Here is a 264,751-nt window from a genome sequence, read left to right as displayed (position 1 = left end):
CTGCTGACCCAGTGTGCTGTCCAACAAGTGAACAATGATGCTCCTGTTGTTTAAGTTTTATTTTAAGTTGTATAACAGGTCTACAATGTAATTAAATGTCTATCACTCATATAAACATAAACATATGCATTATAATGCATAGATGATAAAATTTATGCCTATAGGATCTATTACACAATGATGTATCATTTTTATTGCTCTCAGAATTTGACTTCTAGTAGCCGACTTTTCAATAAATGTCCAGTGCCCCTAGTTTTAAAATTAAATAAATTTGAGTTTATCTTTTCTTGTGATTTTAAGGAAAAAAAAAGCTTGACAACAGTATTCAACATCAAAATGTGAACTGCTGACCTCCACGTGAGCTGTCATCACCAAAAGAAAAGTAAATGATCACAGCAATTGCAAATGTTTAAACTTAAGAATCATTTGGACTATCTAGATAAGATGTATAAAATGTGATTAAATTCAGAATTTATAAATCTTTAACCTAAATAAGATATGCTATAGTCTCAACTTTGTGATTAAAATCTGATATAATAGTTTGCAATTTAAAAGAGAACAGTCTGGGTGTGGTGGCTCATACCTGTAATCCCAGCTCTTAGGGAGGCAGAGGCGGGAGGATGGCTTGAGCCCAGGAGTTCAAGACCTGCCTGAGCAATATATCAAGACCCCATTTAAGAAAAAAAAAAAAAAATGAAAAGAGAACACATCAGGTATGGGGGCTCACGCCTGTAATCCCAGCACTTTAGGAGGTCGAGGTGAGCGGGTCACTTGAGCCCAGGAGCTTGAGACCACCCTGGCCAACATGTCAAAACGCTGTCTCTATTAAAAATACAAAGATTAGCTAGGCATGGTGGTGCAGGCCTGTGGTCTCAGCTTCTTTTTTTTTTTTTTTTTTTATTTGAGACGGAATCTCGCTCTGTCGCCAAGGCTGGAGTGCAGTGGCCCGATCTCAGCTCACTGCAAGCTCCGCCTCCCGGGTTCACGCCATTCTCCTGCCTCAGCCTCCGGAGTAGCTGGGACTACAGGCGCCCGCCACCGCGCCCGGCTAGTTTTTTGTATTTTTTTAGTAGAGACGGGGTTTCACCGTATTAGCCAGGATGGTCTCGATCTCCTGATCTCGTGATCCGCCCGTCTCGGCCTCCCAAAGTGCTGGGATTACAGGCTTGAGCCACCGCGCCCGGCCTGGTCTCAGCTTCTTAGGTGGCTGAGGCATGAGAATCACTTGAGCCTGGGAGGTGGAGGTTGCAGTGAGCTGAGCTCACACCACTGCACTCAGTCCTGTGCGACACAGTGAGACTCTGTCTCAAAATTAAAAAAAAATTTAAAAAAAGAAAGGAAAGAGAACAAACAGAAGACTTGTATGTTCAGTGATAAATTTACATCTCTAATGAAAGATTAAAAAGGAATATATTCCATGGCCAAGTCCCCCAAAGGCAGTGTGCCTGGAACAGAATGAGCTTTTTTTCACAAGCTGTTTCAGGCCTTGAAGCTTAACAAACAAGTCCAAAATAAAAAATATGTGAATTTATGGAAATAAAAATAGAGCCTAGTAAAACTAAGCTCAGATCCTGCCTCTTTCATTGGCCTGGAGGCCTAAGGTCTATGTTGTCTACCTCCCTGGGGGATTACTTCTTTTTCTTTAATTGATATATAATAATTGTACATATTCATGGATACAGGTCATATTTTGATGCATACATGCAATATGTAATGATCACATCAGGGTAATTGGGATATCCATCACCTCAAACATTTAGCAGTTCTGTTTTTTGGGTTTTTTTTTTTTTTTTTTTTGGAGATGGAGTTTTGCTCTTGTTGCCAAGTGCAATGGCTTCATCTCAGCTCACTGCAACTTCTGCCTCCCAGGTTGAGGAGATTCTCCTGCCTCAGCCTCCCGAGTAGCTGGGATTACAGGCACCCACCACCACGCCCAGCTAATTTTTGTATTTTTATTAGAGACAGAGTTTCACCACATTGTCCAGGCTGGTCTCGAACGCCTGACCTCAGGTGATCTGCCCGCCTCAGCCTCCCAAAGTGCTGGGATGACAGGCGTGAGCCACCATGCCAGCCGAGTTTATTCTCTTTTTAACATATAGAACATTTTAGATGTACCATGAGTCCCCTTTTCTTCCCAGTATCACTCCCAGTTTCCTCTCCTTTTCCCAAGAAGTAGTATTGCCTTAAGTCGTGATGAGTTCTTAGAGACTATTTTAAAAAACACTCATTAGATACACATGAAAAGATGTTCAACATCATAAGCCATTATGGAAATGCAAATTAAAACCACAATGAGGCCGGGCATGGTGGCTCACACCCTTAATCCCAGCACATCAAGAGGCCAAGGCAGAAAAATCATTTGAGCCCAAGAGTTGGAGACCAGCCCAGGCAACATAGTGAGGCCCCCATCTCTTCAAAAAATAAAAACTTAGCCTGGAATGGTGGCTTACACCTGTGATCCCAGCTACTTGGGGGGCTGAGGTGGGGGGATCATTTGAGCCCAGGAGTTTGAAACCAACCTGGGCAACATAGTGAGACCTCATCTCGCAAAAAATTTAAATATTAGCTGGACGTGGTGGTATGCACCTGTAGTCCCAGCTTCTTGGGAGGCTGAGGTGGGAGGATCACTGAAGCATGGGAGACTGAGGCTGCAGTGAGCTGTAAGCTACACTCCAGCCTGGACAATGGAGCAAGACTCTGTCTTCAAAACAAACAAAAAAACGAAAAAACCACAATGATATACCACTATATACCTATACATAAAAATATTAGAATACATACATTAAAATATTAGAATGACTAAAATTTTTTAAAATAATGCCAAATGCTATTGAAATACCAAATATAGAAACTGTATTTCTCATATATTTCTGGCCAGCCTGTGAAATGATACACTCAGTGTAGAAAATACCATTTCTTATAAAACTAAACATGTACTTACTATACAACTCAGCAACTGTACAACTGATGTGCACTTACCATACAACCCAGCAACTGTACAATTGGGCGTTTACCCCAGAGAAATGAAAACATTCATTCACACGGAAACGTATGCATGAATGTTCATAACAGTTTTATTTGCAATAACCAAAAACTGGAAACAACCAGTTTTTGTCCTTCAATGAATGAATGGTTAAACAAAATGTGATACACTATCCCATGGAGTACTATACAGCAATAAAAATAAAGAAACTATTGATACACACAACTTGAATGGATCCCACAGTAATTATGCTGTTTTTAAAAACTCGTTGTTAGGCCGGGCGCGGTGGCTCAAGCCTGTAATCCCAGCACTTTGGGAGGCCGAGACGGGCAGATCACGAGGTCAGGAGATGGAGACCATCCTGCCTAACCTAGTGAAACTCCGTCTCTACTAAAAAATACAAAAAACTAGCCAGGTGAGGTGGTGGGCGCCTGTTGTCCCAGCTACTCGGGAGGCTGAGGCAGGAGAATGGCGTGAACCCGGGAGGCGGAGCTTGCAGTGAGCTGAGATCCGGCCATTGCACTCCAGCCTGGGGGACAGAGCGAGACTCCGTCTCAAAAAATAAAAAATAAAAAAGGCCGGGCGCGGTGGCTCAAGCCTGTAATCCCAGCACTTTGGGAGGCCGAGACGGGTGGATCACGAGGTCAGGAGATCGAGACCATCCTGGCTAACACGGTGAAACCCCGTCTCTACTAAAAAATACAAAAAACTAGCCGGGCGAGGTGGCGGGCTCCTGTAGTCCCAGCTACTCGGGAGGCTGAGGCAGGAGAATGGCCTAAACCCAGGAGGCGGAGCTTGCAGTGAGCTGAGATCGGGCCACTGCACTCCAGCCTGGGCGGCAGAGCAAGACTCCGTCTCAAAAATAAAAATAAAATAAAATAAAAAACAAAAAGTAAAATAAAAACTCGTTGTTAAAAAGTTACATACTGACATACTGTATACTTCCATTTCTATAACATTCTTGAAGTGACAAAATTATAGAGATGGAGAACAAATTAGTGGTTGCCAGGCATTATGATGTGGGGGGCAGGGAGTGGGATGGATGCGACTAGAAACAGGTAGCATGAGGGATCTTTGTGATGATGAAGCAGTTCTGTATCTTGACTGTGGTGGTGGTTACACAAATCTACACATATGATAAAATTGCATAGAAGTACACGCACAAATGAGTGCATATAAAACTGGTGAAATTTGAATGAGGTTGTGGATTATATCAATGTCAATTTAATAGTTTGATATTGAACTGTGCTTATGTAATATGTTATCACGGGGGAAAACTGAATGAAGGGGACGTGGGATCTCCCTGTACTATTTTTTTGCAATTTCTGTTTATTTATAATTATTAAAATGTTAAAAAGCCAAATTGAAAAGTATCCACTAAATGCATATATACTCCTGTATAAAATTCATACTATTGATTGCTGTGTCTTTTCCATAAATAGTACCATCCCAAAAGTGTCATTCTGCAAACTTGCCGGCTCACTCAACATTCCAATTTTGAGATCCATCCAAACTGATACATAGAGAACTAGTTCCTCTAACTACTGCATAGGATTCTATTATATGAATATGTCACATTTTATTTATCCCTTCCCCAACGCATGAACATTTAGGTTTTTTTTTTACTGTTACAAAGCTTGCTGCAATGAATATCCTTGTATGTGACTTGTGCACATACAAGTTTTTCTAGTGTAGTATTTCCTAGACCTAGAAGTAATAAAAATACTAGCTGTCAATATTTCCTGAGCACTGAGTGTAATATTACTATGATTGGTGAGAAAACCGAGAAGTTAGCTTACTTGCCAAAGGTCACATAGCTAGTCAAACCTATCATGTCCAGCTCCAGCATCTGCATTCTTATCCACTGCAGCACATGACTGCCTCTAGCAGTCAGATAAAAAACTGTTTCACAGGCCAGATGTGGTGGCTCACGCCTGTAATCCCGGCACTTTGGGAGGCCAAGGCGGGCAGATCACCTGAGGTCAGGAGTTCCAGACCAGGCTGGCCAACATGGTGAAACCCCGTCTCTACCAAAAATACAAAAATTAGCCTGGTGTGGTGGCGTGTGCCTGTAATTCCAACTACTCGGGAGGCAGGAGAATTGCTTGAACTCAGGAGGCGCGGGCAGATTCTGAGGTCAGGAGTTCCAGACCAGCCCCGCCAACACGGTGAAACCCTGTCTCTATCAAAAATACAAAAATTAGCCAGGTGTGGTGGCGCGTGCCTGTAATCCCAGCTACTCGGGAGACTGAGGCAGGAGATTCCCTTGAACCGGGGAGGCAGAGGCTGCAGCGAGTCAAGATCTCGCCACTGCATTCCAGCTGGGCAACAGAGTGAGATCCTGTCTAAAATAAACAAACAAACAAACAAAAAACTGTTTCACCAAGGCCAGTCGCGGTGGCTCACACCTGTAATCCCCACACTTTTGGAGGCCGAGGTGGGCAGATCACCTGAGGTTGGTAGTTGCAGAGCAGCCTGGCCAACATGATGAAACCCCGTCTCTGCTAAAAATACAAAAAGAAAAGAAAAAAAAAATGCTGGACATGGTGGCAGGTTCTTGTAATTCCAGCTACTCAGGAAGCTGAGGCAGGAGAATCATTTGAACCTGGGAGGCAGTGAGCAAGGCCACACCACTGGGTGACAGAGTGAGACACAAGACTCTTTCTCCAAAAAACGAAAACAAAAATCTGTTTCACCGCCTGCAAAGGACATACTAGAAAAGTAGAGTGAAACATTACTTTTTACCAATTATATCATACAGTTTTCTTATTTTGAACTCATGTTCAGTTAAAATTTTCTGGTCTTCTTCCCGAATGCTTATTCAGGTGTCTTCAATTTGTACTTTGCGATTTAATGTTTAAACCTAAAACAGGGTCTTTTAAAATCTTATTCTGGTTAATTTAATCTTCTTGATTTGAGACTAATTCTGGGATGTTGAGATAAATATTTATTTTAAACACAAGAGTTTTCAGAGCATTACCTATAAAGTATTCCTGCCAAAAATGTTGAACCAGAATAAAATTGGATTTTTAGAGCTAACTTCCATTTAGAGGAAATAAAGAGGGTAAAGGAATAAGTTAAATGATACCATAGGGAAGCAAATACACACATCCTTAATGCATAATATTCTGTACAACGGTTAACACAGTTTTTGCAACAAATCGATGACATGATTAAAGTGTGTGTGTGCACGTGTGTGTGCACTTGGGTGCACATGTGTGTGTCGGCAGGGAGGGGGAATCTTCTCTAAATGAAAAGAAATCTAAGAAACCAAACAACCAATTGTAATATGTAGACCTTCTTTGTACCTGTATTTGAATAAACCAACTAAAAAAAAAAAGATATTTGGAGACAATGTTGAAAGTAGGATTATGGGGCTTAGATGGTATTGGAGGATACCAAGAGATTATTGTTAATTTAGGTAAGTACTATAAAGGCATTGTGGTAATGACAGAAAATATCCGTTAAAAAAACAAAAGATTCTTACCAAGTACTTGCGGTGAAATGACATGACATCTGGAATTTGCTTTAAAATACTTCAGGAAGAAAAGGATAGATTCAGCAAATGGGGCAAAATCTTGGTGATGATTGAATCTGGGACATAAATATATAGGAGTGCATCTTACTCTTCTCTAAGTATGTTTTAATATGTTTAATAAGTTTTATAACAAAATTTAAGATGTTTTATTATAAAAGTAACAGAAAACATGTCATGGGGAGAGTTTAGAAGCTTCAAAAAGTAAGAGAAAAAATTAAGTTTTTAATCCCCTACCTACTACCCACTGTTACAGTTTGGATGCATTTTTTTTCTAGTATTTTTCTCTTTTGTTTTCTTTTTTTTTCTTTTCTTTCCTTCTTCTCCTTCTCCTCCTTCTTCTTCTTCTTCTTTTTTTTTTTTTTTTTGAGACAGGGTCTTGCTCTGTTGCCTAGGCTGGAGTGCAGTGGCATGATCTCAGCTTCCTACAACCTCCGCCTCCCAAGTTCAAGTGATTCTCCTGCCTCAGCCTCCCAAGTAGCTGGTATTACAGGTGCGTGCCACCACGCCTGGCTAGTTTTTGTATTTTTAGTACAGACAGGGTTTTACCATGTTGGCCAGGCTGGTCTCAAACTCCTGACCTCAAGTGACCTGCCTGCCTTGGCCTCTCAAAGTGCTAGGATTATAGGTGTGAGCTACCACACCCGGCAGCATTTTCTTCTAGTATTTTTCTATGTCTCTTCTGATTTGATTTTCATAATTGAGATGAAATTATATAATTTTATGTCTCATTTTTCCATTTACATAAGCATTTTAAAATATCATGAATTTTCTTAAGCATCATACTTAATGATGAACACAGTACTGAAAAGTACCCAAGTTAAAATAATTTTTTCTTCTACCTTAAAAATATATTATTGAAGAATAATTTGCAAAGACTATACTGCATCTATTTAAAGTATGCAATTTTATTAATTTAGACAATGGTGATCTTATCTTTTTTTTTTAAAGACAGGGTCTCTGTTGCCCAGGCTGGAGTGCAGTGGCTCAGTTATAGCTCACTGCAGCCTCGAGCTCCTAGGCTCAAGTGATCCTCCTACCTCAGCCTCCCAAGTAGCTGGGACTACAGGTATGTGCCACCACGCCTAGCTGTTTTTAAATTTTTTTATTTTTGTAGAGATTGAGTCTAACTATGTTACCCAGGCTGATCTTGATCCTCCTGCCTCGGCCTCCCAAAGTGCTGGGATTACAGGTGTGAGTGACCACACCCAGCTGGTATTCCTGTCTTGAGGTTTATTTTATCTTATGTTAACACAAAAACTTCAGTTTTCTTAGACTTTTTGTTTGCATGATTTATTTGTTCTTCCATTTACAATCAACCTCTCTGTGCCATTTATTTATTTATAATTGACAAATAATAATTGTATGTATTTATGGTGTACAACATGATGTTTTGAAATATGTATACACTATGGAATAGCTCAATCAAGCTAATTAGTGTACGCATTACCTCACATATTTATCATTTATTTATGGTGACAGCACTTAAAATTTACTCTTAGCAATCGTCAAGCATACAATACATTGTTATTAACCACAGTCACCATATGGTGCAATAGATCTCTTGAACGTGTTCCTCTTGTCTAACTGAAATTTTGCAACCTTTGACCAACCTCTCTTAATTTGTCTCTCATTCCCCCAGCCTCTGGTAACCACTATTCTACCCTCTGCTTCTGAGTTCAATTTTTTGAGATTTCACATATAAGTTAGATCATGTGGAATTTGTTTATAAGAGGAGTCTAACAAGAATTGGCTTAATGAAATTAAATTAGACTGGCTTAATCAAAATATGGAATTTGTTGACATGTGGCTGAAAAGTTTAGGAGTAGACCTCAAGCATAGTGTGACCAGGAACTCAAATAATGCTGTTAAGACACAGTCTCTCTTTTGCATCTCATGGCTACATTTCCACTGTGTCGGTTTTATTTCAGGCAGGATTTACTTTGAGGTGGTAAGACGATGTCAGCAATTCTCCATCCTATATCATTCTAGGTTCAAAGTTACTTGAAGAGAAGTATTTTCCCATGGCTCATTATGATTAGATAAGGCTCTAATCCATTTTGATTTGATTGTTGTGTATGGCGAGAGATAGGTATCTAGTTTCATTCTTCTGCATATGTTCTTGGCACCTTTGTTGAAAATGAGTTCACTGTAGATGTATGGATTTAACTCTGGGTTCACTATTGTGTTTCATTTGTCAATGTGTCTGTTTTTATGCCTTGCTGTTCTGGTTACTACTGTTCTGTAATACAATTTTAAAAAAAAATTTTGAGACAGGGTCTCACTATGTTGCCAAGGCTGGTTTCAAACTCCTGGGCTTATGCAGTCCTCCTGCCTTGGCCTCCCAAAGTGCTGGGATTACAGGCACAAGCCACCATGCTTAGCTCTGTAATATAATTTTAAGTCAGGTAGAACAGAGGGGACAAGAGTGCAGGGGTTCACATGCAGAGTCAGAAAGGGAAAGAAGCAGCAAGAAATTCAGACTCCGTGTGTTTGAGAAATCAAGAAAGACTAAAAGCCAGTCTGCAGCAAGCACTTTGGAGAGTGAATCTGAGTGGAGAGTAACGTGGAAGTGTCAAGAGATGTGCAGAAAATCCAAAGAAGTCTGAGGACACTGTGTGCGTCAAGAAAATAAGAACCAGAAGTCACTGGGACAGTGACGGTATTTAACATAGAAATCTAAGTGGGAAAAATATAATAAAGTTAGTTTTGTGATTAAAAAAAATTTTAAGTCAGGTAATGTGATTCCTCCAGTTTTGTTCTTTCTGCTCAGGATGACTTTGGCTATTCTGGGTCTTTTGTGGTTCCATATAAATTTTAGGTTTTTTTTTTTTTTCTTTTTAATTTCCATGAAGAATGTCATTAGTATTTTAATAGGGATTGCATTGAATCTATAGATTGCTTCGGGCAGTATGGACATTTTAACAATATTGATTCTTCCAATCCATGAACATGAAATATCTTTCAATTTTTTGTGTCCTCTTAAATTTCTTTACTTTTTTTTTTTTTTTTTTTTTGGAGACAAAGTCTTGCTCTGTCACCCAGGCTGGAGTGCAATGGCATGATCCTACATTACTGTAGCCTTGAACTTGAACTCCTGGGCTCAACTGATCCTGCCACCTCAGCCTCCCAAGTAACTAGGACTACAGCTGCACACCACCATGTCCAGCTAAATTTTAAAATCTTTTGTAGAGACAGTGTCTCACTATTTTGCCCAGGCTAGGAATTTATTTCACCAATGTTTTATAGTTTTCATTGTAGATATCTTTCACTTCTTTGGTTAAGTTTATTCCTAGGCATTTTATTTTGTTTGTAGCTATTGTAAATGGGATTCCTTTTTAAATTTTTTTTTTCAGATTGTTCACTGTTGGCATATAGAAATGCTACTGATTTTTGTATGCTTGATTTTGTATCCTGAAACTACTGAACTTATCAGTTATAATAATTTTTGATGGAGTCATTAGGTTTTTCCAAATATATGACTATATCACTTGCCAACAAGGATAATTTGACTTTTTTCTTTCCAGTTTGGATGTTCTGTATTTCTTTCTCTATCTCATTGCTCTAGCTAGGACTTCTAGTACTATGTTAAATAACAGTGGTAAAAGTGGGCATCCCTGTCATGTTCCAGATCTTACAGGAAAGGCTTTCAGTTTTTCCTCATTCAGTATGATGCTAGCTGTGGGTCTATCATATATAGCTTTTATTGTGTCAAGTTATGGTCCTTCTATACCAAGTTTTTTTGAGAGATGTTGGATTTTTACTGAATACTTTTTCAGCATCAATCATGCTCAATCATGCTCAACAAATATGATCAATTGAAATGATCATATGGCTTTTGTCCTTCATTCTGTTGGTAGATCACATTGATTGATTTGCATATGTTGAACCATCATTGCATCCCTTAGATAAATCCCACTTGGTCATGATGAATGATCTTTTTGCTACATTGTTGAATTTGGTTTGCTAGTATTTTGTTGAGGATTTTTGCATCAATGTTTATCAGGAATATTGGCCAGTAGCTTTCTTTTTTTGATGCATCTTTGTCTGATGTTGGTATCAGGGTAATACTAACCTTGTAGAATGAGTTCAAAAATATTCCCTCCTCCTCTATGTTTTGGAATAATCTGAATAAGATTGGTATTAGTTCTTCTTTACATATTTGATAAAATTCAGCAGTGAAGCCATCTGGTCCTGTGCTTTTCTTTGCTGGGAGACTTTTTATTATGGCTTTAATCTCGTTAGATGTTAGTCATTTGTTCATATTTTGGATTTTTTCATAGTTCAATCTTGCTAGGTTATATGTGTCTAGGAATTTACCAATTTCTTCTAAGTTTTCCAATTTATTGACATATAGATGCTCATAGTAACCTCCAATGATCCTTTGAAATTCTGTGTTATCAGTTGTAATGCCTCCTTTTTTATCTCAGATTTTATTTATTTGGGTCTTCTCTCTTTCTTAGTTATATTAACCATCTGTAAGTTTTGTTTTTCTTTTTAAAAAATCAATGTCTTGTTTCATCAGTCTTTTGTATTTTGTTCATTTCAATTTGATTTATTTCTGCTCTGATGTTAACTTTCTTTTCATCTACTAATTTTGGGTTTGGTTTGCTTCTTGCATTTCTACTTCTTTAAGATGCAAGAGGTTAGGTTATTTGAAGTTTTTCTACTTTTTTGATGTAGGCACTTATTGCTATAAGCTTTCCTTTTAGTACTGCTTTTGCTGTATCCCATAGATTTTGGTATCTTGTGCTTCTATTTTCATTTGTTTTAATAACTTTTTAAATTTCTTTATTAATTTCTTCATTGACTCGCTGGTCATTCAGGAGCATGTTATTTAATTTCCATGTGTTTGTATAGTTTCCAAAATTCCTTGTTATTGATTTCTAGTTTTATTCCATTGTTGTCAGAGAAGATACTTGATATTATTTCAACTTTTTTAATGCTTTAAGACTTGTTTTGTAGCCTAACATATAGTCTATCCTTGAGAATTATCCGTATGCTGAGCAGAAGAATATGTAATCTGTAGCTTTTGGATGAAATGTTCTATAACTATCTATTGGGTCCATTTGGTTGATAGTGCAGATTATATCCAATTTTTTGTTGTTGATTTTCTGTCTGGATAATCTGTCCAGTGCTGAAAGTGGAGTGTTGAAGTCTCCAGCTATTAGTGTATTGGGGTATATCTTTCTCTTTAGTTCTTGTAATAGTTGCTTTATAAACCTGAGTGCTCCAGTGTTGGGTGCATATATATATACAATTGTTATATCCTCTTGCTGAATCGACTCCTTTATTATTACATAATGACTTTCTTTGTCTCTTTTTATAGTTTTTGTCTTGAAATCTACTTTGTGTAATACAAGTATAGCTACTCCTACCCTTTTTTGGTTTAGCCTTTTCAAGCTCACTTGATTTGTTTTACTTGGTCTATCCTGCTGTTGAGAGACTCTGATGCATCCTTCATTAGGTCAATTGCATTTTTCAACACCAGAATTTCTGCTTGATTCTTTTAAATTATTTCTATCTTTTGTTTAATTTATCTGATAGGATTCTGAATTCCTTCTCTGTGTTATCTTGTATTTTGTTGAGCTTCCTCAAAACAACTATTTTGAATTCTCTGTCTGAAAGGTCACAGATATTTATTGTAAGCAGTCTGGGCTTTTTTGTACACACCCTTTTTGGGAAGGCTTTTTAGGTATTCAAAAATACTTGGATGTTGTGATCTAAGTCTTTGGTCACTGTAGCCATATCTCCTTTAGGGGACACCCAAGCCCAGTAACATTGTGGATCCTGCAGACCTATAGAAGTACCTCCTTGATGATCTAGGTAAGATCCAGGAGGATTCTCTGGATTACTAGGTAGAGACTCTTGTTCCCTTCCCTTACTTTCCCCTAAACAGAGTCTCTCTCTGTGCTGAGCTGCCTGGAGCTGGGGGAAGGGTGACATAAACACCCCTGTGGCCACCACCACTGGGACTGTGCTAGGTTAAACCCGAAGTCAGCACAGTACTGAGTCACTCCCAAGGCCTGTAGTGACCACTGCCTGGATACTGCCTATGTTCACTCAAGGCCCAAAGGCTCTACAATCAGCAGTTGCCAAATCCAGCCAGGCTTGTCCTTTCCTTCAGGGCAGCAAGCTTCCCCAAACCCCAGGTGGGTCCAGAGATGCCATCCAGGAGCCAGAGCCTAGAGTTGGGAACCTGAGGAATCTATCTGGCGCTCTATTCTACTGTGGCTGAGTTGGCACCAAAGCCACAAGACAAAGTCCTTCTCATTCTTCTTTTCCCTTTCCTCAAGCAGGGGAGTCTCTCCCTATGGCCAACACTGCCTCAAACCCACAGTGAATACTGCCTGGCTACCTCCGATGTTCATTCAAGTCCCAAGGCATCTTCAATAAGCTTTTGGTGAATGCTGCCAGGCCTGAGTCTCTCCCTTCAGGGTAGTGGGCTCCCCTCTGGCCCAGGGCAGGTCTATAAATGCTGCCCAGGGGCCAACACCTGGAATTGGGGACCCCAAGAGCCCACTTGTTGCTCTACCCCACCATGGCTGAGCTGGTGCCCAAGCTGCATGACAAAGTCTCCTTTACTCTTCTCTTTCCTTTCCTTAAACGGAAGGGGACTCTCCCTGTAGCCACCACAGCTAGGAATGTGTTGGGTCACGCCTGAAGCTAGCATGACTCTGAGTGTCACCCAGGGCTCATGACAAGTACTGTCTGGCTACCACTGCTAATTATTCAGGGCTCAAGGACCGTTTAGTCAGCAGGTGATTAATTCTACCAGGGATGAGTCCTTCTCTTCAAGGCGGTGGGTTCTCTTCTGGCCAAGGGTGTGTCTAGAAATGTTGTCTAGGAAATAAGGCCTGGAATGGGGACCTCAGGACTCCACCTGGTGCCCTGTCCTGCTGTGTCTGAGCTGGTATCCAAGTTGCAAGACAAAGTCCTCTTTACTCTCCCCTCTCCTCAAGCAGAGGGAAGGAGTGTCTCCTGGAGCTGCAAGCTGTGCTGCCTGACGTTGGGGGAAAGGTGATGCAAGCACTTTATTGGCTGCCCCAGCTGATGTCTCACTATGTCGCATGCATCCCAAGTCTACCAGCTGTAAGCCCAGCACAGCACCAAGTCTTGCCCAAGAACTGCAGTCCTTGCGGCCTAGATTTCCTTTCAATTATATTTAGAACCCCAGAGCACTTTAGCCGATGGTGTTGGGGCTTGCCAGAACTCAAGTTCTGACTGCTGGGTTGGACTATTTTCCTCCGGTGAGGACTGGCCTAAATGCTTCCTCTATGGGTGGCTGCTGAATTCTGCCCCATGTTGCTTTCTACTGTGACAGGACAACACTGAGTTCCAACAAAGTCTCACAATCACTGCAATCTCCTTCCCCCAAGTGCACAGAGTCTCCCTCTGCACTGTATGGGGGCTGCTGCTGGGGGATGACAGATGGGTGTTATAGGTGATTCAAGACTGCCTTTCTTACTTTCTTCAGTACCTCTTTTCTTAATGTAATATTAAAACCAGGTACTGTGATTGTTCACCTGATTTTGGGTTCTTATGACAGTGCTTTTTTGTGTGGATAATTGTTAAATTTGGTGTTCCTGTGAGGGGTCAATTGCTGGCGGTGTCTCTTTGGCCATCTTGCTCTACCTCCTCCTAGTCCTCACTCTTATTGTCCAGATTTGGGCCACACACTCATCATTAGTCCAATTTGTAGCCAAGGGGTTGGGAGTTGCTTACTGATTTAGGGAGCATCCCTAGCCTCAAACCACAAGGGCTGAGAAGAGAAGAGGGGTGGCTTCTGAGGGCATTCTGGCATGCTGTTTTCCCAGAAAAATGGTGAATGGATGCTGAGAAGTAAAAGCAACAGCTGTCCACTACATACTAATTCTTTGTAAACAGTGTTATGCGTGTTTACCCTGCAGTAGCCATTACCTTATAATTATTGCTGACTTATTTAGCATTACTTTGAGTAACACTTTTTATCTAGTAACATATGCTATAAAAAACTGTAGTATTTTTAAATGCCTCACTAATACTCAGAAGTTGAGAACCACTGTTCAATGGGTTGGTTTCAGTTGATATATTTGTTGATACAGTTGATCTCCCATCTATGTCTTACCACCTCACCCACACCTTTTAATACTGTCTACAAATGCCTATAACAATATTTAATCTATATTTCAAGATTCCTCAAATTACTATCAGCAGTTCCATATGTCTGCAAAGTTTTATTACAATACATTGCAGTTTATCTTGACATTTGAATTCTGCCATGATAGGCTTCAATTTCATCTTTAAAAATACATTTTACTGGCTGGGTGTGGTGGCTCACACCTGTAATCCCAGCACTTTGGGAGGCTGAGGTGGGCAGATCATGAGGTCAGGAGATCGAGACCATCCTGGCTAACACGGTGAAACCCCCATCTCTACTAAAAATACAATAAATTAGCCAAGCGTGGTGGCAGGCGTCTGTAGTCCCAGCTACTCGGGAGGCTGAGGCAGAAGAATGGCGTGAACCTGGAAGACAGAGCTTGCAGTGAGCCGAGATGGCGCCACTGCACTCTAGCCTGGACGACACAGCGAGACTCCGTCTCAAAAAATACATATGTGTATATATATATATATATCACACACACATTTTACCAACATCCATTCACTGCTTGCTCATACCGTAGCAGCTACAAGACTTGGGGGGCATATGGGTGGATCCCCATTTCTAGCTCCAAGAGAGGTCTCTGACTGATTTAATTCAATCAGGGTAATTCCATCTCCCTTGCAACAGTCATGTTTAAGTAATCTAAATATAAACAGGAGTTTTGAGACAGAGTCTCGCTCTTCACTCACAGCTGGTGTACAGTGGCGTAATAGCTCACTGCAGCCTCAAACTCCTGGGCTCGAGTGATCCTCCCACCTCAGCCTCCTGAGTAGCTGGGACTACAGGCACATGTCTCCACACCCGGCTAATTTTTTTTTTTTTTCAATTTTTAGTAGAGGCAGGGTCTCACTGTGTTACCCAGGCTTGTCTCAAATTCCTGAGCTCAAACAATCCTCAGCCTCCCAAAAGTGCTGGGATTACAGGCGTGAGCCATCCGGCCTGGCCTCATTTTCAGTCTTCATCTAGATGGTATTATGTCCCTACTTTCATTGAATTTACAGTGTAGTTTAGAAATAAGATATAAAAATATGAAAAATAAAGTAATTTCCCCAGAGCATCCCCTCTAAAGCCTTCTCACCCTCCTTGCCCTGCTCCCTTATGCTGCCTTCCCTGCTCCCATGGCAATTTAGGTGGTGATCATGGAAGAAACCTCCAATATCAACAGGAGACTGTAGTTTCATCTCAGTTTTAATACCAATATGTTTGAGCAATGCGTTGTTAGTTCTGTCTTCAGAAGTTCATGCTGTTGTGTGTGTGTGTGTGCGCGCGTGTGTGTCTGTATAACTATATTTTTGTTAGTCATTTTAGTATTGTGGATCAAAAGATCATAATGATTTATTTTTATTAGCAAGGTTGGAAGTTTTTATAGATAGAACTTTAAGAAATAATGGGTCAGGTGCAGTGGCTCACACCTGTAATCCCAGCACTTTGGGAGGCCGAGGCAGGTGGATCACCTGAGGTCAGGAGTTTGAGACCAGCCTGACTAACATGGTGAAACCCTGTGTCTACTAAAAATACAAAAATTAGCCAGGCATGGTGCCACATGCCTGTAATACCGGCTACTTGAGAGACTGAGGCAGGAAAATCGCTTGAACCCGGGAGGCGGAGATTGCAGTGAGCCGAAATTGTGCCACTGCACTCCAGCCTGGGCAACAAGAGCAAAACTCCTTCCCCGCCGACCCCCAGAGAAAGAAATAATGAAGAATGTGTGCAAAGATTTAAGATTGCTCTTAGAAGTATTTTCAGAGAAATTGTATAAATGTTTATAAATGTTTTATAGCAACATTGCAATAAGCATCTTTAGTAGTGAAATCTTTGTGTACATAAGTATTTCCATAGGATATAAATTCCCAGAAGCAGATTGGCTTTATGTACCCATCTTTAAGGCCTTTGCTGTCTGCGATAAGCACTTTAACTTTCTAACTAATTTTCCTGTCTCTGGTTTCCCTCTGTCTCCATTCTGAATGTCTTATGCTGGTAAATGTATCTCCCTAAAATACCGTGTTCATCATTTTACATACTTGCTGAAAATCCTTCCTTACTCTTTCCTTGCTGGAGCCCAGTTCCTTGCCCTGACATCTGAGGACTCTCACAATCTGCCTCTGCTGCGGATTTCTAGTCTTCCCCGGCACCACCCCGCTACATGAACCTTCCATTATAACTAAACTCATCTACTCCCTCTCCTCCCTTATGCTGTGCAATTTCCCATCTCTGTAATTTTGTTGACTTTATTACCCTTGTAATAAAGGGGGTGGGGAATCATATGATAAAGGAAATGTTAGGACTAGAAATGAGTAATTTAGTTTATCACAAACCTCTATGAACCTTTTCTCCATCTGCTTTTCTCCACCTCAACCCAAACTGTGGAGTTCTCCTAACCTCAGTGCTAAAAGTATCAAAGTGTTATGTGCTGATACTCCCCGCCTTCCCATTCAGCCCCTGATCCTTCCTAGGCTGAGGTCTACACCACCTTTCCACCATTTTTGCTTCTTTCCCTCTCTCCTGAGGTGGCTGGGTTCAACCTCTTTTGCTCAGGACTGTCTCTACCAGATTCTTTGTTCCTCTGTTCCCTGTTTGTAGCCTTCTGTGTTACTTTTTGCTCATTGTTTCGAATCTTCCTTGTTTCTGCTGTCATTCTCTTCTCTCTCTTTTGGTATGCTTTCTTGCGTTGTCATGTTTCCTGTCTCTCAGCTTGGAGCCTCTTAGTTCTTGTGTGGAGAGAAAAGCCTTCATAGTGCCAAGAGCATGTCTTTCTGTCATTTTCAATAATTACTTTCTCAGTGTCCGTTAATCAGAACATGCTTTTCCATCTTTGTAGGCTCATGTTGTCATTGCTTTCCTTCTTTTCCGTTCCTTCCGTATATATTTTACAGCTGTTCCTGATGCTTGAATGCCCTGATCTCAAAATAACAAAGACCTAAGCCTCGGTGAAATAATTTTATCAGTTGGGATGAGCTGAGAATATAATGTAAAATAACTACAAAAGGTTTAAAGAGAGTAAAATATATTATTTGCTTAATAAGGTTTTCCTAGCATCAGTTTTGGTTTCTACAGCACATCACTTAAAAAAACATGAAAGTGATATATATGGGATTGAGGAAAAAATAAATGTAGCATACATAAATTCTCAAGTGTTATTAGAGTAAGGGGAACTAATATAAATTAGCATAAAGTTAAAAGGCTTACATAAAGTACAACCAAATTATTAACAACTCTGAGATTGTGACAGTTGCTAATGATAAAGGGAGAGTTCAGAAATAAAAACACGTAATTTGGTTAGAGAATTTAGATCTAATCAAAGGAGACGTATATATATATAATTCTCAGACAGCACAGACAAGTAGATTTTTAAAAACAGTTTCCTTAACTTCATTTGGCTGTCTGGGGTTCTTATTCCCCTTAAGAAACCAATTCAAAGATAAAATAAGAGATAAAAATTAGACTTTTTAATACATTATAGGTTTTTCTGAGAGTAGATTCAAATGATGAAGCCCTATTTTGTTTTTTCTTAGCAAAGAGAATTATTTTTTATATTATGTCAATTTGTAGTAATTTGAATTTGGACATTACATATAATAAAATAATTGTTTTCATTTGTTTCTATGTCCTTTGTTCATGGAATTCTGTTTGAAATGAAAAGGACTTTGAAATCAATTTAACACAAGACATACAAAGACATAAAAATGTGATTTGGTAAGAGTAAAAGGAGAGAGAGAAAATGATCAAGTAGAAAAATACCATTATCAATATTTTTAATATTCTCACTGTTCAAACATCTTACAGGATTAAATAATAATTTTTCAAGCTTCTCATAGTCTTTTAGGTAAAGTTACCTGCAAGCACTATTTTCTTTGGTATTTTGAATTATTTTATCAATTTCCTTTTGGAAATTTGTAACTCATTTACTTCTGTTTTTTTAAAATAGCTTTATTGGCTCATGCCTGTAATCCCAGCACTTTGGGAGGCCAAGGCGGGCAGATCACATGAGGTCAAGAGTTCAAGACTAGCCTGGCCAACATGGTGAAACCCCATCTTTACTCAAAGAAAAAAAAAATTAGCTGGGCATGGTGGCAGGTGCCTGTAGTCCCAGCTGCTCGGGAGGCTGAAGCAGGGGAATCACTTGAACCCAGGAGGTGGGGGTTGCAGTGAGCTGAGATTGCACCACTGCACTTCAGCCTGGGTGACAGAGCAAGACTCCGACAAAAAAAAAAAAAAAAGAAAAAGAAAAAAGTTATTAAGATATAATTTGCATATCATGCAATTCACCCATTTAAAGTATACAATTTGATGACTTTTAATATGTTCACAGAGTTGTGCAACCATCACCACAATCAATTTTAGAATTTTTTATTACCCCCAAATGAAACCACATACCCCTTAGCCATCACTCCTAACTCCCCCATCCCCTGAGACCTAGGCAACTACTAATCTACTTTCTGTCTGTTTGGATTTACCTGTCCTGGACATTTTTTTTTTTTTTTTTTTTTGAAATGGAGTTTTGCTCTTGTTGCCCAGGCTGGACTGCAATGGCATGATCTTGGCTCACTGCAATCTCTGTCTCCCAGGGTCAAGCGATTCTCCTGTCTTAGCCTGCCGAGTAGCTGGGATTACAGGCGCATGCCACCACGCCCAGCTAATTTTTGTATTTTTAGTAGAGACGGCGTTTCATCATATCAATCAGGCTGGTCTTGAACTCCTGACCTCAGGTGATCCGCCCACCTCAGCCTCCCAAAGTGCTGGGATTATAGGCATGAGCCACCGCGCCTGGCCCTATCTTGGACATTTTATATAAATGGAATAATATACTATATGGCTCCTTTGTGACTGGCTTCTTTCACTTGGTGTAGTGTTTTCAAAGTTCATCCATGTTGTGGTATGTATCAGTACTTCATGTCTTTTTATTGCTGAATAATATTCTATTGTATGAGTATACCATATTTTATTTATCCACTCAACAGTTGATGGACATTTGGGTCATTTCCACTTTTTTGCTGTTATAAATAATACTGCTGTAAAAGTTTTCATATGGACGTATGTTTTTATTTCTCATTTCTCTTAGATATATATCTAGTAGTAGAATTGCTGTATCACATAATAACTCTATGTATAACTTTTTCAGGAACTGCCAGACGATTTTCCAAAGTGGCTACACTTTATACACCAGCAGTGTAGAAGGGCTCCAATTTTTCCACATCCTTGTCAACACTTGTTATTATCTATTTTTTTATTATACCTATCCTAGTAAGTGTGAAGTAGCATCTCATTGTGGTTTTCATTTACATTTACCTGATATACATTACCTAATAGCTAATGGTATTGAGCATCTTTCGATGTGTCTTCTGGCCATTTGTGTATTTTATTGGGAGAACTGTCCATTCAGAGTCTTTGCCTATTTTTAATTAGGTTATTTGTCTTCTTCTTATTATTGTTATTTGAGACAGAGTCTCACTCTGTTGCCCAGGCTGGAGTGCAGTGGTGCAGTCTCAGCCCACTGCAGCCTTGACATCCTAGGCTCAGGTAATTCTCCCACCTCAGCCTCCCAAGTAGCTGGGACTACAGGTGCATGCCCCTGTGCCTAGCTAATTTTAGTTTTTGTAGAGGTGAGGTCTCACTATGTTGCCCAGGCTGGACTCAAGCAATCTTCTCACCTTGGCCTCCCAAAGTGCTGAGATTACAGGCGTGAGCCTGTGCCTGGCCTTGTCTTTTTATTATTAAGTTGTAATAGTTTGTTATATATCCTAGGTACAAGTCCCATTATCTATTTTATTTTTTGTTGCTCATGCTTTAGATGTCATATTTAAGAAACCATAATAGTTTCACGGTTTAGCTCTTATATTTAGGTCTTTGATCCATTTTGAGTTGATTTTTGTATATTGTTTTTGTAAGAGTCCACCTTCATTCTTTTGTGTGTGACTATCCAGATGTCCAAGCACCATTTGCTGAGAAGGCTGTTCTTTCCTGGTTGAATTGGCTTAGCTCCTATGTCAAAAATCAACTAACCATAAATGTAATAGTTTATTTCTGGACTCCTAATTGTATTCAATTGATCTATCTATCTATCTATCTATCTTTATTCCAGTACCACACTGTATTTTTTTTTTTTTTTGAGATGGAGTCTCGCTCTGTTGCCCAGGCTGGAGTGCAGTAGCCGGATCTCAGCTCACTGCAAGCTCCGCCTCCCGGGTTTACGCCATTCTCCTGCCTCAGCCTCCCAAGTAGCTGGGACTACAGGCACCTGCCACATTGCCCGGCTAGTTTTTTTGTATTTTTTAGTAGAGACGGGGTTTCACTGTGTTAGCCAGGATAGTCTCGAACTCCTGACCTCGTGATCCGCCTGTCTCGGCCTCCCAAAGTGCTGGGATTACAGGCTTGAGCCACCGCGCCTGGCCTCACACTGTATTAATTACAGTAGCTTTATAGTAAATTTTGAAATCAGGAAAGGTGGGTCCTCCCATTTTATTATTCATTTTCAAGATTGTTTTGGCTATTCTGAGTCCCTTGAATTTCTGTATGAATTTTAGGATCAGTTTGTCAATTTCTGCAAAGAAACAAGCTGGAATTCTAGTAGAGATTGAGTTAAAACTATAGATCAATTTGAAGAGGATAGTTCTCTTAACAATATTAAGGCTTCTGTTTGATGGCTGTGGGATATCTTTCCATCTATTAAATGTTCTTTAATTTCTTTGAAAAATGTCTTGTGGTTTTCAGAGTACTGGTCTTAAACTTCTTTTGTTAAATTTATCCCTAGATAACAGTTTGTTCTCATTTGTAGGCAATTCAGAATTGTGAATTTGCCTATTTGCTAAAATTTATTTGCAACTCCAAAATCAATACTTGCAGCACTTTTACAGTCATTTGGGGACATGCACAGAACAATGAAAAGTCTGAGTGACCTGACACCTGACTGAAGTCAACTGCCTTTCTTTTGTTGTTGTTTTTTCTGTCACCCAGGCTTTAGAGTACAGTGGTGCCATCATAGCTCACTGTAACCTTCTGGGCTCAAGCGATTCTCCTGCCTCAGCCTACAAAGTAGCTAGGACTATAGGCACATGCCACCACGCTTGACTAATTTTTTTATTACTTTGTAGACATGGATTCTCACTCTGTCACCCAGGCAGGCAGCTCACTGCAACCTCCCCAGGTTCAAGCGATTCTCCCACCTCAGCCTCCCAAGTAGCTGGGATTACAGGCACCCGCCACCACATACCACTAATTTTTGTATTTTTAGTAGAGACAGGGTTTCACCATGTTGGCCAGGCTGGTCTTGAACTCCTGACCTCAAGTGATCTGCCTGCCTCAGCCTCCCAAAGTGCTGGGATTACAGGCATGAGTCACCATGCCTGGCCCAAATGGATATTTTAAAATATACAAATAAACAGCCACATGAAGAGCTACATAGGGTGAGGCCTGGAAGGGCCCTGAGCACAGGAGTTTCTGTCCCTCTGCAGTTGGGAGTACATCACCCTCCCAGCATGTGGATGAGCTCGTCACCTTCGTGCCAGCCTCCACGTGTTTGCCTCTCCAGAAGCTCTCTGAACCCCGTCCTTTTGGGTTTTTATAGAGGCTGTGTTACATAGGCATGATTGACAACTGTGTAGAAATGTTATTGGACAGAAAGCACATGATCTAAACCCACCGAGGCCTGTCTGTTCAGACTTTTCTTGGCCTCTCTGTGTAGCATTCCTCCCTCCAGGGTATGGGGCAGGACATTTCTCTGGAATAAGCATCTTTTGATACACAATTAGATTAGAGTCCTGCCTTGGGCAGGTAAAAGGAGGACGGGATAAAATCAGAGAGAGATTTTTGTTTCCTGAGGCCTACGCCTTTTTTTTTTTTTTTTTTTTTTGAGACAGAGTCTCGCTCCATCACCAGGCTGGAGTGCAGTGGCGCAATCTCGGCACGCTGCAACTTCCACCTCCCGGGAACAAGCGATTCTCCTGCCTCAGCCTTACAAGTAGCTGGGATTACAGGCGTGCACCACCACGCTCGTCTAATTTTTGTATTTTTAATAGAGATGGAGTTTCACCATGTTGGCCAGGCTGGTCTCGAACTCCTGACCTCAAGTGATCTACCCGCCTCGGCCTCCCAAAGTGCTGGGATTATAGGCGTGAGCCACTGCACCCAGCCTCCTGAGGCCTACTTCTGAGGCCTAAAATGTCCCAACATTATAACAAAAACTGTAATAAAGGTTATGGTAGTTATGAGCCAGGAACCGTGGACTAAAACATATGTGTGTGTAATAGGATCACAGGTGTATAAATATTTCTGTTATGTTTTCCAAATTGATTCACTGTTTTAGCATTATAAAATGTTCTGTTTATCTCTAGTAACTTTTGTTTTAATGCCTATTTTTGTCTGAGATAAGTATAACCACTTCAGTTTCTTTTTTTTTTTTTCTTTTTTTTTTTTTTGAGATGGGGTCTCACTGTTACCTAGACTGGAATGCAGTGGTGTGATCTTAGCTCACTGTAGCCTCCACCTTCTGGGCTCAAGTGATCCTCCCACCTCAACCCCCTGAGTAGCTGGGATTACAGGCGCTTGCCACCATACCAGGCTGAGTTTTTGTATTTTTGGTAGAGACAAGGTCTCGCTATGTTGCCCAGGCTGGTACCACTCAGTTTCTTATTTGCATATTTGAATCTAAAATTGGATAGCATATACTTAGGTCTTTTCTTTTTTTTTATCCAGTCTGACAATGTCTGCCTTTTGTCTTTTGTTGTTGTTTTTTTTTTAAGCCAGTCAAATTTAGCAGTTGGGGGTTGTATACCAACTTTAGTGACACTAATGTTAGTAAGTTCTGATAACCCACTACCACTGGACCAGCCTAATGTCTGTCTTTGATTAAATTATTTAATTAATTCACTTCTAATGTTACTATTGATACCTTTACACCTGCCATTTTACTTTTTATTTTCTATATGTCTCACTCTTTTTGTTCCTCAACTGCTCTTTTACTGCTATTGCTTGCATTAAATGAGTATTTTCTAGTGCAATATTTTAATTTCTTTACCTTTTTTTGACAGATTTTTTTTTTTTTTTAATTCCTGCCTTAGCAATTGGTCTAGGGCTTACTGCATACATCTCAACTTATCAAAAGCTACTTCAGAGCCGGGCGTGGTGGTTCATGCCTGTAATCCCAGCACTTTGGGAAGCCGAGGTGGGCGGATAACTGGAGGTCAGGAGTTCAAGACCAGTCTGACCAACACGGTGAAACCCTGTCTCTACTAAAAATACAAAAATTAGCTGGGTTTGGTAGTGGGTGCCTGTAATCCCAGCCACTTGGGAGGCTGAGGCAAGAGAATCACTTGAGCCTGGGAGGGGGAGGTTGCAGTGAGCTGAGATTGCATCACTGCACTCCAGCCTGGGTGACAGACAGACTCCATCTCAAAACAAACAAACAAACAAACAAACAAACAACAAAAAACCTACTTCAGACTCATACTAACTCAATTCCATTAAGATAGAGAAATATTACTCCTACATATCTCTACTTTTGTCCCCCTTTGTACTATTATTCTCATATATATTATGTCTGTATATGATACCAACCCCAACTGTATCATTATAACTATCACTTCATATGTTTTTATGTCTGGTAAGGAAGAGGAGAAAGGAGAGAGCAGGTATATATTCAGAGTTTATTTTATTAACCTTAAAACCATTTTTTTTTAAAGAGATGGCATCTCTCTCATCACCCAGGTTGGAGTGGAGTGGTGTGATCATTGCTTATTACAGCCTTGAACTCCTGGGCTCAAGTGATCCTCCTACCTCAGCCTCCTGGGTGGTTAGGATTACAGGCACGTGCCACCATGCCCAGCTAAGTTTTTTAAAATATATTTTTATAGGGACAAAGGTCTCACTATACTGCTCAGCCTGGTCTTGGACTCCTGGCCTCAAGTGATCCTCCCGCCTCAGCCTCCCCAAAGGGTTGGGATTATGAGCTGATCCACCATACCCAGCCTATTCACCTTCTTATTTACCATTTCTTGTGTATTCATTTGTTCCTGTGGATTAGAGTTACCATGTGGTACAATTTTTTTACTCCATAAAGCTTTGCTTCCACCACCTATTTTGTGCTACTATTGTAAAATATAACACATTTTCACATGGTATAGATCAAACAACAGAATTATATACATATTGTTTTATACATTTCCTTTAAAGTCAGTTAAGAGAAGGTGAAGTAATGTAAGTTTATCCTTTTTAAAAAGAATTACATAATTACCTTTATCAGTACTGTTTATTTTTTCATGTGGATTTGAATTCTTCTCTGGAGTCACTTGCTTTCAGTTTGAAAAACTTTCTTTAATATTTCTTGTAAGAAGGGTCTGCTAACAATGAATTACATGTTTTCATTTATGTTTATCTTTTTTTTTTTTTTTTTTTTTTTGACAGAGTCCTGCTCTGTTGCTCAGGCTGGATTGCAGTGGTGTGATCATAGCTCAATGCAGCCTTAAATTCCTGGATCCCACCAACAGTGTAAAAGTATTCCTATTTCTCCACATCCTCTCCAACACCTGTTGTTTCCTGACTTCTTAATGATTGCCATTCTAACTGGTGTGAGATGGTATCTCATTGTGGTTTTGATTTGCATTTCTCTGATGGCGAGTGATGATGAGCATTTTTTCATGTGTCTGTTGGCTGTATGAATGTCTGCCTTAGCCTCCTGAGTAGCTAGGACTATAAACACATGTCACTATGCCTGGCTAATTTTCTTTTGTAGAGAGGTAGTCTTGCTATGTTGCCCATGCTGGTCTCAAACTCTTGGCTACAAGTGATCTTCTCACCTTGGCCTGCCAAAGTATTGGGACCATGGATGTGAGCCACCACACCAGCCTGTTTATTTTGAAATGTTATTATTTTGCCTTCATTTTTGAAAGATATTTTTCCTGGATGTAAAATTATTGGTTGACACTAGGCAATTTGAATATATCATTCCACTACTTTCTGGCCTCTATTGTTTCAAATGAGAAGTCAGTTGTTAATCTTATTTTTTATTTTTTCAGACAGAGTCTATCTCTGTAACCCAGGCTGGAGTGCAGTGGCATGATCTCAGCTCACTTCAACCTCCACCTCTGAGTTCAAGCAATTCTCATGCCTCATCCTCCCAAGTAACTAGAATTATAGGCACATGCCACCATGTCCAGCTAATTTTTGTATTTTTAGTACAGATGGGGTTTCACCACGTTAGTCAGGCTGCGCTTGAACTCCTGACCTCAAGTGATCCACCTGCCTTGGCCTCCCAAAGTGCTGGGATTACAGGTGTGAGCCACTGTGCCTGGTCCAGTTGTTAATCCTATTAAGTTTCCTTTGTTCATGACAAATTGCTTTTCTTTTGCTGCTTTCAAGATTTTCTCTTTGTCTTTTAGCAACTTTACAACTATGTGTTTGGGTATGATCTCTTTGCATTTATCCTACTTGGAGTTCTTTGAGCTTCTTGGATATATAAATTAATGTTTTCATCAAATGTGGGGAGCTTTTAACCGTTAATTCTTTGTTGTTATTTTTGTTTTGTTTTGTTTTTTTGTTTTTTTTTCTTTTCTTTTCTTTTTTTATTATACTTTAAGTTCTAGGGTACATGTGCATAACGTGCAGGTTTGTTACATATCTATACTTATGCCATGTTGGTGTGCTGCACCCATCAACTTGTCAGCACCCATCAATTCATCATTTATATCATGTATAACTCCCCAATGCAATCCCTCCCTCCTCCCCCCTCCCCATGATAGGCCCCAGTGTGTGATGTTCCCCTTCCCGAGTCCAAGTGATCTCATTGTTCAGTTCCCACCTATGAGTGAGAACATGCGGTGTTTGGTTTTCTCTTCTTGTGATAGTTTGCTAAGAATGATGGTTTCCAGCTGCATCCATGTCCCTACAAAGGACGCAAACTCATCCTTTTTTATGGCTGCATAGTATTCCATGGTATATATGTGCCACATTTTCTTAATCCAGTCTGTCACCGATGGACATTTGGGTTGATTCCAAGTCTTTGCTATTGTGAATAGTGCCGCAATAAACATATGTGTGCATGTGTCTTTGTAGTAGAATAATTTATAATCCTTTGGGTATATACCCAATAGTGGGATGGCTGGGTCATATGGTACATTTAGTTCTAGATCCTTGAGGAATTGCCATACTGTTTTCCAGAATGGTTGAACTAGTTTACAATCCCACCAACAGTGTAAAAGTATTCCTATTTCTCCACATCCTCTCCAACACCTGTTGTTTCCTGACTTCTTAATGATTGCCATTCTAACTGGTGTGAGATGGTATCTCATTGTGGTTTTGATTTGCATTTCTCTGATGGCGAGTGATGATGAGCATTTTTTCATGTGTCTGTTGGCTGTATGAATGTCTTCTTTTGAGAAATGTCTGTTCATATCCTTTCCCCACTTTTTGATGGGGTTGTTTGTTTTTTTCTTGTATATTTGTTTGAGTTCTTTGTAGATTCTGGATATTAGCCCTTTGTCAGATGAGTAGGTTGCAAAAATTTTCTCCCATTCTGTAGGTTGCCTGTTCACTCTGATGGTAGTTTCTTTTGCTGTGCAGAAGCTCTTTAGTTTATTAGATCCCATTTGTCAATTTTGGCTTTTGCTGCCGTTGCTTTTGGTGTTTTAGACATGAAGTCCTTGCCCATGCCTATGTCCTGAATGGTACTACCTAGATTTTCTTCTAGGGTTTTTATGGTATTAGGTCTAACATTTAAGTCTCTAATCCATCTTGTTTTGTTTTGTTTTGTTTTTTGAGACGGAGTCTAGCTCTGTTGCCAGACTGGAGTGCAATGGTGTGATCTTGGCTCACTGCAATCTCTGCCTCCTGTGGTTCAAGTGATTCTCCTGCCTCAGCCTCCCTAGTAGCTGGGATTATAGGAATGCACTGCCGTGCCCAGCTAATTTTTGTATTTTTAGTAGAGATGGGGCTTCAACATGTTGGCCAGGATGGTCTCGATCTCCTGACCATGTGATCCATGATTACAGGCATGAGGCACTACATCCAGACCTTTGAATATTTTTTCAGGTCCCTTCTTTCCTCTTTTTCTGCTACTTTTATTTGACATATGTCAGGATGCTTCATGAAGTCTCAGTTTTTCAGTTTCTCCTGTGGCCCTGTTCTATTTTCTTCATTTTTTTTTCTGTTTTTTTTTTTGTTGTTGTTGTTGTTGTTGTTTGTTTACAAAATCTTTATTGATCTATCTTTAAGTTTGTTGATTCTTTCTTCTGCCCATTCAAATAAAGTCAGTTCCTTAGGGAGAGCTTTGGAACTTTCTTATAGATTGTTTATCCTCCTAGCCAATGTTTCTGAGCCACTGCTCTGGAGCTGGGGGCATGAATGACAATCATGCTTTACAAACATGATGCTAGATGAGGATGGTGGCCTCTGGTCTTCTTATCCTGCCTCATCAGTGTGAAACCTCCACCCTAGAAGTTATCTGGGGTAAGGCCAGTAGAGGCTCCATCATTCTCATCCTGCTGTGCCTGGAGTAGAGCCTCCACCTATGAGTAAGTGCTAGGTAGAGGAAAGAAGCCTTCAACTTCTTAGCCACACTCAGGAATTTAGCTTCTGCAACTCATAGCTGAAGAAGATGAGGGATGCTGGTGGCACTCTTGGTGCGATGTTGTATCCATTGACTGGGAACTGAAGAGAAAGGAAGCTGTCTTCTTGGTCAAACCTGCCTGGAGTGGAGTTTCTATCAAGCTGAGCTGGAGGAGGGGAGACAGGAATTGAGATGGACCTTGACCCCCTTCATGGGCAGGAACTGGAGTGGCTCATTTCACTCAGCCTGCAGTCTGTGGATGGCTAAGTGTTAACAGCTCAGTGAAGGCTCAGGGTGACAGCCTCCTGCACCTGCCATTTTTGACGCCCAAGTTCTTGTTTGGTGTCCAGGAAGAATCAGGTTACGCAAACTGTTTGAATGATGATAAATGCAGAAGACTTTATCGAGCAGTGGAAGTGGCTCTGGGCAGAAGAGGAGCTGGAAAGGGGATGGTGCAGGAAGAAGGTGATCTTTCCCCGAAGCCCAGCCATCTTTGGCTGGGTTACCCTCTGAAACTACACCATCTAAAGTTAGTTATATTTATCTATAGTCTCTGATGCTCACTTGTTGCTTTTCTGCTCACCTCTCAGCAGCTTGCATCCCTGCCGGTCATCTGCTTGTGTTGCTCTTTTCTTCTCTTTTTTTCTGCCAGCTGGTCTGATTTTTATGGGCACAGGATAGGGGACGGGGTGGGCCAAAAAGGCAATCATTTGGGTGGGAAAATAGGGTCAGCTGCTTTCACTGAGGGCCAAGGTTCCAGGATTGAGGGTGGAGTTTAGTTGGGAGCCCAGCTGTTCTGTATCAGAATCAGGTTGTGGCTCAAGTGTCACAAACTCTTACAGCTCATAAGGAAATTTAATAGATTTCCTTGAATAAATGTTTCTTCATTTGCTGTATGATTTTGGGAAAATTTTCAGGGACTTCAAATGAGTGGATTTTTTATTTTTTATTTTTTGTACGGTCTCCACCAGTTATAGTTGTTTCACTGAAGAACAGATCAATGGAGCATTTCATGCTGCCAGTTTGCAGTAGAACCCCTTGAATTTTATCTTAGAATAACTAAAGTAACTGAAGTTTTGGGGGGAAACAGTTTTCATTTGTAAATGAATAACTTTATTATATGCTCAGTACTTTTGCACATAATTCTGTTGGCTGGATTAACAAACATTTTCATGAAAACAAAATGTTCATTTTAAAGCCATAGCTTAATGTTTTTATATTTATCAACACCAGACACAAACATGTACTTCTCCTTTATTAGATGGACTTAATTAGATTTAAACTTAACAGTGATGATTACAAAACACAATGAAACTCTAAGACATTATATTTGTTTTAAAAACCCCATATTTGGATGGACATAGTGGCTCACACCTGTAATCTCAGCATTTTGGGAGGCTGAGGTGGGAGAATTGCCTGAGGCCAGGAGTTTGAGACCAACCTGAATGATATAACAAGACCCTGTATCTACAAAATGAAATAAATTAGCTGAGTGTGGTTGTGCACACCTGTAGTCCCAGCTACTTGGAAGACTAAGGCAGATCACCTGAACCCAAGAGTTCGCGCCTGCATTGAGCCAAAATAGGGCCACTGCATTCCAACCTCAGTGACAGCGTGAAACCCTGACTCAAAAAACAAAAACAAAAAACAAAAACAAAAAAACTCATATTCACAAGTAGTTGTGTGTAAATCAAACTCTCATCTACTGGGTTGAGATCATCTGCCCAGAATATATGTTATTTATCCTGTACAAACAATTCCTTTTGTTTTTCCATGAGATGCAGCAGTCACGTGACAACTAAGACAGAAATCTTTCATGTGACCCACTCAGTGGAAAGCAGCAGTAAGAAATAGTATCATTGGCTGGGCGCAGGGGCTCACACCTGTAATCCCAGCACTTTGGAAGGCCGAGGTGGGCAGATCACCTGAGGTCAGGAGTTCAAGACCAGCCTGGCCAATGTGGTGAAACCCTGTATCTACTAAAAATACCAAAATTAGGCCGGGCGCAGTGGCTCAAACCTGTAATCCCAGCACTTCGGGAGGCCGAGATGGGCAGATCACGAGGTCAGGAGCTCGAGACCATCCTGGCTAACACGGTGAAACCCCGTCTCTACTAAAAAATACAAAAAACTAGCCAGGAGAGGTGGCGGGCGCCTGTAGTCCCAGCTACTCAGGAGGCTATGGCAGGAGAATAGCGTAAACCTGGGAGGCGGAGCTTGCAGTGAGCTGAGATCTGGCCACTGTAGTCTAGCCTAGGCGACAGAGCGAGACTCTGTCTCAAAAGAAAAAAATTAGCCAGGTGTGGTGGTGGCCATCTGTAATCCCAGCTACTTGGGAGGCTGAGGCAGGAGAATCACTCGAACCCGGGAGGCAGAGGTTGCAGTGAGCCAAGATTGTGACATTATATTCCAGCCTGGGTGACAGGAGCAAAACTCCATCTCAAAAAAAAAAAAAATCCAATAATTTAAATATTTGCTCTTTTGATGCCATCCCATACATCTTGTAAGCTTTCTTCATTCCTTTTCGTTCTTTTTTTTCCCCCTGACTGTATATTTTCAAACAACCTGTCTTTGAATCCACAGATTCTTTCTGCTTGATCAGTTATTTTGTTGGTGCACTCTATTGCATTTTTTAATTTCATTCATTGTGTTTCTTAGCTCCAGAATTTGTTTGATTTTTTTAAAACATATTTTCAATCTCTGTTAAATTTCTCACATTGGTCTTTTTTTTTTCCTATTTTCATTGAATTGCTTTCTGTGTTTTCTTAAAGCTCACTGAGCTTTCTTATTTTGAAGTCTTTGTTTTACAGTTCATAATCTTCATTTCTTTTTTTTTTTTTTTTTTTTTTTTTTGAGACGGAGTCTCGCTCTGTCGCCCAGGCTGGAGTGCAGTGGCTGGATCTCAGCTCACTGCAAGCTCCGCCTCCTGGTTTACGCCATTCTCTCGCCTCAGCCTCCCGAGTAGCTGGGACTACAGGCGCCCGCCATCTCGCCCGGCTAATTTTTTGTATTTTTTTAGTAGAGACGGGGTTTCACCGTGTTAGCCAGGATGGTCTCGATCTCCTGACCTCGTGATCCGCCCGTCTCGGCCTCCCAAAGTGCTGGGATTACAGGCTTGAGCCACCGCGCCCGGCCAAATCTTCATTTCTTTAGAGTCAGTTGCTGATGCTTTATTTCGTTCCTTTAGTGGTATCACTTTTCCCTGGTTGTTGTTGTTGTTATTCTTCTTTGAGATAGGGTCTCACTCTGTTGCCCAGGCTGGAGTGCAGTAGCATGATCATGGCCCACTGCATCCTCGACCTCCTGGGCTCCAGGGATCCTCCCACCTCAGCCTCCCAAGTAGCTGGAACTACAGGTGTGTGCTACCACACTCAGCTAATTTTTGTATTTTTGTAGAGACAGGATTTTACTATTTTCCCAGACTGATCTTGAACTCTAGGTACACGTGATCCTCCAGCTTTGGTCTCTCAAAGTGCTGGGATTACAGGTGTGAGCCGCTGGGCTCAGCCTCCTTGGTTCTTATTGATGCTGGTGGTCACATATTGGTGCCTGTGCACTTGAAGAAGTAGGGACTTATTCTGGTCTTTGCAGACTGGCTTTGTCTGGGAAAGTCTTTTGCCAATCAGTTTATCCAGAGATTCTGAGCAGGCCATCTGGCATGGTCTGCAGATGGGCTTGCTGTTCAAGACCTCAGGCAAGCTGGCCTGGTGCCTAGATCAGCTGGTGGGTGGGCTTGGTACCTAAGTTTGTGAGTTAGGCCTGGAGCCTGGATCCACTGGAATGGACTTATTGGTTGGGCATAAAACCTGGGTCCACAGGAGCTGATCTAGCACTAAGGTAGACCTTGACCCTGAGTCTGCAGGGGCTGGCCATACTCTGGGATGGGCCTGGTGCCTGGGTCTGCAGGGGTGGTCTTAGAACCTTAGTCTATGGGGTCCAGCCTGGTACTGGTATCTACTGGGGCTAGCCTGGCTCCTGGGCCTGCTAGAGCAGACCTGGGCACAGACCCAATGGATCCACTGGACACTGGAGCCATTGGGATTAGCCTAGAGCCTGTGGCTGGCCTGGTGCTAGAGATCTTGGATGCAGCCTGGATCCACAGGGGCCAGTCTGGAGCCTGGGATTATGAGTGCTAGCCTGGTATCATGGGGACTAGTCTGGAGCCTGGGTCTGTGGGTGCCATGCTGGAGGTTAGGTGTGGCCAAGAGGGTAGGTCTGTGAGGGCTAGCCTGAGTCCTGAGGCCTTGGGGGCTAGCCTATAACCTGGGTCGGCAGTGATGGTACTGGAGTCTGGGTTTGTGGGAGCTGGCTCAACACTGGGGTCTACTGGGATGGGCCTGGACCCCAAGTCTGCTAGAACAAGACTGCTCCTTATGTCTGCTGGGGTATGGAGCTGCAGTGGCCAGCCTGGAGGGTGGGACTGCATGGGCTAGCCTGGTACTGGGCAGACCGGGAGCATATGTCCATGAATGCTGGCCTGATACTTGAGGTCAGGAGTACTGACGTGGCACTGGAGTGGGCCAGAAGCCTGGGGCTGTCTGGGTAGACCTGGCTCTGGGCTGGCCTGGAATCTGGAGCAGGTCTGAAGCCTGGGGCTGCAGGGGCTAGCCTGGCACTAGATAGGCTTAGAGCATGTATCCACAAGGAAAAGGCATAGAAGCTGGGTCCAGGGTGCAGGCCTGAAGACGGGGACTGTGGGGGCTGGCCTGGTGGTGGGGTGGGCCTGGAGACTGAGTCTCCCAGGCAGGCCTGGAGTCCGGGGCTGTGGGAGTTTCCTGGCACTGGGGCAGGCCTGAGACCCAATCTGTGGGTAGTGCTCTGGAATCTAGGACTATGTGGGCTTGACCACGGCATTTTACTGGGGTGACCCTAGTGTTGAGGTCTGAGACAAAGTTTGTTGCTTACTTCCTCTCCTTCCCCTAAGTGGAGGTTATGCCTGACCACACTGTGCTGACTGAGGTCGAGGCAGGGGTGCTATGGGTAATGCAAAACTGTCCTTCATACCCTCCTCAATGTGTGTCAATATGTCTTTTCTTATTTCTTTCCTTTTTTTTTTTTTTTTTTTGAGACGGAGTCTTGCTTTGTCACCGGGCTGGAGTGCAGTGGCGCAATCTCAGCTCACTGAAACCTCTGCCTCCCAGGTTCACGCCATTCTCCTGCCTCAGACTCCCAAGTAGCTGGGACTACAGGCACCTGCCACCATGCCTGGTTACTTTTTGAATTTTTAGTAGAGACGGGGTTTCACCATGTTAGCCAGGATGGTCTTGATCTCCTGACCTCATGATCCACCCGCCTCGGCCTCCCAAAGTGCTGGGATTACAGGAGTCTTTTCTTATTTCTGCACTACAATCGGGTGCTGTAATCTCTCACCTGGTATCCTTAGTGCTTGTGAAGGTATTGTTACACGTGGATAGTTGTTCATATTGATGTTTCTGTGGGAAACACGTGCTGCAATGGCCTATTTTGCCAACTTATTGATGTCTAGACCATGACTTCTTCTTCTAGGGAGGAAGATGTTTGAGCAGCAAGAGGAACAGATGTGCAGGTCACCATCTGGAAGTCCATATGCATGCAATCCCGACCATTTCTTCGTATTGGATTGTGTGGGATGTGAATTAGTAGCAACCACAATCATTTCACTTCAATGAGTTATCAGTTATCTCCTTAGGTTTGGCTCTTTATTTTGAAGATTTAGCCTTTAGTGGCACATGAGTGTACTACAGAGGGACAGAGCATTTCTTTGTAAACTTAGAAAACCTACGAACATCAGAAAATATTTTCCAATTCAAGGGAAAAACTTAAACCAACAGATTAAAGCAAATGAGGACGGGTACAGCGGCTCACTCCTGTGGCTCAATCCCAACACTTTGGGAGGCTGAGGTGGGCAGATCACTTGAGTCCAGGAGTTCAACACCAGCCTGGGCAAACATGGCGAAACCCCATCTCCTCAAAAAATTAGCCAGGCTTTGGTGGCACATGCCTGTAGTCCCAGCTACTGGGGAGGCTGAGGCAGGAGGATTGCTTGAGCTCAGGAGGTTGAAGCTGCAGTGAGCCAAGGTCATGCCACTGCACTGCAGCCTAGGTGACAGAGTAAGATTCCTGTCTCAATAAATAAATAAATAAATAATTAAGGAAATCAGAAAACCTACAAGCTGTACTAATGCTTCGTTCCTGAATGTTGGCCCACAATGAATAATTCAGGACATCCAAAATACAGTAAACACCAAAAACTTGCTTGACCACTCTCCCATTTCAGAACATGAAGCATATTGAAGTAGAGATGGCAGGATTCTCTCATGCATGGAATATGGGATGTGAATGAAAACAGAAGGATCACTTGATGGCTGTGGACCTGAGCAACTGGAGGGACGGAGTTGCGATTAGGTGAAGTGAGGAATTCTGCAGGGGAAGCAAGTTTTGAGGCAGAAGATTTTATCAGGGATATTTTAGTAATTAAATATTTAGTTTAGTGTCTTAATCACAACACCACACTCTTACCTGATTTGGAGCTTCTGTCAGTCTCCCAGCTCTGAGCTGCTTCAGGCTGGGAGGCCGACAGTTGGGGAGAAGGCATGGATAGCTTCTGGTCCTCTTTTCCCACTGTGGCTCTCCTCTTCCCCAGCCCTCACCATGTTGTCTTCAGCTCCTCTTCGGGGACAGGAAGGGACAGAAAGATCTTACTGACAGGTACCCCTCGAAGGTGCCCCCTAGGGGATGGAGATCCCAGGGCTGGCCCCTCCTTGAGTCCCTTAGAGATTCCTGGCAATGCGTGGCATCTGACTGTCATTTTGACTGCTCCCTGTCATCTTTCAGGCCACCTCTCTTTTGGGACCCCGTGGTCTTTCTAGGGAAGGATCCAAGAGGGACCCAGGATCTACATGTGGTCCATAAGAACCACCCGTGCTTTGCCCCATCCTCAGAGGGCATGTAGTCCACATCTAACACAGCCCTCTCTACTCTGCCGCCACTGGCCACTTTGGCCTAGAGAATGTTTTCAGAACTCATTTCTGTACTACACAAACTCCAAGGACCTCAAGTCAAACTCTCCAAGTGGTTCTCTTGAGGTCCTTTCTGTTGCCTACTTAAAGTGACCTGGCAACTAACCAAACATATGTGTGTGTGTGTATATGTGTGCATGTGTGTGTTTGAGTGTATATAGGCATACATATTCTGTACATATATGTATGTGTGTATACATACACACACAATACATATATACGTATACACACACAAACATACAATTAACAGAAGACATTTGGATGGATGGCCATAGCAGCATAATAGTCATAATCCAGAAACAATCCAAATTTTAATCAGCAATAGAATGGATAAATAATGGGCCGGGCACAGTGGCTCACATCTGTAACCTTAGCACTTGGGGAGGCTGAGCTGAGAGAATTGCTTGAGCCCAGGAGTTTAAGACCAGCCTGGGCAACATGGCAAAACCCCATCTCTAGCAAAAAAAAAATACAAAAATTAGCCAGTCGTGATGGTGCACACTTGTAGTCTCAGCTACCACTTGGGAGGCTTAGGCGGGAGGATTGCTTGAGGCTGGGAGGTGAGGTTGTAGTGAGATGAGATCCCACCACTGCCCTCTAGCCTGGGTGACAGAGCAAGACCCTGTCTCAAAAAACAAAAACAAAAACAAAAAAAAACCAAAAAAAAGGCCAGGCGCAGTGGCTTACACCTGCAATCCCAGCACATTGGGAGGCCAAGGTGGGTGGATCACGAGGTCAGGAGATCAAGACCATCCTGGCTAACACGGTGAAATCCCGTCTCTACTAAAAATACAAAAAATTAGCTGGGCATGGTGGCATGCGCCTGTAATCCCAGCAACTTGGGAGGCTGAGGCAGGAGAATCGCTTGAACCCAAGAGGTGGAGGTTGTAGTGAGCCGAGATTGCACCACTGCACTCCAGCCTGGGCGACAGAGCAAGACTCCATCTCAAAAAAATAAAAAGAAGAAGAAACAAAATACAAAAGAATGCATACTGTTTGATTCCATTTTTATGACTTTCAACAACAGGCAAAACTAATCTATGCTGTTAGAAGTCAAGATAGTAGGGTAAGTAGTGAGTGGACAAGAGGGAGGTTTTGGGGAGATCTACTGGAATACGCTTTAACTTAATCTGGGTGATGATTACATTTGTTATGTCATGGACTTATACATTTCTACAATTTCATCTAGTTCTACAGTTGAGATGTCTGCATTTTATTACATACATGTTATACTTCACTAAGAAAGTGAAAAGACAATTCACAGAGAACTTTTTCTCCCAATTATTCATACACTGCATTTTCATTATTTGATAACATGAGTTGGGGATTATTTACAAAGAGTGCTTTAGTTGTGAGGACATTCTGAGCCTAAAACTGGCAGAGACATATCAAAAGTGAAAATGTTATGTCTAAGTAAAAGCAGCCCTCTTCCTTTGCTGCCTGTGACGACTGTTCTCACCACGCTTCTCAGGGTTCTCCTAAGCGAGCAGCTTGGCTTCCCGGGCTTCTACCAGAATTTACCAGCAGGGGTCAGCCCTGTACAAAACCCAGAAGCTTGAGCCTCCAGTGAATTGCAACTTGCTCTCTGGTTCCATCAAGCTATTCTGGCCTTTTAGCTTTCTCACTTCACATTCCCAGCTACACTTCCCTCTGCTCTGTTACCACCACCCACTTCCGTGATCACAACATGGACCAGAAACTTCACAGCCTTCCTCACTCATTCAAACACCCTCTCCTCTCCTTCCATGCTCTCAAGTAACCCCCGCAGCAACACTCCTTTCACCTTACCAAGCCCTTCGGTCCAAGACCTGCTGCTTTCTCTCCATCCTGCAGTCGCCTCCTCTCTTCACTCTCCCCTTTTCAGCCCAGACATCACGGGTCATCAATGAAATCACTTTTGCAAACACTTCCAACTCTTTGACCATCCTAGGCCTCAGCTTTTAACTCCTTAAGGATTTTCTGACTGGACGTGGTGGCTCACGCCTATAATCCCAGCACTTTGGGAAGCCGAGGTGGGTGGATCATTTGAGGTCAGGGGTTCCAGACCAGCCTGGCCAACATGGTGAACCCCGTCTCTACTAAAAATACAAAAACTAGCTGGGTGTGGTGGCAGGCGCCTGCAATCCCAGCTACTTGGGAGGCTGAGGCACGAGAATCGCTTGAGCCCAGAAGGCAAGAGGTTGCAGTGAGCCGAGATTGAGCCCCTGCAGCACTCCAGCCTGGGCAACAAAAGCGGGAAAAAATAATAATAATAATTTTCTGTTGCACTTGGGATAAAGTACAAAACCCAATACAGGGCCCCCGAGGCCTTGAATGACCCAGCCTTGGGCTGGTATCTCCCACCATGACTCAGGCACAGCACTCCCCTCTCCACGTTTTCCACTCTTCCCTCCCCCAGTGGAGAAAAAGTCGTTTCCTCCAAATCCACTCTCTCATTCTCTTTCCTAACAAGGTGTTTATTTCCTTCAAGACACAATGTAAAGCTTTATCATATTTGTATAATTTCGTATTTAATGTTTGTCTTTTTTTTTTTTTTTGAGACGGAGTCTCGCTCTGTCGCCCAGGTTGGAGCGCAGTGGCTTGATCTCAACTCACTGCAAGCTCCGCCACCCAGGTTTACGCCATTCTCCTGCCTCAGCCTCCCGAGTAGCTGGGACTACAGGCGCCCGCCACCTCGCCCGGCTAGTTTTTGTTTTTGTATGTTTTAGTAGAGACGGGGTTTCACCGTGTTAGCCAGGATGGTCTTGATCTCCTGACCTCGTGATCCACCCGTCTCGGCCTCCCAAAGTGCTGGGATTACAGGCTTGAGCCACCGCGCCCAGCCTAATGTTTGTCTTTCACTTGGGGCTGTGCACTCAACAGAAGCAGTGCCAAGTACTTGCTAGGTTCATAGAAGACACTTAAGAAGTGTTTCTTGGTCAGGCATGGTGGCTCACGCCTATAATCCCAGCACTTTGGGAGGCTGAGGTGCGCAGATAGCTTGACCCCAGGAGTTTGAGACCAGCCTGAGCAACACGGTGAAACATCGCCTCTACAAAAAATTGAAAAAATTAGCCGGGTACGGCCAGGTGTGGTGGCTCACGCCTGTAATCCCAGCACGTTGGGAGGCTGAGGCAGGTGGATCACAGGGTCAGGAGTTCGAGACCAGCCTGGCCAATATGATGAAACCCTGTCTGTACCAAAAATGCAAAAATTAGCCGGGCGTGGTGGTGGTCGCCTGTAGTCCCAGCTACTCAGGAGGCTGAGAAGGAAGAATCGCTTAAACCCAGGAGGTGGAGGTTGCAGTGAGCAGAGATCGTGCCACTGCACTCCAGCCAGGGCGACAGAGCCTCCAGAGTGAGACTCCATCTCAAAAAAAAAAAAAATTATCTGGGTGCGGTGCACCTTTGACACCCAGCTACTCGGGAAGCTGAGGTGGGAAGATAGCTGGAACCTGGGTTGTTGAGCCTGCAGTGAGCTGAGATTGTGCCACTGCATTCCAGCCAGCCTGGGTGACAGAGTGAGACCCTGTCTTTAAAAAAAAAAAAAAAAAAAAAAGCCGGGCGCGGTGGCTCAAGCCTGTATGGGTGGATCACAAGGTCCGGAGATCGAGGCCATCCTGGCTAACACGGTGAAACCCCGTCTCTACTAAAAAACACAAAAAACTAGCCGGGCCAGGTGGCGGGCGCCTGTAATCCCAGCTACTCGGGAGGCTGAGGCAGGAGAATGGCGTGAACCCGGGGAGGCGGAGCTTGCAGTGAGCTGAGATCCGGCCACTGCACCCCAGCCTGGGCGATAGAGTGAGACTCTGTCTCAAAAACAAAAAAAAGAAAAGAGAGAGAGAAGGAAGGAAGGAAGGAAGGGAGGGAGGGAGGGAGGGAGGAAGGAAGGAAAGATTTGTTGAATTAAAATATCAGTCTAGACCTTGATCCCACCAAGACAGCAGACAGGTGTAGTGCTCTCTGTTATTTAGAAAAATAATCGTAGTAGCACGTTACATTTGTATAGTATTTGTCTTTTCTTTTCTTTGCTTTTTTTTTTTTTTTTTTTTTGAGGCGGAGTCTGGCTCTGTCGACCGGACTGGAGTGCAGTGGCCAGATCTCAGCTCACTGCAAGCTCCGCCTCCCGGGTTTACGCCATTCTCCTGCCTCAGCCTCCCGAGTAGCTGGGACTACAGGCGCCCGCCACCTCGCCCGGCTAGTTTTTGTATTTTTAGTAGAGACGGGGTTTCACCGTGTTAGCCAGGATGGTCTCGATCTCCTGACCTCGTGATCCACCCGTCTCGGCCTCCCAAAGTGCTGGGATTACAGGCTTGAGCCACCGCGCCGGGCCGTATTTGTCTTTTCAAAGTACTTTAACATCTATTATAATAATAAAGATAGGTAAAGATAGGTTATACAATAGATAAGTGCTATTTTCCCATTTGACAGGTAAAAAAAAAATGAGTCACAAAGTTGGCTAAAATATAAGAGTAAGGACTAATGCCAAAATCTCTAACCTACCCATTTGTGCATCTTAATTAGTATGTAAATCTTCTATCTTATCACGCACTGTTCAGTTTCCAAACCCAACTCCGGTTCTTAACTTGCTGTGTGACCTGGCACAAGTTACCTAACTTCCCTGAGCTTCAGTTTCTCCACCCTTAAAGTGTGAATAATAATGCCTATCTGAGGTGGTTGTAGTGAGGTTATAAAGAGTATATTGCTGGGAGTGGTGGCTCATGCCTATAATCCCAGCACTTTGGGAGGCCAAGGTGGGCGGATCACCTGAGGTCGGGAGTTGGAGACCAGCCTGACCAACATGGAGAAACCCCATTTCTACTAAAAATACCAAATAAGCCGGGCGTGGTGGCACATGCCTGTAATCCCAACTACTCAGGAGGCTGAGGCAGAAGAACCACTTGAACCTGGGAGGCAGAGGTTGTGGTGAGCCGAGATGGCACTATTGCACTCCAGCCTGGGCAACAAGAGCGAAACTCCATCTCAAAAACAAAAAAGGAAAAAAAAAAGAAAAAGAAAAAGAAAAAAATCTCGTGCTGTAATATTTTTCTCTCCTGCAATTATTAACATAAATATATAGGAATAATGACCCTTAATGAAACTTGTGAAGCAGATAAATCCATATTTAAATGGAGGTTTCCCTGGAAAGCTAACACAAATGATTAATGGGTTGCAAGCTATTAGAACAGACTAAAATGCTTTGTTTGTTTACGATGAGGCCTCTTTCTCTATCTTTGTCATAATCTATTAACAGTTATTGCATGGCTACCTGAGGTGATGAATCTGCAGGAAAAATTTGTTAAAAGTACAATAAAAGCATTCTTCCCTATTCCAGTATTTTATAGAATTCAATAAACTATTAACAGCATAGGACAGAATGGTCTGTATCCTAATTAATGTTCAAGGATGCAAAGTAATGAGGTCCAATCTTCCAGTTTTCATTAAAAAAACTACAAAGTTTTCTCTCGTACCCATAGTGGACTTTTCAGAAGTGTTTGATTCCTTCCTTTTATTTAATTTTTCAAAATAATGAGTTGGTTTTCTAGCATTCTCCAAAAATGACCAATGAGATTTTTAAAGTAGAATTTTGGACTTAATATTTACACCTATGTAATGTGCTTTCATTAATTGCAACTATTATTCTTATTGAGGCTTAAAATGTTGCAACTCTGGCTAGTGAGAATGTCTCCAAATTTCTCTGAGTCATATTGACAGGACCCTGAATCTCTGATGGCTTCCTTGCTTTCTAGTAGAGTAAGATGATCCAGAGCTCATCTTGCATATTTCCTGTTTCAGACTTTCAGTTAGCCATTTCTCCAAGAAGTTTGGTTCCTTTTAGTAAGAAACTTTATTTAGAAACTACAATCTAATTGTTAAATGTGTTCATTGTTACTGAGTTCATAATTATTTGTAGGATTTTTCAGCAAACTACCTTTAACAAAAATTCTAATCAGTCCATTCGACATATGTTGTATCTCATCCTAGCACACTTAGAATGCCTTGTTTTCCCCAAGTTCCTTGTGACTACTTGTATGGTCGTAACACTCATCTTCCTACCCAGCTTTATAGAAAGTGCCCTTTCCTTCTCTTGCGCACCGTGCAAGCTGTCAGTGGATCTACCATTCTGGGGTCTGGAGGACGGTGACCTTCTCACAGCTCCACTAGGCAGTGCCCCAGTAGGGACTCTGTGTGGGGGCTCCAACCCCTCATTCCCCTTCTGCACTGCCCTAGCAGAGGTTCTCCATGAGGACCCCCCAACATGAAAGCAAACTTCCATGTGGGCATCCAGCTGTTCACCTTACATCCTCTGAAATCTAGGCACAGCTTCCCAAACCTCAATTCTTGACTTCTGTGTGCCCACAGCCTCAACACCACATGGAATCTGCCAAGGCTCGGGGGGCTTCCACCCTCTGAAGCAACAGCCTGAACTGGACCTTGGCCCCTTTTAGTCACAGCTAGAGTGGCTGGGACGCAGGGCACCAAGTCCCTAGGCTGCACACAGCATGGGGACCCTGGGCCTGGCCCACAAAACCATTTTTTCCTCCTAAATCTCTGGGCCTGTGATGAGCGCGGCTGCCACAAAGGTCTCTGACAGGCCCTGGAGATATTTTATCCATTGTCTTCATGATTAACATTTGGCACCTCAATACTTAGGCAAATTGCTGCAGCAGGCTTGAATTTCTCCTCAGAAAATGGGATTCTCTTCTTGTTTTTCTTTCTTTCTTTCTTTCTTTTTTTTTTTTTTTTTTGGAGATGGAGTTTCACTCTTGTTGCCCAGGCTGAAGTGCAATGGCACCATCTCGGCTCACTGCGATCTCCACCTCCTGGGTTCAAGCAATTCTCCTACCTCAGCTTCCCCAGTAACTGGGATTACAAGCATGTATCACTACGCCCAGCTAATTTTGTATTTTTAGTAGAAATGGGATTTCTCCATGTTGGTCAGGCTGGTCTCAATCTCCCAACCTCAGGTGATCCACCCACCTTGGCCTCCCAAAATGCTGGAATTACAGGTGTGAGCCACCACGCCCGGCTGGGATTCTCTTTTCTATTGCATTGTCAGGCTGCAAATTGTCCACACTTCTTTGCTCTGGTTCCCTTTTAAAATGGAATGCCTTTAACAGCATCCAAGTCATCTCTTGAATGCTTTGCTGCTTAGAAATTTCTTCCTCCAGATACACTAAATCATCTCTCTCAAGTTCAAAGTTCCACAAATCTCTAGGGCAGGGGCAAAATGTTGCCATTCTCTTTGCTAAAACATAACAAGAATCACCTTTGCTCCACTTCCCAAGTTCCTCATCTCCATCTGAGACCACCTCAGCCTGGACCTTATTGTTCATATCATTATCAGCATTTTTGTCAAAGCCATTCAACAAATCTCTAGGAGGTTCCAACTTTCCCACATTTTCCTGTCTTCTTCTGAGCCCTCCAAACTGTTCCAACCTCTGCCTGTTATCCAATTCCAAAGTCACTTCCAGTTTTGGGTCAATGCCCAAAGTCTACTGGCACCAATTTACTGGCACCAATTTATTGTATTGCCCCAGTCTACTGGCACCAATTTATTGTATTAGTTTGTTTTCACACTGCTGATAAAGACATATGCGAAACTGGGAACAAAAAAAGGTTTAATTAGGCTGGGCGCGTGGCTCATGCCTGTAACCCCAGCACTTTGGAAGGGCAACGTGGGTGGATCACGAGATCAGGAGTTCAAGACCATCCTGGCCAACACGGTGAAACCCCGTCTCTACTAAAAATACAAAAATTAGCCAGGCGTGGTGATGTGAGCCTGTAATTCCAGCTACTTGGGAGGCTGAGGCAGGAGAATTGCTTGAACTCAGGAGGCGGAGGTTGCAGTGATCCAAGATTGTGCCACAGCACTCCAGCCTGGGTGACAGAGCAAGATTTTGTCTCAAAAAAAAAAAAAAAGGTTGAATTGGACTTCCAGTTCCTTGTGGCTGGGGAGGCCTCAGAATCATGGCCGGAGGTGAAAGGCACTTCTTACGTCATGGCAGCAAGAGAAAATTAAGATAAAGCAAAAGCAGAAACCCCGATAAACCCATCAGATCTTATGAGACTTGTTCACTATCACGAGAATAGCACAGGAAAGACCAGCCCCCATGATTCAATTACCTCCCCCTGGGTCCCTCTCACAACACGTGGGAAATCTGGGAAATAGAATTCAAGTTGAGATACAAATGGGGACACAGCCAAACCATATCACTCCAGTTCCCAACAAGTTCTTCATCTCCATGTGAGACCACCTCAGCCCAAATTTCATTGTTCATGTCATCGTCAGCATTTTGGTCAAAGACATTCAACAAGTCTCTAGGGAATTCCAAACTTTCCCACATTTTCCTGTCTTTTTCTGAGCCCTCTGAACTGTTCCCATCTCTTCCTGCTACCCAGTTCCAAAGTTGCTTCCACATTTTCGAGTATCTTTTCAGCAGCACCCCACTCTGCTGGTACCAATTTACTGTATTAGTCCATTTTCACACTGCTAATGAAGACATACCAGAGACTGGGTAACTTACAAAAGAAAGAAGTTTATTGGACTTACAGTTCCACGTGGCTGGGGAAGCCTCACAATCATGGCAGAAGGTGAAAGGCATGTCTCATGTGGTGGCAGACACACCTGCTGCCTCAGCCCCCTTCAGACTGTGGGCACCTAATGAGCATGGGAGGGAGGCTGAGTGGGGGCTGAGGGCAGCTTGGTGTGGGCCTGCAGGCGCCCCTCAGCATGAACAGCCTGGGTGCCATGGGCACCATGGATGGCAGAGTGATGATAGCAGGAGACAGGCTCCTGGGCAGAAAAAGGCAGGTACTGGTGAAGCATCACCTTCGAGCCGGGGATGGCCTGAAGCCTGGTGGCCATGCTATCAGTCCCGTTGACTGGAGTGAGAACTTACAGTGTTTTTTTGGGGCCTGCCCATGGCCACCCATGGACCAATCAGCATGCATTTCCTCCCCTCTGAAGCCCATAAAAACCCCCAGACTCAGCCAGACTCAGACAGACTACTGCACAACCTGCCTTCAGAGAGGAGATACCCACTGTGGGTCTCCCCTCCACTGAGAGCTGGACACTTGACAAGACAACTTGCCTGTGGAAAGGAGCTACCCACTTTGGTCTTGAACTCCTGGCCTCAAGTGATCCTCCCATTTCAGCCTCCCAAAGTATTGGGATAACAGGCATTAGCCACCATGCCTCGCCAGGAGCTACCCACTTTGGGTCTCCTGAGAACTGTTCTGCTGCTCAGTGAAGCTCCTCTCCACCTTGTTCACCCTACAGTTGTCTGCATACCTCATTCTTCCTGGATGCAGGACAAGAACTCAGGACCTACTGAATGGTGGGACTAAAAGAGCTGTAACAGGCTAGGCGCAGAGGCTCACTCCTGTAATCCCAGCACTTTGGAAGGCCGATGTGGGTGGATCATTTGAGGTCAGGAATTCAAGACCAGCCTGGCCAACATGGTGAGACCCTGTCTTTACTAAAAATACAAAAATTAGGCATGGTGGCGTGTGCCTGTAATCTCAGCTACTCGAGAGGGTGAGGCACAAGAATTGCTTGAACCCAGGAGGTGGATGTTGCAGTGAGCTGAGATTGCGCCATTGCACTCCGTCTGAGTGACAGAGAAAGACTTCATCTCAAAAAAAAAAAAAAGCTGTGATAGAAACGGGAAACATGACCCCCCCACCGCCGACACACACACACACACACACACACAAACACACACACACACACTCGCCACACTGCACAATGAGAAGGAGAGAAGAGCTGTGGCCCTCTGGGGAGCCCAGACCTAGGGGTACCCCAAAGCAGGACTGTGACACCCTTTTTGGGGTTCTACAGTTCCTGCTGCCTCCAAGCTTCCAGGTGCCACTGCATTCCCCTTGTCCAGGTACAGGTGCCTGCAGCAGAAGCTGCGTGCAGTACATCTGGTTCAGCCACAGCCTTGCACGGAGCCAGCACCTGTGCCAGCGCCTGGAGCTGCTTGCCCTGCCGCAGCAGCGAGCGTGCCTGGCTGCGCACAGTGGGTGGACTCCGCGCTTGCTCACTTACACAATCCTCGCCCTCTGCGCCTGGTCTGCGTTTAGCAGGTATGGGATCCAGGCCGGTAGCGTGAGCTAAGTACAGCCTGCCGGACAGAGTGGGCGGAACGAGCCCAGTGGATGCAAGCAATACTCAGGGGGAAGGTGCCGCTGGCCACAGAGGTTTCTGGCTGGCAAAGTGACACCTTAAGGATCCTGTGACAATAATATATTTGGTGATTCTCCCAGAGATGGAATTTAGAATGAAGTCATTCTGAAGTGTATCTGACTACAGACTCCTTTTTCAAAGAGCATCTCAGGAAATTTTCATCTGAGCCATTAATTTGCTATGAGAACTTATATGATTAGCCTCTTTAAGCCTCAGTTTCTTTATTTAGAAAATGAAGATAATAATCCTACCCCATTGCTATTATGGAGGATTAAGTTAGAAATTGGATAACAAGTTTATGGTCCCCAGCACAAACTCTTTAAAGCTATAAATATTATTAGTAATACATTCTGTCCAATTTAAATACAAAGCAGTGTGTGTGTGTGTGGTGTGTGTGTGTGTATGTGTATTTAGAGAGAGGGTCTCACTCTGTCATACAGGCTGAAGTGCAGTGCCATGATCATAGCTCACTGAAGCCTCAAACTTCTAGGCTCAAATGATCCTCCTGCCTCGGCCTCCCAAAGTGCTGGGATCATAGGTGTTAGCCACCAGGCCCAGCCCTAATAATCATTTTAATTCCTCGTATTTTCCTTTGTTGATGTACCATAGTTTACTAAGCTATTCTAATGTCAGATACTCAGTTTGTTTTCCACTTTTTAAAATATATCATAGTCAGTGCTGTAAGGAAAAACTGTACTGTTGCTTGCTTTTTACTTTACTTTAAATATTGTCTTTAGGATAAAGTTTTAGGAGTCAAATTACAATAAAATAGTATGAGCTTCATTCAGTGTTTGCTATATATAGTCTCACTGTTCCTAAAAGAATTGTATCATGCACATTTTTTACGTGATATGATATTAGGCAGTAGTTCCTAATCTATTTCAAAATATTTATCTAAACTCCTTTAAAAATGCTGTTAAGGCTGGGCGTGGTGGCTCATGCCTGTAATCCCAACACTTTGGGAGGCTGAGGTGGGTGGATCACCTGAGGACTAGAGTTCAAGACCAGTCTGGCCAACATGGTGAAACCCCATCTCTACTAAAAATACAAAAAATTAGTCCGGCATGGTGACAGGCACCTGTAATCCCAGCTACTTGGGAGGCTGAGGCAGAAGAATCACTTGAACCCGGGCGACGGAGGTTGCAGTGAGCGGAGAGCACGCCATTACGCTCCAGACTGGGCAACAAGAGCAAAACTCTGTCTCAAAAAAGAAAAAATAAAATGCTGTAATATTCATACATCTAAAAGTCAGTCCTTGAACAGCAGTTAATATAACATTAATAATCAACAGAAATTCTTCTCATTTACCTAAAGAGTTTAAAAATAATTTTAGGCCAGGAGCAGTGAGTCATGCCCGTAATCCCAGCACTCTGGGAGGCCAAGGTGGGTAAATCACCTTGGGTCAGGAGTTCTTGACCAGCCTGACCAACATGGTGAAACCCCGTCTATACTAAAAATACAAAATTAGCTGGGCATGGTAGTGCACGTCTGTAACCCCAGCTACTTGGGAGGCTGAGGCAGGAGAATCACTTGAACCTGGGATGCGGAGGTTGTAGTGAGCTGAGATCACCCCAGTGTACTCAAGCCTGGGCAACAGAGCAAGACTCTGTCTCAAATAAATAAATAAATAAAAATAATTTAATATTATAATTAATTAATGTATTAATTATAAATTTTCTTCTCTCTTTGAACCTCTTATTGGAAAAATTATCAATAGTCACTGACATAGCGTATGGGCAGCATGAAGAAAAACAGAATAATTTTCAGAATTTATCTCAATTTTGTAAAATGTATCCTTTCTGGAGAAATAAAAACCTTAATTTGTGGGAGAAGTTACACCAATTACCAAATAAAATTTACTTCAGCAACTCACCCTAGCATCCAGAACTACCTTCATGCTGTTAAAAGTGTTAGAATTCAGCCGGGCTTTGGGAGGCCAAGGAGGCAAATCACAAGGTTAGGAGTTCGAGACCAGCCTGGTCAACATGGCGAAACCAAGACTCTACTAAAGGTACAAAAATTAACCAGGCAGGCTGGGCGCGGTGGCTCAAGCCTGTAATCCCAGCACTTTGGGAGGCCGAGACGGGCGGATCACGAGGTCAGGAGACCGAGACCATCCTGGCTAACACGGTGAAACCCCGTCTCTACTAAAAAATACAAAAAAACTAGCCGGGCGAGGTGGCGGGCGCCTGTAGTCCCAGCTACTCGGGAGGCTGAGGCAGGAGAATAGCGTGAACCCGTGAGGCGGAGCTTGCAGTGAGCTGAGATCCAGCCACTGCACTCCAGCCTGGGCGACAGAGCAAGACTCCGTCTCAAAAAAAAAAAAAAAAAAAAAAAAAATTAACCAGGCGTGGTGGCACGTGCCTGTAATCCCAGCTACTCGGGAGGCTGAGGCAGGAGGATCATTTGAACCGGGGAGGCAGAGGTTGCAGTGAGCTGAGATCATGCCACTGCACTCCAGCCTGGGTGACAGAGTGAGACTCTGGATCAAAAAACAAAACAACAAGCGAAAAAAAAAATGATGGAAAATACCAAGTATGGGTGAGAAGGCAGAACAAACAGAAAGAACGCTCATATAATCAGACATACAAAAGTGCTTTCTTTATGATCTTATTTACATAAAGTACAAAGACCAGCCAAAACTAATCTATTATTTTGAAGTTAGCATAGAGGTTATCTCCGTGGGAGGGAGGGTAGTGATTAAAAGGGAACACAAGGAAGTTTGGGAATAGTGATACGGTACTGTTTCTGGATCTTGGTGCTGATGACATAGTTGTTTTCAGTTCATAACAATTCACCAAGCTGTATACTTATGATATGTGCACTTTTATGTATGTATGGTATACTCAGTAAAAGTCTTTCTTAAAACTACGATGCAATATCACTTCATACCCAGCAGAATGGCTAAAATAAAAGAGACACAAAATACAGTTGTCCCTTGGTATCCATGGAGGATTGGTTCCAGGATCTCTTTTGGATACCAAAATCTGCAGATGCTCATGTCCCTGATATAAAGTGGTGCAGTGTTTGCATATAACCTATGACATCCTCCTGTATACTTTAAATCACTCTAGATTACTTATAATGCCTAATGCAATGTAAATGCTATGTAAATAGTTGTTATACTTTAAAATTTTTTTTATTGTTTATTGTTGTTTTTTATTGTGTTTTTTCCTGCAAATATTTTCCATCTTTGGTTGATTGAATTCACATATGTGGAACCCATGAATATGGAGAGCTGACTGTACTAAGTATTGGCAAAGATATACAGCAACAAGTATGCTCACATGAGGAGGGCGTGGTGGTTCACATCTGTAATCCCAGCACTTTGGGAGGCTGAGATGGGAGGATTGTTTGAGGCCAGGAGTTCCAGAACAGCCTGGGTAACATAGCAAGAAAAATAAAAAATAAAAATAAGCCAGGTGTGGTGGTGCATGTCTGTAGTCTCAGCTGCTCGGGAGGCTGAGGCAGGAAGATTGCTTGAGCCCAGGAGGTCAAGTCTGCAGTGAATTGTGATCATGCCACTGCCCTCCAGCCTAGGCAACAGAGCAAGACCTGTCTCTAAAAAAATAATAATAATAAATTTAGAAAAAGAATGCTCATATATATGGTTGGACACATCTAGTAACTATATATATATATGTGTATACACACACATACACACACACATATGTATATGTAATTTTATTTATATTACACAGGTGTACATACCCAACAGAAATAAGTGTATATGATCAACAAAGGACACATTTTTTTTTTTTGAGACAGTTTCCCTCTTGCTGCCCAAGCTGGAGAGCAATGGCGCGATCTCAGCTAACTGCAACTTCCGCCTTCTGGGTTCAAGCAGTTCTGCCTCAGCCTCCCTAGTAGCTGGGATTACAGGTGCCCGCCACCATGCCTGGCTGATTTTTTGTATTTTTAGTAGAAACAGGGTTTCATTATATTGGCCAGGCTGGTCTTGAACTCCTGACTTCAGGTGATCCGCCACCTCGGCCTCCCAAAGTGCTGGGATTACAGGCATGAGCCAGTGTGCCCAACCTAAAACACACACTTAAGAATATTAAGAGCAGCAGTATCCCTAATAACCAAAGCTGGAAGCTGCCCAAATGTCCATCAATGGTAGAATGAATACATTGTGGCATATACACATGATGGAATGCTATGTATCAATGAGAATGAATGAACAACAGCTGCATAAAACCACATAGGTGAACTTCACAAACTTAAAGTTGAGAATCTAGATATCAAAACATAGTGTTCTGTCCCAGAGCGGTGGCTCATGCCTGTAATCCCAGCACTTTGGGAGGGTGAGGCAGGTGAATCACCTGAGGTCTGGAGTTTGAGACCAGCCTGGTCAACATGGAGAAATTCGGTCTCCACTAGAAATACAAAATTAGGGCCTGGCGCAGTTGCTCATGACTGTAATCCCAGCACCTGGGGAGGCCGAGGCAGGCAGATCCCCTGAGGTTGGGAGTTTGAGACCAGCCTGACCAACACGGAAAAACCCCGTCTCTAGTAAAAATACAAAAATGAGCTGGGCTTGGTGGTGCATACCTGTAATCCCAGCTACTCTGGAGGCTGAGGCAGGAGAATTGTGTGAACCCGGGAGGTGGCAGTTGCTGCGAGCCGAGATCGCGCTATTGCACTCCAGCCTGGGCAACAAGAATAAGACTCCATCGCAAAAAAAAAAAAAAAAAAAGCCGGATGTGGTGGCGCGTGCCTGTAATCCCAGCTACTCGGGAGGTTGAGGCAGGAGAATCGCTTGAACCCGAGAGACAGATTGCAGTGAGCCGAGATTGTGCCATTGCACTCCAACCTAGGCAACAAGAGGGAAACTCCATCTCAAAAAAAAAAAAAAAAGTGCCCTTTGATCTGAGATCCAGTCTGATTTAAACATTACCTGAATACTATCTTGTTTCTTTGGGTCACTTTTTTTTTCTTTTTTCTTCCAGGGCTTTCAGAAAGATTGTAACTATTAAAAAGGGAAGTTCTTTGTTGCTTCTTTCAGCACTGTGAACATAATATACACAAATTTTCTAGAACAGCCTAGTGACACAGCATTAAGCTACATCATTAGTGTGAAGTAGTTAACTAGTTTGGAAAAATAGACTGAAATGCAGCATTGCAATAGCATATGGCTTTTACCTCATTTAGATAAATCATTAACCCAGCCACTCTGTGGTACAGGGTATTTGACTAACCTTGTAAACCAAGTCAGGGAGCAAATGTAGAGGCTGTGGTTGCCTTCCTCCCTGAAGGAACAAGGAAGTGAAATGATTTGGTGAAGAGTTCCAAACACCAAGTGTCCCCTGTTCAGCTTTTGATTCTCGTCACTAAATGTGTCTTTTCTCTGATTTCGAAGGGAAGAAACACCTTCAGAGAGGATTTTTTAAGTGACTGTAAAGAAACATCAAACCAAAATATCCTATTCCCCTGTCAATTAACCCATGGGAAAATTTCAGGGGAGTTGGAACAATCTGTTGGTTTATCTACCACCAAATGTCGACAAATAATCTAATGAAAGTTCACGTTTTATCTTTCTGTGTTAAGCACTTCCACGCTCTTTTTTTTTTTTTTTTTTTTTTTTTGAGATGGAGTTTTGTTCTGTCACCCAGGCTGGAATGCAGTGGTGCATCTCGGCTCACTGCAACCTCCACCTCCCTGGTTCAAGTGATTCTCCTGCCTCAGCCTCCTCAGCCTCCTGAGGAGCATCATTTAGCGATGAGCTCTTACTCAGCCAGAAGGGGGCGTGCAGAAACAGCAACCGAACATTTTGATTAGATCTGAGATCTGTTTAAATCCCATCTATGGCTGCCAGATTAAGCTAGCTGAAGTTAGAGTGGGACTTCCTCAAAGACTTTGAGCGCTTTGAGCAGCTCTCCACTGCTTAATATATTAGGTGCAAACTCTCAGAAAATCAAACTCAACTCAAAATAATTATTTCAGTTATGGATGATGGTGTATTTTGGTCTTGGTTGGAAAAGTCTGAAATCAGATACTGTATATTGTAGCAGTGTGAGTAGTGGGAGCTATGGCAATTTTTTTGTTTCTTTCTTTATTTCTTTGAGACAGGGTCTCACTCTGTCGCCCAGGCTAGAGTGCAACGGCACTTTCTCGGCTCACTGCAATCTCCGCCTCCCGGGTTCAAGTGATTCTCCTGCCTCAGCCTCCCGAGTAGCAGGGATTACAGACACACACTACTGTGCCTGGCTAATTTTTGTATTTTTAGTAGAGATGGGGTTTCACCATGTTGGCCAAACTGTTCAACTCCTGACCTCAGGTGATTCACCCTCCTTGGCCTCCCAAAGTGCTGGGATTACAGGCATGAGCCACCGTGCCTGGCCAAGTTTTTTGTTTAGTGACCTCATTTCCTCCATCTCCTTGCCATTGTCAAAAAGTACATTACTCTTGAAAGCGGGTCTTATGAGAACAAAGCAAAGAGAGCTTTGCATTGGTAAATACCGAACACCCCAAATGGCGCTCTCCAGTATTTAAATGTAAGCAATTATTTGCACCTATTCTTAATACTCATCCCTAGGCCTTGTAAAGTAACTAGAATATTTTCAAAGACTATCACGTTTTTCAAGTAACGTTGAGAAAAAAGTCACAGATTAAAGATCCTCGGCAGGGCGCGGTGGCTCAAACCTGTAATCCCAGCACTTTGGGAGGCCGAGACGGGCAGATCACGAGGTCAGGAGATCGAGACCATCCTGGCTAACACGATGAAACCCCGTCTCTACTAAAAAATACAAAAAACTAGCCGGGCGAGGTGGTGGGCGCCTGTAGTCCCAGTTACTCGGGAGGCTGAGGCAGGAGAATGGCGTAAACCCGGGAGGCGGAGCTTGCAGTGAGCGGAGATCCGGCCACTGCACCCCAGCCTGGGTGACAGAGCAAGACTCCGTCTCAAAAAAAAAAAAAAAAAAAAAAAAGATCCTCATCTACACATACCTATACAGTCCCAGCTGCTTGAAAAGACTACAGTGGGAGGATTGCTTGAAGCCAGGAGTTCAAGACTCGACTGGGCAACAAAGCAAGAACCACCCCCCGCCTCCTGCAACCATCTCAACAAAAAACAATTTAAAGTAATTCTTATCTGTATTTTAAAAAATTTTAAATTTAAATTAAATTTTTACAATTATATGTATTTTAAAAATAAAAATACATATAAAAATCATCTGTAGGCTGGGTGTGGTGGCTCACGCCTATAATCCCAGCACTTTGGGAGACCGAGGTGGGCGGATCACCTGAGGTCGGGAGTTCAAGAGCAGCCTGACCAACGTGGAGAAATTCCATCTCTACTAAAAATACAAAAATTAGCCGGGCATGGTGATGCATGCCTGTAATCCCAGCTACTAGGGAGGCTAAGGCGGAAGAGTTGCTTGATCCTGGGAGGCAGAAGTTGCAGTAAGCCAAGATTGCGCCACTGTACTCCATCCAGGGTGACAGAACAAGACTCCATTTCAAAAAAAAGAAGTAAAATAAAATGCCTCCTAAAATTAATAAGCAAGGAAAAGTCCAATAGAAAAATAGGCCAATAATATGAAAAGGAGATTCATAGAAGAGGAAACAGGAGAAAGCCCTTAGTCTCACTAGAAGTCAGGAAAAATGCAATGATATAATGCATCATGGATATAAATATATTGATGTGAAGCTATAAAAATACACAATTTATGAGTGGTTGAAGGGTTAAGGAGAGAGTAATGGGACTGGGATTGAAAGTCAAAGGAGGCTTCAACTGTAATTGCAGTGCTTAATGTCTTTTATTAAAGTATATTGCCGTGTACGGTGGCTCACGCCTGTAATCCCAGCACTTTGGGAGGCCTAGGCAGGCAGATCACCTGAGGTCGGGAGTTCGAGAGCAGCCTGACCAATACGGAGAAACTCCATCTGTACTAAAAATACAAAATTAGCTAGGCGTGGTGGCACGTGCCTATAATCCCAGCTACTCGGGAGGCCAAGTCAGGAGAATAGCTTTAACCTGGGAGGCAGAGGTTGCAGTGAGCTGAGACTGCGCTATTGCACTCCAGCCTAAGCAGCAAGAGCAAACCTCCATCCCCCCCCGACGCCCCCACCAAAAATAATATATATATATACACACACATATATATATGTTAGGCTGGGGCTGGATACGGTGGCTCACGCCTGTAATCCCAGCACTTTGGGAGGCCGAGGCGGGTGAATCACCTGAAGTCAGAAGTTCAAGACCAGCCTTGCCAACATGGTGAAACCCAGTCTCTACTAAAAATACAAAAATAAGACGGCTGTAGTGGCACATGCTTGTAATCCCAGCTACTTGGGAGACTGAGGCAGGAGAATTGCTTGAACCCAAGAGGTGGAGGTTCTAGTGAGCCAAGATTGCACCACTGCACTCCAGCCTGGGTGAGACAGCAAGACTTTGTCTCAAAAAAAAAAAAAAAAAGAAAGAAAGAAAAAGAAAATTAGGATTTAAGGTGAAAGTGACAAAATGGTAAGAGTTGTCAAACTTCAGTAGTGTCTTTTGGTGAACACATATTTGCATTTCTGTTGGGTAGATTCGCTAGGTGATAGAATATGCACATGTTCTAGTAATGTTCTGTTTCTTAATCTATTTTTTTTTTCTGAAATAGGGTCTTGCTCTGTTGCCCAGGCTACAATGCAGTGACATGATCACGGCCCACTGCAGCCTCAACCTCCTGGGCTCAAATCAGTCCTCCCACCTCAGCCTCCCAAGTAGCTGGGATTACAGGTATGCACCACCATGCCCAGCTAACTTTTTTAATTTTTCTAGAGACAGGGTCTTGCCATGTTGCCTGGGCAGGCTATTTTTAATTTTAAACTTACTAATCAAGTAAAGTCAAAAGTTATTCAGTGGCCGGCCAGGCACGGTGGCTCATGCCTGTAATCCCAACACTTTGGGAGACCAAGGTGGGTGGATCACCTGAGGTCAGGAGTTCAAGAACAGTCTGGCCAACATGGTGAAACTCTGTCTCTACTAAAAATACAAAAATTAGCCAGGTGTGGTGGTGGGCGCCTGTAGTCCCAGCTACTCGGGAGGCTGAGGCATGAGAATCACTTGAACGCGGGAGGCAGAGGTTGCAGTGAGCTGAGATTGTGCCACTGCACTCCAGCCTGGGCGACAGAGTAAGACTCTGTCTCAAAAAAAGAAAAAAAAAAAGGTTATTCAGTGACAAGGATTGTGATGCTGAGGCAGGAAATGCTAGTGAAGTAGGTAGGAAAGGAGCAAGGGAGGTGGAATGCAATTAATGTTAGTAGATCGCCTGGCCCTGCAAAATGGACGTGTGGGCTTTTACAAGACATGGATATTTTCACATAAACTCTAGATGCTTTGTTACTGGGGATGAACTTGAGAAAAAGGGAAATGTCTCCATACAACGTTAACAAGGGAAACTCACTATGTAGCCAAAACAGGGAGGAAAACAACAACTTGTAAAAGATCATGTGTTACTAAGTCAGTTCATTCATTTATTCAACCATTCAATCAGCATAAACTCCAAGCACTGTGTGGGAGGTCAAGAACATGGCGATAAATGAGGTAGGAAAACAGTACCACAAGCCATACCCCTGGTCAAGTCTTCTCCTGGTTGGGTGCTGCCATCTCAAAGGAAAGGTGGGGCTGAGAAGGCTGTACCCTCTCCAAGCCTACCTCCCACCCCTTCTCAGCCCCACTAATAGTAATGCCACTTTCCCTTCCTCTTCAATTCTCTACCTTCTACCCATGGGGCTTGGCTCCTCCCATCCTCCCATCCACCTTCCCCCAACTACCAAGATAGTCTTCAAACCATAGTAATCCCAAGCAATCTACTTCTGAGGCTGAGTTTTGCAAATAATTCTATGGGAGCGAGGCAGGGGGTGATTTCCAGGACCCGAAGAAGCAAGAATGGGGCCTGTTTGTGGAATGAGCAAATTGAATGAATAGTAACACTTTGGTTGTATCTCTTAAGCAAAATAAGCTATAATTAGAATTTTAATAGGCCAGAAATTAAAGGAGGTGTACAAGGCAGGGCAGAAAGGAGGAGCAAGAACCCTTCAATTCCCATCCTCCGAAGTGGTTAAAATCCTGCTGTCTAAAGTCCAGATTACTTGGGTTCAACCAGGCTTTTCCATTTGTCACTTGAGTGACCTAGGACAGATCCTTTCAGATACCTCTCTGTACCTGTTTCCTTATTCATAAGGTTGGAGGAATAGTTATTCACAAGGTTACAAAGATAAAGCCCTGGGAGCAGCACCTCGCATGTAACAAATGCTCTGTGTGTTAGCTGAACGCGTGATTTGGGACCCCTCTGCCATTGTGACAGTCAGGACAGGCCTGCCCACTTCCCCCAGCTCTCTTCTGCAGCTCTATTCCTGGTGGTCCGTGGGTAGCTCTTGGACAAAACTCAACATACCCAGTCTCCCAAGACTAGCAACAATTCCTAGTTACAACAGTTTAAATTCATGTTAAGCTGAAAAAGGAAGTCTGCGTCAAAGGAACAAATCTGCAAAGGTTTCCCTGGTCCAATTGTAGATCACCTCTGAGGTTATTACACAGAGTACTTTTATACCTCCTTTTTTTTTTTTTTTTTTTTGAGACGGACTCTGTCGCCCAGGCTGGAGTGCACTGGCCAGATCTCAGCTCACTGCAAGCTCTGCCTCCCGGGTTCACGCCATTCTCCTGCCTCAGCCTCCCAAGTAGCTGGGACTACAGGTGCCTGCCACCTCGCCCGGCTAGTTTTTTGTATTTTTTAGTAGAGACGGGGTTTCACCATGTTAGCCAGGATGGTCTCGATCTCCTGACCTTGTGATCCGCCCACCTCGGCCTCCCAAAGTGCTGGGATTACAGGCTTGAGCCACCGCGCCCGGCCTTTATTCCTCTTTTCTAAACTTCCTGCTTCTAGATGAGGCCTAGGGAACCTACTGCTGCATTATAAAGCCCATTTCAGTGCCTTTCTGCATCCCTTGGCAACCCTCCTAGAATGTGGAAGCAGCTCATTTAAAAATAGAACGCTTTTTTTTTCTTTGGTCCTTCTACACTTAGTAGACAGTGTACTAAGTGGAAAAATAGTCATCCTAGTCTTTCCTCCCATTTTCTTCCCTTCTTTCTGCCCCTCCTCTTTTCTTCTCCACTTTTTTTTTCTTTTTTCCTCTGCTTCTTTAAATCCCTCCCTATGGGTCAGAATCGAGCTCATTCTGTTCTGGACTTCATTTTGTTCTGAACTATATAGACACAAGCCTAGGAAATGGTAGTTTCTTTTCCGAACTTGGTGCATGGCTGAAAAATGAGACAGAAGGGGTTCCTGGGCAAAGAACAGGAAATGAAGAGAAAAGGAACTGGCTCTGGGAAGGGGCTTAGAGACATTTCCCAAGTTGATTAGTTCGTTACTAGCAATTACTATTCAGCCTCCCACGAGTGGCCAGATTTAGATTCTCTTAGGATAAAATTCATAATGCTAGATCCAAGCATTTACCTGGTCTTCAATGCAGTGTATTTTATCTCTGGATTTCTTTTCTCTCTCTCTCTCTCTCTCTCTCTCTCTCTCTCTCTCTCTCTCTCTCTCTCTCTCTCTCTCTCTCTCTCTCTCTCTCTCTCTCTCTCTCTCTCTTTCTTTTTTTCAGAGTCTTAATCTGTCGCCCAAGCTGGAGTAAGTGGTGAGATCTTGACTCACCGCAACCTCCGTCTCCCAAGTTCAAGCGATTCTTCTGCCTCAGCCTCCCGAGTAGCTGGGACTACAGGTGTACACCACCACGCCCGGCTAATTTTTGTATTTTTAGTAAAGTCGAGGTTTCGCCATGTTGGCCAGGCTGGTCTCAAACTCCTGACCTCAAGCGATCTGCTCGCCTCAGCCTCCCAAAGTGCTGGGATTACAAGTGTGAGCCACCGTGCCTGGCCTTATCTCTGGATTTCTAGTCAGAGCCAACATCAACTTCTTTTATATTATTTATTGTTAAATACATGTCTGATGTTAGCTCCACATATGATTTATTTTGTTGGTTGTTATTTTCTGAGTCATAAAAGGAAGGGTTCCAGTGTTCAGGAAGTCCAAAATGAATGAAATTTGCTTGACTGCTTAGCAACCTCCTATCTAAAAACCAATTTTTTGAGCTGGGTGTGGTGGCTCTTGCCTGTAGTAGTCCCAGCTACTCAGGAAGCTGAGGTGGGAGGATCCTTTGAGCCTAGGAGTTCGAGGCTGTGATGAGTCATGATCATGCCAGTGCACTCCAGCCTGCGTGACAAAGCAAGACCCCCTTTCAATAATCAATCAATCAATCTTTCTGTGGTTATGCCCAAGGACCAGGTACAGGATAGGAGGTTGCCCTGAAGCTACAGATACCCTATTTTATGTTAGCTATAGACAGGCTATGAATAATATTTACGAGGAAAGAAAATAGTTTTAGTTTTTTAAAAAAATTAAATATGTCTTCTTCTTTGGACTGTCATACTTTTAGTTTTTAACCATAGTTTATTTTGTATAGGTTGATGTGAGGAACACCTTTAAAAAAGTGTTAACTCTGTGGTTAAAAAAATATCAAAATTGTCATTCAGCTTCTTAATTTCCTAAATTAGCCTCTGAATTTGATTGATTGGCTTACTTTGAGTTAGTGCTGAAAACTGAACTGCATCTTTGCCAATTCAGACAGCAGTATTGTGACTTGATATCTTTTTTTTTTTTTTGAGACAGGGTCTCACTCTGTCACCCAGGCTGGAGTGCGGTGGGGTGATCATAGCTCACTGTAGCCTTTGCCTCCCAGGTTCAGGTGATCCTCCCACCATAGCCTCCCAGGTAGCTGGGACTATGGGTGCACAACAAAGCCCAGTGAATTTTTTTGTAGAGATGGGGTTTCACCACATTACCCAGGCTGGTCTTGAACTCCTGGACTCAAGTGATCTGTCTGCCTCGCCCTCTCAAAGTGCTGGGATTGCAGGCATGAGCCACCATGCCCAGCTGACCTCTTCATTATTTATGGAGTCTATGCCTCTGGGTGTATTAGGGTGCTCATTTCAAACAATCAAAAGGAATTATTTGATTCCTTTCATAATTACCCCAGTCTTAAGAAGACTAAGAAAAAAATAGTTTGTTCCACAAGTGTGAAGAAGAAATTCTGAAATTAGAAGGAAAATTTGCATGAATGCCTTTTGTATCTGCCTCTTTACATTTTGGTAAATTTCAGCAATCAGCTGGGTGCGGTGGCTCATGCCTGTAATCCCAGCACTTTGGGAGGGCAAGGCAGGCAGATCACTTGAGTCCAGAAGTTCAAGACCAGCCTGGGTAATGTGGTGAAACCCCATCTCTCCAAAAATTTTACTGGGCTTTGTCAGGTAGATCACCTGAAGTTAGGAGTTCAAGGGCAGCCCAGCCAACATGGTAAAACTCTGTCTCTACTAAAAATACAAAAATTAGCCAGGTGTGGTGGCGTGTGCTGGTAATCCCAGCTACTAGGGAGGCCAAGGCAGGAGAATCACTTGAACCTGGGAAGCAGAGGTTGCTGTGAGCGGAGATCGCGCCATTGCACTCCACCCTGGGCAATAAGAGCGAAGCTCTGTCTCAAAAAAAAAAAAAAAAAAAATCAGCAATCAGAAGAAAATGTCCGCCTACTCTACATTATATCTACTTTCTCAGGTTCCTTCTCCCTTAATGGTTGCTCCTTCTCCCAGACCTCTTATCCTTGGGGTGCCCCAGGGCTCCTTCCTTGACCCTGGTCATTATCTGCTTTCATTTGCTCTGTTACCTCATTGATTTGGGGGATTTTACCTTTCTTTCAGGAATGCCAGCGTATTCAAGAGTGAAGCAACCAGATGTTTCCCACTCTGAAATGGCTCAGTTAAACAAACAAACAAAAGCGTGTATAAATAGACAAATATGGCTGGGCATGGTGGCTCATGCCTGTAATATCAGCACTTTTGGAGGCCAAAGCGAGAGGACTGCATGAGCCCAGGAGTTTGAAACTAGTCTGGGCAACAAAGTGAGAACCTGTCTCTATTTTTATTTTTAAAAGATAGAGAAATATAGAGCTAATATGGCGAAATGTTAATAATTGTTGAATGAAGGTAGAAGGTATATGTACTAAATGTATGTACATTTGTGTATGCTTGAAAACGTTCGTATTAAAAGGATGGAAAAAAGTGAGTAACTATTATCTATCTACATACTTACAACTCCCAAATTATGTCTCCTGCTCACACCTCTCTCCTGAACTCCAGATTCACATATCCACAGCCCACTTATGACCCCATTTGGATGTCAAAGCAGTGTATCCAAAACTGAACTCCTGATCTATCCTCAAGCCTGCTGCATCAGCAGCTTCCCCACCTCGGCTGATGACAACTCCATTTTTTGTAGTTGTTCAGGCTTCAAACCGTGGAGTCACTTTAACTCTTCTCTTTCTCTCCCAGTCCACATGCTATCCCTCTGTAAATTCTGTTGGTTCTGTTTGCAGAACGCATCCAGAATGTGATCCCTTTTTACCCCTGCCACTCTGCATGCTGGTTTGAACCACTCCCAGCTCTAGCCTGGATCGTAACAGTAGGCTCCCACCTGTCCCACCTGGTCTCCTTGTTTTTGTCTTGTCCCCTTCAGTCTATTCTCAACAGGGAAGCCAGAGAGATCCCCCCCCTTTTTTTTTTGAGATGGAGTCTCACTCTGTCACCCAGGCTGGAGTGCAGTGGCGCAATCTCAGCTTGCTGCAACCTCTGCCTCCCGAGTTCCCACCATTCTCCTGTCTCAGCCTCCTGAGTAGCTGGAACTACAGGCGTCTGCCACCATGCCCGGCTAATTTTTTTTTTTTGTATTTTTAGTACAGATGGAGTGTCACCATGTTAGCCAGGATGGTCTCGATCTCCTGACTTTGTGATCCGCCCGCCTCGGCCTCGCAAAGTGTTGGGATTACAGGCGTCAGCCACAGTGCCTGGGCCCCTTTTTTTCCCCCTTTTTTTTAAAGACATTGTCTTGCTCTGTCACCCAAGCTGGAGTGCAATGGCATGATCTTGGCTCCCTGCAACCTCCACCTCCCAGGTTCAAGCGATTCTCCTTTCTCTTGCCTCAGCCTCCCAAGTAGCTGGGATTACAGGCGCTGCCACCACACCGAGCTAATTTTTGTATTATCAGTACAGATGGGGTATCACCATGTTGGCCTGGCTGGTCTCGATCTCCTGACCTCAGGTGATCCACCCGCCTAGACCTCACAAAGTGCTGGGATTACAGGCATGAGCCACCACTCCTGGCCCACAGAGACCCTTTAAAATGAAAGCCAAATTGAGTTCCTCTCTGCTTAAAAGTGCTTTGTTCAGAGGAAGCACGGAAATAGTGGAAACTGAAATCCTTCAACAGCCCCAGGCCCTACCCAATTTCCTTGACCTTCCCACGTGGCCCACTATGCAGTCTCTTTGGCCTCTTTGCTGTTTCCGGAATAAGCCACTATACTGCTTTCTTGGGACTCTGTACAGCTGTTAACACTTGCTGGAATGTTCTTCCCCTAGACATTTACACTGTTTGCTTAAAATTAATTCCTAACAAAGCCTACCCTTAAGATTGCAACTTGCTTCTTCACACATGCCAGATCCACCTAACTTTGATTTTATTTCATTATAGCACTCACCACCTTCTAACACATTACCTGATTTCCTTATGCATTGTTTCTCGTCTGTCTCCTTCACTTGAATATCAGCTTGGTGAGGATAGGGATGTTTTACTTGCTGTTACATATCATGTGCCTAGAACAGTACTCAGCTCAGTGTGGGGCCTGGCATGCAATATCTGTGGAATGAATGAATAGGTACACTTTGGTTGTATCTCTTTAGCAGAAGGACTTATAATGATAACGTTTATAGGTCAGAAATGAAACTTGGCTGGGCGCAGTGGCTCACGCCTATAATCCCAGGATTTTGGGAGGCTGAGGTGGGAGGATGGCTTGAGGCCAGGAGTTCGAGACCAGCCTGAACAACATAGTGAAACTCCATTTCTACAGAAAAATCAAAACAATAGCCAGGTGTGGTGGTGCACGCCTGTAGTCCCAGCTAACTTGGGAGGCTGAGGTGGGCGAATTGCTTGGGCCTGGGAGGTCGTGGCTGCAGTGAACTGTGATCATGCCACTGCACTCCAGCCTGGCCAACAGAGTGAGACCCTGTCTCAAAAAACAAAACAAAACAAAAGCAAAAACAAACAAACAAAAAAATTAGGCTGGGCGCGGTGGCTCATGCCTGTAATCCCAGCACTTTCGGAGGCCAAGGCAGGTGGTGCAATTTTGGCTTACTGCAGCCTCCGCCTCCTGGGTTCAAGCGATCCTCCCACCTCAGTCTCCTGAGTATCTGGGACTACAGGTGCATGCCATCAGGCCCAGCTAATTTTTTGTATTTTTAGTAGAGATGGGGTTTCACCATGTTGACCATGCTAGTCTCGAACTCCTGACCTCAAGTGATCTGCCCCCCTCAGCCTCCCAAAGTGCTGGGATTATAGGCATGAGCCACCACGCCTGGCCTCAAAACTATTTTTTTTTAACAGAAAAGATTGTTTGCACTCAGATTAGGACTGACTCCACAGGAGTCATTTCACTCTCAGAGGTGCAAAACACTGCCCAGAGGTACTTGGCCCCACACCAAAACAGCAGCTGGAGCCAAGCCTCAATTAAGACAGTGCTTGCTGTTCCAACAGTGAAACACCATCCCAGGCATCACACTAGCCGGGAGAGCTAACCACTGCTGGATCAAACTTTTAAAATCCAGAATCCTGAACTATACTTTCCTTTCACTCCAGTTTGTTCTTTTTTTTTTTTTTTACTACAGTGGTACCAAGCTGTCTGTGAATGGCCTCTTTTGTGAATGATTTCATTGTTCTTTTTATTCTGTTTGTTGCAATTCTTGGAACTCCTATCAATTCAGCTGTTTCATTGAAACTTTGTATTTCCTTAAAAGAAAATGACACAACTCATTAGAATCAGTGTGGGTTAAAATCAGAGTAAGAATAATCTCCCTTTGACCTGGCAAAATTTAAACAAGTGTCCTATGGGATATGAAGACGTATCTTTGACATCCACTTTTTTTTTTTTTTTTTGAGACAGAGTCTCACTCTGTCACCTAGGCTGGAGTGCAGTAGCGGGATCTCAGCTCACTGCAACCTCTGTTTCTTGGGTTCAAGCAATTCTCGTGCCTCAGCCTCCCAAGTAGCTGTGATTACAGGCACACGCCAGCACGTCCGGCTAATTTTTGTATTTTTAGTAGAGACAGGGTTTCACCATGTTGGCCAGGCTGGTCTTGAACTCTTGACCTCAAATGATCTGCCTTCCTCAACCTCCCAAAGTGCTAGGATTACAGGAGTGAGTCACTGTTCCCGGCCATGAAACCCACTGTCATTAACACCCACATCCTCTACATTCCATGGCAAGCCAGGTTCTTCCTAAATGTTGTTAGCCCCTCGGACTAGTACGAAAATTTACTTTTTGACAATATAGTAGATTTCTCCCAACCTTTCTTGGCTGACTTCTTAAAAAGCAGAAGCAGAGTTATCATCATGCTCCCAGGAAGAGCTATTTATGTAATGCAACATAATTATTTTCTATAGCAATTCTGCTGGTAAAAATAGCCTATTCTAGAAGGTAGCTCCTCTTTTTTTCTAGCTTGACCATGTTTATAGACATGTTAAATGCCTTTCTTAGTGTCTCAATAATAAATCTTATAGATGTATTTATTTATTTATTGTTGAGACAGGGACTTGCTCTGTCACCCAGGCCGGAGTGCAGTGCTGCGGTCACAGTTCACTGCAGTCTTTACTTCCTGGGTTCAAGCGATCCTCCCACTTCAGCCTTCCTGCCACCAACACACCTGGCTAATTTTTATATTTTTTGTAGAAACAGGGTTTTGCCATGTTGCCCAGGCTGATGTCGAAATCCTGGCCTCAAGCAATCCACCCACTTCCCAAAGAGCTGGGATTACAGGCATGAGCCACCATACCTGGCCAATCTCGTAGCTTTAAATGGATGAAAAGCCAATGGTTCACAGGTTCATCTGATCCCTTTTACTTCCTCTCCTCCCTTTTGTTGGTGTATGAAAATTGGTAAATTCAGAGAGAAAAGACAACTAATATAAGGCACTAAATGGAAATGAAAGTAAGTTGAACAAAGGATTAAAAAAAAAAAAAAAAGACTGATTCCTGAAAGAGAGAATGATAGAGCTAATGTGCCAAAATATGAACAATTGGTGAATTGGGCAAAAGGTATCAGAGAGCTTTTGTAGAATTCTTGTAGCTTTTCTGTAAGTTTGAATTACTTAAAAATAAAGAGTTAAAAACATGTCTGATCTTTTTGGGCTAAGTATTAGTAAATAAGGCATCCACATCTGGTAGCTGCTGGGGATACAATGACGAATGATGTACAGATCTTGTCCACATATTATTCACAATCTAGAAGGAGAGAGAGACACGTAAATAAATGTCTCAAGATTATGAAGTGGGGCTCCTTCGTTTCAGCATCCACTGTGGTACCAGTGAACAGATAATCAGTTTAACAAAGTCAGCTGAAGCTAACAGTCCTCTCTGCCTAGGGGGAATTTTCGAAGGGAATGGGAAAAAACCTGTTTGACAATTCTTAGACTCCTCAGTTCTATCAAGGCTATAGAAAGGGGAGAGAGCCCAGTCCCTGAGGGAGGAGAGCTGGAATGCCACCTTCTTAATCCCACACTTGTAGAACAATGCCAAGAGGATACCTTGGAGAACCTAAAATGTGTTTCTTCAGAGGGGACAAACAGAAAACCAAAAATAAAATGGCAGGTGTAAACCCTATTTTATTATTGAAAATAAATAGTCTAAAGACAGCAGTTAAAACACAGAATTTGGGCCGGGCGCAGTGGCTCACGCCTGTAATTCCAGCACTTTGAGAGGCCAAGGCGGGTGGATCATCTGAGGTCAGGAGTTTGAGACCAGCCTGGCCAACATGGTGAAACCCCGTCTCTACTAAAAATACAAAAATTAGCTGGGCATGGTGGCAGGTGCCTGTAATCCCAGCTACTCGGGAGGCTGAGGCGGGAGAATCTCTTGAACCAGAGAGGCGGAGGTTGCAGTGAGCCGAGATTGCGCCATTGCACTCCAGCCTGGGGGACAAGAGTGAGACTTCGTCTCAAAAAAAAACCAACCAAACAAACAAATAAACAAAAATCACAGAATTTGGTCTGGGTGTGGTGGCTCAGGTCTGTAATCCCAGTGTTTTGGGAGACTGAGGCAGGAATATCGCTTGAGGCCAGGAGTTTGGGGTTACGGTGAGCGCTGATTGCCCACTGCACTCCAGCCTGGGTGACAGAGTAAGACCCTGTCTCTCAAATAGTAGATAGGGAAAGGGTAGACCCTGTCTATTATTTTCAACCTGTACCAGGAAAAGAGAAACCCCACTAAATAAAAATGCTGACATTTTATGGATATTGGTAGTATTAAAGAATTATGGGGGCTGGGCGTAGTGGCTCACGCCTGTAATTCCAGCACTTTGGGAGGCTGAGGCAGGTGGATCACCTGAGGTTAGGAGTTCCAGACCAGCCTGGCCAACATGGAGAAACCCGTCTCTACTAAAAATACAAAAAATTAGCTGGGTGTGGTGGCAGGCGCTTGTAATCCCAGCTACTTGGGAGGCTGAAGCAGGAGAATCACTTGGGAGGTGGAGGTTGCAGTGAGCTGAGATCACACCATTGCACTCCAGCCTGGGCAACAAGAATGGAACTATGTCTCAAAAAAAAAAAAAAAAAAAAAAAGGATTATGGGCCAGGCACGGTGGCTCCTGCCTGTAATTCCAGCACTTTGGGAGGCCAAGGCAGGTGGATCACCTGAGGTTAGGAGTTCGAGACCAGCCTGGCCAACGTGGTGAAACCCCATCTCTACTAAAAATACAAAAATTAACCAGGCATGGTGGTGGGCGCCTGTAATCCTTGCTACTCGGGAGGCTGAGGGAGGAGAATTGCTTGAACTGGGGAGGTGGAGGTTGCAGCAAGCTGAGATTGTGCCACTGTACTCCAGCCTGGGCAACAGAGCAAGACTCCAGGAAGCAGAGGTTGCAGTTAGCTGAGATTGTGCCACTGCACTCCTGCCTGGACGACAGAGTGAGATTCTGTCTCCAAAACAAAAACGAATAAATAATAAAAATAAGAATTAAAAAAGAGGCAAAATAAGAGCCTAAAAATATACTACCAAGGTAAAAGGTAATACCAAAAAGCTACCTGGTGTCTGGCAGAAATTTGCAAGAGTGTTATTGTATAACAGGGGTTCACAAACTTTCATGTTCCTAGAAATCACCTGGGGATTGTGTTAGTATGCAGATTCTGATTCAACAGGTCTTGGGTAGGCCTGAGAGTCTGCATTTCTAATAAGCTCCCAAGTGATGCTGACGCTGCTGGTCCAGGGACCTCAGTTTAATGAGTAAAGTAGAGGACATGTGGGCCATGGTATCTGTCTTACTTGATAACCCCTCATAGCTGAAACTGATCATCCTCCTCCATGGTCCTCCATTCAGGACTTTTGTGAGGAGTAGAGAGGGGAGCATATTTATTGGCCCCACAGTGGGTTTCTGACTCAAGGAGAACTCTTCCACAGGCTAGGCTTCAAAATACAAGATGCCGGGGCCTAAGGCAGCTATGATAATTAGCTGGGCCACCTGGACCAGGAATTTGCACGAAAGCACAGGCCAGGCACCAGAGGCAGTGACTATAACTCCCAAGAGGCCAGATAGGCTTAATAGTTCCATTCATTGTGTGTGTCCAAAACACTCCCTCCCCTTTTCCTCACATAGTCTGGATACATTCACTCACTCATTTCTTCCTTCAGCAAGTATGTATTGAGCATCTATTCTACTGGAGGCACAGTTCTGGGCTCCAGAGATACAACGGAGAGTAAAATAGGCCCCTCATCTCAGGAAGTTTGCATTCAGACTTTTTAGACAAACTGGTGTGTGAATTATATACACTTCCAGGTGATAAAGAAAGTGAGAGGTGAATGAAAATACTCTTGAATTTTTTCACAATTATACTTTGGAGCAGGGGTCGCCAACCCTCAGGTTATGGACTGGTACTGGTCCATGGCCTGTTAAGAACTGGCCTGCACAGCAGGCGATGAGTGGCGGGCAAGCAAGCAAAGCTTCATCTGTATTTACACTCCCTCCCCATGACTGGCATTACCACCTGAGCTCTGCCTCCCGTCAGATTAGTGGTGGTATTAGATTCTCACAGGAGCATGAACCCTATTGTGAACTGTGCACACAAGAGATCTAGACTGCATGTTCCTTATGAGAATCTAATGCCTGATGATCTGTTACTGTCTCCCGTCACCTCCATATGGGACTGTCTAGTTGCAGGAAAACAAGCTCAGGGCTCCCACTGATTCTACGTTATGGTGAATTGTATGATTATTCATTATGCATTACAATGTAATATTAATAATAGCAAAAATAAAGTACACAATACATGTAATGTACTTGAATCATCCCAAAACAATCCACCCCCCATTCTGGTCCATGAAAAAATTGCCTTCCACGAAACTGGTCCCTGGTGCCAAGAATGTTGGGGCCTGCTGCTTTAGAGGGCATTTATCTTTAAACAACATTATCTGAAAATGGCGTGGGATAAGTTGTTGGTTCCCACTTTAATGATGAGCTTTTTTTTTTTTTTTTTTTTGAGATGGGGTCTTGCTCTGTCGCCCAGGTTGGAGTGCAGTGGTGCGATCTGAGCTCACTGCAAGCTCCACCTCCCGGGTTCACGCCATTCTTCTCCCTCAGCCTCCTGAGCAGCTGGGACTACAGGTGCCTGTCACCTCGCCTAGCTAATTTTTTTGTATTTTTAGTAGAGACAGGGTTTCACCATGTTAGCCAGGGTGGTCTCAACCTCCTGACCGCGTGATCCACCCGCCTCAGCCTCCCAAAGTGCTGGGATTACAGGCATGAGCCACCGTGTCTGGCCAATGCTGAGCATTTTTTAAGTTCTATTGTAGGATACAAAAGAAAGTCACATACTTATATTGAATGTATGAACTTATAAGAAAGACTACAAGTCTTTTTCTATGGCATTTAGTAGGAAGATGACAAAACTATGCACATATTTTAAGACCTGCAGCTTTCTTAGCAGTGTTTTATAAAGTAATAGTTAATGCATAAAATGGAGCAACTAAAAGCATTTGGAATTCTGACATTCCAAACCTGTCCTTGTTTTCCTTTTTTTTTTTTTTTTGAGATGGAATCTTGCTGTGTCACCCAGGCTAGAGTGCAATGGTGCAATCTCAGCTCACTGCAACCTCGGTCTCCCGGGTTCAAACGATTCTCCTGCCTCAGCCTCCTGTGTAGCTGGGATTATAGGCACACGTCACTATGCCTGGCTAATTTTTGTATTTTCAGTAGAGATGGGGTTTTACCATGTTGGCCAGGCTGGTCTTGAACTCCTGACCTCAAATCATCTGCCCACCTCGGCCTCCTAAAGTGCTGGGGTTACAGGTGTGAGCCATGGTGCCTGTCCTGTCCTCGTTTTCTACATGAGGAAGCAGTAAAGTACAGCAGTTAAGAACGTAGGTCTTAGTGTCAAATATACTTTGGTTCTAATCTCAGCCCTGCCTCTTGGGAGCCACGTGTCCAAGGGAAAGTTACTTAACCTTTCTGAGGCTCATTTTCCTCATCTGTAAAGTGGAAGTAGTAATAATAATAATAATAATAATAATAATAATACCACCTTCACAGGATATTATTATAAGGGTTAAATAAAACAATCTGTGTGTAATTCAGTATCTACTGGCTTTTGTGAATTGCTGTACTCATAAAGAGACTCTCAGACTGGGCGCAGTGGTTCATGTCTGTAATCCAAATACTTTGGGAGACTGAGGCAGGAGGATCAGTTGAGGCCAGGAGTTTGAGACCAGGCTGGTCAACATATCAAGATCCTGTCTACAAAATTTTTTAAAAATAAAAGGTTAAAAACATAAAAAATGAGAGGTTCTCTCCCCCTTCCCTCCACAGTGACCCTGCATTACTATTTGGAATAGCCAAAGGAGTGCTTCCTAGTGCCCTGCCCCTGCCGCCCACCTGCATCTTCTCCAGATTTGGATCCTCTTCGTCCACAGTTGCTGTCTGGGGCCTCATGGTGCTACACTTTGATTCCCTACCCTCAAGCTGTGGTCTCTGGGTACGCTTAATGCTTCCAGGTCTCAGAGTCCAAGAACAGTGCTGCGACAAACAGAAGTGGGAGAAAAGAGCCTCTTCCTCTTCCTTCTCTGTTATTGACAGGTCTCTCAAAGACCCTCTTGAATAATTCCATCAACGTCTGCCTCTAACCCTCGCAAGTGAACTCAAAACCAGTCCAAGGAAGGAGGTAGGATCCTTTTGCTCTCCTTCCATTCTCCAGTTCCTTAACTTCAGCTTCTCCCCTTCTCTGAACGACCTCAGTGAGTTCCTGTGGGAATGACTTTCTCTCCACATTCTCAGTTTCAAAATAAAAACATATATGAATCCATATATGTTAACTGATACTGACTTGGGTGTAGGGGTTCATGGTAGAAAAAGGGTGTCTATGCCGTCTATAGCAACCAGACAACAAATGCCCTGACTTATATGCGTTTAAATATTGACTGCACTTCATCCCACATGACTCGAGTGACAACTCTTTTGCGACTTTGAGTAGTACAGAGAATAATTTTGTGCACACTGCACTCTACTAGAGACACACTCAATTTTTTATGTTACCAACAGAACAAGTCAATTTCACAGACGTAGTGTCAAATGTTTATTAATAAGATTTTGTGCAAAGGAAAGAAATGGGGTGCTGCTTGTACTTTGCTTTCCCAGTCGATGAGAGAAACAATATTAATTCTCAGCTCCTAATGATCTGAATGATTTTTGAGGTTAATGAACTAAATTCAAGGTTGGGACTCAGAAAAAAAGAATAAAGAAGGCCAATTTCTTCTGAATGTCAGAATGAGATCAGTGAGTTCCCGTGGGAATGACTTACCTAAGCAATTGGACAGAAATCACTGGATTGACTATAGTGCAGTCCAACAGGGCATTTGGAAACATATTAGACTAAAGTCTAAGAACAGTGAGTGTGTCCATGCATATCACACAGAAAAGAGCTTTTGGTGAATGAAATATTAAGGTTGCATGTTTAGTGTACAGTGTATATTGCCGAATGTTTGATTTGATTTTTTTATTGTGGTAAGATACATATAATGTAAATTTATCATTTTAACTAGTAAGTATACAGTTCTGTGGCATTAAGTACATTCCTATTGTTGTACAAACCATCACTACTATCCATTGCTAGAACTTTTCCATCATCCCAAAGAGAAACTCTATACCCATTAAAAGATAACTCCCCAAACTGGGCGCAGTGGCTCATGCCTGTAATCCCAGCACTTTGGGAGGCCGAGGTGGGCTGATCACTTGAGGCCAGGAGTTTGAGACCAGCCTGGCCAACATGGTGAAACCCCGTCTGTACTAAAAATACAAAAATTAGCCAAGCGTGATGGCAGGTGCCTATTATCCCAGCTACTTGGGAGGCTGAGGCAGGAAAATCGCTTGAACCTGGGAGGTGGAGTTCGCAGTGAGCCGAGATTGAGCCACTGCACCCCAGCCTAGGCCACAGAGCAGGACACCGTATCAAACAACAGCAACAACAAAGATAACTCTTCATTCCCTCCTCCCTCTAGGCCCTGGTAATGACCATTCTACTTTAGTTTCTATGAATTTGACTAATCTGGTACCTCATATAAGTGGAATCATACAATATTTGTTTTATTGTGTCTGGCTTACCTCACTTAGCATAATATCTGCAGGGTTCGTCCATGTTGCAGCATCTATCACAATTTCATTCCTTTTTAAGGTTGAATAATATTCCATTGTATTTATATGTACCACATTTTCTTTTTTTTTTTTTTTTTTTTTTTTTTTTTTTTTTTTTTTTTTTTTTTTTTTTTGAGGCGGAGTCTCGCTCTGTCGCCTGGACTGGAGTGCAGTGGCCGGATCTCAGCTCACTGCAAGCTCCATCTCCCAGGTTTACGCCATTCTCCTGCCTCAGCCTCCCGAGTAGCTGGGACTACAGGCGCCGCCACCTCGCCCGGCTAGTTTTTTGTATTTTTAGTAGAGGCGGGGTTTCACCGTGTTAGCCAGGATGGTCTCGATCTCCTGACCTCGTGATCCGCCCGTCTCGGCCTCCCAAAGTGCTGGGATTACAGGCTTGAGCCACCGCGCCCGGCCATGTACCACATTTTCTTTATCCATTCATTCATTGATGGACATTTAGGTTGAGCTCACCTTTTGGCTACTGTGAATAGTGCTGAAAGGTATATTTTTGACTCATGGAGGACTTTTCAGTCATCTCAAAGTACTTTGAAAATACCTTTTTTTTTCTTTTTTTTACACGGAGTCTCACTCTGTCACCCAGGCTGGAGTGCAATGGGGCGATCTCTGCTCACTCCAACCTCTACCTCCCAAGTTCAAGTGACTCTTCCCCGTCAGCCTCCCGAGTAGCTGAGATTACAGGCACCCACCATCTAATTTTTTTGTTTTGTTTTGTACTTTTGTAGAAAGGGGATTTCACCATGTTGGCCAGGCTGGTCTAGAACTCCTGACCTCAGGTGATCCACCCGCCTTGGCCTCCCAAAGTGCTGGGATTATAGGCGTGAGCCACCACACCCAACCTTGAAAATAACTTTCGTATGAGGAAATTAAAAAGAATTCAAGTAAATTTCCCAAGATAATGTGGAGTTTTTATAATTAAGAAAACATTAAAGGTATTATAAATCTAAAAGAAACAGAAATTATTGAACGTGTTAGAAAAATATGAAGAAATAGCATTCTATATATCATAAGTGAGTAGAAGAATGCAAGCCTGTTATTAGGTCTATGCATCATACAGTTCAAAGATTGCCCTTGGCTGCCTGCCTGATTTAATAATTCTATTTGCATTTCAATGTGGCCAGAACATGGGCAAGAGGGACAATTTTGATCAAATTGTAGTCTTCCCAGGCCAGGCATATCATGTAATCCCATGCCTGTAATCCAGCACTTTGGGAAGCTAAAGGGGGAGGATCACTTGAGCACAGGAGTTCGAGACCAACCTGAGCAACATAGTGAGATGCCCCTGCCATCTCTACTAAAAATTAAAAAAAAAAATTACAGTGTTCCCTTAATGAAAAAATCTTGTCTTTTCCTTTCTATATTAATTCCAGTTCTGAGTTGTAGCTTTCGACCTTCAGATAAAAACTGAATTGAGTTTGGAAATATGTTAGAAAAAACCCACTAAAACAGTGTTTTCAACTGGAGAACTGTCTGAAGCATTTGGCAATGTCTAGAGACAGTTTTGGTTGTCACAACTAGGGGAGTGTGACTAGCATCTAGTGAATAGAGGCCAGGATACTGCTAAACATCCTACAATGCACAGAACAGCCCCCACAGGAAAGAATTATTCAGCCCAAAATGTTAGTGGTGGCACTGTTGAGAAACCCTAATTAAATGAACAAAGTATATCAAATACATATAATTAACCCAGAAAGAATTGGTATTTGAAAAAAGATGATAGCTGGGTATGGCAGCTCAAGGCTGTAATCCCAGCACTTTGGGACAAAGTGGGAGGACTGCTTGAGCTCAAGCGTTCAAGGCCAGCCTGGGCAACATAGTGAGACCTTGTCTCTACTAAAAATAAAAAATAAAAAAAGAGGCTAGGCATGGTGGCTCATGCCTGTAATCCCAGCATTTTGGGAGACCAAGGCGGGTGGATCACCTGAGGTTGGGACTTCAAGACCAACCCGACCAACAGGGATAAATCCCATCTCTACTAAAAATACAAAATTAGCCGGGTGTAGTGGTGCATGCCTGTAATCCCAGTTACTCGGAAGGCTGAGGCAGGAGAATCGCTTGAACCCAGGAGGGGAGGTTACAGTGAGCCGAGATCATGCCATTGCATTTCAGCCTAGGCAACAAGAGAGAAACTCTGTCTCAAAAATAAATAAAATAAAATAAAATAAAATAAAATAAAATAAAGGCTGGGCATGGTGACCCGTGCCTGTAGTCCCAACTACTCAGGAGACTGAGGCAAGAGGATGGCTTGAGCTCAGGAGATCAAGGCTTCAGTGAACCAAGCATCCAGCCTGCTGGGCGAAAGAGTGAGACACTGTCTCAAAACCAAATCAAACCAAACCAAAACAAAACAAAACAAAAATGCAGAGTTATTACACATAACTGCACTCCAGCATGGGTGAGAGCCTGTCAAAAAGAAAGGAAAAAAGAAAGGAAGAAAGGAAGAAAGAGAGACAGAGAAAGAGAAAGAAAGAAAAGAGTTGATCAAAATGAAGCTAAATTCCAGTTCTCATAGAGGTGTTCAGTTCAGCTGGTAATAGGGCTCCAGTAGTTCGTCGTTCGTTCGTTCGTTCGTTCGTTCCTTCCTTCCTTCCTTCCTTCCTTCCTTCCTTCCTCCCTCCCTCCCTTCCTTCTTTACTTCCTTCCCTCCTTTTTTCTTCTTTCCTTATTTTTTTCTCCCTTTCTTTCTGGTGTAGTGATATGAGGGGCACATATACCATCTGCACTACTCATTTTGGAGTTCTATCATTAATTTTAAAGTGGTAGGGGCTGGATGCAGTGGTTCACAACTGTAATCCCAGCACTTTGGGAGGCTGGGGCGGGCAGATCACCTGAAGTCAGGAGTTCAAGACCAGCCTGGCCAACGTGGCTCTACTAAACCTCGTCTCTACTAAAAATATAAAAATTAGTTGGGTGTGGTCGTGGGTGCCTGTAATAATCCCAGCTACTTGGGAGGCTGAGGTGGGAGAATCACTTGAACCCAGGAGGCGGAGGTTGCAGTGAACCAAGATCACGCCACCGCACTCCAGCCTGGGTGTTAGAGTGAGACTCCATCTCAAAAAAAAGAAAAAATTGGCCGGGCGCAGTGGCTCACCCCTGTAATCCCAGCACTTTGGGAGGCTGAGGCAGGCAAATCACAAGGTCAGGAGATCGAGACCATCCTGGCTAACACATTGAAACCCCATCTCTACTAAAAATAAGAAAACTTAGCCGGGCGTGGTGGTGGGCACCTGTAGTCCCAGCTACTCAGGAGGCCGAGGCAGGAGAATGGCGTGAACCCGGGAGGCAGAGGTTGCAGTGAACCGAGATTGCACCACTGCACTCCAGCCCGGGCGACAGAGCAAGACTCCGTCTCAAAAAAAAAAAAAAAAAGAAAAAAGAAAATACTAAAGATGACAACCCAAAGACCAAAATCTGCATGGTTCCATCTGGGGACTTAGGTGAGGTTATTTTTAAGTTTTTTTTTTTTTTAAACTGAGTTATTATTTTTTGCGGCCATTTAATTTGAAGGAAAACAAGGGCCATTATGGCCTTGAATTTTATCTCAGAGTTATTCAAATCCCTCTTTGGTCCCAGGAGAGTAAATTATAACAGAAAAGAAAAAAAAAAACCTCCTAAATAATTGGGTCGTCATGGCTTGGATCCATGTGAGCTCTTCTGGGACAAGATTTAATCACTTCATAAATTGCGTATGTTGATTGTGTTATAAATAATAATCCTGTGTGCCTCATTAAGCCCCAAATGCATGTTCTTGCGTGAAATGCATTCCTGTTCTTGCCAGCCTGACTAGATGCATTGTCCATGGAGTTCCGTCTTGGGAAACAGGTGCACCTGGCTCCATATTAGCCAGGTGCCAGATGTCTCAAGAGCAGTGAATTTATATGCTCATCAGTTTTGACAACCCATGCACTACATTAACTATCTAGACTTCTCTCGTTTAACTCCCACCTTAACTGGAGGGTCAATTAAAATTAATAAAAATTACTGGATAGGAAAAGTAGCTTGCCTCCTGAGACTTGGGGCAATGTGTCTTATGCTACATTTAAGACTTGAGATGGAGTTTTACAAAATGCAAGCCTGTCCTAATTTCTTCTAACAAAACTATTTAAAATATATTTACCTTGAGCCAACTTTTTTTTTTTTTTTTGATGCAGCAATGCAAAATAAACCATTGGCTGGGTGAGGTGGCTCACGCCTGTAAACCCAACACTTTGGGAAGCCAAGGCGGGTGGATCACCTGAGGTCAGGAGTTCAGGAACAGCCTGGCCAACATGGTGAAATCCCGTCCCTACTAAAAACACAAAAAAATTAGCCGGGTGTGGTGTCATGTGTCTGTACTTCTAGCTACTTGGGAGGCTGAGGCAGGAGAATCACTCGAACCCCGGAGACGGAGGTTGTAGTGAGCCGAAATTATGCCAATGCACTCCAAAAGTAAATAAATAAATAAATAAGTAAACAAGCCATAGAAGTAGAATAGATTTTTCTTTTTCTTTTTTCTTTTTTTTGAGATGGAGTTTCACTCTGTCACCAGGCTGGAGTGCAGTGGCGCAATCTTGGCTCACAGCAACTTCTGCCTCCCGGGTTCAAGCGATTCTCTTTCCTCAGCCTCCTGAGTAGCTGGGACTACAGGCGCGTGCCACCATGCCCAGCTAATTTTTGTATTTTTAGTAGAGATGGGGTTTAACCACGTTGGCCAGGATGGTCTTGATCTCTTAACCTCATGATCTGCCCGCCTTGGCCTCCCAAAGTGCTGACGTGAGCCACCGTGCCTGGCCCTAGATTTTCTTTTTTTTTTTTTTTTTTTTGAGACGGAGTCTCGCTCTGTCGCTTAGGCTGGAGTGCAGTGGCCGGATCTCAGCTCACTGCAAGCTCCGCCTTCCCGGGTTCACGCCATTCTCCTGCCTCAGCCTCCGGAGTAGCTGGGACTACAAGCGCCCACCACCTCGCCCGGCTAGTTTTTTGTATTTTTTAGTAGAGACGGGGTTTCACCGTGTTAGCCAGGGTGGTCTCGATCTCCTGACATCGTGATCCGCCCGTCTCGGCCTCCCAAAGTGCTGGGATTACAGGCTTGAACCACCGCGCCCAGCCAGATTTTCTTTTAATAATAAAGAAGGTAATAAGGAATTCACATCTGTTTTATTTTTTAAATTTAATTTAATTTAATTTAGTTTTTTTTTTTTTTTTTTTTTTTTTTGACAGAGTCTCACTCTCTGTTGCCCAGACTGGAGTGCAGTGGCGCTATCTCAGCTCACTGCAACCTCTGCCTCCTGGGTTCAAGTGATTCTCCTGCCTCAGCTTCCTGAGTAGCTGGGATTACAGGCACCCGCCACCATACCTGGCTAATTTTTGTATTTTTAGTAGAGACGAGGTTTTGCCATTTTGATCTCGAACTCCTGACCTTATGTGATCCACCCACCAGGGCCTCTCAAAGTGCTGGGATTACAGGTGTGAGCCACCGTGTCCAGCCCCCACCTTTTTATAGTGGTCACTTTATAAAAGATCTATTTATAGTAAAGTTGGACAATATGAAGTTTGCCTTCCTAAGACAGAGGCATAGGACAGTGCTAGTCAAGCTGGGATCCACTGACTAGTACCAGTCTGCAAATGGTTTGCTACTTGTCCATGATAATATAAACACAGAAATTGAGAGTAACTTAATATCTAGGTAGATTTATAGCAATCTAAGTATGTGATTCTTTTTCTAGTACTTTATTTTCATTTCATTTGGCAAAAGTGTTGGTTCATGTTGGACTGGAAATTTAAGAAGCTGATCCTTCTCCGAGAGAGTGTTGTTGTGGGTGCTGTTGTGGAGACTTCTTTCAGCACTATGCCATCTTCTCCAAGTAGCACTGTCCTCGTACATGTTTTCAGGCACCAGAATTATGCTGTTCTGTTCTTAACTGTTCTGCTTCAAAGTGTGAAGATACACAACAACCAGAGTTTTCACCTGCAAATAGCAGCTCCTCTGACAGAGAACCGATTTCTATTTCTTCTGTCCTTCTAGTCTCCTTAATTCAATTCCAAATGAGACTAATTTTCTTCCAGATCTTATGCCATACAAAAAAAAAAAAAAAAAAAGCCCATGGCTGGGCCTGGTGGCTCAGCTTGTAATTCCAGTGCTCTGGGTGGCCAGAGGCAGAAGGATCATTTGAGGCCAGGAATTCAAGACCAGCCTGGGGGCCGGGCGCGGTGGCTCAAGCCTGTAATCCCAGCACTTTGGGAGGCCGAGGCGGGTGGATCACAAGGTCAGGAGATCGAGACCATCCTGGCTTACACGGTGAAACCCCGTCTCTACTAAAAAATACAAAAAACTAGGCCGGGCACGGTGGCTCAAGCCTGTAATCCCAGCACTTTGGGAGGCCGAGACGGGCGGATCACGAGGTCAGGAGATCGAGACCATCCTGGCTAACACGGTGAAACCCCGTCTCTACTAAAAAATACAAAAAACTAGCCGGGCGCGGTGACAGGCGCCTGTAGTCCCAGCAACTCGGGAGGCTGAGGCAGGAGAATGGCTTAAAACCCAGGAGGCGGAGCTTGCAGTGAGCTGAGATCCGGCCACAGCACTCCAGCCTGGGTGGCAGAGCGAGACTCTGTCTCAAAAAAAAAAAAAAAAAAAAAAATACAAAAAACTAGCCGGGCGAGATGGCGGGCGCCTGTAGTCCCAGCTACTCGGGAGGCTGAGGCAGGAGAATGGTGTGAACCCGGAAGGCGGAGCTTGCAGTGAGCTGAGATCTGGCCAGTGCACTCCAGCTTGGGTGACAGAGCCAGACTCCGTCTCAAAAAAAAAAAAAAAAAAAAAAAAAAAGACCAGCCTGGGCAACATAATGAAATCCTGTCTCTACAAAAAAAAATTTTTTAATTAGCTAGGTGCTGTGCATGCATCTTTAGTCCTAGCTACTCAGGAGGCTGAGGTGGGAGGATCGCTTGAGCCCAGGAGTTCAAGTTTACAGTGAGCTATCATCATACCACTGCACTCCAGCCTGGATGACAGAGCAAGATCCTGACTCAAACAAACAAACATACAACAACAAGAAGTCATGCCCTGTGTAAGGGGTGTGTGATACTCTGGCTTGGCCCTCTGTTTAGAGAGGTACTAAGGAGTATCTTTTCTCTCTGGAGGCTTCATATTCCTCCCTTCTGTTCCAGGAGGTGGTATGTTTTTATCATTCTTGCATCAGAGATGAGTTAGGGCCGGGTGTGGTGGCTCATGCCTTTAATCCCAGGATTTTGGGAGGTCAAGGTGTGAGGATTGCTTGAGCCCAGGAGTTCAAGACCAGCCAGGGGAACATGGTGAAACCCCATCTCTACAAAAAATACAAAAATTAGCCAGACATGGTGGTGCTCATCTGTGGTCCCAGCTACTAGGGAGGCTGAGGTGGGAGGACAGCTTGGGCCTGGGAGGTGGAGGTTGCAGTAAGCTGAGATCTAGTAACAGAGTGAGACCCTGTCTCAAAAAAAAAAAAGAGGGGAAAAAAACACAACATATTAAGTCCTCTCTGGTCTTAAACTTTCCCCCTCTCTTCCCAGATGCATTTACTTTCATGAGGTTGGCAGGCACACTTCCTGTCTCTGTTTTTATACTTTCACTATTTTATTTATTTATTTGAACAAAAACTTACAGAGCACAATATCACTTTATTGCTGAATTACAAATCACTCCAAAACTTATTGGCTTAAAATAACAACAATTAATTGTATTATTATCTCTCACAATTCTCTGAGTTGGCTGGGCTCAGCTAGAAGGTTGTCTCATAAGCATGCGTTCAGATGGCAGCAGGGGTTGTAGTCACCTTGAACGCTTCTTCATTCATGGTGGGTGATGCTGGCTGTTGGCTAAGACCTCATCTGCGGCTATCAGCTAGAATACCCACAGGTAGGCCCTTCATGTGGCCTGGGCTTTTTCACAGCATGGTTGCTAGATTCTAGGAGGGAATATTCCAAGAGGAGTAGGTGGAAGTTGTATTGCCTTTTATGACCTAACTTTGGAAGTCACATGGCATAATTTCCACCATAATCATAGGCCCACCCAGATTCAAAGTCCCCTTCTCCTCTCTCTCTTTCTTTCTTTCTTTCTTTTTTTCTTTCTTTCTTTCTCTGGTCCAAAACTGACAGCCCCCATTTCTTGGTGAGATAAATATAAATGTCCCATTGTGGCCGGGTGCGGTGGCTCAAGCCTGTAGTCCCAGCACTTTGGGAGGCCGAGACGGGCGGATCACGAGGTCAGGAGATCGAGACCATCCTGGCTAACACGGTGAAACCCCGTCTCTACTAAAAATACAAAAAAACTAGCTAGGCGAGGTGGCGGGCGCCTGTAGTCCCAGCTACTCGGGAGGCTGAGGCAGGAGAATGGCGTAAACCCGGGAAGGCGGAGCTTGCAGTGAACTGAGATCCGGCCACTGCACTCCAGCCTGGGTGACAGAGCGAGACTCCGCCTTAAAAAAAAAAAAAAAAAGTCCCATTGTAAGAAGATGATGTACAATGAAAAATCCTACCATGGCAATCTTGGAAAATACAGAATGCCACACACACTTATTATGTGCTAGGTACTAAATGTTTTGCATATCCATAATCAAGATGTGGTACTATTTTGTATGTTTTTAATTTTTACATAAATGGCTTTATGTGGAATGTATTATTTTGTAGCACTTTTTGTTCAACTTATAGTTTTAAGCTCTAGCAAGCTGATACATGAGGGCAAATTCATTTCTTTCTCTTTTTTCTTTCTTTCTTTTTTTTTTTTGGAGACAAGGTCTAGCTCCATTTCCCAGGCTGGAGTGCAGTGGCACGATCTCGCTCACTGCAACTTCCCAGGTTCAAGTGATTCTTGTGCCTTTTGAGTAGCTGGGATTACGGTCATGCAACACTACACTCGGCTAACTTTGTATTTTTAGTAGAGATGGGGTTTTGCCATGTTGGCCAGGCTGGTCTCAACTCCTGGCCTCAAGCGATCAACCCAAATTGGCCTTCCAAAGTGCTGGGATTGCAGACCAAATTCATTGATTCTAATTTCTGCTTTGTATTGTATTCACAGTTGGATTGTATGATTTTTGCATTCGTTTGTAGGAATATACCACAGTATACCATGTGTTTATTCCCCATGTCCATATATCATCTTCATTTTTTTTTTTTGAGACGCAGTCTCACTCTGTCACCCAGGATGGAGTGCAGTGACAGGATTTCGGCTCACTGCAACCTCTGCCTGCTGGGTTCAAGCAATTCTCTTGCCTCCGCCTCCCGAGTAGCTGGGACTACAGGCATGCGCTACCATGCCTGGCTAATTTTTCGTATCTTTAGTAGAGATGGGGGTTTCACCAGGCTGGCCTGGCTGGTCTCAAACTCCTGACTTCGTGATCTGCCTACCTTGGCCTCCCAAAATGCTGGGATGTGTGAGCCATTTCACCCAGCCCCATCTTCATTTGTAAATGAAATCATAAACGGGTGCAGGGGCTCATGCCTGTAATCCTAGCACTTTGGGAGGCAGAGGTGGGTGAATCCCTTGAGGCCAGGAGTTTGAGACCACCAGGGCAAAATGGTGAAACCCCATCTCTACAAAAAAGAGTAGCCAGGTGTGGTGGCATGCCCCTGTAGTCCCAGCTACTCAAGAGGGTGAGGTGGGAGGATTGCTTTTGCCTTGGAGGTGGAGGTTGCAATGAGCTGAGCTTGGGCAACAGAGTGCGATCCCATCTAAAAAAAAAAAAAATACAAATCATACAGTACATTTATCCTTGATAAAACCTACAGTAAGTGTCAGCACTTTCCCATGCCACCAAATATTCTCCCAACACAAAATTTTTAGTGGCTATGTTGTATTCATCTATTGTTCATGTGAATAGAACATAAAACATTTAACTAAACCCTTAAACTTGAATTTTTAGGTTGTCTATACCTTTTTTCACTATTATAAATAAAGCCACCACAACTATCAGTACATACAAATATTTGTGTGTATATACATATACATATATAATTTTTTCTTTGATTCAAGGGTAGATTGATAGAAATGTGTGTATATTTTTATTGTTTCCTTAGGAAAAACTCAAATGGAATTATCGGATGAAAAGACATAATCAATTTTGATGCTTTCAATACATAAATAATGGGGGCTGGGCGCGGTGGCTCATGCTTATAATCCCAGCACTTTGGGAGGCCGAGGTGGGCAGATCACGAGGTCAGGAGATCGAGACCATCCAGCTAACATGGTGAAACCCCATCTCTACTCAAAATACAAAAAAGTTAGCGGGGCGTGGTGGTGGGTGGCTGTAGTCCCAGGTACTCGGGAGGCTGAGTTTAGGAGAATGGCCTAAACCCAGGAGGTGGAGCTTGCAGTGAGCCGAGATCGCGCCACTGCACTCCAGCCTGGGCAACAGAGCGAGACACTATCTCAAAAACAAAACAAAACAAAACAAAAATCCATAAATAATGGATCCACATTTTATTTATTTATAGATTGTAATTAATGTCAGAAACACCTGGGTATGCTCCACCTGACTGAAATAAAACAATGCCCATCAGCTGTAAGCTTCTGTGTGCCCTTCCCATTTGATATGATTTGGCTGTGTGTTCCAGCCCAAATCTCGTGTTGAATTGTAACCCCCAATGTTGGAGGAGGGGTCTGGTGGGATATGATTGGATCATGGGGGCAGATCTCCCCTTGCTGTTCTCGGGATAGTAAGTGAGTTCTCATGAGATCTGGTTGTTTAAAAGTGTTTGGCACCTCCCCCCACCCTTCCTCCTTCTCCAGCCATGTAAGACATGGCTTCACCTTCTGCCACAATTGTCAGTTTCCTGAGGCCTCTTCAGCCATTTGTCCTATATAGCCTGCAAAATTGTGAGTCAATGAAACCTCTTTTCTTTATAAATTACTCAACCTCAGGTAGTTCTTTATAGCAATGCAAGAACAGAGGAATACACCATTCCATCCCCCTTCCTTCCTCCAGAAAGCCCCACTATGCCAATTTTTTTTTTTTTTTTTTTTTTTTTTTGGTGGCACAGTCTCACTCTGTCACCCTGGCTGGAGTGCAGTGGTGCGATCTTGGCTCACCGCAACCTCTGCCTTATGGGTTCAAGCGATTCTCCTGCCTCAGGTTCCCAAGTAGCTGGGATTACAGGTGCCCGCCCCCACGCCTGGCTAATTTTTGTATTTTTAGTAGAGACAGGGTTTCACCACGTTCGTCAGGCTGGTCTCGAACTCCTAACCTCATTATCTGCCCGACTCGGCCCCCACAAAGTGCTGAGATTACAGGCATGAGCCACCACACTCGGCCATATGCCAAATTTTGTATTTATTATTCTCATGTACTTATAGAAACAAAATAAAAATATTTATCCTTTTCATGTATTTATATAGTCATATAAATTAAATCATACTATATGTATCCTTCTGCAACTTTGCTCAACATGATGTTTGTGAGATTTATTCATATTGACACATATAATACTAGTTTTTCACTTTCATTGCTGTGTAGTATTCCATTGTATGGATGTATGAAACTTCCTCTGCATCTATCTTTGCAATTTTTCTATACATTTAAAATTATGCCAAAATAAAAGTTTGAAAAATCCGATTGCAATGAAAAAAAAGTGAAATACAAAGAGGTGAGTTGATTGCTCAGGATCACACAGTGAATACAATGGTTTATCTGGAACTAGAATCCAGGTCTCCAAACCAATGGTACTTTTTCCTAGGTGTCTCCAATAGTCCACCCTATTCCTGGTATCCATTATTCTCCTGTTTGTTTATTTATTTAAATTCACTTATTTATTTTGAGACAGAGTCTTGCTCTTTTGCCCAGGCTGGAGTGCAGTGGTGCAATATCGGCTCACTGCAACCTCCACCTCCTGGGTTCAAGTGATTCTCCTGCCTCAGCCTCCCTAGTAGCTGGGATTATAGGCACATGCCACCATGCCCAGCTAATGGGATTTCGCCACGTTGGCCAGGCTGATCTCGAGCTCCTGACCTCAGGTGATCTGCCTCCCTCAGCCTCCAAAAGTACTGGGATTACAGGTGTGAGCCACTATGCCTGGCTATTCTCCTGTTTATATTGGAGATATATTAATAAATTAAACTTTTTTTGGATCTTCTGAGTGAGAATCCGATAAGGTTGGTCCAACTACAGTCTTTCCTGCAACACTGAAGCCTACTCCCCCAATCTCAAAAACAATCATTTCAAACTTTCCTCCTGTCTCAATCCGCAGAGTCTACCACATGTCTCCTCACTCCCTCAAAGGATCAGATCTAATTCCCAGCAAGAACAGTTACCATCAGGGGACTTCCCCAGCTTCTTAAGACCCAAACTGCAAACCTATTTGTTTCCTCACCTGCCTGCCTTTCTCCAGCCATTAGCACTTCACCAGAAGAGGCGCTCCCCATGCTGTCACAGGTTACACTCTTCACCTGTGTCCTGAATTTTCCCTGCTGCCACCATCTCAGGGACCCATCTAGCAATAATTCTCCCTCTTCTGTTCTCTCCAAGTTCTCCCTCTCTACTGAGGCCTTTAGACATATTCTGTGATCTTCTATTTTAAAAATAATTATTGATACTACATCTACCTTAAATACCTCCCTGGCCCTTCTTTCACAGCCAAACTTCCTGAAAACGTCATCTAACTTGTCTCTCCTTCACCTCTCACTTCCCTGTTCTTTTCCTATTTGATTTATCTGACCATTTGACACTATTAACTGTGTGTATTAGTCTCTTCCATGCTGCTAATAAAAAAAATACCCGAGACTGGGTAATTTATAAAGGAAAAGAAATTTAATGGACTCACAGTTCCACATGGCTGGGGAGGCCTCACAATCATGGCAGAAGGCAGAAGGCCCATCTTACATGGGGAAAGGCAAGAGAGAATGAGAGCCAAGCAAAAGGAGAAACCCTTATAAAACCATCGGATGTCGTGAGACTCATTCACTACCACAAGAACAGTATGGGGGAAACCACTCCCATGATTCAATTATCTCCCACCAGGTCCCACCCACAACACGTGGGAATTATGGGAGCTACAATTCAAGATGAGATTTGCGTGGGGACACAGCCAAACCATATCACCATGCCATTCTCTTTTAAAAAACAACTTTGGCAGAGCATGGTGACTGGCTCATGCCTGTAATCCCAGCACACTGGGAGGCCCAGGCAGGTGGATCACTTGGGGTCAGGAGTTCAAGACCAGCTTGGCCAACATGGTGAAACCCCATCTCTACCAAAAATGCAAAAATTAGCCAGGTGCAGTGGCAGGCACCTGTAATCCCAGCTACTCGGGAGGCTGAGGAAGGAGGATCACTTGAACCCAGGAGGCGGAGGCTACAGTGAGCTGAGATTGTGCCACTGCAATCCAGCCTGGGTGACAGAGCGAGACTCCATCTCAAAACAAAAACAAAAATAAATAAACAAACAAAAAAATACCAGTTTTATTGAGATACAATTCACAAACCATGTAATTCATCAATTTAGGGTATACAATGCAACAGTGCACTTAGTGTATTTACAGATATATGCACCCACACCACAGTTAATTTTAGATCATTTTCACCACTTCACAAAGAAATCTAGTAACTTTTACAATAGCTATCATGCCTTTTTCCCTCCACATCTTCCCACCACTCCAAGCCTGGAGCAACTATTAAACTTCTGTTTCTATAGATTAACCTATTCTGGCCGGGAGCGGTGGCTCACGCCTGTAATCCTAGCACTTTGGGAGGTTGAGGTAGGCAGATCACGAGGTCAGGAGTTCGAGACCAGCCTGACCAACATGCTGAAACCCCGTCTCTACTAAAAATACAAACATTAGCCAGGCCTGGTGGTGCGCGCCTGTAATCCCAGCTACTCAGGAGGCTGAGGCAGGAGAATGACTTGAACCCAGGAGGCAGAATTTGCAGTAAGCCAAGATTGTGCCACTGCACTTCAGCTGGGTGAGGTGAAGCTCCATCTCAAAAAAAAAAAAAATTGTGTACATGTTTTTACGTGGACTTGTCTTTTCTCTTGGGTATCTGCTTAAGAGTTGAGTAGCTGGGCCATATAGTACCTTTATGTTTAATCATTTGAGGAACCATCCGATTGTTTTCCAAAGCAGCTGCACCCCTGTTTACATTCTCATCAGCAGTACAAGAAGTTTCCTATTTTTCCACATCCTCAATGATATGGCTTGGCTCTGTGTCCCCACCCAAATCTCATCTCAAAGTATAATCCCCACATGTCCAGAGAGGGACCTAGTGGGAGGTGATTGGATCATAGGGTTGGTTCCCCCATGCTGTTCTCATGTTAGTGAGTGAGTTCTCACAAAATCTGATGGTTTTAAAAGTGGTGGTTTCCCCTGCACACTCTTTCTCTCTGCCACCTTGTGAAAAACATGCTTGCTTCTCCTTCTGCCATGACTATAAGTTTCCTGAGGCCTCCCCAGCCATGTGGAACTGTGAGTCAATTAAACCTCTTTCCTTTATAAATTATCCAATCTCAGGTAATATCATTTTTTTTTTTTTTTTGAGACAGAGTCTCACTCTGCCGCCCAGGCTGGAGTGCAGTGGGGTGATCTCCGCTAACTGCAATCTCTGCCTCCTGGGTTCAAGCAATTCTCCTGCTTCGGCCTCCCGAGAAGCTGAGACTAAAGGTGAGCACCACCACGTGCGGCTAATTTTTGTATTTTTAGTAGAGGTGGGGGGTTTCATCATGTTGGCCAGGCTGGTCTCGAACTCCTGACCTCAAGTGATCTGTCCACCTCAGCCTCTCAAAGTGCTGGGATTACAGGCGTGAGCCACTTGCCCAGCCTTGGGTTGTATCTTTACAGCAGTGTGAAAATGGACTAATACACTCACCAACCTTTGTTATTATCTGACTTTTTGACTCTGGCCATCCTAGTGGACATGAAGTGGTATCTCATTGTAACACACCATTCTTCTTGAATATAAATGGGTCCTGTGATTTCTATAAGACTATACTCGGCCGGGCGCGGTGGCTCAAGCCTGTAATCCCAGCACTTTGGGAGGCCGAGACGGGCGGATCACGAGGTCAGGAGATCGAGACCATCCTGGCGAACACGGTGAAACCCCGTCTCTACTAAAAAAATACAAAAAACTAGCCGGGCGAGGTGGCGGCGCCTGTAGTCCCAGCTACTCGGGAGGCTGAGGCAGGAGAATGGCGTAAACCCGGAGGCGGAGCTTGCAGTGAGCTGAGATCCGGCCACTGCACTCCAGCCGGGCGATAGAGCGAGACTCCGTCTCAAAAAAAAAAAAAAAAAAAAAAAAAAAAAAAAAAAAGACTATACTCATAGGAACAAAGTATAATTTTCAAAAAAGTTTCAAAAGATGACACTTAACCCATGTGTAAAATGTGTCAAAGATTTTACTCAACTCATTAATTAACGATGAAACCAGTAATATGGTAAATCAGGTACAAAGAGTGTTTTGAGAAACCAGAGTTTATGAAATTCATTTAAAAGGTTAAAATAAAATTGCTAGGTTAAATACAAAATTGGTTAATGTCCTTCAGGGCAATAAGCTATAAATAACTTTTAAGGTTACCCAGTGGTATCCTGGAGCCAACTCACACCACCTCTTGAGACAAGATTTTTAAATATTCAGGAATTTTGCCAGCCAGACCTCCTTCTCCCAGCCAGTTTATCGGCACATCAACTGATGTTACCATTTCTATTAGAAAGAAATTATTCAAATATCTACCAAACACAATCTAACACGTTAGCAAGTAATTTTATGGATCATATCCCTTAATTAATAATAAAGAGCAAAGTCAAACAGTGTTATATTGTCCTTGAACATTGAATCATCCTTGGGTTAGCTTGTTAAACAATGCCTTAGTATGACATTGAACAAATATAAAATCATCTTCTTGGCCTCATTTCCAAATTTTGAATACTTTTTCTTTTATAAAAAATTATGTTTAGAGATAGGATTTCACTCTGTCACTGAGGCTGAAGTGCAGTGGCATGATCTCTGCTCACAGCAACCTCTGCCTCCTGGTTCAAGCGATTCTCATGCTTCAGCCTTCTGAGTAGCTGGGATGAGAGGCGTGTGCCACCGTACCTGGCTAATTTTTGCATTTTTAATAGAGATGGGGGATTTGCCATGTTGGCCAGGCTGGTCTCGAACTCCGACCTCAGATGATCTGCCCGCCTTGACTTCCCAAAGTGTGGTACTACAGGCATGAGCCCTCGTACCTGGCCTAGTTAATTGTTCTTAATAGAAAGATAATTTTTCTTTTCTTTTCTTTTTCTTTTTTTTGAGACAGAGTCTTGCTCTGTTGCCCAGGCTGGAGCGCAGTGGCATGATCTCAGCTCACTGCAACCTCCACCTCCCCGGTTCAAGCGATTCTTCCTGCCTCAGTCTCCCAAGTAGCTGGGATTATAGGCATATGTCAACACGCCTGGATAATTTTTATGTTTTTAGTAGAGATGGGGTTTCATCATGTTGGCCAGGCTAGTCTCAAACTCCTGACCTGGTGATCTGTCCACCTCAGCCTCTCAAAGTGCTGGGATTACAGGGGTGAGTCACTGTGGCTGGCAGAGAATTTTTCTTAATATTAATTTTCCTCCAAACTCCCAGCTCCTCCTTTCAATATTCTGTGTGGGCTTCTTCTCTCCCCTTCCTTAAATAATGGTGTTCTTCAAGAACTGTTTTAGGTTCTTTTCTCTTTTCACTTATCTCATTCATCCCCCATAATTGCCTAATTAATTACTACTCATTCTTTAGACTGCTTAAATCCAATAACTCCTCAGGTAAAATGGGGTTTCCCTCTTTCAGAACACTTATCACAATTCCAATAAACAACACATGGTACAATTAGTCATTTAATGTCTGTCTTTTTCACTAGACTGTAAGCTGCATGACAGCAGGGATTATGTCTGTCCTTTTCATGTCCATAATCCTCATAGCCTAAATAAATATTTGTTGAATAAATGAATGACTGAATGAATGAGTATGTGAATGGAGGAATAAACAGATGGTGATCTCATCATTCCTCTGTCTGCTAAATCAAGTTTAGACGAAAGCTGCCTCCTTACATGTTTTAAGTTTGGCCTAAAGGTTTCTCTGTACATTGTGAATTATAACAACTGGAGGTGTAAACACACCATAGCCTACACCTGTGCCAATCACCAAGTTTTGGTCAATCAAAGGTAGCCCACTATTGGAACCATGTTCAAATAAGGCAAATGCCAAACTGTAACCAATCTGGCTGTTTCCATACCTCACTTCTGTTTTCTGTACATCACTTTCCTTTTTCTGTCTATAAATCTTCTTCTACCATGTGGCTGCACTGGAGTCTCAGAGCTTACTCTGGCTCTGGAGGCTGCTTGATTCACGAATCATTCATTGCTCAATTAAACTCTTTTAAATTTAATTTGGGTGAAGTTTTTCTTTTCACATAGCTTAGTCCATTTTTTGTTGTTTATAACAGAATACCTGAGACTGGACTGGGCGTGGTGGCTCATGCCTATAATTCCACACCTTGGGGGGCCAAGGCAGGTGGATCACTTGAGGTCAGGAGTTTGAGACCAGCCTGGTCAACATGGTGAAACCCCATCTCTACTAAAAAGACAAAAAAAATTAGCCAAGTCATGGTGCTGGGTGCCTGTATTCCCAGCTACTCAGGAGGCTGATAAGGAAAATCGCTTGAACCCAGGAGGCAGAGATTGCAGTGAGCCAAGATCATGCCACTGCACTCCAGCCTGGGTGACAGAGCAAGACTCCATCTCAAAAAAAAAAAAAAAAAAAAAAAAAAAAGAATACCTGAAACTGTATTACTTACAAGAAACAAAATTTATATCTTACAGTTTTGGAGGCTGGGAAGTCTAAGGCTGAGGGGGTGCATCTGTTGACAGCCTTCTCTCTTGAGCGCCCCAACGCAGCACAGGACATCACATGGCAAGGAGTGTGAGTGTGCTAGCTCAGGCCTCTCTTCCTCTTCTTATAAAGCCACCAGTCCCAATCCCATGATAGCCCCCCAATTCATTACCCAATCACCTGCTAAAGGCCCTACCTGTGAATAATACCACACTGGGATTCAATTTCAATGAGTTTTGAAGGTGACAAATATCCAAATCACAGCACTTCCCATGGTTTCTGTTTTTACCAGCATACTGACGAATTTCAATAACTATATTTCCAATTATTTCCCTTGGAAATATATTCTTTCTCTCTTTCTTTTTGCAACTGAATAACAAAATGATATTCAGGGAAAGTCTCCTGTTATATTCCAAACACAAGTGTTCGAATACCAGAATACAGCCAAGCATGGTGGCTTATGCCTGTAATCCTAGCATTTTGGGAGGCCGAGGCAGCTGGGCCACTTGAGGTCAGGAGTTCGAGACCAGCCTGGCCAACATGGTGAAACCCTGTCTCTACTAAAAATACAAAAATTAACTAGGCGTGGTGGTGCACGACTATAATCCCAGCTACTCAGGAGGCTGAGGCAAGAGAATTGCTTGAACCCAGGAGGTGAAGGTTGCAGTGAGCCAAGATAGAGCCATTGCCCTCCAGCCTCTGTCACAAAACAAAACAAAAAACCCCAGAATTCTATGGGAGATATTTTTTAAAGTACGCCACATGTCAACAAAGGGGGCATACAATTTGGCTATTGCTTGATCTAGGAGAAAGCAGATGTAAACCAAAAAATAAATTTCTATGTCCCCCAACCAACTGAATGAACCCGTCCTCTTGGCCAAAGGCATGCTAAAGAAGACTTGAAACACTAATTCAGGTCATGATGGGAATGGGTGGAGGGACATGCCTCATTATCCCGTTGGAACTGAGGCACAACTGACCAGCATTAACATTAAAACAGGCCAGGCGTGATGGCACATGCTTGTAGTCCTAGCACTTTGGGAGGCTGAGGTGGGTGGACCACTTGAGATCAGGAGTTCAAGACCAGCCTGGCCAATATGGTGACATTCCATCTCTATTAAAAATACAAAAATTGGCCGGGCGTGGTGGCAGCTGCCTGTAATCCCAGCTACTCAGGAAGCTGAGGCAGGAGAATCACTTGAACTCAGGAGGCAGAGATTCAATGAGCTGAGATCATGTCACTGCACTACAGCCTGGGCAACAGAGCAAGACTGTCTCAAACAACAACAACAACAAAAACTCATTAAAACAGTGGCCAGGGTGTGGTGGTGGCTCATGCCTGTAATCCTAGCACTTTGAGAGACTGAGGTGGAGGATTACTTGAGGCCAGGACTTGGAGGCCAACCTGGGCAACTCACAAAGCTTTACAGCTCTTTTAGAATTTGTCTAGCAGGCTTTCCTGTTTTTTTTTGGAAAGCACCCCCCACCACCATCACCACCAAAAGAAAAGAAAAGAAAAGAAAAACAACAACAACAACAACAACAACAAAAATCCTGGCCGGGCGCGGTGGCTCAAGCCTGTAATCCCAGCACTTTGGGAGGCCGAGACGGGCGGATCACGAGGTCAGGAGATCGAGACCATCCTGGCTAACACGGTGAAACCCCGTCTCTACTAAAAATACAAAAAATTAGCCGGGCAAGGTGGCGGGCGCCTGTAGTCCCAGCTACTCGGGAGGCTGAGGCAGGAGAATGGCCTAAACCCGGGAGGCGGAGCTTGCAGTGAGCTGAGATCCGGCCACAGCACTCCAGCCTGGGCGACAGAGCGAGACTCCGTCTCAAAAAAAAAAAAAAAAAAAAAAAAAAAAACAAAAATCTCCATTAAAACAGAGACCTTGGCCTGGTGCAGTGGCTCATGCCTGTAATCCCAGCACTTTGGTAGGCCAAGGCAGATGGATCACCTGAGGTCAGGAGTTCGAGACCAGCCTGCCAACGTGGTAAATCCCCATTTCTACTAAAAATACAAAAATTAGCTGGGTGTGGTGGCGGGCGCCTGTAATCTCAGCTCCTTGTGAGGCTAATGCAGGAGAATTGCTTGAACTGGGGAGGCGGAGGTTGCAGTGAACTGAGATCGCGCCACTGCACTCCAGCCTGGGTGACAGAGCGAGACTCCATCTCAGAAAAAAAGAAAAGGAGACCTTAAGACTGACAAAACACTCTTTGTAGCAATAAGATTGTTCTACGTGTCCATGCGAAGAGACCCCCAAACAGGCTTTGTGTGAGCAACATGGCTGTTTATTTCACCTGGGTGCAGGTGGGCTGAGTCCGAAAAAGGAGTCAGCAAAGGGTGGTGGGATTATCATTGGTTCTTACAGGTTTTGGGATAGGCGGTGAAGTTAAGAGCAATGTTTTGGGGGCAGGGGGTGAAGCTCAGCAAGTACATTCTCAAGGGTGGGGAGAATTACAAAGAAACTTCTTAAGGGTGGAGGAGATTATAAAGAACCTTCTTAAGGGTGGGGGAGATTACAAAGTGCATCCATCTGTTAGGGTGGGGCAGAAACAAATCACAATGGTGGAATGTCATCAGTTAAGCTATTTTCACTTCTGTGGATCTTCAGTTACTTCAGGCCATCTGGATGTATATGTGCAGGTCGCCGGGGATATGATGGCTTAGCTTGGGCTCAGAGGCCTGACAAAGATACCAACATGTCAGAAAGCAGACCCAAAAAGAAATGGAAGTGTTTTACCCCAAAATACATTTATTTGACATACTTTGAAATGGCCCTGCAACACTGTCCCTTGTGGGGAAAATCTCCATTCTGTAGAGAATCCTCTTCCCTTTCTAGTTGTTTCCTGATCCAGGAAAGAATTATCTAAGAGTCTGACATCTTTTTAAGTCTAAGATAGATTTACAATTCTATTCTCTCTGAGCCTGCTACCCGGAAGCTTCATCTGCATAATAAGAACCTTGGCCTCCACAACACCTTATCCACTTTATGGATACTTACACCACTTTTATGGATTCCAGGTCTTTTAAGATGAACTCTTTCTACCAATTACCAATCAAAAAAATCTTTGAATCTACCTATGACCTAGAAGCCACTCCACCCACCCCTTTGAGTTGTCCCACCTCTCCGGACTGATGCAATGTACATCTTACATGTATTGATTAATGTCTTATGTCTCCCTAAAATGTATAAAACCAAGCTGTAGCCCTACTGTCAGAGGTGTTCAGACAAGAGTGACTCTATTTTGAGTGAGGGCTAGGAAAATGAGGCTGAGACTTGCTGGGCTGCAGTTCCAGAAAGTTACGTATTCCTAGCCTCTAGATGTTTACGGTTAAGGGAACAAATTAATAATGTTTACTAAAACAGACCCAGAGTTGGAAGTGTCCAGATATCCCGATATCTGGAGGACAAAGGCATTCCTAATTTTGCTTTAAAGATAATATCAATTCTTGCAAAATACAGTAATTAAGAAAATTAATATTTTATCACAAACCATTGTAGCAGAGCACATCTCCCCATATATACAAGCATTGTACCCAGGGTGGATGCATTCCTCCTCTTACTTTCGGGAACATCCTACTCTCTCTGTGGAGTAGCTGTTTTTTCACCCCTCTACTTTATTTCTTTTTTTTTTTTTGAGACGGAGTCTTGCTCTGTTGCCCAGGCTGGAGTGCAGTGGCCGGATCTCAGCTCACTGCAAGCTCCGCCTCCCGGGTTCAGGCCATTCTCCTGCCTCAGCCTCCCGAGTAGCTGGGACTATAGGCGCTCACCACCTCGCCCGGCTAGTTTTTTTTGTTTTGTTTTGTTTTTTGTATTTTTTAGTAGAGAAGGGGTTTCACCGTGTTAGCCAGGACGGTCTCGATCTCCTGACCTCGTGATCCGCCCGTCTCAGCCTCCCAAAGTGCTGGGACTACAGGCTTGAGCTACCGCGCCCGGCCACCCCTCAGCTTTCTTAATAAACTTGCTTTTACTTTGCACTGTGGACTCACGCTGAATTCTTTCTTGCGTAAGATCCAAGAACCCTCTCTTGGGGTCTGGACTGGAACCCCTTTCCTGGAACACTATTACCTTGGGCACATGTTCTCAGGATCTCCTGGGGCTGTGTCATAGACCATGCCCCTCGTATTTGGCTCGGAATAAATATCTTCAAATATTTTATGGAGTTTGACTCTTTTCGTTCACATATGCTACTGCATGTAGCATAGGAAAAAATTCTCCAGGGGTCTCTCACATTTTTGCGTGTATCCTAACCAGAGGCACTGACAGTCTCTTCCTTCCTTCCTTCCTTCCTTCCTTCCTTCCTTCCTTCCTTCCTTCCTTCCTTCCCTCCCTCCCTCCCTCCTTCCTTCCCTCCTTCCCTCCTTCCATCCTTCTCTCTCTTTCTTTTTTGAGGTGGAGTCTTGCTCTGTCTCCCAGGCTGGAGTGCAATGGCACAGTCTCGGCTTACTGCAACCTCCCAGGTTCAAGTGATTCTCCTGCCTCAGCCTCCTGAGTAGCTGGGACTACAGGTGTGTGCCACCACACCTAGCTAATTTTTGTATTCTTGGAGAGACAAGGTTTCACCACGTTGGCCAGGCTAGTCTTGAACTCCTGACCTCAGGTGATCCGCCCACCTCGGCCACCCAAAGTGCTGGGATTACAAGTGTGAGCCACTGCACCTGGCCTTATACTAGCTTTTCAACAATAAGAATGCCTCAGAAGATGGAGATAGCACCTTCCACCAGAGCAGAATGTAGGTTTGCTTGCTGTTCAGTATAATCAAGAGTGTTTCCCTCTTAGGTGAAGGTTGGGCAATGTGTTTGCTTGCAGCCCCTTATACAAAACTAGGGTTTTCTAAACTAGGGGTTTCTTTCCCATAATGCAACCCACCAGGTGTGCAGGCGTCACCTGGACCTCATTGTATCACCTATAGGAGGAGTTGGGCGTTGAGGAACTAATGCAGGAAAATGACGATTCTTTGGCTACAACTATTGCTGTGAGTAATAAACTATCCTTTGACACAGATTTGTCTTTGGTCACTATCCACAAAATTGGCAGACCATTTGCAGCTATTTGCAGCTACTAGCTATTTGCAAGTAGAATAAAATCTCAAGCCCTTCACAGTTATTGACACAAAGCAGCTATTTATTAACATTCTTGGAGATTGGGCACGGTGGCTCATGCCTATAATTTCAACACTGTGGGAGGCCTAGGCGGAGGATCCCTTGAGCCCAGGAGTTTGAGACCAGCTTCGGCAACATAGGGAGACCCCATGTCTATTAAAAAAATACAAAAATTATTAGCCAAGCATGGTGGTGTGCACTTATGGTCCCAGCTACTCAGGAGGCTGAGGTGGGAAGATTGCTTGAGCCTGAGAACTTGAGGCTGCAGTGAGCTGTGATGGAGCCACTGCACTCCAGCCTGGGTGACAGAGCAAGACTCTGTCTCAAAAAAAAAAAAAAGACATTAATTATTTGGTGATCTGGAAGGAAATATTTTAAGCATTTTATACCTTGATATAATTAGTTGTCACTTATATATAAGTACTCTACGGTGTTTTATGTATGACATAGAAAGTTTTGGGTTAATGTGTAAGCAATTACACATTTTCCTCTTTAAATAATACAAAATACTGAAGTGGGCAGATCTCCTGAGGTCAGGAATTTGAGACCAGCCTGGTCAACATGGTGAAACCCCATCTCTACTAAAAATACCAAAAAAAGTCAGGCATGGTGGCGCATGCCTGTAATCCCAGCTACTCAGGAGGCTGAGGTGGGAGAATTGCTTGAACCCAGGAGGCAGAGGTTGCAGTGAGCCAAGGTCATGCCACTGCACTCCAGTCTGGGCAACACAGCGAGACTCCGTCTCAAAAAAAAAAAAAAAAGAAAGAAAAGAATAATAATACAAAATATCCTCCCCATTTGAGTTTTCACACCACGCAGAAAAGTTTCTGCTTTTCAAAAGAATTTCTCTGCTATTGAGTGGTAGAAACCTGTGTATTTGTTCATACTTACTGGTATGTTGTTCCAGAAGTAACTTAACTCATCTTCTCAGGCATAAGCTTAGCATTGCCACAACCACCCCAAAAGCAAGAGTCGCATATTTTATTCCTTTGCATTCCCTTCATACTTCCTATATGCTTCTGCCCAAGTATGATCACTATGTCAATAAGGTGGATTGTGCTTTCCCAAGATGGCAGCAGTGATATTTCCCACTCCACACGCTTTTGTGCAATGCAACCATGTCACTCCCTTTCCAAGAGGTGGAGTCTATTTTTTTTATCCCCTTGAATCTGCAAAGGCCCTGTGACTGCTCTGACAAATAGAATATGGCAAAAGTAACACTGGAGAAGTTCAGGCATAGTCCTTTACTGGCCTGGCAGCTTTTTACTCCTGCCTCTTGGAACCTCTTGCTTCTGGGCTGTTTCCTCTGAGAATTCAACCTTCATGTTTTGAGAAGCCCAGGCCACACAGGGAAGCCACAAGTAGGTGGGTGCCCTGGGTGGCAGCCTCAGCTGTGCTCTTAACCAACAGTCAGCATCAACTACCAGACAGGTGAAAGAGCCATCTTAGATGTCTAATCTAGTTGAGTCTTCAGATGACTGCAGTTCCAGTTGGCATATGACTGTAACTACAAGAAAGACACCAAGCAAGAACTGCTAAACTAAACCCAACCAACCCCAAAAAACATAACAAAGTGTTATTTTAAGTGACATTGTTTTGGAGTAGCCTGTTGCACAGCCATAGATAACAGGAACAAAGAGGCCCCTGAATAAAGAATTCACTTGAGCATGTAGTTTTAAACCCATCTTTACATCCTTAAAGGCAGGAAGCGGGTTTTACGCATGACCCAGCATGTCAGCTTGTACTTAGTAGACATTATTTAAGCATTTTTATGAATTAATAAATGTCTACAAAACTAAAATCACTATAAATGATGTATCTTCAACCCAAAACCATTTTGTTTGTTTTTGTTTTGTTTTGTTTTCTTTGAGACAGAGTCTCCTTCTATTGCCCACACTGGAGTGCAGTGGTGCGATCTCGGCTCACTGCAACCTCCGCCTCCCGGGTTCAAGCGATTCTCCTGCCTCAGTCTCCTTAGTAGCTGGGATTACAGGCACACACCACCATGCCTGGCTAATTTTTGTATTTTTAGTAGAGATGGGGTTTCTCCATGTTGGTCAAGCTCATCTCGAACTCCTGACCTCATGATTCATCTGCTTTGGCCTTCCAAAGTGCTGGGATTACAGGCATGAGCCACTGCTCCTGGCCGTTTTTTTTTTTTTTTCTTAAAGAGACAGAGTCTTCCTCTGTCACCCAGGCTGGAGTATAATGGCACAATCATAGCTTACTGCAGTTGACAGAGCATGGTGGCTCATGCCTGTAATCCCAGCACTTTGGAAGGCCAAGGAGGGTGGATCACCCAAGGTCAGGAGTTAAAGACGTACCTGGCCAGCATGGTGAAACCCTGTCTCTACTAAAAATACAAAATTACTTGGGCATGGTGGCACATGCCTATAAAAAATTCCAGGTACTCAGGAGGCTGAGGCAGGAGAATTGCTTGAACCCGGGAGGTGGAGGTTGCAATGAGCAGAGATCACGCCATTGCAGTCCAGACTGGGAGACAAAGCAAAACTCCATCTCAAAGATAAAAAAAAAAAAACAAGAAAAATTGTTTGCTTTCAAGCCAAGCACTTAGAAATAGCTCTTCTTCCTTAATTTAAATTTATCTGGTTTCTTTTTGCTTCCTCTTGGGCATGGCTAGATCTCCAGACCAGAATCCAGACAACCTGTTTGACCACAAGTTTGGGCTCATGTAGGAGGATATTCTGGAACTGGTTCTGCTCTGGTTGGGCAACAATTTGAATCTGATGTTATTGTGGTAGCTCAGCATGGAGGCTCATTTGCCACTGTTTTGAAGGGCTTGAGAGTGTTGATCATAATTCTGGGAATACAATCTTCAGATATCAGAGCATAAAGTGTTTTTGTCTCAAAAAATAGTCATTGGGAAACATAGCAGTGGACAGTGTTGGGGTTCAGAAGCCAATACCCTCGAATATGGTGCTTTGACATGCTTAACTGAACCAGCAGCCTCCAGGCCTCTCTGATCTTCTCCCTGACCCCCACCCACCATCTCTCCCAAAGCACAGTAAAGTCCTTTATCTGCCTAAGATCTGGAACCACCAAAAGGAATCATTGTTTTTTCTCCTGAGAATGTAACCATACCTGGGCTGGGCGTGGTGGCTCACGCCTGTAATCCCAACACTTTGGGAAGCCAAGGTCAGGAGTTCGAGACCAGCCTGACCAACATGGTGAAGCCCCGCCTCTACTAAAAATACAAAAATTAGCCAGGCGTGGTTGCACATACCTGTAATCCCAGCTACTCAGGAGACTGAGGCAGGAGAATCGCTTGAACCCGGGAGTTCAATGAGCTCACTGGTTACAGTGAGCCAAGATTGCGCCACTGGACTCTAGCCTGGGTGACTGAGACTCCATCTCAAAAAAAAAAAAAAAAAAGAATGTAACCACACCTGAACAGACCCTTTCACAAGTACAAATTAATCTCTTTTCTCTGATCTATTCTTTGTCCCTAGTAATCCCCTCAACAGAAATCTTCCCACTCCTGTAGCCTGTTTTGCCAGGATGGTGCATAAGCTTCTGAACTCCCTCAGGTATATAGGTAATCACCCTGTGGTTCTTCCCATGTACAAGTTCATAAAATTTGTATGCCTTTTCTCCTATTCATCTGCCTTTGGTGAGTTGATTTTTTTTTTTTTTTGAGATGGAGTCTCGCTTTGTTACCCAGGTTGGAGTGCAATGGCGCAATCTCGGCTCACTACAACCTCCGCCTCCCTGGTTCAAGCAATTCTCCTGCCTCAGCCTCCCGAGTAGCTGGGACTACAGGTGTGTGCCACCATGCCCAGCCAATTTTTTGTGTTTTTAGTAGAGACAGGGTTTCACCGTGTTAGCCAGGATGGTCTCAATCTCCTTATCTCATGATCTGCCTGCCTCAGCCTCCCAAAGTGCTGGAATTACAGGTGTGAGCCACCGTGCATGGCCAGTGAGTTGATTTTTTTTAGCAACTCTTCAGAGGGCAAAGGGGAAGTTTCCCTTGGCCTCTACAACAGAATGCTCTCCACCCCCTCCATCAGCCTTCATACTGTGCCTCTACCCTGTCACTTCCTGTGCTCCAGCCTTGCTGATTTTGCAAGTCCTTAAATACATCATGTTCCTTCCTGCCACAGGACCTTTGCACATGCTATCTCATCCTGCCACATCCACCTCTCCACTTCATCAAGCCAAACTCAGCATTTTGCATTAGTTCAAAGATGAGTTTCTCAAAGATGCTTTTTCTGACCTCTGCAGAATTGGTAGGGTGCCCCAGTTACATGTTCCTATTGCACCCTATATTTCTCCACAGCATGTTTTGTAACTGTAACTACATATCCTTAATTGTGTAATTACTTTATTTCTCCAAAGGTGCACATTTTTGACATGTTTATAATGTGTCATAGCTTACCCTAAACATTAACATGGCTTACTATTGTACTGCCATCTTCAATGTAACTTTACTATTCCAGAAAACACTGACCAATGAAGATAAAAGTTGAAAATAATTTTATTATTGATTTCAGGGACTTCCAGAAAGACCCATCAATTCTTTAAAATAAGGCATCAAATGACAAATTGTATCCCAAGATTCTTTGAACCCCTTGCCTCAAATTGCTGCGCTTACCAATCCTAAATTAGTGTATCATGACTGTTATCTTGGGCCAACCAGGACTTCCCTTTTCCCTCATTAAAAGATTCTCCTTAAACCAAATTTGTACAGCTCAATAAATAGCCCAATCTTGCCCTTACTCTCCTCTGAGATGCTACAAAGACTGTCTAGAAAGTGCTCTGCCTTACCACAATAAGCAATAAACTAAATTTAGTCTTAGTGACGTTGCTTTGGTGATATTTTGGGGAAGGCATTTGTGATACTAACATCTAATCAATGTGTATATTTAATGTGGTAACACTTTTTTTTTCTTTCCTGAAAAGCTGTTATGAAACCCATTGTGGCAATCAGTGGTGCCTCAGATTTGAGGAAATACAGTAATCGATCAATAGATCTCTCTCATGAAATTTTTTTTTTTTTGAGACAGAGTCTCAGTGTGTTGCTCAGGCTGGAGTGCAATGGTGCGATTTCGGCTCACTGCAATATCTGCTTTCTGGGTTCAAGTGATTCTTCTGCCTCAGCCTCCCAAGTAGCTGGGATTATAGGTGCATGCCACTACGCCCAGGTAATTTTTGTATCTTAGTAGAAGTAACATTTCATCATATTGGCCAGGCTGGTCTTGAACTCCTGACCTCAAGTGATCTACCCACCTCAGCCTCCCAAAGTGCTAGGATTACCGACGTGAGCCACCACGCCCAGCCTCTCATGAGAATTTACATTCTCCATGAGGGTCTAGACTTGGTCAGTTTTGATCACTGGTATGTCTCCATATCAGAACAGAATAGGTAATTAATACATAATTGAGTGAATGAGTGGATCAATGAGTGGATGAAAGATCAATACAGAATGGATTTCATGGAGTATGCAAAGGCAACTCTTACTGATAAGACTTCCTGGCTGACCCTCTTGTGGCAAAGTGAGTAGGAAAAGATAACTGCACTTTCTCACCCTTCCACTCTAACCCAATTCCAGAGAATATCGCTCAATGTATAACATTTTACATAGATCTCTGGTGTGAACTCATATTGTCATGTAACTGCTTGTCTGCTGGTTCAGGATTCTGATTTGCCCAGCCTAGTTATGTGGTATCACCATTAGATGAAATAAAAGTTGTCCACAGGGTTGTCAATGACAAGGGAACGAAGACGGGTTCTTTGTAGCACATAGCATGTTGTTATGGCTTGACTGACAGAAGAGTGTCAGCCGACATTGAGTAACCAGTGAGGAAGGCTATGGTGCCACACCCACAGGTGGTGCCACAGCAGCAGCAATCTGTCATAAGAGAGCCATTATTGAGATTTATCAAACAATGGTTTGATTGATACAAGCCTCTCATTGTTACATACATATTAGAATACAAGTGACCAGAGGACTATGACTTGCTTTTTTATTGGGTTTATCTAGAAACTTCACATACTAAACATTTCCTCAGGGCTTAAAAGATCCTTGGCACTGTGTAAAGTGCTTTCAGATATATAATTTTTTTATTTTTTAGAGATGGGGTATTGCTGTGTTACACATGCTGGAATGCAGTGGCACACGACATCCCCCAAACTCCTGGGCTCAAGTAATCTTCCTACCTTAGCCTCCCAAGTAGCTGGAACCACAGACACATACTATGGTGCCCGGTGATATACTGATTTTTTTGTATGTATGAGACAGAGTCTGACTCTGTCACCCAGACTGGATGGCAGTGGCATGATCTCAGCTCACTGCAACCTCCACCTCCTGGGTTCAAGTGATTCTCCTGTCTCAGCCTCCCAAGTAACTGGGACTACAGGCACGCGCATGCCTCGCTAATTTTTGTATTTTTGTATTTTTATTTGTTTATTTCTGAGACGGAGTTTCGCTCTTGTTGCCCAGGTGGAGTGCAATGGCGGGATCTCGGCTCACTGCAACCTCTGTCTCCTGCGTTCAAGCGATTTTCCTGCCTCAGCCTACCGAGTAGCTGGATTACAGGTGCTCGCCACCTTACTTGTCTAATTTTTGTATTTTTTGTAGAGATGGGATTTCACCATGTTGGCCAGGCTAGCCTTGGCCTCACAAAGTGCTGGGATTATGTCCGGCCAGAAAGTGGACTTTCAACTGCATCTTTATAATGAGCAAGACTTGAAGAAATAGAGAAAGGAGGCATGCTTCAGGTCCAGATTTTGGGAAAGGAGACAAAAGCAGAGGGAGTTTACATTTTTGAGGCATCCTCTATGGAAGGCACTTCCACAAACATCAGCTTCATTTAATCATCTCACAAAATGTGTAGGACAGTGATGGTAATGAGGGCCCTGCCCTCAAGGGTACAAATATGACACTTATAACAATGAGACAACAATAGATGTTAAGTTAGAAAACACTGAACTGAATTTAATCAGGTGTGGCTCAACTCTTGTTTGCTGGTGAATTTCTTTTTTTTTTTTTTTTTCTGAGACAGAGTCTCACTTTGTCACCCAATCTGGAATGCAGTGGCATGATCTTGGCTCACTGCAACCTCTGCCTCCTGGGTTCAAGCGATTCTCCTGCCTCAGCCTCCTGAGTAGCTGGGAGTACAGGCACACGCCACCACGCCTGGCTAATTTTTGTATTTTCAGTAAAGATGGGGTTTCCCCATGTTGGCCAGACTGGTCTCAAACTCCTGACCCCAAGTGATCCATCTGTCTTGGCCTCCCAAAGCGCTAGAATTATAGGAGTGAGCCACCATGTCCGGTTTGCTGGTGGATTTCTTAGGTTCCAGGAACTAAGTCCTAAAGCTATCCTGATTGACTAAGATCAGGTAGGTGGGTGAGAGCTGGGTAAGGTTGGAGGTATGCTCTGAAACGGGTTGTCCAGGTTGACTAACTGAGCCTTGTGTCACCCTGAGCCCAGGGTATCTGGAATGGTTCTGAGCCCTATTTAGAGAATTTCAATTTGACTTTATCCAACACTCCTGTGGCCTACCCTACCTATTGCTGAACACGACGGTGGCCTTGGCAGTACCCTGGCCTCATATGGAATATTTCACCATGGGAGCTGGGAGTCAGGGAACTAAGTGTTCAGGTAGAAGGCCTGGACTCTGGTATCTATGGTAGATCCCTTTCTTTGCCCTTTCTTCCCACTGACCATGCCTGGATGGACAAAACTGTTTTTTTTTTTTTTTTTGAGATGGAATCTCACTCTCCCAGTCTGGAGTGCAGTGGTACAATCTCAGCTCACTGCAACTTTTGCCTCCCAGGTTCAAGCAATTCTCCTGCCTCAGCCTCCCAAGTAGCTCAGATTACAGGCGCCCACCACCATGCCCCAATAATTTTTTGTATCTTCAGTGGAGACAGGGTTTCACCACATTGGCCATGCTAGTCTCAAACTCCTGGCCTCAGGTGATTCCCCGACCTTGGTCTCCCAAAGTTCTGGGATTACAGGCATGAGCCACCATGCCCTGCCTGAAATTTCTGATCTGTTAGGCATCAATTCCTCTTCCTGGAAGATGGGCTGATTTATTTTTGGCTGAGGAAAAAGTAAAAAGATTTATGTTATCCTAAAGCTTATTAATATGACAGTTCTGGCCAGGTTCGGTGGCTCATGTCTGTAATCCCAGCACTTTGGGAGGCTGAGGCAGGTGGATCACCTGAGGACAGGAGTTCAAGACCAGCCTAGCCAACATGGTGAAACCCTGTCTTTACTAATAATACAAAAATTAGCCAGGCGTGATGGCGCACACCTGTAATCTCAGCTACTCGGGAGGCTGAGGCAGGAGAATCACTTGACCCCAGGAGGCCGAGGTTGTAGTGAGTCAAGATCACGCCATTGCACTCCAGCCTGGGCGACAAGAGTGAAACTCCATCTCAGAAAGAAAAGAAAAAAAAAATGACAGTTTTTCCTGAGGAGCCTATCAACGTTTCCTGAGGAGCCCATCAACGAATATGTCCAACATCTATTAGGTATAAAGCACTGTGCTAAATGCTGGTGGGAAAGAGTACAGAAAGGTAAAGAAGGCTTCCTGCACTCAAGGAGCTTATATTCTAGCTGGAAAAACAAAACATACACAGGTAGAAAACATACACATGTAAAATTATAACTAATTGTATACTAATTGCTATCCAATGGAACTTTCTGCAGTGGTGGAAATAGTCTCTATCTGCATAGAGATACCATAATATGGTAGCCACTAGCCACATGTAGCTGTGGAGCACTTGGAATATGGATAGCACAACTGAGGAGCTGAATAATTGAAATTTTAAATACATTAAATAGCCATATGTGTCTCATGGCTTCTTAATTGGACAGCTTAGTATGAGACAGTCCATGTGCACTAAAAAGAACCGAGGTAGATCACAAAAGATGAAGATGATCCATTTCAGGTTGATGTGGCTAGGTAAGGCTTCCAGGAAGAGGTCTGGGATTCCAGGAAGTGCTGGGATTACAGGCGTGACCCACCATGCCCAGCCCCACCTTGTATCTTTTTTTTTTTTTTTTTTTGAGACGGAGTCTCGCTCTGTTGCCCAGGCTGGAGTACAGCGCTGCCATCTCAGCTCACTGCAAGCTCCCTCTCCTGGGTTCATGCCATTCTCCTGCCTCAGCCTCTCGAGTAGCTGGGACTACAGGTGTAGTCCTGTAGGACTGTAGGACTACAGGTGCCCGCCACCACGCCCGGCTAATTTTTTTGTATTTTTAGTAGAGACAGGGTTTTACCGTGTTAGCCACGATGGTCTCGATCTCCTGACCTTGTGATCCACCCGCCTTGGCCTCCGAAAGTGCTGGGATCAGGCTTGAGCTACTGTGCCCGGCCACCAAGCCATATTCTTTTCTGTAGCTCAGGATGCTTCAATCATCAGACCCTTCTTGGAGTCTCTTACTTTGTGGGACTCCCATACATATGTACTTAATCAAATACGATTTTCTCCTGTTAATCTTGTCTTAGGTCAATTTAGTTCATAAACCAGCCAAGGAACCTAGCAGGGTGGAGGGAAGTCATTTTTTTTTTTGCTCTCCTACAGAAAAAAGTAATTAACATTTACCAAATGTCCCAAAGTCATCATACTATATGCTTTACATTCTGTTTATTCAATGCTTACAACTATCCTGTCACTTAGAATAAAAGTTACTAGGAGGTAATTTTTTTCTTTTTTTGGTTGTTGTTGAGACTGAGTCTAACTCTGTTGCCAGGCTGGAGTGCAGTGGCGCGATCTGGGTTTACTGCAACCTCCGACTCCCTGTTCAAGCGATTCTCCTGCCTCAGCCTCTCGAGTAGCTGAGATTCTGTAATCTCACGCGCCACCACGCCCAGCTAATTTTTGTATTTTTTGGAGACGGAGTCTTGCTCTGTGGCCCAGGGTGGAGTGCAGCGGTGTGATCTTGGCTCACTGCAACCTCCGCCTCCCGGGTTCACACCATTCTCCTGCTTCAGCCTCCAGAGTAGCTGGGAGTACAAGCGCCCGCCACCACGCCCGGCTAATTTTTGGTATTTTTAGTAGAGACAGTGTTTCACCGTGTTAGCCAGGATGGTCTGGATCTCCTGACCTTGTGATTCGCCCGCCTCGGCCTCCCAACGTGCTGGGATTACAGGCGTGAGCCACCGCGCCCGGCTGGAGGTAACTCTTCGTTGGGAAAGAAAATAGTTCATTAAAGGAAGTTTAGGAGTATACTTCCCAGGGAAGGACAGATTGTAATTTTTGGCTGAGGACGAGTTCTGGACAGTTTTCTGAGGGGTGTGTATGTGTGTGTGTGCCTTTACTAGTGACTCAGGTCACAGTTTTCTGAGATTTTTTCCCCCCAAGATGGAGTCTTGCTCTGTCGTTCAGGCTGGAGTGCAGTGACCTTTCGGCTCACTGTAACTTCTGCCTCCCGGGTTCAAACAATTCTCCTGCCTCAGCCTCTCGACTAGCTGGGATTACAGGCGCGTACCACCATGCCCGGCTAATTTTTGTATTTTTAGTAGAGACGGTGTTTCACCATGTTGGCCCGGCTGGTCTTGAATTCCTGACCTCGTGATCTGTCCTCCTTGGCCTCCCAAAGTCCTGAGATTACAGCCGTGAACCACCGCGCCTGGCCAGTTTTCTGAGTTTTTATTTGAAATCACAATAAGCAAGAAGGGTCATGGGCTTTAGAGTCCAGGTTAACGAACACTTTTTGGTGCCTATTACTGAACCATTCAGGGTATTCCTGAGGTGGTGACGGTGTTCATTTCAGAAGCCAACATGTGAAGAAACTCGGGTAACTTTTGATAAGTTCATCAACTAAGGCCCATGGCAGAATTTGAGGGCTAAGGGGTGTAATTAGCGTATGGGTAGAAATAAGTGCCTTCTTTCTATATTTTGGCGTTGTAGGAATTTAAAGTAATTCTGCGATAAGTCTCAGGAGACAATTTTCTTAGAAGTTGGAAGATAAACTTTGGACAACGTATTACACTATGCCCTTTGTAATTAAATAACTCAAGATAATGTGTTAAAGTTTAGTGGAGATTTAAATTACTGAGCTGATTACAGAGAGCTGTTAAGACCACATGTTTTTAAAAAATGAGTTAATATTACTCCCAGAAATTGTAGGCACTATATAGTGATGAATTGCATGTTTTTATTGCTTATTATTTTCCAGCCTTGCAGAAAGGCTCAGGATTAGCAGCAACTAAAAATAATACATTACAATTCAACCTGAAGGCTGGGACGAAGGGAGGAGGACTTGAATTTTAGGCTGGCTCTGGGATGTGGAGCCATTGAAGGTTGTGGGGTCACGATGGAGGTGCTGTCTCAGAAAGATACATCCGACTGTGTGTGCAAATGGCCTGGGGCGGAGGAGAGAGAGGTAAAGTCCACCTGGAGACTACTGCAATAGCCAGGCTGACAAGAGCGGGGCACAGTAAGAATGGAAAGAAATCCAATAAGAAAATGGTAGTGCGCGGGGCCAACAATGGACGATGACCGAATAGAGGTGGGTCTGGGTGAGTGACGAGAAGTGAAAGAACTGCCCCGTGCTGTCCAGGGAGCCCCTTGACTTCCCTTCTGTCCTTAGAGCGGACGTCCTCAGACCAGCCTCCAACCAGCGCCACCAGGGTGGCGCAAGCCTCAAGCTGGTCAGATCAGCAAAAGTCGCACGGGAGGCAGGAGCCGACACGCGTGTCCCCCGGCCCCCTCTCTGCTCCCGCACCTCGGCAGTCCCTCAGTTTGACCACTCCCTCCGGTCCTCTGCCTCCCCCGACCCCCAGCCTCCGTCGGCCGCCAGCACCACCCTCCGCCCCTCTCAGCCCCCTCCTCCGTGGGGCGCTGACTCGCCCGGCTGCCACGTCTCACTGATGACATCACCAGGGCCGCTCGGCCTTAGCCAATCCGCCAGGGGGAGTCCGAGCGAAGTCCTAGCCAGCGAGTCAGAGGGGAGGGGAGTAGGGAGGGGCGGAGAGGGGGGAGGTGAGGGAGTGGGGAATGGGACGGACGACAACCCTTCAAGTACGCATGCCCCAGAGGCGCGGCGCTTGGCGGGAAGCTGAGTCCTGGCCTCTGCGCCTCACTATCTGTCCTCAGCTCGCGTAGCCGCACTCGCGACTCCCTTTCCCGGCATGCCAGGCGGTGCGGCCGCCCTCTGGGCTGTGTAAAGGCCCCTCGGTCTAAGGCTTCCCTATTTCCTGGTTCGCCGGCGGCCATTTTGGGTGGAAGCGATAGCTGAGTGGCGGCGGCTGCTGATTGTGTTCTAGGGGACGGGGTAGGGGAAGACGTTTGCTCTCCCGGAACAGCCTATCTCATTCCTTTCTTTCGATTACCCGTGGCGCGGAGAGTCAAGGCGGCGGCTGCGGCAGCAAGGGCGGCGGTGGCGGCGGTGGCAGCTGCAGTGACATGTCCAGCATGAATCCCGAATAGTGAGTTTAGGAGAGCACTGGTCAGCTGGGTCCGTGGGCCAGCTTGGGGGATCTTAAAGGGGGCGAGGAGGGTTGGGGCGGAAGTCGGGGCATCGGCTGGGGTGAGGCGAGGGTGATGGGTCAGGAGAGGCTGGCGGCCGGGAGTCGGGCCCCATTGTCTGACGCGGAGGGGCGGCCGGGCGGGGGAGGGGTCGGGTCGGAGGGGTGAGCCGCCCGGGCCTGGACCGGGTCAGGTTGGAGGGCCTGACTGCGGGGCGGGTGCTGAGGAAGTCTGCCCAGGGGCCTGGGGCGGTGTGAAGAGGTAGCTTCTCTCGGAGGCAGTGACTTTTGAAGGAGGACTTGTTTCTAAGAGGAGGGGATGGGGTGGGAGAACGCTTGTAGAGGGCACTGGCAGACCTTGCGCCCGCACTCTGCGGAGCTGTCAGGATCCTCGGGGTGGAAACCAGCTTTACTTGTAAATCCTGAGCTTGTTGGCTCTCTCTCCTTCCATCCTCCCCGCCAGGTTTCAGGTAATATGGATGCTTTTCGGGACTGCGTGGGATTGAGGGAAATGAGTAGATGGGGAGAAGCAACTGAACATTTTTTAGTTCTCTTTTTGAGTTGTGTCTTGGAAGAGTTCTTTAAGAGCTCGCCGGGTCCATTGCCCTCCTAAGAACCTGGGCATTTGTGATAATTTTTTTTTTTTTTTAAAGAGGACACCTAAGTCATTTTGCCTTCTGTAGGTCAAGGAAAAAGAAAAAAATAACTGAAGCCAAGGAATGTGTTTCTGATACTCGCAGATTAAAGGAAACTTGCTGTCAAGTTGAAAGAGAAACGAATGGGACCTGTGATAGATCTGTATGTAGTTTTAGATTACCTGCTTGGATGCTTGCAGATAGGGAATGAGGTTCCATGACGTGTCATGAAAAGTTAATGCATTTCTTTTTCTTGCTTACTCAAGAAGTCACCACAGCAGATGTGACACACCTGGCACCTTTCCTGGGAACTGGTGTTCACTTCCTTTGGGTAGTTCGTTGGGCTCTCCTCAGTGGCCCTTTAAAAATTTCCTCTACAGTTTACATGTATGTAAAGTAATGAATAATTGTAAGAGACCGAATTGGTATTCCTTTTCAGTGTCAAAGGCCTTTGAGGGATGGGGGAAAATCAGTATTTGTTGTAAAAGTTGAGTTTATTTGCTACTTTGGTCAAATACTGCTAAACATTTCCCCCTAAAAGTTCCACCCACCAGTTTAGCTGACTGTCATATGTGTGTCACATGGCTCTTGCAAAATGCTTTCTTCAAGTTTTGTAATACTGTGGCTTGATGCTGAAATCTTTTGCACTATACAGAAACCATAGTATTTATTAGAATTTCATGCTTTAGAAGTTAAGGATAGTGTTGTTGTAGTGACATTTGCTGTGTTGACAGTTAAAAAAATTTTTTTTCAAGGGCTCCAAGGACAAAGTTGGTTTTGCACAGTTGAATGGAGTTGAACTTGAGGTTCTTAATTTAGTAGTTTTCTTGGTAACAATAAAGAACATGGATTTACTGCTTTATCGAGGTTTATAGACCTCTACTGTTAAGGAAATTTTCTGAATTTGCTATATGTATGTATATGTTTATTACTGTAAATAAATCTTCAAGATTAGTCGAGAGCTTTGACAAGTTACTCAACCTCTGAATTTTTTTCCACTTTTGTAAAATAGGATAGTTGGAGTCATTATTCCTGTCAGGGTAGTGGTGAAATTCAAATGTATATAAAAGAATTTGGAAAACTGTATGAGCATTCTTCAGGTTGTATGTATCCGTTTCATGAAAGGCATTCTATTAGTACTAGGATTTAGAAATATAATTCTTGCACTTAAGAAATTTAGATATAGGCCGGGCTCCGTGGCTCAGGTCAGTAATCCCAGCACTTTGGGAGGCCATGGTGGGCGGATCCCGAGGTCAGGAGATCGAGACCATCCTGGCTAACATGGTGAAACCCCGCCTCTACTAAAAATACAAAAAAATTAGCTGGGCGTGGTGGCGGGCGCCTGTAGCCCCAGCTACTCAGGCTGAGGCAGGAGAATGGCGTGAACCCAGGAGGTGGACCTTGCAGTGAGCCAAGATCGAGCCACTGCACTCCAGCCTGGGCGACAGAGCAAGACTCCGTCTCAAAAAAAAAAAAAAAGAAAAAGAAAATATTTATTTTTTTTTAAGAGGGAGTTTCAATCTTGTTGCCCGGGCTGGAGTGCAATGGCGCAAATCTCGTCTCATCGCCACCTCCGCCTCCTGGGTTCAAGTGATTCTTCTGCCTCAGCTTCCTGAGTAGCTGGGATTACAGGCATGTACCACCACGCCTGGCAAATTTTGTATTTTTAGTAGAGACGGGGTTTCTCCATGTTGGTCAGGCTGATCTCAAACTCCTGAGGTGATCCGCCCACCTCAGCTTCCCAAAGTGTTGGGATTACAGGCGTGAGCCACCGCGCCCGGCAGAAATAGGTTTTATACATGTCAAACACCAGTAGATATAGCAAATTCCAGATGTGTGGCATGGATGAGAGCAACAGGATTTCAGGGGGATGGTGGGTTGTGATTGGCTATCTGGGTTTTGAAAGACTTTATAGAAAGGAGAGCTGAAAGGGAATTATCAGCAATTAGATTTGGAGGAACAGAGGGAGTGGGGAGAAGAAGGAATGGCTCATAAATGACAATGACAGTAATTAATAAGTAAATACGGTGTCAAATCATCCTTGCTTTTGAAGACTGACCTCTTTGGGATCAAACCCAGAAACAGTTTTTATATTTTTTTCTGGAATCAAATACATGAGTATCTGGCCTACTATATTTGTGTTCTAGACTGTCTAGTAAAATAATACAGGAATTTGGGAAAACCTTTGCAAAAGTGTTAGTGAAAATTACTTAGGGTGAGAGGAAGTGAGGGATATTTTATTAGGGGAGGTCACAAGGGCAGTGAGCAATCAGATTTTCAGCTATCTGACTTTAACGGTTTCTTTTTCTTTTAATGGAGCTTGTTATCTTTGTAAAAGTAATTAGAGAAAATTTGGAAAATAAAGGAAAGAAAGAAAAGTTCTTTAGTGTTTTATCACCCAAGTACAAGTTCATTCCTTTTTAACATCTTGTTCCAAACTCCAAAGTCTTATGCTTTCTCTTCAATTAAAACTTTAATGGGTGGATGCTTTTCCTGCTTCCAGTATGTTATCTTAGTAACTTAACAATAGTATATTAGCTAATGTTTACAAATCTACTCCAGATGTTCCTTAACTTACTTTGGTTTATGATTACTAATTTATATTCTTTTAGAAATTTATAATCTGTGTTAACGGGTGCTACTAAATTTGATAGTGAAAATGGAATCTTGACCAAAAAGATTCTGAAGCAACAGAATTTTTAGATTTATGTTGGTTTACATAAGGGTTGGTAGCTGTATTACTTTTTTGTTTGTTTTGTTTTTTTTTTGAGATGGAGTCTTGCTCTGTCGTGCAGGCCTTGGCCTCCCAAAGTTTTGGGATTACAGGCCTGAGCCACTGTGCCTGGCCTTTTTTTTTTTTTTTTGAGGCAGAGTCTCACTCTGTGGCCGGGGCTAGAGTGCAGTGGCCGGATCTCAGCTCACTGCAAGCTCCGCCTCCCGGGTTTACGCCATTCTCCTGCCTCAGCCTCCCGAGTAGCTGGGACTACAGGCGCCCGCCACTTCACCCGGCTAGTTTTTGTATTTTTAGTAGAGACGGGGTTTCACCGTGTTAGCCAGGATGGTCTCGATCTCCTAACCTCGTGATCCGCCCGTCTCGGCCTCCCAAAGTGCTGGGATTACAGGCTTGAGCCACCGCGCCCGGCGCGGTTTTCTTTTTTTTTCTGTTTTCTTTTCGTTTGTTTTGAGATGGAGCCTCACTCTGTCGCCCAGGCTGGAGTGCAATGGTGCGATCTTGGCTCACTGCAGTCTCTGCCTCCCCGGTTCAAGTGATTCTCCTGCCTTGGTCTCCCGATTAGCTGGGATTACAGGCATGTGCCACCATAACCAGCTAATTTTTGTATAGAGTACCCAGCCATCTCTACCAAAAATATGTTGGTTAGGCCGAGGCAGGTGGATCACCTAAGGTCAGGAGTTCAAGACCAGCCTGGCCAATATGGCAAAACCCCATCTCTACTAAAAATACAAAAAATTATCCAGGTGTGGCGGCTGGTGCCTGTAATCCCAGCTACTTGGGAGGCTGAGGCAGGAGAATCTCTTGAACCTGGGAGGTGGAGGTTCCTGTGAGCTGAGATCACACTATTGCACTCCAGCCTGACCAACAGAGCAAGACTTATCTTAAAAAAAAAAAAAAGCAATTGAAAGTATAATCTGAACAGTTAAAAAAGGAGATAGAAAGGGCCATCAAAGCTTTTTTTTTGAGGATCTGAAGAAAAATATGGATTTTTTTTTAAGCTACGTTTTGAAGCAGGCAGTGATTATTTCATCACATTAAGAAATGCTTAACATGGCCAGGAGCAGTGGCTCACACCTGTAATCTCAGCACTTTGGGAGACCGAGGTGGGTGGATCATTTGAGGTCAGGAGTTCATGACCAGCCTGGCCAACATGGTGAGACACTGCCTCTATTAAAAATAAAAAAATTAACCGGGTGTGGTGGTGCACGCCTGTAATCCCAGCTACTGGGGAACCTGAGGCAGGAGAATCGCTTGAACCTGGGAGGTGGAGGCTGCAGTGAGTTGAGATCATGCCACTGCACTCCAGCCTGGGAGACAGAGTGAGACTCCTTCTCAAAAAAAAAAAAAAAGAAAGAAAAATACTTAACATTATTGCCATGATTATTCTCATAACATTTTCCATAATCCCCTGGCTTTTAGTGGATTTTTTTGGTGTCAAGAAAATAATTTTGATTGCTTCGTCTTTAAGGAATGTGTTAAGAATAAAGGGTGTACCTGTCTTCAGTATACCAGCTAACTATAGTAGGAAGAAGTATAGTAGTCTACTTGGATTAACTATAATTCTTTAATGTAGAAAAAGTTGAATTACCTTATTTTTAGTCCCCATCCCCTTAAGTATATCATGGCTCCAGAATCTCTCAAAATGTTATCAGTCTTTCAGACTTTGCTCTCCTTTCATGTTAGACTCAAGAAACATTTGACTTTTTTTTTCTTTTCTTGCATTGTGTTTCAAATAATGTTTTAAAAAACTTAAGTGTTTGAAAGAGAAATCGGGTTGCCTTTGTGACTTTTGGTGGTGGTTTGAAAAACTCAGAAAAGTTTAAAGAAGATAACTAGTATTCTTATTGTCCAGAATATGATTTTTTAATGTCTATAGAATATCAACATCTGTAATTCTTCGGTAATTTAAGTTTTCAGTAGTTGTATAGAACCTTTAAAAATATATATATTGAGAATTTTGTGTGAATGAGATGATAAGATGATCTTGTAGGATCATTTAAAGATAAGAACTGAGGCCCGGCACAGTGGCTCATGCCTATAATCACAGCACTTTGGGAGGCCGAGGCGGGTGGATCACAAGGTCAGGAGATCGAGACCATCCTGGCTTACACGGTGAAACCCCGTCTCTACTAAAAAATACAAAAAACTAGCCGGGCGAGATGGCGGGATCACCTGAGGTCAGGAGATTGAGACCTGCCTGGCCAACATGGCAAAATCTGAAGTCAAGAGTTTGAGACCAACCTGGCCAACATGGCAAAAACCCGTCTCTACTAAACATAGAAAAATTAGCTGGGTGTGGTTGTGCCTTCGTGTAGTCCCAGCTGCTTGGGAAGCTGAGGCAGGAGAATCTCTTGAACCTTGGAGGCAGAGGTTGCAGTGAGCTGAGATAGCGCCACTGCACTCTAGCCTGGGCAACAGAGCGAGACTCTGTCTCAAAATAAAATAAAATTGCCGGGCGCAGTGGCTCGTCTGTAATCCCAGCACTTTGGGAGGCCGAGACGGGCGGATCACGAGGTCAGGAGATCGAGACCATCCTGGCTAACACGGTGAAACCCCATCTCTACTAAAAAATACAAAAAACTAGCCGGGCGAGGTGGCGGCGCCTGTAGTCCCAGCTACTCGGGAGGCTGAGGCAGGAGAATGGCGTGAACCCGGGAGGCGGAGCTTGTCGTGAGCTGAGATCCGGCCACCGCACTCCAGCCCATCGCACTCCAGCCCGAGCGACAGAGCGAGACTCCGTCTCAAAAAAAAAAAATAAATAAAAAAAAATAAAATAAATGAAGATAAGAACTGAAATTTCACGTTAAAAATTTTTTTGTAGCGACTGGGCCTCCTATGTTGTGCAGGCTGGTCTCAAACTCCTGGCCTCAAGCGATCCTTCCGAAGCACTGGGTGGGTCACCATGCCCAGCCTGAAATTTTGCATTTAAAAATTTCCCCCTTTCGTGGCCGTGCGCGGTGGCTCACGCCTGTAATCCCAGCACTTTGGAAGGCCGAGACGTGCGGATCACGAGGTCAGGAGATCGAGACCATCCTGGCTAACACGGTGAATGAAACCCCGTCTCTACTAAAAAATACAAAAAAAAAAAAAAAAAAAAATAGCCGGGCGTAGTGGCGGGCGCCTGTAGTCCCAGCTACTTGGGAGGCTGAGGCAGGAGAATGGCGTGAACCCGGGAGGCAGAGCTTGCAGTGAGCTGAGATCGTGCCACTGCACTCCAGCCTGGGCAACTGAGCAAGACTCCATCAAAAAAAAAAAAAGAAGAAAAAAAAAATTTCCCCCTTTCGGCTGGGTGAGGTGGCTCACACCTGTAATAGCACTTCGGCAGGCCGAGGCAGGTGGATCACTTGAGGTCAGTTCTAGCTAGACCAGCCTGGCCAACGTGGTGAAACCCTGCCTCTACTAAAAACACCAAATTAGCTAGGCGCGGTGGTGTGCGCTTGTAGTCCCACGTTACTCAGGAGGCTGAGACAAGAGAATCGCTTGAATCCGGTAGGAGGAGGTTGCCGTGAGCTGAGATTGGCCACTGCACTCCAGCCTGGGTGACAGAGTGAGATTCTGTCAAAAAAAAAAAAAAAAAAAAAAAAAAAGAATAAATAAATAAACGTTTCCCGTTTTCATCAAATTAAGGGATGTTGGACAGTTTTTAACCATCAAATATTTTATTTTATTTTATTTTTTCACGTTGTCTTAAAGATGGAAGTGCTTCAAAATCAAATCTTCCCTTGCCAGTTCTCTACTTGGCTTCTTTTTTTTTCTTTTTAAGACAGAGTCTCGCTTTGTCGCTGGAGTGTGTTGGCACAATCTCATTCACTGCAACCTCTGCCCTCCAGGTTTAAGTGATTCTCCTGCCTCAGTCTCCTGAGTAGCTGGGAGTACAGGTGCGTGCCACCACACCTGGCTAATTTTTATAGTTTTAGTAGAGATGGGGTTTCACTATGTTGGCCAGGGTGGTCTCAAACTCCTGACCTCGTGATCCGCCCACCTCAGCCAAAGTGCTGGGATTACTGGCGTGAGCCACGCACTCGGCTGCTACTTGGCTTTTAAAGGGAATTTTGCTTTCTGGGTATTTTTATTTCTCAGATATCTTGGTCTTTTTAATTCTGGAAGCAATCTTAATAATTTACGTATGTGCTAACCTCCTGCCGTATTCACATTCCGTAGCAATCTGTTGGCTGTGTGTTGTGTATGTGTGTGTGTTTTCTCTCCTGGGTAGTTTGACTATATCTATGTGATGGTTTCACTGTTTGTAGTTGCAATAGTTAAGTTTTATTTTGGATAGTAAAGAATAACTTTCTTTTCTTTTTTTTTTTTTTTGAGACAGAGTCTCGTTCTGTCGCCCAGGCTGGAGTGCAGTGGCACGGTCTCGGCTCATTGCAAGCTCTGCCTCCTGGGTTTACACCATTCTCCTGCCTCAGCCTCCCGATTAGCTGGGACTACAGGTGCCCGCCGCCATGCCTAGAGACGGGGTTTCACCGTGTTAGCTAGGATGGTCTTGATCTCCTGGCCTCATGATCCTCCTGCCTCGGCCTCCCAAAGTGCTGAGATTACAGGCGTGAGCCACCGCGCCCGGCCAGAATAGCTTTCTTTTGTGGCAAGCTGTATACTTTCCTAATATATGAACATGTTTAGGGTAAAATAAAATGCTTTTTAAGGTTTTGAGATTTAAAAAAATTTGCTAATCAACTTTGAGTGTCTTTTTTTTTTTTTTGAGACGGAGTTTCGGTCTGTCATCCAGGCTGGAGTGCAGTGGCCGGATCTCAGCTCACTGCAAGCTCCGCCTCCCGGGTTCATGCCATTCTCCTGCCTCAGCCTCCCGAGTAGCTGGAACTACAGGTGCCTGCCACCGTGCCCTGCTAATTTTTTGTATTTTTAGTAGAGACAGGGTTTCACCATGTTAGCCAGTATGGTCTTGATCTCCTGACCTCATGATCCGCCCGCCTCAGCCTCCCAAAGTGCTGGGATTACAGGCGTGAGCCACCGCGCCTGGCCCGAGTGTCTGTTTTTTGAGATACAGGGTCTGACTCTGTCACCCAGGCTACAGTGCAGTGGTGCATATAGCTTACTACAGCCTCCACCTCCTAGCCGGGTTTCGGCGATCCTCCCACCTCAGCCTCCTGAGTAGCTGAGACTACAAGCGCATGCCACCACACCTGGCTAGTTTTTTTTTTGTATTTTTTGTAGAGACGGGATTTCAATATGTTGCCCCAGGCTGGTCTCAAATTCCTGGTCTCAAGAGATCCACCTGCCTCAGCTGCCCAAAATGCTGGGATTATAGGCATGAGCCCCATGCTTGGCTGAGTGTCTTAAGATGAAGAAAAACTGAAAATGGGTATAGTGTGCTAGTACATGAGGTATTTTAAATGTGTAGCTTACCAGCTTTTTTTTTTTTTTGAGACAGTCTCGCTGTGTCACCCAGGCTGGAGTGCAGTGGCACGATCTTGGCTCACTGCAACCTCTACCTCCCAGGTTCAAGCATTTCTCCTGCCTCAGCCTCCTGAGTAGCCGGGACTACAGGCGCCCACCACCGTGGCCAGCTAATTTTTGTATTAGTAGAGATGAGGTTTTACCATGTTGGCCAGGCTGGTTTCCAACTCCTGACCTCAGGTGATCCGCCTGCCTTGGTCTCCAAAAGTTCTAGGATACAGGTGTGAGCCACTACGTTCAGCTGCCTATCAGCTTTTTACCACTTTGTCGGCACTACATTTTGGAATTTTCCTTTGAGAATTAGGCAAAATGCCCAGACTCCCCCTTCCCTTTAGAGGGAGAGGGGAGCAATTAGACTATTCCTTTGTTTCCCTGTAGAAGGTGGAGCTGAGATTACTGCTTTGATATCTGGAATATAATTTAGGGAAGAAAATTTAGGTCTTGGCCTTTCTTTGGAACCACCCTGGGAGTGTTGCAGATTATAAGTAGGGTAATAGTGGAATGATATTCGGGGGAAAAATGGTCCTGAGGAGCCAGAGAACTGTTGTTAGTTTATTGACTGACTGAAACATGTGAGAAATAAGGTATGGAAGAAGTAGGAAATAAAGTTTTCCTTCGTCCTGTTGTGACAGGTTGGCTCAGCTGACTGGAACACCCTCTACTGCTTTATTAAATCCAAGGTTGTGATAGGTTCCAGTGAAGTTTACTGTGTTCTATGCTTGTAGATTTCCTAATTAGGACAAGTAGTGTTACATATGCATGCCTTTATTCACAATAGGGACCATTCTTTTGGAAACATCACTTTTTAATAATACTGGGTACTATTTAGCACTTACTCTCAGTGCCAGCCACTTGGCTATTTTTTTTTCCTTAGACAGGGTCTATCTCTTTCTCCCAGACTGGAGTGTGGTAGCACAGTCATGGCTCACTGCAGTCTCAACCTCCTGGACTCTAGTGATCCTCCTCTCTCAGCCTCCTGAGTAGCTGGCACCGTGCCTGTCTAATTTTTTTTTTTTTTTTTTTTTTTTTTGAGACGGAGTCTCGCTCTGCCGCCCAGGCTGGAGTGCAGTGGCCGGATCTCAGCTCACTGCAAGCTCCGCCTCCGGGTTTACGCCATTCTCCTGCCTCAGCCTCCCGAGTAGCTGGGACTACAGGCGCCCGCCACCTCGCCCGGCTAGTTTTTTGTATTTTTTAGTAGAGACGGGGTTTCACCATGTTAGCCAGGATGGTCTCGATCTCCTGACCTCGTGATCCGCCCGTCTCGGCCTCCCAAAGTGCTGGGATTACAGGCTTGAGCCACCGCGCCCGGCCTAATTTTTTTTTTTTTTTAAGCGATAATATGTCACTATGTTGCCTATGCTGGTCTCGAACACCTGGACTCAAGTGATCCTCCCACCTGAGCCTCTCAAACTGTTGGGATTACAGGTGTGACCCGCCTTACTCGGCCATCTGTGGTCTTTACATAGGGCATTTTGTACAGTCTGCACCTCGAACTAGTGATCTTCAACAGTGAAACTCAATTATATAATTCATGTTTTCCAAGAACAATGATGAATTTAATTTCTCTGAATGTATTTCCTTTGTATAACAATAGTACTTAAGTGAAATTACTCTTTGTCCTTTCTACTCTGTATATAGATATTTTCTAGTATCTTGATTTGGGACAGTTGCATTTAAACCATTTATGGTCGTGTAGCCATATCCACATTACATTTAATGCATCTGCTCCCTTTGTGTCTGTATACTCATAACATTCTGCATAAAGTTATAGGCGGTTCATACCAAGTCTGTTCATGAACCTCAGATTAAGAATAAGAATACTTGATTTAGGAGATCGAGACCATCCTGGCTAACACGGTGAAACCCCGCCTCTACTAAAAAATACAAAACCAAAACTAGCCGGGTGAGGTGGCGGGCGCCTGTAGTCCCAGCTACTCGGGAGGCTGAGGCAGGAGAATGGCATAAACCCAGGAGGTGGAGCTTGCAGTGAGCTGAGATCTGGCCACTGCCCTCCAGCCTGGGTGACACAGCGATGCTCCGTCTCAAAAAAAAAAAAAAAAAAAAAAAAGATTGAAAACAGAAAAGAGAATGTTAACTGTCATTATCAGTATTAAAATGTGAAAATGTGAGTGACAAAGCTTAGCTTTAAATCTGGTATCCCAAACTAATTTGAGTTTTTTTTTTTTTTGAGACAAGGTCTTGCTTTGTCACCCAGGCTGGAGTGCAGTGGCGCAATCTTGGCTCACTGCAACCTCCACCTCCCAGGTTCAAGCGATTCTCCTGCCTCAGCCTCCGAAGTAGCTGGGATTACAGGCTGCGCCACCATGCCCAGCTAATTTTTGTATTTATAGTAAAGACGGAGTTTTACCTTGTTGGCCAGGCTGGTCTCAAACTCTTAACCTCGTGATCCTTCCACCTCGGCCTCCCAAAGTTCTGGGATTACAGGCGTGAGCCACTGTTCCCGGCCTAATTTGAGTTTTAAAATGTGGAGTTTAAGATGTTAGGCTTGGCCGGGCGCGGTGGCCCAAGCCTGTAATCCCAGCACTTTGGGAGGCCGAGACAGGCGGATCACGAAGTCAGGAGATCGAGACCATCCTGGCTAACACGGTGAAACCCCGTCTCTACTAAAAAAATACAAAAAAACTAGCTGGGCGTGGTGGTAGGCGCCTGTAGTCCCAGCTACTACTCGGGGGGGGGGGGGGGGGGGGGGGGAGGGGGGGTGCTGAGGCAGGAGAATGGCGTAAACCCAAGAGGCGGAGCTTGCAGTGAGCTGAGATCCGGCCACTGCACTCTAGCCTGGGCGACAGAGCGAGACTCTGTCTCAAAAAAAAAAAAAAAAAAAAAAAAGATGTTAGTCTTAAAGTGGGTTAGATGAAATTTATAAAAATAGTCAAATAGCTACATTTATAAAAGGCCATTTGAAACAATTTTGTGAAATATATAATGTGGATAATTATGTAGTGCTTTATGTGTAGATTGGTGGTTAGCATCTATCCTGATGAAGAGCAGTTGGATTCATTACTTACTAAAGCTAGTGAAATCTGAACTCCAAATTAGGCATTTTCACCAGGCTCTTTTGAGCTGAGCTAACTTATTCTCTTTTTTATTTTTATTTTTTAATTAACTAATTTTTTTTTTTTTTTTTTTAAAGAGACAGGATCTCCCCATGTTACCCAGGCTTGTCTCGGCTCAAGCAATCCTCCTACCTTAGCCTCCCAAAGTGCTGGGATTAGAGTTGTGAGCCACTGCACCAGGCTGACCTTATTCTCTACTAACACAAGTGTTCTAATTTAATTTAAGCAGTGAATCACACTTTTCTTTGTATTTGGTCAGGTTCTGGGTGCTAGTTTATATATGATTTGATTCATTCTGATAGGTTTTTTTGTTTTTGTTTTTGTTTTTTTTGAGACAGAATCTAGCTCTGTCACCCAGGCTGGAGTGCAGTGGGGCTCGATTTCGGGTCATTGTAACCTCTGCCTCCCAGGTTCAAGTGATTCTCCTGCCTCAGCCTCCTGAGTAGCTGGGATTACAGGCGCCTACCACCATATCTGGCTAATTTTGTGTATTTTTAGTAGAGATAGCGTTTCGCCATGTTGACCACACTGATCTCTAACTCCTGACCTCAGGTGATCTGCCTGCCTCGGCCTCCCAAAGTGCTGGGATTATAGGTGTGAGCCACCACACCAGGCCTCAAGAACTTTTTATTTTTGAGACAGGGTCGTGAGATCACGGCTTACTGCAACCTCGACTTCCCAGGCTCTGGTGATCCTCCCATCTCAGCCTCTGGAGTAATTAGGACTACAGGCATACGCCCATACCTGGCAGTTTTTGTTTTTTTTTTTTTTTTCTTTTTTCTTTTTGTAGAGACTGAGTTTCACATGTTGATCAGGCTGGTTTTGAATTCCTGAGCTCAAGCAATCTTCCCTCTTTGACCTCCCAACGTGCTGGGATTACAGGCAGGAGCCACTGTACCTGGCCTTTTCTACTTTAAAAATTTGTTATTAAAAAACAAACCCAGGCCGGGCGCGGTGGCTCACGCCTGTAATCCCAGCACTCTGGGAGGCCGAGGCGGGCGGATCACGAGGTCAGGAGATCGAGACCATCCTGGCCAATATGGTGAAACCCCGTCTCTACTAAAAATACAAAAAATTAGCCGGGCGTGGTGGCAGGCGCCTATAGTCCCAGCTGCTTGGGAGGCTGAGGCAGGAGAGTGGCATGAACCCGGGAGGCAGAGCTTGCAGTGAGCCGAGATTGCGCCATTGCACTCCAGCCTGGGCGATAGAGCAAGACTCCGTCTCAGAAATCGTGGTTGTGTGTACATATATACAAACGTACACACACACATGGAGAATTCTTGGAGGAAGGCTTGGTAAAGAAAAATAGCCCTTTTGGCTGGGCGGGGGGCTCACGCCTGTAGTCCTAGCACTTTGGGAGGCCGAGGTTCAGGAGTTTGATCGCCTGAGCGCAGAAGTTGGAGACCATCTTGGGAAACACGGTGAAACCCTGTCTGCTAAAATACAAAACAGCCGGGTGTGGCGGCACGTGCCTGTAGTCCCAGCTACTTGGGAAGCTGAGGCAGGAGAATTGCTTGAACCCTGAAGGCAGGGGTTGCACTCCAGCCTAGGCGACAGAGCAAAAAACTGTCTCACAAAAAAAAAAAACAAAAAAGGAAAATAGTCCTTTTCTATCATCAGAGTATACTAAGAGTTGAGTTTTTTTTTTCCTGTTTTTTTTTTTTTTTTTTTTTTGAGGTGGAGTCTCACTCTGTCGCCCGGGCTGGAGTGCAGTGGCCGGATCTCAGCTCACTGCAAGCTCCGCCTCCCGGGTTCACGCCATTCTCCTGCCTCAGCCTCCCGAGTAGCTGGGACTATAGGCGCCTGCCATCTCGCCCGGCTGTTTTTTTTTGTATTTTTTAGTAGAGACGGGGGTTTCACCATGTTAGCCAGGATGGTCTTGATCTGCTGACCTCGTGATCCGCCCGACTCGGCCTCCCAAAGTGCTGGGATTACACGCTTGAGCCACCGCGCCCGGCCTTTTTTTCCCTGTTGTTTAAAACTTTTGTTGTTGCTTGTTTTAAATTACAAAACATGGACTGTGGCCGGGCCTGTAATCCCAGCACTTTGGGAGGCCAAGGCGGGCGGATCACGAGGTCAGGAGATCGAGACCATCCTGGCTAACACCGTGAAACCCCGTCTCTACTAAAAAATATAAAAAATTAGCCAGGCGTGGTGGCGGGCGCCTGTAGTCACAGCTACTCGGGAGGCTGAGGCAGGAGAATGGTGAGAACCTGGGAGGCGGAGCTTGCAGTGAGCCCTGATTGCACCACTGCACCCCAGCCTGGGCGACAGAGCAAGACTCCGTCTCCAAAAAAAAAAAAAAACGTGGACTCTGCTCCAGGGGCTTACAAATTAATTAAGAAAATGACTCATGTTCAAACAAACATAATCAATATAATGATTAATACAAGTTAAATATTGTGATATGTTTATGAAATAGCATGGCAAAATAGTGCGAAAGATTTGGGGAAGGGGCCTATAATTTCTGTTAACAGAAAGTTTTAGTTATGTTGATTCAACTGGAGAGGAACAGAGCTCCCAAAGGACTCCAGAACACTAGAGGTTTGAGTGGGGTCAGCAGAACTGAGTTCCCATCAGCCGGAAAGTTTATGTGTGTACATTATTTCCCTTAACCATCACAATAATCCTGTGAAGAAAATGTCCTAGTTTTACAAACAAGGAAACAGAGGCAGAGAAGAGTTAAATGACTTGCCCAATGGCATTCAAAGTAAGCAACTGAATTGGAATTTTAACTCAAAGGCTTGGAAGTCACAGTACAAGTAGGCTCTTTCTGCTTTACTACGTGTGGTTACTTGTAGGAATTTAACATTTTAGACTGGTTGTGGTGGCTCACTCCTGGAATCTTAGCACTTTCGGAGGCTGAGGTGGGTGAATCGCTTGAGCTCAGGAGTTTGAGACCAACCTGAGCAACATGGTAAAACCTCGTCTCTACCAAAAAAAAAACAAAAAAACAAACTAGCTGGGCATGGTGGCATGCGCCTATGGTCCCAGCTACTTGGGAGGCTGAAATAGGAGGATCACTTGAGCCTGGGAGGTGGAGGTTGCAGTGAGCTGAGATTGCACCACTGCACTCTAGCCTAGGTGACAGAGTGACAGTCTATCTAAAAAAAAAAAAAAAAAAAAATTAAAAATTTTAGTCAAGTAACTAGACACTAACATTTTGTGGTCAGTTACTTTAAGAATTCATGATTGGAGGCCTGGTGTGGTGAGTCATGCCTGTAATCCTAGCACTTTGGGAGGCTGAGGCAGGAGGATTACTTGAGGCCAGGAGTTCAAATCAGCCTGGGCAACCTAGTAAGATCCCTTCTCTACAAAAAATTAAAAAATTAGCTAGGTGTGGTGGTGTGCACCTGTAGTCCCAGCCACTTGGGAGTATGAGGTGGGAGGATTGCCTGAGGCCAGGATTTTGAGACCTGGGCAACATATGAAGACCCTGTCTCAAAAAATCTAAAAAACTAAAAAAATAGCCAGTTGTGGTCAGTGTGCTTGTGGTCCCAGCTATTAGAGAGGCCGAGGCAAGAGGGTTGCTTGAGCCCAGAAGTTGGAGGCTGCCGTGGGCTGTGATTGCACCACTGCGTTCAGCCTGGGTGACATAGCAAAACTGTGTCTTTGTGGTGGTGGTGGGTGGAGGTGGGGGAAGGATTTAAGAAGGGTTTGCGAGGTATGTATTATTTATAAATGGGCTTTTAACTTTACCCTTCACATCTTGGGTTGAAATTAATTGTATTAATTCACAGTTTTTCTGTCTTGTTGTATATTTAAACTTGGAGCCTTAGGAGTCATGGATGTCTTTCTATGAAAAGCACATGAAGCAGAGAGCTGCATTCTCTTGCAGTAGAGGGCATACTTGCTTCAGAGCATGTTACTGTGATGCATTACTAGGCTTTGGGGGTTGTGACTTGTATGATCATAGTACTTACAACTGTTAGTTGGCAATTTTTAAACTTTAACTTTAGATTATATATGTAAACTCCTGTGTTCCTTTGTCACCGATAATCTGAACAGAAGCTTTGGATAAATAGCTTCAAAGTTTTTGTCTGAACCTCTGAAATTTGTATTGTTACCTCATGGTTTTGGTAGGAGGAAGGAGAAATAACCATCGCCACTTATTGTGCTTCTGTATGTGCCAGAGAGTATGTGCTAGATGTTTCAGAAACGTGATTTATAATCCTGACAAGAAGCCTAATTGGTTGGTGGTGGGTGCTAATTGAACCTTATAGATGAGGAAATTGAGGCTCATGGTGGTAAGTGAGTAACTTGCACCAAGATCCTATAGCTAGTATGCAGTAGAGCCTGAATTTAAGTACAGGTCTTCCAGGTCCAAACCCATGCAGACTTTGAGAGGTAAGGAGGTAGAGAACATTGAACACACCCTTCTTGGTGTGTTTTTCAGCAAATAGTTGTTGTATGCAGATTAAAGACTGTCTACCCTTTTGTTGTCTTGTGTCACTTGCTGCTTCCTTTGGCACTACCAAAATTTCTTTCAGAATTTCAGCTTTGAATTTTTATTTTTATTTTATTTATTTATTTTTTTGAGACGGAGTCTCGCTCTCTTGCCCAGGCTGGAGTGCAGTGGCATGATGTCGGCTTACTGCAACCTTGCCTCACAGGTTCAAGCAGTTCTCCCTGCCTCAGCCTCCTTAGTAGCTGGGACTAGCGCCCATTACCACGCCCGACTAATTTTTGTGTTTTTAGCAGAGATGGGGTTTTACCATGTTGGCCATACTGGTTTCGAACTCTTGGCCTCAAGTGATCCACCCACTTCGGCCTCCCAAAATGCTGGGATTACAGGCGTGACTCACTGCACTTGGCCAGCTTTGAATTTTTAGAATACTGTTCTAAACATAACTGTGTTGGAATCTGGAAAATTAATCTGTTGTTTCTAAATATCAAATAAAAACATGTAATTTTAGTGGTTGATTATGGGAACAATTTTTTTTTAAGATGGTTCATCTGAATGGAAACCTTTTTTTTTTTTTTGAGGTGGAGTCTCGCTCTGTCGCCCAGGCTGGAGTGCAGTGGCCGGATCTCAGCTCACTGCAAGCTCCGCCTCCCGGGTTCATGCCATTCTCCTGCCTCAGCCTCCCGAGTAGCTGGGACTACAAGCGCCCGCCACCTCGCCCAGCTAGTTTTTTGTATTTTTTAGTAGAAACGGGGTTTCACCGTGTTAGCCAGGATGGTCTCGATCTCCTGACCTCGTGATCCACCCGGCCTCCCAAAGTGCTGGGATTACAGGCTTGAGCCACCGCACCCGGCCGGAAACATTTTTTTTTAATTGCTTGACTATTTCCTTAAATTTGGAGAAAGACCATTGCCCTGGTAATTGATCATATTGACCATTTATATTGACTGACAGGCTGTTTGTCCACAGCTGAAGGTTTGTTTAATTTTTTTTAAAATTATAAAAGTAATATGTGCTCACTGTAAAATTCACAGTACAGAAGCATATGAACTAACTAAAAGTTCTTACCTCTTGTCTCCAGCAAGGAGTAAGTGTTTCAACCTGAAGGTCGGTTTTGAATTGTGTTCTGTGGAGTGTACTTAAAGTGAGTGAAGAAGAAACATATATGTCAAACATGATCATTACAGCTGAAGTTTTTATTATTTCGTACCCCAAGGTTATTAAAATAGTATGTAGTTTAGGCCGGGCGCGGTGGCTCAAGCCTGTAATCCCAGCACTTTGGGAGGCCGAGACGGGCGGATCACGAGGTCGGGAGATCGAGACCATCCTGGCTAACATGGTGAAACCCCGTCTCTACTAAAAATACAAAAAACTAGCCGGGCGAGGTGGCGGGCGCCTGTAGTCCCAGCTACTTGGGAGGCTGAGGCAGGAGAATGGCGTAAACCCGGGAGGCGGAGCTTGCAGTGAGCCGAGATTGCGCCACTGCACTCCAGTCTGGGCGACAGAGCGAGACTCTGCCTCAAAAAAAAAAAAAAGTATGTAGTTTAGTTGTCTTGATAGTTTTCCCTTAAACTTTATTTGGCCAGTGTATCAGGATTTTGTTTTACATTTGATATGTGAGCTTAGTTTTATGCTATTTTCAAAGAAGACATTTAGAAGAAGATAAAATAACGTTCCTGTCTTAGTCTGTTTTCTGCTGCTATAACAGAATAGCACAGACTGGGTATAAACAGTAGAAGTTGATTTGGTGTGTGGTTCTGGAGGCTGGGAACTTCAAGAGCATGGTTCTGGCCTTTGTGCTGTGTTATCATATGGTGGAAGGTAGAAAGGCAAGTGAGTATGTCAAGACAGAGCACGAAGGGGCTTGAACTCACTTTTATAAGAGTGACTCAGGAGAAAGCTAACCCACTTTTGAGAGAATGCATTAATCCGTTCATGAGGGCAGAGCCCTCGTGACCTAATCACCTCTCATTAGGCTCTGCATCCTTACACTGTTGTATTGGGGATTAAGTGTCTAACACAGGAACTTCAGAGGATACATTCAAACCATAAGAATTCCTGTCATGCAAATGAATCCATTCTAGATGAAAGAGAATAAATTTAGTTTCCATTGAACTTTTTAGAATAGGCCTTTTCTAAGGTACTTATAGCTGATATTGTAAAGTTTGTATTTCTGTTTGTATAAATTTGTATTTGTATTTCTGTTTGTACAAATACAACTATACACTATAGTTCTCTGCTGTTAGACTTTTTTTCTTCCTTAGCATGTTTCCGAAGGGTGGAATGTTGAAAGTTGGGTTAATGTCAAACAGCTTTCTTTTGTAAAGTGTTCATTGACATGTGAACCTTGTCTGAGAATCTAGATTTTATTTCATGAAAGAAGAAAACAGTATATTCTCATTTAACCCAAAATTTAACTTCATGTACTTGTGGCTGTATTGGGAGTATGCCATTGCTGTCTGTTTACAACCTTGACCTACTCTACCTACTTAGAAGTAATTTGTGTTATGATCGGTGTGCTGTGCTGACATATGCTGAACACATTTGTAAGGGTGTTAAGTCATTGAATAAAACTCTTTTCTTCTCCTTTCAAATAACATTTTTTTTTCCTGGTTATAAAAGTCATACAAGCTTATTGCAGGTTGTTAAAAAGGTATAAAGAAGAAACCATCAATCCATATCTTGCAGTTTAGACTTCCTGCTCCAGCCTCTGAGTGCTGAGATGAGCTAGCCATGCCTAGCTCCTCTAAAGATTTTTTAAAAAACAAAAATGAGGTTATACTTAAAAAAAAAATTCCGTAATCCTTTCACATAACAGTGTTATTTTGGAGGTTTTAGAATTTCCAGTAGCATGTTAGATTCGGAAACAAGCTGATTCATCCTCTACTTTGTACTTTAGGCAAGAACAGAATTTTACCTAAATAGAATTTTGAACCGAAAATCTGTTTTTCTAACTTTTTATTTAAAAAATATTGTTCCATGCTTTCACAATAGTGACTTTTAATTTTTATATTTGTTATTTAGAGATGGGGTCTCACTCTGTTGCCTAGGCTAGAGCAAGTGCAGTGGTTCTCTCCTAGCTCACTGCAACCTGGAATTCCTGGACTCAAGTTACCCTCCTCTCTCAGCCTCCTAAATAGCTGGGGCTACAGATGTGCACCACTGCAGCAGGCTTTTTTTTTTTTTAGGAAATGGTAGTGCTTGCATACAAAAATGGCATAGGTACATACATCAGCAGACATCAAGACTATGTTCAGATCATAAATGTACATATATGTACTGGTGCCATTTTTGCACGCAAACAAATAATGGAAATAGAACTCTAAACTGAAATTTGAAACAAGAGTTCTGGGGTGGGCCCTCTTACTGATTTGTAATTGAATATATAGTTCAATTTTTTCCCATCTGTTAAGCAAAAGACGATTCTAATGTTAGCAAAAACTCACATATCCTGTCGTTGATCATTTTTTCCTTAATTTTTTTTTTTTTTTTTTTGAGACGGAGTCTCGCTCTGTTGCCCAGGCTGGAGTGCAGTGGCCGGATCTCAGCTCACTGCAAGCTCCGCCTCCCGGGTTCCCGCCATTCTCCTGCCTCAGCCTCCCGAGTAGCTGGGGCTACAGGCGCCCGCCACGTCGCCCGGCTAGGTTTTTGTATTTTTTAGTAGAGACGGGGTTTCACCGTGTTAGCCAGGATGGTCTCGATCTCCTGACCTCGTGATCCGCCCGTCTCGGCCTCCCAAAGTGCTGGGATTACAGGCTTGAGCCACCGCGCCCGGCCTCCTTAATTTTTTTTTAAGAGATGGAGCTTCTCACTATGTTGCCCCGGCTGGTCTCGAACTCTTGGGCTCAAATGATCCTCCAACCTCAGCCTCCCTAAGTGCTGGAATTAACAGACCCAAGCTACCGTGCCTGCGCCTGTCATCAGTCATTTAACTTCATGCAAACTGAGTAGAATAAAACTCATCCTTACTGTACCTTATTGCTTTTGTTTTATTGTTGGAATCTCCAGTATTGCAAAAGTAGACCAAAAGTTGACTTATAGGAAAAACTGATAGCAAAAATAATTTTTCTCTTGTTGCTGTATTTGCTGCCCACCATCTAGTTGTTAAAGCCTACTGTTAATTTCTCTCCGCCTACTTCTTTCTCTCCAGGCTTATTCTATGCCATTCTTGCCGTAACTGTTTTTAGCTTTCTCATAGAGTGAACTTTTTAAATTAAAATATAATATCTGCTCATAGTATTATAAAATTCAAGCAGTTCAGCAAATTTCACTGATAATAGAAATACTCAAAAGCAGCTTTATTTTACAAACCCAGCCCAATTTGTGATTAGATTTAACTTGAGTAAACATGAAATGTCTCTCATATTGTTTAAAAATATTGTAAGTTGCTGGGCGTGGTGGCTCATGCCTATAATCCCAGCACTTTGGGAGGCTGAGGCAGGTGGATCACTTGAGGTCAGGAGTTTGAGACCAGCCAGGCCAACATGGTCAAACATCCCTACTGAAATACAAAAATTAGCTGGGCGTGGTGGCACACACCTGTAATCCCAGCTATTCGGGAGACTGAGGCAGGAGAATCTCTTGAACCCAGGAGGTGGAGGTTGCAATGAGCCGAGATCATGCCATTGCACTCTAGCCTAGGCGACAGAGCAAGACTCTTTCTCAAAAAAAAAAAAAAAAAAAAAAGACCGGGCGTGGTGGCTCATGCCTGTAATCCCAGCACTTTGGGAGGCCGAGGCGGGTGGATCACCTGAGGTCGGAGTTTGAGACCAGCCTGACCAACATGGAGAAACCTTGTCTCTACTAAAAATACAAAATTAGCTGGGTGTGGTGGCACATGCCTGTAATGCCAGTTACTCAGGAGGCTGAGGCAGGAGAATCGCTTGAACCCAGGGGACGGGGGTTGCAGTGAGCCGTACTCCAGCCTGGGCAACAAGAGCAAAACTCCGTCTAAAAAAAAAAAAAAATTGTATCTATGTCATGAGCTAGCTTTTTGAAGTGATTGTCATTTTTTGTTTTGTTTTGTTTTTTGAGATGGAGTCTCGTTCTGTTGCCCAGGCTAAAGTGCAGTGGTGCGATCTCAGCTCAGTGCAACCTCTGCCTCCCAGGTTCAAGTGATTCTCCTGCCTCAGCCTCCTGAGGTAGCTGAGACTACAGATGCTTACCACCATGCCTGGCTACTTTTGTATTTTTAGTAGAGGCAGGGTTTCACTGTATTGGCCAGGCTGATCTCGAACTCCTTACCTCAGGTGATCCGCCTCCCTGGGCCTCCCAAAGTGCTGGGATTACAGGCCTGAGCCTCGCCTGGCCTCCTCATAATTTTTTAACCTTTATAAAAACCTTTTAAAACCTTTTCTAAAACCGGTTTTATTTTGAACTAAATTTAGATTTACTGAAATTGTGAAATCAATGTAGAGTTCTTATATACCCTTCACTCTACTTCTCCTAATAGTAACATCTTACATACATGGTACCTTTGTCCAAATTAAGAAATAAACATTGGTACAGTGTTAACTAAGCTATAGACTTAATCTGGTTTCTCTAATTTTTTCACTAATGTTCTTTTTCTATTCTAGCATCTAATTCAGTATACCATATTGTATTTAGTTCTAGGCCATGTTAGCCACCTTCAGTCTGTGACAGTTTCTCAGTCTTTCCTTCTTTTTCGTGATCTTGACACATTTGAAGAGTGCTGATAGGTATTTTGTAGAATGCTCGTCAGTTGTCTGTCAGTTTGCATTTGTCTGATGTTTTTTCTTTTCTTTTTTTTTTTGTGAGACGGCGTCACGCTCTGTTGCCTAGGCTGGAGTGCAGTGGTAAGATCTTGGCTCACTGCAGCCTCCACCTCCCAGGTTCAAGTGATTCTCCTGCCTCAGTCTCCCAAGTAGCTGAAGCTACAGGCATGTGCCACCATGCCTGGCTAATTTTTTGTATTTTAGTAGAGAAGGGGTTTCACCGTGTTGCCCAGGCCGGTCTTGAACTCCTGAGCTCAGGCAATCCGCTGGCGTTGGCCTCCCAAAGCACTGGGATTACGGGTGTGAGCCACCATGCCCGGCCGATATTTTGAGGGATATACTTTGATGAGGTCATACAGATACCTGTTTCCCCCTAGTTTTACCCATTAACTTAGCATTTATCTAGTAAATCTTCCTTGCAGCAATTATTTTTTCTTTTTCTTTTTTCCTTATTTTTTTTTTTTTAAGAGATGGATCTCACTTTGTTGCCCAAGTTGGAATGCTGTAGTGAGTTCATGGCTCACTCAAACTCCTGGGCTCAAGTGATTCTTCTGCCTCAGCCTCTCAAGTAGCTGGGACTACAGACATAGACCACCACACCAAACTGATTAAAAAAAAATATTTTTAGAGATGGGAGTCTTGCTGTGTTGCTCGGGCTGGTCTTGAACTTCTGGCCTCATGTGATCCTTTTACCTCAGCCTAAAAGTAGGTGGGAGTTACAGGTGTGAGCCACCGTACCCAGCATTGCAGCAATTATGAATGTAGTGCTACTGGTCATTTTATGTTTTTCTCATTTCTTCAGCATGTATTATTGAAGTCATATAAGGAAGACTTATCTCTTCTCTCCCATTTATTTATTTAATCATTTATACTGGTAATGAATTAATGGGTATTTATTTTGTGAGTTATAATCTAATACATAGTTATTTACTTTGTGCCTCAAATTGTTCTGGCTTGGCCTTTTTTTTTTTTTTTTGAGATGGAGTCTCCCTCTGCTGCCCAGGCTGGAGTGCAGTGGTGCCATCTCTGCTCACTGCAACCTCCACCTCCTGGGTTCAAGCAATTCTCCTGCCTCAGCCTCCTGAGTAGCTGGGTCTACAGGCGCCTGCCACCACGCCTGACTAATTTTTTGTATTTTTAGTAGAGACAGGGTTTCACCCTGTTAGCCAGGCTGCTCTGGATCTCCTGACCTCATGATCCGCCTGCCTCAGCCTCCCAAAGTGCTGGGATTACAGGCGTGAACCACCACGCCCAGCCGGCTCCTGTATCCTTTTAACATGCCATGCCCTCATCGTTTTTTCCACCTAGTATTTTGGCCAAAAATGTTAATCAAGGATGGCACAAATTTTCTGTAGCTGTATCTCACGATGAAAGAGGCCTGATTAAAAATGTAAAACTAAAATGTTCCCTGATCTCTTAGTACATGCTTTGTAAAAGGCACAGTGCTAGATCCTTGTATACATAGATGCATAAGCCAGCTTACCTTCCACACCCACAGATAGCTATGTCAAACATAAGGGTGGACAAACACAGACTCCAAACTTCTTGAGGGTAGAAAATAATGAAGTTATAGTAGATTAGAAGTACAAAAAGCTAGAGGAAGTTCTGAATTGGAAACAGTGGATGGGATTTACTAGAATAATTTAGGAGGGTGACAATTGTAAATCTTCAAAGGTTTCTTTTTCTTCTTCTTTTTTTTTTTTGAGATGGAGTCTTGCTCTGTCGCCCAGGCTGGAGTGGAATGACGCAATCTCGGCTCACTGCAACCTCCGCCTCCTGGGTCCAAGTGATTCTCCTGCCTCAGCCACCCAAGTAGCTAGGATTACAGACATCTGGCACCATGCTGAGCTAATTTTTGTATTTTTTTTTTTTTTTTTTTAGTAGAGACAGGGTTTCACCATGTTGGTCAGGCTGGTCTTGAACTCCTGACCTCAGGTGATCCACCCACCTCGGCCTCCCAAAGTGCTGGGATTACAGGTGTGAGCCACCGCGCCCAGCCAAATCTTTATAGGTTTCTAAACTAGCATAATTTAGTTTTTTTCACTTAAGTCAAAATTATATTATTGTAGGATGAAAACTTGATCCAAATTCATGAGGAATGAAGAATAAATACATTTAAAGTCTTACCATTTGCTAAATTAGTCTTGGCTCTTTGTACCAAACTTCTGTCCTTGTGCTCTCTAATTTTATATTTGCATATTTTCTATCAACATTTTTACTGTGTGGTGTTTTGTAAATTATAGAAACATTTTAAAGCAAACTCAGAGCAATGAATTTTCACGAATATTCAGTATATTTACAGTTGATAAATAAACTACTTCTGTAGTAGGTGATTTAAAATGTCCCAATGCAAGTTAACATGTCGCTGATCACCCTGTTTCGGTGTATGTCTTTGATAAGGGGAGGTGGGGAAGTTTGTGGGTTTGATTTTATTTGCCTTTCTCATGTGACTGTTGTCATGCTAGTAAACAAATGGTTTGCGAGAGAACCAGTAGTCTTTTGCAAAGATTGTTTTATACAGAGCACTCAACTCTTCATATTATTTATAGTGGCTTTAACTTAAACCTTACATTATTAGAAACTCATAAATAATGTTTTTTTTGTTTGTTTTTTTGAGATGGAGTTTCGCTCTTATTGTCCAGGCTGGAGTACAATGGTGTGATCTTGGCTCACTGCAACCTCCGCCTCCCGGGTTCAAACTATTCTTCTGCCTCTGCCTCCCGAGTAGCTGGGATTACAGGCATGTGCCACCATGCCTGGCTAATTTTGTATTTTTAGTAGATATGGGGTTGCACCACGTTGGCCAGGCTGGTCTGGAACTCCCAACCTCAGGTGATCCACCTGCTTCAGCCTCCCAAAGTGCTGGGATTACAGGCTCACTGAGCCACTGCACCCAGCCATAATGTTTAAAAATAACAGTGTGGTATTTGTAAAACTTAAAAAGAATGTAATGGTTGAAAAAGATAATTTAAAAAAATTGACTTAATTTCTTGAATCCATAATGTAACTTGTAATGCAATTAGGAAGCCTTCATGTTTCTTTCTTTCTTTTTTTTTTTTTCTTTTAGATGGAGTTTTGCTCTTGTTGCCCAGGCTGCAGTGCGTGATCTCAGCGCACTACAACCTCTGCCTCCCAGGTTCAAGTGATGCTCCTGCCTCAGCCTCCCGAGTAGCTGGGATTACAGGTGCCCGCCACCACACCCAGCTGATTTTTGTATTTTTAGTAGAGGCGGGGTTTCACCGTGTTGGCCAGGCTGATCTCAAACTCCTGACCTCTGGTGATCCACTGCACCTGGGCCTGTTCATGTTTTTTAAAGCTTGATGGTTGCTCTGAAATAGAGTTGTTGAATTTTTTTTTGAAACTCCTCTTTTGCCCAAGCTGAGCTCACTGCAACCTCCACCTCCTGAGTTCAGGCAATTCTCATGGGTCAGCCTCCCGAGTAGCTGGGATTAAAGCTGCCCACCACCACGCCTGGCTAATTTTAGTATTTTTAGTAGAGACGGGGTTTCACCATGTTGGCCAGGCTGGTCTGGAACTTCTGACCTCAGGCGTGAGCCACTACGCCTGGCCTGAGTTGTTGATCTTTAAGGTGATACTTCAGACAACATCTGAGGCCCAGTACAGTCCTTTACTGTAACTGGGTCCAGTAAGGCGAATTCAGAGAATGTTTTTGAGTGTTTACTGGATGCCTGGCATGGTGCTCAGGGAGATTGGTACGTTAAGTCCAGTTGTTGTGTTGAAACTTGTTTAAAAACCTCCCTGCTAAATCCCAGCTACTCAGGAGGCTGAGGCCTGAGAATCACTTGAACCCTGGAGGCAGAGGTTGCAGTGAGTGGAGATTGAGCCACTGCACTCCAGTCTGGGCGACAGAGTGAGACTCTGTAATAACAACAACATCCCCCAAAAAACCAACCTACTATGGTAGTATCAATGCTGTGATAGTCTTGCTATCTTAATACATGTAAATTCTTAACATATACTCATTGTTAATGTTCGGTGTTTAGTATTCTTAAGAATATTTGGTGCTGGGCGCGGTGGCTCACGCCTGTAATCCCAGCACTTTGGGAGGCTGAGGCGGGCGGATTACCTAAGGTCAGGAGTTTGAGACCAGCCTGGCCAACATGGTGAAATTCCTGTGTTTACTAGAAATACAAAAATTAGCTGGGCGTGGTGGCACATGCCTGTAATCCCAGCTACTTCAGAGGATGATGCAGGAGAATTGCTTGAACCTGGGAGGTGGAGGCTGCAGTGACCTGAGATTGCTTCAGTGCACTCCACCCTGGGCGACAGAGTGAGACTCTTGTCTCAAAACAAACAACAAAAGAATATTTGGGGCCGGGCACGGTGGCTCACACCTGTAATCCCAGCACTTTGGGAGGCCAAGGTGGGTAGATTACTTGAGGTCAGGAGTTGGAGACCAGCCTGACCAACATGGTGAAACCCTGTCTTTACTAAAAATGCAAAAATTAGCCTGAGCAACAGAGCAAGACTCTGTCTCAAAAAACAGAAAAAAGAATATTTGGTTTAATTAAGAAGTAACCTTATCAATAGTAGTAAAGTCAGTCAGCCAGCTGAATTGCCACGTACAAATTGTTGGTATTAGGTATCATTTATTAAGGATAGTATTCTACAATAGCGATCTTTTTAAAAATTTTAAAATCTCAAACTGGAAAGGATGTCTAGTTCATTCTGTGCTTCAGTCCCGTCTTCTGATTTACTTGTTTAAAAGCTTTTTGTTTTCTTCTCTGACTTCTGTTTTGCTGCTGATAATTAAAGACAATAAGTATAACAATAAGTGTAATATGGTAGTTTGCTAAAACCAAAACAATGTTTTAAGTAATGCATATCATTATGTAAACCTACGTAATAGTTAAATATTCACAAAGATAATCACTTATGGAAGTTTTATATTCTCTCTTCTTTGGCAGTACAATTAAAATGAAAAAAATAAGTTTTATATCTTGTTTATATGTACATAATTTTAATCTAAATTGTGACGTGGTTTTCATTTTAGCATTTTTTGAAAAGTAAATCAAAAAGGACAAGTACAAAATCATGTGTATCTTCTACAAAAACAATATGTAAATTCTAAGGTTTTTGTCCTTTTGAAATTGCTTAAAAGAATGCATAGAACTGGTCTGAGTTGGAAAGGATCTATGAGGAATTTCCTTGGAGACCATGGATGAATAATACGTTGTCTTAGTTCCATGAAGGAATCTCTGGGGATAGTTTTTGAGTTAGGCCTGGCAATGTTAGAGATACATAAAGCGAGCCTTGTTTTATTGTCGGGCGTGGTGGCTCACACCTGTAATCTCAGGACTTTGGGAGACTGAGGCGGGCAGATCATGAGGTCAGGAGATTGAGACCGTCCTGGCCAACATGGTGAAATCCCGTCTCTACTAAAAATACAAAAATTAGCTGTGCATGGTGGTGCATGCCTGTATTCCCAGCTACTTGGGAGGCTGAGGTAGAGGAATCACTTGAACCAAGGAGGCAGAGGTTGCAGTGAGCCAAGATTGCGCCACTGTACTCCAGCCTGGTGACAGAGCAAGACTCTGTCTCAAAAAAAAAAAAAAAAAGCCTGGTTTTCAATGGTTCTGAAAAATGCTTTAATACAAGTGTAGAATGTTGGTCAAGTTTTATACTTAAACAGCCTGTGAATTTACCACATTTCTAGTTTAAAATATAATAAGGGCTTTCAGAAGTTAAATGAACATTGTTTTGAGGGGAGAATTCAAGCTGGATGCTAGAGAAGAATCATGAAAACCCCTTCATTGAAGGAATGCTATGAAATTATTTGAACTTGGAATTTTTTTTTTTTTTTCTCATTTTGAGACAGTTTCATTCTTATTGCCCAGGCTGGAACTGGAGTGCAGCGGCGCAATCTCGGTTTACTGCAGCCTTTGCCTCCTGGGTTCAAACAGTTCTTCTGCCTCAGCCTCCTGAGTAGCTGGGATTACAGGCACCCACCACCATGCCTGGCTAATTTTTGTATTTTTAATAGAGACGGGGTTTCACTGTGTTGGTCAGACTGGTCTTGAACTCCTGACCTCAAGTGAACTGCCTACCTTGGCCTCCCAAAGTGTTGGGATTACAGGTGTGAGCCACTGGCACCTGGCCTGATCTTAGAATTTGAAGGAGAGACTAATATTTCATGGGTAAAAACAATGAAAAGTTACCTTTTTGTAATCTAATACTGTAGAGGAGTGGGATTTATTTAGAATGTTTTAAGTATCTTGGGCAGTCCAAGAGTGCATATCACTTACTTTTCTTTTCCTTCTTTCCTTTTAAATGGAAGTTCACTGATGTTAGAGATCATAGGTGGCATTGCCTACTTTTTACATATTCTGTCATGTTTAGTGATCTGTCAGAAGGGCTGCAGCTGTTCGTAGTTTTGGCTTAAGCCATGCATGGGCTTTATAGGAGATGTAGTCTTCACAGTGAATTGTTATTTGTAGCTGTGTTTTTGTTGTTTATACCTTACAATAATGCAGTATGCTTTTTATTAACATCATTTTCTTTTTCTTTTTGCAGTGATTATTTATTCAAGTTACTTCTGATTGGCGACTCTGGGGTTGGAAAGTCTTGCCTTCTTCTTAGGTTTGCAGTAAGTTGAAATTGAAATGCCTTTACAATTAATGGTACACTTAATGCTATGTATGTTTTCTAGGTAGACAAAAAAAATTAAAGTTTTATTCAGAATAAGTTAATTATTCCAGAATTTATATATTTAAGGACTCCAAATATACATCCCCAGTGGTATCTTGGACTGTTAAATAAAAAAATATTGTTGCTCTTAAATTCAGTGAAGTATGGTTTTAAAGTCAGAATGTCTAATTTGGTCAGAGTCAAACAGTAGTTCCAATATAGGCACCAAGTTAAAGGGGTAGTTGTTGGCCTGTGTTGAAAGTGACTTGATGAAAATAAATCTTAAAGTTAACTTTGGTAGAATAAAAAGAAAAAGCAGAGCCAGGTGGTGCAGTGGCTCATGCCTGCAATCTCAGCTACTCAGGATGCTGGGGGTGGAAGGATCACTTGAGGCCAGGAGTTTGAGACCAACCTGGGCAACATAGCACGACTCTGTCTCTGAAAAAAAAAAAAAAAAGTTAAAGAAAAAGTAGAGTCCTGGACCAACTTTATTGGCCAGTGGCATAGTTCTAAATGTTCTAAATGCTGAAGCTGACAGATAAAGGACTTCAGACTTAGCAGAATTCACAGTGTCCTTCATAGTCTTTATCAACTACCTTTACATTTAGCATGTTTCCTGGGCAGGCGTGGTGGCTCACGCCTATAATCCCAGCACTTTGGGAGGCCGAGATGGGCGGATCACAAGGTCAAGAGATCAAGACCATCCTGGTCAACATGGTGTGAAACCCCGTCTCTACTAAAAATACAAAATATTAGCTGGGCATGGGGGTACATGCCTGTAGTCCCAGCTACTTGGGAGGCTGAGGCAGGAGAATCACTTGAACCCAGGAGGCGGAGGTTGCAGTGAGCCGAGATTGCGCTGCTGTACTCCAGCTTGGCAACAGAGCGAGACTCTCTCAAAAAAAAAAAAAAAACATATATATGTGTGTATATATATAAATTACCACGTTTCCCTTCTTACTGTCTAGATCATTGCTTCTCAGAGCATGGACCAAAGACTCCTGGGGGTTACCAAGACCCTCTCCGGTAGCCCATGAGGTCAAAATATCCTAATAATACTAAGACATCCCAGGCTTAAACCATTCTCCCACCTCAGCCTCCTAAGTGGCTGGGACCACAGGCATGCGCCATCATGCCTGGCTAATTTTTGTATTTTTTGTAGCGACAGAGTCTCACTTGGTTGCCCAGGCTGGTCTCGAACTTCTGAGCTCAAGCGATCCACATGTCTCAGTCTCCCAAAGTGCTGGAGAAAGCACTTCTTACTGCATACTGGCTAGTGTGTTGGTTATTTTGGAAAAAAGAAAAGCATTTATAGTTTTTTGAGTTGTAAGCTGAGCTAACTGCTTTATTTTTTGCCATGGAACATCATTTTTTTTTTTTTTTTGAGATGGAATATTGCTTTGTTGCCCAGGCTGGAGTGCAATGGTGTGCTCTTGGCTCACTGCAACCTCTCCGCCTTCCGGGTTCAAGCAATTCTTCTGCCTCAGCCTCCCAAGCAGCTGGGATTATAGGCACCAAGGCCAGCTAGTTTTTGTATTTTTAGTAGAGATGGGGTTTTACCATGTTGGCCAGGCTGATCTCGAACTCCTGGCCTCAGGTGATCCGACTGCCTCAGCCTCCCAAAGTGCTGGGATTACAGGCGTGAGCCACCATGCCCGACCTTTTTTTTTTTTTTTTTTGGAGACGGAGTCTTGCTCTGTCGCCCGGGCTGGGCTGGAGTGCAGTGGCCGGATCTCAGCTCATCACAAGCTCTGCCTCCCGGGTTTATATGCCATTCTCCTGCCTCAGCCTCCCGAGTAGCTGGGACTACAGGCGCCCGCCACCTCGCCCGGCTAGGTTTTTTTGGTATTTTTTAGTAGAGACGGGGTTTCACCATGTTAGCCAGGATGGTCTCGATCTCCTGACCTCGTGATCCGCCCGTCTCGGCCTCCCAAAGTGCTGGGATTACAGGCTTGAGCCACCACGCCCGGCCTTTTTTTTTTTTTTTTTAACTTGAAAGAACAGCTAATAGACAAATTAGATTAGAATTGTACAGAATTGGCTGTTTGACATATTTTCTCAGATGAACTGTGATAGTCATTTCACGGGAAGTAGCTGCAAGCATTTGTTGGCTGAAATAAAATTTAAGTTTACAGTGGAAAATTAGAATTTGAAAAAACTTAACAGTTTACCGCTTGACAGTATCCAAATACATACGACTTTTCTGATGAGTGCTGATATTAATGAAGGTTATTTAAAAAATGTTAAATAATGTATAATTCTTTTTATATAACAGTTAAAAATAAAACCATGAAGTACTAGAATAAAACATAGGTGGCTCTTTAATCTTGGTGTGTGAAGGTATTTTCTTTTTTTTTTTTTTTTTTTTGAGATGGAGTCTTGCTCTGTCGCCCAGGCTGGAGTGCAGTGGCCGGATCTCAGCTCACTGCAACCTCCACCTCCGGGTTCACGCCTTTCTCTTGCCTCAGCCTCCCGAGTAGCTGGGACCACAGGCGCCTGCCACCTCGTTCGGCTAATTTTTTTGTATTTTTAGTAGAGACGGGGTTTCACCGTGTTAGCCAGGATGGTCTTGATCTCCTGACCTCGTGATCCGCCCATCTCGGCCTCCAAAGTGCTGGGATTACAGGCGTGAGCCACCATGCCCGACCTTTTTTTTTTTTTTTTTGGAGACGGAGTCTTGCTCTGTCGCCCGGGCTGGGCTGGAGTGCAGTGGCCGGATCTCAGCTCATCACAAGCTCTGCCTCCGGGTTTATATGCCATTCTCCTGCCTCAGCCTCCCGAGTAGCTGGGACTACAGGCGCCCGCCACCTCGCCCGGCTAGGTTTTTTTGGTATTTTTTAGTAGAGACGGGGTTTCACCATGTTAGCCAGGATGGTCTCGATCTCCTGACCTCGTGATCCGCCCGTCTCGGCCTCCCAAAGTGCTGGGATTACAGGCTTGAGCCACCACGCCCGGCCTTTTTTTTTTTTTTTTTAACTTGAAAGAACAGCTAATAGACAAATTAGATTAGAATTGTACAGAATTGGCTGTTTGACATATTTTCTCAGATGAACTGTGATAGTCATTTCACGGGAAGTAGCTGCAAGCATTTGTTGGCTGAAATAAAATTTAAGTTTACAGTGGAAAATTAGAATTTGAAAAAACTTAACAGTTTACCGCTTGACAGTATCCTAAATACATACGACTTTTCTGATGAGTGCTGATATTAATGAAGGTTATTTAAAAAATGTTAAATAATGTATAATTCTTTTTATATAACAGTTAAAAATAAAACCATGAAGTACTAGAATAAAACATAGGTGGCTCTTTAATCTTGGTGTGTGAAGGTATTTTCTTTTTTTTTTTTTTTTTTGAGATGGAGTCTTGCTCTGTCGCCCAGGCTGGAGTGCAGTGGCCGGATCTCAGCTCACTGCAACCTCCACCTCCCGGGTTCACGCCTTTCTCTTGCCTCAGCCTCCCGAGTAGCTGGGACCACAGGCGCCTGCCACCTCGTTCGGCTAATTTTTTTGTATTTTTAGTAGAGACGGGGTTTCACCGTGTTAGCCAGGATGGTCTTGATCTCCTGACCTCGTGATCCGCCCATCTCGGCCTCCCAAAGTGCTGGGATTACGGGCTTGAGCCACCGTGCCCGGCCAGGTATTTTCTAAAATAAGAAAAAATCAAAGAAATCACTGCTACATTTGATTGTATTAAAATTAATTTGTTGTGGGCACAAAAATGTTAGAAAACTGATGGCACTAGCAAATAAGTATGTATGAAGATTGGTATTCTCAATATGTAAAGCACATTTGCACATCAATAAGAAAAGAATATTTGTCCTAATGGAAGTAGTGGCAAATACATCAGCAGTCAGTTGAAAAAAGAAGTAATACAAATTGCCAGTTGGGTGCAGTGGCTCATGCCTGTAATCCCAGCATTTTGGGAGGCTGAGGCTGGTGGATCACCTGAGGTCAGGAGTTCGAGACCAGCCTGACCAACATGGAGAAACCCCGTGTCTACTAAAAATACAAAATTGGCCGGGTGTGGTGGCGTATGCCTGTAATCCCAGCTACTCTGGAGGCTGAGGCAGGAGAATTGCTTGAACCCGGGAGGCGGAGGTTGTGGTGAGTATTAAAATTAAGAATAATTCTTAAGCAACACTCAGTAGGTGGGAAGAATCTAGCTGTAGCCTGAGGTGTTTGTGCTTCAAGGAAGACCCTGTCTGGGATGCCCATTGCTTGAAGTCAGAGGTTTTCTGGTACTGCCTGCATAGTAGGATACCTGGAAAGTATTTTTTAAATGCTGATCCCTATATCCTCAGAATATTAATAGAGACAGTTGTGGTGAGGACTATAATAAAGAAATGTGCAATAAGTTTTGGGGGCACAGAGGGAAGAATCTATTGGCTGAGGAGTTGAAGAAATTGGGCACTCAGTATTGGCTGAGCTCAAAATCAGATGAATAAATGCCATATGACCTTGGTGCTGGGGAGTAAGTAGGGTTATGCAGAAAGAGATAACTGAGGCTTTTGGGCAGAAGGAATAGTAACGGCTCAGAGGCATGGGAGTTAAGGTCATTTAGGGGTTTATAAGAATTCAGTATTTCTTTCTTTTTTTTTTTTGAGATGGAGTCTAGTTCTGTCGTCCAGGCTGGAGTACAGTGGCACGATCTCGGCTCACTGCAACCTCCACCTCCTGGGTTCAAGTGATTCTCCTGCCTCAGCCTCCTGAGTAGCTGGGATTACAGGCACCCGCCACCACACCCAGCTAATTTTTTGTATTTTTAGTAGAGATGGGGTTTCACCATCTTGGCCAGGCTGATCTTGAACTCCTGTCCTTGTGATCCACTCACCTCAGCCTCCCAAAGTGCTGGTATTACAGGTGTGAGCCACCATGCCCCGCCCATATTTCTAAAAATGTTTTCTGTAAAATGACATTGCCATTATCAACCTATAAAATACATTTTCCATTGGTTGTTTTGTTGCTTAGTCTTTTAATCTAGTTTTATAACTTACCATATATATATATATATATATATATATATATATATATATATATATTTTGGAGATGAAGTCTCGCTCTGTCACCCAGGCTGGAGTGCAGTGGTGTGATTTTGGCTCACTGCAAGCTCCGCCTCCTGGGTTCATGCCGTTCTTCTGCCTCAGGCTCCCAAGTAGCTGGGCCTATAGTCGCCTGTCACCACACCTGGCTAATTTTTTGTATTTTTAGTAGAGATGGGGTTTTACCATGTTAGCCAGGATGGTCTCAATCTCCTGACCTTGTGATCCGCCCGCCTTGGTCTCCCAAAGTGCTGGGATTACAGGCGTGAGGCACCGCGCCCGGCCTTTATTTATATATTTTTTTATGCCATTGACTTTTTGCAGAAACTGGAGCACTTGTCCTGTAGATTGTCCAATATTTTTGATTTGTTATTTTGCTTCCTTATGCTTATTCGTTTATCCCTCTTTCTGTAATTAGAAGACCTAGAACTGCACTATCCTTAGAGTGACTACTAGTTCTTTGTAGCTATTTAAATTTAAATTAATTAAAACTGAAAAAGTTTGGTGGCTCACACCTGTAATCCCAGCACTTTGGGAGGCCAAGGTGGGAGGATTGCTTGAGTGCAGGAGTTCAAGGCTTCAGTGAGCTGTGATTGTACTCTAGCTTGGGAGACATTGAGACCCTGTCCCGTTAAGGGGGAAAAATAATAGAAAAACAATCAAAAATTTAGTTTCTTGTTTCACAAGCCGCATAGGGCTAATGGCTGCCATATTGGCTAGCACAGCTTATAGAACCTTTCCATTGTACAGAAAGTTCTGTTTGGCAGTGCTGTTCTCATTAGACTTGATTCGATTAAGGTCCATCTTTGTTGACAGAATACTTCTTAGGTGGTGCTTTGTGGTTCACATGATGATAGCCTGGTCTGTTCATTCATATATCTTTTCACAAGAAATATTTTTATTCCATTCTTAATAAAATTTCATGGCAAGTACTTGCGAGAAGCAGTTACAATTTTAAAAGTTTAACATTGGGTTAAAAAATTGACAGGAAACATACATTCACAGGAAAGCTTGTGCACAAATGTTCATAGCTGCATTATTCATAATAGCCAAAAAGTGGAAACAACCCAAATCAATTTATGAATAGATAAAATGTGGTATATTTGTACATGTAATATTATTCAGCCAATAAAATGGGCCAGGCATGGTGGCTCACACCTGTAATCCCAGCACTTTGAGAGGCTGAGGCAGGGGGATCACTTGAGGCCAGGAGTTTGAGACCAGCCTGACCATCATCACAAACCCCATCTCTACTAAACATACATAAATTAGGCAGGTGTGGTGATGCATGCCTGTAGTCCCAACTACTCAGGTGGCTGAGTCATGAGGATCGCTTGAACCTGGGAGACAGAAGTTGCAGTGAGCTGAGATCATGACAGTGCACTCCAGCCTGGGCAACAGAGCAACACCCTGCCTCAAAAAAAAAAAAAGAATGAAGTAATAAAGTACTGTTACATGGTATAATAACATGGATGAACCTTGAAAATGTTCTGCTAAATGAAGGAAGGCAGACACAGAGGGCCAGATATTTTATGATTCCATTTGTACAAAATGTCCAAAATTGGCAAATCTAAAGAGACAGAAAGTAGATCAGTGGTTGCCAGGGTGTGAAGACGGGTTCTTTCTGAAGCGGGTACAGGGTTCTTTCTGGATTGATGAAAATATCCTGGCATTCATGGTTGTAGCTCGCAACCTTGTGAATGTATAAGAACCACTGAATTGTCCACTTCAGAAAGGTGACTTTTATGTGATGTGCATTATGTCTAAAAAAAAAAAAAAATCATTAACTAGGAAGCAAGATTGACTTCTAAGAAAAAGTCCATAATAGTGGAGTGAAATGATTGTTGTTTTGTGGTGAATAAATTGGGTAGGTGGGTCACAAGAGTTTTGCTGATTAGTGATTAGAAAAATTATTCATAATCATTGAAAATATAAAATGTTTTTCTATATGATGTATGTAAAGAATTTGGCAAGAGATGATGTTTGGAAAAAATAAAGAATGGCTATTGTAGAGATCTTAAGGAAAGAAGAAACTACAATTAAGTAGTGGTTTGTAATCAGAATATGAAGAAAGTACTGAAAGTGGATGGAGTGACTGTTGTCAGCATGTTGTACTTTATACATTTCATTCATAAACTTGGACTGTAGATAAAAGTAAACATGATTTTTTTTATTTACTCTTGAACAACAGTTTTTTTTTTTTCACTTAGATTTGCATCTGCTCCACTGAACAATACATTTAATTGTTAATTATTTCCCCCTTCAGGATGATACATATACAGAAAGCTACATCAGCACAATTGGTGTGGATTTCAAAATAAGAACTATAGAGTTAGACGGGAAAACAATCAAGCTTCAAATAGTAAGTGACTTTTGGCTAGTAATTTTTTTGGAATTTATTTTGGCAAATTTGTAATGTATTATTTTGTGCATATTTAATATGTGAACAATTGAATGTAAAATGTCTTAAGAATCATGTACTTAAGATAGAATAGTAGAATAAGAATTATTTAGATTAAAAATAATGTTTTCAAGATTACTTAAGCCTCACTGAATTTTCTGTTCATGAAGCAGAGAAACTCATGTTTTAAGTCAAACTTGGTCCTCATCTTTTATCAGTGGAAATCTAAGTTCAAGTTTACCTTGTCCTACAGTGCAAATGTTACAGACCATTTTTGTTTGTCTTTTACTGTGCTAAGTGCATGAACATTAAAGGAACCCTAGGAAGAGATTCTTCATATGTGGCTCAGTTGAAGAGAAGTACTTATGTAGTTCTGTTTTAAGTATTTTTATTAGATAGTGTGCACCAACTCTGTAGAAACACAGAATTTTGTTGGAAAGGAACTTAGTTTTTGTAACATGTTCATTTTACTGCTCAAAAAAATAAATGCTGAAAGATTTAATGACTTGCCTACAGTTACTGGTAGAACCAAGTGACCGAAGCTCTCTCTTCAATATTTTGTGTGTCTGTGCCATCCTATCCCCCTTATCCATCTTTATACCCCCAGCCCCCAATTAAATATAGGCAGGTATAATAGTTCAGTTGTGCCTCTTCAGTATGGGTCTGAGTCCTGTCAGTGTGGACATATCTGTGGTCTTTTAAAAAATAAATCTCTCAGTAGTTTTCAGAGTAGGCTATTAGCAAGAAGTAGGCTGTATAAACACAGGAAACCAGTGACTGCCCCTTTTCATGGAACTGATGACACATGGAACTGGAAGGAGTCCTGTATTAGGAGTCAGAAGACTTAGATTTGTTGTCTTGGATCTCGTGTTTACTTGATAGAGAATCATGGGTTTGTGTCTTGGGGGAAAAGGCCAAACCCTGAGACCCAGTTTCGTTTCTAAAGTGAGTGTGATGACACCTGATTTACTAATTTATAAGGTAGTTGTGAGAACCAAATCTAATAGCTTTATGTATGTGACAATACATGTGAAAGCCCTTTGTAAACTTTTGGGCAGTATATAGATACTACTTATGATATGACATGCCCAGATAAATGGGTGTTTGATAGGTTAAGTCGCTTCTTTTCCTTATATGATTCTGATGAGGAAAAGAGGTACGTTACAAAAGATAGGTGGATGTGGGTATTGATATAAGTAAATACACTTGATGTGTCAAATTAGGACTTGCAAGGATTTTGTTTTCAGAAATAGCTTGAAATACTTTCAGTGAACAAATTACCCTCCATATTTTTTCCCGCTATATAAGTACATTGTCAACTTTTTATTTGGCACCATAAAGAGTACATTAAAGATCTACCCAAAACTGTACTTTAAAGTACTGGTATGGAATAATTGTATTATGTGTGATCATTGGCGTTCATAAGATTTGGGTGTGTATTTGTATGTGAAACATTCATATTTTGTTACTTTCCTGTGGCTGGAGGGGATCTTACAGGACACTCTTTGTCTTTCATCTTTAATAGGAATTTCTTTTCCATGCCTGAAGGCCTCATTTTGAACATTTTGTTTGTGTTTGTTTTTTTATTTTTTGAGATATAGTATTGCTCTTTCTCCCAGGCTGGAGTGCAGTGGCACAATTTCAGGTCACTGCAACCTCCACCTCCTGGGTTCAAGTGATTCTCCTGCCTTAGCCTCCCTAATAGCTGGGATTACATGTGTGTACCACCATGCCCGGACAATTTTTTTTTTTTTTTTTTGAGACGGAGCCTTGCTGTGTCGCCTAGGCTGGAGTGTAGTGGTGTGATCTTGGCTCACTGCAACCTCCTTCTCCCAGGTTCAAGTGATTCTTTTGCCTCAGCCTCCTGAGTAGCTGGGATTATAGGTGTGCGCCACCACGCCCTGCTAATTTTTTGTGTTTTTAGTAGAGACAGGGTTTCACCATGTTGGTTAGGCTGGTCTCGAACTCCTGACCTCATGATCTGCCTGCCTCAGCTTCCCAAAGTGCTGGAATTATAGGCATGAGCCACTGTGCCCGGCCTTCGGATAAGTTTTGTATTTTTCATAGAGATGGGGTTTTGCCATGTTGGCCAGGCTGGTCTCAAACTCCTTACCTCAAGTGATCCACACATCTTGGCCTCCCAAAGTGCTGGGATTATAGGCATGAGCCACCACGCCTGGCTTTTTGAACATTTTTAAGAAGCTTACCATTTTTTCAAAGTAGCTAGTTCCATTTTATATATAACTTTGGCCAGGCATGTTGGCTCACACCTGTAATCCCAGCACTTTGGGAGGGCTAGGTCAGAGAGTCACTTGAGGCCAGGAGTAAACATAGCTCCTGTGACCAACCTGATCAACATAGAGACTCCATCTCTACCAAAAAAAAAAAAAAAAAAAGCCAGGTGTGGTGGTCCATGCCTGTAGTCCTAACTCCCCAGGAGACTGCGGTGGGAGGAACGTTTGAGCCCAGAAGACTGCAGTGAGGCAAGATTGCACCATTGCACCCCAGCTTTGAGGACAGAGCGAGACCCTGTCTCAAAAACAAAATAAGGCTGGGCGCAGTGGCTGTCCAGGCGTCGTGGTTCACGCTTATAGTCCTAGCACTTTGGGAGGCCAAGGTTGGCAGATTGCCTGAGCTCAGGAGGTCTAAGACCAGCCTGAGCAACATGGCGAAACCTAATCTCTGCAAAATATACAGAAAAAAAACACAAAACCTCTAGTTGCCAGTTATTTTGATTATTTATTCCTAGCGATTCCTTTTTTTTTTTTTTTGAGACAAAATCTCACTTTGTCTCCCAGGCTGGAGTGCAGTGGCACTATCTCAGCTCACTGCATGATTCTTTTAGAGACATGTTAATTCTTTATATTGAGCTTAAGCCTGTTTCCTTTTACTTCTGTCTCTTACTTATTCCTCTGCCTTGTGGAGCTGCCTGAATCAGATTAATTCCTCTTTTATTGGCAAGCCTGCCCTTCAGATTGATCTTATCACCACCTTTCTTCTACCTCTGAAGTTCCTCATGCTTTCCTGTAATGATATTTTCAGAACCTTGTGCAGTTTGGGTTATTCTTACATTTTATAAATGCCTTTTATTAAATTTGATTTCTTAAATCAAGTATGAGGTAAATCCTGTCTTAATTTGGAGCCTGAGTGAATTTCTCTGTTGAACTTCAAAGGCTCATGGCCCTTTCTAATTATTAATCAAAGACATAACCATTTGTTGTTTCAGTAGCCATATTATTTCTGGTTTGGGTCTTAAGGTTTTTGATTTGCTTGTTTTTAATTAAAAGAGGGGTCTTGGCTGCGTGCAGTTGCTCACCCCTGTAATCCCAGTACTTTGGGAGGCTCAGGCAGGCAGATCACTTGAGTTCATGAGTTCAACACCAGTATGGGCAACATGTCGAAATCCTGTCTCTACCAAAAACACAAAATTCAGCCAGGCATGGTGGTGTGTCCCTGTAGTCCAAGGTACTCAAGAGGTTAAGGTGGGAGGATTGCTTGAGCCTGGAAATGGAGGTTGCAGTGAGCCAAGGTCATGCCATTTGCACTCTAGCCTGGGCAACAGAGCGAGACCCTGTTTCAAAAAAAAAAAAAAGAGGGTCTTACTTTACACTTCTGTGACTGGTGTTTTAAAAATCTAAACAGGCCAGGCGCGGTGGCTCATGCCTATAATCCCAGCTCTTTGGGAGGACGAGGCGCGCAGATCACAGCGTCAGGAGTTCATTACCCACCTGGCCAACATAGTGAAGCCCCGTCTCTACTAAAAATACAAAAAAATTAGCTGGGCATGGTGGTTCGTGCCTGTAATCTCAGCTACTCGGGAGGCTATGGCAGGGGAATCGCTTGAACCCGGGAGGCGGAGATTGCAGTGAGCCAAGATCGTGCCATTGCACTCCAGCCTGGCGACAGAGTGAGACTCCATCTCAAAAAAAAAAAAAACAAAAATCTAAACACAAGATTTTACTTTTAATCCTATCTTTTCCTCTTGCTTGGCTTCAGTAATCCTTCAAGTTTTCTAGATCTTTTCAAAATTTTGATTCTGTTGATTTATATTTTAATTATCTTTTCCTTTCAGGTTTTCCTGTTCAGGTGTGACATCTGGGTCTTTAACTGAGTTTTGTTAGATTACAAAACATTCAGCAAGGTAGGGCAGGTACTGAGTCCAGTTGTACACCATGGAAAGCCTCTTTCTCTGATTGTTCATTCAAGAGGCTTTATGAAAATGTTTACATTCCACCAGGCACTTGGAGGTTACAGAGGTGAATAAAACATAGCCCATTAGGAGGCAGACAGTGGGAGAGACGAACATGGGAAAAAGTTACTCTGATTATGAGGGGTAATGAGAATTACATATGAAGGAAAGTACTGTTAGTACTGTTAGGATTTAGAGTCAGGAAAGTTTTCAGAGTAGCAAGGAAACATCAGAACTTTTACTCTTTCTGCCAGGCATGGTGCATGTATTATTCTGTTCTCACACTGCCACAAGGAACTGACCAAAACTCTGTGATTTATTAAAAAAAAGGTTTAATTGACTCAGTTCTGCATGGCTGGGGAGGCCTCAGGAAACTTACCATGGCAGAAAGGGAAGCAGGCACGTCTTACATGGCAGGAGGCGAGAGAGTGTGTGAAGGAAGCGAAGGGTACTTCAGCCCCTTTTGAGACCATCAGATCTTGTGAGAATTCATTCACTATCACTCGAATGGGGGAAACCGTCGCCATAATCCAATCACTTCCCTCAGTCAACAAGTGGGGATTATAACTTGAGATGAGATTTGGGTGGGGACACAGAGCCAAACCGTATCAGTGCTTGTAGTCCCAGTTACTTAGGAGGCTGAGGCAGGAGGAACACTTGAGCCTAGGAGTTCAAGATCTGCCTGGGCAACATAGCAATACCTCCATTTAAAAAAAAAAAAAAAAAGGCCGGGCGTGGTGGCTCAAGCCTGTAATCCCAGCACTTTGGGAGGCCGAGACGGGCGGATCACGAGGTCAGGAGATCGAGACCATCCTGGCTAATACAGTGAAACCCTGTCTCTACTTAAAAATACAAAAAAAAACTAGCCGGGCGATGAGGCGGGCGCCTGTAGTCCCAGCTACTCGGGAGGCTGAGGCAGGAGAATGGCGTAAACCCGGGAGGCGGAGCTTGCAGTGAGCTGAGATCTGGCCACTGCACTCCAGCCTGGGTGGCAGAGCGAGACTCCGTCTCAAAAAAAAAAAAAAAAAAAAAAAGGAAAGTTTACTTTTTGGATGCTATTGCTTACTTTAGTCAGCTATCACTTCTTGTTGACTTTCAGTCAAAAAACAACAATTTTTCCTTCTATCTTTGTGAAAGGGGTTGGTGAGCAAGAAAGAAAAGGAAATTATTTTATTGAGCAGCTTCTATAGTCAGGCACATTTTACAAACATTAGTTCATTTTAAACCCCTTCAGCTGTTGTACAAGGTGAATACCATCTAGCATTTACAGATGAAGAAACTGTTAGGTGACTTTCCCTAATATTAAATAACCAGGAACCTAGATTTGATGTTTTGAAGTCAGGGTGGCTTGATTCTAGAGTTCATGCTTCCTCCAAGGATACACTGAAAGACTTTGAGCCTCTTTTTTTCTTCTTTTATTGAGACAGCATGTGTCTCTGTTGCCCAGAGTGCAGTGGCATGATCTCAGCTCACTGCAACCTCTGCCTCCTGGGCTCAAGTGATTCTCCTGCCTCAGCCTCCCAAGTAGCTGTGACCACAGGCACACACCACCATACCTGGCTAATTTTTGGGTTTTCTAGTAAGAGACGAGGTTTCGCCATGTCATGAGACCAGCAATGCCCAGGCTGGTCTCAAATTCCTGAGCTCAAGTGATCTGCCTACCTTGGCCTCCCGAAGTGCTGAGATTACAGGTGTGAGCCACCGTGCCTGGCCTTGAGTCTCTTTATTCATTACTGTCTAACTAGTCTTCTGAGCTCCCAGGCTTAATAATTTGGACAGAAAAGGAAATAAAGCTGTGGTGATTTGTATTTTTGTTTATTTGCTTTTTTAGATTAACAATTATTGACATTTTATATTATTTGTCTTATTCTAGTAGTAGAGTATATTATAGACATTTGATATTTTACTCCAAAATGCTTCAGTATGCATCTCTATTTTGTTACCACATCAAACAGAACCGACATTAATTCCTTAATACCCAGCTCATCTTCCAGTTTACCCAAAATTGCAACTTGTTTTTAGCTCCATGTTGGCTGGGTCAGGAAAAGAAAGCGATTTCACTGAATACTACTGAACTTTTTTTTTTTAAGTTTTGTCATTTAAAACCTTAGTGAGGCTCAGTCCACGATCATTCCCCTTGTTAAAACCAAGGCTTTGTCTGGGCAGGGTGTCTCACGACTGTAATCCCAACACTTTGGGAGGTCAAGGCAGGTGGATCACATGAGGTCTGGAGTTCGAGACCAGCCTGGCCAACATGGGGAAACCCCCGTCTCTACTAAAAATACAAAAATTAGCCGGGCGTAGTGGTGGGTGCCTGTAATCCCAGCTGTTCGGGAGGCTGAGGCAGAAGAATCACTTAAACCTGGGAGGCGGATGTTGTAGTGAGCCAAGATCACGCCATTGCACTCTAGCCTGGGAGACAGAGCGAGACTCTGTCTCAAAAAAAAAAAAAAACAAAAAACACAAACAAAAAACAAACCAAAGCTTTTTACATCTAAAAATTGAGTTTGTGTCTAGATATTTTTAACTTTTTTTGTTTTGTTTTTTAAGAGATAGGGTCTCCCTCTGTCCCCTAGGCTGGAGCGCAGTGGCAAAATAATAGCTCACTGTAACCACAAACTCCTGGGCGTAAGCAGTCCTCCTGAATAGCTGCAACTACAGGTGTGCACCACCTTGTGCAACTAATTTTTTAAATTTAGTTGAGACAGCGTCTTGCTGTGTTGCATAGGTTGGTTTCCAACTTCTGGCCTCAAACGATCCTCCTGCTTTGGCCTCCTAAAGTGCTGGGATTACAGGCATGAGCCACTGCACCTGGCTAACAGTTTCCTCTTTTTTTTTGAGATGGAGTCTTGCTCTGTCACCCAGGCTGGAGTGCAGTGGCCAGATCTCAGCTCACTGCAAGCTCCGCCTCCCGGGTTTACGCCATTCTCCTGCCTCAGCCTCCCGAGTAGCTGGGACTATAGGTGCCCGCCACCTCGCTTGGCTAGTTTTTTGTGTTTTTTAGTAGAGATGGGGTTTCACCGTGTTAGCTAGGATGGTCTCAGTCTCCTGACCTCGTGATTCGCCCGTCTCGGCCTCCCAAAGTGCTGGGATTACAGGCTTGAGCCACCGCGCTCGACCCCAACAGTTTTTTTAAACCCAGAACTATAATGCAATAATGTTAGCATTTGTTTTTGGAATTTGAGCCTAACTAGTTGAAATGCAGTTAAGTTGCTCTTAAAATACATTTTATAAAAGTGTTTGGAATCATCTTCCTTACATTGTTTTCTCTAGGATGAAGACAACACCTGGCCAGGCATGGTGGCTGGTGCCAGTAATGCCAGCACTTTGGGAGAATGAGTCAGGAGAATTGCTTGAGTCCAGGAATTTGAGACCAGCCTGGGCAATATAGCAAAACTCCGTCTCTACAAAAAAGAAAAAATTAGCCGAGTGTGGTGTCATGTGCCTATAGTCCCAGCTCCTCAGGAGGCTCAGGTGGGAGGATTGCTTGAGCTGGGGAGGTTGAGGCTGCAGTGAGCCATGATCATGCCACTGCACTCAGCCTGGATGACAGATCTGAGACCCTGCTTGAGAGGGGGAAGAAAAAGACACCTGCTTGGGATAATTAAAGTTCTGTCTTGACTGGTAGTTACTTGAATTAGGTCCCTCCAGTGCTAATTTTATCATAGTAGAATGTGCAAGCAAGTGAGTTTGTCTTACATGGAAGAGTTCTGTGTTCAAGGGCTTTAGGCCAGTGACATTCCTAAACACGGTGCTAAAGGCGGTAGGGAATGTGAAAAGTATGACATACTTCCTGCTCTCAACAGCTTGTAATTTTAGTATTATCGTAAGCTCAGTTGTAGGTACTATCTTCTTTTCTGGACTTTCAGGTACTTATTACTGTGCAATTTAGTGGTATGAGTTGAGGACTAATGTTTCTATATCACATACTGATAATCTCTACAGTTATGAAAACTAAACTAATCCCCCCCCCCCACTTTTCCTCAACTTTATTTTAATGGAATTGTTTGGATTTCTTGATTGTTTTGTAATAGTGGGACACAGCAGGCCAGGAAAGATTTCGAACAATCACCTCCAGTTATTACAGAGGAGCCCATGGCATCATAGTTGTGTATGATGTGACAGATCAGGTAAGTTCCAAGAGGAGATTGTGTTATAGTGACCAAGTAGGAAGTCATTATTCGATTAATGTAAGATTCATTTACTACTTCGCATATAAGCCATCAGTATTAATTTTATGGCAGAAAACTTTGTCCACTCTCAAATATAAATGTGAATCACTTAAAAGACATTTGTTTTCCTGTAATAAATAGAACATTAGTAATAAGTTTTACATTTGCTTTCAAGGGATTCTGGTTGTATTTATTATCAACTAAATAACTGATCAAATAGCCAAGACTCTAACATATAGGCAAGAGTTTGTAGGGAATTGGGAGTTGCTTGGCTCATATTGTGTTCTTGGTGTTGTTAACAGGAATATGGCTTGGTAATTAGAACTTGTCCATCAGAATTGCTAAAAGTGGGATTTGGGGGTCTCTGCCTGTGGAGGATGTGGTTCAGAAAAAAAGGATTTGAATACGATAAGCTGTAGGAGGATCTTAGTATGAGAATGAGTATCTGAAGATTAGCTGTGAGAGAGGGCAGGGCGATGGAGGGAACAATGTGGGACAGTGTGAAGCATGTGGTCCAGGGGCCGTAACTGTTTTTTTGTTATGATTATTTTTAATCAGAAACTGTCCTTTCTATCAAAGGACAGAATAGAAACATTCAAAATTGGAATTGTTTTTCTTTTGGCAAATGTTAAATCTCACCTCTAATATGAAATCATAGCTAATTAGGAGATAACTTACATGTAAACATTTTGATTCAATGCCATTAGAAGTGCTGGGTGGGTGATATCTGCAAGAGAAAAAAAATGATACTAGTTTAAAAAAAATCTCTAGTCATATTGCCGTGAAATACTTTTAAATGAAAACTTTCCTCCTCTAAATATGACTGTGGATAAGAAAATGAGTATATTTAATAACATTTTGACACGTCTAGTAGTAACAGTAGGTTATCTTATTCATAAGCCAAAATTTTATCAAATTTCAAGCCGGGTGCAGTGGCTCACGCCTGTAATCCCCGCACTTTGGGAGGCCAAGGCGGGTGGATACCCTGAGATCAGGAGTTAGAGACCAGGCTGGCCAACATGGCAAAAACCCATTGCTACTAAAAATACAAAAATTAGGCCGGGCGCGGTGGCTCAAGCCTGTAATCCCAGCACTTTGGGAGGCCAAGACGGGCGGATCATGAGGTCAGGAGATCGAGACCATCCTGGCTGACACGGTGAAACCCCGTCTCTACTAAAAAATACCAAAAAAACCTAGCCGGGCGAGGTGGCGGGCACCTGTAATCCCAGCTACTGGGGAGGCTGAGGCAGGAGAATGGCGTAAACCTGGGAGATGGAGCTTGCAGTGAGCTGAGATCTGGCCACTGCACTCCAGCCTGGGTAACAGAGCGAGACTCCGTCTCAAAAAAAACAAAACAAAACAAAAAACAATAAACAAAAACAAACAACAAAAAAAATTAGCCAGGCGTGGGGGTGCGTGTCTGTAATCCTAGCAGTCACTTGGGAGGCTGAGACAGGAGAATCAGTTGAGCCCAGGAGGCAGAGGTTGCAGTGAGCCGAGATCGTGCCATTGTACTCCAGCCTGGATGACAGAACAAGACTTTGTCTCCAAAAAAAAAAAAAAAAATTATCAAATTTCAAAACCAGGTTTTGTAGTACATTTAAATTGCATATTCCAAAGCAGTCGGGTTTGCCTGAGTTGCAGTTTAATATTAAGCTGTATTTCCCTTTCAAATAAGGTATTTTCATCGTTAAGCCTGTAAATTCTAGTTTGTCATCATTTAGATATTTACAGTCATTTTAATATATCTGTTTACGGCCAGCCACAGTGGCTAACACCTGTAAACTCAGCATTTTTGAGGCCAAGGTGGGCCAATTGTTTGAGCTCAGGAGTTTGAGACCAGCCTGGGCAACATAGTGAAACCCCATCTATACAAAAAATCCAAAAAAAATAGCCAGGTGTGGTGGCATGTGCCTGTAGTCCCAGCTATCCCAGAGGCTGAAGCGGGAGGATGGCTTGAGCTTGGGAGGTCGAGGGTGCATTGAGTTGTGATTGTGCCACTGCGCCCCAGCCTAGGTGACAGAGCAAGACCCTGTCTCAAAAAAAAAAAAAAATCCCTTCACTCCTTAGCAGTGGTTTTTTTTTTTTTTTTTTTGAGGCGGAGTCTCGCTCTGTCGCCGGGACTGGAGTGCAGTGGCCAGATCTCAGCTCACTGCAAGCTCCGCCTCCCGGGTTTACGCCATTCTCCTGCCTCAGCCTCCCGAGTAGCTGGGACTACAGGCGCCCGCCATCTCGCCCGGCTAGTTTTTGTATTTTTAGTAGAGACGGGGTTTCACCGTGTTAGCCAGGATGGTCTCGATCTCCTGAGCTCGTGATCCGCCCGTCTCGGCCTCCCAAAGTGCTGGGATTACAGGCTTGAGCCACCGCGCCCGGCCAGCAGTGGTTATTTTGTAATTAGAGTTGTCTCACTAGCTCTTTGTTATTTGTCTGTTAGGTCAGGAAGATTGTTTCCATTTATTCCAGAACCATATTATCAAACTTTCAAATGTCTTTTTAGGAGTCCTTCAATAATGTTAAACAGTGGCTGCAGGAAATAGATCGTTATGCCAGTGAAAATGTCAACAAATTGTTGGTAGGGAACAAATGTGATCTGACCACAAAGAAAGTAGTAGACTACACAACAGCAAAGGTATGTTTAAAGTTTAATTTTCATACTGAATTTGAAGGTGTTGAATTACGTATGGGTTCTGCAGTAATACTAAGGCCACAGCCACCTTAACTTTTAAAAATATGTGCACTAGAGTACTCTGACAATGACAATTCGTGTAACATCTGTTTGGATCCAGTGAACTTCCTAGTTCCTCACGCTCCATTATGGATGGTAGAAATGCACTAAGAAGTAGTGAAAAAGATTTTTCAGTGTTAATTGTGCCTCATTATTCTCTTAGGAATTTGCTGATTCCCTTGGAATTCCGTTTTTGGAAACCAGTGCTAAGAATGCAACGAATGTAGAACAGTCTTTCATGACGATGGCAGCTGAGATTAAAAAGCGAATGGGTCCCGGAGCAACAGCTGGTGGTGCTGAGAAGTCCAATGTTAAAATTCAGAGCACTCCGGTCAAGCAGTCAGGTGGAGGTTGCTGCTAAAATTTGCCTCCGTCCTTTTCTCACAGCAATGAATTTGCAATCTGAACCCAAGTGAAAAAACAAAATTGCCTGAATTGTACTGTATGTAGCTGCACTACAACAGATTCTTACCGTCTCCACAAAGGTCAGAGATTGTAAATGGTCAATACTGACTTTTTTTTTATTCCCTTGACTCAAGACAGCTAACTTCATTTTCAGAACTGTTTTAAACCTTTGTGTGCTGGTTTATAAAATAATGTGTGTAATCCTTGTTGCTTTCCTGATACCAGACTGTTTCCCGTGGTTGGTTAGAATATATTTTGTTTTGATGTTTATATTGGCATGTTTAGATGTCAGGTTTAGTCTTCTGAAGATGAAGTTCAGCCATTTTGTATCAAACAGCACAAGCAGTGTCTGTCACTTTCCATGCATAAAGTTTAGTGAGATGTTATATGTAAGATCTGATTTGCTAGTTCTTCCTTGTAGAGTTATAAATGGAAAGATTACACTATCTGATTAATAGTTTCTTCATACTCTGCATATAATTTGTGGCTGCAGAATATTGTAATTTGTTGCACACTATGTAACAAAACAACTGAAGATATGTTTAATAAATATTGTACTTATTGGAAGTAATATCAAACTGTATGGTGATAAGTATTGTTTTAATTCTTACGGTTAAAGGGAAATAGAGCCTTGCATTATATTCAACACAGCCATTTGTGTGTGCACAATGCAAACTAAGGTATTCTAGACCTATCTTAGAGCAGCATCCAGTATTTGCTTTCTAGATAACAGGCCCAATAACATGACCTAGAGAGGCTTCTGTGCTGTGTAGGGATTTAACCAACTTCAGTGGTTCAGGGAGCTCAAACTATATGGAAAACAAGTTTAGAATATACGCTATCTAGCCCATTATCTCTGATCCTTCTCTAAAGGCATTTGAAATGGCTTCATTGATCAACATTTCATAAATGCATCTGTGGTAGAGGTAGAAAGCAGCACCTTTCCTAATTGGCAAATGATCAGACTAATGTGTGCTAATGTTTTTCTTCCATGCTTTCAGTCAGATTCAACTATTTTATCCTCCACAGTTGCTTAACTTGGTGTTGGAGGAGGGTTTAAGCATTAAAATAGGAAGCAGGAAATTTGATTCCTCTAATTTTAGAAATTATATCCCTAAAAATTAAAACATGAATACTGGGTGGTAATAATTGAGGGAAATGTATTTATTTTGGTGATATTTTGCATGTGTGAAGATTTTCTGAAATAGGACCTTCAAGATCCTAGGGGTTTTTTTTTTGTTTGTTTTTTAATTGTGAGGAATAAAAAATCTACCCACACTGGCATTTTAAGGTGATTGAGGTCAAAGGTTGTTTCCTTAGGTTGAAATAGCAGCCAAAACATTCTTCACACAGGGACTTGGCATATGGCTGCTGGCAACATATTTTGTTGTGGGCTCCTTAATTTAATGATAAAATTTAAGCTAAACACAAGCCAAAAATTAATAGGTTTTTTAATTTTTATTTTTCACTAAACAGGCAATTGAAATACATGGTACAAAAATAAGTGGTAAGATAATTGTAAAATGAAATGGACAGAATAAATATTCAATTTTCCATCTATGAAAATTTCACAATAAAAATCATAGTTTACTTTGTATTATAGGCGTGCTTGGTGGATCTATTCATCCTCACATAAGGCAACCGACAAATTCCTGAAGTTACCAATAGTTATTTTGGTGAAGATCTTTAATGCTTCAAAAGTTTTGTTTCTGCCTTAATACAGTATAAAGGGGGAAAGAGTTCAGAAACTATTTTCTAAAGTAGCAAAATGACACAAAACAAATGTCAAGATATTGTGATGCCATGCCGTGCACTTCAGTTTTACACAGTCAAAGTTGTTTAAATCGTCAGCTTATTCTTGGTGAGTTAGCGGAAACATTACATGAACTTAAGATGAGCATATTTACAGACTTAAGTTTAGAAAATTCCAGCGTTCTTTTCCCCATGGCAGTAAAGATTGGGATTTACAACAAATTTCAGCATGCCGCAAGATCTGCTTCTATGTATATGCCAATAAATGTGGTTCTGGAAAAAATAGATTCCCCTTTATACCCACATTTTCAAGTACAAATGGTTCAAGGCTGCTATGGGCTTTAATAATCTGTTCACTTAGTAAAGGGAATTATCACTTGTTCTAAATATAAGGTACTGCCGTAAATTAGTTTACATAGTGAAGAGTGTTCTTAAATCTAAGCAGCTGCACACTCTGTGAAATCCTTTCAGAATGACAGTCATTGTGGTCCGAGCAGTAATTTCCTATTCTTTCACCCTGGATGGAATTTCCCTTAGCCTATATCTTGCCTTTCCAGCATATCTTACATCAAACCTTCTTTGTGTTCCATTCCCACCTGAGCTTCACAATAGCCCTGTATTGACATCGTCTTCCATTTGCTGAGCTTACCCATCGATCTCCAAGAACCCAGATCTTGAAACTGCTGATCCAGCTTTGAGTATCATCACTTCCCTGTGGATTCAACTTCCATTAATTTTAAGGGACTACTAAGTTATTCCAGTGTGGCACCACAGTGCCATTAGCAAGCTCAGCTACTTGACTCTAACTTGGCCATGTTTGCTCATAGAAATGCTGCTGGCAGCATCTTACTAGGCTGAAACAATTTCAGCTTGAGTTTTAAGGGAAGTCTTAAACTTAAAGCAGGGCGGGGTATAATTAACAGTTGTGTTGATACTCTTCAGCAGCATTCACAGCCAGGTCCAGGGAGTTAGCACCGCTTAGTCACACCTTATTCAGAGGATGAACAAAAATATCTTAGATCATCTCTAGGTAAGGTAGCACTTTCTTGGGAAACAGGGTATTGTGTAACATTCTGTGAAACTTCTGGTCAGTTGAAGCTGATTATTGGTTGAATGGGAACAGAATGCCACATTCTGCATTCAATTAGTATAATATTGGCCAGTTTGTTTCTTTAGGGTTTTCATCTCCAACTTTTATGCTAATACACTTCCATACCTGTCAAATATTAGTAAATAAATGGGTTTAATTTCCTAAGGGCTATTCAGTAACATACTCAATGGAAGGGCATGTTCCTACTTACAAATATACATCTAAGAGAAGGTAAAATATTTCAATTTAAGAAGAGGCCGTCAGACATCTCTACCTTTTTAACCAATTCTAATTTTTCAAGAATTTTTACATATAGGTTTATAATTGACAATTATTTGCTAGAGTGCTTTTTCTCTTTTAAAGTCTCACTGTGTATGGAACTAAGATTAATATGGCAAACTCAGAAGACATTTAATTTTGATCATGCCCTTAAGCATTATGATAAAGCATACCACAGCAGCATCAGGCACTTGAAATACTGCATTTTATGTGTAGCTACTGTTGAAGAGCTAATCTTTAAAGAATTTAATGGCTATTTTCCAGTGACTATAAAGTCTCAGAGATTCTGAAGCAGAAAGGTCACATTAATAATAGGACTTTAGTTTCCACTGTTACTGTGCTTTCCTCCTTCCAGGTTCATTCACTGCCCAACAGAACTTTAAAAGTGCTTTTCTGTAGAATCTGCAGTTACCAGCAATAACTGATCATCTTGCTTCAAAAAATTATAGAATTGATGCTTTGAATGCTTGATCCATAGTTTTTTTTTTTTCTTCTATCAAAGTACTTACGTGTCAATGCCAAAGCAACAAAGAATTCCTTTTTCCTTCACTATTGACAGCTTCAGTTTCTGTACTTACTGTGTCATCCCATCCATTCCCTTCCCTGAGCCTGGACTGCTCTTCCAAGGGAGACTAGGAGTGAAAGGAGGAGTCCTCCCAAAGGTACCCTTTAAGCTTGATAATTAGCTCCACGCACGACTGCAGATCCCCAAGTCCCTGACACATTTTCTTCTAAGAAACTGGTTAGCCAAGAAAGTAAAGATGTAAGCCCTGAAGATGGCAAAAGGTGTCATAATCTCTCAAAGTAATCTGTAGAGGTGCTTCATTTAACCCTTTTTCTTTTGCAAACAAAGGGTTAAAAATCTCTTCTACCTAAATCTTCAAAGAGGGATTGACAAGCCCAAATTTCCTTTTATGAAAAGACCCAAGGTTTCTGGCCAACCATTCACTTTTTTCAGTCGCTTAGGTCCTCTTGCGTGCCTGAGAGTATGGAGTATTTGGAACCTCCTACCAGCCCTTGGTAAATGACCTTACCAGGTGGAATAGTTTGAGCTTTATCTGCTCTTTTTTAATGGGATAGAGGGGAAGGCAACATGTCTTATTTTATCAAAAATTGCAAAGCTACACTACTCTGTGGAGAAGCACCAAAAGGAAAACCTTATTTTGGAAGGATTCATTGTAAATAAAAATAGTAACTCAGCCCTCCATTCAGGGAGGAGAAAGGCATTTTAAAGCTAGTGTACTGAAGGTTTCCCCCTTGACTTCAGTGTTGAATGGCTCTGGCAAGGACTTCTTGAAGGTTTTTTTTCTCACCAACCAGTGTTTGGCCGACAGGTTGCATCTCTGCCTGAGAAGATGCCTGAAAGAGAAAAGGCAGCATTTGTTACAGGCATAATGTTGTAGAGGAAGAAACAACAGCAGCAGTCCCCTGCATTCATTTTAGAATCAAGATGACTTCTCACACTTGCTCTGCTAAAAAATACAGGGACTCCCTGCTCTTAACGTACCTATAGTGCTCAACTAGAAAATCTACGAGTTAAACACTACAAACATTTTGTTGTAGGAGAGGATGTTTCAGAGAAGGTACAGTCCAATTGCGGAATTATGAAAAGCATTGGCAATAGCAACTCTGTGGTGGACACACCCACCCTTGCTCTCCTAGCTCCTTTTCTGTCATTCTGTTTGACTTTCTCAAGGGAGCAAAAGAAACCTGTACTACCTGTTAAGTCTCCAAGGTGTCTTAACTCTTTCATCCCCCTAGCCTTTTTGGAAGGGAGTGGTATGGGAGATATGTGGAGACCCTTTGTGCAGGGCAGGGGAGTGGTGGTGCAAAGTTATGAGTAACTCTGGGTTTCTCTGGGCACCTGGTGCTGTCAGAGATGCTTGGAGTACAAAATGAGCTGGGGAGAAGATCCTGCAGAACAGGGGCGGCCAGGTCATGGCCCCATACTGGAAAAATGTACCTGTGCAGAAATAAAGTAGGTATATAGCTAAGTTTTGCTGCTCTTGTCTTGGGATGGCAGGGTTGATAGTGAAGAAAGTGCCACAGAAATGGCAGCACACAGGCACCCTCATCCTCAGCAGGCAGCAGGGGTGAACAGTAATGGAAAGCACCACAGTGAGCCTCCCATCACCACAGGAAGACCAGCAACTCTTTTTTTAGTAACATTGGCTGTCTTCTTCCAGTATCTCATTTGTTTCAATAATAGTTCTTGGCTTAACAAGCTTCTAAGTAGTGGCCAGCTGTTACAGCAGGGTTGGTAGGCAAATTTTCTTCTTGAGTTCCTCTACTTACCAGGTTAAACCCCTTCACATGGGCGCTCCATTGCCACCATGCGCTTTTTGTCAGGGATAAGGGTGCAGCCAGCGAGCGTGTCCAGAGAGGCCAAGATAGAGTCATACAGGCGATCTGCGTGGCTCTCCAGCTCACCAGACTGCTTTGCGATCCTCCCAAGGACATCCTCTAAAACTAACAATGAGGTTCAAAGAAATTAAACTAGAAACAAAACCCACGCAAGTGTTGTCCTTAGCATTTTCAAAAGAACATACAGGGTACAGTATTTTGCACAAAGTAGGACCTGGCAGTAGTTTCTGAATGGCCTTTTTAAAGGCCTACAACAAGGATTCCTACAACATAATTCCTACAACAAGGATTCTCCAGGGACTTCTGTTGCACTGGAGAACCTATGTTGTTAACTTCTGATTAAAGCTGAGAAAAGAATTCACTGACTTCACTTTGAAATTGCATAATTTACAGAAGGGCACAGAGACATGGTTCTCTGATGGCTGGTATTACCTGACTTTAGAGGTAAGACAGGTATCTCTATAAGGGCACATCCAGATCCTGTTGGGCATAAGGCTTAAATGAAATAAAGCGACCTGCCAAGGTTCAGATGCTTACCCCTGCTACCAGGTCTGTCAGTTTCTATTGGCTGGGAGGAATGTTACTTCACATGGGTGGTCTGGTAATAGATTTGGGAGTGCTTGAGACCCCTTTTTTGTAGGACCTCAGTGAACAGACTGAAAAAGAAAATGACCTGGCCAGGCGTGGTGGCTCATGCCTGTAATCCCAACACTTTGGGAGGCCAAAGCGGGTGGATCGCCCGAGGTCGGGAGTTTGAGACCAGCCTGACCAACACAGAAAAACCCCGTCTCTCCTAAAAATACAAAATTAGCCAGGCATGGTGGCGCATGCCTGTAATCCCAGCTACTCGGGAGGCTGAGTCAGGAGAATCGCTTGAACCCAGGAGGCAGAGGTTGCAGTGAGCCAAGATTGTGCCATTGCGCTCCAGCCTGGGCAACAAGAGTGAAACTCTGTCTCAAAAACAAAACAAAACAAAACAAAAAAATGACCTGAGAGCAGGCTAAGGAAGATTCACTCCCACAGTGTCAGAATTATTCATGTGAGGAAGGGATGGGCTAGGGTCAGAGTGCATCACACACAGCAGGCTTTTTTCTCTTTTCAAAAATTTATTTTTGTTAAGCACAAAGGCTGTCTTAGTTTCCTGCGCCTTTATCAGCTGTGCTAATACTCTCCCCAGTTTCCTGCCACAGCTGTAACATCTGTCAGTAGAGGAAGAGAAAGGGGAAGCTGCCTATCTGCAGACAATGCTGACTGGATGGGTGGAAGGAGAAGGAACACAGGCTGGCTGTATCGAGATCTTCGCCTAGTGAAGCCACATCAATGCGGTGTCATCAGGGCAAAGTGCTGTCCACAAAAAGAGTTGGCGAAGTGTGGCAGAGGACTGCAGTCAGAGCGCATGGTAAAGCTTGGCTGTAAGGGTGGCTGGGCTGGGTTCTACCCCCCCCCCCCTTTTTTTTTCTTTTGAGACGGAGTCTCACTTTGTCACCCGGGCTGGAGTGCAGTGGTGCAATCTCGGCTCACTACAACCTCCGCCTCCCAGGTTCAAGCGATCCTCCTGCCTCATTTCCTGAGTAGTTGGAATTACCGGCGTCTACCACCACGTCTGGCTAATTTTTGTATTTTTAGTAGAGACAGGGTTTCGTCATGTTGGCCAGCCTGGTCTCGAACTCCTGACCTCAGGTGATCCACCCACCTTGGCCTTCCAAAGTGCTGGGATTACAGGCATGAGCCACTGCAGCTGGCTAACCCCTCCAGTCTCATTAGACCTTTGCCCAGTCTTCTTGTGCGATGTCACAGAAACCTTTATTGGTTCAGGGACCTTTGTTTTTTAACTTTTATTTATTTATTTTGAGATGGAGTCTTACTCTTGTCACCCAGGCTGGAGTACAGTGGCATGATCTCAGCTCACCGCAACCTCCGCCTCCCAGGTTTAAGCAATTCTCCTGCCTCAGCCTCCTGAGTAGCTGGGATTACAGGTGCCCGTCACCACGCCTGGCTAATTTTTGTACTTTTAGTAGAGATGGGGTTTCGCCATGTTGGCCAGGCTGGTCTCAAACTCCTGACTTCAGGTGATCTGCCCACCTTGGCCTCCCAAAATGTTGAGATTACAGGCGTGAGCCACTGCGCAAGGATGCTTTTAAACTTTTATTTAGACTGTTAGAATGTTTGGTTGGGGCCAAATAAAAGAAGTTGGGAAGGACTGGAATAAACATGTTTGTATGCTGGCTCTATGGACTTTGATAGCGTGCTCCTGGTGGAAGAAAAGTTTTGCACCCGCTGGAGAGAGACACTGAAGTCTCAAGGGGGAAAAAGCCACATCCTGATTATTTCAAGCAGATGGATGGGGAAGGGCTATGTGTCAATCTGAAAGAGTCTGGATACATATCTGAAAACCAAAGAAAACCCCAAAGCCAGTAAAACCACCTCTAGATCTCTGAGAGAAGAGCAAAGTGGGACTAAGCACAGGAAAGTATTATTAAATTGATTTTAAAATGAAGGTCAAAAAACCGGAAGCTTTTGAGGCCTACTTTTTTTTTTTTTTTTTTTTTGAAAAGGAGTTTCGCTCGTTGCCCAGGCTGGAGTGCAATAGCGCAATCTCGGCTCACTGTAAACCTCCGCCTCCCCGGTTCCAGCGATTCACCTTCCTCGGCCTCCCAAGTAACTGGGATTACAGACATGTGACACCACGCCCAGCTAATTTTGTATTTTTAGTAGAGATGGGGTTTTTCCATGTTGGTCAGGCTGGTCTTGAACTCCTGATCTCAGGTGGTCCGCCCACCTCGGCCTCCCAAAGTGCTGGGATTACAGGTGTGAGCCACCACGCCCGGTCTAGAGGCCTACTTTTACACGTGGCCTTCGTGAAGAGAGGAGATGCTCAGGCCTCTGCACCTCCAGACACTGGGAAGCTGCGGAAAGCCAGTGCCCAGGGGCTCTGCCAGGCTGCCGCTTCTTCTGTGGCCTGAGGCAAATCTACAACTCTGTCCATCTCACAGGGCTGTGATTAAATGGCGAACACTGATGTGCCAACTGCTTCAGTAAAATGCTGGTGTAAATTTACATGCAGCAAAGGAGCCTTGTACATGGAATTTCTGCCCCAATAAAAAATCTAAGAACCCTAGTGAAAATGCCAGAAGAGTCAAAATAAAGGCCTTAAAAGGGCAGGGGACTGCAAAGAGCTCACATAATTCACGCTAGAGAATCAATTACCTGCTGAAAACCGTTCAGTGATCCCTGTCCACTGATGCCTGTCAACCCCAGAGATTTTTCTTCCCAGGGTACACTTAGCAATGTGTAGAAACATTCTGGGTCATCACAACTGTGGGGTAAACAGGGATTTACTGATATCTAGTGGGGCCAGGGGTGCTGCTCAACATCCTGCAATGCATAAGACAACCCCCCACAAAATCACGCGGCCAATATGGGCAAAAGCACCAAGACTGAGAAATCCTGCTGTATACGCTTCTCCACGGTATGCACCTGCCCACCATGCTGGTCAGGAAAGCACCTCCTTACTGCCTCTCAAGTCCGTGGGACCTGCCCAGCTTTGCTTCTGTGGTTGGATTCCAGTATAAATCCCATCTCACTCAAAAACATAAAATGAGGCATAATATAGGCAGGCTCTGTCAGCATTTGATTTACACTCTTGCAGGAAATTAGGGGCTGCCATCAGTTCAAGGCTTTACCCTACCATTCTCTTAGCTCATCCTCCCTATCACATCCCCATCCCCCATGCCCTTGTCCCGTAAAGACAATAAGAACTGTATATCCTTGGCACCAGCATGCTTAGATATACGCCTGAGGTCTGTGATTTTCACTTTCCTAAATGCGGAACCCATCCTACAAAATGGGCCGGGTGCAGTGGCTCACACCTGTAATCCCAGCACTTTGGGAGGCTGAGGGAGGCGAATCACCTGAGATCGGGAGTTCGAGACCAGCCTGACCAACATGGAGAAACCCCGTCTCTACTAAAAATACAAAATTAGCCAGGCGTGGTGGCGCATGCCTGTAATTCCAGCTACTCAGGAGGGTGAGGCAGGAGAATCACTTGAACCCGGGAGGCGGAGGTTGCCATGAGCCAAGATGGCACCACTGCACTCCAGCCTGTGGAACAAGAGCGAAACTCCATCTCAAAAGCAAAACAAAACAAAACAAAACAAAAAAAAGCCTGGTTTGCACACTACTGCCACCCTGTCCCCTCTCATCAGTTCTTTATTCAGTCTGTTCCCTGAGGAGAGACTGACTGTCCTCAGATACTTTTGAGCAATACAATCCTTTTCTGAAACAAACATTCCCCCAAAGTAGGACACAAAGCAGATCATCAGAGCGGAATTCAACCTGGGCTAGGTAAGGTGGGGAACCGGAGGGACACCCACTGAATACCCCAGCCACACACTAAGGGCTGGTGGATTAAAACTAGGATTCCTACCCAGACTACCACCAGAAAAATACAAAAAGAGAAGCAAAAGACAGCGTCATTCTTGCAGGCTCAATACCTAATTTCTAATTGGTTTGGTTTTATGACCATGACTGCCTCTAAGCAGGTGTGTAGGGGCAGTGATGGGCAGCGACGTGTGGAGCTGGCAGGCGGTGGGGCATGGGGCATCTCAGGCAGTTGGGTGTGGGCAGGGGCTCTTGCGGTACTGGCTCCTTACCAGGGACAGTGCGGTCCCTCGGCCTGCTGCTGACAGGGATTAAGCTCTGGCTAAATCCAAAACCTTAAGCATCTCACCTGGGGTGTTCTCCAACAGGCACTGAAGAAGAATCTCCCCCTTCTGTAAGACACTCTCCGTCAGAGACTGATGTTCATCTATATCTTTCTTAAATTGCTTAAGGCGTACCAGAAAAAGAAAAGGAAGAAGCGTCGTTACTATTGTTTTGTAAAAGTTATCTGAAAAGCACAGCATGCAGGGTAGCCTTATTCCCCTCTAATGTGGAAGATTCACCCCACTAGGTTTGCAGAATTCCCCAAGTAACAGTGCAACAGTTTAACTGCAGCTTCTTTGAACCCAGGTAAATAGAGTCAGTAGTTTTTCCTGTTTAGTTTGACTTCAGAAGTGTCTTCCTTGACAGAGGCTGGCTCACAAACAGCTTGGAGTTAGGGTCTCCTTTCAACACCCTCACCTCATGGGGTTCTCTTTTAATTCAGGGCTATGGGAGTCTCAGAATTTATTCCATTCTAATGGACCACAAGAGATCTGCCATTAAACTGACCACAGAGAGCCACTGCCTCTACCTCTGCTCCTCCCTCCATGTCCTTGCTCTATGCAGACCACAAGGGTAACTACCTCAACATCTGGGAAGCTGTGAGTTTCCCAAGCAACTCATTTGTTTTCCCCTCTTGGCTACCAAGCTGGTGTTCTTTTTTTTTTTTTTTTTTGAGACGGAGTCTCGCTCTATCTCCCGGGCTGGAGTGCAGTGGCCGGATCTCAGCTCACTGCAAGCTCCGCCTCCCAGGTTTACGCCATTCTCCTGCCTCAGCCTCCCAAGTAGCTGGGACTACAGGCGCCCGCCACCTCGCCCGGCTAGTTTTTTGTATTTTTTAGTAGAGACGGGGTTTCACCGTTTTAGCCAGGATGGTCTCGATCTCCTGACCTCGTGATCCGCCTGTCTCGGCCTCCCAAAGTGCTGGGATTACAGGCTTGAGCCACCGCGCCCGGCCAAGCTGGTGTTCTTGATGTTCCTTTAGCAGTTAAGAAGTGTAAAGTCGGCCGGGTGCAGTGGCTCACACCTGTAATCCCAGCACTTTGGGAGGCCAAGGCGGGCGGATCACCTGAGGTCGGGAGTTCTAGACCACCCTGACCAACATGGAGAAACCTCGTCTCTACTAAAAATACAAAAATTAGCCAGGTGTGGTGGTGCATGCCTATAATCCCAGCTACTCGGGAGGCTGAGGCAGGAGAATCGCTTGAACCTGGGAGGCAGAAGTTGCGGTGAGCCGAGATCATGCCATTGCACTCCAGCCTGGGCAATAAGGGAGAGACTCTGTCTCAAAAAATAAAAAAAAGAAAGAAAGAAAAAAGTAAAGTCAAATCCATGACCACCTTTAGTACAGGGTGTAGAACCTGCTGACTGATTTTTATAAATTTTTAAATTTTTAACAGAAATAAAGACAGGGTCTCACTATTTTGCCCAGGCTGGTCTCAAACCCCTGAACTCAAGCAATTCACCTGCCTGAGTCTCCCAAAGTATTGGGATTACAGGTATGAGCCACCGTGCCCAGCCAGAACTTGGCGTTTTACCATTTTGCCCTTGGATTTACTATTTTCCTGTCTTTAGTTTTCCTTTACCCTGATACCTATACTTATTATTTTATTCTTTGCTAGTGTGGTTTATGTGCTGCTGCAACCCCTGTGTTAAGACAAAATACAAGTATATGAGAAAATGAGTCACAGTTAAAATATGTGAACACACACACACACACACACACATGCTCGCTTATACTAGGTCTTAATCCAAGCAGGAGTCAAGGAAGCACATACATACACATGAGCCATGCACAATTCTGTGCGGGGAAGGGGCTGGCAATACAGTCCCCCTTTGTGACAGCTGTATGGGTGACACAAGAGGCCTATGCCTCACTGGCCTGCAGGAGTGACTCCCAGCTCTAATCTCAGCTCTACCTACAAAGCAAGCTGGTTGTTTCTGTCTAGCCTGGAAGCTGAGGGACAGAAGGCTGGCAGGAGGGATAAGATGGAGGGATGGAATTATTCTGTTTGCCCCTGCTCTGACAAGCCAGGAAAGGCCACTAAGCTAGGTCTACCAGGGCAGCTTCCTCTCCCTGTAGTGGTACTGGTCCTGGGCCCTGCACAGCTGTGTGCATGCACGTGGAGTCTGCATACAGGACCCCTGGAGTCAGCCTTCATCTCCTTCCTCAAACTCGCTCCACCCTAGTGGGAATGCTATTTCCTGCAGTGTGGAGAGGAACTCATTGTGGAGTTCCTCAAAGTGAGGAACTCAAAGCAACCTCTCCACACTGCAGGAAATACCATTCCCACTAGGGTGGAGCCGCTGGCCCACCCGGCCCAGGTCAAGCAAGGCTCCTCTCTAAATTTTAGTTGGCCCGAAGCTGGAAAACAAAAGCTGCTCCCTCCCTTTGGCTGGAGTCCGGTCCCAGGAAGGCCCAGAGTCAGCTCAGCCCTGGCCCATGCACATGTAAATCGCGCCCTCTGCTGCTGAAGATATGGTCAGGCTATAAGATTGTAGGAATTCAAAGAATTGTTTTAGAAAACTCCTTCCAGACTAGCCTCAGGCTCAGACCATGGATATCCCTCTGCTTCTTCATGAAGAGATTAGAAAGGTGCAGCCAACTAGATATGCTAGAAGGCAGGAGGTTCAGCCAAGGTTAACGTTAGATTTAGGGATGACAACTATATAGTTTATCCTCCAATTCAGGACACTTCTGAGACTGAAACGGGACCTATTATTATGCCAGAACAACAGGCATAAACTGGGATGAAGTCATCCTAAATCTAGGACCAAGTTAACAAAAATCCACATTAGTATTTTCAAAATAACAAAATCTTAATGAAAAAGAAACAAGAAAACTAAAACCAAACCCAAATACATACACACGCACACAAACTGAAGTCAGAGTTTTTGTTTGTTTTTTGAGACGGTCTCAGTCTGTGGCCCAAGCTGCAGTGCAGTGGTGTGGTCTTGGCTCACTGCAGCCTCTGCCTGCAGGGTTCCAGTGATCCTCCTGCTAGTGCATGCCACCACACTCAGCTAATTTTTTACGTTTTTCTTTTTTTTTTGTAGAGACGAGGTCTCGCTATATTGCCCAGGCTGGTCTGGAACTCCCGGGCTCAAGTGATCCTCCAGCCTCAGCATCCCAAAGTGCTGGGATTAACAGTGCAAGCCAAGGTGCCTGGCCTAGATTTCTATTTAAATACCATCAAAATGCCCTATTGTAGATTCTGGAGTCAGTACAATTTCAGCTCAGATCTTTAAATAGTGGTGCAGTCCAACAGGACTTTATGTGATGACGGAAGTATTCTGTGTCTGCACTGTTCAACGTGGTAGGCACTAGACAAATGTGATGGTTGAGCACACAGAATGTGGCTAGTGCAAATAAAAAAATCAGAGTCTTTAACTTCACTTCAATAGCCATACATAACTAGAGGCGTCACAATAGTGCAAGTCTGTCCTTATAATCCCTGAGACATTTGGAAAATTATATTGCAAATCACCCTAAAGTATTTTTGTTTTTACTTTTAATTAAGAAAAAACTGTTTTTGAGATGGGGGGGGGGTCTTGCTATGTTGCTCAGGCTGTACTCGAACTCCTGGGCTTAAGCAATCTTCCTGCCTCAGCTTCCAGAGTAGCTGGGATAAGAGACTTGTCCCACTGTACCTGCCAGCCCAATACCTGAAGCATTTTTGATTTGAGATAAATATATTGTATCTTCAAGCTCTATTTGGCCTGGGAAATAATTCATGTATTTTACAAAGCGTTCTGCTTTAAGAATGTGAAGCTCTAATTAGATTTCAGGTATAATGGTCAACTGAGCTATAACATACCAGACATTGGTTATTTGAGATTTTACTTTGTAATCGAGTAATTTAGTCACCACTCTTGTGAGGGAATAAGCCAGAGCCAGGACCGTATATTACCCGGTAAAGTTGCAGAGAAGACTTGAGACTTGTAAGATTGGACCTGGCTGTAGTCCTGTGGTCAGTAACATCTGCAACACTATACAGCCAGCGGATCAGCTCTTCCAGTTGACAGCAAAATGTCTGCAGAGACAAATAAAAGGACATAGGGTGTTACTGATTGAACAGCCCTTCATGTTATCAAAAGGCTAAAAATATCAGGAGGACCTGGAGACAGACTGCACCTTTAGTCTCCTCTCTCCTCCTTGCTCACCTGTCCCTACTCCATGACTTTAGACCTCCCTCTGCCAGAGCAATGAAAACCACAGCCTGGTGTGACACCAAAAATGACAGGCTGAGAAAACCCAGCCTTGCAGGTGGGAATGGAGCAGCCCAGAAGAGGCGTGCCTGCCATGGAAACCAGTTCGTGGGTCAGCACCATTACTAACTAGAATCGGCACCTTGTAGACAGATACGTCCATGTTTCTCTGGAAAAATGAATGCAAAATAAATGACTAAAATCATGACTAACCTGAAGCTATACCCAAGAACAACTTCACCTCATGGCATCCCAATCTTTTATCGGTAAAGAAGGGTCCCTGATAACGTGTCCTACCTACCTCACAAAATAATCACGTCACCTCCTGGGAAGGTGAAAGCCCTCCTCGAGTGCTAGGACACGTTCCTGGACAGGCACATTCCCGAACCTTCAATACGGGTCTGGGAATGCACCGAAGCCCTCCACATGAATTATTTAATGCACACAACATCCCAAGAAAGCAGGGCTCCACATTTTACAAACAAGCAAACTCAAAGAGACTGAGCCAACATTCCAAAGACAGCCGTGCCATGTTTCAAATTCAGATGCCTGACACCAATAACCCTGTTCCACGCAGTGTTCCTTATACCTCCAGATATTAAGATAGTTGGTCCACAAAAGACAGTCCAGTGGCCACAAAGTCTAGAAAACAGTACATCCAATGCCCCTAACTTTGCACTTACACCACTTTGGCAAATGAAGCTCTGAGAAGTCCTGCAGTCAAGAAAGCCACTTACCTTTGTTTAGCCCAGTGTCTCCTAAAGGCATCTATGCACAGAACCCTTTTCAGAATACCTCTGAGTTACGAAGCAGCCAAGAGTAGTAAGAGCTCAGCCTCTACAAACAGTCTACCTGGGTCTGATTCCTGGCTCAAGCCCTTGCTAATTATAAGTGGGCACGTTACCTAACCTCTCTCTGCTCTTTTCTCCAAAAGGTAAAATGAGAACAGTGCTTACCTGGTAAAAGTTGTGAGGACTGAATAAGATAAGGTACAGCACAATGCCTGGCACATAAAAAGTGCCTGGTCAACATGAACATGTTTTATGATGATGTTAGTGGATTGGGGGAAGAGACAAGACACCTATCCACAAAGCCTCCTAATGTCGAGTGTCGTTACCTTCACACATTGCACCAGTGATTCTTTTCCCTGTTCTCCTCCTTTCCTGGGAAGCTGCCCTTTAGCATCTGGGTCTGAGAATGGCCACCGGTCCAACCTAGCTGGCAAGGAGGGGCGTGTTTTCAGCAGTCCAGAGGAGACCCCGAGGGCCTGGCTGCTCCCCAGACTGCCTTCCCCTGCGGAGTCCTGGGCACGGACGAAGGAGTGCAGGAAACAGGGGTTCTGGCCCTCAGGATCCCCAGATCCTCGGAGGGCAGCTCCAGGGGGCAGCTGGCTTTGGCTGGAGCTTGAAGGGAGGGAAGCTGGCCCATCACTGTCTGACACTTCCAGGGGGCTCTGCCCTTTAATATCCCCAGTGGGCAGGGTAACCAAGGTAGAAATGGATCCTAGATACGAAACCAGGCTAGAAACCTGTGTCAGCCGAGTGGGCAGGGCAAGATACTCGTCGTCACTTTCCACTTCCTCTTCTGATTTCCACCTAGACTCTGTGCAGGTAGGGCGCCGGGCACTCTGGCTGGTCCTCTTCTCCCTCTCTGGACTGGGCAAGGGCCACCCTCTGTCCTGTGTCCTTAGCTGAGGACAGCCCATATCAAGGTGCTTGCCTACAGCCAGCTGGTCCTTCGCGCCCCTCAGGGCTGGCTCTCTGCGCTCCCAAGGAGCATCCCTACTGCCTGGGGCTCTGGGGGTAGATGCAAGTTGGCTCCAAGATGCCAAGCCCATGCCACCCTGTTTCTGGGGTACTCCAGAGGGCCACTGCTTAAGGCTTGGCTCTCTGGGCCCAGAAAATGGAAGGGCAGTGGCCTCCACTGTTGGGCAGTTGGGGGAGACATTAGTAGGCGATTTGAGGGTGCTTGCCGGAGAGACAGAGAAGCTATCCAGGTCTACCCCCGAGTCCTGCAGGACAGGGTCAGCCGGCACACGGCTATCAAGCTGCTTTGGAAGCTGAGGCCTGGGCCTCAGTGGGTAAGTATAGTCAAGCAGATCTTCATACTCTTTATTTGGGTTCCAGAGAGGGGAGTGGCGGTCGGGTGATGGGGGCAGGGAATCTGGCAGCACACAGGCCCAATATTCAGCCTGGAAGGACAGGCGTCTCCTGCCTAGCCCAGAAGCATCACCCCCAGAGAACACAGGCTGTGGTGACCACTGGGGCCGAGGTCCTAGCCCCACCACAGAGGAGGGTTCCTGGGGTACGACCAGCTCCAGGGAGGAGGAGACCTTGGACAGAGGACTACCACGAGGCTCCACCTTCTCTTGGTGACCCTGGAGACTGCTGCCTGTGGAGGAAGCAGAGATGCTGCAGATGGAAGGCTGAGGAGCTACGGAACCTGGGCTCAGCACGGACTTCCACTGCGACAGGCAAGAGAGACCTGAGCCGTGAGGCTGCTGGCTGAGGTCCAGTGCCTGGGGTAAATCCACTAGGGATGGATCATCTTCGGTATCAGCATCATGTCCTGAGCAAACAGTTGTTCTGGGAAGGCTCAGAGTCTGAGGGAGCTCCTCGGAGGCAGAAAGCTTGGTCTTCTCCACCTGCAATGATCAAAGGGACAAAAAGCACTTGAGTGAAAATCAAACGCAATTTCTTTCTTAGATGACAACCCAGGAGTTTCCTTGCGGGTCTAGACAGTATTTAGGAAAGATCTTAAAATGAAAAGTCTGCTGCCTGAGGCAAGAACCAGGCAGTGTGCACTGCCAGCAGGAGCACTGAGACCCTGCCTGTCTGGGAAGCAAGGTGACTTGACTCCCATCTCCAGTCCCCTCCAAGGTTCTTCCTCCACCAGTATCCAGGGTGTGAGCGAGCAGAACTCGGACAGCTCTGTCATGCTGAAGGTGGAAAACAGTCCCGTACCTCTAGAAGCGTCTCCTGGCAGACGAAACCCTCAATCATTCTGTCGCTAACAGGACACGTCCAAACTCAGGAGGTCACCCCAGGCCCCATCCTGCTCAGTTCACAAGCCAGTGGTAACTGAACACTAGCAGAATGACTGGTTCATCTCAGCTTCTTCACTGAATTTTTATCTGCTTGATGAAGAACTCAACCCCGAGGGAAGCAGGACAGCACAGTGTTGCTCCAAACATGGGTTTTGGAGCTAGACAAACCTGAGGCCAGCCCCTAACTTTGCCACCTTCCAAATGTGTGACTTCGAGCCTCACTTTCCTCCCCTCATAGCACCAGCTCCTCAGAAGGTAAGGATTAAATACACCCATGTGTGCAAAGCACATGATAAGAGCTTAACAAACAACAGGGATTCTAATAATATGCACCAGACTCATTCTCATGAAAGGCCATTTCTGTGTCTGTTTATTATTCGCTTCCTGCCTCACCAAATCTCTGACTCACAGGTGCCAGAGCCTCTCACCGCCCCTTGCTCCCAGGCAGGTGGGGCCCAGCCTCTGTTCTCTCCCAGTCCCTCTCAGAACCTCCTCACAGGATGCAGCTCTACAAGGGGACCGTGCAGCAGCCAAGGCTACAATGACACCGAGAAGATCAAAGCCATTCCCAGGAAAGGCTTTGGCAAGCAGAACAGGAAAGAATGTAAGAGCTGGGCAGAACAGATCATTCAGGTCACCTCCCAATGATACTGAGGGCCTACAAGATCTGGTGATTTGCCTGCAGTCACAGAACCTGGTAGGATTCCCTGCCCCATGTGACTCCCACTAAGAGAAGCTGCCTGGCAGTCAGAGAAGCCCAAAGAATTCTCCTTAACCAGGGACAGTGCTGCCTACTACAGGGCTCCAAGGTTCTGACATGTCCCTTGGGTCTGAAGAGGATTTAGTTCAGAGCCCCCAGGAACCCCAAGTCCTGGACACACCTTTCCCAAGTCTCTTCAGGGCACCCCTAAAAAGCCTTTAGATCACCAAGTCAGAAACAGTACAGGGCTCCCCTTGCCAGAATTCCCTTGGCCTACACCTCTGGGCAGCAGCCTCTTGGCCATACAATCCCTAGTCCTCAAAAAGTCACCAGTCACTCTTGAGGAACAGGAGATACCGTGGACAGTCCCCCCCGACTGGTCCTGAGGCCCAGCTCTCCAGCTGAACCCACAAAACAGAAATCATCATACTCAGGCCCCTCTAATTCCTCACCCTGCACAGTGGCCAGGAAAGGATGCAAGATGGTGAGGAAATCCTAGAACAAACTCCCAAAGGACAGCAACGGGTCCACCTACAGTCTTGCCTTAGTACCTACCTGGCTTTCCCCATAGAGCAGAGGGTCTCCAGACCCCATGGTGGTAGGAGGCAGGCCACCGAGTGCAGGCTCAGACCTCTCAGCTACGGGCTCTCTGCTGGCGTCACTGGCCGGTGGCTGGTGGGCTCTAGAGGGGCTGCCAGGGTCAGTTCCAATCCAGCAAGCAGGGGCAGGTATTCCTTCTGCCCCCCATACAGGGGAGATGAGCCCTCCTTCAGCGTCCAGGTGTGGGGGCTGCTCCCCACTCACAGGCCCTGGGGTGTCCAGTTCCCGCTCCCCGCAGTTCCCTCTCCCATAAGACTGGGCCTTTGTGTCTTCAGATGCTTCCGCTTCTGCCTTTTCTTCACCCAGGGCCATTGAGACTCCCTACCTAGGTCAGGGTTCTGCTGAAGACTTCAGCTTCCTACAAAACAGGGGAGGGGAGAGAAAAATATAAATCTTCTGCATCTGTGTTCAGGAAGCCTTGCTTTTTAACAATGAAGGCAAACATATTTTTGGCCAAAGGAAAAAGGATACAAATGATGACTACTTCCTCAGAGGAGCACCAAGTTCTGGCTTTTCCCTGGCCCCAGACCTTTCCAAAGGGGACACAGAAGCACACCATTTTCCCCTCTGCTTTCACAGTGGATGGCGCCATCCCCACCAGCAGACACCCAAGAGGGTCAACACAGGTCCAAAGTCCAATTAAGGCTGGGGTCCTGCCTAAGTCACCTTTTTGCCCTTTTAGCCCAACCCCACTGGAAAAGAGTCCTGGTGGGACCCTTCCTGTGCACAGGCCCACAGGGGTTCTGTGGTCCTAATGGTCCCCTCAGCAAGCAACTCAAGCCTGGCTCTGACTGTTCTATCTTAGAGAACAGCAAGTCAGGGCATGCCCAGGCCTCAGCTGGGCACTGGAAGAATGCCCCCCAAGATGCCTGGCTCTGCCTGGCAGACAAAGCAGGACCCTCTTTTTTCTTTTTCTCGAGACAGGGTCTTACTCTGTTACCCAGGCTGGAGTGCAGTGGCGTGATCTCAGTTCACTGCAGCCTCGACCTCCCCGGGCTCAGATGATCCTCCCACCTCAGCCTCCTGAGTAGCTGGGACTAAAGGCACAGGTCACCACGCCTGGCTAATTTTTGCATTTTTTGTAGAGACAGGGTTTCACCATGTTGCCCAGGCTGCAACCCTCTCAAAGCATAGAAACCACATCCAGGCTGTGGAACAGGTAAGGGCTTCTTGTTCCAAGGATGGCCAGTGACCAAAGAGAAAGATCAGCAACTCTCCTCAGGCTGGCCTGGGTTATGCTGCACCTGATGATGGAGGGAAGCTGTGGAAAGCTGGTGGCTAATAGTGGTAGGGTAAGTGTAACACGGCATGTATGCACATGAGAGTGAGAGCCAGGCGGCAGGCAGGTAGGCGAGGGAGCATAGGCAGAGCACTCAGGGAAGGAGGATGATTTGGGAGCTGAATCTGCAAACAGGACCATTCCAATACAAAGAGGTTCAGGAACAACAGAGGGACACCACCCTCAGCCTAAGCATGCCAGCAAGAGCTGGTGCTGGGAGCCCTGGCGGGATGGGACAGGGAGCCAAAAGGCCAACAGGAGGAAGACTAACGCTGGGAGGACATGGAAGGGGAGGTGATGGAACCGTGAATGCCCAGGATGTCGGCAGCTACCTGGAGTGCACTGGGTCAACCTCAAAGCTTAACCGTGGGCAGAAATGGCCTTGTTTCCTCAGACAGGAAGCAAAGAGATGGTAAGAGGAGATGCTGGTGGAGAGCCTGCAAAGGGGGGAGTGGCTGTGGCTGCGGGCTCATCCTACTCAGCTCGCACACTGGGAAATACCACCTAGAAGGGCACTGCACACACTGAGGCCTCCTCGCACTGGCATCCAAGAGGCCCCTTCCCTACCCTGCCTGATGGAGAATGCCAGGCTCCAGCCTGATTCAGAGGTGACCATGGAGGAGAGCATGCCCTTCGCATGGACTCTCGTCTAATTCCCACAACCACCAGGTGGGGCAGGAACTAATCAGAAAAACAATTATTTTTGAGTGGTAATATACAGCTCAAATGTAAAATGCACAATAGATACAAGCCTCTCTCCACCCTTGTCCCCCATTCCTTTGCTAAAATGAGCCAGGGCAGGCAGAGCATCTATGACAGTGCCTGGCATGGTATGGACACTAAGTGTTGGCTAATGTCATTAGTGTCATGGGGAGGCATCAACAGAATCAGTGTAACAGGCCACCTTATAAGGAAGGACAAAGGAGCCAAACGGGAGAAAAAGCAGCCCATTTTTTAATATAAATCAAACAAAATATTTACTACTAGATACTCCCACAAAAACAGCCTTACTAGTTTTGTGTATGACTCTTGTTTCCTGATGCAAATAACTATTTCATCCTTCCTTCCTTTTTTTTTCCCCTGGAGACTGAGTCTTGCTCTGTCACCCAGGCTAGAGTTCAGTGGCATGATCTTGGCTCACTGCAACCTCCACCTCCCGGGTTCAAGCGATTCTCCTACCTCAGCCTCCTGGTAGCTGGGACTACAGGCGTGTGCCACCACGCCTGGCTAATTTTTTTGTATTTTTAGTAGAGACAGGGTTTCATCATGTTAGCCAGGCTGTTCTTGAACTCCTGACCTCAGGATATCCACCCAACTCCCAAAGTGCTGGGATTACAGGCATGAGCCACTGCACCGGGCTTATCCTTCCCTCCCTTTTTTAAAATATAAAAGTAGCAAACTGTATGGGTCATACTGTTCAGAACGTTGCTTTTCTTTTCTCTACAAAAAACGTCTAGGGGATCATTCCTAAGCAATACAGCAGGTCCTTCAGTAACATCACTTGGTTCAATGTCTTTTTTTTTTTTGAGACAGAGTCTCGCTCTGTCTCCCAGGCTGGTGTGCAGTGATGCAATCTCGGCTCACTGCAACCTCTGCCTCCCGGGTTCAAGCAATTCTCTTGCCTCAGTCTCCCGAGTAGCTGGGATTACAGGTGCCCGCCACCACACCTGGCTAATTTTTCTATTTTTAGTAGAGATGGGGTTTCACCATCTTGGCCAGGCTGGTCTTGAAATTCTGACCTCGTCATCCACCTACCTCAGTCTCCCAAAGTGCTGGGATTATAGGCGTGAGCCCCTGCGCCTGGCCAATTTTTGTATATTTAATAGAGATGGGGTTTCACCATCTTGGCCAGGCTAGTCTTGATCTTCTGACCTTGTGATCCACCCGCCTCACCCTCCCAAAGTGCTGGGATTACAGGCATGAGCCACACTGCCCAGTCGGTCCAATGTCTTCTCATTATATCACTGATGAGAAGAAACCCTGATTCCTGGCTGAGGTCACTGTCTGTATGGAGTGTACACATTCTCCCCATGTCTGCTTGGATGATATCCAGTTTATCTGGATACTCAGGTTTCCTTCCACATCCCAAAAATGTATACTTAGGTAAATGGGGCTGACTACATGGTCCTGGTCTGAGTTGGTGGTATATGAGTGAGTGCGCCTTGCCATGGGATAACGTCCTGCCCATGACTGGTTCCCTCCTTACACCCTCAGCTGTTGGGATAGGCTCCAGCCACCTGCGACCTTGAACCCATTTGAGTAAGAAGGTAAATCATAATCTTGTTTTTTTTTTTTTTTTTTTAAAGATGAAGTCTCAGTTTGTCACCCAGGCTGGAGTGCAGTGGCGCAATCTTGGCTCACTGCAACCTCTGCCCCCTGGCTTCAAGCCATTCTCCTGCCTCAGCCTTCTGAGTAGCGGGGACTACAGACACTCACCACCATGCCTGACTAATTTTTGTATTTTTAGTGGAGACGGGGTTTCACCATGATGGCCAGGCTGATCTGGAACTCCTGACCTCAAATGATCTGCCCTAGTTGGCCTCCCAAAGTGCTGGGATTACAGGCATGAGCCACCACGCCTGGCTCATCTTACTTGTTTATATTCATCATTCATAAATGTATGTACAGCTCACATTTATTTCAATATTTAATTTAGAAGTGTTTTACAGTTTATTTAGAAGTTTGATGATGCTTTCATTACCAGAAATATGCCATAGGAGCTTAACTCTTATTTATATCAATTAGACTATGGTAAAATTGGTTTCTTTATATGTCCCTTCAAATGGCAGAGTCACGGTTTCCAAAAACCTACTGATGACATCAAGTGAGGACTTATTGTACACAGAGAGCTTCCTCTTTCTTTTTCATTACTGCCCAGTGCTATATTCTGGTGCAAGGACGCACTAGTTTATTTCACCAGTCCCTTATTAGTGGACATTTGGGTTATTTCTAGTCTTTTTTGCTAGTCCAAACAATGCTATGATGAGTCACTATGCACACACATATGTGCTGGCACATCTTCAGCATAAATTGCAGAAGTAGAGCTGCTGAGGCGAAGGGTGCCCACGGGCATGCTTTTGGCACACACTGCCGAGTGGCCCTCTGCTGAGTGGTATCACTCCACACTCCACCAGCACATGTGAGGGCCAGTTCCCACGGGAGCCAGGGTCTTTAATCCTCATGTCACAGATGGGGAAATGAAGGCTCTGAGCAAGACAAGTCCAGGACTGCCCAACTCCAGAGCCCAAGCTGTTTATGAACCAAATGGGGAATAAGTGATCAAACAGTTAAGCCACAAAGCAGAAGAGGGAGAAGACTGGTGGAGGGACAACGAGAAGAGTGACAAGTCTTGCTGCGACACAGATCTTATGGAGCCACATCCTCACCTGGTGGCTCTTTAAGAAACTGCACATAAAGATGTTTACAGGCAAGGTGTGTTTTCACAACTAGGGGAACACGATGAGCCCTTGAGCTGGAAAAACCAGGGTGAAGGCCGGGTATAGCCCATAATTCCCAAATGCTACTTCTTGCTCCATTTCTAAAAACTCTCTCAATGGCCAGAGATCCCCCACACTCCTCACTAAAGGGTGCGGTCTTGAGACAGTGTGCTGGAATAAGATGGTGGTGGGGCAAAGGAGGGGTGCAAACAAATTATCCCTTTGTTTTGATGATGTAGTTTTTATTTATCTTGTCTGGACCTCATTATTCAAAAAAAAGAGAAGGTATCTATTTATCCTGGAGAGATGGGGAGTAGTGAGCTATTACTAACTATTCATTCGACATCCCTAAGTAACTTACAAGGATACACACAAACCTGAACTAGGTTAGTGGTGCGGCCAAAGCCCCTTCAGCAACCAGGTAAGAAGGTCTGAAATTCAATGATGCTCATGGAAACGGTGCGTCTCTAACGACAGAATGAAGGTAGTTACCTTCTCAGACTGGATAAACAGTCCCTTTCTAATTTTATTAATCTGCCTGACAAATCATGCTTTTCCCCCTGTACTATACAAGTTTATTATGAGAACCAAGATAGACACGTGTGAAAGAAAATGAAAACCAATCTATAATGCATTCAAAACTGTCTATGAAATGTTACCAAAATGCAACGAAAGGGAGAAATCAGTTGGGATAAATATAATTGGGGAAAACTTCCTGAATTAATGACTGAAGACAGACCACTTTTAAAACAGCAATCATGCTGAAGAAAACACTGGCCCAGGCTATGATAAACGCACACGTTTTGGATTCCCAGGACTCAACTCTGTCTGCATCTGCCAGGTGGCCATCCGTTAACACTGCAAGGTCTGGTCTTCATTTCCATAGAGCCAAGATTTTACATATCATTACTTCTAACCCTCTGGGGTAGGGATGGAGGGGACAGATTCGGTTTGGAACTTTTAATAAGAGACAGCTTATCCTTCTCAGACTGGTGAACAGCACTTGTTGTGTTGGACCCACAATGTCTCCCAGGTCATCAGCTTTAAACAATCTCCTAATGTGGGACCTCCTGTTCTCGGATCACACATTTTAGTGTTCTGGAGGCTAGTAGCTCCACGACGGGGCACAGGTCCCAGTCTCCTCCCAAATGAAGAAAGTGCCAGGAGGTTGGACTGAATGACAGGAGGCATCAGAGCACAGACAATGAACTCAACCCTCTCCTCTGAGAAAGGTCTGTACACACCAGAACTGCCTTGTCCTTTGTCCAAACCAAGAGACAAGGCACATAAGCTTCAGGATATTCTAGGGACCATCTGGACTTTGCTATTAAAATTCTAGTTTCCAGAACCTGAAGAGGCTGTATGATCCACCAGATATAATTAGGAGTGATGTAGGCTTGGCTTACTCTCACCCTACAGTAAAAATACGCCCACAAATCATGCATGTGGTAACACAAACTCTAAACCTGGACATCTGACCCTTCTTGGTATATGCTGCATCACCCTAGGACACTCCTGTCACAGCTGCCAGGCTTCCTCCCACTCACTTCTGTCCAGGATGGAGAGAGGAGGACTGGGAACTGTGGGAGGGGCGAGGCTCTGCTCTTGCTCTTGACTAAACCCCTCAAACAGATGAATGATCAACTAGACAGCAATCCTCCTTTGAACAAAAAAAGACCTCCTGCAGGACTGTTTTTTTTTTTCTTTTTTTGAGATAGAGTCTCGCTCTGTCGCCCAGGCTGTAGTGCAGTGGCACGATTGCAGCTTACTGCAACCTCTGCCTCCCAGGTTCAAGGGATTCTCGTGCCTCAGCCTCCCGAATCACTGGGATTACAGGCATGCACCACCATACCTGGCTCATTTTTTGTATTTTTAGTATGGACAGGGTTTCCACACGTTGCCAGGGCTGGTCTCGAACTCCTGAGCTCGGGCAATCCACCCGCCTAGGCCTCCCAAAGTGCTGGGTTTACAGATATGAGCCACCATGCCTGGCCTCTTTTTTTTTTGTAGATGGACTCTCACTCTGTCGCCTAGGCTGGAGTGCAGCAGTGAGACCTTGGCTCACTGCAACCTCTGCCTCCCGGGTTCAAGCAATTCTCCTGGCTTAGCCTCCCAAGCAGCTGGGACTACAGGCACATGCCACCATGCCCTGCTAATTTTTCTATTTTTAATAGATACGGGGTTTCACCATGATGGCCAGGCTAGTCTCGAACTCCTCGCCTCAAATGACCCACCGGCCTCAGCCTCCCAAAGTGTTAGGATTACAGGCGGGAGCCACCACGCCTGGCCAGGACTCTTTAAGTCGTGAGCTCCTTTTAAAATAATCTAATTTATACCAACTTTGCCCTGGGAGCTCTGTCCTGGCAAGGGCTTGTCTCTGTACCTGAGTACAGAGGCCACCAGCTACAGCTACAGAGGCCAGGTGTTGCCAGACTGAGCAAGCCCTATGAGTTCAGGGTCAAAACCTCGACACTTGTTTCTACAGGAGGCCACAGGTGTAAGTGATAATTGCCATGAACACACAGTGGCAGAAGCTGCCCACAGAACTAGACAAAGAGGCTTTCCGCATTGCTGCTCTTTCTCCAATAACATGAAACTGTCCACAAGGAAACAGAAGGCAGGACCCAGCAGAGGTTGCTGGAAGAACTCCAGGGGAACTAGATTTATGGAATAAAGGAGCTTAAAGGCAGAGGCCAAGCGGCGTGGGAGGCAGCAGAAAAAGAGGTAAAGACACGTAGCGGAAGCCAACAAAGGGGCCAGTCACAAGAGGTGACTGAGGCCTGCTTCAGGGTGGTGTGGGTGCCAGAAAAACTGTGGCTGGAGGTCTGAGACTGGGAGGCCAGCAGCAAAGAGCAACTGCCGTTCCACCTGCTCCTGCCCTGCTGAGAAGTCCCCCTGGAGCCCCATAGTCCCCCACACCAGCCCTATCTTCCACTGTGAGGTAGGTCACTCTGAGCACTTTGTCCCCCTTCTCTGCAGATAAAATCAAAGTAAAGTGAAAATGAAGAAAAGACTCAAAGCTACAGAGGGTAAACTGTGTGTGCTGTGGCTTGGCCATGGGCCGAGGCCATCCCCAGGATCCTCGGGCACCAGGAGCCTGTTCTTTTCTCTCGAGGGCTATTTCTGGAAGTTTTGCTTAGAGTCAAAAGAACAGAAGGAGTCTCCCAAGGCCCTGGAGGAGCCAGTGGGTCCCTCTAGATCAATGTGGTAGGGAGGGCTGTGGGCCAGGCTGCTTGGCTGTCTGTTCCCTCACCTTCTCACTCACTTATCTGTTGGCTGACCAACCAGGGCCACCAGACAGCCTCCCAACAAGGCCAATCTTCTTACTTACAGGGCAAAGTCTTCAGATGGCCTTTTTATTTTTTTTAATTTGTGATGGAGTCTTGCTCTGTTGCCCAGGCTAGAGTGCAGTGGCGCTATCTCACTGCAACCTCCACCTCCTGGGTTCAAGCAATTCTCCTGCCTCAGTCTTCTGAGTACTTGGGATTACAGGCACCCACCACCACGCCTGGCTAATTTTTGTATTTTTAGTAGAGACAGGGTTTCGCCATGTTGGCCAGGCTGGTCTCGAACTCCTGACCTCATGTGATCCTCCTGCCTCGGCCTCCCAAAATGTTGGGATTATAGGCGTGAGCCACTGCGCCCAGGCTAGATAGCCTTTAAAGAAATGTAAGTCACATCTACAAGGTGTGACTCAGCTTGACTGAGTCCCAGTTACTCCTCCCCTCAACTCCAAGCTCTCTGGCCTCCTCAGCAGTCAGCAGAGTGTCTGTGTGTAATAAAGCTCAATGTACAAGGATGCCGAGGGCTGAATATGTCAATCAACTGCACCTTTTTTCCCACCAAAGAGCAAAGCAGAGAAACACCTTCCTTACAAGAAAAATCACTGTCAGAAGAGGCTGTACCTGGACCACATGGGTGCATTTCCACAGACCATTGCTTTTACTATACTGACAGTTTTTTTTTCCCCATTTATTATTTTTGTAAGAGACAAGGCCTCGCTATGCTGCCCAGGCTGGTCGCAAACTCCTGAACTCAAGCAATCATCCCTCCTTGGCCTCCCAAAGTGCTGGGATAACAGGCATGGGCCACGGTGCCCGACTCTGACACTTTTTTTGTGAGGTCATCAGGCTACATGTATAAAGACTGAGAAGAATCTTACCGATTCTCTCAAGAGATACTATTAAGAATGACACTCACTGTACCATAGCATTCTCTTTGGAGAACCCATGGGAGAATTCTCTGGCCTCAATAACAGAAACAGCTATCTCCACTCAGCAGACATTTTCACTTTGTAAGTACTGGCAAAACTGATAAAAAAAAATTTCCCTCTTTGCTTTGGCTGCTACAAAGTTCAGGGCCAAATACACAATCTCACTTGAATAAAATGCATAGGACAGAGAGGTACTTGCCTTTTTGTGCTAATCTCTCCCTTGACTTTCTCCTATTTTTTTTTTTTTTCACTCCATGTGCCTCAATTGCTTTTATTAAAAATCTTGTTATATCAAAGTATCTTGGAACAATTCCTTAATAGTTTTTTTTTTTTTTAACAAGATAGAGAAATTGTTAAAACAAAAAATAGAAAAAAGCTCCTAAAGCCAAGATTTTATTCCAATACCATAAGAAAATAAACCCATTTACCCAATACTTCTACAAAGCAAATGTAGATACACGGGTTAGTACTTCACCATCAAAGTGTGATCCAGCACCAGCAGCATCTGCATTACCTCAGAGCTTGTAGGGAATGCAGATTCTCAGGTACTACCCCAGAACCTTGGAATGAGAACCTGCAGTTTAGCAGTATCTCCAGATAACTTGGTAAGCACAACGTTTCAGAAGCACTGGGTTGGTAAGTAAGGCTGTTTCAGCACCCTGAGAAGGAACAACTAAAATAGCTTTACAACCATTCCTTGGGTGCCTATATGCCAGTTACACACAAGAAAATTTATGGTCCTTGTCTTCAAGGCCTCTGCAACAGGACATTAGAAAAGGCTTACACCTTGTGGCAGGTTTTTAATGGCTAATTATAGAATACCACAGCTGGAAGGGAGTCCTCAGAAATAATAATATTCCCTAGAAAGAATTTGAGATTCACGGTGGCTATGTTAAAAACAGAATCACAGACCTGAAATTCTCCTGTGCCAGTTACAAGTGAGAAGGGGAAAGGTATTTGTTCTGGAAACTGGAAATAATTTAAGATAAACTGGTATGCCAAGGGAGCTGACAGCTACAAGGAAATGTGCAACTTAACCTGTTTCCTGTATCCAGAAAGTGGTACAGGAAAACCTGGAAGTGACGCAGTGTCCCCCCAGGGTTGCATCTGACACCTCTAGCTGGCAGACAGGTCTAAAGCCAACAGGAACACTTCTTGGGCTTTTCACAATGTTCAGATTTAAGTTATAAGGAGAGTTCACCTCCATAAGCTCTGCTTCTGTCTGGATGGATCAACCACGTAAAGATTTTCTGTCAGCCACACGAGGCCCCAATCTATTTAGCCCCTCTGATTTGACATGACCATTTCAGGTACCAGACCCCATTAAGAGTGTATCAGGTACAATTGTAACTCTTGGTCAAACTGCTATTTGGCACCAAATCAATCTTTAGCTGGTGGTGAGACTCCAGACACATGAACAGATAATCTTCTATGGAATACTTTCACTGTGGAAAGAGAATCAGGAAAGGCTAAAGGGATGTTTAAAAATCAGCCATCAGGCTGGGCGCAGTGGCTCATGCCTGTAATTCCAGCACTTTGGGCGGCTGAGGTGGGCGGATTACCTGAGGTCAGGGGTTCAAGACCAGGCTGGCCAGCATGGCGAAACCCTGTCTCTACAAAAAATACAAAAATTAGCGGGACATGGTGGTGGGCGCCTGTAATCCCAGCTACTTGGCAGGCTGAGGCAGGAGAACTGCTTGAACTCGGGAGGAGGAGGTTGCAGTGAGCTAAGATTGTGCCATTGCACTCCAGCCTGGCCAAGAAGAGTGAAACTTCCTCTCAAAAAAAGAAAAAAATCAGCCATCAGATAAGGGGCCAGGCACCGTGGCTCATGCCTGTAATCGCTTGAGCCCAGGAGTTCAAGACCAGCCTGGGCAATATAGAGAGACATCATCTCTGCAACAAAATAGAAAATTAGCTGGGCGTGGTGATGTGCACCTGTGATCCCAGCTACTTGGGAGGTTGAGGTGAGAGGGACTCTTGACTCCAGGAGGCTGAGGTCACAGTGAGTTGAGATCATGCCACTGCACTCCAGCCTGGGTGATGGAGTCAGACCCTGTTTCAAAAAAAGGGATCGGATAAGGACCAAAAAGCAGAGAGATCCTGAAGGGTCAAATACTATACAGATATTTCATACTGGTGAGTGTATTCAAGTATCCATTTATTTTTCTCCTAACAACTGCTAACAGCTAACAGCTACAGATCATTTTCTTTGTGCCAGGAACAATGGTAGGCACTTTACATTAATATCTTATTTAATCCTCATAACCCACCACATAGGTACTATTACTATTTCCATTTTCAGGATGAGGAAACCAAGACACAGAGACGTTAAATAACTTAATGACATGCCTGTAATCTCAGCACTCTGGGAGGCGGAGGCAGGAGGATTGCTTGAGCCTAGGAGTTCAAGACCAGCCTGGACAACATGGCAAGAACCCCATCACCATTAAAACAAACAAACAAACAAACTTAATCGGAGTTAGTAACATGGCAGAGCTAAAGTCTGTTTGACTTAGAGAGCCTGAGCTTAGCTGCCTTCCTAACCTGTAAGAATAACTGGCTCAAGAAGTTAAATAAATATTTCTGTTGTGTCTCCTTTGGGCTACCATGCTGATTTTGTTTCCTTTTGGCTTCCTTCCATCATTGAGTGCCTTTTATGTTCCAAGCATTGTGCTAGGGGCTGGGGAAACCGCAATACAGTGTGACGTGTAAAAATATAGGTCGTAGAAGGCAGCCCTGAACAGGGAGGAGTTAGTCGCAGGGTGAGTAAGTGCCTTCAAAAGCTTTGCAAAAGAGCTTAAACTGAATTCCTCGGTTTTTGTTGTTGCTGTTGTTTTGTTTTCTAAGTGGGCCAGAATTGACTCAACAGAGGGTGGGAAAGGGGAATGGAGTGAACAAAGTAAAAAGTGGTGACTTCTAGATCTTTCAACTAAACCCAAAGGAAACTGACCCAACACCCTTTGTCACGCACTTTAACACAACATTCTCCATACCCTAGATCTGAGGACTGTTAGATTATTTACAAATGCTACCTCCCTTCGTGGTCCTGATGAATTCCCAGTGAGGTCCAACCTGCCCTGGCAGGTTTCCGCTCATTTTTGTTATAAACAATACACTAAACCCAAACTACTAATCATCAAGGGCTGGAACAGGTTTTGGACATTCGTCCCCAGGTTGCTGAGAACTGTTCTAGTGATGACAGTTAGAAAGGGTAGCCCTCCGAGGCAAAAAAAAAATGAGACATCTAGATTTTTTCGCTCCGCATCTGGGCGCTGCAGCATCCACAGCGATAAGAAGACATCACTGGTCTCCATCTTTCCAGGGGGAAAGGCCCGCGCTGCATTAGCCCTGACTGGGGAGCTGGGTAAACAGCCCATGCCCGGGAGAGGCCTGAGGGAAAGTGACCTCCCCCGGGGCCCAGGCCGACGAGCAGCGCAGCTGCTCCGCCACCAGATGCGCGGACTCGCGCGCTCCCTCGCCGCGCCTGGGCACTCCCAAGCCCAGCCGCCCGCCTCGGCCCCGACCCCTCGGCCGCCACAACATACGCCGTTCCGCCCGCAAAATGGAGGCGAAGGCACGAGGCGCCCCCGCCCCCAGGGAGCCTTTGTGCCCTTGCCGGCGGGGACGCGAGGCCAGACCGCCCGCACCGCAGGGGCCCCGCAGGCACGGAAGGGAGGGGGCGGAGGGGGCCGGGCTGCGCGCGCGGATCTAGCCCGGGCCACCGCCCCCAGCGCCGCGGACACCCCCGACACCAGCACCAGGGCGCGGGACTCTGCCTACCTACCGCACCGCGAACGCTTCGCACGTCCGGAACAGCCTCAGCAGCCCCATGCGGTGGCCCCGAGCTGGGGGGCCCTGACTCCAACCGCGGCCCTCCAACCGCAGCCCAAAACGCGCAGGGCGGGACCGAGCGCCAACCACGCCTTTCGGACGCGGTGACCACACCCTTCTTCCCGCCCCTTCTCCCTCCGCGGGAGAGCTTTCGGCAGTGTCGCGCAGCCAATCTCAACCCTCAGTCCGGGGCTCGACCAATACATGGACGCTCCTGCAGATGAGCCCGCCCCCTACTTCGTCTTGACCTATGGGAAGCCGGGACTTCTTCGGCCGCTGTCCTCCCTCGTTTTTGGAGCTGCGACCTCAGCTTCGCCTGAGAGCCGGGTTATGCAAGGGCGGGTCATTCTGGGGCGCTTAGAGGTGGGTGCCGGGGGGCGCGCTTTCCCGCGTGAAGGTCGCGCCAGGAGTCATGCGTACATTCGTTCATTTTGCTCTGGACGTACTGATGTTTCTACGCACCGCCGTCACGAGGTGGTCCCACCTCCTTTCGCTGTGTTTCTGTTTACATTCGCATCTGCAAGACCCGGCGGCGCGACCGAGGCCCGAACAGGTGCTGTGGGGCTAGGCGGGGAGCCATTGCCGAGGGGGAGCTACCCAGGCCGGGTGGTTGAGGCCAGCTTCGAGGGGAGGTGGAGCTCTGGCTCTCAGAGAATGGGAAGGGTGTGGAAAAAGAACTGGGAGCTGCTTAGCGACTCCGAGCAGCCTGCTCTGATGGGAAATTGGTGATGGGGTCAGAGGGAAGTGGGAGGCAGGTTGTGGGAGGCCAGGGTGCACACACTGCCCCCTGCCAGCATGAGACCTAGGAGCTTTCATATATCTCTATCTAACTATCTATCTATTTATTTTGCAGAGATGGGGTCTTGCTGTGTTGCCCAGGCTGGGCTTGAACTGGACTCAGACTATCCTCCCGCCTTGGCTTCCCAAAGTGCTGGAATTACAGCGTGAGCCACTGCATCCCATCCCCTAGGAACTTAATGACACTGCCCTTTAGCTTTTACTGCTCAGCAGAATCTGGAGGCATAGAGGAACTACCACCTAGCTGGCGTGGGGAAGGGGTCCTCAGCAGCACTTTCAGCAATCTGGCTTCTGCTGAATATCTCCTCAATTCATAAAACAGGTGTCTGTAAATGTCAACCCCAGCTGGGTGCAGGGTACGAATTTTTTCCTACAGAGCTCTTGAGTCCCAGGTAGTTTAGGAGACAAGGACTTGTTTGGTTTTCCCAGACCTGTCAGGACAGCTCAGAGGTTTTGTCTAACCCAGGGGTCACAAACTTTTGACAACAGCAGCATCTAGCCCACAGATGGTTTTATTTGGGCATCACATAGGTTTTCTTTGTTTGTTTGCTTTTGTTTTTTGATAAGAATTTGAATCCCACCAACACCACTGGTCCATTAAGTAACAGCCAGCCTTCACACATTTGTTGCCTACCTGAAGGGGTTTGTGTTTGTGACCCTAGATCTTTCCTATACACAGAAGACCTCCAGTGGAGTCACCTAATCCCACAGCCAAGTCACCCCTGCTGGACAGAGCACTGTACAAAGTCCAAACAGGCATACATATCCTTATGGTTTCTTGATCTGTAAGAGAGGGGATGGGATGAAGGATTCCCAAGGTTCCTTTTGGTTCTGACGTTCTGTAATTTTGTGTTGTGAGGAGCTTTTGTTTTTGCCTGACGGGAAAACTTTCCTTTGGGGAACTGTCTGCAGTCCCCTGGATCAGATGGTTCTTTAACACCACACTTCTCTGGCCTCCCCATGCAGGATGGGTGTGGAGAAGGGGAGGTGTGGAGCCCAGGCTCGGCCAACTTAAGTCTCCCTCCTCTTGTTCTCAGATTTCCCAAGGGATGTGCACATGACCAAACCTGAGATGATCTGAGCCCTTGTCGGGGATTTTAGAGAATGAGGGTGGGAGAAAGAGGCTCTTTCCTCTGGTGTTTCTGAGCATGGGAAAAATAGGCCTGGAGCTGTCTGTAGTTATACTCCTTGCACCAGCAATGCTGGAGAACCAGGCCTGGAAATGTTAGGAACCTGCTAAGCCATCCTGCTTGGGTACTCTGATTAGGGTGCATGCCAGCTCCTTTGGTGGTGACATGAATTATTTTTCAACTCTTTTCACTCAAGATTCAAGTTTTGGGCAGGACCGTTTACTAGGTCTAGTCTAGGGTATGAGCCTATGTTCTAATTGCCAATAGGCTAATAGAGTTCTGGTTTCTCCTGTGGCTTCTAGTCAGGGAGGCCTAGCCTCATAGCAAGACTCAGTGTGTGGGGGCCTCCCCTCAAATGAGAAGAATAAGACGCTGGGTTGCCAAAAGTTGCTCCACTACTGGCCGTCTCTTAGGCTGCCCAACATTCACAGAAGTGCTTTCAAAGGTAAGTAAAAATGCTGCCATCCAACAAAATGCAAGTATCTCTCCTACAACAGAATTTACTTATCCCTTCCCCAAAGCAGGGCATCTCAAAATCTCCTCATTTATTGTATTTGGCCCAAGTCCAACTTCTGTAAGTGATGTTCCATTCTTCCTTTCAGTTTCATCGTCATCCCATCCCATCGTTGCAATGCGTAAACTAAATTGTAAAGTTAAGCATCACTGATAGACTTTAGATACAATTGTGAAGAGAAAGGAAATGAAAGAAAAGGACTAAAAATAGCTAAAAACTCTCCATTTATATATAATACAGCAAGAAGGGAAATACCGTTAGAGGTTATAATCCTCGTTTTTGTAACTGGTAATGAAGCTTTACTGTCATTTACAATTTTCCTTCTCTGCTACGTATTCCAGGTCCCTCTTTCCTTCACGCAACCCCTCAGCTGGCCAGGATTCTTTGCCTGCTTGGGTTAAGCAAGTTTTCTTTCTTGAGGAGGTTGCCTGTAGGTAGGTTGTAGTTTGTCTGTAGGTGGTGCAGTATGTTGCCATCAACTTGTGCCCTGGCATGAGAGTGATGAGGTGCCTCAGGAGACCTCCTGGGTTCTAGTACTGCTCCTCTTGCCTCTGTGGCATAACAGCAACCCCACTTCCTCCTCAGCTTTGAGATCAGTCGCCAAACAACATGTGACCTGTGGCATGAGGAGACCACATCAATTTCAGTTTCCAGTTAATAGGAACCATTATTGTAGGTTCTGGTGAAAGCATTGTACTAAAATATCTAAACCAGCTGGTTTGAGGAAAAGCAAAGTATAAATTTTGAGGAGAATAATTAGGTATGATTTGAGAAGTGCCACACCCATTGTTTCCAGCAATGATATTCTGTTGTGGAAGAAACTATTGGTCATTGGTTCAGAGTTTTGTCTCCCAGCAGGCACTTGAACTAATTTTTTTTTTTTAATTAAAAATTTTGGCCAGCTGGTAGCTTCTTGCTTGGTGGCTGGGAGCCAGATTCCATGGTAGGCAGGAGCAAGGTGCAGCCGGTGGGAATGCAGGAGAGGCCAGTTGCTTGTTTTGGGACTTTCCGAACAGCAGCCTGGGAACCAACAGAGAAGATTCCGTCTTCCAGAGGTTGTCACTGTCTGCCAACTCACTTGTCTCCATCCTCAGTCATCTTTTAAAAATATGTAGTGACACTCTAGCTGTCTGCTTCTTCATGGGGAATGTGAAGTCTGACATCATTCCTATTGCCATGAAATCTGAAACTTAACGTCATTCTCACTGAAAATTGCCTTGGAGTTTGACAAACCCTTTCCCCAGTGATATTGACAGGTTGTTTTGTTTTTTTGAGACGGTGTCTCACTCTGTCACCCAGCTGGGGCTGGAGTGTAGTAGCACGATCTTGGCCTACTGCAACCTCCACCTCCCAGGTTCAAGGGATTCTCCTGCCTCATCCTCACGAGTAGCTGGGATTACAGGCACCCACCACCATGCCTGGCTAATTTTTGTATTTTTAGAAGAGATAGTTTCATCATGTTGGTAAGGCTGGTCTTGAACTCCTGACCTCAGGTGATCCACCTGCCTTGGTCTCCCAAATTACTGGGATTACAGGTGTGAGCCACCACACCTGGTCAGATGCAAGTTATTTTGAGCTCAACAGAAGAGCTACCAACATCCATGTAAAATAACTATAAGAACAAAATAAAAAAACGTTTTAACTAATGAAAATTCTTCCCACCAACCACAATTCCATCCAACAGGCAAAAAGCAGAGGAAAACTAACATAATACTTTTTGTATGAAGTAAATATCATTTAGTAATCAGCTGCAGCTATAAAGAATACCAAAAATCAGACATTAAAAAACTCAAAATAGAAGTGGACACAAAGCAGAAAGCTGTAAAATGAGAACTGACTAAATTCAGGAAAGAAGTAGAAGAAAAAGCCAAAATAATCATGAGATACGGAAACTAAATTACATTGTGTCCACGGGAAAATAGGTTAGCCTAAAAATTCAAGAAGGAACATTGATAAATAATTTTAAAACAGCCAAGAGAACCCAAAACAAATTTGGAAAAGAAGGAAAAATATCGGAAAAAAAATGAGAGATATAGAAGATAGACAGAAGTTAACATATGCATCATTGACGTCTCCAAAGAAGAGAAACGTGACAATGAAACAAAGCTATAACTGGAGATAGTTTTCTGGATATGAAATAAAACATGAATGTTTGGGACCAAAGGTACCTGGAGAAAAACTGACTCAGTATCATTAGCCTCAGTGAAATGCAAATCAAAACCACAATTATAGCCACTAGGATGGCTATTAAAAAAATGTAACAACGTGTTGATGAGGATGTGGAGAAATTGGAACTCTCATACTTGGCTGGTAAGACTGTCAAATGGAGGCTGGGCACAGTGGCTCACACCTGTAATTCCAACTCTGCCAGGCTAACGTGGTAGGATCGCTAGGGCCAGTAGGTCAAGGTTGCAGTGAGCTGTGATTGTAGCACTGCACTCCAGCCTGAGCAACAGGGCGAGGCCTTGTCTCAAAAGAAAGGAAAAAAAAAAGTATGTCAAATAATACAGCCACTTTGGAAAGCAGTCTGGAAGTTTCTCAAAAATTAAACATAAAGTTACCATATGACCCAGCAGCTCCACTCCTATGTGTATATCCAAGATAAATTAAAACATATGTTCACACAAAAACTTGTACGTGATTGGTTATTGCAGCATTATTCACAAGAGCCAAAAAGTGGAAACAACCCAAATACCCATTAACTGATGAATGGGTAAGTAAAATACAGTATATCCATAATATGGAATGTTATCCGGCAGTAAAATCAATGCTACAGAATGTAGACGAACTTGCTATACAATGTGGGTGAACTGTGAAAACATGCCAAGTGAAAGAAGCAAGTCACAGAAGACCACATAGATGATTCCATTCGTATGACCCATCCAGAATAGGCAAATCTATGGAGATGGTAGATTAGCAGTTACCTAGGGCTCCGGGAGTTCAGGGGAATGGGAAGTGACCACTAATAGGTAACAGTTTATTTTGGGGGTAATGAACTAAATTTGATGGTTCTAAACTTGACTGTGATGATGCTTGCACAACTCTGTGAATAAACTAAAACCATGGAACTATGTACTGTAAATGGGTGAGCTCTATGGTAGGGAAGTTATATCTCAATAAAGCTGTTTTTTTAAAAAAAGATATAGGAGTCAACTTGAAGGACTTTTTCTTTTTTTTCTCTTTTCTTTTCTTTTTTTTTTTTTTTTTTTTTGAGACAGAGTCTCGCTCTTTCTCCCAGGCTGGAGTGCAGTGGCACGATCTCACCTGACTGCAACCTCTGCCTCCCTGGTTCAAGTGATTCTCCTGCCTCAGCCTGCTGAATTATAGGTGCTTGCCCCCACACCCGGCTAATTTTTTTTTTTTGTTCTTTCAGTAGAGACAGGGTTTCACCATGTTGACCAGGCTGGTCTCAAACTCCTGACCTCAAGTGATCCACCTGCCTCAGCCTCCCAAAATGCTGGGATTACAGGCATGAGCTACCACACCTGGCCTTGAAGGACTTTTTCATTGGCCAAATTTGGGACAATCTGCAAATAAAAATTAATGTTAATTATTATTTAATTATATTTTAAGTATAATTGTATTTATATTTGAGATAATTATATACTTAAATGTATAATTAACTTCAATATAATGAGTAGGTATATAGTTAAGTATATATGATTATATTTAAGATGTTTATATATTAAATATATTAATAAGTGTATTATATGTTTAATATGTTTAACATGTAAATATAATATGTTTAACATATAAATATATAATAAATGTATTAAATAATGTAAAATAATATTTGTAATCTATAATTATAATCGATTATAATTTAATAATTTTTTTGAAAATCATGGTCCATAGTCAATCTCAAAACAAAACAGGGAGAGAAAAATAAATGCTCATCTTTACAGAGTGATAAATGTAAGAGGAATGTTAGATTAGACAATTACCCTTTTGGAAACTCAAATGTGATAATTAACCAAGATAAGGATTATTAATGGATGCTAAAACTATTGGGAAAAAAGTTTCTGGGAACAAGATATTCACACAGACTCCCAAGTATTGCTCCACTGCTTATTTACTAATTACAAAAGGGAAATTATGCATTTATAATGGAAAGACTGAGCAGTTACCACCATAACCAAGTGATCAAACATCACCAATAATGGGACTACTAGATATGTGCCTCCTAAGTAGAATTCTTTCCAAAAATATTTAACCTAACTTCCTGCTTACAGGAAATACAGTAGATACTGGTATAAGATGAACACCATTAGGAAGTAATCATCTCCAGAATATGGGATATTATGTAGCTGCACCAGACCAATTTGGTTCAACTTTTATGTAACAAAGTTATGAGTTGTTTTTCAGTTGCTAATGGAGCCTCAGGTCATGTAACCTGAGCAGGCCCAGTTTAACCAAGTGTGTAGCCACAGGGTGAAACCTAAGTGCTCAGAGGAGCAGGGACTGGATTAGGAAGCTGACACTGCGTGGCCGGATCTACGATGCAATCAGATTGAGCTCTGGCATCACTCTTTAGCAGGATCCAGTGAGATCATGCCTCTTGGCATTACCTCATTGCAAGATCCAGTCAGATCATGCCTGATTACCCTATGCTTATAAAATCTGACACAGCCTGGAGCTCAGGGAGGCATTGCTTTGGGAGCTATCTATACCTATTGTTCTCTTTACTAATTGTAAGTAATAAAATCCCCTTGTTAAATCCTGCTTGGTTGTGGCCATTGGGTTGTCACTTACCAAGTGACCTAGCCCACCTGTTGTGTGGGCAACAGTTATACAAAACAGTTGGCCTGAACTCTTCAAAAATGTCAACAGTGTGAAAAACAATACCCAGAAATAAATGTATTGAAGGCCGGGCGCGGTGGCTCAAGCCTGTAATCCCAGCACTTTGGGAGGCCGAGACGGGTGGATCACGAGGTCAGGAGATCGAGACCATCCTGGCTAACACGGTGAAACCCCGTCTCTACTACAAATACAAAAAACTAGCCGGGCGAGGTGGCGGGCGCCTGTAGTCCCAGCTACTCTGGAGGCTGAGGCAGGAGAATGGCGTAAACCCGGGAGGCGGAGCTTGCAGTGAGCTGAGATCCGGCCACTGCACTCCAGCCCGGTGACAGAGCGAGACTCCGCCTCAAAAAAAAAAAAAAAAAAAAAAAGAAATAAATGTATTGGAAAGAATGGTTCTAGATTAAAAGAGACTAAATAGACAATAACCAAAAACAATGCAGGAAACTTGAGTAGATACTGGAGCAGGAAAAAAAGAGCTATAAAAGGTATTTGGGGGATAATTGGAGAGAGTTGAATTTGGGCTGATATTAGATGGTGATATAGCACAATTGTTAAATTTGGGGGGAGGTGATGGCATTGTGGTTATGTAGAAAAATGTTTTTATTCTTAGGAGATACATGCTGAAGTAATTAGAGGGGAAATGTTATAATGTCTTTGTATTAGGCTGTTTTCACACTGCTGATAAAGACATGCCTAAGATTGGGCAATTTACAAAAGAAAGAAGTTTAATGGACTTACAGTTCCACATGGCTGGGGAGGCCTCATGATCATGGTGGAAGGTGAAAGGCATGTCTCACATGGCGGCAGACAAGAGGAGAGAACTTATGCAGGGAAACTCTCCTCTTTAAAAACATCAGATCTTGTGAGACGTACTCACTACCACAAGAACAGCATGGGAAAAACCTGCCCCCATGATTCAATTACCTCCCACCAGGTTCTTCCCACAACATGTGGGAATTCAAGATGAGATTTGGGTGGGGACGCAGCCAAACCATATCAATCTTTAACTTAATTTTGGTTGTTTAACAAACAAAACTGTATATCTGTATTTGTAGCTATCTGTCTAAAGGGGAGCACAAGCAAATGTGATAAAATGTTAGTAATTGATGAATCTGTGGTTGACAGACTCTAAGGTGGCACTCAGTGAATTCTGACCTTCCCTCCTGGAATTCACACCTTGTGTAATCCCTTTCCCTTGAGTAGGGGCTGGGTTTAGAGACTGGCTTCCAGCAAATAGCATGTGGGAGATTCCTTCCATAATTGAATTCTCTCTCCTTCAGTTGCTCAGATGGAAATGGGCTGCCATGTTGTGAGCTGCCTCATGGGGAAGAGGTTCACATGTGAGGAACTGAGGGAGGCCTCCAGAAAACAGCCAGTGAAGAACTGAGACCCTCAGTCCAACAGCCTGTGAGGAACTGAATCCTGCTGACAACCATATGAATGAGCTTGGAAGCAGGTCCTTCCCCAGTGAAGCCTTCATGTGAGACTGCAGCCCACTTGACACTTTGATTTGTAGCCTTGTGACAGACCCCAAGCCAGAGGAGCCAGGTAAGCAGTGCCTGCACTCCTGACCCATGGCAACTGTGGCGTGATAAATGTTTCTTCCCATGAAGCTATGTTTTAGAGTAATTTGTTTTGCAGCAGTAGATAACTAATTCACTAGGTAAAGGGTATATCCATTGTAATCTTTCAACTTTTCTGTAGATCTGCAGTTTTATGTGCTGACAGTCAGGTGAACACACTGCTGTTGGCACCATAGCCACTGCATACTACATGCGTCAGGCTAACATTTGATGCTGCAGCAGTAAGTTATTTCTCAACTGACCCTGAGTCTCTGGTTCACTAGCAGGATCATGTACCCAAGCTCCAGCTTCCAAGGTGTGAGGTCAGAAAGTACCTGACCCTCACAGCTTCCATAGTGAGAATTGTGGCCCTGTCTCTCAAATAGGGAGGTATTCAGACACTGGGTAGATGACAAAAAGCAAAAAGGGACGGGGATGGATAAGAAAAGAAAAAGAAGGAAAAGAGGGAGGAGAAAGTGAAAAGAAGAGAAACATCTGCTATACTGTCTTCTACTCCTCTACTCCCAACTGCCCAGAAAGCTCCCCTGCTGTAGGAGAGAATCATATCAGCAGAGTACCTGATGATCTAGTTTACATGCTTGGAGACTCATTAGGGTAGCTCAGCTACTGACTCTTCCTGTTTCCGTTTTTACTCTCCTGCCAGTAACAACCCCCTCTGTCTGTGTCTCTTTAAAGCCCCAAGAGAGACGATCTGATGGTTTGGCTGGTCACTGTTTAACAGAGGGTGTTCTTGTTGGTCTGGATTTTCACTCCAGGCTACTTCAGAAGGTCTGGATTGGCCAATAGCTTAGATGCCCTTGGGACCAGTCTCCATCCAAGCCATTTATTTGCCCGTGGGGTGGTAACAGAGCAGCTTCCACAAAGGAGCCCCTAAGTCCCCTAAGTCATGGACTTGTACAGGCATTTTGAGGCTTTTATAAGGGGGCAGTGTTAGAAATGCTTGTTCCCCAATGCTGCAAAGAAATAGCACTTGAGTTGGAGAGAAGTAAAAGCTTGAACCGGCCTGGGAAGGACCTTACCTAGTGCTCCTAACTACTGAAACTGCAGTGTGGACAGCAGAAAAAGAATGGAGCCATCACACCCGAGTCAGGAAAGTGCCATTCCTTCCAGAGTCATGGGCCATGGTCCCAGGGGAAAACCCTACCAAACTAAAGCTGAGAAAAATTTAACTCTGTTTTATTTATTTGATTACTCCTTCCTCTTTTCTCACTCTATTGCTATTAATGGAACCAAGTCGATTTCGCCTCAAACTATTACATTTGATGCTTGCCTTGTTATACCCTGTGGAGACTTGCCAAGTCAGAGGCAACTCTCCACTTCAGAAAAGTAGCTTTATCCTTCCTAGCTCTTTTCAGACTAAAAATCTGTTAACTGGGATAAATTAATTTGAGAAGAATTTGACGAAGATTCCAGTGTAAACTGGAAATCTTGTCCTCCTAGAGCAGATCTTCTCTGCCAAAGTTGGTCCAATACTGTATAAAATATTGAAGAGCAAGGATAGGCTGCCCCAACTAGTACTTGCAGTTCCTTAAAACCATATATTCATTTGACTAAAGGAGTTACCCCTGCCCATTGTCAGGTAGACCAATGTAATTGAGACAGATTATCATCTCTGCTCCCCAGAGTGCTATGGTATAGGAGCAGAAGTCTCAGGATCCTTTGAAATGCTCTTCATTGTCTCGCCACCTTCTGCAAACCCTTCTCCCTCTCCTAACTTCTCTGCTAACCAAACCTTCTCTTGTTATCTACCCAATGATAAAACCAAAGTAGTTGTTGTAGAGGTTAAAGATTTAAAACAAACTATAGCAATTGAAACGGTATCAGGACGCAGATGCTTGGCAGGAATGGATTAAATATTCTGTTCACACACTAAACAAAGCGACTGTTAGGCTTGGGCGACAGGCAGACCAGAGACCCAGATTGTCCCCTTTCCAGTTGGGTGGTCCTCTCGTGGACCGAGCATGAGCTGTACGGTAGCTCTCTTCTTCCAGAACCCCACAGCCTGGGGCGATGAGTCATGCAAGACTCTTTCACTGCTGTTCCCCGAGGTTAAGAGCCCTGTGGATCAGCCCCCGAGGGCCATGCGGCCCCTGATGTTAACTTCACCTTCACCTTGTGCCTTTCACTGCCGAGGAACGGGTGGCGGGGTGGCGGGGGAGAGTTAGCATTCCTTGAAGACTTAACAGGGTGCATTGAAACCAAGCCTTTTTTTTTTTTTTTTTGAGATGGAGTCTCGCTCTGTCGCCCAGGTTGGAGTGCAGTGGCTGGATCTCAGCTCACTGCAAGCTCCACCTCCCGGGTTTACGCCATTCTCCTGCCTCAGCCTCCCGAGTAGCTGGTACTACAGGCGCCCGCCACCTCGCCTGGCTAGTTTTTTGTATTTGTAGTAGAGACGGGGTTTCACCGTGTTAGCCAGGATGGTCTCGATCTCCTGACCTCGTGATCCACCCGTCTCGGCCTCCCAAAGTGCTGGGATTACAGGCTTGAGCCACCGCGCCCGGCTGAAACCAAGCCTTTTCAAGAAGAGCTTACCAATCAGTCTTCCCTGGTTCATCTCCAAGCAGATGTGTGGTGGTATTGCACGGGACTATTGCTGGGTACTCTGCTCTGCCAAGTAATTAGAGCAGCACTTGTGCCCTAGTCCAATCGGTCATCTCTTTTACCCTAGCATTCTGTCAACATGGAGAAAAAAAAAAAAGCGTTAAAAAAAAGAAGTGCCTCACATGGGTCCTTTGACCCCCATGTTTATATAAACGCTATTAGAGCTCCATGAGGAGTTCCAGATGAATTTAAAGCCCAAGATCAAATAGCTGCAGGATTTAAGTCAATATTTTGATGGGTGACAATTAATTAGAACATAGATTAGATAAATTACATTTATTACAATCAACAGTGGTTTATTAACTACATTAGAGATGCTGTTAAAGGAATAGCTGAGCAATTAGGGGCTACTAGCCAGATGGCTTGGGAAAATAGAATAGGCTTAGACATGATATTAGCAGAAAGAGGAGGAGTTTGCATCATGATTAAAACTCAAGGTTGTACCTTCATCCCAAATAACACCACCCCTGATGGAAGTATAACAAAGGCATTGCAAGGTCTAACTTCTCTGTCCAGTGAGTTAGCCAAAAACCCGGGGTAAATGACCCCTTTACAAGGTGGCTAGAAAAATGGTTCGGTAAATGGAAGGGAATCATAGCCTCACTTCTTACTTCTCTCGCAGCCGTAGTAGGTATATGCTTTCTTTCTTTCTTTCTTTTTTTTTTTCTGAGTTGGAGTTTTTGCTGTCTCCCAGGCTGGAGTGCAGTGGCGCGATCTTGGCTTACTGCAAACTCTACTTCCCAGGTTCACACCATTCTCCTGCCTCAGCCTCCCAAGTGGCTGGGACTACAGGCGCCCACCACCACGCCTGGCTAATTTTTTGGTTTTTTAGTAGAGACAGGGTTTCACCGTGTTAGCCAGGATGCTCTCATCTCCTGACCTCGTGATCCGCCCACCTCGGCCTCCCAAAGTGCTGGGATTACAGGCGTGAGCCACCACACCCGGCCAGTATACGCTTTCTTGTTGGGTGTTGTGTCATACCATGCATCCATGGGCTGGTGTACAGACTCACAGAGGCAGCACTTACTAAAACCTCCCTTAATTCTCCTCCACCTTATTCAGAGAAGCTTTTTCTTTTAGAGAATCAAGCAGAACAACTAAGCCAAGACATGTTAAGAAAGTTTGAAGAGAAAGAACTGTAAAATTTCAAGATGGGGGATTGTTAAATATAGTGAACCCCAAGTTTCTCTTCAAAGAATCAGTATGTCAGTATGTTCAGCTCTCTTATTCTTTGATTCTCCATTTTAAAGTTTAACTTCCTGGTGCTCTTCGCCCGTTTGCTTCTGGTTTCAGTAAACAACTTTCCCGCCAGTCCTAATCAGTAGTTCACGTCTGTTCCCCTGGTCACCTGCTCCATCCTGACTCCTCCCAGTCACCTGCTTTGACCTGAGTCACCCCGGTCACCTGCTCTGACCTAAGTCACCTTCAGTTACCTGTTCCTAACCGTCTTTCCCGCCACACTACTCACCCTGCCACTCTGGCTCGTACCCCTGCTCTCTTTAAAATAGCCGGTTGGAATTAGCTTAGACTGTGTGGTCCAACCCTAGCCAATAGGGGAACAACACAGCAGTAGGGGCTACCTGCCTCAGGAATAAGAACTCCTTCCCCTTCCCTGTCCAGGTGTGCTCTTGCCATTACTCCATTCGCTAGTTGCACCCTTCTATAGAAGTAAAAATTGCCTTGCTGAGAAAATTAAATTTGTGTTCTAGTGCTATTTCTTTGTGGCACCAGGGAACAAGCATTTCTAACAGCACTGTAGAGAAAAGAACTTTGCTGAGACCTTACCCTCCTGTTTCATTGATGGAATGAGACATGTGTAGAGGAAGCTGACTTGGGGTAAAGACAATGAGTTGATTTGGGGCATGAAAGTGAAAGTGAGATTCCCAGGTGGTCTCTTTTTTTAAAATTTTTTTATTTTTTGAGATGGAGTCTTGCTCTGTCGCCAAGGCTAGAGAGCAGTGGTGAGATCTCAGCTCACTGCAACCTCTGCCTACAGGGTTCAAGCGATTCTCCTACCTCAGCCTCCCGAGTAGCTGAGACTACAGGCTAGCACCACCACACCCAGCTAATTTTTTGTATTTTTAGTAGAGACTGTATTTCACTGTGTTAGTCAGGATGGTCTCGATCTCCTGACCTCGTGATCTGCCCACCTTGGCCTCCCAAAGTGCTGGGATTACAGGCATGAGCCACCACACCCAACCCTGCCTTTTGTTTTGTTGGAGACATGGAACTCAAGTTAGGAAGTCATGGATGGAGATGAAGATGGGATGGTCGATCATATAGATGTAATGCTTAAAGCTACAGACAGGGAAGAGATTTCCATAGGCATGGAAGAGAGTGTAAAGCTGGTACAGCCAAGGGCAGTGGCTGTAATACTATTCCTTCAACCATTTTCACCAGAACTTTGGAAATTTGCATCTGGAATGAGTAGGTGAAGTGAATTAGTTTTGCCAACTGTATGGTTCAGGCTGCATCAACATCTATGTACAACCCACAGACTTCATGTCCAACATTCACGTCTTATGACATTGTCTCATCGTTAAGCATCTTGAGGTAGGAGAACTTTTTGAGCTACAAATGTGGAATTTCCCCTTGTATTTCCCCGCTTTTCTTCCTCAGGCAGGCTTTGTTTTACTTTCCTCAGGGGCTGGCAGGATGAAGGCAGAAATTGCCTGCAAAACACTTCCTTTCCTGGCTTTGTTTCAAAAGCCTAAGCCTCCTGAAGTGTCTGAGTGTACAGTGTACTGGAGGGAGAGGAGACAGGAAGTGGCTCTGAGGGAAACCTGAGCAGGCAGTGGTGGATTTCCCCCAGGGTAAAAGATTGCTCCAAGCCAGGGTAGGGGTCCAGGGTCCTGCAACAGCTGGGACTTGTGCCCTGTCCTCTGACAACACCCCAGGGAAGTGGCCAGACCTCAGAGAGGAACAGTTACAGGGCTCCCAGCCTCACCAAACATCCATATGTCCCAAGGGTAGCATGAAAGCTAGTGGGCTGTTAGAACTGAGGGAACCAGATAAATTGGGCCCTGGTGGCCTTGGCAGTGACCAGTAGGGATCTATAACTACAGGGTCTTCTAGGACCTTGAAGGATGGTCTGAAGTAGAAAATCCTATTGGGTTTGGAGTAGAAATTAAGTTGGTTTAAATTTATTATTATTATTATTTGTTTTTCTTTCTTTTTTTTTTTCTTTGAGACAGAGTCTTACTCTGTTGCCTAGGCTGGAGTGCAGTGGCGCTATCTCTGCTCACTTCAGCCTCTCACTCCTGGGTTCAAGCAATTCTCCTGCATCAGCCTCCTGAGTAGCTGGGATTACAGGTATGCGCTACCACGCCCGGCTCATTTTTTTTTTTTTTTGAGATGGAGTCTTGCTCTGTTGCCCAGACTGGAGTGCAGTGGTGCAATCTCCGCTCACTGCAAGCTCCGCCTCCTGGGTTCACACCGTTCTCCTGCCTCAGCCTCCTGAGTAGGTGGGACTACAGGTACCTGACATCATGCCCGGCTAATTTTTTGTATTTTTAGTAGAGACGGGGTTTCACCATGTTAGTCAGGATGATCTTGATCTCCTGACATCGTGACCCACCAGCCTCAGGCTCCCAAAGTGCTGGGATTACAGGCGTGAACCACCACGCCCAGCCTTATTATTTGTTTTGTTTAGAGAGGGGGTCTTGCTCTCTCCCAGGGTGGAGTGCAGTAGCATGATGATAGCTCACTACAGCTTCAAATTCCTGGGCTCAAGCGATCCTCCTGCCTTAGTTTAGGACTACAGGTGCATGCCACCATGCCTGGCCATTATAATTTAATTAAAATTTTTTTTGTAAAGATGGCTTCTTATTATGTTGCCCAGGCTGATCTTAGACTCCTGGCCTCAAGCAATCCTCCCTCCTTGGCCTCCCACAGCCCTGGGATTACAGATAGGAGCCACCATTCCCAGCCTCATAGTGGAAATTTAAAAATTTTGTAAGGAAGAGCTATACTACATCAATAATACTGCCTGACCATCTTTGTACATATAACTTTTTTATACACAGGAATTTTTTTTAAAGATAGATTCACAGAAGTAGAATTACTGCTTGAAAGGTTATAGACATTTTTAAGCATCTTGATACACGTGGCTTAAATGCCACATGTATGGCCTAAATGGATTGAGTCTTTTCAGATTTGGATTTTAAAACTAGAACCCTCTCTTCAGTGGGGTGGGATGGGGGAAACACTGGAAACCTCGTAGGAAGCAATTGCAATATTTCGTATGAAATGCGAGGAAGGGCCAGACTGAGATTATCTGAGTTTATGGCATGGGGAGAGAGAAAGGGACAAAATCCCATATCATTCAGGAGGTGCTATCAATAACCCATCTCTGCATATGGGTGAAGAAGTGAGGGGGAGGCAACAATCAAGATCCCCTTACTAATTTCCAGTTGAAAATCAAGTAGATGAAAACTCTATCAACTAAGAGGCAATGTGGTTTGGTGGGAAATGCCTGTGTTTTGGATGTAACTGACCAAGTTCAAATTCCAACTGTCCCAACTAATCAGCTGTGTGGCCTTGGGCAGGTTGTTAAAACTCTCTGAGCCCGTATGCCTAGATTTCCTTATTTGTGAAATGAGGATAGTAGCGTTTATGGTACCAAACTACTGTAAGGATTAAATGTGAATTTTTTTTTTTTTTTTTGAGACAGTCTCATTCTGTTGCCTAGGCTGGAGGGCAGTAGCATGATTTCGGCTCACTGCAGCCTCCACCTCCCGGATTCAAGTGATTCCCCTGCCTCAGCCTCCCAAGTAGCTGGCACTACAGGAACGCACCATCATGCCCAGACGATTTCTGAATTTTTAGTAGAGACGGGGTTTCACCATGTTGGCCATGCTGGTCTCCAACTCCTGGCCTCAAGCGATCCTCCCCCCTTGGCTTCCCACAGTGCCCGGCCATAAGTGTGAAAATATCTTTAACAGCCTGGCCCATTGGGGCTTTGAAGAAATTAGTGAAAACAGATAACACTAATAGAAGAGGATGTACAGAAGGTTAAAGAATATATTTGGTTTGAGATCCATTTGTTTAAGATGCATGAAATCTCACAAAATAGACTTTATCGTGGTATACTTTTGTTTTTATTTTAATTTTGCTTTAAATTTTAATTTTGAAATAATTTTTCCTTTATACTTCTTTCTGTACACTGTTGCTTTCATTTTTTAAAAGAGACCTAAAGGTATGAGAGGGACAAGGAAAGAGGGTGGTGATCCTGTTGCCCTTGTGGGTAGAACCGCGGAGGCAGTGGTGCAGTTCTCAAGCATGACCACAAGGTGGAGTCCGTAGTAAGTGGAAATGGTTTACTCTGGGTGGAAGGGGACGCGGCGGGATCCTGGAGCAGATTCGGTGGCAGTCGCAGAACCCTCCGTCCAGTTCTGCAGGTGAGTCCCATCTAGCCTCTTCTGCCTTTTGGTGACTGACTTTTCATGATATAAAGTTAATCACAATTACACATACCAGCCACCACACACTCCCAGGACCCCAAAGAAACCATGAACAAAATAATTACAATCACAACAGTTCACCTTTTGGTGGTTCTCCATTACCAGTTACATGAACTCCCAACTCCTTGACCTGGCAGTTCTAGGACTTCCAGTCTATGAGACCCCACTTACCTTTCTGGAATCTTCTCCTAATACTTTTCTACTTGGCACATAGGCTCCAGTCAACTGCCTACTCACGGATCCCCAAACATGCCCCTCATTTTCACCTTGGCCTTTGCTTATTCTGTTCCCTGTTTCTGAAAAGTTATTTCTCCATTTCTGCTTACTGAAACCTCAGTCATACTCGAAGAACTCGTTATATCTGTGAGGACTCTTGATGTTTCAAGTAACACCCAGACAATAAAGGGAAACTCTTGGCTCCTGTACTGAGAAATACCGAGGTATTTAGTTAGCTTCAGGTGATGTCTGTTCAGCAGCTTGGACAGCACCGCAGGTGATTTGGTTTTACTCCATTTTCCTCTTCTACCTTTTGCCGTGTCGGCTTGCATTCAGAACCCCCAGTGACTCTTCCAGTCCTCCCCTAGCAGGTAGGTGTGCTCGGTGTCTTCATTCTGCCTCTTCACATCTCTATTCTTCTCCTCCCCTGCTCAGTGCCCTTGGAAGATAACCTGGCTTAGATTTGTGGGCTTCCTTGCCTTCTGTCTTCCACTTGGGTTTGGCCAGTGAGGACCACCAGCATGGGCTCCATGGATGGCTGGGGTATTAATTAAGTCTCTGTCCTCCATGGTGCACAGCACAGGCTGCCTTCATCCCTCATCTATGAGGTGACAGTCTCCATCTCTCTCTATATCTCTGTGTTCCGGCAACCACCCTCTGTAGGCGTAGGGTGGTAATGGCCCTAAGATACTTCATTATTCCTTAAGTTTTCACTACACATGCTCACGCTTTTGCAAACAGTCCCTGTTTTTTTAAAAAAATAGAGATAGGGTTTCACTCTGTCACCCAGGCTGGAGATCATATCTCACTGTGGCCTTGAACTCCTGGGTTCAAGAGATTCTCCCGCCTCAGCCTCCTAAGTAGCTGGGATTACAGGTGTGCACCACCAACAGTCCACTTACTAATTGCTCCTCAAATTGTCCAGTTTGAGTGTGCCATCTGCTTCCTGCTGGGATCTTGACTGATATAGCAATCCCCAATCACACATCTTCACACTACATTGCTCAGTGGGAGAAAGGTAGGAGAAAGAGGTTCTGTTTTGGCCGTTTTAACAGGAAAGAGAGAGAGTAATCTTCTTGCCTGGCAAACATATTTTTAACTTTTTTATTTTATTTTTTTTGAGACGGAGCCTTGCTCTGTCATCCAGGCTGGAGTGCAGTGACGCGATCTCAGCTCTCTGCAACCTCCCCCTCCAGGTTCAAGCCATTCTCCTGCCTCAGTCTCCTGAGTAGCTGGGATTACGGGTGCATGCTACCACGCCCAGCTAATTTTTTTCTATTATTAGAAGAGACGGGGTTTCACCATGTTGGCCAGGCTGGTTTTGAACTCCTGACCTCAAGTAATCTGCCCGCCTCTGCCTCCCAAAGTGTTGGGATTACAGGCGTGAGCCACCGTCCCTGGCCCCAGCAAACATCTTGATTATTTTTGGCCTCAGTTGTAATCTGCCTAAACTAATAAGAGACTTTCCTAGTGCCAAGGTTGGGTCATTTCAGGCCAAACCCCATGACTGAAATAGACAAAGCATGGTTCCCCCAGAACAGAATCAAAGATGCAGCAGTGCTAAATGGAAGGAGGAGAAAATTCAGCACATTCTTTCCAAGTGCCATCTCCTTCTTTGAAGCTTGTCTTGATTCCCCCAAGACGATACAGCATGATGGCCAACAAGATGGCGTAGTTCCCAAGATGGAGATTATAGTGTAGTTGGGGAAACAATTCTTTAATTTAACTTTTTTTTTTTTTTTAGACAGGGTCTTACTCTGTCACCCAAGCTGGAGTTCAGTGGCACCATCTCAGCTCACTTTAGCCTCGACCTCCCAGGCTCAAGTGATTCTCCCACGTTAGCCTCCCAAGTAGCTGGGACTACAGGTCTGCACCACGACACTTGGCTAATTTTTAATTTTTTTATAGAGACGGGATCTCACTATGTTGCCCAGGCTGGTCTTGAACTCCTGGACACAAGTAATCCTTCCGCCTCAGCCTCCCAAAGTACTAGGATTACAGGCATGAGCCACTGCACCCACTGTGGGGTGACAAATACACAAATAAAGAATAATGATTTATTACATTAGGTACTAGGAAGGAAACAAATGAGGTGCTGAGGGAAGAAAAACATGGATGACCTATTTCAGATCATGTGACCAGGGAAGGCTCCCCTAAGGAGGTGACATTTAAGCTGAGGCTGGAAAGATGAGAAAGAGACAAGTGATGGGAAAGGACAGGAATTCCAGGCATTCTTTTTATTTGTCTTGCTGTGTTACCCAGGCTGGAGTGCAGTGGCACAGTCTTGACTCACTGCAACCTCCGCCTCCGGGTTCAAGCAATTCTCCTACCTCGGCCTCCAGAGTGGCTGGGATTACAGGCATGCACCACTTTGGCCAGTTAATTTTTGTATTTTTGGTAGAGACGGGGGTTCACCATGTTGGCCAGGCTGGTCTCGAACTCCTGACCTCAAGTGATCCACCCGCCTTGGCCTCACAAAGTGCTGGAATTACAGGAATGGGCCACCATGCCTGGCCAAATTCCAGGCATTCTGAGGTACGCTGGCTAGAGAATGAATAGATACTAAATGTGGAGGCACTTAGATGAGGCCACTGTGGTTAAGCGAGGGGTGCAAAGGGTAGAGCCACCTGGATGAGGCAGGAGAGGCAGGTGGGGCTTCCTGGACCAGTGTTTGGATTCCAGCTGGGTGCAGAGAGCAGTCCCTGAAGGATATTCAGCAGGGATGAACATCTGATTTCTGTTTTAAGGTCACTCTGGAAATAGGGGCACTCATTTGGAAGATGCTGTGTTGTCTAGGTGACAGCGGAGACGTAGAAAGGGTGCCAGCTGTGGAGATGGAGAAAACTAAACAAATCAAGCTGTATTTTACAGGTGGAGTCAGCGTGATGACTAGCGGCTGGAACGGGGTGGTTGGAAGGTAAAGGAGAAGAGTGTAGAGTAACTCCTCAGTTGCTGGTTTGATTATTGAGTTGTGGTGATGCGGGAGGGATGGCAATCAGGAGGTCAGCGGCCAGAAGCCACCCAGCATCTCTGAGTCCAAAAGGCAAATTCCAACAGGAGTTTAATTGGCTTCCTTTGAGTCAGACGCTTACCTGGTTCATTAGCTAGGCTGAGGCTGGGGGAGCACACAGGGATGAGTGTACTAGGACCTGCCTAAACTTGCTAGCAGCCTACAAGAAAGGAGAAAAGAAGCATGTGAATAACTAGAATCCAGAGAATTTAAGGCCTGGGGCAGATGCCTTCTGGAGTGCCATCCCAGCCCCCCAGTCATTTCCCTTTCTCTAGAACCTGTTCCACCCACCCCAGGGTAGGGACCAGCCGCAGTAGATGGCAGGCAGAAAGAGATTCTGCTCTAAAACACCATACACATAAAAGAAAGAACAGCAACAAATGGGCAAAGATGGAGTATGGTTCTGTGCCCAAAGAATTTACAGCCCCAAAATGAGTTTTGTGATATACCTGCTTTGATTTCTCATTTATTCCAAGTTATCATTTATATTGTTAATCTATACAGTTTTCTCCTCCCACATATTAGGTAGCTTTTAAAAATGGTTTTCAAGGCTGGGTACTGTGGCTCTTGTTTGTAATCCCAGCATTTTGGGAGGCTGAGGCGGGTGGATCATTTGAGGTTAGGAGTTTGAAACCAGCCTGGCTAACCTGGTGGAACCCCCACCTCTACTACAAATACAAAAATTAGCTGGGCATGGTGGCACGTGCCTGTAATCCCAGGTACTTGGGAGGCTGAAGCAGGAGAATTGCTTGAACCCAGGAGGTTAGAAGGAGGTTAGAGTGAGCAGAGATCATACCACTGCACTCCAGCCAGGGTGACAGAGACTCCATCTCAAAAAAAAAAAAAAAAAAAATTGATTTTCAAGTTACTTTGTGTGTATTTAAGTTTTTTGCCTGCTTGATAAGCCCTGTGCATCCTTGGGAATTTCTCCACAAACCCTTTTTTATGAACCAGACAGTGCTGTGAGTATTCTGGGATACTGATGTCTACTAGTTTACTGGTGTAAATTATTTCTCTGCCTCTATGCTAACTAGAGATATAGATATATATATATGAATAATGAATGTATAAAATTTATCAGTTTTCTCCCTCTATCCTAAAAGATTATTCACTGGGCTGGGCATGGTGGCTTATACCTGTAATCCCAGCACTTTGGGAGGCTGAGGTGGGTGGATCACTTGAGGTCGGGAGTTTGAGACCAGCCTGGCCAAAATGGTGAAACCCCATCTCTACTAAAAATATAAAAAAATTAGCCAGGTGTGATGGTGAGTACCTATAATCCCAGCTACTCGGGTGGCTGAGGCAGGAGAATCACTTGAACCCGGGAGGCAGAGGATGCAGTGAGCTGAGATTGCAGCACTGCACTCCAGCCTGGGTGACAGAGTGAGACTCCATCTCAAAAAAAAAAAAAAGAAAAAGAAAAAGATTATTTGCTGAAGATTATTCACTGCTTCTCAGCTTGAAGACCTTGGACAAATTACTTAACTTTCAATTTCTCGTGTTTCAAATGAAACTGAGTTACATGTTTAGTTTCAAGTGAAACTCAAATTTCATTTATAAAATGGCAGTTATAACAGTGCCAACCTCACTGGGTGATTCTGAGGATTAAATGGGATAATCTGTATAAACCACTGATATAGCTTGGATATTTGTCTCCACTCAAATCTCATGTTGAAATGTAATCCCCAGTGGTGGAGGCGGGGCCTGGTGGAAGGTGTGTGGATCATAGGGGCGGATCCCTCATGGCTTGGTGCTGTCTTCATGATAGTGAGTCCTTGCAAGATCTGGTCATTTAAAAGTGCGTGGCACCTCTCCCCACCCCACCCACCTTGCTCCTGCTTTCGTCATGTGAAGTGCCTGCTTCTGCTTCACCGTCCACCATGAGTAAAACCTTCCTGAGGCCTCTCCAGAGCAGATACTGGGGCCATGCTTCCCGTACAGGCTGCAGCACTGTAAGCCAATTAAACCTCCTTTTTGTTTTTTTTTTTGAAACTGAGTCTTGCTCTGTTGCCAGGCTGGAGTGCTGTGGCATGATCTTGGCTCACTGCCCTGGTTCAAGCGATTCTCCTGCCTCAGCCTCCCAAGTAACTGGGATTACAGGCACATACCACCACACCCAGCTAATTTTTGTAGAGACAGGGTTTCACCATATTGGCCAGGATGGTCTCAATCTCCTGACCTCGTGATCCACCTGCCTCAAACTCCCAAAGTGCTGGGATTACAGGTGTGAGCCACCGCGCCCAGCCGAAACCTCTTTTCTTTATAAATTACCCAGTCTCTCAGGTTTTTATAGGAATGCAAGAATGGCCTAATACAACCACTTAGCACAGTACATGGCACATGGTAAACCAATCATGAAAACTCTCTCTAAATACTACCAAGGAGTGATCTTCAAGATACAGTATGAAGTGAAGAAAGCAAGGTAGGGCCAGTTGCAGTTGTTCACCCCTGTAATCCCAGCACTCTTGGAGGCTGAGGCAAAGATTGCTTGAGCCCAGGAGTTTGAGACCAGCCTGAGAAACAAAGTGTGACCCCCCCATCTCTAAAAAAATCAAAAAATTAGCCAGGCATGGTGGCAGGCACCTGTGGTTCCAGCTACTAGGGAGGCTAAGGTGGGAGGATCCCTTGAGCTTAGGAGGTTGAGGCTGCAGTAAGCCATGATCACGCCATTGTACTCCAGCCTGGACAACAGAGTGAGACCTTGTCTCACAAAAAAAAACCCAAAAAACAAGGTAGAAAAAAGTATACAGAATATGCAACTATATTTTTAAAAGATATAAACACATACATATTTTAAAACATTCAATAATGATGTATCAAGCTGTTTATAGCAATCATATTTTTGCCAGCAGAATTGTTACGTGGTGATTGTTGAGTATTTATTGTGGTATGATAAAGCAGTACAATGTGTGACCTTATAATTCTGTCATTCTCAGAGTCAATGAATACCAGAATTCTCAGTGTGGGAGAAAGGGCATGTAGATGTAAGACAGAAGGGGTTAAGTAAAAATGCTGTTATCCTGATTTTAATAATATTATTATTAACTTTTTTCTTTACATCTGTAACAAAGCTGAAATTTTCCCAATTTTGAATAGGAACCATCAGTATGAATTCAGAATGTATTTCTTGACACTGTCCTTGGAAAAGACCTAGAAACAGTGACCAACCCTATAATAATGAGCACCCCTAGCCTCTAGACTGTGGTCTCACGTGACCATTTCCCACTAAAAGGAACCAGGACTATTTGGAGAAATCATTGGGTCCAGGTCTTGGGCAGGAAACATCTGAGATGAACCTGGAAGAACTTGTCATACCACAGCACTCCGAAGCTTTCGGTGAAAACTGAGGTCATGCTAAAAGGATTCGGGAGCTGACTTGACTGACCAAAGATGGGGTGATTTCAACATCAACATGGATAAAAACTGCAAGGGATTAAAACACATCAAATATATTTAGAGCTATGAGTTAATAATATTGCTAAAAAGAAATGTGTTTCTTCTGTTGGAGGATGCTAGGAAAGTAACTCATTCTGAATAGTGGTAAATAAAAAATTCAAGCGTTTATCTTGTTCTTCTGTGTGAACTGTACCACTGGGGAACGAAATAGAAGATGAAGGGTGTTTTCTCTTTAAGTATAAGGAGCTTGCTATATAAGGACCTGTGGAATTAGTCTCTCATCATTTGACAACCCTTAATGTAGTAAAGGCTCTAGCTATCATGCATGAATTGTTGTTGTCATAAAAAAAAAAGAGAGAGACAAACGGACATGAGGAGCCTTCTGCTAGAGCACGTCACTGCCCATGAAGTAGTCTTGCAAAAATATGGAACCTGAATCTAAATGAGCCTCTCTTTCCAACAATCAATTTATAGGAACTCAAAGGGGAGGACAGAGGAACACATTCGATGATGCCACCACAGAGTTTTAATCGCCAAAACCAGATCGTGGGAAACTCTCCAGGCCAAATGTCCTGCTGGACTCAAAAAATTAATTTCAATGAAAAAATTTTGAATGGGGTTGGGGGAACATACAGACTAAGAGATAACATCAGTCAGTTGCAGATGCTAATTCAAATAAACTCTTTAAAAGTTATAACTTTAGCTGAGTGTGGTGGCATGCATCTGTAATCCCAGCTACTTGGGAGGCTGAGACAGGAGGATCACTTGAACCCAAAAGTTGGAGACCAACCTGGGCAACATAGCGAGACCTTGTCTCTTAAAAAAAAAAAGTATAACTTTATAAAGCAATTGGGAATTTGAACTTGGAGTAGATATTTGATTATATTAAATAATCACCATTGATGTTTTTGGTTAGGATAATGGAATTTTGAGGATTTTAAAGAAAGACCCCTTGACTGTTAAGAGATACACAGTGAAATATTTATGGATAAAATTATGTGATATCTAGGATTTGCTTCAAAATAATGCAGGAGGAGGATGTGGATGGGTTTAGATGAAGTGGGATTCAGTAGTGGGTGATGAATACTATACAAAATGTTCTTTATGCTATTTGCTTACTTTTACATTTTTAAATTTCTCTAATAAAGGTTTTTAAAAAAGAAGAAAAAATTCTAGGGAGCAAATAAAATAAAATAAAATTAAAGTTAGCAATTATTCCCTCTATTCCCAAACCCTCATCTCCAAGGCAGCCCATTAATGTAAAAATATCCAAAGGCTAGACTATTTGGTCAGTCAAGATTCCATTTTCAAATTCTTCCTTTATAGTAACATCCTATTAATTCATTTTTTCTTTTTTATTTTTTTTGAGATGGAGTCTTGCTGTGTCGCCAGGCTAGAGTGTAGTGGTGTGATCTTAGCTCACTGCAACGTTCTCCTCCTGGGTTCAAGCGATTCCCCTGCCTCATCCTCCCAAGTAGCTGGGATTACAGGCATGCACCACCACACCCGGCCAATTTTTTGTATTTTTTTTTAGAAGAGGCAGGGTTTCACCATGTTGGCCAAGACGGTCTTGATATCCTGACCTCCTGATCCGGCCGCCTCGGTCTCCCAAAGTGCTGGGATTACAGTCATGAGCCACCACGCCTGGCCTATATTAATTCCTATAAAAATGAGATCATCTGAGCCAGGTGCCATGGCTCATGCCTGTAATCCCAGCACTTTGGGAGGCTGAGGCGGGCGGATCACCTGAGGTCAGGAATTCGAGACCAGCCTGGCCAACATGGTGAAACCCTGTCTCTACTTAAAATACAAAAAATTAGCTGGGCGTGGTGGTGTGCACCTGTAATCCCAGCTACTCAGGAGGCTGAGGCAGGAGAATCGCTTGAACCTGGGAGGCAGAAGTTGCAGTGAGCCAAGATTGCGCCATTGTACTCCAGACTGGGGGACAAGAGCGAGGCTTTGTCTCAAAAAGAGAAAAAAAAAAAAGGTAGTCTGGATTTAATTAATGATTCAGACAATTTAAAATGACCCCTTGAAATTAAATTCTAATTGTTTTGATTAGACTTTTTTTTCTAAAATGTCTTATTCTGTGCAGTAGGAAATTGAGTTAGTAACATCTTAACTTTTTCTGTTCTTTTAATTTTACGACTCAGTCATTATTATGAAACCCCAGGCACTGTCATGGCTGGACTCCAGCCTTGGGGGCTATTTAATTTCCTGGTGTTATTAGTGCTAATTCGAGAGCTTAGAGGCTTTTATTCTTTTCTAGCTGGCGATCATTCTGTTTCCTCCCATTTTGCTGCGGTCAGCATGTCTGCTTCCTCCCTTCCCATGGAATTGTGATCTGTTCTCAGCTCTCCCTGTACCCGTCTCACAGCCTAACAGGGTGCCTGTGCAAGTAGGCACTCAATAACCATTTCTTCAATTGAGTTAAACCCAGGAAGACTGGAAGTTTGCCAGAGGAAACAAAATAATTAAGCTTGTTAACTCATTAACCTTAATTTTAGACACATTCCTTAAGCTCCTGAGTGTAGTTTGAGAATTCATACCTGAGTTCCAAGTGGTTGAGGTTGTCAGGGATCTTGGCTGCTGAATTAAGCGGGGTGTATGGCTCTATTATACATGAAAATGTGTCCTTGAAGGCACACATAATTGCTGCTTATTTGTACCACAGGAAGAATAAAAGTAGCAAATTGATAAAGAAGACCTATTTCTACTTCTATAATGAAGACTATGTACCCCCCATACATGTACAACTATAATGTATCATTTTAAAAGACAGTAGCCCTTGATTATCTTAAGTACAACCCCTACCTTCACTGTAGTATACTAGGACATAAAAGTATTGTCGAGGCCAGGCACAGTGGCCCACGCCTGTAATCCTAGCACTTTGGGAGGCCGAGGTGAGGGGCATGAGTGCATCACCTGAGGTAAGGAGTTTGAGAGCAGCCTGGCCAACAATGGCAAACCCCGCCTCCACTAAAAATACAAAATCTAGCCAGGCATGGTGGTGCACACCTGTAATCCCAAATACTTGGGAGGCTGAGGTAGGAGAATTGCTTGAATCTGGGAGGCAGAGGTTGCAGTGAGCCGAGACTGCGCCACTCTACTCCAGCCTGGGTGACAGCAAGACTCTATTCCAAAAAAAAAAAAGGAGGGGGGGGGATTGTCTATGAAATTCAAAGCTACTTGCTGAAATACAAGCACATTTTTATAAAAGAAGGCAACATATTTAAACTAAAACACAAACAGGTAAATTGGGTGGAAGCAAAATTGACCCATAATCTTAATTTTATTAGTCTTTCTTACACATTTTAACTATGTTAAAAAACTACTGAAGTTGAACTATGAGATACATCTTAAGTGCATCCTTAGTAGGCAGTTAATTGTTTCTCACTAAATAGAGTTTTGCTCAGGCACAAAACCTTGGAGTCATCCTGGGTTCCTCTGGGCCTCATCTCACATCCTGTCCATCTGTAAATCCTGTTAGCTCTACCTTCAAAATCCATCCAGAATCCAGCCATCTCCGTACTTCCACTGCTACGCCCCAATCGAAGTCATCACTCTCTTTTTATTAGCCTCTTATCTGATCTCCCGCTTCCATCACTGTTCTGTATCCAGTAGCTGGAGCAACTGTTTATAGGAAGACAGTCTCATCACCCCTCTTCCTGCTCAGTATCTTCCAGTGGCTCTTGTGATACACAAGTCCTCATCATGCCCTCTGGCCCTTGCTACCTCTCAGGACTTATTCCTGCATGCTCCCCTCAGCCACTCTACCCATCACATAAGCCTTCTTTCTGCTCTTTAAACAAACAAGAAATATTTCTTGGCTGGGTGTAGTGGCTCACGCCTGTAATCCCAGCATTTTGGGAGGCTGAAGCAGGTGGATCCCCTGAGGTCAGGAGTTCGAGACCAGCCCGATCAACGTGGTGAAACCCCGTCTCTATTAAAAATACAAAAATTAGCTGGGCATGGTGGCTGGTGCCTGTAATTCCAGCTACTCGGGGGGCTGAGGCAGGAGAATCGCTTGAACTTGGGAGGCAGAGGTTGCAGTGAGCCAAGATCGCACCATTGCACTCTAGCCTGGGTGACAAGAGCAAAACTCTGTCTCAAAAAAAAAAAAAAAAAAAAATTTAAATAAATAAATAAATAAATATTTCTTGTATGAATGGAATACAACGGTTGCTGAATGAATGAATTTTATAATAATTATAATCAATTACAGTTAGTACCAGCTATATGCTAGCCCTACCCAGAGAGATGCTCTTTTACCAACTAGTGTAAACCCATGGTTTTCAGACTTTAACTAGTATCAGAATCATCTGCAGGGCTTGTTGAAACTCAGATGACTGGGCCTTACCTCCAGAAAAATTTACATTCCTAACAGGTTTCTAGGTGATGCTGGTCCAGGCATACACTTTGGCTTAATGATTCTAGCCTGGAAGGCCAACTGGCCATTCTGAGGAGAAATTTGGCAGATTTTGGCCTGGTGTTCCTTTGTGCCTCTCTGAGTGAAAAGATTAATTGCAGATGCGTTTGGGGGGAAAAATTCTGGACTTCATTTTTTGATACTTAGCCACAGGGTGGCCCCCTAGCTCCAATAATTACTCCATAGCCCCCACTCCCACCCCATTAAAACACCTTTTGTTATTTGGAGAATTTCCAAGCCATTTCTCTCTCTCTTTTTTTTCTTTTTCTTCTTCTTTTTTTTTTGTTTGAGGCAGTCTCACTCTGTTGCTCAGGTTGGAGTGCAGTGGTGCGATCTCGGCCTCGCTGCAACTTCCTCCTCCCGGGTTCAAGCGATTCTCATGTCTCGGCCTCCCAAGTTGCTGGGATTACAGGCGTGCACCACCATGACTGGCTAATTTTTTTTTGGATTTTTAGTAGAGACGGGGTTTGCCACGTTAGCCAGGCTGGTTTTGAACTCCTGACCTCAAGTGATCTGCCCCCCCCGCCCAGCCTCCCAAAGTGTTGGGATTACAGGCGTGAGCCACTGTGCCCAGCCTCTCTCTTCATTAATGTAGGACTGCCTCTGTTAGAAGTGACTGTTGTCTTAGATAGAAATGGCACAGGAAAGTAGGTTTGTTAAGTCGGAGATGACATATCAGAAAATGAAAGATTTCATTTTAGCCCCCAGGAAGGACCCACACACAGGACAAACATCCACTCTTTTGCGGCCCATGGTGCTCTGCACAGGAGGGACTCCCCCTAAACCTCACCCGGAAGCTCCTCCAAACCTCTTGTCACTGTGGTGGAGAGGAGAGAACCTTTCCTCCAGCTTCCAGCTGCCCTTCATCTCACTCCCAGACAGATAAGAGGGCTGAGGACTGGTAGGAGTGAGTGACAAGAACAGAGGGCTGAGGGCTGTGGATGCCACCTTCCTGGGCTGTTACCCCTGGCCTGGTGTTGGTATCTGAAAAGGGGGGAGTGGGCTGGCAGTGACAGACAAAGTGGTGAGTGCAGGGGAATAGGCCCGATCTGCTACCCACAGTCCTCCCTCTCCTCCCCTCTACACCTGTCCACCTGCTTCTCTTTCTCTGTAGACTGAAACCCAATTCCAAGCGTTAACAGAGTCTGGAAAAGGCATCCAAGTAAAAATGTGCACAAGTTGAAAATAGCCTTCCACATTATAAGGGGGGTTCCACTCCCAAAAAGATAATGACGACTATAAAATTCCAAATGGCACTTTGCCCACTAGCCACATTCTTCGATGACACAGTCTTAGCAGTTTCTCATGTTATTTACAGGTGAAGAGGCAGTAGATCTTTTTCCCCACTGAGGTCTCATTGAGGATATAGATAGGCTGCTTCGGATACTACTGGTAATTTTAATCATTTCAGTTTCATAAAATGTATTAGACCTACACTTCTTATCACAAATATTGTTAATCGTTAATTTCACTTCTCTGTTTTCCACTCATTTGAGAGAGAGAGAGAGAGGAGAAGGAGGGGTGGAATAAAATAACAAAGGCAGTGCAATAAAATACTAAAAATAGCTGTAAGACAAATATTGCTCAACAAAGTTGGTGGCAGCACAGAAACAGACCCACTGGCTGGTAGGCAGCAGCACCATGAGAGGGTTTGACGTATTCATTCATTCACAAAGCCTGCCTTTGTCATGTAATAGGCACTTAGGGGAATCCAGACCTTGTCTGGAATAGGGGGATGCATCCTGCAAACAGAAGCAGTTCCAGACCCTGCAGGTTGGCTACCCAAAGCCCAGCTAATTCCCATCAGGTGTACCTTCCTGAGCTACACAGACTGAAAACCACAAACTGCTTTTTCAGACTTCTCGCAGGTCTGCCAAGCAGAGCACCTGTGTGAAACTCAGAATCTGCAGCTGGGAAGGTGGGCGTGGGCCGTGTGGGGTAGAGCTTGCTGGGAGATCTGATTGGGGTAGCTCTGAGGGAGGCTCCACTGCCCGGTTCCTAATGTCACAGGTGTGGGCAAGCAGCTGCTGCAGAAACTCAAAACGCTTAACTGCATTGTTCCCAGCTACTAGCCACCCACCTGTTTCCCTATCCTCCCAGAAATTCTGTACATTCCTTAATTCTTCCCTGTAATCAGTGCTTTTCTGCTTTGTTGTCTGTACTTGGAACACTAACCAAGAAAGTACTCTAACCAAATCGGAGATACTCAGCATGGTCTTGAGGAAGATGTGTTTTGACATCATTTTCTCCAAATCTCTTGAAGTTTGTGACAGGTCTTCTTCTGCTACACTTTCTTCTAGATCCTGTTCACAGTTTTGACCTCTTCCTCCATTTACTCTGATGTTTAGCTGATTTTTACTGTCTGTTCCATCATCCACTTCTCCAAGGTGTTCATTTTGACATCCAGCCTGACACTTCCTTTGCACTTTTGCGGCACCTCTAGCATTGCCACTTGCTTGGGTTTTGACAGCTGGTACCAAGAGCAAACAAATGCCATGGGGAAGAAAACGTGTCAATTTGCATGGCTTCAAATGCAGGAACAAAACAGAAGTGCACACCGACCCGGAGCTTATAGTACGGAGTGCCATGAGAGCTTGCATTGGCCAAAAGCATGCAAGAATACTCACTATAGCTGATGCATGTTGTAAAAATCTGTGTGAACTTTGTTCTTCAGTGCTGCAATTTCTGATGTGAACAGCACCATCAGCTTTACACAGAACAATACTCAGTGTGGTATATGTACTTTTATTGTGCAAAAGAGCAGATGGCAGGAAGTTTGAATTTAGGGAAGTTGAAAGTCACCTGGAGATGCTTCATGTAAATAGCACTAACTAGGAAGATAAAGCACCTGTGCTAAGAAAAGGACGTGAAGCGGCCAGTCCAGGGTTTGCTGCCTTGGTCGTGTGTTATTATAGAATTGCCTGGGCTCTTTTAACAAATATTTATTTATTTATTTATTTATTTATTTAGAGACGGAGTCTCTCTGTTGCCCAGGCTGGAGTGCAATGGCGCAGTCTTGGCTCACTGCAACCTCCGCCTCCAGGGTTCAAGCGATTCTCCTATCTCAGCCTCCCGATTAGCTGGGATTACAGGCACGTGCCACCATGCCTGGCTAATTTTTTTTTTTTTTTTTTGTATCTTTAGTAGAGATGAGGCTTCACCATGTTGGCCAGGCTGGTCTTGAACTCCTGACCTCAGATGATCCGCCCGCCTCAGCCTCTCAAAGTACTGGGATTACAAGCATGAGCCACTGCACCCGGCCTGGGCTCTTTTTTAAAATGCCAATATATGGCAAAAAAACAAAAATAAAGAGGAAAGTGGGGAGAAGGCCAGGGAAGTTTGGAGGACCCCAGGATTCCACCCACCTTACTGACTCTAGTGGTGTATTGGCTTTTTTTTTTTTTTTTAAGACAAGGTCTCACTCTGTTTCCTAGGCTGAAGTGCAGCAGCATGAACATCGGTCACTGCAGTCTTAGCCTCCTGGATTCAAATGATCATCCCACCTCAGCCTCCCGAGTAGCTGAACCACGTGCCTGGCTAATTTTTTAAATTTTTTGTAGAGACAGAGTCTCACTATGTTACCCAGGCTAGTCTTGAATGCCTGGGCTCAAGTGATTCTACTGCCTTGGCCTCCCAAAGTGCTGGGATTACAGGAGTGAGCCACCATACCAGGCCACTTTCCCCTTTATAAAAATTTGAAAAGAAAAGAAAATCCCAGTATTCAGGCACAAACCCAAACCAGTCTAGTCAGAATCTTTGTGGGTGGAGTGCTGTTTTTTTGTTTGTTTGTTTTAGCGTGGGTGAATCTAATGAGCCTTCAACATTGAGAACCAGTGGATAGGGTTTCTACTCTGCCCTACATATCCTTGTCAATGTGGCTTTTCTTCCTCTCTCCACAGGCATTGTCTGAGGCTTTCAGATAACCTCGTAGGTTTTTGTAGTAAGTAGCATTTGTGGTTGGAGGCCAGGTTCCCATTCAAATACTGTCTCTCCTTAAAGAATTCTTGATTCTTGGCCAGGCTTGGTGGCTCATGCCTGTAATCCCTGCACTTTGGGAGGCCGAGGCAGGAGTATCATGAGGTCAGGAGTTTGAGACCAGCCGGGTCAATATGGTGAAACCTTGTCTCTACTAAAAATAGAAAAATGAGCTGGGCATGGTGGTGCATGCCTGTTGTCCCAGCTACTCAGGAGACTGAGGCAAGAGAATCGCTTGAACCTGGGAAGCAGAGGTTACAGTGAACCGAGATCGACCCACTCCACTCCAGCCTGGGCAACAGAGCGAGACTCCATCTCAAAAAAAAAAAAAAAAAAAAATCTTGATTCTTAATGGAACCACAGGTAGCAGCAAGATGAAACATGGAAATGATGATTCTGTAATTGTCCATGTTACAACAATCAAGAGTGTGAATTGCACTGCAGTTTTTTTGTTTTTTGCTTTTGAGACATTGTATTGCAAGACACCAGTAGAGGCACTTTTGTTTGTTTGTTTGTTTGTTTGTTTGTTTATTTCCTGAGACAGAGTCTCGTTCCATTGCCCAGGCTGGAGTGCAGTGGTGTGATCTTGGCTCACTGCAACGTCCGCCTCCTGGGTTCAAGCAATTCTCCTGTCTCAGCCTCCTGAGTAGCTGGGACTACAGGTGTGCACCACCACACCCAGCTAATTTTTGTGTTTTTTGTAGAGATGGGGTTTCACCATGTTGGTCAGGCTGCTCTCGAACTTCTGACCTCAAGTGATCCACCTGCCTTGGCCTCCCAAAGTGCTGGGATTACAGGCATCAGCCACCATGCCTGGCTCTGCATTTCAGTTTTGTTTGTGGAAAGATCACCTCCTTGGCTAACAGAGTATAAACAAGAGCAGATTTCTCCTCAAATGAGGTCATCCATGGCCACTGTAGTTAGAGGCTTTTGGGGAATTACCTAGAATGGAGTTTTCCAGAAAAGACCATGAACCTGGGTGCCCACAGATGCTGAGGGTACTAGGTCTGTGATTCTCAAACACTCACATGCCCAAGTATTTGCCAGGAGCTTGTTAAATGCAGAATTCCTAGGCTGCCCACACTGTTGCTGACCTGGCAGTTCTCAGCCTTGGCTGAAACCCCTGGGCAGCTTTGAAAACACTGGTGCTTGGGTTTTACCCCCAGAAATTTTGATTATTTGCTTTGGGGTATGGCCTGGGCATGGGATTTTTCAGGGTTTCCAGAGTAGTCTAATATGCATCCAGGTTGGGAACCACAGGCAAGAAAAATGCTACGGTAGATTGTTATTCCTGTTCTGCTGTCCCTCTTGGAAAGTCTTCCTTTTCAATTTTCCTTCACGTTCTATAGGCAGTGAAGCAGAAAAGACTTAGAATTCAGGGCCCATCTAGTCCAACCCCGCAGTTCACAGATGAGGAAAATGAGGCCAGGAAGGGGAAGTGGCCGGCCCAAGGACACACGACTACTACCGAGTCAGCCCCACAGCACAGCTGGCTCACTCTCTCATGGTCCTGTTCCCATCATGCGGCCTGCTGGGGAACACAGGGAATTTTGTCTGAAGGAAAACGCTACAAAACATTAGAAACAAGGAATGATAACAACGATTCAGTCCTCTAAGGATTTTTAAACTTCTCCATCCATTTGTCACTTCATACTATCTTCTGTATTTATAAAGTGGTGCTGGGTACCCAGGGGCAATGACTCATGTTCCCAGCAGGCCATAGATCTACTAAAAATGGGTGTGCTCTTGTCCTTGACTCTCACTCTTAGGGACAGACTGGATTTGGGTTTTGATGGAAGGGTCGAGCTTCCAGGGAAGTATTTTAGCAGTTGATGGTTGCTTTCTTTCTTAAATCTCCATAGATATGTATACATCAGGTATCTTGTATGTATCAGGCTAATGCTTTTCAGTGTGCTTTAGTGAAGTGGAAATGGGTGAGATCAGGGATTCCTGGACAAGTGTCTCCTCAGCTAGCACTTTATTGAGGAAGAGGCCCTGCTATGCCCACTTTCTCTGTGTGTAGGGGCGTGGGGGTGGAGGTAGGTTCTGCTAATGGGGGCTGCTCCCCTGGGGAGCCCTACAAGCCCAGCTTATCCTAGGGCTCAGCAAAGACTTGCCAGAGTTTCAGTACCTCATTTTGTTGCAGAACAAAAACTGATAATAGGAAAATCATCCATGCGTTCCTGCTATGGGCGTCAAGCCACCTGTTCACGTCATCCCAATATCCTGGGGACATTTTTCTGATTTAAAAGTAAATGAAAATATTTTTGTGGGGCTGGAGCAGTGGCTCATGCCTGTAATCCCAGCACTTTGGGAGGCTGAGGCGGGACAATCGCTTAAGCCCAGAAGGTGGAGGCTACAGTGAGCCGTGATCATGCTACTGCACTCCAGCCTGGGCGACAGAGGAACACCTTGTTTCAAAAAATAATAATAAAGAAAATTTTGTGGACCCCTAAAAGCATTGTGGGCCTCAGGCCCTGCAAGTCCTATGCCTCATGGGCAAGTCGGCCCTGACACGGGTGGAGGGAAACACCCAGGCTTGGCCTCTGTGGCTCATGCTGCTCATGTGCGGGGGCACTGCCCACGGGCCATACAGAAACAGGCAATGGGCTGGCTTTGGCCTGTGAGCCATAGTTTGCTGACCATTGCTCTAGATGACCAAGGTGCAGTTAGCTGAGGGGATTTCTGATGGGTCACAGGACAGCTGAGAAAAAACATGGTCATCCAAAGTGACTGGTAACCGCTCCCGGGTCTTCCATTGGGCCCTAATTACCACCCACCTCCTACACCCCTGGTTTTTTCTTCTCACTTTGTGAAAAGTAAAAGTGTACACTTATTAAACATAAATAACCTGTAATCCTAGCACTTTGGGAGGCCAAGGCAGGCAGATCACTTAAGGTTAGGAGTTCAAGACCAGCCCTGGCCAACATGGTGAAACCCCGTCTATACTAAAAAGATACAAAAAATTAGCCGAGTGTGGTGGAGCAAGCCTGTAATCCCAGCTCCTCGGGAGGCTGAGCGGGGAGAATTACTTGAACCCGAGAGGCGGAGGTTGCATTGAACCGAGATGGCACCTCTGTACTCCAGCCTGGGTGAGAGAGCAAGACTCCATCCCCAAAAGACAAACAAACCACATAAGTGTATAACTTAATGAATTATCACAAAGGAAACACCCATCCAGATCAAGAAATAGAGCATTCCTAGCACTTCACAGGCCCGTCTCCCCGCACCTGAAGGAAACTACGAAACTGACTTCCCTGTAGATCAGTTTGTTGGGTTTATAACACTGTGCTTTTCGGCATCTGGGCTCTTTCAGGCCTGACCATTGTTGTACTGTTTCTGGAAGGGCTGAATGGAGTGGGCTACCACTCACAAGATCTCAGGGCCATGCTTTTGTCACGAGATTGGTTCTCTTAAAGGTGCTTGGTTGGAGGTGAGGAAGGTCTGTGAGCAATCCAGCTAGCCAATGCAGGGTGCTCTGAGGACTAGAGAGAGAAAAGGTTCATTAATACTACAAAGCATGTAGCCACAAACACAGATGCTTTGTTAGAGGAACACCACAAATAGAAAAATCATGACTAGTGAAGCTGATTAAGGAAGTTCCTCTAGACTGCAGCCCTATTGCTTTGAAACTGATTAGCCCATAACTATTAAAAGGGAAACAATTTATAGGAAAGACAGATTCAACATGCTTTATGTTTGAGTTGAGAGTCAAAACTTTTAACTGCAACTCACCCACACAGTTCAGGGCTGTCACATTATAGCCATGAAGGCTACATACTGCACAACTCCTGCAAGCTCCATTCGCACAAAATAGATGAATGGTGGTGGAACTGCATGCTGAGGCAGCCCCACCAATGTAAACAGAATCAGTTTCCTAGATCCAGACCACACTTTAACTTACAATGTTGAACTTCATTCATCAGTTATACATGTTGGGGTAAAAGGCTTTTTTTTTTTTTTTTTTTTGAGACCTCTGCCTCCCAGGTTCCAGCGATTCTCCTCCCAAGTAGCTGGAATTACAGGCACATGCCACCCCACCCGGCTAAATTTTTTTATTTTTAGTAGAGATGGGGTTTAATCATGTTGGCCAGGCTGGTCTCAAACTCTTGACCTCAAGTGATCCTCCCACCTCGGCCTCCCAAAGTGCTGGGATTATAGGTGTGAGCCACCGTGCCCAGCTAAGGCTCTCCTTTTTTTAAGAAAACATTTTTTAAAAAGAATATGTATTTTTTGAAACAGACTCTCACTCTGTCACCCAGTCTAGACTGCAGTGGCATGATCATGGCTCGCTGCAGCTTTGACCTCCAGGTTCAAGTGATCCTCCTACCCCAACCTGTGGAGTAGCTGGGACTATAGGTGTGCAGCTAATTTTTAAAATTTTTATAGTGACAGGGTCTTGTTTTGCTTCCCAGGCTGGTCTCAAACTCTTGGCCTCAATCAGTCCTCCTGCCTTGGCCTCCCAAAGTGCTGGGATGACAGGTGTGAGCCACTGCACTCGGTCTCCCCATTTTAAATATGAGACTGAGGCATGGAGAGGTTATCATGCCCAGGGTCGTGCAGCAAGCAAACAGCAGAGCTGGGAGTGGAACCCAGACAGCCTGTGGTCCTCCCTGCTACATTGTCTGTGCTATTCAGACACGATTTACAGTTCCTCTGAGCAGGCTCAAGTGGCTCATCAGATCAGCACTCCTGATCCCCAGGGAAGAGATGGTTTGAGAGTGTAGATTTGCTCGTCTTGGTTTGGTTGCATCAGAAAACTGACTCACCAAGTACTAATCCCAACCTCCAAACACTCTCCACAACAGAGAATCAAGGCAACCACACTTCAGGGTAAGAATCCAAATTGTTACTCCTAACAGGCCCCATCTGGCCCCTGATTGGTGTGAACTGCTCATCCTTTGGGGCTTGCCCAGAAATGAAAACTGGTTCCTGTATTATATGAAGAGCTGGAAATGTTCAGGTCAGAGAGGGGATCTGTTTCTTCAGAGGCTTCCACTCTGTTTGCAGGATAATCCTATTATAAGAGGTGTCTAGATTCCCTAATGTTGCTGGAATGTGGTGTCATTGAAAACAAGATTATATAAAAGCATGGGCTAGGTGTGGTGGTGCCATAGCAGAGGCATGGGCGACTGCTCTCTTTCAAGGACTTTCCCAGAATTCTAGGGCCTGGGGCATTCTTCCTGTTGTTCCTACTTGAAGCTTGCCGTACGGTAGATGCTCAGTTAAGGCATGTTGACCTAGTTGTTCTGACAAGACATAACTTTATGGAGGTATGTGGCAAAACCACACACTTTTTGCAAGAGCCCTGCTGGTGTGGACTGGGAAGCCCCTGAGCAGCTTGACACTTCCCAGTTGCAAGCTGGTGGCCACAGAAGGATCAGCGACAGCAGCTCCGGCAGTAGCACTGCCCCCTGAGCATGCCTGCCCTGCCTCAGGGGCTGGTGCCTGATGAAAGGAGCAAGGAAAACAAATCCCTTTAGTCACCCAAAGCCCATCTCCTAGAAGAGCAACAGCTCCTCCATCAGCAAGTGCCGCTTCAACACCCAAGAAGGGAATAAAGGAACTGCGGATTCCGATGGAAACACTGTATTCATTTCTGAGGACTGTGCTATGTTTTAAGGCAATTGTCACACATACAAAACAGTCAGATAAACAGTATCTGAACAGATTTATGACAACATGTTAGAAAGAGAACAGCAGGGGAAACGTTTTCGGACAAGGAGATATGAGATTTTCCCCAGTCAGGTAACCCTTGGTCTACCGACTCTGTGGACTGAAAACCAGGAAGATACAAGGCACATTCTCTCTTCTCGCCTGCAAGGGGAAGGGCCACCTGCACACTCCTCAAAAGCACCCTTCTCCAGAGTGAGACACGCTTCTTACTGTAGGGCCAGGCCACGACACAGGATGGTCAGCTCTAATTTCACGCTTTATGGCTTTGTGAAATTCATCTTTAGAAATGGGAAAATCAAGATACCAAAGACATTGAACTTGTAGTTAAGTTCACCTCTATCCAAACACAAACTTGCTTGGCTTGGAGCTAAAACTATATACACACACACACATATATACAACACATACACATAACACATGTATGTGTGTATAGATATACATGTGTGTGTGTGTATATATATATGAAAGAAGAAAAAAGATTTACTGAAGCCTGCAAAATAGTGAGTGTTCATTTGCCATTTGGAATCAAACAATGTGATTGTTTCCCTTGAAAACAGAAGAGTATCAGCAACATGCTCTACTCAGCAGAGAAAAGTTTCCAGTTTCCTCTGCATGGTTCCTAGTCCCTTCTGGCTTCACAGGAGACTGGAATGGCTTAGCTGGTTTAAAGAGAGCTGGGTTTTCCCTCTGGCTGGGTCAACTCTGTGTCCCATGGCTCTTCTTCACCCCTTCTGCTCAGGCTCATGTCCCCAGTTTTAAGAAGGGTATGTGGCTCGATGGTCTCCATTCCATCTACCCATTCTCATCTCAATGGTACACACATCCATAAGCGTGTGCCCCTGTCTGTAGGGCCCAGGTGACACATAGCAACAGGGAAAACAAGGGAATGAAGGAGGCTGAACACTGGGGAGCTTTAATGGCCTGTTATAGGGTGGCAGAAACAGTGCCTGGGTCTGGGGTTCACAGCAAAATCAGGTGCCCAGAACCGTGGTGGAAGGTGGGGTCGCTAGTTCATGAAAACTTGAAGGACATTAGGAAGAGGCTGTGTCTGATGCTATCAAGTAACTACACACAGAACAAGGACATGATAAAAGTCCTAATGCACATAGAGAACAAAGCCCTGCTCAGAAACGCTATCCTCACCAGCAGAAGGACTCCATGGAGAAAGCTGTCCCTTACATAAAAAACAAGAGCATACTGGGTTAGCACTTGATATCCAAGAAGTGAAATGGTCGTCTTCACAGATGAACAGTTTGCCTCACCAAATCCCTCTGAGGTAGGTAAGAGGCAGGTGACATTAGCCCCATTTTACAAATGGGGTAAAGTGAGTCCCCAGGACCTGTTACATCACGACTATGCGTCAACAGCCACAAACAGCAGGCTCTCAAATCTTCCCCCTCACTTAGCTTAGAACCGCGTCAGCAGATAATTGGAAAAACATGGACCATTTTGCTGATAATTTTAAACTTGGATGTACTGGCAAGAAAGGGATCTATATTTTGAAATCAGCCAAAGCCAGGGGACCTGGGAACCTGCAAATGGGGGTACTCCACTCCAATTAGTACATGGTTTTCTCTGGGGTGGTGGTCGTTTTGTATTTGCCGCAGTGCAGGATTTTACAGTGTCCAGTTGAATTCAAATAATAGATGAGAAATCAACAAGCATCCTGAATGTGATGACTACATCACACCTCCCCAGTGAAGGAGGCCCCTCTCTGGCCTGTTGCCAAATCGGAGTGAATGGAGAAGAAGCTACAGTGTTGTCAGAGGCCCAGGCCTCCAGAAGGAAGCAGAGAAGTACCCCAGGGCTGGGATGAGAACTGGGACAATTGTGTGTGAAACCTGTCCAGTCCTGATTAGATTAGAGAACGCTCTGCCCCTCTTCGCCCCCACAAGGCTGCATTCCCTCTCCTTTTTCCTTTGACCTCAGAATCTAAGTTGTTTACCTAAGGCTGTGGACCAGAGACGCCCACAGTGCTAACACCCACCTGGAGAATTTCTAACTTGACATTGTGGAGCACCTGCAGTCTCCCAGAAGCCAGGGATCAGAAGCTACCCACACCTCGCTATAGCACAGACTCTTTAACCACCTGAGTCCCAGCTCAGCAAAGTCCAGCCATGGCTAAGAATGTGAGCATTTTTTTCAATGACTACAACTCGAGGCAATGCAACAGATGACCATAAACTCCATTGGTTTGCTCAGAAAACACCTGATGCAGAGCTGACCGGGGACAGTGAGATATATCTGCATTTTTCCCAGGCATAACCACAGGACCCTGTGAGTCCATGATTTCTTGAGCCTGGCAGCTCAAGGGGTTGTTTCCAAACAGATCCCTGGTGTACACACAGTTGCACCTGGACGTGGATCAAGCCGAATGTCAGAGTGTCCTTGTCCTTGGTAACCAGTTCTGGCTGGGGAGCCCGATGCCAGTGCTGAGAGGTAAGCCTCGGGCCAGTGACTGGGCCAAAGCATTGCTTGGGAGGGTAAAAGTTGGCAAGGGCGGTGCCCTGTGTCCATGACTGGCGGCTGGGTGAACAGGGTGGGACATCACTGCTGGCAGGCAAGCCCAAAGCCCAGCCTCATCACAGAACCGACTCCTTGGATTCCAGTTCTGGGGCACTGGCCACGGGGCCAGTGGGGTTCTGGTGTGTCACCAGGGGTGACGTCTCCTCCTCAGACTTGCAGTTGGGGATGGCTTCCACTTTCACCTCAGCCAGTTCCTGCTCGCCTTTCTTCATGGCCTTCTGATTCAGGTGATGGAGAATGCCCGCACCCAGGGCATCCCCTTCCACATTCACTACCGTGGTGGTCCGGTCCCTGGTGGGAAAAGAAGAGGCAGTATTACATCTACTGCTGGGGGATCGGGTCCTGTCACGGGCAGCCTGGATGCCGAGGGAAAGTCATGATTGTGAGGGGCCCTGTTGCTTCCTGGAGAGCATGATTCTAAGGCATAGGCTTTACCTTTTTCTAAATTGATTTTCTTTAGACACTTTTTATTTTTATAGAAAGAATAAAGAAGAGTGTAAAGAAGCAAACAAGCCACTCACCCCTAGTCCACAACTGAGTGAATCTGTGTGCACATTTTAATCTATTTCCTTCCGGTCACTTTTCTATACACGTATTTTATATGTATTAGATACCATCATTAAAAATCACACATAAGCCAGACACAGTGGCTCATGCCTGTAATCCCAGCAATTTGGGAGGCTGAGGTGGGAGGACTGGTTAAGGCCAGGAGTTTGAGACCAGCCTGGGCAACATAGTGAGATCCTATCTCTACAAAAAATAAACAAATTAGCTGGGCATGGTAGTGTGTGCCTGTAATCCTAGCTACTCAGGAGGCTGAGGTGGGGGGATTGCTTGAGTCCAGGAGTTCAAAGCCTCAGTGAGCTATGATGACACCATTGCACTCAGCCTGGACTACACAGTAAGACCCTGTCTCTAATAAGTAAACAAATAAACAAACATATTGGGATAATAGTGTGGATACAGGTTTGTGTCTAGCTTTTCTTCCACTGAATAATACACTGTGGGAGTTTCCCTTCTTTTTCTCATGTCAACGCTGCTTTACTGCGGATGTTAAACTTCATATGTGTTCCACTGCCGTCGGCAAATATAAATACCACCTCAAAGAAAATATCATTGTCCTTTTCAGAAGCTAGCTTGTTGTGCTATAGATTAGCCAATACCATTCCCCTGTCCCTGGAGCTCAGAGGAAGTATTGTGCACATTTTGAAGAGAGGGGAAAATGTGATCTTCCCTGAGGGCACTGGGGAGCTGACTCCCTGCAGAGTATGGTCCTGCTGTCTGCAGAATCAGAGGGGATGGGGTGGTTGGCGGGCCTGTGTGACTTCAGGTCCCTGCTGGGCAGCCGGCCTGGTGCCCTATTTCCCTGTTCCTGGCCAAGCACCTCTTGGATGCCTCTTCTCCATGCACAGGAGGTGTCTGGGTGAGGAAGGAGAGAGGGCCTCTGTCAGCTCTGGTCCTGTCCAGCTGGCCAGCTCAGGCACGGAGTTCCCTCTGATGAGGTGTCTGGGCAATGCAGGTCTCTTTTGCAGATTTCACCCTCATTGCCCCGAGAAGCCCCTTCGAGTTGGAAAAACTACCATTCCCCCCTGCAGCAGGCCAGTCCACGAGCCCAGTGCCAGGCCCTGCCTGTGACGAACCTCTGGAGTGTCTCTCCTTGCTGACATGAATTGAATATTTTACCACGTGCTCATTATTCTGTGTGCTGTTCCTGTGCTAACTTGCTCAATCTTCCCCACAACTCTGGTGTGGCTGCTATGATCATTGCCATTTTACAGATGAGCAGACCAAAGCACACACAGTGCACATTACACAACTATAGATAGGAAAGCTGGGATTTCAATCCAGGCACCTGGGCTCCAGGGCTCTTTTTCTTACCCACAGGCTCTTCTGTCTCAACTTTAGTACCTCAGCCAACCTTCCCTATAAAACAGATATTATTCATGCCTGCAAAAGATATCACGTGACTCAAGGAATCCATGCACAGAAACTGTTTTGTGTCTTCACAGTGGCCCCAGAGATGTGGTCTGGATCACACCTTCGTCCCTACCTCCTCCTCTGCTGAGCCCGAGCCCGAGCCCAAGTCACTTACATCGGCATGGTTCATCCTCTCTCCCCTCACAGAAATCACTCCTTGGAATCTTCCTGGCCAGGGACAATCATTCCCAAAGGATCACTGCTCCATCGACTTATTACTCCTATGTAGTCAACAACTCCATAGACCCTCGTGTCCCCTGGGCCTGTGCTGAGGGCCTCAGCTGTGGACCCCTACTTTACTGGATGCTATAAGCAAGTTCTTGGTAATTACATCTCATGGTCATTCCTGGATGTTCAGGGGCATGTGACTCTCATATTGTTTAATTTTTCCTAGCTCTAAATCTTGCTGTGCCAGTTCCACTGCAGGCTCCTTCAGAAGGCTGGAGTGTGTCTGAAGTTTCTCTGCATGCCCCAGGCCCAGCAGTGTCAAGCTCCCAGGGAACTCAGTGCAGACTCGTTTTGGTGTTCTTGGGACTTGTTACTTACACAATCCAGTCCACAGCCAGGATCAGAGACAGGTCATGAGTAGGCAGTCCTATGGCCTCCAGGATAATGGCAATGGTGAGGACCCCTCCAGCTGGCACACCTGCTGCTCCAACACTGGACGCTGTGGCAGTCACTCTAAGGGACGGCAAAGCAGGGCCAGCCATTAACATAGAGCATGGAGCGGACGCAGAGAAATGCAGACCATGCAGCTGCAATGTGACTGGAAACTAAAAACCATCCCACCATAGGCTCTGCTGGCTATGCCCTTAAGAGTCAACATACGCTCTTCAAGCAACGAATCCCCACTGTCCTCATTTTACTAGCGAGACACCAGGTCATGGTAAGATTGGTTTTTCAAAGGAAATCACAAGAAAAACCTTCAGTTTTGAGCCAGGCAAAGAATGAGGAACTTACAGAATGGTGAAAATCTGTCCTGCGTTGAGCTCTACGTTGTTGAGTTGCGCAATGAACACCGCGGCCACACACTGGAAGATGGCTGCTCCGTCCATGTTGACGGTGGCCCCGATGGGGAGAATAAACCGGCTGATCCTCTTGTCCACACCATTGTTCTCTTCAATGCACTTCATCATCGAGGGAAGGGTCGCTGAGCTAGAAATGGGAAAAACAAACCACCAGACATGACAACAGCCCCAGGCAGGCTAACATGTGTCTTGTCTCAGACCCCAGAACAGAACAATTTCTGGCTTTCTTATGAAATAAGGGGAAAAAACAGAATCACTTTAAAACTTCTGTCACAACAAGAGGCTTTGGCAACTCCTGAAATACTTAAAATATGACTGCCTTCATTTACCTGTTCTATTATTTACTTGGATTCACGTGTTCCAAGTTTCTTAAGAAGTGCACATTGCTTCCTGGTGTAAAATATTCCCAAGAGAACAAACAACTATTTACATGTGCGTCTCCTCTCTTGAGTGCTCCCCTCCTAAAAGTAAATGGTAAACTATGATTTTTTTTTCTTTTAGGCCAAAAACCAGAAATGGCTTGGCGAGTTTGGAAAGAATAACTAAGTAGATAACCATAAGAACAGCACCTGCTCCCTCTAGCTGGCTCTGCAGGCTCTGCAGAGGTTAGTTGGTGCAGCTGAGAAAGAGGTTTTTTGTCTAGGCCAGAGGAACTTTCTTCCCTATTTTTTTTTTTTTTACTCCCACTTCCTTGTTATATAAATAGCCATCCAGATTGGGAGGAAATGAGCAGTAGAGGCAAAACTAAATGTGTGTATGAAATGACGTGCTGCCGTCCTTTGAAAGTTTTAACATATGTGGAAAACCCAGTGGGTTTTTTTTTTTTTTGAAGGTTTTCCAGTGAATGGCAGGATGCATCTCTTGTGCTAAATTAGATAATCCCACACTATTGTGGTCTCCTAGAGGGCTGAACATGCATCCCTCACCACGGTGCCTCAAGACTCGTTTTCTAATTCATACATCCAGAAAGGGAGAATTGGGCAGGAACCATTCTAGAAACTTCCCTGCAATGCATTTTGAGTTAGGTGGGCTGCCTTCTTTTACTCAGGCAAAAGTCTTCCTAATTAGGGTGAGGGACTGGCAGCTGGGCTAATGATCTGCTGACCTCTAAGGCATAAGAGGGAGAAGAGAATGAGGTCACTTCAGTAGAATAGTAAATGAAACAAAAACCCACCCCAGCGGAATACAGAAAAGCTGTGGGGCTGGTCATTTTAAGAAATCACGTGAGGCTCGGTGTGGCTGCACATGCCTGTAATCCCAGCTACTCGGGAGGTCGAGGTGGGAGGATCACTTGAGCCCAGGAGTTTGAGACCAGCCTGGGCTGGGAAGATATTGTCTCTTAAATAAATAAATAAATAAATAAATAACAGAAGACCGATTTAGAGTTTTCCAGGAATTAAAGTATGTCAAGACACTGGTTGTGCATCTACCACTGGGCTCACCTGGTTCCATGTTAATATGGCTCAGAGCAGTGAAGAGACCCAAAACCCACTCACCTGGAGCAGGTAGCAAATGCTGTCGCAAATGGGGCGAGGAGGCCCAGGAGGAATCTGAATGGGTTTTTTCGTGTGAAAACAAAATAAATAAGTGGCAGAACAATTCCTCCGTGAATAACATGGCCCAATATAGATGCAAATATGTATTTCCCCAGGCTGGTCACCAGCATGATGATGTCTTTAATTTCCACAATCTTGCTTCCAACAAGGAACATGATGCCCACAGGTACATACCTAGGGCACAAGCACAGGGTACTCATCAGTAGCAGACAAGGCTGGGGTGAGAGATGCAGGCCCTTCCTGATGCAGAATACAGGGACTTTCAACCAGGCCATCTTCATCTCTCCCTAGGATAACCTCGAGGAACCGAAATGGTCAGGGTTATACCATCCCCATTTTACAGGCCGTGAGACTGGGTAAAATGAGGATGACCACTTACCAAGGGTAATGGAGTCAGGATCAGAACCCAGCCGTCTTTCCCCTTGAATACAGTAGGATGCTACCAGTCACAGGGATTCCCAGGAGGAAAGGCAAGGACATCGAGATCAAAGCCTCCAGGATTGTGAGCCTGACTTTTGGCTTTGCTCAGCCTTGTTCTGAGAACTTAGAAACACAAAAGACTAACACCTATTTCACGGAGTTGCTGTGATACAAAATTGAGCCAAAGCTGGGACTTCTGTGAAGTTTTAAAGTCTTTGTGGCTTAGACAACATGATTCCGTGGGAAAAAGTCATTAACAATGACACTCTGGGAACACGCCTGGAGCGTGAGAGTTTTTTAAAGGCAGGATGGGAAGGAATGGACTGTGGGAGCTACAAAGAACAAAAGTCAGTTGTTTTGAATTAATATAAATTCAGGAAAAATTTTCTAACTGCTGACTTTATTTGTAAATTTTAATTGTGTAGGTAATAATGTCACATAGTTCAAATTTCAAGGGGTACAAAAGAGTGAATAGAGTGAAATCTCCCTCTCATCTGTCTCCCAAGCACCCAGATTTCCCCTCCCTGGAGACAATGTCACTGGTTTCTTGAGTTTTCTTTCTAGAGATATTCTAAGCAGTAATTATTAATTAAAAACCCGATAGTAATACATGAATACATTATTCTCCTTTCAAAAAATTAAAACATAGATAACACCAAAATCTTCTTTAAGTACCATCCTCAAGCCAGGACCCTCCTCAAATAACCACTCCTACCTCCTATGCAATTAGATACATAGGTATGTATTTAAATCTGTGTGTTTCTTTTTCACCCTATATTATATCTTTGAAATCTTTTTATATCAATACATAGAAATCTACCCCATTCATTTTTTATTGTGGTAAAATATACATAACATAAAATTTACCATCTTAACCATTTTTAAGTGTAGAGTTCAGTGGCATGAAGTTCATTCACATTCTTGTGCAACTATCATCACTATCCAAATCCAGAACTTTTCCATCATCCCAAACTTTGAAATCATTAAACATAATGGCCTATTTTCCCCTCCTCTCAGCTCCTAAGAATCACCGTTCTACTTCCTGTCTCTCTGAATTTGACTATTCTAGGTACACAAAGGTGGAATCATACAGTATTTGTCCTTTTGTGTCTGGGTTATTCCACTTAGTATGATGTCTTCGGACTTCCTCCACATTGGAGCATGAGTTAGAATTGTACTCCTTTCTAAGGCTGAATAATATTCTATTGTATGTCTAGATCTCATTTTGTTTATCCATTCATCCACTAATGGACACTTGGGTTGTTTCCACCTTTACCTCATTGTCTTTAAATATTGTCTTCAGAATGGAAATACCATAGGTTACTTTGTCATCATCCTGTTGGGGGACGTTTTAAGTTGTTCCCAGGTTTGTCATTACAAATGACACTGCAGACATGCTTCGTGGTGCCCACATGCCTTTGTTCTCTAGGTAGAGATGCTAAGAAGTGAACTGCTGAGTTATGGGATGTGCACATTTTAAATTTCAGTAGATACTGCCCTATTGCTCTCCAAAGTGGTTATTCCATATCACATTCCCACCAGCAGTCCAGGAGAATAATCTTCCCTCTGCAACAGTGGTTCTTATGCAGGGATGATTTTGTCTGGAAGACAGTTTGGTTGTCACAACTTTCGGGGCATGGTGCTAGTGGCATCAAGCAGGTGGGGGCAAGGATGGTGCTAAATATCCTATGGTCACGAGACAGCCTCCCACAAAGACTGATCAGCCCAAAATGTCAATAGTGTCATGGTTGAGAAACCTCACCCTCAACTGTTATCAGTACCTGATAAAACCAAATTTTCTTTTTTTTTTTTTTTTTTTTTTTTTGAGACGGAGTCTTGCTCTTTCGCCCGGGCTGGAGTGCAGTGGCCGGATCTCAGCTCACTGCAAGCTCCGCCTCCCGGGTTTACGCCATTCTCCTGCCTCAGCCTCCCGAGTAGCTGGGACTACAGGCGCCCGCCACCTCGCCCGGCTAGTTTTTTGTATTTTTAGTAGAGACGGGGTTTCACCATGTTAGCCAGGATGGTCTCGATCTCCTGACCTCGTGATCCGCCCGTCTCGGCCTCCCAAAGTGCTGGGATTACAGGCTTGAGCCACCGCGCCCGGCCAAAACCAAATTTTCATTTCCCTATTTCTAATGAGGTTGAGCATCCCTTAAAATGTTTATTGGTCATTCAGGTTTCACATACTTTGTCCATTTTCTGATAGTTCGTTCAGTGATTTTTCTTTCTCAGTAATCAGAACTTTTTTTTTCTATATATACAGTATGCAAATATATATATATATATCAGTTTTTAGAAATGAATGTCTTGACTTTTAACTTTGTTCAACGTATCTTTTGCATGCAGACTTTTTATATTTTAATGTGGTTAAGTTTAGCAGCTTTTTATGGCTTTTGCTTTTTATATCTTGTTTAGGAAGACTTTTCCTGCCTCTATATTTTCTTCTAATTTTTTTTTTTTTTTTTGAGACAGAGTCTCGCTCTGTCGCCCAGGCTGGAGTGCAATGGCCGGATCTTAGCTCACTGCAAGCTCCGCCTCCCGGGTTGATGCCATTCTCCTGCCTCAGCCTCCCGAGTAGCTGGGACTACAGGCGCCCACCACCTCGCCTGGCTAGTTTTTGTATTTTTAGTAGAGACGGGGTTTCACCACGTTAGCCAGGATGGTCTCGATCTCCTGACCTCGTGATCCGCCCGTCTCGGCTTCCCAAAGTGCTGGGATTACAGGCTTGAGCCACCACGCCCGGCCTCTTCTAATATTTTTAAAAGACTCCTCTCTTTCTTTCCTTCTTTTCTTCCTTCCTCCCTGGTTAGTTTAATCCAGGAGTTAGCAGTGTGAGTTTTTGTAAATAAAGTTTTATTGGAACATAGTCATGCTCTTTCATTTACAAATTGTGAATAGGTACTTTTCTCCTCCAGTGGCAGAGTTGGGTAGTTGCAATAGAGAGCATGTGGCTTGCAAAGTTGGTTGACTCTGGATTTAATACAACTGAAAGTTATTTCTGTGAATAGTGTAGGGTAGGCAGGTACTAGGGTTTTGGAGTGGGTAGTTAGTAAAGGAAAGACTTCATGAAGAAAGTGGTAATACTGACAATGTCTAACACACTTGGTTGAGATCCCTTAACTAGTTAAGGCATTTTAAACTTCAATTCTGTGTAATATACATTTCTGAGCAACAGGTCTCTCACTCTTTTCCTGCAGTTAGACATTCAGCAGGATCTGCCTTACTGAATACCTGCTTATGTGACTGGTACATAAAATTGAAGGAATGACTAAATTGCTTCCCAGATTAAAAGCAAACATCCAGCCAGGTGCAGTGGCTCATGCCTGTAATCCCAGCACTTTGGGAGGCCGAGGTGGGCAGATCACCTGAGGTCAGGAGTTTGAGACCAGCCTGACCAACATGGAGAAACTCTGTGTCTACTAAAAATACAAAATTAGCCAGGCGTGGTGGCACATGCCTGTAATCCTAGTTACTTGGGAGGCTGAGGCAGGAGAATCGCTTGAACCTGGGAGGTGGAGGTTGCGGTGAGCTGAGATTGTGCCATTGCACTGCAGCCTGGGCAACAAGAGCGAAACTCCATCTCAAAAACAAACAAAACAAAACAAAACAAAAACAAAACAAAAAGCAAATGTCCTAACATAGGAGTATCAGTGATATGGTTTGGATTTGTGTCCTCACCCAAATCTCATATTGAATTGTAATCCCCCGCCTTCCACTGTCTTTCTTCCTCCTGCTCTGGCCATGTGAAGACATGCCTGCTTCCCCTTCACCTTCTGCCATGCTTGTAAGTTTCCTGAGGTCTTCCAGCCATACTTTCTGTATAGCCTGTGGAACTGTGAGCCAATTAAACCTCTCTTCTTTATAAATTACCCAGTTTCAGGTATTTCTTTATAGCAGTGTGAGAACGGACTAATACAGTTTCTATTTTTACTTTTAAATTTAATTTAATTGTTTATATTTTGTAGAGATAGGGCCTCACTTTGTTGCCCAGACTGGTCTTGAACTCCTGAGATCAAGCTATACTCCGGCCTTGGCCTCCCAAAGTGCCGGGATTACAGGCATGAGCCACTGCGCCTGCCCCAATTTCTTTTTTTTAGTCTAAACTTTGGAAAATATTTCCAAGACTTTAAAAAAGCCAAGAAAAGAACTTGACATCTAAACACATTTTCTTTGTTTTTTTTTTTTTTGAGACAGAGTCTTGCTGTGTCGCCCAGGCTGGAGTGCAGTGGCCGGATCTCAGCTCACTGCAAGCTCCGCCTCCCGGGTTTACGCCATTCTCCTGCCTCAGCCTCCCGAGTAGCTGGGACTACAGGCGCCCGCCACCTCGCCCGGCTAGTTTTTTGTATTTTTTTTTTTTAGTAGAGACGGGGTTTCACCATGTTAGCCAGGATGGTCTCGATCTCCTGACCTCGTGATCCACCCGTCTCGGCCTCCCAAAGTGCTGGGATTACAGGCTTGAGCCACCGCACCCAGCCAGACACATTTTCTTTTCTGAAAATGTCAGTTCTCTCCCTAGAACAACAATCACATAAAATGGCATTGGCAATGATAGAGTCAGGCTCTGGAATTTTCAGATTGAACAAGAGAAACATCACTGGTAGGGAGTCTAAACTGAGCCTCCCATTCCATTTCAAACTTCTCCTAAAATCAGTCCAGCTGTCACCCGGCACTATCTGACAGAGAGAAGTTCTGGGATCTTTAAGGGTTGAAAATAAGGAAAATGCTTTGTGCATGGAAGGAGAAACTAGTTCTTAACAATTAAGTAGAAGCGGCTGGGTGCAGTGGCTCATGCCTGTAATCCCAGCACTTTGGGAGGCCAAGGCAGGTGGATCGCCTGAGGTCAGGAGTTAGAGACCAGCCTGGCCAACATGGTGAAACCCTGTCTCTACTAAAAATACAAAAATTAGCCGGGCTTGGTGGCGGGTGCCTGTAATCCCAGCTACTTGGGAGGCTGATGCAGGAGAATCACTTGAACCCGGGAGGCAGAGGTTGCAGTGAACTGAGATCACATCACTGCACTCCAGCCTAGGCAACAGAGAGAGGCTCTGTCTAAAAAAAAAAAAAAAATTAATTAATTAATTAAGTAGAAGCCACACAGGTCTAGTTTGGATAAAAGAGCAGGATAAAGCTTATGAGAGATTGATACTGGAATTGGTGTGATTTCTGAGAAGTTGCTTTGAGGGAGCTCGTCAAATTTTTACCTTTTAGCCAAGAATGAATCTAAGAGTTGTTACTTAAGAATCATGCTTTCATTGATATCACACAAAGAAACACTTACAAATTAAAAGCCTACATAAAAGGGCCAGGCGCAGTGGCTCACACCTGTAATCCCAGCACTTTGGGAGGCCAAGGCTGGTGGATCACCTGAGGTCAGGAGTTTGAGACCAGCTTGGCCAACGTGGTGAAACCCCGTCTCTACTAAAAATAAAAAAAATTAGCTGGGTGTGGTGGCAGATGCCTGTAATCCCAGCTTTTCAGGAGGCTGAGGCAGGAGAATCGCCTGAACCCAGAAGGAGGAGGTTGCAGGGAGCCGAGATTGTGCCACTGCACTCCAACCTGGGCAACAAGAGCAAAACTCTGTTTCAAAAAAAAAAAGCCTACATAAAAGAAGAGCATTCCAACTTATATATGCATGGGGTGAAGACAGACTTGTCCTCGTCCTCCATGCTGTGAACTACTATAGTAAAGGGTCCCTTTGAAGCTTGAAGTCTATCATTTTCAGATAAGTGAACCTTATTTCATGCAACAGATAGCAAACTAATGGAATTCACTGCCCCACAAGATGACATGGGCAACCCACATGAACTGGCTGGTGGTAGGAACCCATAAACAGATCCCGGTGATGGAAACACCAGGGGGTCAGTGTGGACACTGAGGAAATGACTGGTAACTGTGGTGCATGCCTGGCTCTCTGAGGTCCTGGACAAGAGAAGAAACTCTCTCCACTTCCATCATGCCCTGTACCAAGCCTGGACTGTGGTGCATCAACCACATACACAGCATTGTGCCAGGTGGCCCCACAAAGGCACCTAGAACAGCAAGGTGGACTCTTTTCTGGATGGCAGGAGGAAGGAGAGAGAGAGTAGATGGCAGGGCAGCACTCACCACATAATCCAGGACACCAGCACCATCGTCGCCTCATTGAGGGAATTGAAGAAACGGATGAGGTCTTCTCCTTCGGAGCCTAGTTTCTTTAAGGCCACTCCTAACACCAGAGCAAACAGGACCAATCCTAAAATGTTCATCCCTTCGATCTCAGTGCCTTTGGGGATCTACAGGATCAGAGAGGATAGAACAAGTTTACAACAGATGAGTGAGAATTAAAGATGTATTTGCTTGGTGTCCCCACCAGACTGAAACACTGTGCCCAGAATGAGAAAAGGCTCATATTTTATTTAACCGTTAGCAACTCTGCAAATAAAGGGGTAGGAAACTTAAGGGGAGATGTAGTCTGAGGACACAGAAAGCCAAGAAGCAAAAATTTCATCTAGTTGTTAACTCTGAAAGCTGCTCAAAAATGGCACAGGTTAAAGTGGAAGGTAGTGGGCTCCCTGTCATGGGGATATATTCAAGTAGGGGTTGGACAGCCACCTCACAGGGCTGCTTTTGAAAGAAGAGCTGGTTAGTCAAAGGTTCCTTCAGGCTGGGCGCGGCGGCTCACACCTGTAACCCCAGCACTTTGGGAGGCCAAGGCCAGCGGATCACCTGAGGTCAGGATTTCGAGACCAGCCTGGCCAACATGGTGAAACCCTGTCTCTGCTAAAAACACAAAAATTAGCTGGGCATGGTGGCAGGTGCCTGTAATCCCAGCTACTTGGGAGGCTGAGGCAGGAGAATCACTTGAACCCAGGAGGCAGAGGTTGCAGTGAGCTGAGATCATGCCATTGTACTCCAGCCTGGGCGACAGAGCAAGCCACTGCCCACCCCCCAAAAAAAATTCCTTCAGATAACAAATCAGTGACTTTTTTAGGAGTAACTTTCACTCCTAAATGTCTAGTTTTGTTGTGAGGCTCTTACAGTGACCTCATAGCTGATAAACTTCACAGAAGGTTTTCATGATCAACATGGACTTTTTCAGGATACTCTTTCCTAAATCACTGACTTAAAATACATAGACATACTGTATTCTTAATTTTTTCAGGCAATGCTGAATCGCCTTACTGGAGGCATATATTAGACAAACATTTTATCCCAACAACACACGTTATGAAATAATCGTTGGTGTTCCCTAGCTCTTACAGCTTGAGCGCAAAGGCTGGGCCCTAGGTGAGTACCTGGCAAATGATAGGTACTCAAAATCATCACAAATTTCTCTCTAAATACTTTTCTAATTTCCAAATTAACTGGAGACACCTAGGTGGCTGGTGTGATTCACATGAAATGTACCAAAAATCATGGATTCATATATATCATGAAAATTGTGATGGGGTAGCTTTTCATTTTCTTCCAACTTTTCTTTCTTTCTTTCTTTTTGAGACAGAGTTTTGGTCTTGTTTCCCAGGCTGGAGTGCAATGGGGCGATCTCGGCTCACCACAACCTCCGCCTCCTGGGTTCAAGCGATTCTCCTGGCTCAGCCTCCCGAGTAGCTGGGATTACAGGCATGCGCCACCACGCCCAGCTAATTTTGTATTTTTAATAGAGAAGGAGTTTCTCCATGTTGGTCAGGCTGGTCTCGAACTCCTGACCTCAGGTGATTCGCCTGCCTCAGCCTTCCAAAGTGCTGGGTTTACAGGTGTGAGCCACCACGCCCGGCCTTTCTTCCAACTTTTCACTGTGAGGACAATGTTCACCGTATAGGGCGCTTTTGTTTATGTTGATAGATATCACTTATAGAGAAGCAGCAGTAATAGTAATTAGGGAGCACTGGCTTTGGAGCCTGACTTTCACTACTTCCTAGTTGTGGGAGTCTAGGTAAGTTACTTAACCTCTTCGTGACTCAGTTCCTCATTTATAAAATGGAGATAGTAACAGTAGCTAATATGTAAAGCTGCTATAAAGAATAAATACGTTAATGTATGTAAAGTACTTAGGCTGTGTCTGGCAAATGAAAACCAACAAGAACTATTATTATATTAATGGAATATCTTGGAGATCATTCTAGGCTCACTCTATCTGGATTGTCTTCCTCTTAAAATGTTATTTTAATTCCACAGACAATAAGACGACTGTTTTTATTTATTTATTTTTTTGGAGACAGGGTCATCCAGGCTGAAGTGCAGTGGCGCAAACACGGGTCACTGCAGCCTTGATCTCCAGGGTCTGAGCAACCCTCTTACCTCAGCCTCCTGAGTAGCTGGGACCACAGCATGCGCCACCATGCCAGGCTAGGTTTATTTATTGATTTTGTAGAGATGGGATCTCCTTGTATTGCCCAAACCAGTCTCAAACTCCTGGGCTCAAGTGATTCTCCCAACTCAGTCTCCCAAAGTGTTATTATTACAGGTGTGAGCCACTGCACCTGGCCAAGACTTCTGACTATCACTACTGTCTCCTGGGACTTGATTTATTGAAGCTGGGTGCAGTGGGTACAGCTGAAAGCTGGGGGAGAGAGACAATTTGGGGAATGTAGTGCTGGCTCTGCTACTGACCTACTAGGATTCTGTGAGCTGGATGGCTAACACCTGGTGTTGACCTTGGGGCTGTCAACTCCCATTTTTTGATAATGTCCCAAGTCCTAATTGGAATTGGTCAAGATTCAATGAAACCAGAGAATTCAATTACTATTTGAAAGTTGGTTTTAATATCACATGTTCTCATATGTGGGAGCTAAAAATGTGGATCTTATGAAGACAAAGAGTAGATTGGTGGTTACTAGAGGCCAGGAAGGGTAGGAGGGAAAGGGGACAAAGAGAAGTTGATTAATGGATACAAATGTACAGGTCGACAGAAGAAATAGACCTAGTGTTTGATAGTTCAGTAGGGTCACTATATTTTACAATAATTTACTGTACATTTCAAAATAGCTAGAATAATTATAATATTTCTATCACAAAGAAAAGACAAATGTTTACGGTGATGGACATTGCAAGTACGCTGATTTGATCTTTACGAATTATATGAATGTATTACATTATCACATGTACCCCCAAACTATGCACATTTATTATGTAATTTCTTACATCAGTAAGAAAATTGTTTTAACAATTAAAAAAGAGAGCTGGTTTTAGCAGGTCTGCAATTCTAAGGTGTGGCATTTGAGGTCAGGCAGTTCCAGATTTCGAACCAACTCTCAGATTTGAGGACAATTACAATAATTTTTCCAATGAAATGACTCCCTTTCTGTAGAGGAGGCTGGTGGCAGGTGGGTTTGGAGCAAGGTATGCTGGCTGTTAACACACCTGGGCAAACTTAGCATTGGGTGGGGCGAGGCAACTACAAACAACCAGAGTTGCATCCCAGGCAGTCTCGCTGGTGTACCTTTGCAGATTCTGTTCCTGCTGCCTACATCACTCTTCCCCCACATCTCCCCATAGCTCCTCCCTCACCGGATCAGAAGACCTCCCTGACCACTCTGCTAAAATAGTACCCATCACCACACACACACACATACACACACTCACACACTTCCTGTCTATTTGCCCTGCTTTAATGTTCTTCTTGGTGCCTATCACTGGCTGACATATACTTATTTATTACATGATTCCCTCCACTAGAACATGAGCTTTGTAAGAGCAGGGTTTTGACTGTATTGAGCACTACCGGAGTCCAGCACCTGGGAAGGGCACCTGGCTGTTGCCAGTAAATCACTGTTTAATGAATTAATGATTCAACTAAAGCCTAGGAGGAATGTGTCTGTGGCAAGTTATTACATGGGATCAAAGTGGGCATGGAAGATAGAGCCACAGGTCAGAGGCACCCTTCCAAGCATCCTTGAGCCTCTGGGTCCTTGATTGATTTAGTTCTTTTTTTTTTTTTTTTTTGAGGCGGAGTCTCGCTCTGTCGCCCGGACTGGAGTGCAGTGGCCAGATCTCAGCTCACTGCAAGCTCCGCCTCCCGGGTTTACGCCATTCTCCTGCCTCAGCCTCCCGAGTAGCTGGGACTACAGGCGCCCACCACCTCGCCCGGCTAGTTTTTTTTGTATTTTTAGTAGAGACGGGGTTTCACCGTGTTAGCCAGGATGGTCTTGATCTCCTGACCTCGTGATCCGCCTGTCTCAGCCTCCCAAAGTGCTGGGATTACAGGCTTGAGCCACCGCGCCCGGCCGATTTAGTTCTTTTTAGAGACAAAGTCTCCCTCTGTTGCTGTCTAGAGTACAGTAATGTTAAACTCCTTGGCTCAAGGGATCCTCCTACTTCAGCCTCCCAAGTAGCCGGTACTACAGGCACACGCCACCATACCTGGCTAGTATAGAAAATATATTTTTTTAGATAAAGGGTCCCATTATGTTGCCCAAGCTGGTCTCAAATTTCTGGCTTCAAGCAATCCTCCCACCTCAGCCTTCTGAGTCACTGACATCGCAAGTGTGAGTCCCCATGCCTGGCTAGGTCTTTGACTTTTCATTCTGTCACCAACATCCCATCCTTGGGGACAAGGCCCACACCTGCTATGCCTTTATACAGTCTTCTTGCCACAGGGTTTAGGAAAGCCTGGAACCAGTGAGGACACACTACTCCTCCTTCTTTTGTTCTTTTTTGCTTTTATTTATTTTTTTGAGACAGAGTCTTGCTCTGTCGCCCAGGCTCAAGTGCAGTGGCATGATCTCAGCTCACTGCAACCTCTGCCTCCTGGGTTCAAATGATTCTCTGGCCTCAGCCTCCCAAGTAGCTGAGATTACAGATTACAGGTGTCTACCACTATGCCTGGCTAATTTTTATATTCTTAGTAGAGATGGGGTTTCACCATGTTGGCCAGGCTGGTCTGGAACTCCTGACTTCAGGTGATCTGCCTGCCTTGGCCTTCCAAAGTGCACCCAGCCTCTTTCTTAAAGCCTGCCTCCTTAAATGCCTGGGTGAAATTTACAGTGGAGACAAGTGTATGTCAGCTGAGGTGGATGCTCACAGGTAACCAGTATTTCCACCGGAGAAGTCACAGCAGCCATATTTGCCAAAACTTAAAGTTATTGCGGAGACAATTAGTGTTCTAGCATTTACTCATCACTCTTGGTTTCTATTTATTTATTTACACATAGTTTTGCTCTGTCGCCCAGGCTGGAGTGCAGTGGCACAATCGTGACTGACTGCAGCATCAACCTCCCAGGGTCAAGCAATCCTCCTACCTCGGCCTCCCAAGTAGCTGAGACTATGGACATGTGCCACCATGCCTGGCTAATTTTTATTTATTTTTTATTTTTTGTAGAGATGGGGTCTCACTATGTTGCCCAGACTGGTCATGAACTCCTGGGCTCAAGGAGTCCTCCTTTCTTGGCCTCCCAGAGTGCTGGGATTATAGGCATAAACCACCGCACCCGGCCAACAATTAGTTTTTTTAAAAAAACTGGCCAAAATGGCCTTGATCAACCTTGGAAGACCATAATTTCAAGTAATTTGTAGTGGGGATATGAAATCCTACCTGATCAGGTTGTCCTAAGGCTCAAATGAAATAACGTCGGAAAGTGTCTGTGCCAAGAAGGTGGCATGCAGAAGTGAGCCACTTACCTGGAAAGCAGGCCTAGCTGATACCCACATCCCAATGAGCCCAGCTGTGGAATCCAGGGCCTGTCAGAACGGGCCCAGCTGGACTTCCAGCCACATCGTCTGGCCAGACAGAGGGAAGTGACCTCCATTTTTTAAAATCAAGAACCACTGATTGGATTCACATTTGTGAACGGGGGGATATCATTCACTAGGGGACTTTTGGAATGTGTGTGGGCACTTTGGTTGTCATAATGATTGTGGTGTCTTAGTGGGAAATAGTAGGCAGGGTACTAAGAATGCCAACTGTTCTGAAATGTTCAGGCAACAAAATGCAGACTTTCCTACATCCCCCAGGCCTCAGAGCATCCTATCAGATAGTCATCTAGGGAGAAAAAGCTGTTTAAAATGCACTGAGCCACTTTGGGAGGCCGAGACGGGCAGATCACGAGGTCAGGAGATCAAGACCATCCTGGCTAACACGGTGAAACCCCGTCTCTACTAAAAAATACAAAAAACTAGCTGGGCGAGGTGGCAGGCACCTGTAGTCCCAGCTGCTCAGGAGGCCGAGGCAGGAGAATGGCTTAAACCCGGGAGGCGGAGCTTGCAGTGAGCTGAGATCACGCCACTGCACTCCAGCCCACAGAGCAAGACTCTGTCTCAAAAAAAAAAAAAAAAAAAAAATACACTGAGCTAGAATTAACTCCGTTTTACCCATAAATATTTTTTCTGCATAGTTTTAGTATTCACTGGATTTTCCAAGAATATCAAGTGGATGTAAACTGAAGGAAGACTTTATTTTGTTCTGAACTTCAACAAGTGTTATTTGCCATTTTAGAATAATATCCAAGTCACTAGTATGAGACATAATGTTGGTCTGCACTTGTAGCTGTTGCTTTTGGGGTAATTCTGTATACATAGACAAAAATATTTATTTAGCATGTATTTCAAAATGTGCAGAAAAATAGCAAAAAATGTGCCAACAATATTGAGTTGACTTCTATCTCACTGCTTTTAAATCTCAATTTATTTATTCTAATGCAAGTATCTGAAAACTGCATTATGTCTTCTAGTATAGTTGTATATTTACACAGTAAAATATGGATCATTTTATTAGAAATTATTTTTATTTCTCCCTTATATTATGTTGATTTTTTAAAAATGTAATAGGTGTAGGGGTAGTTTAAATCACTCATTAATTACATTTCCAGATGGTAGAAAAGGTTTTATAAAATGTTTTCTGGGGCCAGGCACAGGCTCACACTTACAATCCCAGCACTTTGGGAGGCAAAGGTGGGAGGATTATGTGAAGCCAGGAGAGTTCAAGGCCAGCCTTGACAACATGGTGAAACTCCATCTCTACAAAACATTAAAAAAAAAAAAATTAGCTGAGCATGGTGGCACACGCCTGTAGTCCCAGCTACTCGGAGGCTGAGGCAGAAGAATGAGTTGAGGTCAGGAGTTCAGTGCAGTGAGCCATGATCACACCACTGCACTCCAGCCTGGGCAACAGAGCGAGACCCTGTTTCAAACAAACAAACAATGAATAAATCAACAAACAAAATGTTTTACGGATCCTCTGAGGATTGCAGTGCTTTGAGAGCAACACGGTATTTGGCCGTGTTGGTAAATAACCAAAGGAGCAAACCTAACCTGTTCGCTCCAAATAGCCCATTCAAACCCCAAAGTTTTCGGCCCAGCTGGGAAAAAGACATGTCCTGTATGCTCCTTCAATTAAGAAATAAGATTTGCTTTAGACATATTTTTACAAGTGACCTTATAAAAAGCTTTACCTTTTCATGGGTTACATTTCCAGAGCTGCTGTTGTGGGTCACGACTTTATAATCGGTTGCATACTGTGATCAAGAGGGAAAAAAAACCCACTGTTAGTGCACAGGTGAAGACCGACCTAGAGGAACCAAGGGCACTGCTGTGCTCTTGCTACTTCTGTCACTAATCACACTGAGTGTCCTGGGCATTCCTCACTTGGCTGGCCTGACAAGAGCCTCTGAGAACTGTACAAAAGCTACATTAGGACCAAGCCAGCAGATACTTCAAGACGTCTCTGGGTTGCTTAGTGTCCCACGGAAACAGGGAGAATTTCCTTATGTTCTTTGGGCACTGGTTTGGAGAAGAAAGGCTGCACAATTTTATGCTGATAGTTTGATATTTCCTCAGCCTTATATGTCATATTATTTGAATAACCTTGGCATTAACTCTATAATGCCAAAGTTCATTTTTCATTGTATCATTTTATTTTCATTCATTTATTTATGCCCCACTTTGTTCTAGAACTTATTTGAGCATGACTGCTTCTACTGTCTGTTTCTAATCTGGTTTGAGCCTCCAATCTTGAAAGCCAGGGACGTAAGGCAAGATGGCATCGTTTAGCTGAGTCTTCAGGGGGACTCAGTTAACAGAAGTGAGGCATCTCTCTAGCTTTGGTCCCCTGGTTGATTTCACATGCTTCTGCATGGTGCACATAGGTGTCTCCCTGTGGCAGTATGTACTAACAAGTGGAATCTCTTAGGACAGTCCTTCCCGGCCCCTTTGAAGAGCACCTGGTCCCTGAACTGTCAGGAGGAGGCAATTAGGAAGTATAGACTCAAAGGCCTGCTTTCTGCTTGCCTTTGCTGGGCTCTGGTTTCTCTCAGCTTTATCAGTGTTACAGAAAGGCAGAGGTGTTCAAACAAACCCACCCACCTCCTCTGTGACAGGTACTAAACAAAAGTTCCATACACCTATATTTTTTTCCTACCTCACATTATATATACAAGTCACTCCTGTGCTTATATGCAGATCAAAAAACAAAACAAAACAAAACAAAAATGAGAGGTTTAAGTAGAAACAGAAAAGTGTTTGCTTGTAAGAGTAGACCATATAATCTAGGCCTTTATATTCCTTCTCTGTATAAAGAATTGTCACAGGAATGTTACTTGCAGCATTGCCAAAAAATAGGGGAAAACCAGAAACAACCTGAACATCCATCAGTGGGGGACTAGTGGAGGAGAATTATGTTATGCTCTTATAGTGGAATACTCTACAGCCATGGCGTCATGCAGAAAGGTAGTTATTGACATGAGAAAATATTCACAATAGACTGCCTTAAAAAAACAGCAGGCTATGAAGCAACACGTGTAGTGTGTGTATATACAATGTATGCTTTTATTTATTTATTTAGAGATAGAGTCTCACTCTGTTTCTAATCTGGTTTGAGCCTCCACTCTTGAAAGCCAGGGACGTGAGGCAAGATGGCATCGTTTAGCTGTTGCCCAGGCTGGAGTACAGTGGTGTGATCTCAGCTCACTGCAACCTCCACCTCCCAGGTTCAAGCAATTCTCCTGTGTCAGCTTCCTGGGTGGCTGAGATTACAGGCACATGCCACCACACCTGGCTGATTTTTGTGTCTTTCATGGAGATGGTGTTTCACCGTGTTGGCCAGGCTGGTCTCGAACTCCTGACCTCAAGTGATCTGCCTGCCTTGACCTCCCAAAGTGCTGGGATTACAGGCATGAGCCACTGCACACGGACTGTATGCTTATTTTAAAAATGTATGTGTATACACTCATAGAAAATACACATCTGAAAGAGGTATACCAAAAGAATGGGTAGCTCTAGACAGTATCTATGGATAATTTTTTTCTTACACTTCTTTGTATTTTAATTTTTTTTTTTTTGCAATGAGCACATATTATCTTTATAATCAGAAAAAAAGATAAAAGTGTATTTTTTAAAAGTCTATAATATTTAAGACATCCCCAAAATGTGATTTGAGGGTATTTCTTAGGTGATATAAAAAAATTTTGGAACCAGTGGGACATTTTGGATAGTTTTGTTTGTTCAGTCTTTATTTATTTTGTTGTTGTTGTTTTTTTAACTCTAGGTACCCACTTATAAAAGTTTAGGCCAATCTTACCAAGTTTTGTTAACACCACCGTCTCTCCCTGTTCTACCTTACCTAACTCCATAGCAGTAATTTATATATTTCTTCCAACAAGGTTTCATATTTTTAGCAAAGTATCAAGCCTTACCGTACGGAAAGCTGCAGCCACAAGATTTGAGGGAAACAGGTTTCTGTTGGAAAAGAAAGCATTCTGTCAGTATTCTTTTAAAACAACTTTTTAGAGATGAGGTCCCTGTTGCCCAGGCTGGAGTGCAGTGGTGTGATTGCAGCTCACTGCAGACTTGAACTTTTGGGCTCAAGTGATTCCTCCCCAAAGTGTTGGGACTACAGGCATGAGCCATGGTACCTGGCTTCATCAGTATTCTTTTTTTTTTTTTTTTTTTTTTGAGACGGAGTCTTGCTCTGTCACCCAGGCTGGAGTGCAGTGGCCGGATCTCAGCTCACTGTAAGCTCCGCCTCCCGGCCTCACGCCATTCTCCTGCCTCAGCCTCCCGAGTAGCTGGGACTACAGGCGCCTGCCACCTCACCTGGCTAGTTTTTTGTAGTTTTTAGTAGAGACAGGGTTTCACCGTGTTAGCCAGGATGGTCTTGATCTCCTGACCTCGTGATCCACCCATCTTGGCCTCCCAAAGTGCTGGGATTACAGGCTTGAGCCACCGTGCCCGGCCCATCAGTATTTTTAAAATTCAGTGTACAAAGTATCTGCTTTGAGATGTCCACTTCTAAAACCCTAACACGGTGTTCTCTCTCCACCCCCAGCTGACACTGCATCTTTTGCTTGATTTAAGCACCCTAACTGTGCCTGCGGTGCTGGGCCACAGTAGATACTTTTGAAGCCACTGATTTTCATTTTCGTCTCTCTCATGGTACTCCTTGATATCTGAGCTTAACTGTGTCCAACCAAGTCTATAACTGCATTGCTTTCCTCTCACCTAGAGGTTAGGTACCATTGCAGTGGTTTGCAGTGTTGAGTGGTGCTGCCCACTAGTGAAATCCAAGGGTGTTTTTGTTGTTACAAAATTGAGGCATTCCTGAATTGGGGGGAGTGTGTGAGGAGAAATGCCAGGTCCCACACATTTGTCCTGTTCAGTGCAGTAGAGTCCTGTATAATGAATTGTCTCAAGGCCTTCCCATGTCCTTCATGACATACCTGTAGATAAGAACCTTATCTATAATTACTGAAGACTAAACTAATTCCAAAACAAGGTTCCTTTTTTCACAATTTGAACATACACTGAATTTTCCAGAAATGTAATAACTTGCAAATTATGGGATGATTTTTGTTTTGTTCAGAATGTTTCCAAATGTTATTCGTCTTCCTGGAAAATCACACCACCAGGGCAAATTGTAGAATCTGAGTCCCTAATTCCACACCCAGTGTCAAGTAACAGTCTGCATTTATAATTATCTCATTAGCAGTGATTCTGCGTTCAGGAGCAAGCATTCAACCACTTTATTTTAGAGCATGTATATATTGAAACACATTGTTTTTATTATAATTATTTTCCTTTTGTTTTGTATATTACAGTTACATCATATTGATATTTTGAAATTATGTGGGCAGGGACATTTTATTTATGGATTTCATCTTAGCATTAAAGATATTCTAAACATTTGTTATAAAAGGAGGGCAATCGACCTGATGGAGCCCAAAATCTGTTCATGCAAATAGTTTTACTGAGGGCTCTGTGTAGGATGCTGGTCTTGATATACAAGAAATTCTATTCCAGCTGACAGTCCATTTGTTCTCACTTCCTGCAAGAAGAGTAAGTCTAGAAGAGCAAAAGACTCTGGATCATTCTTAACAATTTGTGTCAAACTTACCCACTAATTCTTACTTCTATAAGAAGCTGGGTTGCTCACCTGGATCTCCAGGTAACTATTTGCAGTGTATTGGGTTTCAGAGGTAGGCAGGTCTGGCTGCAACCCAGCTGTGGCAGGCAAAGTCTAAGATGGCCTCCTGGTATTCACACGTTTGGGTAATCCCTTTAGTGTGGGTGGACCTATGACTTGCTTCTAATGAACAAATGCAGCAAAGGTGATGGGATATCCCATCCATGATTTGGTTACATAAGGTTGTAGCTTCCATTGTGCTAGCTGACTCTTCTTATTGTCTTCTGCTTGCATGCTTTGATGAAGCAAGCTGCTATGTTGGAAAGGCCCACAAGACTAGAAACTGCAGGTGGTCTGCAGCCAAGAGCCAACTGAGGCTCCCAGCCCAAACTTCAAGGAACTGAATTCTGCCAACAACAACATGACCACAGAGGTGAATCTCTCCCCAGGTGGACCTGCGGGTAGGAACCTAGCCCTGACCAATACTTTAATTGCAGCCTTGTAAGAGACTCTGAAGCAGAGGACCCAACTAAACTGTGCCAAGATTCCTGACCCCAGAGAGACTGTAGGATAGTAAATATGTGAGATTTTAAGCTGTTTAAGCTGTTAAATGTGTAGTAGTTTGTTATACAGCGATATACCAGCCAATAAAGTTAATAAGATGCAAAAATTACTGCATTAGAATGCTTAGGGTGCTCTCGCAGGACGGCCAGCATATACAGCCTGCAACACAGCATTTCCCAAACTTGTCCACAGAACCTGAATTGCTTTTAGCATATTTAGAGAATACCAGAGTACATGCTTGCATTTAAGCAGAAAAAAATTAATCTTTAGCTGAATTAAATTGTTGCAAAACTGTGACCAGAAGTTTGATTCTTATCACAGCTAGATTTACTTTTTAAAAAGTAGAAAAGGACTAGCAATTTATATTGGCTAGTTTTCAAAGTATAGATGAATAACAATTTACATTTGTTATTATTTCCATTACAAAGCAACTTTCTTACATATTTCAGTCTTGGGGGCTACGTTTGGCATCTCATTTCCATTTGCTGCCCTAGTCAGAAGCAGCAAGGGGCCCTGTGCCAACGTCTCTCTGTTCTGTATCCACCACACAACAATCCTCAGTTGTTGACAGAGCTGCTCTAACGTTCTCTCTCCATGAGGACCGGGAAGTTCAGAAAAGAGTTGGGTTAGAAGCCCTCCACTTTCCTCCTGGGAAACAATTTCCCCGGCAAATACCTCACATCATTCAGGGATTAGCTGTTTCCTCAATTGGTGCAAGCACAGCCTTTCCCACAGCCTTGAAATGCATTCTCTTCTAAAGAGCACAACACTGTTTGTTTAATCCGTCTATCTGTCCTGCCCAATCTCTTCTTACAAGTAATAACCCAGTACCATCTTGCCCAGAACGGGCCCTGTCCTTAACCCAGAACATCTACACTTAACAGCCACTAGCACACCCACCTGTTTTCAGACTGTCTACAGTATCTAGTCTACAAAATCCAACAGGAACAGAGGGGTCCAGAAGCAAAAGAGCAACTTCTGGCCCCCAAAAATCAAGTTCCTAAGAATGTGATGTTTTGACAGTTTCTGATAAAGTTAAACATACACGTATCATAGGACTCACCAATTCCGTTCCTAGTTTTTGTTTTGTTTTGTTTTGAGACATAGTCTTGCTCTGTTGCCCAGGCTGGAGTGCAGTGGCAGATCTCAGCTCACTGCAGCCTCTGCCTCCTGGGTTCAAATGATTCTCCTGCCTCAGCCTCCTGAGTAGTTGGGACTACAGGTGTGCACACCACGCCTGGCTAATCTTTTTTTTTTTTTTTTTTTCTGAGATGGAGTCTCGCTGTTTCCCAGGCTGTAGTGCAGTGGCGTGATCTCGGCTCACTGCAAGCTCTGCCTCCCGGGTTCACACCATTCTCCTGCCTCAGCCTCCTGAGTAGCTGGGACTACAGGCACCCGCCACCATGCCCGGCTAATTCTGTTTTTGTATTTTTAGTAGAGATGGGGTTTCACTGTGTTAGCCAGGATGATCTCGATCTCCTGATCTCGTGATCCACCTTCCTCGGCCTCCCAAAGTGCTGGGATTACAGGTGGGAGCCACTGCACCGGGCCAATTTTTGTATTTTTAATGCAGACAGGGTTTCACCATGTTGACCAGCTGGTCTCAAACTCCTGACCTGAAGTGATCTGCCCGCCTTGGCCTCCCAAAGTGCTAGGATTACAGGCGTGAGCCACCATGCCTGGCCCACTGCTAGATATTTACCCAAGAAATATAAAAATATATGCCTGCAGAAAGGACCTGTATGCATAACGGCATTATTCATAATAGTCAAAAACCCAAATGTCCATCAACAGATGAAGGGATACACAGATTATGAAATATCCATACAACGAAATACCACTTGGCAATAAAAAGGATCCAAGTGATATACACAACAACATGGATAATCTCAGCAACTCTGTGCTGAGCAAAACAAGACTGACGAAGGAGAGTACATACTGAATAATTCTGTTGATATAAAACTCTAGAAACAGCCAAACTCATTTATAGTGATAAAAAGCAGGTCAGTTGCCTGAGGCTGGGGGTGGAGAATGGGGATTGCTGAGAAGAGTTATAGGTGATGGAAAAGTTCAGTATCTTGATTGTAGTGGTGGTCACATGAGTTATCCATTTGTTAAAACTCATTGAACTGTACATTTAAAGTGGGTGCATTTATTGTATATAAATCATACCTTGAAATTGTTTAAAAACTTACATAAAAATATGGTAATAACTGATAGAGATTTTCCAACTAAAAAATATGTACATTCAATGGGTGGGCTGAACTTTTTTTTAGATTATACAGCTCATTTCTCAGATAACAATCTCTGGGAAGGACTCTCCTGGTGGCAGTGAGCTGAAGCATGATAGAAAGCATCTTCCTTCACTTTCATCATCTGCTTGCCACAGACCAGGAGCAGGAGCAGTGCCCTCCTGCTGTCACCAAGGGCAAGGAGACGAGGCTGCCAGAGTAAAGCAACATGTTTCTCTGTCCTCTACTTTCCCTCTCTCCTTTGGTTTTCAGACACGGATGCTGCAGTAAACTCTGGTTCTTACTCTTGAGCTCTCTTCTAATCCAGGATCAGTTGCCTCTCCGGCAAACAATTTTTCTTCCCAGAGCTCTGTCTTCAGGCACTTTTCCCAACTCCTTACATTCACACAGTAGCTTCATGGGCTTCTGAAATCAGAGACATGGAGCTGGAAGGGATTTTAGAGGTGATCCAGTTCTAGCCCCTCATTTAGCACATAGAGACACCAATGCCCAGTCACTGAGCATCTCCCATTTCTGCTCCATCTAGGCCAGCACCATCCAACTGAAATGTCTGCATTTGTGCAGTCCAATATGGCAGCCTTGCGGCTATAGAGCACTTGAAATGTGGCCAGTGCTACCAAGGAACTGATTTTTAAGTTTTATTTACACTTGAAGTAATTTTAAGTAGCCACATGTGGCTAGTGTCTATTGTATTGGATAGCCCAGATGTACAGTACTGAAATCCAGAGTCCAGAAGTCAGGAGGACCGAATGGTCATCCTGTGTTCACCTCTGCACATCACCCACTTTCACTGGGTTTAGGATGCTTCTAAGCACTGAGCTCCTCATCTTATTCAAGTTTGCAAGTATTTCCTTTTTCCGTTGTTTGATCCTGAGAGATCTACTTGAATTACATATGTATTAGGCCAAAGTTTCTCAAATATCAGTAGACCATTAAATCAATGTATTAGCTTTAACCAGTATTTTATAAACGATGAAATACATTAGACAAAAATGTCAGCATGTATCACACTTAAAATATTGTTTGGTGGAGCCTGTGTTTTGGTTTGAGTATGTGAGAGTAGGGGGTAGGGTATAGTGTGGATGCCATAATGTAAAATGTATTTCTTATGGTAGGTCAAAATTAAAAACGTGTGAAACCTCTAAGATACACTACTTAAATCTAGAGGCCCAAGTCAGTCCAAACTAGGAGATAATGAATGAACAAGCTTTTCCAGTGCTATCTTTGAATACATTACTTAAACAGAAAAACTAGTATGAAATGAGGTTGAACTGGCCAATGTAGAACCACTGTGGGAGGTGCTGTGCAGACCCATGCAACTCACACAGTGAAAAACTTCAAAGACATTCTTTCTGTAACATCTGATACTGTTTGTTCTTCTGATCCTATTGTCAAGGGTGGTATACATTTCTCTGTTCTATATGAAAAGAATGTAAAACAATTTACTTTTGCTTGGGCATATTTTGTTCCAGAATTACTTCCTTTTATTTAAGTTCAAAAATTCCTTTACCAAATCTATTAAAATTTCAAAGACTCTTCAGAACAGGATATGGCACAGTATGTACACCTGATGAATATTTATTATCCCTAGTATTTATTGTTACAGAGCCAGTTAACAGGGATGTGCCCCTTCAGATCTTGGTACCCCCTACAAGGCTGAGCTGAGGAAGGGCTGGGACTGGTGGACTTGCACTCTGATGATGGGGGTGTGAATCTATCCTCTCTTTAAGGCCTCCATCCAGTTTTAGATTCCAGCTGGAAAGGGTAGGGCTGAACCCCTGGAGTGGGGAACTTTTGGGGGAAATTAGATTAAGAGCAGCACTCATGCTCAATATCAAATAGCCCTCAGCTGTCCCTGAGAAGCTGGGACACACTAGAATATTAGCAAAGCACTCATATATTAACTCATTTAATCCTCACAACCATTCTAGATAGTAGATCTCATTAGCCTCATTTTACAGATAAGGACACTCAGGCACAGAGAGGACAAATGACTTGTGCATGTACAGCAAGTATGTCATAGAGCTGGGCTTCAAATCCAGGTGGTTGGCTTTAGTGTCTGCTCTTCAGCACTACCCACCTCCCTAGACTGATGCTTTTTTCTGTCTCTAAACTATTCAGGTGTCCTCCTGGGTGGTAAAAGAAATGGTCAGGAGTTAAAACCTTTTTTTTAAAAAAAATTACAAGCTGCTATTATTTTCTTTTCGTCACTAGATAGCGCTGGAAAAGCTTGTTCATTCATTATCTCCTAGTTTGGACTGACTTGGGCCTCTAGATTTAAGTAGTGTATCTTAGAGGTTTCACACGTTTTTAATTTTGACCTACCATAAGAAATACATTTTACATTATGGCATCCACACTATACCCACCCCCCACTCTCACATACTCAATTAATTTGGATCCTTGTTACATGTGCTAAGTCTTCATCTTGCCTATAGAAGAGAGAGACATGGGCATAGTTATAACAACCCGCCAAGGTCACAATGAAAAGAAATTGTTCACAACTCACTCCTCAACTTTGCTGGCTAATATTACCATTTTTTTAATTAAAAAAATATGGAACGCTTCACGTTGGAACATCGCATTGTGTGTCATCCTTGCACAGAGGCCATGCTTGTCTTCTCTGTATTGTTCCACTTTTAGTATATGTGCTGCCAAGGCAAGCACAGGGGGCTAATATTAAATCTCAGCCTCTCATAGTTTTTTTTTTTGCACCTATTCAAGAAATGTGTTCTTGAGAAGCACCATACCTATTCACACCTGTCCTTGAGAAGGAGGTAAGTCCAGCACACCTCCCTCTGAGAAGGGAAAGCCTCAGAGCATGGTTTGCTATTAAGAAAATTAGCACGAGCAGAGAAAAAAAAAAACCCTAGAAAACTGGGCAACAGATAAAATCCTAATTGTATTTACTATATACATGGCCACAGCCTACTATCCTACTGCAAGATGGTGGCCCTCGGCCATTCTTCTGGCTGCCAGCACAGACCACAGCCCTGGGCCTAGGCTCTGTCCCTACCTGCCTCCTTGGCAGTTACACCCTGGTTCTCCATTTGAAAACTACAAACTTTAGAGCCCAAAGGAATGTTAGAAACCAGTTGCCTCAATCCCTTCAATTTACAGCAGAGGTCAACTGGAGATCATAAGCATGTAAGGCAGGGGAAAAAGAAACTGGAATGTCAGTGAGGATCTGTGGGGACTTCTGTCCCATTTCAGAACGGAAGGCTCTTCTGTGTTTAGTTTTGACTTTTCTCCACTTTTCAAGTTTTCCATAGTGTGAATCTATTAATTAGTAGTCTAAAACATAGTCAGTTACTGTTCACTTCTCCTCCAGATGCCATGTGGTTCCCAATATATCTAAAGACTACATTAGCTTCAAGTCATCTTGAATTCCCCTAAACATTTCTTTTCTTCCCATCTAGCCACCTTTATTTCAGGTTATGGAAAGAGGGCCATCCCCATTAGCTCAGATGAACTGGAAAACCCAATTACTCTAGTTATAACAAGAGCACAGGTATTGGGCCAGCACTGTTCTAACAGCTTCAGAACCCAGAAGACCTTTAGAGCTCTTAGACACAACACAGCTAACCCTCAGAACAATCCTGCGAGGTAGGTACCATCATGATTCCCATGATAAAGATGAGGAAACCAAGGAATGGAAAAGTTATGGACATATCCCACAACCAGTAAGCATTGTTAGGGACCAAGAAGTTCCACAATGACTAGTTTCCAGATAACCTGTTTCTGTCTCTTTGGTGCCCAACCATTTCATTTTGGATGAAAAGCCACAAGTCAACCACTTAGGTCACACATGGTTCTGAAAGTCCTATACTGTTCTGAATTCCCAGGCACAGAACTCCAGGCTGCTCAGGAAGAGACTATGATTCTTCCACCTGCCAGCTACTATTGGCCATCCCTTCTCAGTGCTTCTAGCGCCAGCCTTCTCATCTCAATTCTCTATTCTACATTGTTATTTATAATCCATTGTGTGCTGGGACATCAAACCACTCAGCAATGACATTCTGAATTAAAAAAATATATACACATGTAATGAACACCTACTAGCTTCATCTCTTTCTGACTTGTAGTTCCAGCTTTAAAAACCAAATTAGAAATCATGACAGGGAGACCCTGGGGAATTTTGGGGCACTTTACCATCAGGAAAGGGTATCGACTTTAGCACAAAGCCTTGGCAGCAGCTATGCTGACTCATCAGAGGCCTTTCCCACTCTTCCAGGTGTTTAAGTTCTGAGCAGCTACCTGGAGAGGGCCTGCTGGATAACTGAGGTATTTACTGGCAGAGTCTCATTTCATTCATGTGCCCCTAGGAAGAAAGGAATGGGCACTGCATTTCCAAAGAAGATGCCCAGAGTCACATGAAATCCACATCCATGAGGTTTCCTTGAAGGAAGCAATTTTTAAAATTTGACGTCAGAGACTCTCCAGACTCAGGAAGCGTTTCCGGGTGGCTTGGGACTTAGTTTCCTTTCACCAGCTGCTCAGCCTAAGACCAAACCTCAGCAGGTGCACACATACTTTCCTTCACCCGAGGAGCTCAGCCTCCATGCTGGCTGGAGGAAAGGGGCATTTGTCTTGACCCAGTCATATGCCTACCAGGTTCCTCTCTGGACCCAGAGAAAGCATTTCTGAGATAGCCGCACTAGACTAGGCAGGTGACATTACTAAGGCATGTTGACTTGGAGGAAGAGGGATTAGGAGAAATAGAGAGAATCCTGCACTGTGGGGTAGGAGACCCACAGTCCTTCTAATCTCTTCTTTGTAAGCTACTCCATGACCTTGAGCAAATCACTTAATCTCTGTCTCAGTTTCCTCAGTCACAAAATAGGATATACCACCTGTCCTACCTTTATCCGTGAGCTGCTGGATTAGATGCAGTTGGCTGTTGGAAGAATTGTGAAACACTACCTATCCCAACAAGCCACAACAAAGCCTCTCTTAGCCCTCCAAGCAGGTGCGGCCCAAGTCATTGGAAAGTTGCACCCACACTACTAAGCTATGATGCTGGGTACACCATTCATGTCAGAAGCAGGAGCTGAAGGGGCTTGGGTCTAAAACTAGAAAACGATGATCAGGAAACAAGAAGTCCCTTCTGGAGCTGGAGATAATGAGGTACCTCCCTACCACCACTGCCCCCTCTTCTGGAGATAAAAGATCCTGTTGAGGCTCCCGGTGCCGGATCACTAGCAGGGCAGAGCCGAACATCCAATCTCCCTCCCTGGGTCACAGATCCCTGCAAAGAATAATCCTTCAACCCCAGAATTGCCTTCCCTCCCTGAGAGAGCTGACTGACATCCTGCAGGTAATAAGCTAAAGGTGCTCTCAACCTCAGGAGACCTACTTTCAGCACTCACCTAAAAGTTAGTTCCCAAACTTAAAGTGTCTGGACTCCAATATCAAGCTGCCAGTCACAGAACAAAGGCTGTGATCTAGACCAGCCTGGGCAGCATAGTGAAACCCCATCTCTAAACTAGCTGGGTTTACAGCTGTGCACCTGTAATCTCAGCTACTCTGGAGACTGCGGCAGGAGGATTGCTGAAGCCTAGGAGTTCGGGGATGCAGTGAGCTAGGATCCCAACACTGCACTCCAGTCTGGGCAACAGAGCAAGATCCAGACTCTAAAAAAAAAAAAAAAAGCTGTGATCCACTTAAAGTCCTAATAGGCCACCACTATCTGCCCTTTTGGTCTCCCTCATGAGAGTGTTTTTTTGTTTTCTTTCTTTCTTTTTCTTTTCTTTTTTTTAAATACAGATGTCCTAGATTTTTGTTGTTGATTTAAATGAACAATCTCTCTCTTAAGTGCAGACAGCCATCACATTTTCCAGAAGGAGAAATGGAAACAGTGGAAAGGCAAGTCACTTTGCCCAGGGTTTGCTGTTTTTCACAACCTCAGCAATGAGGAGCTTTGCCTCAATAACTCAAGACAAAATATATTAATAACTCCAAGGCTCAGAATCCAAAATCATCAGAAACCTGGAGAGGGAGCCAGCTGGACTCCTCACTCAACTGAACCTGGTTAGATCAGTAAATGCCTCCAGGCTGCAGTTTTCCCATTTGTGAACTTTGGGCTAATGGAGAAACCAGGAGAGACCAAGGTTTTGGATAAGTCACAGAAAGGATACTACATCATCTCAAAGGACGAAATGCAACTTCTAAGAATTACAAAAAGCAGGCAAAGCTAAGTGAAGATGCTTCTCTCCCTCCCCTCTAGAACTCACACTTTGGCACAAAGAAAGGCCTTTGAAACACAACACTCTGCAGTGGTCTTTACTGTGGTGGACAGCAACCTGTCCCAAGCCCCAAGCCCTCAGGAGAGGCATATTTCTGCGCAATACACCTCACTCAACTAACCTCAGTCCTGCTATCTGTGGGTCCATTGGTAACTGCAGAAAATTGTCAGCTTCCTTTGCAGCCAAGGACTGTAACAGAGAAGGCCATAGATTGCAAGCCAGATGACCCAACAGGCAAAACTTAACCAATGCTCCCAGAAGCTTTTAGGCACCATGTGGGAGAAAATGAGGGGAAGCCACTGGGGCGTGGTCGGAACATTTTTACCGGGGAGAGCAGCGCGAGAGTATGAGTAAAGAACAGGTGGGGCTCTTCCCTAACACACGCCCACCTAACGGTGGGGACTGGTTCTTGCTCAAAGATGCGGCCCTGCTCTTTCTATTGTGCGGTGCGCCCCAGCTGTTTGCAAAGGTGTGGTCAGCACGCAAAGACTCCAGACGTCATTTTGATATTTTTAAAACGTTAAACGCCACCAGCAGCCAACTAAGAATTAACTCTTAGGAGTATACACTCCTAAGTGCATATGTGTGTATGAACTGGAGGGCATCCGAGAGCTGGCGTCTCCCACTGGGCCCTGGGCGAGGTGGAGAGTGTTACCTGGCCAGGTCGAGGAAAGAGTCCACCGTCTCTTTGGGGACAGGAGGAGGCCCTGAGTCCTCCAGCCCCAAGTCGCTGGACTGAAGGGTCTGCGCACCGGATCCCGGCTTGATGATGAACGCCAAGGCCACAGCGAGCCCCGAGGCACTCAGCGTGGTGAGGCCAAAGTAGGCGACAGCGATGCCGCCCAGACGCCCGAGGGAGCTGGCATCGAGGGAGGCGGCGCCCGACACCAGGCTGCAGACCACTAGCGGCAGGATGATCATGCGCAGCATGCGGAGCAGCATCTCGCCAGGGAAGGCCAGGTAGGTGACCTGCGTGCGGCTCAGGCTGAGCCCGCGCAACGCCGCGCCCAGGCCCGCGCCCGCCAGCACCCCAGACACGGTGAGCAGCACCAGCGCTTGGCGCCGCAGGAAGCCCGCGCAACGCCGCGCGCGTCCAGCCGCTGTCCCCGGAGCTCCGGGCCCGGCCGCAGGCCCCGCCTGGGCGCTGTCAAGGTAGCCGTTGGTTTCGTTGCTCTTCTCCATGGCGCTGCACGCCGCTCCGAGCTAGTGGTGGCAGGGGACGTGGGCTCTGGCAAAAGACGGGGCTCCCAATGAATGGTCAGTCGGCGATGGTGAGGTCGGCCAGCTGTGCTTCGCAGGTTTTGGGAAGCCGCCTCGGGGGTCTCCCGGCCTGGCGCAGGAACAGGTGCGAGAAAGGCGAGGAGAAGCGCGGAGTGTGGGTTGGAGCCGCGGACGGAGAGGATCGCGCCGCGCCCAGCCTCCCCGGAGCAGCGGCGGGCTGGAGATGATGCAAGCGGGAGCCGCAAGCGAGGACGCAGACGGGGAAGGAGGAGGGAGGGGGAGCGGGAGCGGGAGCGTGAGAGGCCGTGGCCCCAGCCCGCCCACTTCACGCCCGCCGTCCCGCCCTCTGCGGCGCTGGCCAATCACAGCCCGGGAGCCGCCGCCGGGAGCCTCTGGTCCCCAGCCGGGTCGGGGGTGCCCCGGGGGCGGCCGGGCAGGAGGCTCCACCCGAGGCTGCGGGGGCGCGGGGGGCGCCGGGCAATCCTGGCGCCAATAGCCGCCTCCTTAAACCCGGCTAACTGAGGCCGGCTCCGGGCGACCGCGGGGAAATGCGGGCTGAAGGCCCGCCCGGGCTCGTTGGCACCTGCCGGGCCCTCTCCCGCGGCCGGGACTGAGTCCTTGGGGCCAGAGGGCCCGGGAGAACTTGGAACGCAGCGGCGTTCCTCCTCCTGAGGACTGTGGGAGGGGAGGGTTTCTCCCTCCCAGGTGGTGCTTTCGCCTCCGCGCCGCCCGCGCTCCTCTCCAGAGCTCGCCGGCCTCTCCCGCCAGGGGGCCGCGCGCGGTGAGGGGCCCAGGGCGGTCCTGCTGCCGCGTCCCCTCCTGCGGAAGATCCCTTCTTCCAGGGGTCCTCACGGGCTCGTGCGGTAAAGTACGCCATGGTGTGCAGCAAGGCCCGGCTCTGAGACAAAGGATTGACCGGAGGATGGATGAATGAGGGGAACCTTCGCACGCGCTCATTAGGGCTGTAACGCAGCCCCACCGCGACAGAAAGGGGGCTCGCGGTGCCAGCAAACCCGGCGCGCCTGGGCCGCGCCACCGCGCGCACTGGGGCGCTCCTGGGCGTGTGTCCTAGGGCTACCAGGATGGGGCTGGGTTGCCCGCCTGGCAGCTGTCTGCAGTATGGGCGTTTAAGACGCAAAACTCTTCTAGAAGAAACAGAGCTCTCACGCCACCTCTTCCAGTTGGTTTCTGCCACGTAACCCAAGCTGAAACAGAAGCCACTGGATTTTAACCTCTTCCATTACCAGGCCTGAGCCCTGGCGCGAAAACAGCCAGACGGCGGTTTGGCCATTCTGAATGGTTCCTCATTGTTCACGTTCTGTGGATTTCCTGTTTATTTCATCTTTTATTTGATATCTGCTTTGGCCACGCGAGTTACAAGGGAAACTTCTGCTGAGTCTTTTTACTGTGTCACAGTTATTATATTTTTATATTTTCTTATTATGCTTGTGAATTGTTCTTTAAAGACTTCCGTAAGTGAAGTCTTTTTTTTTTTCTCCTTCCTTCCTTTCTTCCCTTTCTTCCCATTCTTTCCTTTCTTTCCTCTCTTTCTGGGACAAGGTCTCGCTGTGTTGCCTAGGCTGGTTTCCCAGTTCCTGGGCTTATGGGCTCCTCCTTGGTAGCTGGCACCACCCACTGTGCCAGGCAAGGGAAGACTTAATTGTGGCTAACCTCAATTAAGGAGGAAGGCAATTTACTATAGATTTCTTGCTAAAAAGGGGTCATCTTAAAACATGTCGTGACATATTTGTGCAAATCAAAATGCCTTCATAAGGAACTTTAAGGAGCTGTCCAAATTTTGAGACTGGGTATTTTATTGCTTGGAGCCAGCCAGCTATTGGCTAGAACTTGTAGGGATTGTGTGTGTGTGTGTGGTGTGTGTGTGTGTGTGTGTGTGTGTGTGTGGTGGCGGGGGGGGGCTGTGGGGGGGGGGGCGGGGGGGTGTCAGATGAAGAGCTGCATATATTTGCACTGAAGAAAGACTAATTCTGCTGCAGACACACACTGTGTTTTGCCAATCAGCCCTTCCCTTATTTTGACTACCACGTTTATGCAAAAGACTCTCAAATAATGCTCCAGAAATGAGTCTCCAGCTGCCTGTTTTACATCTCCACCTGAATATCCAGCAGGCATCCCAACTTGAAATGTTGAAAACCAGACTCATGGTTGCCTTTCTCAAGTCTGCTCATCCTTTCTGTTAAAACATAATTGACGACCCAGTCACCTCTGTGTGAAACTTCAAAGTGAACTTTGATTCTTCCCTCTGTGGCGCCTTCTCTCATCTAATCAATTGCCAAGTCCCACAGAGATTCCTTTCACAATATTTATCACATCTGCCCATCCCATCTATTCCCACTGCTACCACCCTGGCTCAGTTCTTATCTCCTCACTTCTTTTTTTTTTTTTTTTTTTGAGACGGAGTCTCGCTCTGTCGCCCAGGCTGGAATGCAGTGGTGCGATCTGAGCTCACTGCAAGCTCCGCCTCCTTGGTTCATGCCATTCTCCTGCCTCAGGCTCTCCAGCCCCAGGCCCTTATTTCCTCACTTCTTATCAGGGCTATTGAAATGTTCTCCTAATTAGTCTTCCCACCTCCAATGCTCCTCTTGTTCCAACCATCCTTATTTTGCCTTGCCCCAGGCTAATCTTCCTAATGAGTAACATACATGTTAGGATAAAGTTCAGCTTTCACCCAGGAGAAAAAAAGGAGAAATGAGTACATGCCTTCTCCCTTTAAAAACACTTCCTGAAAGTCACACACATTATTTCTCTTATATTTCATCGATAAGAATTGAGTCAAATGACCATACCTTGTTGCAAGAAAAGTTAGGGAAAGTAATTTTTGTTTTACACAGGCATGCACCCACTTAAAAAATTGGAGTTTCTGTTACTAAAGAAACACAGAAAAATGATATTGGAGGACAACTCCTTTGTATCACTTCTTGTTCAAAAGCTTTCAGTGGCTCCCACTGAATTAAGAATGTGTTCCTCATCCTGACATTCGAGGCCTACCATGATCTCGCCTCAGCCTGCTCTCTAGCCTTGTGCCCTCTATGCCTCCTGCAAAAGTGGCACTGTGTGCTGCTTCCACATTGTTTTGCCTCTCCATCCAGTCCCAGTTCAGATATCACATTCCTCCCATAGCCTTTCTGAATCCCCTTTGCACCAACTCTGCTTGCTGCCTGCAGCTTTTTGTGCTGTACCTGTGCACTCCAAAGCTGCAATAATAGTCAGTTAACCCTCAACTGGGAGTGGGGAACTCCCTGGACTATTAGACATCATGTGGTGCTGAGTGTGAGAGCACTGTTTGGGGGTGCCTTATGCTATGCCACGTATATCTGTCATTGAATTAGCAAAAACTCTCCTTAGGAAGGAGTTGGTCTCTTGGGGCATTTTATCTCCAGAGGGCTGCCCTGTAGCCACTCTGCCTACTTGTGAGGCAAACCAAGAAACAGGTGCCCTCTTCTGGCCTCAGCAACATTTGGTGGTATTACTATATCTGTCTATGAAAGGGTTTCACTTTCTGCCACCTTTTTCCCTCTTTCTTCCTCTCCTTTTGCATTTTTTGGTCTTTTGATAATGTTACATGCCTCATGTTTGTAGGTATTTTGTGCAAAAAGCAAAAAAACCAAAAAAAAAACAAAGCTGATTCCTGTGTTAGACCCTTTCCCCCACAGTACTTATATGTGTTTTCTCTGGTTTCTAGATGCATAAGTACTGAATTATAGCAACGTCTTACACGTGATCGAGCCTGACAGCATTACTACCACCATCATCTGATCCCGTGATAGGCTAAAGTATTGTTCAGCCAAAATTTCTTCCCTTGTTTCTCCCACTTAGATAAGAGTTTGCATTCCCCATTGCCTTTGAGCTTTGCCATTTAGCTCCTTGGCTAGTGGACTAAGTGGATGTGCTGCAAGCGGAGGCATCAAAATGTTTTCACACAAACGTGTGTGGTCTCCTGCATACATGTGACCCAGCATGCCTTGGGTAGATGCTGCCCCTTCAGCCTGGCACCAGAACAAAGACAGGAGTGTGCCTGAATTTAGCCAGCAGCCCTGACCAAACCCAGCTGCCTCACAGCCTAAAGAAAAACACCCCAGTCAACCCACAGACCCATGTGTGAGAAAAATAAATGCTTATTGAAACCCACTGAGTTCCAGAGTCATGTGTTATACTGCATTATTGTAGCAATAACTGAGTAATACAAATGCTTACTTCAGCATCTGTTCCAATTATCTATTGCTGCATAACAAACCAGCCTAAACCACGCTGGCATAAAACAAAAACCACTCAAAAAGAAGTGGCATAAAACAACCACCAATTTTTTGTGCTCATGATTTTATAGGCCAGAAATTCAGATGGGGCATAACAGGAGGTCTCATTTCTGTTTCACAATGACTGAAATCCCAAGCTGGGGTGGCTTAATGGCTAGAGATGGCTAGGACAGCTCACTTGGGGTCCTCTGCTTGTGGCCTAGGTTGTGGCTATCTATTAGGATCATCAGTTCTTTCCCACATTGCATCTATTGAGTCTGGAATGTCCAAGATGTCTCATTCATTCACACGACTGGCAGCTTGGCTACTGGGTTTAGATCTGCTGGGGCTAGCTGGGCATCTCTTGTTCTGTCAGTGTGGGTAGCTTGGGTTTCCTCACAGTATGGCAATCTTGGTGAAGTCAAATCTCTTATGTAGTGATTGACTTCCCCCAAAGTGAGTGTCTAAGAAACGTAGGTAGAAGCTGCAAGACTTCTTCTGACCTAGCCTCAGAAGTCCCAGAACATTACTTCTTTCTCATTCTGTCAGTCAAGCAAATCATTAAGGCCAGCCCAAATTCAAAGGGGGAGAATTAGACCCCACCACTCAATGGTGGGAATAACCAAGAATTTGCAGCCATCTTCAATCCACAGTAACATTCCTGCTTAAATACTCGTGTTTTGTGGGCCAGAGCAGCACACATAAGTCACTACTTGCCCTAGCTCTGGTGTCTCTTTAGACAACTCTATTAGAAATTTGCTTTGTACAGTCTCTCAATAAATGGTGCTGGGAAAACTGAATAAAACCCTCATCTCACACCATATACAAAAATCAACTCAAAATGGATTAAAAACTTAAATTTAAGACCTGAAACTGTTAAACTACTAGAAGAAAATATGAGAAATATGAGAAAAGCATCATGGCATTGGTATGGGAAATGGTTTTTTAAAAATACGACCCCGAAGCACAGGCAACAAAAGGAAAAACAGACACATGGGATTACGTCGCACTAAAAAGCTCTGCAGAGCAAACAATCAACAGAAGAGACAACCTACAGAGTGGGAGAGTATATTTGCAAACCAGACATCTGATAAGGAAGGGGTTAATATCCAAAATATATGAGGAACTCAATTCAACAGAAAGAAAACAAATAACTCGGTTAAAAAATGGGCAAAGGACTTGAATAGACATATCTCCAAAGATGGCATACAAATGGCCAATAAGTATATAAAAAATGTTCAGCATCACTAATTATCAGGGAAATGCAAATTAAAACCACAATGAGATATCACCTGACACCTATCAGAGTGGCCATTAACAAAAAGAAGAAAGATAACAAATGTTGAGAGGATGTGGAGAAAGGAGAACACTTGCACACTGTTGGTGGGAATGTAAATTAGTATAGCCATTATGGACAACAGTGTGGAAGTTCCTCAAAAACTTAGAAATGAAAACAGCAATCCCTGGATGTATATCCAAAGAATACGAAATCAGTATGTTGAAGAGATATCTGCACTCCCATGTTCGTTGCTGCACTATTCACAGTAGCCGAGATATGGAAACAACCTAACTGTCTATCACAGGATGAATGGATAAAGAAAATGTGGTACATAAACACAATGGAATACTATTCAGCCTTTAAAAGAAGGAAATCCTGTCATTTACAACCACATGGATCAATCTGAAGGATATTTTGTTAAGGCAGGCACAGAAAGACAAACCATATGATCTAATTTATACATGGAATTTATTGTACAAAGTAAAACTCATTGAAACAGAAAGTAGAAAGGTAGTTACTAGAGGCTGGTGATTGGGGGGATTGGAGATATGTTGGTCAAAGGAAATAAAATTTCAATTAGATAGGAGGAATAAGTTCAAGAGATCTATTGTACATGGTAGCGACTGTAGATAATAACAATATATTGTATACTTGAAAGTTGCTAAGAGAGTAGTTTTAAAGAGTTCTCACTGCAAAAAATAAGTCTTTGCAGCAATGTATGTGTTAAATAGTTTAGCCATTCCACAATGTATACATATATCAAAACATCATGTCTTACACCATAAATACATACAATTTATAAAATAAAAGAAAGTTCTTTTGGCATGATTCAGTCATGTTCTTAAAACCATGACTGCATCATCCATCATGAAGGAGACTCAATTTCCCTCATTACAGAATGGCTATAGATTTTTTACTTACAGAGTGATAACAATAGTTTTATTACTTTCTTGTCAAAGTGACTGCCACTCTCAATATACTTATGTATCCACGAATAGTATATTGTACTGACACGCCGGCTTCTGCTAGCAAAAAGGTTGTCTCGCCACTCTCAATATACTTATGTATCCACGAATAGTATATTGTACTGACACGCCGGCTTCTGCTAGCAAAATTGTTGTCTCAGCTCTAGCCTCACATCTGATGATCATTACATATTTTTCACACTATTTCACTAGAGTCAGCAGGAACACCATTAAAATCATAGAGCAGGAGTTATTTTTCTGCCATGAATGGACTGAAAAAAGAAAATTGTATCCTTCATCACAGGCAAATTTGGATTCTGGAGTACTTTTTACTTTTCCTAAGAGATACCAGATAGTTTAAGTAACAATTATATTAAAAAGGTTAAATGCCAGTTTAGTTCTTTCCATATCAGCAAAACACAACTTTGTAGGAAGTACAATGTGATTTTTTTAAAAGAATATTTGCTCTCCAAATAGATCTGAGTACTTAGCAAACAGAGCAAGCAAAGAAAAAAATCCAAAGTAATAAATAAATTCTTTTTCTCCTGTGGTGAACAACTTAGTATACAGTGGCATACTGGCATCAAAGTACTGATGACTTTGTAATCAGTAATCCTTTTTCTAGGCTCCCCTCAGTATAATCCCTACCAACCAAAAAGAAAAAAAAAAAAAAGAGAGAGAAAAAAGGGGCCATAGAAATGACCCTAGAACCAAAAGATCAGGCACAGACTCAGATAAACAATTTGAGTCAATACTAGAAAAGGAATTTGGTCAGAATGGGAGTAAAAGTCAGAATGAAACTGAAGTAAGGTGTCTGTCTCTATGGTTTTAGAGACTAGCTAAAGATATAATAACTGACACTTTCTTTGTGGAAGGGTCTGGTGAAATAAGAGCACCAAAGAAGGCAAGTTAGAAGATGGGAACACCAGTTAGGTTGGTGTCTGGGTTTTGTGGGTGGCAGTTCTAAGGCTAGGGATTTAATTCAACAACACAACCAGATGTTTATG

The 264,751-nt window shown here is 44.4% G+C and overlaps 3 protein-coding genes, 1 long non-coding RNA gene, 2 other non-coding genes and 1 pseudogene across 10 annotated transcripts; 3 read left to right on the top strand and 4 right to left on the bottom strand.

Annotated features, from left to right (window-relative positions):
- Window positions 1–61,839: 61,839 nt before the first annotated feature.
- On the bottom strand, window positions 61,840–62,036 carry LOC117063132. The gene has a single exon (XR_004428749.1). It is a non-coding gene; the product is annotated as a small nucleolar RNA SNORA74 (small nucleolar RNA).
- Window positions 62,037–89,337: 27,301 nt separating this feature from the next.
- LOC117063124 lies at window positions 89,338–89,400 on the top strand. Its single transcript, XR_004428741.1, has one exon. It is a non-coding gene; the product is annotated as a U7 small nuclear RNA (small nuclear RNA).
- Window positions 89,401–104,918: 15,518 nt separating this feature from the next.
- RAB1A (RAB1A, member RAS oncogene family) lies at window positions 104,919–154,653 on the top strand. Of its 2 annotated transcripts, XM_033239244.1 has the most exons (6): window positions 104,919–105,432; window positions 134,013–134,085; window positions 141,431–141,526; window positions 149,789–149,884; window positions 152,424–152,555; window positions 152,815–154,653. In XM_033239244.1, the coding sequence occupies exons 1-6, from the start codon at window positions 105,410–105,412 to the stop codon at window positions 153,010–153,012; spliced, it is 618 nt and encodes a 205-aa protein (XP_033095135.1). In that variant the 5' UTR covers window positions 104,919–105,409; the 3' UTR covers window positions 153,013–154,653. The 2 variants fall into 2 exon arrangements, with proteins under 2 accessions (XP_033095135.1, XP_033095136.1); XM_033239245.1 differs by lacking the exon at window positions 149,789–149,884 and having other exon boundaries at window positions 105,000–105,432.
- CEP68 (centrosomal protein 68) lies at window positions 154,316–184,683 on the bottom strand. Of its 3 annotated transcripts, none has more exons than XM_033239243.1 (7): window positions 184,510–184,683; window positions 171,753–172,155; window positions 168,980–170,095; window positions 167,154–167,276; window positions 163,271–163,367; window positions 158,473–158,646; window positions 154,316–157,536 (listed from the first exon to the last, which is right to left on the bottom strand). In XM_033239243.1, the coding sequence occupies exons 2-6, from the start codon at window positions 172,107–172,109 to the stop codon at window positions 158,477–158,479; spliced, it is 1,863 nt and encodes a 620-aa protein (XP_033095134.1). In that variant the 5' UTR covers window positions 172,110–172,155; window positions 184,510–184,683; the 3' UTR covers window positions 154,316–157,536; window positions 158,473–158,476. The 3 variants fall into 3 exon arrangements, with proteins under 3 accessions (XP_033095134.1, XP_033095133.1, XP_033095132.1); XM_033239242.1 differs by having other exon boundaries at window positions 168,569–170,095; window positions 184,514–184,682; XM_033239241.1 differs by having other exon boundaries at window positions 154,496–157,536; window positions 168,569–170,095; window positions 184,510–184,682.
- A 154-nt stretch (window positions 184,684–184,837) lies between these two features.
- LOC117099744 lies at window positions 184,838–208,228 on the top strand. Of its 2 annotated transcripts, none has more exons than XR_004443986.1 (5): window positions 184,838–185,113; window positions 193,083–193,350; window positions 198,387–198,539; window positions 201,174–201,385; window positions 207,771–208,228. It is a non-coding gene; the product is annotated as an uncharacterized LOC117099744 (long non-coding RNA). The 2 variants fall into 2 exon arrangements; XR_004443985.1 differs by lacking the exon at window positions 184,838–185,113 and adding an exon at window positions 188,458–189,715.
- Window positions 208,229–222,053: 13,825 nt separating this feature from the next.
- SLC1A4 (solute carrier family 1 member 4) lies at window positions 222,054–257,871 on the bottom strand. Its single transcript, XM_033239240.1, has 8 exons — window positions 256,682–257,871; window positions 245,260–245,302; window positions 243,022–243,084; window positions 235,763–235,929; window positions 229,178–229,411; window positions 227,614–227,808; window positions 227,200–227,334; window positions 222,054–224,967 (listed from the first exon to the last, which is right to left on the bottom strand). Exons 1-8 carry the CDS (start codon window positions 257,206–257,208, stop codon window positions 224,733–224,735), a joined length of 1,599 nt encoding a protein of 532 aa, XP_033095131.1. The 5' UTR covers window positions 257,209–257,871; the 3' UTR covers window positions 222,054–224,732.
- On the bottom strand, window positions 252,332–252,448 carry LOC117063094 (annotated as a pseudogene).
- Window positions 257,872–264,751: the final 6,880 nt, after the last annotated feature.

The sequence above is a fragment of the Trachypithecus francoisi genome, unplaced genomic scaffold (assembly GCF_009764315.1).
Source record: "Trachypithecus francoisi isolate TF-2019V2 unplaced genomic scaffold, Tfra_2.0 Lachesis_group17, whole genome shotgun sequence".
NCBI classification, from domain to species: domain Eukaryota; kingdom Metazoa; phylum Chordata; class Mammalia; order Primates; family Cercopithecidae; genus Trachypithecus; species Trachypithecus francoisi.
This window is presented reverse-complemented; position numbering and strand designations above follow the sequence as displayed.

Bases quoted from the DNA above. Each gene is read 5' to 3' on its own strand.
- RAB1A (XM_033239244.1), top strand. From the start codon at position 105,410: ATGTCCAGCATGAATCCCGAATA. The intron at 105,433-134,012 runs GTGAGTTTAGGA...TTCTTTTTGCAG, and splicing joins TCCAGCATGAATCCCGAATA to TGATTATTTATTCAAGTTAC. The intron at 134,086-141,430 runs GTAAGTTGAAAT...TTCCCCCTTCAG, and splicing joins GCCTTCTTCTTAGGTTTGCA to GATGATACATATACAGAAAG.
- CEP68 (XM_033239242.1), bottom strand. From the start codon at position 172,109: ATGGCCCTGGGTGAAGAAAAGGCAGAAGCGGAAGCATCTGAAGACACA. The intron at 170,096-171,752 runs GTAGGTACTAAG...TGATCATTGCAG, and splicing joins TGCTCTATGGGGAAAGCCAG to GTGGAGAAGACCAAGCTTTC. The intron at 158,647-163,270 runs GTGAGATGCTTA...CCTCATTGTTAG, and splicing joins CCTGTTGGAGAACACCCCAG to TTTTAGAGGATGTCCTTGGG.
- SLC1A4 (XM_033239240.1), bottom strand. From the start codon at position 257,208: ATGGAGAAGAGCAACGAAACCAACGGCTACCTTGACAGCGCCCAGGCG. The intron at 243,085-245,259 runs GTAAGGCTTGAT...TCTTGATCACAG, and splicing joins TGGCTGCAGCTTTCCGTACG to TATGCAACCGATTATAAAGT. The intron at 227,335-227,613 runs GTAAGTTCCTCA...GCCGTCCCTTAG, and splicing joins GGACAGATTTTCACCATTCT to AGTGACTGCCACAGCGTCCA.